Source organism: Paramormyrops kingsleyae, chromosome 21 (assembly GCF_048594095.1).
Source record: "Paramormyrops kingsleyae isolate MSU_618 chromosome 21, PKINGS_0.4, whole genome shotgun sequence".
NCBI lineage: Eukaryota > Metazoa > Chordata > Actinopteri > Osteoglossiformes > Mormyridae > Paramormyrops > Paramormyrops kingsleyae.
Genome location: NC_132817.1, coordinates 5,922,848 through 6,208,747, shown reverse-complemented (window position 1 = coordinate 6,208,747; position 285,900 = coordinate 5,922,848). Strand labels below are relative to the sequence as shown.

Genomic DNA, 285,900 nt, shown 5'->3' with positions numbered 1-285,900 from the left:
TTACTAAAAATACATTCCCAAACATTTATTCTTTTGAGGTAGTGCCACAAAAAGGTATTATCACTCCATCTAGGTCACAAGTGGCCTCCTCTACCTGAACAGTCAATGCTGTATTCTGTAATGATCTGTGAGATTGATTTTCCCTACAGAAATAATAAGCCTGAAATCTGAATCGGGCACAACAAAACTGCTGTAATTTTGGGTATAAATGCTTCAATTGACACAGGGAAGAAAGTCATATTTTTCACGAATTTTCCACCTGTTTCCATCAGTTTTCGTGGTGGTGTAAGCTGGACTTTGGTGGGGGGAATATGTGCATAGATGACTGCATTACATGACGTTCTCATGGTCATTTTGGGGTTTTCACTCCCAAATGAAAACGGTACAGGAAGGGTTAGTTTCTTTGGGATAAAAGCCTTTTGAACATGCCTTTCTAGAACAGGCTGGTTTATTTGTGGAAGCCGCAGTCAAACTGAGACGTCTGGGGGGGGCGGAGTCCGGCTGCCAGAGGCTTCACCTCCGTATTGTGTGTTTCAGGACAGGAAAATCCTTACAGCCAATCACAGACAGTCTCACACAAAAGAAACTGTTTCAGTGAAGGAGAGATAGACGTGGTCGTGTTACCGTGGCGATCTACCTGAGTGGCATCACAATCACGACACGCACGATTGTTATACAAATATACAAGTATGACAAAGTGACAAAATATGGTACAGATACCTTCTACCTTTCATTTAAATCATGCCCCTGTCCTGTGTTGGAACTTCCTTGGGAAACCGGCACAAGACCACCCACTGAACACTTTGTCACCTTACATTCAAACAAAGGACAGCAGGCTGTGGTCACTCTGAGGGCCTTTTGTAGTCACCCAGGTCCACAGAGGCAACAATTGGATGAAATAAGGCCCAACCGTGACCAAATGATGCATCTGTGTGCAAGTAGCCTTAAGGTAGAGATGAAGGGGCAGATGCCTGAAGTTCCCTAGAGGAACCAGACCAGAGGAGGACAGCGCCCTCTGTTGTCGTCTGACGAGAACAAGATTCATTCCCTTGTTAGAGCAGACCGTTGGTTGCCAAACCACTGCTGGAATACATTTCTGCTTAACTTTATCCTCATGATTTTTATCCTTTTAGCCGGACATTTCGCTGGAGCAATTTAGCGTTGTTTACGCAGCCATATCAAGAAATTTACTGGTAGCGTAAGCTGCTGGTGACCATAGTATTAATATGTTGGAGTTCGCCGGGAGAGAACTTTAGGATAAGCTCGTAAATCTGCAGGCACTTAAGTTTTGGATGCTAACGTAAATAATCATTTTCCAAGGAGATCTCACATCCCACAGCAAGATTGGTGCAAAGTCAACATTGATTAAACTCTGAGCCCCCCATCACGCTTTAAAGCTACCAGACGTTAAAAAATCAACAAATCACATTTACAGCGGGTCCAAACAGGAGAGGCTGTTTATAGCAATGTCAGGTCTTGATTGACGTGCGTGGGACACCCTCCCAGTCTCAGAGAGGTGTCTAACATCACTCTAACAAAATATCGTTAACACGTTGTACGACTTTTTTTTCGTGGATGGGGGACAAAGATAAATTCAAGGGCCAATTTCCTGGCTTTCATGGTGCAAGCTGGTCTGGACCAAGACGGGACTCCCTCAAGGAGGTGTTTCATGTTGGGGGGGGGGGGGTGGTGTAGCTAGGGCCATTGGAGGGGGGGGGGTATGTAAACTCCCTTTCAGTTGAGATCCCTCGAGCGCAAGCGTTTCATACTCAGCAGGAAGTGAAGAATGTCAGCAGTTACAAGAGGCCAGTCACCACAGGGCCAACAACCAATAACACACATGCTCAGACACTCAGTCCTTTATACTGCCGGTGGCTCTCTGGGTCACATCCAGGATTTCACTCTCGTACTTCAGCAAATGAAACGCAAACAGGCCAAAGAGTACATTACACCCAAGAGTCTTAAACGGTTAGCATAGCAGAGCCAGACCCACAGACCCCGCAGCACCCTACACCGTACAGGGCGTACAGACCCACAGCGCCCTACACCGTACAGGGCGTACAGACCCACAGCACCCTACACCGTACAGGGCGTACAGACCCACGGCACCCTACACCGTACAGGGCGTACAGACCCACGGCTCCCTACACCGTACAGGGCGTACAGACCCGCGGCTCCCTACACCGTACAGGGCGTACAGACCCGCGGCTCCCTACACCGTACAGGGCGTACAGACTGTACAGGGTGTAGCTCCACTTACTTTTAGGCAAAGCCGCACACTACACATTTCAGGCCATTGCCTTCAGGGGGCGCTATCATATCTCATTCTGTCTAAGGGTCAAGTATACTGTAGGAGCTTCTCTTCCGCAGTGGCGTTGCCAGGATGCCTGGGGTGGGCATGAGGAGGACCCCAGGTCTTTGGGGGTTCCCTAGTGGGCAGTTGTTGTTGGGGGGTTGCAGACTACCCACCCTCTGGCCACCCGTAGCCACGCCCCTGCACTCCCCAAATTTGTCCTGGATGCCCCCCCCCCCCCCCCCCCCAGTCACAGGCTGTGACTCACAATATTTGGGTTGTATCCGACTCTCACCGGATTAAAGGACTTCTACCTCCAGTGCCCTCCGGCAGAATCTGGCTGAAGAAACGGACCCCATATACAGTGTAAGATGTAAACACTGCAAGTCGTTCAGATAAAAGGGCCTAAACGGCAAATTGAATCAGGAAGCGAGTCTCATTACCGCAGATAGACGAGGCGGCGTTCGGATTGCCTTTCTTACAGCAGCAGTTTTTAATAGAGATGATTTTACAGAAAATGGCGCTTTCCAAAAGGACGGCAGCCATCTCCCCGCGGACGCGGTTCTGCCCTCGGGCACAAATAAGGAAGAACTTGAGACAATAACTTTCCGTTGTGAGGTGAGGCAGAAAAATAAGGAATGAAAAACAGCACGGCAGAGCGCCGGGGCATCTTTGGGGAGGATGAAGCTTCCTGCGAGCTCGCTGGGGACTCCTTCTCGAGACTCCTCAGACTGACAGCTCTCACGTGCCCGTGACGCCGTGTGTGTGTGTGTGTATGTGTGTGTGTGTTTTTCAAAGCAGGACTGGCAGCATCCTTGGAGCCAAAGCTGAACAGTATTGCATTCAACATAGGCATTCAAAATGTGGAGTGCGACCCCCCTGGTGGGGTGTGAAGGAATTGCAGGTGGGGGGGGGGGGGGGACGAGAACTGTGTGGAGGGCTTTGAGGTGAGGTCAGACCTGTTAAAAAATTGTAACCTTTAGAAATATTAAAAAATAATGTGATTGCATTAAATGTTTGAACACAATATATAATGCTAATAAATTAAAATACTTACATTTTATTTAATATTTAAACTTTATTTGGGGGTCAGAGTTTGTGTGTGTGTGTGTGTGTGGGGGGGGGGGGGTGGTACTGAAGCCTAGGGAGGCCCTGTTAAAAACGTTTGAAGCGTTTCACCAGTGACCAAATACTGCATTTAATTGTGCTTCAGCCAATGATATTTTTGCTGTGTTTATCTGTCTTACATCCATGTCTCAGTACATCTTCTTTAAATGTCATACATATTTATATTCTATTTACATTTTATTTATTGAGCAGATGGTTTTATCCAAAGCGACGTAAGATTGACGAACCAATCTGGATTAAAGTCCTTGCTCAAGGGCCTAGCAGTGAAAGCATTTCGCTGACTGTGGGATTTGAACCCGCATACCATCAGGGTCCCAGTCCCTCACGGCCCCTAGGGAACGTATCGGCGCCGACTCCCAAACACGCGAGGCGTGCTGCTCAGCAGGTGCTGTCCCTGCGTTGCGATTGGACGTCACGCTAAGCAGAGCATTCTGGGCGAGAGGCGGCCTGTGTCTATTCCTCTGCTGTTTTAATGAATGCTTTGAAGCCGCGTGCAGACTCACATCCAGCCAGGGACGCTCTCAGAATGCTAATCTGACTCTGAAACCCAGACGCATCTCCACCCGGTTCCTCAGAGACGCCCCAGCGTCTAAATTAGACATTAGGATTTTTCAAAGCGCTACAGCAGTGTCTGCAGATGGATAAACAAACAGCTCAATGGCCGGACAACACTGTCATACATTTATAGAAACGATTTCAGCAGATTACCGACAGTGATGATATCTGCTGCCTTCCATTAGGGCTGATTTCCAAACTTATTTTAGCTCTTGCAAGTCGAACACAAAAACCATAAATCGGTCATAGGAAGATCACTCATAAGCACAGATAACATGCCAGTTTACATAGGACCTTTAAATTAATAAAATAACAAGGAAAAACAATAGTTCATTGTTGAGAAAGCAGTCAGAGTCTGACTGTGTGGCTCTTGGCCTCAGTGTTAGAGCCATAGAGCCTTCCAGTGCATAAAATGCCATATTCTGTTCACTGAAGAAGAAACTGGAATGGATTCCAGTTCTGGTGCACTGGAATCTATTGTCAGGCCTTTGAGTGTAGGGAGTCGACCTGACCTTACTACAGTTAATATCCCCAACAGTTAACTTTGTCCCTTTGGAAATAGGTATATATTACGCAAGTAATCTATCTTAAAAAAGACTGCGGGGCAGAGCCCGAACGAAGGAAGAAGAATGATGCAGAGTAGTCATGCTCCACTATAAAGACCCAAAGCCTGGTCTCTGCCCAGACATTCCCGACACTCACAGCATCCCCAGGCTCTGAACACTCTTTGGTTTCTGTTTCCTTGTTTAATGTCCTTTCTGGACTGTACTTCTGTTCATTGATTCTCCCAAGTACAGGACGATATTGTTTTAAACCATAGGCAAAATACGCGCAATTTCAAAAACTCATCCATCATGCATGTTTCCTCTGTTCCACTGACGTAAAAAGTTATTTTTGGATAAATATAGAATTCCAAGAAAATACCCAGAACCCAAAAGTATGAGAAATCGGTTTTACAGCTCCACCCAATGGCCAGGACACCTGGAATTAGGGTCTCTGTAAGCTTGTGGAAGAGGAGGCCGACCACACCATCTGAATCCGGAAACAAGAGGCTGAATCCTCCAGGAAGGAGCCCGCAAATTAATTTCCCATCTTGTCTTTAATTAATTGTGATTCCGACTCTTTAAAAACTCTTGTACTGAAACTTAGCCTTTTTGTGTTTTGGCATAATTACCATTTCTTTGTTGTCAAATCAGTAGCTCAGTGAGCTCGTTCACTTTAAAAAGCACCCTCTGTAATTATATTGTTATGCGTAATGGATTTAATTCTAAGGTTTTAAGATGTTCACGATGATATACAATGGTGTGTTTTTCGTCTTCGAAATGATACTTTTGTTCCACACAGAGAAAATGTTTGCTGTTTTTTTTTTTTGTTTTGTTTTGTTCCTTAAAACGAGAGCCTTAAATTCCGCCAAGGCTACCCAGTTCTGTGTGCCTGTATCCAGTTTTAACATGGCCAGCAGGGTCTGGGAATGTGAATGAATGCAGTTCACTTTTTAAGAAACACTTGTTATGACAACTTAACAACTGAGATAGTCCAGAAGGCATTAGCCATTCTCCTGCACGGAGCAGGCCGTCCGTCTGCTTCTCCCGCTGGCTTCAGACAACAGAGGAACGTAAAGAATCCCATTGCCGATGGACTTTGCGCGTGGCCCCCTTTTCTAACGGCAATAAATACGGTGAGGTTTTGAATGGCAAAGTTTTAATGAGAAAGGGGATATCCGACTTGGGGAATACCTCGCTTTTTCAAGAGCACTTTTATTAAAAGGGAGATTAGATAATATTTTTAAAATTCCAGAGCCAGTTAATGCATGCTGAATTTTACTGCTAACGAAGACCATTTGTTACGCTCCAGTCAGACTTTTAATCTGTATTTCAACCAAGAAGGTGGCATTTGAAAGGGGCTTCCCATTGAAAGAGAGTCTGATACATAAGGAGGTAACTGAAAACGGCGCAGACAGTAACACTAGCCAATCAGCAAGCGGCACATGGTGCATTCTGACCAATGTCTGTTTATCATCATTTCAATGTTTTATTCACCTCATTTAATATTCATAATTTATCTCTTAGCCAATAAAAATAGCTTTTATGTTGGGCTGGAGACAGCTAAATCACCTCTGCTGGTTCTTATTTGAAAATCTACCAAGTTAACGTTGAAATTATAACAACACAGGAGTCTGACCTCCTTTGTCAGACCTGCTCCTTCCCCAGTGGCCTCCTGGAAGCCCCTGGAAATTACAGCAAAGAAATGCCTGTAGAGTGTTAACCCTCGGTGCGCCAGTCAACAGTCAGGACCAGACCTGGAGACGCAGCTGGTGGCTGAGTTTGCAGAACCTTTGAGCTGTTCTGTTGAAGTTTAGTTTAGGGTTAATCGTTTAAACTCACGTAATGGCAGGAATCATGAAAATATCTTGCCGGTTGGGTTATTTTAACTAGCCCCGTGCTGCATTGTGTCATTCCTTCTGTGAAAGCCAAAGCCATCATCTAGTGAAGGTTGCAGGACCACTGCAGATGGAACTCAAGGCTGCAATCCTCACTCTCCTGCCCACTTTCTCCATGAAGGTGTGCCTGTTATTGGTTAAGACCCTCGGCATTGATTTCTGAGACCCCAAAGCATCGTCTACCTTCAGCAGTTCCAATTTGCAGGACTCTAACGAAAGATGCGAAGCAGGATTCGATTTTCACCGACCCGCCGAAGCAGACAAATCGGCGGCCCCTGACCGAACGGCCTTAGGAGCCGTAATTGATTGTGAGTCTTGGCTTACTTGCTCTTGCTGCTAAAGGTTTAATCAGTCAAGGCTGCATAATATTATTTTGAAACCCAGCCCAACATAGATCTCTCTAGTCAAGAACCATAAAGATAAATTTTTGCTGCTGAAAAAAATTGTGGCTCTGAAGTTGCAGTTCTGTATTTCAAAGTTGTTCTTTTAAAATGAAGAAATAGTATTTAAAAACATTACGTGAGCTCCTGTTGCTTCACGGCCCCTTAGAGGAAAGGAATGTAAAGGAGATAGAAGATGGATACAGACGATCCATTCATCTATCTTCCATCCGTTAATCCAATGCAGGACCCCAGGCCGGGGGGTGTGTGGCATGAACCAGAGAAGCACCCTGGATGGGAGGACTGTAGGACACACATGCACATACAAATGTCACGCCAACTCACAAACCTGGAGGCGTGAGGGAACAGCGTCACCTACTGAACCTCACAGGAACTGGCTTGTTGTTTCTGGGGCTCCCCTGGGGTGTCACTTTGCCTCCCCCCATATATGTCTCAAAACCAAATAAAGAGTACAGTCAGAAGATCATAGCTTAATAACCGGTTAACAGAACATGCTGCTTCAGCATCTCCTAAATAAGGAACCCGTTCATTTAATATTTAGCGTAGTGACTGTTTGCGGCCAACAGGGGGCCCCGACCTTTGGCTTGAGTGGTGGTAAACACCGCCAACAGACAGGATCAGAGTTAAGAAAAAGCAGCTGGTTCCCAACCTTGCAGACAATGTTGGAACCTTTGAAGTGAGACTCGGAGCAGGGGGAGTGAGGTGGAGCATGGTGAAAATTGAGGTGCCCGCCTCAAGGCCGCACAGGTGACAGATTCCATCACAGCCGGTCAAGGTTGAGTTATCAACCCAAATGTCATTCCTGCCACAGACACTGGAGAAGCGTGGCTGAGACGAATTCACACCCACTAGCTCCTCTCTCCTACTTCTCTATTCTCTCATTCCATTTTTTCTCTGTTTCACAGACGCTGAGTAAAATAAAACCACAGAAATTTTGGCGTGTAAATACATATGGAAGCCAAGCCAACTGCTTATCAAAACCCTCTGATGTCACTTTGTTACTCTGAAGGGTGACATTACTCTTCTGCGATGGGTGGTGTTACTCTGTCACACTTTGACTCTGACAGATGATGTTACTCTGCTCCTTAGTCAGGCTCTGCAAGGCCTTTTATCAGTAATGTCATGTTATGCTGTTACTCTTTTATTCAGAAAGATGATGATGCCCTGTTACTCGACGCACGTCGTTTTCGGAAAACACATAATTCCAAAAGAATGTTAAATGCAGAGCTTGAAGCTTGCCATGTTAGGAAAGTTATTTCTGATGTTACTTGTGTTAGTGAGCATGCAATTACAAGTACATGCAAGCCGTGCACACAGAGGCACAAACACACAATTACACAAACTCACTGTTAAGACTGCAGATACTGTGTGCAGCGCTCAGGGCAGCGGGGAACTCGCTGACAAAGGCAGGAAGTAACGCTCTCTCACCTGCTCCGAAACACCAGCCCTCTGGGAGTCATTAGATGGAGGCCTATAAGTACAACCTTTATGGCAGTAATTATTTTGATGAATTTGTTGACGTTTGTGGCTATAGTGCACACATAGTAAAACTGCTGAGATTATTCTAGTGTTGCTGGGAAGTCTGGAAATTACTCCTGACAACCAGTATCAGCCCAGTAGCAGCCCAGCACTAACCCTTTACCATTGTCCTCACAGAGATCCCAAACACTTTCCAGTAGGTATGTCGTCATCGGTACATATTTCCTTTTTGGCAAAATGGTATTTTCAAGGCATGAAAAGCTTTGTTTATGTAGTTCTGGAACTCACTGAACACATATATATTTACAATGAAACAAGATATATGATGGATGGATGGATGGATGGATGTCATGTATTGTTTTTAATGGAAACTGTAACAAAAGTTGTTTACTTTCTAATCGCAAACATAGGACCACCAACATCAAGAAACTTTAATATTCATGACTTCTTAATGTCCAGAAAGCAAACCTAGAAGACCCCCGGGTCTATAATGAGTCCCAACCCTGTCTTTTCGATCGTCTCTGTGCTGCACGTTTAATCAGTAACAGGACAGATTTTCTTTCTGAGGCTGCGGGGTTTTATGTGAATATTACAATGTGAACTTGCCAGAAAGCAACAAATAAGTCCAACCCAACACTGTGTCATAATCTTTCCTCTAGGGAGCTCGGAAAGGGAACGGGGGAGTGGCCAGTGAATAAAGACCTGACCAAAAGGTTTGCCAAGAAAAGGAGTTAATTCCTGCAGCAAGCAACAGCGTTAAAGAGAACAGTGGTTTCTACATGTCTGCTTATTAACAATGCAAACCGATTCCAACCACACCCATTACTTTAGACGATCAACTACTGCCATCTAGTGGTCCAAACCTGGAAAACCCAGCATAACTTTGATTATAGTTTCTCGGTTCTTTGCATGTCTGCTGTTAGTGATGTCTTTTAAATCAAGAGCAGCACTATTACACATTGCCATACATAATATGATCATTTAAATCACACTGTTGCTCAAGGATAATTAGCACTCCGATATGAGTAAACACTGAAGGCAGACAGAATAAATCCCAGAAGACCGTATTTTGGAATTTCCATCCCCAGTGTTTCTATCCTACAATTATAACGGGTAAATGTCTGTCACCTGAGCCAGCTGTAAACTCTCCAGGTGCTCTGATGCATTGTTGGATTAGGACACAATACAGAAAAAGGCTTGAGGCATGAACATTAAGCACACTTGTTTCATAACACTGCCTGTTCCAGAGCTAATGTTAGTCCTCTTCACCAGTCTCCAGATCATGGTATGTCATATATAGGGGGTAGTTTTGTACAGCCAGGTCACATACAAGTCATCATAACAGGATGAGGAGCGCCTAGCCATTCAGTATATAGTATACCAGTGTTTCCCAACCCAGTCCTCGGGGAACTCCGGACAGTCCATGTTTTTGCTCCCTCCCAGCCAAAAGTTTGGACACACCAAGCCACATAGAAAGGAGAGCGATAGTGTCGCATCACATGACCTGGTCACCTGACCTAAAACCAGTACAAATGGTTTTTGAGGAGTTTGACCAGAAAGTGAAGGAAGAGCAGCCAATGAGTGTTCAGCAAATATGTGGGACCTTGTTCAGGACAGTTATAAAAGCATCCCAGGAGGCCACCTCATGAAACTGGCGTAGAGGAGACAGTCAGGTCAGCCAGACGCTGGAGCAACTGGGGTTCAGGGCCCAATGGTGGCATCACTCTGCCGACCACGGGATTTGAACCGGCAACATTCTGAGACTTAAGCCATTGATCTGCCTCCCCCTCTCCCAACAATTTTTAAAAATAATTTTACTTTTATAACTTTGTCTTTATGATTATTCCAAAATGTAGGGAATAGTACAAATAAACCTTTGGATGGGTGTGTCCAAACATATGACTGGTACTGCACACACACACACACACACACACACACACACACAGACACATACACACACACACGCACGCACATGTAGGGTAAACATATCCTTATGGGGACCGCTCATTCATTTCATTGGGAAAAATGCTAACGCTAACTATGACAACCTTAACCCCTACCCTGCCCTAACCATAACCATAAGTAACCTAACAAAACACAAGAGTTTTTGCATTTTTAGTTTTTTCATAGCAGTCACTGTTAAAGCGAGCATATGTGCAACACACAGCAATGTACAGCATTTAAAGGCATAAGAGAAAAAATACAGTAGAGGATGAAGAAATTAACTGACAGAAAATCTATATATATACATGTATTAAATGAAAGCAAGTACACTGTGAACCTTGGTTTGGTGAAGTATTTATTGCAGTACTTGAATGAATGGATTAAGCATGAAACATTTATTGAGCTGTATTAACTGTGACAGAAGGCCAAGTGAAAGTGTATTTACGAAAAGAAAAACCACAAGCCATGTTCTTTTGAAAGGAAATTGAATTATATAGGTGTGTGACTGATCTAGTGGATCTTGATTATCTAAATATGGTGTGTCATTGAAAAAGATTATATATGAAAGGGGTAAAACATGGATTTATAATTGAAGAATAGTTTAATGTTCAGGACGGTGTATGACTGTCGAAAAGTGAGCGAATAATATTGATTTGTGGATAGTATGGATCAGACACAACCAACTGGCTGTTTCAGAACAAAGAAAACTAGGCATATTTTTTCTACAACTGAGGAATAATAAATAAATGCAGAATCTTAATAAGTAAATGTAACCTTAATAAATGCAGAATCTGTCATATTAGCAGCAGCAGTCCTTTACAGAGAAACGACAATGCGTTACCCTTCAGGAGAGTCGGAGTCAAAACAGCCCAGGATAAAAGATCAATACCCTTAGAGAACAGGCTGGAGTTCGTGGGGTGTCTGGTATATGTACACAAAACACAACCTCGGATGATTTTTATTATTACAAAGGCAATAACTGCACGAGGCTGCGTGAAGATACAACAGAAAATCGCTTAAGCCTAGACCTCGGCTGCTCTCACGTAGTGTATTAACAGTACTGTGTCATGGTTAGCACGAGGTGTACCTACGATTCCACCCGCACGCCAAATACCTGGACTGCTACTCCACGTGTAAAAAATTATACGCCCTTTGTTATTACCGCATTAAAACGCAACGGTCCATTGATTGACCGATCATGTGAAAGCGGCGTGATCGGGCAGGTCGCGGGGCGTGGCATATCGCCCGACATAGTGGACTGCTGACCAATGGCGGCGTTTGTTTTTGAGGCTCGTGATTCGTCAACGAGACACTTCGCCACGGTTCGTTACGGCGACGTTAGTCGAGGCGGAGGAGCCGAGGAGCGAGGCGGTCAGTTTTTAAAGTGGCTGGAAGCAGACAGAAAAAAACATAGATAACGCACAGGAATAATCATTCCTGTTCCTTGCTAGCTAGCCATTACTAGTCTACAGTCCGCATCTGTCGCTTGTCCGCATAGCTGCTACACCCGCCGAAACGCCCCCCCCGCCGATACTGCGCTCCGCAGCCCGCCGGCCCGGGTGCGGGTCCCGAGAATGCTGAAGAATGACCCACAGGGACACTCTGGTTCATCTGTTCGCTGGCGGGTGAGTGCTGGACGTGTCTGGGCATGCTTCAGTGTCCTGTTTGCTGCGTTGTTAACAACCCCGTGCATTTGCGCAGCGGGGGTTGACTCGGCCATGAGGACGACGCTGATATTACCACGTTTCTTCTTATTTATATGCATAACATAAATGTTCACTGTTGTATGTTACTAAACAGATAGCTAGCTTAAAGAAACCAATCCGAAATCATCTAGATGGGATTTTCTAGTTTGTGTGTGTGTGTGTGTGTGTGTCTGTTTTTTTTTTTTTTTTTTTTGGAGACCAGTAAACCATGCCAGCTTGCCCATTATTACCTGTATACCAGACTTTTTGCCTCAGTAACAACAGATACACGACGCCGGTGCGGCCATCGAATGTGTTTAAGGTCACGTATAGAGGGAAATGGCATCTGAATGAAGTGAGTCACAGCCCCGTTATGAAAGAGCGGTTTGGGCCTGCTGTCATCCACACAGCCTCGGTGCATCGTAGAAATCGCTGCGGCGTTTCGTCATCTGGGCCCCGTGTCCTGACAGTCAGCAGATGCGAATTTCCTTCTCAACAATAAAATGTATTTTTATATTGCCAACGAGTCGCGTATTTATCAAATTTTATTATGTTCTCGTAAGAAGGTCCTACTCCGCTGCAAGTAAATTGATGACACATGTAACCGTCAGTGACCATATTTGCGTTATAATAATTTTTCCTTGCGCGGAGTTAAGTACTTGTGATCGGCACATCCGAGTAAAAAGTCAAGCGACGCAGTCAAATTAGTAGTAAAAGGTTTGATCATAAAAAGAATCAGATCGTCCGACGATAAAAATTGTAACGTCGTGAATTCGTCGTGAGTCCTGGCGAAAAGCCAGGCTGATCAGATTCTGTAGAAAGACATATTTCCAAATCTATAATCTAATATAATACAGTATAATATAATATGTAATATAATATAATGTGAAATTAATTTAATCTCTGAAAATGAATCTCAGGTTATTGCATATTATTTCAAATGTAGTGGAACATGATTGGTCAACATTAAATTCCAAAACACAATTTCCCCCGTAGTACTTCTGGGTTTTCTGTAGTTGGCTGATTGTCATCAAGCAAATGCTCCCAAGGCAAATGAATATTAATGTTATTGTCATCTTTTGTTCTCCACAGGTTAGATGATCGGTCTGTTGTGACGGTTGACCTTAAAGCATTGTTTGGCTTAATTATCTAACCTGTCTGGGCACATTAAAAAGTTGAAGAGCTGTTTTTTGTTTGCACGTTCCATTTGGACCTTTTGGAATTTTCTGCCAGATATTTCTTTGCCGGTAGCTCTCAGTGGGCAGTTTGTGCTGCAGTTGCTGAGACGGATACCTGAACAGTTTTCTCGCGGCCTGATAGATGTGCTTCCCTCACAGCCAAATATAATATAGAGAACAAAACAGATTTCAGTCACTCGTTTCGGCCTGTTTGGATACTAAATAATACAGCATCTGATAGAGTGGAAAGTTGATGTCCTGATGGCTTAGATGTCCCTCCTTGTGTTGATGTGTGCCTGCGTGAAAGTTGCAGTGTGAAACATGGAGGGCCGTGTCGACCGGCTCGCGGTCAGCTGACCTTACGTACTGAGTAAGCTAAGCACGACTGCTTAGCTGTGTGAAACTTGGGGATCCAAGAAAGAGACGCATCAGCCAATCCAAGTCTGCTGCTGAAGATTAATATGGCAGATGTGCCTCAATCAAATGAGGGGAACCTACAGAAAGTCTTTGGAAATGTACCCAGTAGTTGCAATTCGCACTGAAGTCCCAACAGATTTTTACTTATGCCTAAATTCTAAGTCTTAGAAGGAAGAATAGCATTCATTTTGCGTAGGTTATTTTAGAAGTGTCAGGGAATGGTGATGTTTGCTTCATGCCTATTTGTGTTCAGTTGGGCCTTAGCTGAGGTAGGAGACGCCCCCACCCGCCGCGGAGGATTGTGAATGATCACAGCACTTTTGGTAGCTAGGCTTTGCTGGCAGGCTGTAGCTCTGGAACTGGGGCATAGGTCACCCCTGCTTTTGTGTGGGCGGGCTCTCGTGCAGGCACTTTATAAATAGGCGTGCACTAAGCTCCCTCAAGCTCCATTTGATGTTTTGCCCAGGTGTTTTCTCATATGGACTGACAATATCTGTATGATGGGGGGTGGGGCAATGGCAGCCCACTCTGGAATCGTAGGAGAAAGGAAATCTGAGGGGCCGTCTGTGCCGTGCAAGCCTCCTCTGTCTGCTGTCCAGCCTCGTGGTTTGTCCCAGCCCAGCAGTCCGTACTTACCCGTACTCGCCACCAAACCACATCCATTTGGGGGAGTCCCTGGGAGTGGTTTCACTGCTCATGTGGACTGTGTCTTATTGTGTTTATCTATTTCCAGAAAATATCTTAATTCTCTTTAGGGGCTGGGGATTTCTTAGATTCTCATTTTACTGTGCTGCATGTCACTGTCTGAACAAAACAGACGTTGTGGGTGGGGTCCTCATATTTTTTCCAAGCTGCTCTGTGACAGATCTGGATTTTTTAGATGCCTGGGTTTCTGTTAATGTTCCTCACATGACTATGTGGTCCTTGTAACATATTTACAGAGTGAATGTCTTTGTGTGCGTCTATGCGTGTCGCACAGGGTGTGCAGTATTGTGCATGAACTTGGTCTGTGTGGCTCATTCTTGCCTGGCCTCTGTTCCTAGGTGTGGGGGCACAGTAGGTGCCATCCTCACGTGTCCCCTGGAGGTGGTGAAGACCAGGCTGCAGTCGTCCTCCATCACTCTGTACATCTCTGAGGTTCAGCTGGGAACCGTCAGCGGAGCTGGCGTGGCACGTGTCTCCCCGGGACCCCTGCACTGCCTCAAGTGAGCGTGCCGAGTGGCCACACGCCGCTCTCTGCCCAGTTCACTTCCTGTTTTTTTTAATCATGAAGTTCCTAAGCTGCTCTCTATTGTAATGTTGTTGTTTTTCCCCTTGGCTCTAAAAGGCAAAATGGCAGAAAGGAATTTTACATAAACCTGTTGCCGTTTTTTCTGTCCTTCTCCTGCTTCCCACTATGATTTGCACCTAAGGATCACCGCGTGCCTTTGCGATCAGCCCTGTCTTCAGAGAGCCTGGCACTGCTTTTTGCCCAGAGATGACGCTTGCACTCATTGACCCGTCTGACTGATCGTTCCCTGGCTATCTTTGTTGTCTCATTATGGCTGCCGAAGGCTATATGCGGCTCTTATTTTCTCGTGCCCCTCTGCCAGATTTAGCCGCCAGACATGTCCGCCTGTTTGAGAACCCTTTCGAGCAGAAGCCTCTTTACTTGACTTCGATTTCCACTGTTCGTTAGCAAAACGAGTGCATGCTTTCGTTTTATATTCCACGACCATCCAGTACAGGGTCTGAGCCCCTAAGGACCCCAAAATCCTGTGAGGAGTTGTGCTTTTCTCATGCTCCCCATCCTCAACATCTCCTCCCTCGACCCGCAGGATGATTTTGGAGAAAGAAGGCCCCCGCTCTCTCTTCAGGGGGCTCGGACCTAACCTGGTGGGTGTGGCCCCCTCGAGGTAAGGCGTTCTGTTTATTTGTAATGCCGACGGTCTCAGGGGTGCTGAAGTTTCAAAAACGGCAGAGGGTGAGTCGGGTTTCCTGTGATCTTCTCCCTCTTCCACAGGGCTATATACTTCGCTGCCTACTCCGGCGCCAAAGAAAAGCTGAACGCCATTTTCCAGCCTGAGTCCACCCTGGTGCACATGATGTCTGCTGGCCTTGCAGGTAATTGTCGTCCTTGGGGGTGCACTGTCACCGCAGGAGGTCCTTTTAAGATCAAACGTTTCAGCACTGCATGAGAAACACTGTTTGCCTGTGCACGCTGCGGTTTGCGTGTGTGTGCTCACGAGGCTCGACCAAAGACGAGAATTCCTCGTGCATAAGGCCCAGCCTCTATAGCTTGAGATGCCAGTATCTTCAAAAACCCAGAGTTTTCATTCTTATTCTGGTTCTGGGGAACGGCTGGGCATTATGATCACTGAGAGAGGATGCAGTGGAGAAGGGGGCCCATTGAAGACAGGTTGAGGTCCAGGGAGCAAGATATTTATTCATTTATGAATTTTGTTATGAAGTTTAGGGGGCAGAAGAGGAATTTATGGGTCATCAATAGGAGCAGCTCTTGCTGTCTCATCGTTCTTTGGCTGTTCAGAATACCCAGGTGCATTTTTTTTAAAAGTAGAACTTTTAAAGGCATTCTAGGTTTTGGTTGTGCTTTTATTTCATTTTATTGTCATGTGGAGAGGCTGCATAGAAATCTGTCGGCATATAGAGCGGATGTTCTGAAAAGCCATGAAGCTCTGGTTATCCTACAGCCACTGCAATCGCTGCCTCTGCGCGCTGCACTCTATCTCGCGGCGATGGTGGGCGCTCTCATTTTGGGCTGATAATGGGAAGTAGTTCTGATCGCTTGGGAAATGGCTGTGGTTGCAGAACCGCTGTGCTGTGTAGCAGTGGTGTTGGTGGTGAGGATGATGATGATGGTGATAATGATGTTGTTGATGTCGATGTCCTGGCTGGTGACCAGCATTGCCGCTGGCTTGTTGCTCTCTGCCTGTTAACCTCTTGTGATTGTGCAGTGTTGACACTGGCCCTCACCTGCTTGTTGCCCTCGGTAAAGGTAAAAAAAATAAATAATAAGCTCACGCGTTCTTTTACTTGAAGCTTGCAGTTCACCAGCACAAATGCTAACCTTGGAACGCCTCTCGGAAACAGAGAGCAGCAGGCAGGCTATGTGTGATGGCCGTCTTTAGCAGGGGATGCTGGGGGGGGGGCGCTTGGGGGGCACATCATATGCATCCCTGCCGAGCGGAGCGCATGTCTTAGTTCCAGTGTATCGAATGCCCACACTGAAGCAGGCATGGGGGGGCGGGGGGGGGGCACATGAACTGTACATATACACTTTTCTCCTGATCGCTCATAGTCATAGGCGAGACATCTTAGCCTCTGGTTCTCGTATTTATGTGTGAGTCCCACCTCTGTGGTGGAGATGAATTTTAACAGTTAAATCATGAGTAATCGTCTTCAACCCCCACACCCCGCCCCTCACCACCATCAGAACCAAGGTTTTCAAGGTTAGCATTTGGCTCCTTGTTGTGTTCTACCTCTGCCCCCCCCCCCACCCTAAAAGGGGGTGATAGTGGTCATAATAATATAACATTTAGCATTTATTACCCACCCCATGCCACAATTAATTTTCCCCGGTTCGCTTTAAAAGCAGTATTGGACTTTCTCTGGGACCACAGGACAGTACGGCCTTATATGGAAGCATCCCAGCAGCTGTAAGCTGAGCCTGAAAGTTTAGACGCTCAGTGGTAGTAAATGAGGGCAAAGAGGCCTGAAAAGGGAAGGGGGCGGGGCCGTGGGTGGTGCTGGGAGGGGCGGGGCCGGGCGCCCGATTGATTGGTGGATCACTGCCTGTCATTGTGGTGCGGAAAGCCTGTCTCTGTCTTGGGCCTTTACTGTAGCTTTCACCCAGGTGAATGAGTGAGCGTCGCCACCTCAGTCCCCATATCTGCAGGTGTGAGGAGTGGCTTTGCGCCGTGAGTACTCGCCACAGACGCCACGCTCTCTCTCTCTCACCCCTCCCCCTCCCCCCATCCAGTAGTACAGTTTAGCCGTATCTCCAGGCTGGACTCCGCTCCCCCAACCTCCCCCATCCCCACCCTTACCCCCTCCCCACCCCCACCCCCTCGTGTAACATGAAAGCCATCTCTAGACTGAATAGCTTAGGTTTTTTTTTTTTGTTTTCTCATCATTTAGTTCTGATGTTCATCAAAAAGAAAGAAAAGTTATGACAAAGTGGATTTTGCATTATATTAGTTCTTAATCTTTTTTTTTTTTTTTTTTTTACCCCCAATGTGTGAAGGTTAGATGATGTCAGTTCCTTGATCTGTGCATCACGGCCACCAGAGGTAGTTCACTTAAAGCTTCCAGTAATTAGTTTCTCTCAGGTCATTTGCTTACCTGATTGCATAGCTCATTCCTGATAGGTTACAGCTGCTTTGTCCCGCCCCATATACTCTGTGCCTTTGAGGGTTCCTCTGCCTCAGGCAACATGTACAGACACACACACACACACACACACAACATTAGTATTTGTTATGGCTCAGTGTGTCCTCGCCGTGCCAATGCTTTTGCCCCTACGTGCTGTATAATGGCCATTTTGGTAATAAAGCATTTGGTGCCTTCAAGGTCACCAAGCCTGGTCTGACCAGCTGTAGGTTCTAACAATGCTAACAGTAAGGAAGTATCTAATAGCAGTAAATGGCAAAAACCCATAACTGTGCCTGACCGCTAACCTAGCAGTAGCTCAGGGTTTTATGGGGTCTGTGACTCTAAAGCTGTTTGAGTCTGGGATGGGAAGTTGGTGGCCACTGCTGCCCTTAACCCGCGTGGTCCTCTTCCAGGTTTCACGGCGATCACCACTACCAACCCCATCTGGCTGATCAAGACGCGCCTACAGTTGGAGGCCAGGTGAGCCGTCGCTGGCGCCCCTCTGGTGGTGGTGGGGGCAGGTGGAAATACTACTGTGCTGCATAATGTGCTGGTGCAGCTTACAGTTGTACTTTGACCCACCTTTTCCCAGAAACTCTGCTGACCTTTGACCCCACCTTTTCCCAGAAACTCTGCTGACCTTTGACCCCACCTTTTCCCTGAAACTCTGCTGACCTTTGACCCCACCTTTTCCCAGAAACTCTGCTGACCTTTGACCCCACCTTTTCCCAGAAACTCTGCTGACCTTTGACCCCACCTTTTCCCAGAAACTCTGCTGACCTTTGACCCCCCCCTTTCCCCCAGAAACTCTGCTGACCTTTGACCCCCCCCCCTTTCCCCCAGAAACTCTGCTGACCTTTGACCCCCCCCCTTTCCCCCAGAAACTCTGCTGACCTTTGACCCCCCCTCTTTTCCCCAGAAACTCTGCTGACCTTTGACCCTCTTTCCCAGAAACCGAGGCGAGCGGCGCATGAGTACCCTGGACTGCATACGGCGGGTTTACCGCTATGACGGTGTGCGCGGCTTCTACCGCGGCATGTCGGCCTCCTACGCCGGCATCTCTGAGACTGTCATCCACTTTGTCATCTATGAGAGCATCAAGCGCCGCCTACTGCAGGCCAAGGCCGCCGCCCACGTGGACGAGGAGGAGGAGACAGTGCGGGACGCCTCTGACTTCCTGGGCATGATGCTGGCCGCAGCCACATCCAAGACCTGCGCCACCTCCATCGCGTACCCCCACGGTGACTAACCCTCACCCTGCTCCTAGAACAGGCCCTCTCAGCCTTTCTTAAGTAAACCAGGAACCCCAAAATGAAAATGGACCAGAGCTGGAGACATGGTTTACTGTATTGTCCTTTTAGCTTGTCGTCATGGTGTCTGGCCTGGTCTTGCCTTGTCTCTCAGCACTTGTGAAGGGAGCATTAGGACAAGCACGCATCCTTTTAACGTTACGCTATTAAAGTGTTCCTGTTCTAAATAGCACTTGCTCGCCATTGGTGTGTCTTTAGGCTCTCTATTTATAGAGCGGGGAAAGCATTTCCTGACTTGTAAATCTCTTTTGATCCACAGAGGTGATCCGCACACGGCTGCGAGAGGAGGGTACGAAGTACCGCTCTTTCCTGCAGACTCTGGCCACGTTGCTGCGTGAGGAAGGCTACAGCGCTCTCTACAGGGGCCTCACCACTCACCTGGTGCGGCAGATTCCCAACACCGCCATCATGATGTCCACCTATGAGCTAGTGGTCCATCTGCTGAATGGGTAGCCCCTCCCAACCACATACAGGCACAGCGTGACAGAGAAAGCGAAGAGAGCGCCCCTTAAGGAGAGGAGCAGACGGATCGGCGTGGGAAGACCAGCTCAAACACCCGGCACAGGACTCTGATCACCTGCAGGGTGTAATCGTTATTGTAAGGAGTCAGGGTGATGGTTAGGCTCAGCCTTAAGTGTAAACTCTGCCTAGCTGGATGTTTGCAAGACGAGCGAATTACAGCCAAACGCATTTCCAATGTCGAGTCTTTAAAGAGCAAAATATCTCCGCGAGAATGGGAACCGGAGGCGGGGAAAATGCTTTTAATGGTACTTATCACATAAAAATAACCATTTTAATAACAGCTTTGCTCATAATTAAAAGATCTTTTAAATGATTTATTTAACCCACAAGCATTTCACAGGATGCGTTTTGATAGGCTGTCCGGAATGCTGTGTTACTTCCGCGTGGCACATGCAGTTCGCCCATCTATGAAGCAGTTAATTTATAGTGTTGCTGGTACAGGCCGTGCCGACCCAGCGGAGTAAGTCCACTCATGCGGCTGAAGTCACCGCCACGTGGGTCTCTCGGGAGATCACTGAGGTGTTACCGTTCTCCATACTGACTTGAGAGTGCACTTTGTGGCCTCCTTTGGCTGGTGATTGATTCTCATTTTAATTTCTCTTGATTATCAAGCATAATATTTTATGGTTTTCTTTGAAAATATAGTACAGTTCATTGTACTCACTCCAATGAAATTTAAAGTATGTGTATATATATTGTGTATGTATACACATAGATCTAAAATCTTTATTGAAAAGCTCCCTGCAACAGCCTGCATTGCGGGCAGAGACATTTCATTCAGATCCGAACGCTTGATGTGGTTCTCATAGGGCCCGTTGACTTCTGGTCCTTCACTCATCCAGGTCCTGAAAAGATGAGGTCTGCATTTTCAAAGGCTGTCTTCAATGATAAGGCAGTGTCACTCATCTCCTTTCTCAGCATTACATTTACATTCTGCCTTGTACCCACAGAAACACCCCTCCAGTCGTTTCCCTTTCAGTCGTTTGGCATTGGAGGGATAGCCAGACAGTTACGTTGCAGAGTGATGAGACATCCTGTCAGTTGTATATAATTATGTGTACATTATCTGTGTGTCTGCTATGGGGGCTTAATGTTTCCGTTCAAGTCCAATGTATTAATTTTTTTTTTACGCCTAAATTTGCATTGCAGTGGTTTTTCTCAAAGCAGGTATTACAGTCTGATTGCAGGGGGCATTCTATATGCAGTGAGGGAAGGAATTTGGCTTCATAGCCTTTGTTGGATGGGATTGTCACGCGTGGTGAATCACCTGTGGTGCTGTACCTGCTGCTGATGCACTCTATAGTTGCGTGATTTTCATTAAATCCAAATGATTTTTTTTCGTAACATGAACAAACATCCTGTTACAGATATCGATGCTGTTTTCGGGTTTGTTTTATGCTGTTTGTTGTAGCACGACTGAAGAATTCCACAGTGGACACATGGGTGAAAGGTAGTGATGGTCAAATGAAGCTGTATTTTCTGACTCAACTAGATGGTGCTCTCTGTTCAAAAACATGGCCCAGACCAAGAGCACCATCCAGCGGCAAATGAAAATACAGCAAATGATTCATGAAACTTCATTTGGCCATCACTAGTGAGAGGCGCTCTGCTGGCTGTAGTGCAGGAGTTGCCATGCCAATGCCTGATCAAAAAAATGTCAGTTTCCAAACATTGATGGTGACTTCGAGGTGACTAGCCAGAATAAAGGCACCGTGAATGTATAAAAATACTTTGATGCTATTATTAGTGATGGCCAAATGAAGCTTTTTTTCTGATCCACTGGATGGTGCTCTTGGTTTATTCTAGGATGTGTTTTTGAGCCTTTTTTTGAAGAGAGCACCATCTAGTGGAGTCAGAAGACACAGCAAATGGTTCATGAAGCTTCATTTGGCCATCGCTAGTTATTACTGGGTGATGGTCCTAGATTTTTCATTTTGATTTTAATGATGTAAAAAATATATAATTATGTATTGTACCAAAGGTGTAACTTTGGGTTCAGCATGGGGGGGTAGAGGTCTCCGCTAATTTAGGGGGGTCCAGGGGGTTGTTTTGATTATTGGGGGGGGGTTAACACCTCCCCTTCCCCCCCACAATTTATGCACATGCGTTGTACCATTGTCAACTTGGTGCAACTGTTAGGAATAATGCTCATTGTGTCCACAATGTGGCGCCACAGGGCTCAGTTTGGTAATTGCTTGTGATCATATACATTTTTCATTTTTGTTGTTCAGTTATTTGAATGAAAATGTTCAGAGCCTCCTATGCATCACTATATCCCCTTTTGTACAAAAGTGAATAAACTAAATTTGAAATCTGTGTGCTGTGTGTCTGCTTTCCTATAATGCTTCTAATAAAATATTCTGATGTACACAATAGAAGGCCTTAAGACAAGCTGTTTTTTTCCTATAAATTACTACCGTTTGTTCATTCATAGCAGTGAATTCAGAGAAAGTAGGGGAACTGTAAATCGGGATGAGTTACTTCAGAAGCAGATGTCTCCGGATGGTTGAGCTGGGGATAATGTCCTTGCTAGGGACTGGCATTGATTCCTCTAAATCACTGAATCATCTCTGATCTAGATCGGTGTTTTCCAAACCCCAGGGAATTGGGATGTGGACTGTCTGGGACTCCCCAAACACTGGTTTGAGAAACACTGCTCAAGATGACCATTAGTGAGCAATATAAGGAAGTAAATTATGTACTCGGGCCTTGAGAATGAGGAAAAATCGACCGTACAGTCTCCGATGAAGCCCCTCCTGGAGTTCTCATTTTGCGCCGCAAGGGGGCAGCATTGTCGATCAGATTTTAAGTGGTTTCCAACCTCAGAAATAGTGCTGGTTTTCTGTAAAGTGTAAAATGATTAATAGCACTGGAATAGAATGTTAACCCCATTAAATTGGTTTTCCAAAGTATTTCATTACAGAAGCAGAACACACTAATCATGAGGTTTTCACGATACCAACGATGCCGTCCAGCCGACCAGGGCAGATTAGGGAATAATTAGCATTTAGAATTTTATTCGTTATTTAGCAACACATTCTCCAATTTAAGACTGCCTTGGCAGTCACTTACTGAACAGGGATTAGTTGAAAGATTAAATAGAAACGGTACACCATTTTGCTTAACTCAGAAGACACGGACAGGGACAATCATAAGTAGTATGAACTACAGCACCCCTGCCATTTAAGGGAGACGTTTCAAAATAAAGTGACAGTATCCCGATTGAAAGACCCAACACTGGCACCCCGACCTTAACACCGTACCACCGCGGCATATGGCGGTTCAGCTCCGTGACGCAGAAGGCGAGCGTCCGGACGACGGCCGACCGCTACGGCAGGTTTGGATCAACACTAAGCATCGGCTGGGTCTCAAACCCTCCAGTAATGCTCTGAAACTTCCACAGATGATCCGTGGTAAAATTCATCGATTGGAAAAAATATATGTAAGCTATGTTTTTAAATACCATGTCCGTAGTAAAAAAAAAATGCATGCTGGTCAAAATGTCCGTCAGAATTCACCATGATGTTCACCCCTAGTTTAATAGAAAGCAATCACATCCGTTATATAAATTAGTTATTTTTGTATTGCGTTCATGTATTTCATTATATGATGTTCGTCAACGATAGTATCCAATATCCCATGTGATATCTTATCAAGTTGTCACAAAAGTATATATGGTGAATTAATAGCCTCAGTTTAATGCACTGGCAATATTGTATGGTCTCACACTGTCAGAATATTTGCACAATGTAAGATAAGAATCAGGCAAGTAAATCTCGATAATACAGAGACAGAGAACTAGACAGGCTTTAGGACGCCGCAGCACGCAGCGGCGCAGTGTCTCCCCGTGCGGTCCTCGCGCCGGCGCGGCCAATCAGCGCTCGGCGCAGGGGCACGAACGGACGGCGACGTCCTCAGTGCTACTTTAACAAAGAGCCGACGGCCGCGCGCGACTTTCGGGCCGACTCCGAACGGCCGATCTGGCACCGGACCGGGTGTGTGTGGCCGCTAGAGCGATACGGGTCAGCCGAAGCGGGGACAACGAGGCACCGCGCAGCTCTCCGCTGACCGAGTCGCTTGTTCTGTCGTTGTTAAAATCGGACATAAATGTAAGTACACATTTCTTTTGTTTTTGCTGTTTTATTTTGACTGTTGGTTCTGTGCGGTGGCCGGGCTCCTCGTCGCCTCCGGTGCCCTTACTGGAACGGGACGAAGCTGACTAACTTGCTATTCGGACGGAGAAACGGTAACTCGATCCGCAGGGTCTGGAGAAGCGACACCGAAATGTGCCGGTTTGCCTTGAGCTCCCGCGACCCATGAGTCAGGAGCTGGCCGGTAACTTTTTTGTCTTTGCGCCTTAAATGTAAAAGCGGCAGAAAAGCCTCAAACAAACAAACAATGGCAGCGCTCGGCAGGTCCGGGTCTCTGCGTTCCCAAACGCCCGAGTACCGCCGTGCTGCCCGGTGTGTTTGACAAATGAATGAAGCGCCTGGGACATTTCCCTGGAAGTTAAACGGATAACCTCGCCTTTCCCGTGTTTACTGACGCCTCAGACCAAACACGTTTGGTTACTGTTCGGTTGGAAGTTGTTTTCCTTCCCCGGAAGATCTGAACATCCCCTTCAGCACTGCTTTTGAACCGGTGAAAGAAAAATATGGCTTTGGAAGATGAATTGTTAATGAGGTGCTCTTAGTGGTGCCTGTTTGCTTTTTAAAAATTGTGTATATCAAATCAGTTAGACGTCGTTACGTCCGCTTCGTAAAAATAGCTTCTATACGCATATGAACACAGTTTGCTGTAATATAGAAATGATTCGCCCTCCAATTTCCTCCGTGGTTTTTCACAGGCTTTTGTCACCCAGGCAAAGTCAAGTTTTGCAAACCAGCTTTAGTCAAGTCTTTTAGGTCAGGGTATAGGCACAATAGCCGTTATAGCTTACTGTCACAGGGCAGTAATACCAGCAGTCGTGGAACAATTGCAACTGCTGGAGGGTTTTTTCTTCTGCTCGATTCATGCGTAGCTCCCCCACACCCCGACCCTAACCATCTGCCGTTTGACCCCCCCCCCCCGAGTATAATCCTAACTACTCAGTCCGTGTCCTGTACAGAGATCATGCTAATAAAGACCAATTCGTGTACAGCACTGGACATAATTGTCAGGTTGGGGCAGCTGTGTGTGTGCAGCAAGCATTGTGGGGGGTTGTATCTGGCAGCCGCTGCATCTCTGAACAGCCTGAGACTGGAAGCAGGTGCGAGATCTGAGTCAGGCCTGTGACTGCAGTGTGCAGAACATCGGGCTGTTGGTTTAAAAAAAAAACAAAAAAAAACCAGCCACAACTCGCATCTGTTCAGCCTGTGCTGGTAGTGAACCGTAGGAACATGTGGGCCGTCTGAGCCCCGTGGACTTCAGGACACCAGCCTGAGAAGGTGGGGGTTGAGGGAGAGTGGGTGGCAGATGTGTGAGTATGTGGCACAGGTTGGCTTTGTGTACGACTGTCTGATGCGGAATGAGCAACTATTATTTTGCCCCTTCTCCTTGGCTTTCTGTTTGGATGACTGTTGTGTTCCAGTCTCCACGTAGGCTGCCGGCTCTGACGCACGTGTGGAGAATAGGCACGTTTCCTGGTGGAAGTAAGGAGGGCAGGCAGGCATACCTTGACTTTAAAGTCTGTTGTGACTTGCCAGCATGCAGCAGAAAGTTTTCGCCAATCTTCAGATCCAGAGTCCCCTTGGTTCTGTTGTACACCGGCTGCCTGGGTTGTTGGTGTGTGTGCGGAATGTAAAATTGAGCACTTGTGAAAAATTTATATAGGCTCGCAAAGGATTGATTGTCCCTTGTTACACATTGTGGAGCACTTTAATCCACAGCTCAAAGCTTAGGTGTTCCTTTTGTTTCAAGTCAGGTCCTGGATCCTTTCCAGGAACAACTGGTACAATACAAATTTAAGGCAAGTGTATTACCAGCAGTTGCTGTTCTCAGACCAGGCATTGCCTAGTTCTGCTTTTACTGTTAAACAGGTATGGAGGACAAAGTGACATCTGGGTATTTTGCATGCCACGTAGAGTTAAACGTTTGTGCCACCACTATGAATGATAAAAACAACAAGACAAAGTCCAGTTGGTGGATAATTAATTTGCCATAGCTGGTTGTTAAATGTGCCAAAGCGCTTGTTTTGGCTGTTAACATTCCTCAGTGAGTTGCTCCGGAACCTAATTTATCGTGACGTTTTTTAAAACGGCTGGTTCTCAGATAAAATCCATAGAATTGTGTTGGATCGGTAAACTCAGTTTTATGTTTGTGACGTAACTATTAGTCATGCGTGTATAAAAAAACCTAGTCTGTTAATTAAGAACCAGTATGTGTAGGTGTGTGTGTGTAGTACCTAGGGAAGCAATATGACTATATCCTGCCGGGGAGTGTTAATGATTAGGGTTTTAATGGGTGTGAGGTTGTACATGTCTGTGCATGCTAATTCTGCATGTATACTGCTGTCGAAAGGAGTAAACTAAATGACATAAACAAGTCACAGCCTGGCCCTTTTGTGCATCTTTGTGCTGATAAGTATTTCCGTTGTGAACTGAGAGTTTGTTGTAGCATTGAATTGGGCAAGACTGTAAATGCACAAACTACCAAGGATAGCTCATTTGATTAATACGTCGTGCTCATGATGCCACTGTTGTGGGTGTGATCCCTCTATGGGCCGTGTAACTTTCCCTTTCTCTGTGGCTGGTTACCTGCGAGAGTAATTTATCTGTTGATGACAGACTATTTTCAGTGAACTCCACTTAGATGCTGTGGGGGTTGAACATAGGCAGGCTTAAGACTCCAGTAGGAATAAGGCGAGATGAGTTTGGTACTGTGTGTGGGCTTCCTGTCCCAGTATGGGTGTCAGCTTTTAGCTGAGGCGTCTCTGCTGTAAGAATTCCGGCCCACAGATGTAAAAGCGACGGTATGCTAAAAGGGCAAGATAAGCAAGCAGCGGCCAGTGATCCCGCAAAACAGCTTCCCCATTAGGAAACTGCCAGGTTTCCCATTTGCATTTAGATGATGGTGCTGGAGGGCAGCTCTAGCACCGTTGCCGCAGTGGTGTTCACTACCATTCCCGGGTTGCGATCCAGTGAGCCTGTGTGTGCTGGTGAAAATGTGATTGTGCATCTGTGGATATTTTCGTTCTTGTTAGCTGCGTTCGGATTTGTGCCCTTTTCTTACTCCGTACAAGTTTGTCTTGCTGGTTGGAAGCAGGTAATATGAAAGAGCACTGAGCTCTAGATCTCTGTCAGGTTGATTAAGAGTATATCGCTTGGGGTGGTCCTGCCCTTGGAAACAAGCCAATACACACTTTAAGTCCCTCCACTTAAAAGAAATTGCACTCCATATGGGATGTTGTTCATGTGGACAAAAAGGCCTCGACTACAGTTCTTTCTAATGATTGTATGGCCTGTCAAGGAATTGTTTTTGAGGATGGGGTTTGCAGTCAAGCTGTTCAAATGCATAGGGGATGATCTTGGCTTTGTATTAATGCCATCGGTTAGGTTCAAATACAAAGCACGTTATTTCTCTTAATCACAGTTGTGCATAAGGGTGCAAAGCATGAAGTGTGAGGAAGCTCTTTAGGTGCGTTTTCCGGCCTCCCGCGTGCTGCCGGTTGCCAGATACCCTCCCCCAGCTTTGCGGCTGGACTCTTTATTACTATTGAACTGGTTACAATGCCTTACTCCTCACGCAGTCATCTCTGTTGCCATTAGCCATGTGCACATCTCATTACTGATATGTGACTGAGTCAGCCGTGGGCATTGCTGTGGCTGGCAGGATTCCCCCGGTCCTCCATTCACACTCGAATGCAGGCAGGGATGGTTTTGGGGGAGCACCTGCTTAGGTAAAATATATCGGGCCAAGCTCAGAATGAGAATGGCATCACTCAAGGAGAAAAATCGGTGCCACTAATCTGTAGTGTTCATGAGAATGAACAGAGGCGATTGGACAGATGAGGGCAGTGTGTTTCTGAAAGATGCTTAACAAATTCACAGTTTGTCTTCATTCTTAGGATTAGTCACCATATCGGTCCGGGTTTCCCTGTTGTTAATTTGGCTGAGTTCTGTGTGCTGGTGCCGTGCTGGGCATATGCAAATGATGGTACTCCAAACTGATTTGGACAGAACAGACTCTCAAAAGGTTCCTGCTGGCTAAACAAAGAGAGTGAGAGTATGTGCGGCAAAGTTGCGGAGAGTGTAAACTGAGCCGTTACTGTGCCAACAGGATGTTCTCTCTTGGTGACGTAAGCTCTCTGTCACCTCCTGGTGGGGGTTAGGGCCCGTGGGCTTGACCAGCTGAGACTGCTTGGAAAGAAAGAAGGATAGTTTGTATTACCTATCTATTCTCTGGGATATTTTGAAACAAAATCTATAGCTAAGATCATTAAGAGAAATTATTCCCGCTTTATTAAAGGATCTCCCAGACATCCAGTGTAAAGCCCTGGGTATGTCCTCTGCTTAGTCGTCTTAGCTGTAGTTTAACTGACGTCACCAGCCTAGGTTGAAGTCCCTGTGTGCAGAATGCTTTATTGGATTTTAAGGATTAAAGAGCTGGATTCTAACTTCTCATTTCTTCTGAAGGCATATGGAAGGTGCTTTTGCCTTGTCTGACTCTTGCTGCCAGTCTCCGTTCACGTGTGTTGAAGCTGCAGCCAGATCTGAGGGTGAACAGTGTGTTTTCCAGGAAGTTGTGACCAGGTGTTGGCAGTGATTTATGCGTTTGTGAATCCTCGCCTCCTGAGTCCATCTGCGTCGCTTTCCATCCTTCCTGTTAGCCAGTCCTTCGTCTGGATGTTTAGCGCAGCCTCCTTAAGTTTCCTGCTGGGGTTTTGGAAAAGACTCCCAAGTCGTGCTTGTGATCCGGCTTGGCCTTGTGTTGTGACGGTGTCTCTGAGTGTCTTACCTGCCTGTCTCTCTCAACCTCCAACCACCGATATATGCGTAACAGATGCTTGTCAGGCACCATAGCTTCAACTGTGTCCTTTCCTAATAACTTAGTTATACTTTCATCTGATTTTTAAATAGATGTGAACTAAGATTTGGCATCAATGAGTGCCTGAATACACCCTTGGCTACGATTGGCTGTTAATAGTAGGCTGCAGTTGTATAGCTGCATAATTTGCAAATGAATAAAACTGAGTAGAAATATATTTTTGTCTGAATTATGCCAGATATGATGCTTGCCAGGATATGATGCTTGTCATGTAGGTTTGGCTATGAAAGCCTCAGCCAAGTTTTATGAATCCCGTTTTTATGGTCCTCCATGGTGCACAGCAATTAGCCAGGTTGCATATGTAAGGGGTGGGGCCCACTGGCAGAAGATGACCTGCATTCGTTCGCCGCTCTGTTTATGGCGGTACTCTCTCCTAATGGCAGTTCTGTAGGAAAACAAAAGCTGCGTGCAATTGACTTCTTCCCCTAGGCATGAATCTTGTACATATAACACTACTTTGATCTAAAAATCACGCTGCAGAGAACCGTAAAGGATCAGATGAAAGTTCTGCAAAGCAAACAAAAGTACTGTTTAATCATTCAGTTTCAGACGGCACAACATCTGCGGGGAATTACTTGTGGCAAGCAAAACTGCTTTGTCTGATAGTCAGTGGTAAAATTATTCTGATTTAAATATCAAATATTTGGTGTTTAACTTGCGGGTCTTGGTCTTATGGAAGCAGAGATTGACAAGACCTTAAGTTTGCGTAAAATGCTGCGAATATTTGATGTGCTGATGCAGATCTTGTGGTTTTCCCGTTTTTCTTTGTTTACTGAAGTAGTGTATCAGTTCTGCGAGTTCAGCCTCATCCCTCTCAAAGCGATGCTGCACCAATGCATTGTCATTGTATTTTTGGAACCCACCGGTGATATTTAATACACCACAATTTCCGAGTAACGTGCCGGCCGCTGGTCATGAATGAAGCGGAGCAGCTGGTAGGTGCTGTCATCTCTCCACTGAGTCCTGGAGAGCATTGTGTCTGCCCGGGTCAGCTCTCCCGGGGCCCATACCTCCAGCTGGCCTGCCCTCTCCCCTGAAAGGCGTTCAGTGTCGTGGTGGCCCTTTGTCTCAACCGCAGACAACAAATGGATTAGAAGAGCTTCTTGAAATGTAGGAAACTGGGTGAGGGGGCAGGCAGTAATGTCAGCCCGTGATTAACTTGGTTCTCTGGCTTTGCTGATGACTCTAGGGTGGCTGCAGAATTTTATATTGTGGGGGGGGGGGGGGTGCATTTGTATTCAGATTCACTTCCTTCTGAGCCAGCTGGGGGGCTTCTAGGCACATGGAACTGGGAGGAGGCCCTGAGGCTGGCCTGGGACTTGTTTGGAGCACCTGGGAACCCCCTGGAGGATCTAGTGAAGAAAGGCTAGGGTGGGCTGGGTTGGACTACTCTGCTTGTTGCCTGGGTGACCATCAGTAGGCCAAGTGGGGTAGAGATGGATGGATGTAATAGCAGCTCCTCAATCAAGAGCAGCTGTTTTCAACCTCACTCTCCCTGCTTAACCCCCTCATGACCATTTCCTGTCTTCACCCTTTGTGTCAGAGGGATTGACTTTCTGCACTTTGGCCTCAGTTTCACCTCCCCCCTCTATGTGCTGGAGATCTCGGCCCACATCGGCTCCTCTGACTAACGGCTCTCTGCCTACTGCAGCAAGCTGTCATCTCCCCCATGACTGGGTATTTCTCTGGATTAACACCGATGCTCTCTAATGAGAAGAGCACCAAAACACTGCATGAAATGTCAGCTTTTGTTTGGCAAAATTTAAGCTTTTATAAAACATGAAGGGTAAAAACGTTGTGCAGTTGGTTCCTTCCCGTTGCTGTGGATACCTGCTTTTGTCTCTATGGGGGTGGTTCAGGGCCCTGGGGGGTGGTTGTGTGGTCGTGGGTCTCCACCCCTCATTCAGATTGTTTCTTTTGTCTGTCGTCTGTTTATGGTTCCCTTTCTTGGGCCTGAGGAGGCCCTGATGTGCACTTGTGGCATCTTAGTGTTTTTCAGCATTCAGGGAAGAGCATGTGCTGATGTCAGGCAGTCGCTTATGCTGCGTGTCTTGCTTCTCAGAAATGTTTGGATTCTCTAAGAGCCTAGAATCTTCCTCTCATTGACACAATAGTTTGGATTTGTCACATGATCAGGTGCCTGTATGTTTTTCATGTCTCCTTTTGTGTAAATGTGGTGGGAGGGCAGGGGACATTGTTTTGAGGGGAGGAGAAAGGTGAGTAGAAAGGAACAAAATGGCGAGGACAAGTGATCTGGATGGAGAAGACTGCCACTTGTATGATCACAAAGCATGTTTAGATAATGAGTTTAACATTTAACTAATTTCTTAAAATAAGGCGCATCCACTCCTCGTTTCCTGAATCCAGGCACCCGAAGGTGAAAACTTGCTTTGGTTTACTGTCGTCTTAATGGACTCGCTCAGTCTCACGGTATAGTTGGAAATGAGGAATGTGGTGTCGGATGGATGATGGTGACATTAGCCTTGGGTGGCGATCCTTTTTTGGCAATGGCTTGTAATCCTGGATGTTACACTGCAGATTGGATGTCTTCTAGCCCTACTTTTCCCTTTAGCGGTAGCTGTCAGGATTCCCCCCCCCCCCTTTCTGCAGTATATAGACAGGACAAAAGAGCTCCAAAATCCTACTCTGACCTGACACAGAGCGTAGTCGTCACGTTGGGAGCGAGATGTCGACTGTTTGTTACTTGTGTGGTTGAGGGGAGAGGAGACCGAGAAGAGAGTCTGCACCGATCAGGTCGGTGTTGGGTAGTTCAGTTGTCTGGTTAATTGTACCTGCTGAGAACAGAAGGGCTGATTTTAGTAACCTAACCTTGAACTGATGGTTGTCTACACGGTTTTCCTTCCTGTGGTCGCTCCAAGAACAGGACAGTGCCGCCCGATCAGGAACCGCCAGCCAACCTTTCAGAATGGTATTTTTAGCCATTATCTGATCAGCTGCAGTCGTCCGTTTTCTTACCGTAATAGCGGGTCTCTATGCATAGGAGCACTTTATTGATGTCCTGGAAAAGCAAGCTGGATCTTTTGGAAAGGGACATCACTCAAGGGGATTAATGTTTCCCGGCATTCGTGACTGATTTTGTGTGGGTCCTTAGTAGCCTTTCCATAAAAAGTACATGAAGTGTTTCAAAGTTTAGGGGTGGAATGTGTAACTGTCGTATTGCTTTTGTTTTTTACACCTCTGTTCTGTCTTCAGCTCCTTGGGCCTGTTCTTTTCTGAGGACGACACAGCAGTGGCTGCAGTCGATCTGCAGCCAGGACGGTCTGGACACCAAAAAATCCGCTTTGATGAGGTAGCAGCAGGTTCTGGAGACGGATCCCACTACCCTCCCCCGGCCACTCTGAAATGGGCCAGAAGATCTCAGGGAGCCTCAAGGCCGTGGATGGACGCAGCGAGCCATCCTACAGGCCCACTCGACAGGACCTGAGGGGTCCAGATCTCTGTCGGCCGGCCCGTTTGGACCTGCTGCTGGACCTGCCCCCGGCGCCGCCTGCTGTACAGCTGCAGCACTCTTGGAACGGCAACGACCGCTCGCTCAACATCTTCGTTAAGGAGGAGGATGGGCTGACACTACACCGCCACCCAGTGGCTCAAAGCACAGACTGCATCCGTGGCCGCGTGGGCCACACTCGAGGCCTTCACGCCTGGCGCATCCATTGGCCCACGCGGCAGCGCGGAACACACGCTGTGGTGGGCGTGGCCACTGCCCAGGCACCACTTCACTCCGTTGGCTACATGGCCCTGGTGGGCAGTGACTCCGAATCCTGGGGCTGGGACCTGGGCCGTAACAAGCTCTACCACAACAGCAAGAACCAGCCTGCACAGGCCACCCCCACCTACCCCGCCTTCCTGGGGGCCGACGAGTCTTTTGTGCCGCCAGACTCACTGGTGGTGGTGCTGGACATGGACGAGGGCACGCTCAGCTTCGTGGTGGACGGCCAGTACTTGGGCATTGCCTTCCGAGGGCTCAAAGGCAAAAAGCTGTACCCCATTGTCAGTGCGGTGTGGGGCCACTGTGAGATCACCATGTGCTACATCAACGGCCTTGACCGTAAGTCGTCCCTTTTACAGCATTCATCTGCATCTAAAGCATATGTGTGCCCTTCATCTGGTTAGTGAACCATGATTGTGAGACTCCGGTCGTGGTCCAGACCTCACGTTCGACCACTTGTATATATACGTCCACTGGATCTGCTATTTCCCCCATCAGCAAAGTCTACTGATGGTAAACCCCCTTCAGACTTTGGCTTTGTGTGGCTGATGAAATTTGGACCTTGTGGACAAATGTAGTACCCCTGTTGTATAGGAATTGACATAGTACATAATTAAGGAGAATGGGAAATGGACCAATGGTTTGTGTTTCTGGTTTGCTGTGTACAGTGGGATAATTTTCCCCTCCTGAGCACGTAAAGGAGATCATGTCTGGAATCTGGGGGCTGGAGCCTAACGGGGATTAAAGCCAACCAGTGTTGTCACTGGGCTTTGGGATCTGGCCCTGCGTGTCGTCACATGGCTGGCCAGCTACCCTGTTCTGCACATACACCAGAAGTATGGCAGATTAAGGTCCACAGTTGACGTCTGGAGGCGCCATGCAGACACTCAGGCTGACGTCAATGCCGTTCGACCATGGTTGTGTTGCATGCCTGCTGGGGCACTTGAACCTTGTCTGGCAGGAGGTGGGTGATTGAGTTGGTGGTGTGCCTTGTTATTGTGGGTCTTGTACAGGCTTGTTTTCCTTTTGTTTAGGCTCTGAGTAGGAAGCATGTTAGACCTGTAGAACCTCGTTTGTTGGGTCTCGTGACTTGCCAGCTCTCAGCGCAGTGGATATGTTTTTCTTGCATAGGTTTTTCTGTGTTCTGGAAAGGTGTGTTTACAATGAGCGTCACTGCATTAAATCTGGTACTCAGTATAAGATATTTCTATAACTGCTACTTCTAGCGGTCGGCTGTAAATAGTAGAATTTTAGTCTTGTCTGCTTTAAGGCACTCTGGGGGTGGGGGGGTGTTGTACAGCAGTATTGCATTTATTATTTATTCCCTCACAGTAGCCCCCGAACAAAAGTGTATAGTGCAGGTGATGCATTGTGTGTGATTCAGTGGGCTAATCCTGTGTACCTGTGATCAGACTTTCTCTGGTTCGTGCCCAGCCTCAGCAAAATAGTCACATGCCTGTGGGCCCCAGCCAGCTCCCTGCGTGCTGCAAGGTGGCTGCCCCTTCGGTTTGGCCTCCCACCCCCCCCCCCCCCCGATTTGCTCTCATCTGTATGGAGCACATGATGGGGCAAAGTGAAAAGGGAACAAACTTGTACAGTGTTAGGGGATGAAAGATGCAATTTCTGCACATGATGCAGCTTGGTAGAGCCACGGTGACAAACCACTGGGCTTGTTTTGGGTCTGGCCTGACCCAGGGATCTTTAATCACCAGCCCGCACAGCCTGATATGACTCTTCCTCTGCAGAGCCTTAGACTTCAATGCAAAAGAACATGCCATCCCTACGTCAGGGGGTGGTTTGGCCTGTCAGTGTCTGTACAAATGTTACCCAAGTCTGCATAAATGGTTATGTAAAAATGGTTTCCTGTGTTGGCAAAGTAAACCCAGAAAAGTCAGAAAGGGTTTAAGGTAAGGTACATACTCCATGATGCTTGGCTGTCTCTGCGTTTACACGTGCATTTGCCCATATGTACCTTGTTTAGAGACTAGGGACCTCAAGTCTGTCAATCAAGATTTTTACTGTTTATGGGCTTTGCAATGTACTGACATGAGGAGTATCCAAGGTGGAAAAATGATCAGGGCCCTCTCTAATATTTACGGCCCCCACCCTTACACTGCCCTGGTGCCGACTGCTAGTACTCTCTGATCATGTATCGCCTTTTGACTTTTGCTGCCATCATTAGGGAACATGCAAGTTGAGTTGTGACCCATCTGTGCATCGACTTCTTGACGCTCGTCCCCCTCTGTGGTCGTGATTCCCAGAATGCCAGGCAGAGGCTCAAAGCTCTGCAACTTTTCACCAGCCACAGAACAATCATTAATTTCCAGATGCAATTAAGTAATTTCCGTGCTGTTATTAAAGCCTCATCAAAATGTGGTGATGCATTTCTGATTAAGCCACTGTGTTATGTCCTCTTAGCAAATATTGACAACTTGTGCATGACGTCAGGTCACTCGGGTGGCAGAGAGAATTTCCGTGCTTCAGCAGACCAAGACGAATGAGCAGAATGGATCAAACCATCATCTGGTGTCTCTTAACCACAGGGGGGTTTGATTGTTTGGGTGGTTGTGGGTAGTTATGGGTAAATATTTATGCACTGTGAGGCACAAGTTCCCTTGATATCAGTCCTGTTGAGGGATATATCACTTTCTCCTGATACCCGATCCAAAATCAATGGCACACAGTGGGTTGGGCTTCACTGCACTAAAGGGGAGGAGTGTCCTGATTTCCCCCACTGTTCAAGTGCACATTTCAGGCCCCCGAATGCTCCCTGTGCCATATACAGCTCATCGTCATGCCATTAAATATTCTTTGCTGGCTTGCTGTCTGTGTTGATACAGTTCTGCTGTCAGCTTCGTGTGGGAGCCCACATGCTCATTCCTCGCACACACGGACACACGCAGGCCCTCCCTCTATTCCAGTGCCATGGGCTCGGTTTCGCTGTGCTCTGTCAGTAGTGTCAGGGGAAGGGAAAGGACTTTACTCTTGGCGCTTTCTGTCATCGCAGCCCTTGGCTGTTGTGACGCCGTGCCGGCTTTGTCATTTTATGTCGTTACTCGGCGTGTGTGTGTCAGGCCTGAATTTGACTGCAGTCTGGGGTGTCCACCTCCATTTCTCAAACTATGCTTGGAGAGGACTGTAGACAGAATGCATTATGATGGATCTTTGGTTAAGTTCGATCTGCCTTCTGGAACATTGCTACAAAAACTTTTCCTTTGGGGAAAAAGGAACTACAAGCAGCATTGTCTGATGAATTGATTTGTGTGTTTCTCCAGGATGTAAACAGATCAAAGTCTCATTCATATCAGGTCAGTGTGACATTAGGAACAGTGAAACTTCTTGGCCATACGATGAATTTTTCAGTCCTCTCAAATTTTTGATCTCGCAGTAGGTCACCCCTGGAGAATTAGGTACAAATGTTTGACAGGGAGTGCTAAATATTAGGAAAGCAGAAGGTTCTACTGATGACCACTCTGCATGCAGAATGAGGAGGTGCCTGTTTTCCAGGCTGGTCAGCATTTAATGCTGCTACATATTAATGGAGATGTCTGCTGCAGCCTCTCTCTGGGGGGAGGTGACCTGCTGGCAGTTTTCAGCCCTAGATGTGCTTTAAACGATTAGGGATCATTATCGGCGAATGGCAGCGAGGAGGCTTCTTTGTGCTTCTCCTGGGAGGGAATCGGGAAACCGGATGGCTAGAGGAAGCTTTTCCAGTTGTACTAGGGTACATTTGCAATCAAATACCATAAAATGTGGGGTGGGGGGGGGGGGTGTGCCAGTAGCTTGTGTGTGCTTGAGATTAAACTGCTGGCAGGGATAGAGTTGAATCTCAGGACAATGACTCCAGATTACCATTTGAGGATTTGTCCTGATGAGTCTATGTTTAGCTAAAGCAAGGGTGAGATCTGTGTTATTGGACCACTGTAGCTAAGCTGCATCAGCTGGTCGTAATCCTCCCCCTCCCCCATCCCGGCTCAAGAGTGTCTGGCTCTGATAGGAAGCTCCCAGCAGGGCCGGCAGACCGGACAAGCACCATGCGTGAACATCCAGAGCGGTGTGACTGCCTGCTGGCCGTGATGTCCTGGAGCCCGTTTGAGTGCAGCCTGCTGCCACTCCCAGCTTCACCTCTTAAAAATATGTATCCAGTACTGCTTACATAGTATATAGTGTTTACTCTGTCTGTTTACCCATTTGCTAGTTTTCCCAAACATTAACCGTGACTGACACACTGCAGGAAAGTGTTATTCATGGCTGCAAAGGATATTTGCTTATCCTTACTTATTTCTTTTCTCCCCTCCCCCTCCCCTCCACATATGTCACTGACAGCGGAGCCCCTCCCCCTCATGGACCTGTGTCGCCGGGCGGCCCGGTTGGCCCTGGGCCGGGAGCGGCTGCAGGAGATCGAAACGTTGCCTCTGCCTCAGTCTCTGAAGAATTACCTGCAGTACCAGTGAGGTGACGGGCCCCGAGGAGGATTCACAGTCCCGTCTGATTGGCCGGGCCGGGTGAGAGGCGGATCCCTAAGGAATGTCAAAGCACTAATGGGGTCAGCCCCCAGGAGCCACTGTTTACAGGCAGAGACACACAGTTTTATCAGTTTTTCAGCTGACAAGGGCAGTCAAGGATTTAGACATGGGCTTGGTGCTTTCGTGTGAGTGAAGTAGCTGAATTTGCATGAATGATAGCAGGATTGTCTGCCTGATGTATTAGGTTGCAATAGGACTTTTTTTTCTTTTGAGGTCCAAAGGCACCTTGTGCTGACCTGATCTTTGAGAGAAAAGCCTGCTGCAAATTGTAATGCAAATTATGATGGATCCAGCGGCCCCCGCACACTGACCAAGTCCCGCCTGAAGCTTTGTCCCGTGTGGACCCCCCCCCCCCAATCACCTTATACTTTAATGCTTGAGTCACTTTGTTTTATATTTTGAATGCCTTTTTTTTTCTAAGTGTGAATTTATTATTATTGTTATTATGATGATGATGATGATTCTTCCTAATTGTTACTGTGTTTATTTATCTGTTCGAAGATGTTTCTTTTAATGTGATATTCAAAGTCAATGAATGACCATGGAGTCATGCCCTTGGGCTGGATTTTTTTCCCCTTTTTAAACCAAATGCTGCTCTCGATGAAGATGACAATGAATTTTATTTTCTTTTACTATAGATCTTTGACCGGGTTGTGACGTGTTACTGGATATGATTCACTGGGGATCAGTAGAATGTATGAACATCGCTGCCCTCAGCATGTTTTAAATATGAATAAAAGGCAAGTGAATGAAGTCCCTCTTTGACTCGTGCTTCTCTGCGCCTTTGTGTGTGTCCCCGTGCAGCCATCTCGAGCTGTGACTAATAAGCACTAAAGCGCCGCCCTTTGCCGTCCACGCACCAGCTGAGGCACCGGCACGCTGACTGACGGAGTCTCGCGCAACTCGTATGCTTGCAGAGCCGCGTATATCGCACGTTTCGCATACCTGCAGCAATGTTTATTTTGTTTAACAAATTCCATGTCATAACAGGTTATACTGCTTAAATAGTAGCGTACTATAATTAAAATGTATACGGAAACCTTAGGATAAAATGCAGTAGTATTTTCCTTGTGCCTTTTGTAAAGTTTGTTGGATGTGTTCCTGTAATAACGGATCAGTGTTGCCGTGTAAAACCTAACCTGAACACGCGCTGGTTCCGTGTTTTTTCTATTTTTTTTTCCTTGAAGCGGTATTAATGTTTTTACATTACCTAAAATATCACGTAGGCCTAAATGTGTATTTGCATTCTCAATTATGCCCATCTATATCCTGAACTCCGCAAATGCATTGAGTGGGCATTGCACGTGGACTCTTGCCGCTGTCTTCCTTTAACACAACTGCTCATTACGGTTTGTATTTCTAACTGCTTATAAGCAAATATCGGCGTGTTTTCTGTCAATGAAAGACATCCGAGCACGAAGCACACTGCCTTTAACGCGGATCTTGTCAGCCTTTTGGCATTAAGACACGCTGGAGTGGGGATCCCCGCCAACTGTGGGTGAGTGACGCGCTGTCAGTCCATGCCGGCTCGGATATCGAATACCCAGACCGAATCCAACTAAAGGACATGCAGGCTTTCACTGTGAAGCAGTATCTAACATGAATAAAAGAAACATCAAGCGTTTACCTTCCAATATCAGCGCGGACTGGTGTCCGCATGCAGAGGCATTGAAATGATTTGAAATTGTAATGGGTATGTACTATGAGATCTTTTAAAATGACTTACTGTACTCTAAGCTCTTATTTTAACTTGTTAAACATAATGCTTAATAAGAACGGTAATATTAACCTCATCTTATGGGTTGAATGTATAGGCTATTCAAACCCATCTTTGCCGACGAAGCATTTTTTCATTTGAATGTTTGTTACAGTTGTCTTCGCGCATTTATTTTCTAGCCAGTCCTGTCTCCTGAGCCGCCGGTTCCCACCGACAGCTACCGCACCATCGTGCCAGGTAACGAGGACAAAAATTGTCCGTTACTTAATTGTTCCCTGAAAGGAAATGAAAATACCTGATCAATCCTATGAGAGTTCCGTTCTGGAACCTTTTAAGTCCTGTGTACATTTCTCACGCTTTACCCCTGGGCTAGGGAGAACCTCAACCTGGATGGTAACTGCGATGACAGATTCTTTACAAACGAGTAGATAATTAGCGGCATGTCTAATTATGCCAAACACACCAGCGTGGATGAGTCACAACCTTGGTAAAGCAGTACGTTCACGACTGGGTTTTGCATTTTATTTGTGCTTTGAATAACACGTACCGAGTGACGTCAGGTAGCCATTTCAGTTATTTGTAAACACGTTATGTTAAATTTCATTCACTACTCATATGATATCCAAAATACTTATTCGTAAATAAAGTAGAAATAAACGTCTATGTATATAACTCTTGATAGCTGCAATTAGTCATTAAGACTAATAGTGATTCTTCAAACACTAAAGCCCCCAACAATCATTAGGAAAATACGTAATATTTGGATGCTTGCCTCACTTGGGCTGGGGAAAAACCAAGTTTAACGGTTGGCATTCTATTACAAAAGTTATTAAAGAAAAAATGATGGATAAGAAAAATAATGAGGCTGATTTATACAACAGATTTATTCCTTAATTAAATCCATGTTTGTTTTGAAAATATTTAAACGGCGCACCTTGTGTGACCTCTAGTGGCAGTGAATATATTTATGTATTTATAATCCCACAATAATAGAAAAAACTAAATACGTAAAGCACACTTCCCACACTTTTAATTACCATAAAACAAACATTTTCAGGAAGTGTGACCTGTCCTATATTTTGTAATAACAAGGACCAGGGGTCGAAGATCATTCTTAAATTTCCGTCAATATCGATAATTACAAAGAAACCAGAAATATCCAATTTAACGACTACTTTGATAATAATATAGTCATAAAATTTGGTTATAGAAAAGAAACGAAGTTATATCACCACGAGTATACTTCATTGGTTTTCACTGCGGATTTCATGTTTTGCCTGATTCGGAACACACCACTACCACTAGAGGGTAGGCACGGTGCGTTTTTATTTCATCCAAGATTCAAGATTCCTTAATTGTCGCATACATAGTTATACAAAGTACAACATGCAGCGAAATGCATCCTGAACGCGCTCTTTTGTAGTCTAATCCAATTATGCTAAAGTTACAGTGCAAAAAGCTAAAATGCAAGCAGAGAAGTATGTTCAAAATGAACGGTGACACAGACATAAAAAGTGGCCAGTTTAACAGTATGGATATGGTGAGGGGTACAAGACCACAATCAGTGTGTGAGGTGCAATGGCATGTCCAGGTTCAGAGACCTTATGGCCTGGGGGTAGAAACTCCTGCTAAGTCTCTCAGTCCTGGTCATGATCGATGTTCTTAAGGACTTCTGTTTCCTGATTTCAGAAGCTGAAACAGCACAGAGCATCCATCCATCCATCTATCTATCTATCCTCCCACCCATCTCCTGCTTATCCTGCTCAGGTCGCGTGGGGCTGCCACGAACCCATCCCGCTATGCTACACGCTAATTGTATGAAATTTATTAAGTGTAAGATCCAATGTGTCATCTGAAAGTTTTCTTTGGTGGTGGTGGGCTGGTGTTGTGGAGGTTCCGAGTCTTTCTTGACTTTGTCGAACACCGTCCGATACCATGAAGTAGACGTACAGCCTCCTTTGTGCCCAGTGTCGCGCAGGACAAGCTGCATGCCAGACGTTGCTCTCCCCAGGTTTGTGTCAGAGGGCGTTACTATGGTGACGGTAGAAGCCAACCAAACTGCTCGGCTTGGCGGCACAGCCGCGGAAACTAGCTAACAATAGATAAATACTTCTAATAAATTAAAATTTAAGAGGCGGACGGCTGATCGGACGATTGGATCTAATCAGGTTTGTGAGAAATGTAATGCAGTTAAACAGGAATGGTAGCGTAGTAAAGACTTATTTATAACTTAAGTGACTGGCTGACTAATCGAGCAAGAGAAATGTATGAGTTAAATATCTCAACTTTCTATATTGTAAATGAGTTCCGCGTGTTGTGTAATATCAGCTATTGTATGCAAACTATATTAGGCTATTATTAATGATTAAGTACGTCAGCTCTGTCGGGCTGTTGAGTTCATCTGCATCAAAATTTCATTATATCGTATCCTTTCGCTTTACATTTCGGTGACGTCATGTACCCCTTCTTTAAGAAGTGGACCATAAAGACAAGCCACTTGGAAGATGAGCTCCGTTGTAGCTCAGAGCCATTACATCTTCGGGGTGCGCTCTGATGTGGCCAACAACCTCTGCTTTCTGGATGACCAAACCGTCGTTTATCCAGCCGGAAACCACTGCGTGTGCCACAATATTGATCTGAAATGGCAAAGGTTTATCCCAGGTAGAGAAAAATCAATCACACTAAAGAATACTTCTCACAGGATGACTGGTAAAAAAAATCTAAATCACAGTACAAGCAAAAGAAATATTATGAATGTCAGAATTAAACACAAGTTATATGCAAATGTAGACTTTTTGTCTCCTAGGTAAAGAGAAAAGCAGCGGCATGTGTGCTATAGCCATCAGCGCTAATCGGCGCTATCTGGCGGTGTCAGAGTGCGCTGACGAAGGTACCATCAGTGTGTACGACCTGCGCGAGGATCCGAGCCGGAAACGGAAGGTGCTCGGCGGGGGGGACGTCCTCGTGCGGCAGTTCGTGTGCATGGCGTTCTCCACCGACTCCAAATACGTCATCGGGCAGTCTGGGGATCCCGACTGGACGCTTTTCTATTGGATGTGGGAGAAGCAAAGGGTTATGGCCACAGTCAAAACTGGTGGGGTTACAAACCCTATATACCAGGTAAAAAGGTTAAAATTATTACCAGCATCTCCAGTCACCTCCTTATATATTAAGGTGTGATATTAAGGGAGTTAACTTTGGACATACATTAAATTTAAAATGTAGATGTTAAGATGGAAATTACTATCGTAGTGCACACTTTTTCGAAGGCATCTGCAGCAGAAACACATGAGCTTTAAGAAGTCCTTTCTGGTTCAGGTGAGCTTCAATCCTGAGAACCACACTGAGATCTGCGTCAGTGGAAAGGGTGTGTTCAAGCTTCTCCACTACTTTGAGGGATCGCTGAAGCAGTCCAGCTCCCCTAAGCTGGAGTCACACAACTTCCTTGCACACGGCTGGATGTCGAAGACGCGGGTGATCGCGGGCACAGACGCGGGGAGCTTGATGGTGTTCGACTCAGGAGACCTGAGGAGGGAGTTCAGTGTAACAGCCAGCTTCCCCATGCAGGACGCTGAAAGGTGGGGGGTGGATTCTCTCATTGGGGCAGTTCTGGGTTCATCTGGCTGTTTGAACACAAGGCGTGTCTTTTTGCCTTTCAGTTCTGTCAACGGTAGGAAGCAGAAAGATTCAACCTTAATAGAAGCTGACCGCGATGCTCGCATAACATCCATCGTGGCCTACTCCAGAGGGTTTGCGTGCTCCGCCGGAAAGGGGGCGGTCTGCCTGTTTGAAAAAACTGAAGAGAAAGATTATATTAAAACCAGAGAGATTCTGGTAATTCCATTATGCCAACTGCAAAGAACACTTTTTCCCAGAGTTTTACATTATTTAAGATATCATAATGACCTGCCTATTTCATTCGGTATGATTGCATGGGGGAAAAAACCACCAGAATAATTATTGTGCTCTGAAAGACATAATGTTGAAAATGTAATTTTCCTGTTGTCTTTTTATTTGTGTTCAGTAATTTGGTAATCCAGTGATCGTAAAGTGAACTGGAGCAGTACAATTCAGCCACAGTACCAGTCGAAAGTCTGGACACCCCTGCTTTTAAAGTTTTTGGTGTCTCTGTCTTAGCTGTTGTTTATTTATGGTAAAAGGCATCAAGGCAAAGAAGCAATATATATAAAATATTTCAATGACCAAGAGTTGTGTTCAGCATCTCAAAATTTTCTCATATTTTAGATTCCACAAAACACGCCCCCCCCCCCCCCCCTTTGACAGCTTTGCAGATTCTTCGTATAGCTTCCATACGTATCTACCTGGAATGCTTCTCCAACATTCCCAAAGGAGCTTCCACAAGTTCTGGACACAAGTTGGCTACCTTGTTCTTACTCTTTGATCCAGCCCATCCCAGACCAGCTCTATAGGATTTAGGTGGGGGGATTGTGAGGGCCAGGGCATCTGTCACCTCACTCCATCTCTATCCTTATTCATAAAATGATACTTACAATATAACCTTGAGGTCTGCTTAGGGTCATCATCTTGTTGAAAACCAAATGATTTTCAATAGGTGTGTATAGACATTTGACTGGTACTGTATTTTACACCAGTGGCCAAAATTGTGGAAACACTCCCAATTTTTAGACATTGTAGAACTTTATTTGACTGTTACTCCAGTTACTTATTTAATCGTCCAATTGTATGATATTTGTGACATTCTTTGATTGATTACAAACATTAACCCTAATATTTGTGTAGTACTTTTTAAAGCGTAATGCCAAAAATGCTTGGGGTTTCCACAATTTTGGCCTCTAGCGTGTATTAACCAGGCATGTTTTTGAAGGGAACTTCAGTGTAAAGTGTTGGTATTCATATGCATTACATTGACTCGGCTTGACTCACTCAGTCGTTGAAGTAGTCGGAATGTCCATGGTTGCTGTCGTCATATGTGCGCCGTATCGTAGATCCCTGAGGACCACAGCATCAGTGAGTTCAGCCAGGCCAAGCAGCAGGAGATCCTCACCTTGTGCATCAGCCCTTCTGAGGAAACACTAGCGGCCAGCACGGACTCGGGGCAGCTCTACAGCATCTCCTTGTCTTCTGCAGAGATGTGTAAGGTAGGGCTGGTGATTGGCGCTGTCAGCTCAATGGAGAAGCGAGCTCAGAAGTGACGCAGTGGGTGGCTTCCCTTGTGTCGTTCGCTAGGAGGAACAGGTGCACTTCGAGTTCCTCTCGCACTTCTTCCATTCGGACGCCGTCACGGGTCTGTCCGTCTGCAGCCGCAAGCCTCTCGTGGCCACCTGCTCCGTGGATTGTTCCGTGTGCATCTGGAATTACGAGTCTAAGTAAGAAGAGCCATCCGGATCTGTTCTTGGCTGTGCAAAGGAATTCAACTAATCCTATTTAGTGCTGTTCATTCAATGACTTACTTCATTCCATTTTACTTTTAAGAAGATAACAAAAGAAATTTGACTGCTATGCATGACAGAGCAGGACAGTATGTTTTTTTTATGGGAAATAAATGTTTACTGGTCTGCTGTGGTTGATCCTTCTGAAGATGTTTCCCCGTACTTTGCTCGATGGGCTTCTCTGAGACACTCTCTTATCTCAACTCTGCCAGCACCCTGGAGCTCTACAAGGGCTTCCAAGAGGAGCCCTACAGTGTAGCCCTGCACCCCTTGGGGATCTTCATGCTGACGGGCTTCGCAGACAAGCTGTGCTTCATGAACCTTCTCACAGACGACATCAGGACCTTCAAAGAGTTCAGTGTCCGTGGCTGTAGGGAGGTGAGCGTCTGTGTGCTTCCAGCCCTGCTTCTGTGCCCGAAACACGGCAGCCATGACTGGTCTGTACTGTGCTTTTTCTTCCAGTGCGCCTTCAGTCACGGGGGACACATGTTTGCAGCTGTCAACGGCAACATCATTCTCATCTATTCAAGTGTAACGTTTGAAAACACGTTGAGCCTCAAGGGTCATAATGGAAAGGTGAGATAAAAAAAAAAATACAGTGAGTCACTGGTTCAGCAGGTTAGGGCGCTGTGCTCGTGATCGGAAGGTCGTCGGGTCAAATCCCAGTATGAGAGGAATGATTGCACCAATGGGCCACTGTGCAAAACTCTTCTTGCCCCAGGGATTGGCTGACCCTGCTTTCTCAAAAGTGCACATTGCACTGACTAAAAGTGTTTGCTAAATAAATAAAATGTAAATATGTGCAAAGTTATAATATACAGTATATAGTATATAATAACTTGGAAAAAATGTAAAGGTTTAAATCTCCTTTTGGGGAGGAACAGCAACTACTGGTACCAGAGTTGCACTACAAGTATTAAGAGTTGTAATGGAAAGGAAAATGACACTACAATGGCATTTCTAGCAATATTTTCCATTTGCCAGGTGCGTTCCATTATCTGGAGTGAGGACGACAGCAGCCTAGTGTCCTGTGGCACGGATGGCGCAGTGTACGAGTGGAGCACGCTCAGCGGTAAGCGCCTGTCCGAGAGCGTCCTGAAGTCCTGCAGCTACTCCTGCGTCACTATGTGCCCCGATGCCAAGACCGTCTTTGCCGCGGGGAGTGACTGCTCCATCAAGGAGATCCAGGACTGTCAGGTGTGATACAAACGCTGTGGCATTCCTCAGGAATAAACTCCCTGCAACAATGTTTCAAAAAGATGGAATTTTGGGATGATAGACATAATCATGTTAACACTCACTGTAGTGCAATATTCGTGAAATAAGACTATTGTGTAACACTTAACTTGTAACTTTCATCTATAATGTACTATAATGTACCTTCATGATGCATTATAATGGTAGGTATAAGAATTAATAAAACATTACAGCATCTCCAGATGACAGTCATAAGGCATTATAGCGTTGAATATGATACTTCATAAGTTCCAATGAAGTTCTCATCTATAATGCATTATAATGGTCAGCATAACAATTAAGGATCCTTTGTACTGCATTATGAAGATATTTATAGCGCATTATTGACGAGCTTTGTAAAGCATTCATAATTAATAATAAACATGGCTATAATGTGCTACGCCTTTTAAATACTTATAGCCATGTTTATAATGCTTTATGAATGCATTATAATGTGTCATGAATGTGTTCATAGATTCTTAGACATGGCATTCATAGAAAGTGTTACCAATTATTACAAATTATCAAATTATTCAAAGATAAACTGAGCCACTCCATAATGTTTTTGACCATTTTACTTTGTAGCACTTTGAGATTTGTTTTAATGAAAAGTGCGTTAGAAATAAAATTTATTATTATTATTATAAAAGGAGGACCTTAATGAAAAAGTGTTCTTTTTTCCCCCGACAGATCCTTAGAGAGATTCCCACTGAGGATGTGCTTTACACCACCATTGCGATGTCCCACTCGGGACGGCTGCTCTTTGCTGGCACCTCTGCAGGAACGATTCGGACCATAAAGTACCCCTTACCAGTAAAGAATGTCTGGACTGAGTACCAGGGCCACGCCGCCCCCATCACGAAGGTTGACCACCGTGTTTCAGGCCAAACCTTAACCTACTGTGTCATGTAAATAAGTCATATGCAGTTTTGTATATCATATGCAAAAACATGACTTTTACAATTTTGCTAGGTTATAAATACTAAGTTAGGTTACTGTAGGTTTGTGCCTTGATGGCTGTAATTGTATTGTCCTTAATGCTAATGTGACATTCAGATGATCTTTGTTGCCAGATGGTCATCACATCTAATGACCAGATGTTGCTGACTGTTTCGGAGGATGGCTGCCTTCTTATTTGGAAGCTCATTGACAAGGAGGGATGGGGTCTGAAGAGGGACAAGGAGATCCACTATGCTGAAGAAACTCTCATCACCAAGCTGGACCTAGAGGAGAAGGTAGATGTTCTCTTTTAACTGCCACAGTTGTACTGGAACAGGTTGGCTGCAGCATACGAATGTGGTATGGCTGCAGAACCAGGCCATGCTGGAGCTGAAGACAAGGGTGCATGAGCTGCAAATCGAGAATGAGTACCATCTCCGGCTGAAGGACATGAACTACAAGGAGAAAACCAAGGAGCTCACGGGGAAGTTCGTTCAGCAGATTGAGCTGCTGGAAACAAAGAACCAGGTCAGCCGAGGTCACGTTGTGAAGATAAAGTGTAAGAAATATTTTAAGCTATAGCTACACACTAAATATGCCAATATTTACCAGCTTCTCTTTACTTCTGTGCCCTGAAGGTGCTGAGATCGGAAAAGGATAAGCAGGAGCTGGTCCACAAAGAGGCGATGGCGGAGCTGGCGGCACGGCACTCCCGAGAGCTTCAGGATGCAGGTGTCCTAGATCTAGGTCCACACTCAGGATAACTCCCCACAGGGTTTAGGTAAAGCTGATTGTGTAGCCAAGTCAATCTTACACTGGGACCAGCCTTTGTACCGTCAAATTCCCACAGAGTCCACAAATAACCAAAAGCTGATTCTGGAGTATGAGAAATACCAGGAGCTGCTGCTGAAGTCCCAGCGCATGGAGGAGGACTACGAACAAAAGCTGCAGAGTCTGGAGAAGAGCAAGGTCCAGGAGCTGGAGGAGCGGACCCGGTTTTATGGAGACCAGCTGCAGGAGAGTCTCCTCACGCTGGAACAGGTGGGCTACTCGGGGGCTAGGATTGGGTTAATGTGTGAGCTTATGTCCAGGTGCACAAAATGACAGAAAGCACTATGCAGGAAGTGTGTCTCCTACATGAGAATCTTGCTTCATCCATCACCCTGAAAGACAGAAGCACCGCAAATTCCTTAGGCTGATCAGGAGGGTTAATGACCGACTTCAAGATCACAATGTTAATGAAGTGCAATGAGTTATAAGCAAACGTTACTTCTGATAAACAACATTAGGCCGTCAGTAGCGTTTACATGAGAGCATGAAGGTATTTATGACGAACCAAGCTTCTGACCGCTTCTTACCGTGTGGCCTCCAGCACCAAAGTGATGCCGGGCAGAAGGTTCTGGAGCTAGAGGAGTGTAATAAACAGATGGAGGAGGATGGAGAGCGAGAAATCCAGGACCTCCGCTTGAAGTACGAAAGGAAGCTCAAGGATGAGAAGGACACCAATTTGCAGTTGATGGGGGAGATAGGAGTCATGAGGAAGAAGGTAAACGTGGCGGAGTAAACATCACAGCATGACAGCAATGTTCAGCCTCTGCTGATTATTTATAACTGTACAAATTCTGTGCTGGGAAATAAATGACAAATATTCAAAATCATTGTACGCAGATCATAGTAAATCACGCACGGAAAGACACCCATAGTTATTTGATCTTATAATTGAACCTCAAAGGACATGAATTTAATCACATTTCAGTTTCTCCAGTTTAAGTCTTGAAAGTACTGTTTCCAAACCATGGATAGCAACATTATATAAGAAGCTGAGTGTTTCGCCAGCCCTGCTCACTGTTCCCCGATTGCCCCGGTCTCACGGCATGGTAGCTCATCAGCGTGCAGCAGGAGACCGACAGGCGTAATCAGGATATAAACAAGATGAAGCAGGAGGAGCAGAAGATCCTGGGTGTGATCAAGTCTTTGGAAAAGGAAATTCAGGGACTGAGGAAGGAGATTCAAGAGAGAGATGAGACCATCCAGGACAAGGTCTGTTCCTGGGGACAACCAGCAGAATGAAGACGACACCTTTGTATTTCAACTAGCGCAATATGGTCACTTTTCTAGAACTTTCATAGCAGACAAAAAATTGTATATAATATCCATGTCAGAATGTCTACTAAGACTGGAAACCAATGATAACACATTAAGCATTTTATTCATTTTATTATGGAAATAGCCAGAGTTCCTGTGCAGTTCATTCCTCGTTACTTTTGCATTTTTAATGTGCTACTTGTTACACTGACTGCAAAAGCTGAAGATAATGTAACCCGCTCCCTTTTAAGGAAAAGCGCATCTTCGATCTGAAGAAGAAGAACCAGGAGCTGGAGAAGTTCAAGTTTGTGTTGGACTACAAGATCAAAGATTTGAAGAAACAGATTGAGCCCAGGGAAAACGAAATTAAAGAAATGAAGGGGCAGATTCGGGAGGTGAGAATCCCGCCCGATTCCCCAAGACGATCATGTCGTCCCCATTGTATGTTACAGAAACGCACCCGACTGCCCCTTTTATTCACAGCCTGTGTCTGAAGAACCCGTCATATACAAACGCCATGATTTCCTATCTGCTGTATGTCCACAGGTGGACATTTCATTTCAGGTCCAGAATGTCAAAATCCAAACCTGTCATGGTTCCGGGCGGCTCGGGCACGGGAGCGAGGCATCAGGCACAAAAAGGGGCGGACGACCCACTGGCGGCTCCGGGAATAAAAAAAAAAAACGGGTTTATTAAACAAAACAGAAAACAGTACAAACACAACAAAACCAAAAGACCACGAGGGGTCAAAAACTACAAAGGGATTAATTAACAAAAACCGGATATACAGCTAACATCAACTATGAAACACAATCAACAACAGCACGTGCGCGCACACACACAATGAACCACTCGAGAACTGAACAGAAGCAGGAACTAAAATACTAAGGGGTAACGAGACTAACACAGGACAGGTGAGGCTAATTAAGAAAGACCAGGGAAACGGGGTACAGGTGTAACTAATACTCAAAGGAACTAAACAAGGAAACTAAGAACTAACCAAGGAATCAGAACACTGGGGAATTACAGACAGGTAAAGACAAGCAGGGGCACAAGGAACAAAACCAAAAACCATTTACAAAATCACCAAATACAATAACTAGACAAACTCAACTGAAACACTAGGGAGCAAAATACAAAAACAGGAGGTGGGATTCGAACACAGGAGTACACAGACAACCACATGCTCAACACATTGAGCTACATGAGCAGACAGGTAACTGGGGAGAACAAAGACTAACATGAAGGACGGGATGACCAGCGACACCTGCTGGTCAAGCAGGGAAGGGACACAGAAGGACCACAGCAGGGGCTGACCCTGACAAAACCAAGATTTTGCTGGATTTTTTACTTTCTAGACCTCAGGTCTAGTACGAGTTAATCAATAGAACCGTCACATCTGGCTGGTGATGATGTGTCAGACTTACCTGACTGTGATTCATATCTTCTCCGTAATTAAAAATGGGTTTCAGTCTGATATACACAGTGTTTCCTTGACAGATGGAAGGTGAACTGGAGCAGTTCCAGAACCAGAATACCCAGCTGGACCTAACCATCGCAGACTTGAAAATGAAGCTGAAGACCAGCGAAACAGAGACGCATCGCCAGATACAGAAGGTGGGCACGAACATAGTCGTGTCCGACCAGGAACCTGGTATTGGTGAATCTTCCCGTTACGTGATACATGGAAGATTGTTTGAACGTCTCTTGACTATTCCTGCCCCGTTGACTTAATTCAGGTACGTCAGTTGGAGACATTGGTTGACCGGTTCAAGACTGACCTTCACAACTGCGTCGGCCACATTCAGGAGCCCAGAAAGCTGAAGGACAGCATCTGCAAGCTGTACCACCGCTATGTGCAGCAGTCTGATCTGGTGAGGAACCCGCGTGGCCATCATCAGAGCTGGGTCTCCCACATACATACAGGATTATTGTTATAGATCAGGGACTGACGTCACATAAGGTGGGTTACTTGTGGCTGCAGGTGGATATTGTGGCGATGGATGCGGATATCGAGAAGGAGTACAGTCGTCAGCGGGAGCACATGGAGAGGACAATGGCCTCCCTGCAGAAAAAACTGGCCAAGGAATCGGAGGTCCATCACGCAGAGCATGTCAAGATAATGAAGGTGAGAGGGAGGAGATTGGGGTTGCAGGTGGAGGATACAATGTATTCATCCAAACAAAAGACGGGGAAGACCAAGGATGGATGCAGCTTTGAATGCAGTAGCACGCTTAAATGGTTTCATTACTCAGCTATAGAAGTGGAACAATTATCCACTAAGATGTACTAACATGTTCTTATGTTCTTAAGATCTTTGGGGTAAAGCTCTGTTCTTCATTTCTCGAATATTTTGCTTAGACTATGCCATGTTACAATATCTAGTCTCCCGCATAACTTTACACACAGATACATATTTGTTGAGCTCCTGTAAATAAATAAGAAGAGTATTGTGCTAACGATGCAAAGGTTGTTGGTTCAAATCCTAGGGAGCTCCCCACATGAATTGTAGCTCTTTGCTGTAGTGTAAGTTGCTCTGGGTAAAAGCATCAGGTCAGTGAGTAAATGTGAATGTCGTCTGGGCAGGAAAACGTTTCGCTAATCAGAGAGATAAACCAGCTGAGGAGCGAGTTGAGGCTGGTTCATGCTCAACTCCACGAGTACAAGAACCAAGAGAACCTCAGTAAGAATCACAGGGGGCGGAGCTACTCCGGCATTGCAGGTAACACCTCTTGTAGCTGTTTGGGGAGTTTAACATAAAATATATGTAGGGATGCCCTACATCAGGGGTCCCCAGTTCTGGTTCTGTATGGTTAGTTCGTAGATTGCCCTGCTCAGACACCCATATTAACCTGGTAATTAGGTGATTGAGATGTGTTTGAGCAAACTGTGTTGCATTCTGGTGCTCCAGGACTGGAATTGGGGGGGGGGGGACATGCCTAAACCTGCAACCGTGATGAGGTCACTCACGATACAAACATCATAGTGATTCACAGAAAGTTTTTTTAAGAGATTCTTAACGATTATTAATATAAACAGATGGTGCCACCGGCCCCGGTGGGGGGGCACGGCCCGGCTTGATGGAGGAATCGGGGACTGTGATCCAGCTGCAGCATGGGAGGGGCTCCCAGCCACAGACGCGCCGCTCCCGGCTGACCAACCTGCCCGCCCTGAGCACCTGACAGCTCCCACATGCCCCTCCCCCCGTCCAAGGGATCCTTAGAGATTTAGTGTGGAAAACATTTTTATAAAGCACCAGAATGTGCTCATTAATTTTACCCACATGTACCCACATGTACTCACATGTACCCACATGTACTCACATGTACCCACATGTACCCACATCAAAGAAAAATTCTAACGAAATTAGGAGGATATTTGTTCAAGCAACGTGCATCTTTTTCTGTTCCGGAAAAATCTCTATGGGTAACTTTAAACTGATGTAAAACATATTTTTTGAATGGATAATTTATTTAATATTGGCAAGAAAATGACACTTCATCACCATATTCAAATGAAGTTCACTGTATTCCTTAAGGATTTCAGGAAAACCATCTGTGTGTCTGCTGTGTGTGTGTATGTTCTTATGGCTGTGCTGTGTGTGTGTATGTTCTTATGGCCGTGCTGTGTGTGTGTGTATGTTCTTATGGCTGTGCTGTGTGTGTGTATGTTCTTATGGCTGTGCTGTGTGTGTGTATGTTCTTATGGCTGTGCTGTGTGTGTGTATGTTCTTATGGCTGTGCTGTGTGTGTGTATGTTTTTATGGCTGTGCTATCTGTGTGTGTTTTTATGGCTGTGCTGTGTGTGTGTATGTTTTTATGGCTGTGCTGTGTGTGTATGTTTTTATGGCTGTGCTGTGTGTATGTTCTTATGGCTGTGCTGTGTGTGTATGTTCTTATGGCTGTGCTGTGTGTGTATGTTCTTATGGCTGTGCTGTGTGTGTCTATGTTCTTATGGCTGTGCTGTGTGTATGTGTATGTTCTTATGGCTGTGCTGTGTGTGTGTATGTTCTTATGGCTGTGTTGTGTGTGTCTGTGTGTGTATGTTCTTATGGCTGTGCTGTGTGTATGTTTTTATGGCTGTGCTGTGTGTATGTTCTTATGGCTGTGCTGTGTGTGTATGTTCTTATGGCTGTGCTGTGTGTGTGTATGTTCTTATGGCTGTGCTGTGTGGATTTCCTTTGCTTGCGGTTTCAGATTAGTGGTCCCTTAAAGCTCCTCTGGATGTGTCTGTCTGTGTTTTACGTGCTGGATTGGCATGTAGCATCCAAGGACGATAACATATAGGTCAGAGACCATTTCAAGAGCCACTATCTGAGCTCTATGGAATTATATACAGTACTGTGCAAAAGTCTTAGGCAATCCAAAGAAACGTTTAAAGCTGTTTATCTGGGTAGCAAGTGTACTTTGGCTTAGAACAAAAAACACAATTTAACATTAGAACATGTGCAAATTAAGAGTAACACAATAAAACCTAATAAGAATTTCTTCTGTTTTCTAAAAAGTTACTGATATCTAGTTGGATGGCTAGATGAACACCGCTTCAGTTCCCAAACTTCTCCTCAGGGGCACCTCAGCCGTTCCATGATTTTGTTCAATTTCACCAACAGCTCAATTAAATAATAAAATAAACTGGTTTGAAAAGTCAGTGAGAGATTGACTAGCTGTATGAGGTGCTAGTGGCCAAGTCAAAAAATACATGGATGCACTGGACGGTCACTGCAAATACTGGGGTGATTTTAGCAGAGGTTCTGAAATGGCTAAGCTGACACACTTTGACAGGCATAATATCATAGTTTTACAGCAACACGAGGATAATCTAAACATCATTTTCTTTGCCTGCCTAAGACTTTTGCACAGTACTGTACATCTTCTCATAAAATGACCAGTCGGAAAATTTGCATGTGCAACAACTGATAAGGTGGACCAACACAACACTGAAAATGGTCCTGGTCTGATGAAACTGCTGGGCCTTTGTGGCTGGATAAACATTTTATACATTATACAACATTTTGTTTTGAGTACTACAAGTGAGTAGATATGCTTATAGCATAGTGATATATGCCTTCTTATGTCAAGAACCATCATTCCTGCATTAATATACGCATTTACATGTATGTAATAGTTTTATTACCTTGTAAATAGCCTGTAGGGTTTGCAAACTATCCAAACACTTTTGATGTAGGTTATTTTTAGCTTTATAATGGAATAATATAGATTTGCCAAAACATTTCATGCGTGAGTGTCACGCCAGATGCGGGCGAGTTGGCAACCATACGTTTACTTTTATAGGGGCAGGTCTGCTACTATCTAATGCTAATGCTCGTTTTAATGTCTGATAATGGAAAAGAAGCAAGGGCACACTAAAATATATTTTTACTTAAAATCAATACAAATATATAGCTCCACAAGTAGCGGGTGAGTCCTGGAAGCATAGCGGCTTCGGCAAACAATCTTTTCCCGCTCATCGCGGAATCAGGGCGGCACAGCATGAAAGCCACCGGCGTCCAGACATTATTGGGAAGAGCCCTGTCACCGCGAAAGGTAGGTCTGCGATTTGCAATAAGCGTCCGGAAGTGGGGGCAAGCAGGAGAGATTCGGCGATGGACATGACCTGAGAAGGTACAGAGGGGCATAGGGGAGGTCTGACGGGGGATTGCACCTTTGCATGTTATGAACTTCACGGGGGAAAAAGGAGGCTCCCGTGTTTTGTCAGTTTGCATAGGCCTACGCCATATTTTTGGGGGAAGCAACCAAACGGCACAAGAGAAACAGAGGAGACCCTCAATACTGAGTGAAAGCATGCAAACCGAGATATGGTATAAAGACATAACTCTCATGACGCGCCTTTACCCAGGCCTGCCAACTCATGGCGTGACACGCTTTCAGACTCATGCCCACGCAAGAAATCTTACGCGAAATCTATATTATTCCAGTAAAAACCTAAAATTAGCTCCATCAAAGCGTCGACGTAGTTTGCAAACCTTGCAGACTATTAACAAGGTAATAAAATTGCTACGTACATGTGAATGCGTGTGCAAACTTCGGTCGAACCGAAAATCTCGCTTCGACCAGCTGACCTAAGTTGCCCACTTTGCCCTGTTATACCCATTACAGGCTGCGCTCTTTTATGTTATTGTGGATCCCTGCCTGCTTTCCGGTTGCCTGAGTCGTAACCTCCTTGGCCTGGGATTTTCTTCATCCCTCTTTAAAATATAAAAGTCCGTTGGGAGCATAATATTAAAATTGTAAGTGTGGAATGTTTTGTGAATCACTCTTGGCTATAAGATGCTGTATTGCAGCCCGTGACTGAATTAAAAACTAAGCAAATTATCCTGCCCATCAGATTTATTAAGTTTTTAGTTATTATTTAATTTCTTCTGTTTTATTGTATTTTATTTTTTTAATCTAGACGCAGTTCAACTTCTCCAATAATGTGCAGCTACGTAGTTAACCAGCAATCAAGTGAGACAGTATGGAGATTACTTCCGGCTCGCCAGCTATTAACAAGTAATACAAGGAATATTCTTGTATTCCTAATAAGAGTGTTAGTAACCTGATTATGAAGAATACCCCCCCCATTGTAAATCAGTGATTTACTAATTTATATGTTTAGTTTTACTTTATATGCAAACTACCTAAAAATGTAAATGACGTGGAGATTGTGCAGTAACTTGAAATGTCCACTAGATGTCCGAAGCCACCCTGACCGAATTTGACTGCTGGTTAAACGTACTTCTCTGTGCAGGTGTTTATAGACAAAGTTACTCCAGATTTCATTGCACATTTTGCAGTATCTGTTTTATACACATTGTCGCATTGTAGGCCTATAGTTATTTCCAATAAAATCAGTAAATAGTAGGCCTACACATGGGACGTGTCCTCCTCACATTTCATAATTATTCGTTTGGACCCCCCCCACATTTAACATAACATATTAGTTCACCCAGCGTTGTTTCTATTGCTTCGCGAAAGAATCCATTCCACTTGATCGATATGAGAATACACATACGGCGTCTAATTCATTAAAAAAAAAAACCCGCTACTGTCCCCCCCCCCCCACATTCAAAATGCTGCTGACGCCCCTGGGCCTACGTGTAACTTTGAGGACATAAAGCAATCGCGACTTCTTCCAGCAAATGCGTCCGTCTGCAGAGCCATTTACAGCATCCGGTGTTTAAGCGAGTTGAACTTCAAATGTCATTTAAAGACCATTAAAACATACACAGGTACTCACTTGACTGTAGATGTTTAATAAATTGCACAATGCAATGTGATGAAATACAACAAAATAAATCTGCGATATTTCGAAATAAATTGATACCACAGACATGTATCCCTATAATGAAGTATGTCTGCAGCTTGGTGCAAATGACGTATGTCATTTGAGACCTTTTTGGAATCGGGAAATGTGACAGCAGTATAAAATTATTTTAAAATCTGAAAAAAATACATATTACATATCGTCGTTGAGTCAAAATTTAATTACAGCATTAAACATGTTACGTCTTGTACATGTAAATATATTCAGTAATTGTCATTTTAAAATTACGTCATTTTAAATAAATGTGTCTGAATATTTGCGTTATATAGGCTGTTTTTAAAGAAATTTATATATATATAAATATATATATATAAAATATATTTAAAAAAATATATTACGCCCTAAGCAAAACTCTGCTTGTGATTCAACCACACAAAAACGACCGAGGGTAGCTGTATTACGCCTTTAAGCGCAGTCATACTAAATCGTTTCAATTAGTTACGACCCTCAAATGTGATTGTACCTCCACCCACTTCGAATGTCACATTTTCATCACATGGTGAGCACGACATCTATCTAGTTCATAAGTTTACTAACAACATCAAAGTACCGGACGTTTAAGGCAGCCGTTTGTATGATAGGGTCTGTTCATCATTTTTGCCCGTTTCTTTGGGAAAGAATGGACTCATTGTTCATAAGAGTAAACAAATTGTTATTCAACGCTTTATAAGAAAACAGAGAAGGCGTTGTTTAAGTGTGAAATTTATAAAGATAGTTATAATGTAACTCCATCACGTCAGGGACACTGTGTAAACTGTAAAACGTGTATTTAGAATTACTCGGAACGATTCCGATATTTGGTAAATCAGGGGGTGGTGATTTAGATGGCTTCTGTTCAGTTCGTATTAGCCTATAAAATATTCAGGTTTATGAAGAAATTATCACAGGGGATTAAGTTGGAGAAAATCATTTGGTATCAGACTAAAATGAGCCTTGCGGATTCTGTCTTATGTCTTCAATAGCACATTATCCCATTTAATCACACGTTTCTTTACGGATAGAACAGCACCTTCCAACTCAGGTTTATCAGCTCGCCAGTTTTACAATTAGTTTCAATAACCAGGGCAAGTTCCTATAATGTCTTTGCTGACATTTCAGATTTGAATGACAAGGGCGGTGCACGTAATGTTAGATAAATCGGTAGGGGGATCAAGTTAAGCTTTTCTTCCAAAATGTCAATTCTGGTTAAATCAAATGCTGACCTGTAAGAAGCGACAGGGTGTATGTTTTAGAAGCCGGGACATCACAAGTACATCACAAGACCTGGCTGAATTCACCCCAACATGGGTGGCACTCCCATTTACTGGGCTCCGGACATAATTGGCGGGAAGACGGCGTGATGGTTTGGTAAACACAACATAATTTAAAAGTAAAAATTAATTTGCATTGCAGCTTCTTACGGAAAAAAACACAAAATCCACTCATGCATTTTGCAAATAGACGTGACGGTTCGCGGTCCGTTTGAAAAGCGACCATCCAGCCAGTCATGCATCGGTACCACAGCTTCCCCTCAAAGAAGGAGTCATTTGTTTTTGATTGTCATGAATTTTGTCTCCATTAGTGATACTTTAATCACTATTTTGTGGCAAGATTCATCATTCAACTATATGTAATATAAATAAACATGAACGTTTTTATTAAATGGTATAAAAATAGGCACATTACTGCAAAAACATACTAAATTTATAGTGTTCTTTTATTATTTTTGTATTTATTAGCATATTTTTATTTAAAAGTCAGCTCATTGCAAAGTTTTCTAAGTTCCTAAAGTTCGAAATATTTAGATGCGTGAGTAAATAAGCTAACAATTTTATGGTCATATTAAACTTACCGCTGTGCACGTAACAAAACTACTATAGCTATGAAAATACCTGTTTTTATTTGATTATTGTCGCCCTTTTCATTCGTTTGTTTTTCTTTAAAAATGTATCTAAAATACTAACTTTCAAATTACACATATAAAACTGTACGAATTTGCAACTACCAATTATTATTATTATTCATGTAAGGGATTTATTACCACTGTAATGCAGGATATGTCGGCATTAATATTCTCTGTTCGTGCTATTTTGTGAACATTGAATATAAACCCAAACAGACACACCTCCTCTGTTTATATAGTTCACCTGAAGTCTTTGCGTTTTATTTTTAAATCATATTTTACTGTAGTTACATTTCTGGGCTGGGTGTCATACTGGCGTCCTATATAAAGCAATGATGCAGGACGTTTGTCTTCGGCACGCAGCCGCGAAACACGAAACTCAAACTGTCGAAAACCACGCGAATCTCATGCGTATCTGGGAGAGGATCTGTATACAGTCTCATTTATTAATAGGTGACATTTACAATACTATGGATATACAAAACAAAATTTAAAATCTTATGAACTTTTTTTTTTTATTTAAAATTCTCCTTCTTAGTCAAACTAAATTTTAAAAAACACTTTCTTACAAATATTTACAATTCATCTTCACATAAAGTGTGCCCATATATTTAAAGCCGAGTGCTTGCTGTAGGCGTATATCATTGTTGTAATTAGCTGTGATTGATTAAAAACAACTATGAAGAATGCCATTTCGATGTCGGTGCATTGGAGGCTGTTGGTAAAAACTGTGCCGAAATAATGTTTGTCGGCACGCTGAAGACGGGTGTAAGAGCTGGTGACGTCCGGGATATCAGCAGTGACTGTGCGCTCAGTAAGGCGGACTGAATTGCTGCCGGGGGCCGGGTGACTGTCTCTGAATCGGACGAAGTGCTGGACGCCCCGATTATGTTTTCTATGCTAAATGACGGCCTTCTGGGGAGCGCTGCCTTCGTACCCGACGCCGTCCCTGCGCCATCCAGCTGCAGCTGAATGCCCGGCCCGGCCTGAGGGCTGTACGGCCCTCGGCTCAGTTCAGCGGAGGATAACAGCGGCACCGCAGGTGGAAGCATCGCAGTCAGAGAGGGGATGTATGGATAATGCAAACCGGCGGCAGGAGAGAAAGCTGGTGGGGGCATCCCAAAGTGACGACCGTATGGATTCCCAACGTTGTATGGCCCAAAGGTCTGCATCAGAATGGTGGTCTGGTCTCTGAGTATATCTGGCTGGTGCCTCTTAAATCTCTTCCGTCTCCTTAGAAAGCTGCCGTTATCAAACATATCTTCCGACTGCGGGTCCAGCGTCCAGTAGTTACCCTTGCCAGGATTTCCCGGTTCCCTTGGGATTTTGACGAAGCAGTCGTTGAGGGACAGGTTGTGTCGGATTGAATTCTGCCAGGCTGGAAACTTCTCTCTGTAGTACGGAAAGCGGTTGCTGATGAACTCGCAGATACCACTGAGAGTCAGTTTCTTTTGCGGGCTCTGCAGGATGGACATGGTTATGAGCGCAATGTAGGAATACGGCGGCTTTACCAAGCTGCTTTTCGGCTTCTTCTGTGTCGGACCTGGCGCACATCCCTGCTCGTTCCCAGTGCTCTGCCCATCGCCTGCTCTCTCGTATTCACACGAGTTACCTGTCATCTCCGTAACCCTGATCTCCTGCATGCCTCCCAGGTCTCCTTGGCAGTCGCAGTCGCTGTCCGCGCCCGCGTCGCCCTCACCGACGACATCGATGTCCGCATCTTCGGAGGTGATGGCCGGTGGTGCTGACATGTGGCTGGCACTGGTGCCTTCAGAGAGGGTCATCGCCGCTCACTTCCAACTCCAGCGGAACGCTAAAGGCAGCCAGGTGACTGACCAGTCGCGGTGCGGATCATCAACCGATTCTTCTTGCCACTCTGATGGTTCAGAATTCAACAATATATTATAAACAATTCGATATAAACCTGAAATTCGTTTACTGCATCGGTATCCTGCACTCCCCGGATGAGTTTTCTCCGCAGTGACTTTTTACAACTTGAGGCGCGGCGAATTTCACTCAGATTAACAATCAGCTGTCCGGTTAATTACTTTTCACTTATACAGTCACGTGGTCGAGTGACGTCTGACTCGCCAGCAAAAAGGGGATTGTCTCGCGGGTCTGCCAACTATGTACTTGCTACTGTCCGACTTCCAACCTCTCAGTCATACCCTCTTAAAGTACGCCTTAAATCATGGATATTGTAGCATCGGAGTTTCACCTTTATAGCTTGACTTTGAAGGATTTGTAACATCTTTCCTCAACGCCGGCACGTAATAACAATAGTTAACATCGAGGGGAGAGTTCTTAACGAGCTTCTCACGTGTGTTAACGACCTTATCATTGCAAATGTTAGCATAAGAAAAAGTCGGAAATGAGAGACTGGTGTGAATGTTAAGCGACAATTCACAACCCGATAGCAAGTCTTGCTAGCGTATTGTGACCATGAAAAGGATGCAAATCATGTAGGCTGTGCCTAGCTAACATTTCCTACAGGAAAGGCGCACCAAGCTGCAGAGAACTTCATGCAGTATTTGCGAATGAAAACATCAAAATACTGTGCAATGTTTTGCATGAGAACTGATCATTAAAATTATTTGATAAATTATTTTAAATCCTGGAAAAGTTACAAGGCATTGATAGTACATTACTACTCGCTTAGTTAATAATGTGTAAAATTAGTAATATTTTTTGCGAAAGGATTCAGAAAGTTCGTCTCAGTTCTCTCTGGGGAAAGGAATGTGTTCTTCATCACTCTTTGAAATACATAATGCTGCTGCTTTTGCCGAAGAAACAAATATAGCAAAGAAATAAAATAAGCACTGAACGATGCATTTTAAAATAAAGTATTTAATTTATCTATATGTAGGTTATATAGTAAATTAAATTCAACTGTTTATATAAAATAAGAAATGAAACATTCATTTAATGTCTGTCCATATAACCCCATAGAAACTTTGTAAAAATTATTATTTCAAGCTGAAAGTCAGCTTTCGCAGTGTGTTAACTGGAATTCAATAACGCACCAGCCCAATTTACAATAAAAGTAACGGAGAAAATTTTGATAAACTGGCAGCGAAAACCCACAGGTATAGCCGGCTAACCAGAAGACAAAGCATTACAGGAAAAAAAACTATCCCGTGTTTTTCGTTTTGTAAAACATCTGCAAACAAAGACCATACATTATTTGTGGTTATTATTTATGTTTTCCTGGAGTAAAATTGCTGAAACTCGTATAAAATTGTATTTTTATTTTGCCGTTTATGTTTTAGGTTTTCTAGGTGTCAAATATTTTATTTGATATGACGAACAGTTTACTGGAGAGAACGGTAACGGCCGTGTGTTGGCTGCAGTCTCATTGTCACTGCGTTGTTTTACAAGAATATAGGTATACATCCGGAATAGCCTATATTTGTGCACCGAATTTACTTAAGGACAAGCAATCGAAACATATTTTTGTAACAGCTGCGATATTGCGAACGGACTATAAACGATTAGAGTAACGTGTTAAATATCTCGCGAGGAATACATGAAAGTCACTTTCTCACTTAATGCCAGATTAACACCTCGCCGAGGTTAAAAATGACTGTTAATTAAAATGTACTTTCTAATTAGATTTATAACGGTTGACCTCGTGCTTGGATCGCTTCAGGCTGCCATCCTGAATCGCCGGTGCCCCGTATGAATCATGTCCCCCCCCCCCGGGGGTCTCAAACCCATCTGTCCAGCACGGGGAAACATTTCATTTGTAGGCGTCACCGTACTGGAGAATCACAAATCACACTTAATTTGCATTGCACATGCTCTCTAAAATGAAAGAATATTTAATATTATTTGCATTATTGTGTTATATGTTAAACTTTCCTATTTACCAAATCTGCCAGTTTGCTATGCAGTTTATGGAGATTTAGTATATCTTGTTCCGTGTTTTTCTCAAAGTAAAAATAGACAAAATGCACGTGCTTGTTATACGTGAACCTTTTACACGTTACCGGAGGCGTCGCGGAGAGTTCTACATTGAGGGTAGGGGGGGGGGGTGGGGGTGTATATCATGGCATTGCAATAGTAACATCGTAAAAGAATGCGGTGCAAGAAAGATTTAAAAAATATTATAAATATTTCATCATTTAAAATAAGACTAACACTGCATAACCAAACACAACCCAAAAATGACTGATCCGTTTGTCTGATAAAATCAGTTTGTCTGATACAGGACTGCAGTCTTTCTCAGCTATGCGTTTCGTCCTCGCGCTCTGCATGCGCTGTGATTTGGCCTCAACGCGCAGATTGATCATAAAATAAAAGGAACTTGCTATTATTTATTTGTTTATTTTTTTGGGGGGGCGAATTGTGAAAAAATGCATCGATTCTTAAGAAGCATCGCTTGCCGATTAATTTGAGTGGAATCAGCAGATTTGTAGTTATGTGGAAAAAAATTACAAAGTGGTTTCTTTGAGTATAAACGTTTTCAAGATAAATTTGGTAAAATTCTCAGGAAAGTATCCAAGGCAGTTCAAAGTGTGCCATGATCTTTTGTGAAAAAGTGCAATGAATGGGACTCTTTCATTACACATTCGTGTCTTTTTCAGAGGCAGGCTTTATCAGTATTGAGTCCCACACATTTTTGTGTGTGTACGTGTGTGTGTATGTGTGTCCCCACACAAATGTCCCCACAATGTGATAAAAATCTGTTATTTTGACATTGTGGGAAACATTCTTTTGGTCCCCACAAGGGGAAACTCAGTTTTATAAAAACTTTATCCGTGACTGCGATCAAAAAAACAAAAAAATGCCAAAAATCATGTATTTTGTTTGGTTACTTATGGTTAAGGTTGGGGCTGGGTAGGGGTTAAGGTTGTCATGTTGGAATTAGGGTTTTCCCCATAGAAATGAATGGACGGTCCCCACAAAGATATAAACGCAAACGTGTGTTCCTGCGTGCGCATGCGTGCGTGTGTTCCTTACTTTTATAATTGGACCGCTGGCTACAAATACTAACAACTTTTTACTAATTTGATTTCGGTGGTACACTTGTTCTTTTCCGTTTGACAGACCTTATAGTATATGTGGCCTGGAACAGAAGAAAACATTCCAAGTAACAGAGCAGATGTTTTTGCCAGATACTATACTGTGGACGACAGTGGAAAGACATCTTGCTAATTTCACTGCTAATGCTGACCTTCAGGATATTTCCATCTCTCACACTGCATGTGGAGAGACAGCAGGAATATTTTTGTTCTACTGAACAGTCCATTCATTTCCTCCACATGCATTATTGCCCTCAAAATTAAAGACCTCTTTTAATAATTGCCCTTTTCCTCCAAAGCCAGTTTATTCGTGATTCTTTGGTTTCATCCAGCCAAAATTCAGAGCTGCCATTTGAACGCAGGCACTCATGGGATGCAGGAGCTCACTAACTCTTTCTTTATGGTAACATTTCCTGTTTCTATTTCTGTAAGGGTGGCTTTTCTGTCTCAGTTGCATCTTTCTGTTCCTCTCAGTGTCGATATTTTTCTTGGTCAGGCATTAACTTTCAGAATATGAACTTTTCCCCTTAAATCTCTATGAAGATCTATCGCCAAAGACGACTCAGAGAGCAGGTGTGTACTGTGATTATATTCTTATATCCATGGTTAGAGCTGATGGGAAAAATACGGCTTCACAACTTGCTCTAAGTGTGACTGCTAAGCATTTCAAAATCATAGCCTAGTTTAAAAACAATAATCTTAACTTCCTCTGAGTTAAAATAGCACTGCATCATATTGCTGTTTGTTGCTGAGCTGTTGATGTAAACTGTGAGACTGTGAGTGAAATGTAGCAGAATTAAGTGATAGTAGCGCCCTTTATTCTGTGAGTGGAACCCTGGCGATGTTACGCCCGCGTCTCAACCAGCCCAACCTCACCTGAACCTCCAGGCCTGCAGAGATCTTCCTACCCGGGGGGTTGATCAGCTGTTGTGCCTCCCCCTGTGATGAGTTGCCAGATTTTGTCCTTGTTCTGTGTGAGGTGTTGAGGTACCTCCCCTCCTGAGTGGTTCCCACGCTTTTCGCTTCCTCATTACTCTACACCGCCTGTATTTCTGACTTGCTGGACGTCTGATTCTTGCCAGCGTGTCTTCCTGGGTTTGGCTGCCTCGCTTATTCTCTTTCTGTTATTGACCGTCCGCCTGCACCTACGTTTGGTTGTTTGGGATAGTTCTGGTTTGTTTAAACCCACAAACGAAATGAAGATGCCAATTGTTCTATGGGACAAAATGAGGTTCCTTACAGACTATGACCCAGGGGAAGAATCAGGAGGACTGGGTGTGGGATATGTACCCCCCAATATTTAATATGGCTTCCTTCCTCCCCCAAAAACAACAACCTTTGCATTTAAATTATTATCACGTTTTGCCCCCCTTTCTAATTGCCTCGTTAGCCTGAATGATTATCTGACCAAGGTCGTGTGTTTTTAGTTATTAATGCAGAACTACACAGGGATGTCGACAGGATGCCAGTATGGATCCTGTGACCAATTTGGCAGAAACCAGGCTTGAAATATGTCGGGGAAACCTGCAGCATGGTCCTACTGGGGTCTAATGGCACAGTGGGTTGGTTATAGTTCAGAAATGTTAGATTGTATGTCCGGACAGCAGAGCTGCTAGCTGGAGGTTGGAGTGATGCCGTGGGTGGGGGGATTGGGGGTGTGGCTGGCAGAAGGGGCCCCGGGGCCCTACAGGGGCCTCAGGTGGGAGCAGCTGGACTCTACATCTATTCCCTTCCTCTCACCTTTTGAAAGGGAGAAAAAAAAATAACTGTCACTTACAACATTAATACCTTCCTAGTGTGGTAGCATATTGTAGCAGTTGACAATTTTCTGGCACTGATCTATTGATCAATTACTGCACTAATTGCCTTGATCAGTACTTCAGTGATGCCACACATGGTGTGCAAGGAGCACGTGTCCGGTGGCATCTTGTGACTTGGATTTCACTTAAATAAGTGCTACATGAGTCCTGGGTTAACCCTCAGCTCTCATTGGTCCTTTCAGGCCGAGGTCTATGACAAATTCCCAGAAGGGGAATAGAATGAATAGAGAAGGGTTATCATCATCCGAAGGACGAGCCGAAATCCTATTATACATATTCATTATGTGATAATGGCATGATGGCCGGGCAGGGAGAGAGCCTCGCCCTCACCATGTCCCTTAGGAGCGGTTCCCCCATCTTAGGATTGATGGATTGTATCCTATTAACGTGTGATAGATTTATTATGTCTGTACCCGGAGCACTGCTCTTGTCCTAATCAGCCAGCAGTATGGCAGCCTGATCTGTCCCCTTAGCGCCCCCTGCAGGAAGGCACAGGTCATGGGAACAGAGGGGCCACCTGATATCCCCCCTTTGGGCGGCACATGCAGTAACCTAAGGGCCGGCGGCATCGGAGCATGTTTATCTACCGCGTGGCTCTGGTCTTAGAGTTCAAACGGTGTTTATTAAAATTTAGCAGAGAATGATGCGTGAATGTTCTGTGGGGCCATTCTGCTGTGGAGGCCAGCACAGCAGGACCTACATGAATGCTGGGATCTCCTGAGAGAAGATCAGCATGACCCCTGTCCAAGGGTGTGTGAGTTAGCAGCATCATACACTGAGCTAGTCATCGGAAGGTCACCGGTTCAGGTCCCTTTAGTGAGTTCCTCTGACCTTGGCCCTTAGCCCCATTTTCTCCTGGGATCCTAATTTCTCAAAAAAAAAAAAAAAAAAAGTATGTCACTATGGATGACGGTGTCTGCTAAAAAGACAAACACCGAGATCCACAAACACCGAGATCCACAAACACCGAGATCCACAAACACCGAGATCCACAAACACCGAGATCCACAAACACCGAGATCCACAAACACCGAGGCCCATTCTAACATGAACTTGTTTAAAGAAAACATGGAACATGGATACTGGAAGAACTGGGTGAAAACCAGCACTTGCTAGCTGAAATCCAGACATTTTTTTTGAAAAACTGCAAAGCTCACCTTTTGGGAGGTTTATGGGACATGAGTCTTAAAGGCCTGAAGTAAAGAAAGCGATTTGAGGCAAGTATGACGACTATAGAAGTGGAGTCGCTGGGGCTGGATCTGATTATTTGAATGTTACATAGAATTTGTTACGCACGTTATTGTTACGTACATTATTGTTACGTACATTATTTTTACGCACGTTATTGTTACGCACATTATTGTTACGTACATTATTGTTACGCACGTTATTGTTACGCAGCTTGCTCAGCTTTCTGGATACACCTGGAAGGTGGAGCAGTTTCAGAATGAAATCTAACATCTACAATTATGAGGCTCATCGATCACATCTTCAGATTAGGTTTCTGACGTCTTTTTAGCCGGTTCTGTAGAGCTAAATGAATTACTTATTGTACTGAATTCCAGGGCTCACTATGGGGTTGTGGGATAATAATAACTTCTTATTTTTATTAATTTCTCAAGGCACGCCAATCCAGCGCAACATGCTAATTCCGTGTTAGCGCAGCACGCTAACTGCTGGCAAATGTCACCTGATGTTTCAGCTTAAATTAAACATTTATGGCCATCTGGAAAGCCGCAGTGCTTGGGGTTTCAGAGCAGTTTTTGTAGCGGACCGAGGTCGTGGGTCTCTGGGGGGGTGGCAGAGACATAAAATGCTCTCCGGTGAAGGGGCCCGTTTAGCTCTCGCCCACTGGGGGGGGGGGGGGCTCTTTGTGGCCTGAAGATATAAACATTTGAAAGTTTAATAGCTTTCTATGTGTGGTGTCTGGTGTGTAGTACAGAATGGGGGCAGGCTAAGGTTACTGTGTCAGGATGCGAGGCCTGTTTTCAAATTCCCCAACAAGCTCAATCGCTAATCCTAATCCTAATCTTAACCCTAAATCCTCTTTTCACATATAGGCAGTGCGAATTCTTCATGCAGGTCGACAATCGATTTCCAGGACGAACCGCAGCAGTACAAAGGCCTTTAATGACCCCTTAATATGCGCAAATAAAACCCAACGCTAGGAGTAAATGCTGTAAGTCGCTGCATAAGATACCCAGTTGATGTATTTCACGCCATACAGCGTCAGCCTGCAGCAATGACCACGCTGATGTTTTCGGCGGGCTTTATTTGGGGGGGGGGGCGGTGGTGATGGGCCCCCACAGGCTTAAGTAGCCGCTAAATGCAGCGTTGTTTCATTTTACACCAGGAAAGGCCGGCGTCGCATTTCACACTCGCATTAGTTTTCAGCTACGCAGCTGTGCTGCAACTTCCGCCGTGATTGAATTTTAAATTCACGGCAGTTCGTATGTAAACTTGAGGTGACGGATTCGTAACCACAAGCGGCCTTTGCTGTAAAACCAAATAACATGGAGATATGATGATGATGATGATGATATTTAGTGTGTATCTTTCCTAAGAAGCTCTGAATCCCTACCTGAGAAAGGGGTAAACATCGGTGTCACTAGTCAAATCATTCAGACTTTAACGGAGTATAACTAATTAACCAAACATGAATAAACTTACAAATAAATAAATTGTTCAGTGGCCACTGATGTTTGCTTTTTGCTCAGAAAACTATGACACCTGCCCTATGGTATGAAGGTGAGACAGTAAATGATGTTGGCGGGGGGGGGGGGGTCCCTATTCATGTCCTTTGACTTTTCATCTTTCTCACTGGTTGTACAGACAGTGTAGCAAACTAGGAGCACACAAACAAGCATCCCTGGTGTGCAATGGGACCAATGCTGCTGGACAATGCAATGTTAGACAATGCAGGTAACCACACAGCATGTTTTTGATGGCTGCTAAGGAGGTGGTTAAAGACTCAGACTCTCAGGGACTCAGACTCACAGAGACAAGATCACTGACTCACGTTCTGGGTCAGTAGTGTTCAACTCAAAGTTATTTTGTCTGAAAAAGAAAAGAGGGCATTGAAACCAGCCCAGCAGTATACAGTCAGTGTAACATCCTTCTGTTCATAGAGATTTGATTGCAATAATCAAGTTAAATGGGGTTAATTAAGATGATGGAGTGAAAGATCTGACCCACAAAGGCGACCTTTATGCACGACTCAATCATTAAAAACACTCCCTCGTAATTAAAACATTTTTTTGTCATGAACATTTTGGTCTCGCCTGATTACACCAAATCTGTATGTATTACCGCCTCAATGACGGCTATTCTTCTTAAAACACAAGGAGGGATCTAAGTGAGGTCAGAAACATAGGGTACATTATAAAAGGCAGAAAAGAGGACAAATGTGTCACTTCTGTTTTGGAGGGCTGTCGTATTTCCGCCCACGCCGACGCAGCCGGCCCTCAAAGGCCCCGTTGTCTCCCATTATGCAGCAGGACTGGCCTGGAAAAAAGCGTGGAATCTTTTTGTAGGGTGAAAGATAAATTGCTCATTGTGAGTTTTAAAGAAGTATATTTCATCGCACGCCCCTGTATGACACTCGGGCTCTTGGAAGTTTGCATAAATTAGCAGGATCTTGTACATTTCTGACCTGAAGGAAAGTCCCAAATAAGGTCGTCCCCCGAATGCAGAACTTGGTAGCAGTTTGATGTTGAAGGAGCCTTTTCCAGAGGAACCACTTCCTGTTTGAGCCCGTGGGATAAAGTCGAAGGAAAAGCACAGACTGTTTAGACTCTTAAGTTTATTCAGCTCTGTTAAATGACATTTATTCTATAAAGCACATCTTCACAGGTGTATTTTTGTCCATTTTGATAATAAACACGTTTGATTCTGGCCCCAGCATCTAGGTTATAAGATGTTCTGTTATTACTGCAGTAAAGCAGTGTAATTTAAGTGCCTGGTGTTATGCGGTCATCGTGTTTGGGGATATCCTGACATTACCTGCCAGGTTACGGTCTGTGGTGTGTGAGACCTCACAGCAAGGACACCAAGTGTGCAAAACCTCTCAGGTCTGATAACTATGGATACCTAAGTACCAGGACATCCTTCCTCCTTATGGTTTGCCAGGGCATCTCAGCTTCGTTTGAAGTACTTGTGTATTTTTCGAGCAAACATTGTCGGATTCTTCCTAAAATCCAAGAAGCGCTTCGATCTGCCGCAGCAATGCAATGATGACCACGAGTCAACTGGTGTGCGCTAATGTACGGATGTGTGGAAGGTATGGAAATGTGTGGAGGTCTCTGAGTTTAGTTGCCCCAGTTCATCCTCAGCGGGAGAAAGACGTAAAGTCAGCTCTGCTGGCCGGACCTTTTAGCTCCGATTCACTATATATACCAGCCCACAGAGGCCCTGTGTGTGAATCCCATTGGCTGCACTACACTTCAAAGAGGATGGGGGGGGGGGGGGGTGGACAAGCTGGCTTCCACCATACAGCAGAGTGGGGGCCATGTGTGGTTCTGTGGGTTAGGATGCTGGGTCTATCATCAGACGGTTGCTGGTTCAAATCCCCTGCCATGCAGAGTGCTTTCACTATTGGGACCTTAAGTAAGGTCCTTAACCCTAATTACTCCAGGGATTGGCTGACCCCTCTTTCCCATTTGTATGTTGCTTAAAATAAAAAAATATAAAGTATGTGTCAAATTCACGCTCTTCCTTAGCTGTCTCATGTCCAAAAGTGGCTGGAGCTGCTGCCCCTGTGGTCTAGGTAAGAATATGCCCACTGTGACTGACTGAGGCTTCCGGGTGTCCGCGCTGAGAGCTGCCCCTACGGTCTAGTTAGGAATATGCCCACTGTGACTGACTGAGACTTCCGGTTGTCCGCGCTGAGAGCTGCCCCTACGGTCTAGGTAGGAACATGCCCACAGTGACTGACTGAGAATTCCGGGTGTCCGCGCTGAGAGCTGCCCCTACGGTCTAGTTAGGAATATGCCCACTGTGACTGACTGAGACTTCCGGGTGTCTGCGCTGAGAGCTGCCCCTACGGTCTAGATAGGAATATGCCCACTGTGACTGACTGAGACTTCCGGTTGTTCGTGCTGAGAGCTGCCCCTACGGTCTAGGTAGGAATATGCCCACTGTAACTGACTGAGACTTCCGGGTGTCCATGCTGAGAGCTGCCCTCGCATGGGAGACCATTCTGAATCAATGCATGAAGCACTCATTAATTTTTGCATAAATGTACATTCTCGCTCGACTAATGTTTAATTTCGTGAATTAATATCGGTTGCTACAGCTATTAATCGTGAATGAATACTTTATAATACCTTTGCATATTTAATCAAGAGGCAGTGGAGTTATTCAGGATCGTTAATGGAACTAGATACTAAAAGGAAAATATGGCTGATTGGAGGCTGTATGTTAATTAGCGGATATGGTAAAGGAGAGATGAATAAGTGTAATTATTGGCATAATTGGTGTGATTGTGACTCCAAAAATGTACAATGTATCGGAAAATTGCATCAAGTTGTACTGTTCAGTAAAGCAGGCAATTCCAACCCGCAAGTGTTTTGTTTTGCAGTTTAAAATTAAAATGGAAGTTTGTTAAAGGAGATTAATGGCAAAAAATAGACACACATTTATTCAAAGTAATGTGACGATCAGTGAGTTTAGGAGTCTGTCTCTCCTTCTGTGCCTGGGGGCACACAGAGACCCGGCTGATTGTAAACGGGAGCACAGACCGCCCCGTGGGTAACTTCTGTACAGTGGGTTATTGTTTGGGTAGCCCACGGCCTGTTTACAGAGCACACAATGAGAAATAGTCTTCCACCAACAGGCATTGTGTACACAGCCTGACCTTTTCTCGCAAAACAAGACACGCTGACCTCCGCATCTTTACGACTGATTCATTTTTCGAGAGCGAACATTTTGCATTTCTTGGAAGAAATGAAAGAGTGTAAACAACGCTTAAGAAATCACAAGGCAGGGCCATTTGAAACGATAAAATGTGACTTTATCGACTGACTCGATGTGCCAATTATGCGTATTGAGGGGTTAAGGTTAGGGTCGGGTGGGTTTTTAGTTTAACCCTGAGATCTCCGTTCTGGTGAACCTGGTCTCACCACATGCTCCCAGTGACAGAATGGCAGTTTATCGTCATGAACACATGACATTATGACTCGCGGACCAATACCATTTACTCATACCAGTACACCAGTTATGACCAAATCAAGCACGTAATGTCATATGAATGAATATTGGTATTTGCCATGCTAGCTGCAGTGCATTTTGGGTAAAATGCGGGGTGTAACCATGATGAAAAAAATACTTCACACTTGGTTCTGGCCATGATGTCACAATGTACCCATAAGGCCACATTTAAATTAAGTATAACTAGCTATGAAATATTGATCTGAGATTTTTTGAATTCATTATAACTAGACTTTTTCTACACATTTATGTGAAGAAATTATATGACAAGTCTAATTATATTAAATCTTTCGCGACATGGCTACATTTTACTGTGTCTTTAAATATGTTCTCCCTGGCTCATTAGCATAAGTTTGATTGGACAGTGATGGATTGGCGTGGATGTCGCCGAGACTCTGGGGCCCAGGGAACCTGGGGAGGACACCCCTCGTGGGAGGGCCCCAGCAGGCCATGTCCTCACCACCGGCTCCTGGCAGAGTGAACGTCGCTGTCTGCTGGGACGCATAGAGCAGCCATTGTCTATGAAGAGGCCCTGAGACCTAAAGCCGTGAGTATCTGAGCTGAATAGGGCCCTGCGGTGAAGCCGAAGAGGGCCCCACAGTGAAGCTGAAGAGGGCCCCATGGTGAAGCTGAAGAGGGCTCCACGGTGAAGCTGAAGAGGGCCCTGCGGTGAAGCCGAAGAGGGCCCTGCGGTGAAGCCGAAGAGGGCCCTGCGGTGAAGCCGAAGAGGGCCCCGCGGTGAAGCCGAACAGGGCCCCGCGGTGAAGCCAAGCAGGCTGGGCTACTGAGACCAACTTGCATCCATTCATTTGTTTGATTATATTAGGATTTGACCTGAGACTTTGCTCTTTTATTTTTAGAAAATGCCCCCATTCTCAGTGTAAGTGACGGGGGGTGGCGTTTGCCCCCTTGTGGAGCAGTGAGTTACAAACCTTGTGTTTTTACTGTATTTGATGGATTTGGCCAAGTCCTCGCTCTCTGCTGGAGACCCCCCCAGCATGCCCAGGGCGGCGGACGTGCTGGGATCACCCTCAGACCAGTACAATGGCACTAATGGATTAGACAGTAATACAGGGGATTCGGGAGTGAGTGGGGGGTGGTGATCTGGGGCGGCACAGACATCCAGTGAGCTGTCAGATCCTGTGATCCAGTGATCCAGTGATCTCCCCTCACCTATATGCATGTGCTCTTGTGGGTCCCGCTGTTCGGCAAATCCAGTTTCGCGTCTCGTTTTTACCTTTCGGGGGGGGGGGGGCAAGGCACTGCACAATACCTGTTTAAAGATGTGTTATGGGTGACTACCAGTGCCATAGAAATCAGTCAAAAATGATCTGTGTTTAAACACAGGACCAGTATAACTTAAAACTCCATTATACTTGGAAAGTAGTTGGTACATCAGACTGTATTGACATTGTCAACGTCTATCTCTGGTTCCCACATATGGAGTACAGTATTGGGCAGCCCAACAGTAAGCCGGGGGGGGGTCGAGGGGGGGGGCAGCTTTTTTCAGGGCCGGCGAGACTATGAATGATGAGCAAAACACAGCCATTAGCCGGCTTTTCAGCTGCCGCGTAATTAGCTCGTTAACACGGTCCTAATCAGGAGATGAGCGTTGCCAGGAGACAATTAGTGACATTCGGCCAGCATTTAAAGCTCAGTTTGAGTGTGACCCCATTCACAAAATGCTGAAGATTAATGGTCACGTTTATGCGTTTAGCTGCCCCCACTGGCCATTATTTAAACTTGGCTGTGTAACATGCGTAACATTGCTGTGCTAATGAGGACTATTTTGGGTATAATGGAAAGCGCTGTCCCTGTACCATGCTATATGTCATTCATCCATCCATTTTCTGAAGCTGCTTATCGTATTCAGGGTCGCGGGGGGTCCAGACCCTATCAGGGAGCCTATGGGACCAGCTCAGGATGGGACACCAGCCCATCACAGGGCACACAGACACACCACAAACTCACACATGCACACCTACCATGTTATATGTGTAATATACACACTCAGTGACAAAAAACAAGCACCCAGAAGTAATGGTCCGATTTGGATGTCACTCCAGTGTTCGATTTGCAAGGAGCTGGCATGTCTACTCACCAGACACAGAGGACGCCTCGTAGACGCATTAGACAGAATTACCAGCACTGGACGGCGTTTGATAGGCGTCGCATTGTGGGTTTGCATGAGGCCTGCTGGTCGTAACGTCCTATTGCCCGGCATGTGGGGCATGCAGACGTCGCAGTCGCGCCATGTTGGAACCAATCATGTCAGTCTGTCATGTTGAGGTCAGTCTGTCATGTTGAGGTCAGTCTGTCATGTTGAGGCCAGTCTGTCATGTTGAGGCCAGTCTGTCATGTTGAGATCAGTCTGTCATATTGAGGCCAGCCAGGTCCCCCGATCTTTCCCCAATGGAACATGGGTGGGATCAGCAGTGCCCACTCTGCTGTCTATTTGATCTGATATTATAATCATTGCAATACAGTCACATGACCTTTCACCACATGCAGATTCATTTCATTTCCACCACTGCGTCTGGGTGCTTTTTTGTCACTGAGTATATATAATATAACCTTTTTATTTGTTGTGCATGTGAATGAAACGCTGACTGCAGGGAAGAGGATCTGTGGCCTTTGGTCCTGCATGAAAACCTGAGCTTCCTGAAGCTCATTCTGAGTCCAGCAGCTCCAGCGAATCTGATCATTCAGTCATAATTAGAAAATGAATATTTCAGATGCTGCAGTGATGGACCATTAGAGTGATGAGTTCTGGAATCTGTTATAGCCTTCATTGTCCTCCCAGCAGAGTCCATGTGGAGCTCAGGCACGCAGACATTGATCAAAGACGAATTTCTGCACGCGACCGTGGGCAATGAATTCAACTTTTGGGAAGAGATCCTTACAAGTATTGTAACAGAAAGCAGTGTGTGTTGGGAGTGCAGAGAATTGGAGTGGATGGCGTGTGATTGTGTGATGATTTCACAGCTCTGCTCCTCCGCTCTGAAATGTCAGTGGGAACCATGTGCTCTTTACAGGGATCTGGGCGGTTATGGAGCTGGCAAAGTTTATGGTGACATACTTGGTTGTTCAGCCTTTCACATTGTAAAAGAAGTTTTCTAGATTCAAAATTAAAATACAATGCCCGTGTAAGTGATCATTACAATTCAAAATTATTTCAAATAATCAGCTGTAAAATAGCATTACAAGTGTATGTATAGTAAATAATGGAGCTCTTTGTTGCGATCTGCGCCTGTGTTCTGGAAAGTTCTTGGTCTGAATCCTGTAGCTAGTAATTATATTACCAATAAGCCCTTGGACAATTAAGGTCCTTAAGTGCAACTGCTCCAGGGGCATCGGATGGGGTATGCAAAAACACACCCAATTTTCCCACAGGAATGAAAGAAGTACCATTATTATGTACTAAAAAGTATCATTTAAGTCCATTCACCAAAATTAATAGAGACCAAGAAAATATTTATGATTTGTAATATTTTCGCCGTGTTATTCATTGGAATTTAGCAGTATTTAAAAATCCATCAAATCTATGTACGCAGGAAATGACGCCAGGAATGTACGCATGCCACCTGATTTTTATTTATTTATTTTACACAAAGTTTGATAAATGATCCCCGGGGTTCTTACCGCAAAAACGTGAAGGTGGGAAATGGTGCCACCTGCTGATCACATAATAAATTGTAAAATTTGTGTATTTAATTTTTCATGCATTTCAACAGAAAATGCTTATTCATCTTCTGTGTTCTCCTAATAGCCTAAAAGATTTGCAGGACCCTGAACACTTCAGCTTGTCAATATATTTTCAGAATTAACTCACATGTGCTTGTCCAGTTAACAGTAAAAAGGAGAATATCTTGTATATGTGAGGTTAGAAGGGCTCTCTTTGCAATGCCGAATCTAAGTAGAGGCCAGTTTAACCTCTAAATCAATATGTTTGATATATACATTACTTATACGGTGTAGTGACCTGAGAAAACCTTTGTTGAGAATAATGTTTGTTACCACTAGAGGGCGCGAGTGTGTTATCATATGAGTTCGCTCAGGTTTAAATTCATCTTTTTGAGAAGTTTCCCCGATCTTAAAAAAATCCAAAGAAAACCAGGGATTGTGTGGAGGCTTTTTTCAACGCGGAATCAAAGTAGATGAATTCTTGGATTCTGTCAGAATACGTGCTTGAAATGCGATGTAATGATGACATGAGGACACCTGGGTCCCTGCAGCTCAAGTCCATCCATCCATTTTCCGCACCCGCATGTCCGATGCAGGGTCGTGGGGGGTCCGGAGCTCGTCCCACAAGCTAGAGGCGCAAAGCAGGGAATAACCCAGGATCGGGCGCCAGCCCATCGCTGGGCTGCAGCCTACGTCTGATTTCACAAAACGGCAAATCGACTGCTGGCAGGCGAGACGGCTTTACTGTCTGGCCAATTTCTGCAGCAATATTGGTTCAGTTTGGGGCAATATTGAGGCTTATCAGCTGTGTTACCTAATTCTGTCTCGCTAATCTAAATTTGTCCACTGGCAGCAGTTCTGGAATATTCCTTTCTGGATTAATCATATTCATATTTATGTGTTTTGAGTTTTATCATATTCTCATTCTCAGTAGCCTGGAAGTGAGTTCACATTTATGTAATTATTTAAGTTTGATGCTGATCAGGTTCTTTATTAAGCATCACCGGTGTTGCTGGGGCTCGTTCATGATTTTGCTGGCCGGTTTCTGACGAGGCCTTTCTGCCTTGTTCCGCTGGACAGCCTTGTAAATGGTAACACATATGTTAGCCCAACATTGTTTATTTCAAATGATTACATCTGTTCTTTTCAATATTTGCTTGTTTTATTAGTTTGTATTGTAAAGCATACAGGTGCACATTTAGTTTACACAGCGAGGTACTTTTTAGAAATCCAAGATAAATGTCTCTCTAAAAGCGGTACAACAGCAGGACCCTGGAATCCCCAACAGTCCAATCAGAACCAGAGGACCCCAAAAGTTACAGCACCCTTCAGTACCTCGGTTACAGGAAATCAGAGGTCCTTACTTAAGGAAATCCAACCAAAAAAAACATAAATATTTGAGCTTCATAAATATGATTTACCACAGGAACTTGTAAACACATCTTTGCAATATTTATAAGAAAATATTCACAGTACAAATTTATATGCACAACATGCAGAACAGAGTCAATGTGACTCAGTAATTCTGTGATTCACGCGAATGATTTAACATTCTCTTTGTTCTGTGTTACTGTCATGCGACACTTAAATACAGTGCTAGGTTAAAATCCCAAGCAAATTTAGAAGCTGACAGACATCTCAGCACACAGTAAGAAATCCTTGTGCCATCTTCAGCCCTAACCTGAAGCGGTTTGACTCTATTATTGTGGTTCCACGTCATAAACACGGCAATTTGTCTCCTTTTCCTGAATCTTACACGGATGTTTACAGGGGACTGTAATGCTGTCTTTGCTTTGGATTCTGAACAGCATAAGCGCCAAACCGCGTGTTGGGATCTTGCGGCCGGATAACTGCGGTTTTTCTGGAAACTTGCCAGCTGCTTACGAAAAATGTGACTTTTGCTGGGGGTCCATTAGGACTAATAATCAGCTCCCGCCAGACTGAGCATGTGTGTTTCACCGCTCTTGCAGTTCAGCCATATGGGTGATGGGCCTTTAATGGCTTGGTCTTCTGTCCTGTGGCACTGGATGGATTGAGATCTTGGTTGTCCTGATGGAGTAGGAGCTCCCCCTACTGGGCTTCCAGTGCATGCCTCTTCTTCTCTCTGTTCGACCCCTAGCCCTCCCGTGGATGTATTTCCCGTTTAGGTTCGCGTCTCCACAGGCGTTGAACCACCATCCACCTGCAAGGGCAGCATGGGATTGTTACAGTGTTTACCTGCCTAATTTGCTAATAGAAAGTGTTAGTTATGTTTACCAAATATGGTAGTTAATTGTGGTGGTGTCATGTCATAGAGTGTCTTGAAAACACATAGAATTTTTGGATTTGTGTGTTTTTTTTAATGAGTTGATAATATTTTTTTTAATGTTTCATTTGTGCCAGCTGAAATTGTCATTTTAAATTTCAAAAGTCTTTAAATAATTGTACATTAGGGTCTCTGAGAGGTGACTTGGATGGTTGTGACACACCCTTTAAAAGTGCTGTGCTCCCAAACAGCACACAGCGCATTGCTGTGCTTTGCTGTACTGTGTTTTACTGTGCTTTGCTGTCCTTTGCTGTACTGTGCATTTGCCGGGACCCCGCAGGGGGGGCGCTACCTGTGTAGCTGTGAGCACAGTTGGCCTCAGCATCGTTGTCGTTGTCTCTGTCCTTTGTGGTGAAGCCCATTCCGGTCTGATTGCCCAGAGCATCTTCCAAGCTGCCGCTCAGCGGTCTTAAGCGGATGGCGTAGTGCAAGGCCGCCCCCTCCAGGCTGAAGCGGTAGTCGGCCGAGCGCCGGCCCTGTTTCCAGTCCTCCAGCTCGATGCGCAGGATGTAGTCACCTTGGCGGGCTATGGAGTGGATCTTCCGCAGGCCCAGCCAGAACTCTCCTGCAAAGCGTTAATGGTACAATGAGACATCACACACGTCAGTGATGAGAGAACATCCCAGTGCATCAGGCTGACTGGCAGAAGGGCGGCCGTCTGAGTCAGCGGCTCCACCATCCCGCGTGCCACAGGCCTCCTCTGAATGGTGACTCCCTCTCTGGTGACCCCCCCCCCCAGTTACGGCCACCACGCCCCCATCTGGCATTCCGTCACTCAGCAAACTTGCCCTTGTTTGGTGTTTTTTTTTCCCCCTTTTTTACTTGCTGAAAGGTCTTCTTTTCCGGAACCTTCTCTGTACTTTCTGACCCAGTAAACTTCATAAAACTGGAATCAGCATCTACGGTGACCCGTCCCCGGGTCACATGGTTTTTGGTCACCATCCTGGCCAGAAACACTCGCACCTTCATCCCCAGTCACCATCATTTCTGAGAGTCATGTTGTTCCTGAGTCACTCATTAACAATCACTGTTTGTCTCACATGCAATATTGGTTCATTTTTGCATTATTAGATAAAAAACAGGCACTGGTTGCCTTTAGGGATTTTTCAGGCCTGCTGGGGAGGTCGTGTCACTCTGCCCTTTGGCTGCCCCCCCCCCCCTAGCTCTCCAGTTCTCTGTCATGACAGCAAAACATCACTCCGTTGTCACCTGACATGTGCTTTTGCCAAAGGATCAGAGACAGTCAGCCAGTGTTCCTGGGGCAGTTGTGTTTACGGGCCTTGCTCAGGAGCCCATCACTGACACCTGCCAGAAATGGCTTTAGAACTGGTAACCTTCTGGTTACAGGCCAGTGAGCCGCATACCATGGCAATGTGTTTTGGTAGAATCACAGCAAATATGAGTGTTTAACATTTTATGACCTTTAACCCAAGACAGTGAGCTTCTGATCTTACAGAACTTCTCAATGGCTGCAAAGACAGAAGACTGATATTTTCTGGGGCTCCATTCAAAGTACTTTGGGGCCCCTACAGTGTGGTGACTGTTTCTGGCCAATAGAGGGCCCCCCACACCTCAGGGGCCCTGCACAAATGTGTGGCCTGAGTGGTGGTAACCACATCCACTGGGTGTTTACTGGCTAGTCCTGTTACTCACTCTCAAGGCTCCCAAATCCGTTTTCGTACTTCTCCCACGTCTGGTCGAATTCCACTGACCCATCCTGCCTCCGCTGGATGACTGTAGACCCTCCATCTGCGAATGACAGACATTTGATTGGCTCACTGACACCTACTGGGACACCAGTCATTAATGAATCAGCCTGATCCTGGTGTCGCCCCAGTAACCTTCCCTGTTGATGACTTTGTTGTTTAAAAATTTTACATTTATAACTTTAAATTTAAATTCTAAGTAAGTACCAGGTGCCATTGTCACTTGTATGTTAAGTTTTAGGGTTTGTCAGTAGTTCTAGCTTTGTGCTGTGGTTTAAACATTTTTGTGAGTGATTTTTTTAAGACGTTCTTATGGTCTTCAGGACAGGTCACAGAACAATCTGGACATTCGTATGTCTCACCTGCCGTCATGTCGCAGTAGACACTGAAAGGCTCAGACTGGTTTGGCTTGACGAGATACACGCCGCTATTCCTCTCTCCTTTGTCGAACACGTCTTGGCAGTCTGAGGGATGATCTACAGTTTGGATAGACAGTTATGGCACATTTCCAATGCGATGGCAGTGATGTAACGCGGTGCACAAATCTTTGGTTCCCTTACCGTTCAAGTCGGGCCTCCCGTTAGCTGAAGCATTCAGCCGGTTCCCTACAAGAGGCTCCTGGTTAAATCTGACGGCTTCCTTTGCAGTCGCTTGCGAAGTGCCCTCAGTTAGCTGAATGAGGAAGGGGTTGCATTAAGCCAACAGTTCTGCATGGATTTGCACACATGTACTGTACAATAGCCAGAAGAAAGTAGGGTGACCAGATAATCCATGTCAGGGAGGACACTCTGAGCTAGGACAGGAATTGTAAATTACTATTTCTGGATTTCACTTGAGCACTTAGCTCTTGCTGTGTGCTGATTGGTCAGTCTCCTATAATCATGCATGTGTCGCTAATGCTAATGTGAAACAGCTGGATGAGTCTTTCAGTCAAGGAAACAAACCAGTCAAAGCACAAGAAGAGCTGAACTATTTAGCCGAGCACAGGAGCCTTTCAATTAGAAAGTAGTTTGTAAAGCCCGAAGTAGCTCAAAGTGTCCTCCCTGACATGGATTGTCTGGTCACCCTAGAAGAAAGAAGTCTGTCACATCCCTCATTCATATAAATGAGTAACACTTTCATGGCACCTCAGTGTTATGGTCAGTGTCTGTACTCTGCGACGGGCTGGTAGTGCATTGCTGGTACGGTACCTTCTCTTCCATGATCTTTATCTTGATCTTCTGCTGACTGAGCTGCTCGTGTTGCTCCCTCACTGCCTTCAGCAGGTCTGAGATAGACTTTTCCTGGGCATCTATTACGTCCTGTGGAACCCAACGCAGCACGGAGTCCATGGTCAACACAACGCAAGCGATTAATGCGTCACGTCCTCCACGCACACGTGGTGCATGCTGTAGAAGCGTGTTTTTAGCGTGTAGGACTGAACAATCATCGTACACAAACATCGATTCAAATTAATGAAGCTAAAGCGAAGCGTCAGTGCTGAAGCTCAACAGCAGTCCCCACCTTGAGCGCAGAGATCTCATCCATCTGGTCTGCTGGCAGGGGGTCATGGATTAAGACACTGATCTTCTCCTCCAGCTCCACCACCTTCTGCTGAAGCTGACTACGGTTCTCCAGGATGTTGTTCATCTTTGCGTGGATCTCCTGTGACAGGTTTATGACCTTCTCATTGCTGGCCTTCAGGATGCCAGTGGTCTTCATCAACTCCTCCTCTTCCTCTTTGATCTCACTGGTGATGGTTGACAGCTGGTAGAAGGACGTGTCGAAAATGCTGATCTTTTGGAAGATGTCTGTGATCTGGCTCTTGGTCTTGTGCACAAACTCCCGGAGGCTGTGTCCGAGCTGGAGCAGCCCGTTGGCCACCAGGCGCACGTCCTCCAGCATGGCGAAGCGGGACCTGGTCTCCATCAGGTCCTCCACTCTCTCGCTTTGGCCGGGGAATGCGCTGCTCAGAGCGACGAAAAGCGTGAGGAAAACCAGCCTCGCGTCCAAGTGAACCGTTACCATGATGGTAATGAAGAGCTGTAACCACTGCTTCGCTTTGTGAGAAGAATCTCAGACTCTCCGGAGGTCGGGCTTTATATAGCAGCTAGTGGTTAAGTATTAACTGGGTCGGGCAGATTTGAACAGACACATTCACCTGAGGTTATTCCATGAGGCTCCAGCGGGCAAAAGGATCACAAAAGTAAACGCAGTCCAGCCCCCATTTAAGCCCGTCTTAAATCAGCAAAGGTCACAGATTGTACTAAAATCGGCATCAACTTATTGAATAGAGAAAAACATGTAACTGCTGAGTTTCTCTTCCATATTCATGGATAATTTACTACATTAAAATTGTTCTTTATTCGCTTTGTTATTTTTAAAAGCGAACGAACCAGAACATATATTTTTCAGTGAAATTTTGCTGTGCTAATCTAGGGTATTAATGTGAATCTGACTATAGCTTGTTTGGTAGTTCCGTATTTTTTTTTCCTGGTATTTTCCGCATTGTTTTTGGCATTTATAGAATGTGCTAGAATTAAATGTACCGAATATATTGTGCAGCAGTTTCGACTTCGCTTTATTATTACATTAGTTGTTCCGTAAACACACAGAACACGCAGAAGATGCCAGGATGCTGGGAGGGGTTATTTGTTCTGGTTTTGCTTTGCTCCGGGCGTCGTAACCTGAAAACATGGCCAGTGGCATCTCAGCACTGGGCCAGCTGGACAGTTTTCAGGCTACATGCTGCCTGGATCATAGAATGACATTAAAATGTTATTACCGTGTCCATTTCTGTCTTCCCCATTGATTTGTTCTGTACAGAAGAATAATTAGCACACAGGGCTTAGCTACCTACCAATTCAGTTAGAATTACTTTTAGGATTTGAGCTGGAGTCGGGGTTGCCATTAGGGTTTAGGTTAGGGTTAGGCTTAGATTTAGGGTTGCCATTATGGTGAAAGCTAAGCATAGGGTTTGCATTGGGGCTAAGTTCAAGGTAGGTTTATGTTTATGTTTTGAAGAGGTGTGGCCAACAAGGGGAGTCCATCCAGTGGTCAGTGTGGATCCCAGTGCCCCAGTGCAGTGACAGCAAGACTGCTGTAAAAATGGTGCTGCCTTTCAGATGAGACTTAAAACTGAGATCCTGACTGTCTGAGGTCATAAAAGACCCCTGGGCATCTTTTGAAAGAGTAGGGGTGGTACCCTGATGCCCTGGCTAAAATTGACCACTGTGGTCCTTTCAGATCTGGCCTCCTAAACATCCCCTATATCTAACTGGTGACTTCTCTCCTGCCCCTTCACCACCTTAGCTACTGTGCAGTGAGCGTACTGGCATCCAGGCGGGTGCTGCACAGTGATAGTGGTTGCAGTGGCTCTCCAGTGGTTCTGTAAAGTGCTTTGGGTGTCTTGAAAAGCGCTATATAAGCATAAGGTCAACGCTTTCTCAGTTACTCACCCGCTAGCTGCTGTGACTGACTGCTTTACATAATCGACGCTGTCGGTGGAATGCATATGATGAAATATCCAGCGGAGGAGGCCTGTCGTGCTCCGGACGAGCACTTTCTGGAGAAGGCCTGGTTAAATGTTAATTTGCTCGCAGCAGTTTTGGCTGAGACTCAGCCTGTAGATACAGCAAACACTCCATTTGTCCTCGTGTTTACTCAGAGGCATCGCCTGCCTTCCACCTTCCAGTGGGGTAGGAGAATTTTTGTGATGGGGGGGAGGGGGATTTTGTAATGGAGCTTCTGTCGCACTATGACTTTGGAGGTCATTTAAAATAAAGGATTTGCGCAACCCAGGCTAGGGAGGTGCAGAGGAGAAATCTGATGATGCCTAGCCGACCAATGAGGTTTGAGAGAGCAGCAGGGAGGGCAGTTGCTTATTGGTTGTTGAGCTCTGGCTGGGAGGCGTTCAGTACTTAGGAGATGGCCGTTAGCAACATGCTACCTAAGAGTAAAGCAGGGGTGAGCTTGGGACGGCTCATCTCCACAGCGAGTCCGACGCGACAGGTAAGTGGAAGGTCACAGGACTTTTGCACTTGTGGAGGTTTAACGTCCTGTGAGGGGAGCAGGGGTTCTCTCCCGTCTTGACAGTCAGCCAGTAACTCAAGGTGCACTGCACGGTAAAAACCCTTCACCCTAGTAGGCGGCAGGCAAAGTCAAATAATTTCACATAGAACAACCTGGCAGGGGTTCACCCTGCGGAAGTGCACGCAGACACCGTCGTCACACGCAGACACCGTCGTCACACGCAGACAGTGTCAGTATCTCCTGAGTCACGACCCCTGTAGGGACTGTGCTGGGTTACCCAAGGCATCAAAGAAGGCTTTTTCAATTTTCAGTGACAAGCACAGGAAATACCAGACTTTTAGAGTGTGAAATTAAATATAAGAAACTCTTGCTATTTATTAAAAATAACTCGCGTCTTACGCATATCAGGGTGTTGTTCCGAGATCCTGAAAAGGACAACTGATGTTTGGATGGACTGGTCTCGCGTCGTTTTCCCGAACAGGTTCTGCCCCTCTACGTTTCTGCCGGCTTTCCTTTCACCGTGGTTTCCCTCTAATTATCTTAAACCGCAAATCACCAAAACCCAGAAAACTGATAGCGAAACAGGCCCACGTAACCAAGAAAAGATGCACCTTTTTTTTTTCTTCTTCAGATTTAACAGCCTTTTATTTCACTGGGGAAAATGTGGAAAATTCCAGAAAATAGCCCCTAACAGCCAGTCGGCTTTCCTTTTCAGATGAGTGCTTTGCTGCGCAGACGACGCGGTGTGGGACGTGCAGGACGTGTCCGTCCCGGGGCTGCCTCAGCACGCACCGTGTCCGCCGCCTCCAGCCCAGACAGGTAACAAAACCCTCTGTTATTTGTGGATTTTACCTCACAAACAAGCAGCGCTTGGGTTTGCACATTATATCCTAACATCCTTGAACCGTCTGTCTGTTCCTGAACAAATCCAGCCCCAGCTAATGGATCTGCTACAGCATTTCCCTGCCAGGCGCGTGATTTAGTAACAAATGTTTGCTGGCTCCTTGACATTAATGACAAAGTTTGTTAAATGGATGTAATCCCAGGGTAGTCGCCTGGTTTGCACTATTCCTATAGCAATGCTTATGAATTCTTTCCATAATTACATGATAATTAAATAATAAGTCTATCACTCTTGTAAGTAATGTCAGATTGACACCGGATAAAGTGGCTTATTATCCACTTATATTTAATCAATAATACAATAAACACTGACGTAGAATGAGAAGTTGCATAGAATGTCTTGCTTATTTATTCTGGTTTTATTTTGCTTTACTGGACGTGTCTATTCATCTTTATTCATAGGTCTATGCACACCTCTTAGGTAAGCTGGATGCCAGAGAACTAAACATCGAAGGACCCGTTGAATGATGTGCGCTTAGAGCCCAGTTCCCTGCGGTCAGCCGACAGCATCGGCACAGATCACACAGTGCGGGCCACATGTTCAGCTCGTCCGCCGCGGCTTTTACTGGTTTCGAGGGAAATTAGGCGTCGGTTTTATGCCTGAACCAGCATGACCGATACGGCTCACCGGGGGGGGGGGGGGGTCGTGCAATCCCCCACTTCAGAATCCCGTCTTTGGCTCCGCTGAAGTACCGCACAGCAGATAACCTCCCTGTGAGGATGCAGACAGGAAGTGGACGGCTTAAAACAATCGCCATCGAGTTTCTCTCAAGCGGGAGGCTCCCCCTCGTAATCCTTGACGTTCCATCAATTACAACGTATAATTTAATGAGCAGATGCATATCACACACAGATCGGGCACGGTACCAAGCAACAAATAAATCAATTAAATTACACCATGTGACTCTTGTACAACCAGAATACAAATATGCAGCCAAGATAAATTTAGTAGATTAATCTTCTTCTGTCATGGTTGCACGTTATATAATTGTGTTAAAACTACAGACATAGAAACCTCCTAATATTCATATTCAATATTCATTTCAAAATATCAAGTGAGCACTGTGAGCATATTGAAGCACATGCTGAAAATAGATGACTGGGTGCATAAAACATGAAATTAATTAAAAACATCCAGAGTGACTGCTGAAAAAGTTCTTTAAATGTATTTCTTCAAGCTTGTCAGGCCCGATTAATATTCTTCATTTTGTACGCTATCATCGCTCTGTACATTCTTTATTTAATCCTTCTGCCCTCCTATAAATAATAATGAACTCAGCTGCTCCTTTTCCCACAGTTTCAACTTCCTTTTCTTCCTTTGTGCAGTTATCTCCAGTATCAAGAAAGATTTGTTAAATAAATAAAGTATAAAAAATGTTGAACTATTTTATCTCCCCATAATGTTCCTAATTTTAAGCTCTCACCCCATTCCCCCCGTCCCCCCGCCCCTGGCCCTCTCCCATGGTGAGCATGTGCCTCTATTCATCGTGATTCTTGACCCGTACAACCTCTGTCGCCACAGCCCAAAGAGCATAGCCTGATATCGCCCCCTACAGGTTCCCCTCCAGTCACGCAGCTGACTGTAAATAAATGACCTCAAATCTGTGCAGACCTGAATCTCTTTGCTCAGCTGAATTATGCAAGATGTTTTCTAGCTTTCTGGATGACCATCTTTTCAGTTATTTGTATTTCATAAAACAGTCCAGATAAAAACTGTTAATACATTGTATTATTAATTATCTTAAAGTCCATACGTTAATTCAGTTTCTTTTAAATATCTAAAATTTAAAGGTTAAACATTAAATCAAGAGACTGGTGCTACACTAAGCTTCTAACTTCATGAGTTTGCAATCGTTATTTTTAAAGTCAGTTGCTAACATAAAGGTAGCTTCTATCTGCTCTTAGTCTCAGGGAGACGGCCCAGTGCAAAGATCCACAAACCATTTCTCTCTACATGCACTGTATGCACTGCAGACCCCCATTACCTAATGTCCAGTTAGCTCTATGGTGAGCATTGGCTGTTAATGAAAAACCAGCCTCCTCCTAAGCTAGTGTCCACTGCAGAACCCAGAATGAGTTTACTTACGAGAAATTCTATAGCACTCAGTTATGTAACAGCCAGCACAATATCAAAGTCCTCTGACCTATAGTTTGGTTAGATTTTATTGATGTTTCATTTACACACTGGCACACGTCCTCTTTCTTTACCTCACTCTTTACAGTTTGGTGCTGAATTACAGTGTGTTTTAAATATGGATTTTAAATGCAGCTGGCGTCCCATTCTGGGCGATTCCCTGCCTTTGCACCTGCGGCTTCCGGGATCGGCTCTGGGTCCCCGCGACCCTGCATAGGACAAGCGGGTACAGAAAATGGCTGGATTCTAAATTTAACATCTGTGAAGGTACCCGGGGGTGGTGTTTCTCAGTGGGCTGGGCCTCTATGCCTTTGATCGGAAGGTTGCATGTTCGAGTCCCGTGCTCAGCAAAATACCCACTTTTCCAGCAAGGCTGAAAAATGCACCAAGGGTACAGGATAGACGGCTGACCCCCCTCCCTGCTCTGACCCCAAGCTTTGCTCTCACCTCTGCAGGTGTGTTCATGTCTGGTTTTTTCTTAAGGCAGGGGAAAGCACACATTCCAATGAGCCTGTTCTCGTACAAATGGCAAATAAAGCTTTGTTTCGTTTCAATTTAGAAAAATGTCAAGTGCAGCCAAAGCAGCAGGACAGTGAAGAGTGCAGATCGAGCAGGACCCTGAAAGCTGCAGAAGACTGTACTGATGCCTTTAGAGATGTTAAGGTCTGGCTGTGGCAGGTCATGTGACACACCGATCGGCAAAAGCACGGCAGAATGGCAGGAACACGCGGCTCACGGGGACTCATGGTGAGCTTTTTAATGTTGTTATAATGTCTTTTTATTGAGCATTTTAACAAACCATGAAACAAACAAAATTTCCTAGTCGAACCTCTAGAAGAGTACTTAAGTTTTTCCAATTTTGCGTGTGATATAACACTCTCCACCCATTTATGATGAGTAGGGGGCTGGTTTGACTTCCAATGAACTAAAATTAGCCGTCTTGCCAGCGACAGACAGAAAGCCCCTGCCTCAGGATTAACTGATGGTAATGAGAGCCAAGCTGGTAGCAGCCCAAATATGGCTACTACTGGATCTGGTTCAAAGCCCTTTTCACATATAAAACATATTGTGTCAAATATCTCAGACCAATATGACTGTAAAACAGGACACGTCCGGAACATGTGTACTAGAGTAGCTTCCCCTGGTTTGCATCTAGAACAAGTTGGATCAACTCCAGGATAGATCCATGGCAAGCTTACCCTTAGAAAAATGTACTCTATGTACTATTTTAAATTGTATAAGACCATGCCTTACACATATAGATGTGGAATGTATCCAACTTATTATAGATTGCCAGACATCTTCCTGAGTCTCAAACCCAAGATCTGTACTCCATTGGTCCTTTAAATAATCTAATGTGGGAGACGTCCTACTCAAAATTGTATCATAAATCTTAGAAATCACACCGTTTTCAAAAGGCTTCATACGTAAAAGGTCTTCAATTCAGGTTTGAACTGGGGGGCTTGGAAAAAGGCAAAATATTTGTTAAAGTCTCACCCCTGCAAATACCTGAAAGAAATGGGATTGTGGTTTATTATATGCTGTAATTTGCTCAAAGGACAAAACTACTGTCATCATATAGATCCCTAACACATTTTAATCCATTATTAAACCACAAATTGAATGCAGAGTCTACTAGAGAAGGTTTAAACATAATTAGATACTAAAGGTAACTGTCAGCATTTGTTTGATTAAAATGTAACCAAAATTTGGTCTCAATTTCAAACGAGCCAAGCACCTCTGGATTATCACACACAGGTTTACTGACCATTGGTAATAGACCACAGGTTAAAGAGATTGGAGAGACTGGATTACAAGAGAATTGCTCCATTTCAGCCCAGATAGGACCACCACCCTTAAGAAAGGTACTACACTAAGCTTCTAACTGCATGAGTTTGCAATCGTTATTGTGAGGGACCAGCAGGCAGAATCAGGGGCACAGAATTTGTTACTAACCGAAACTTTACTGAAAATCCAAAAAAATCATCAAAATACAAAAAGAATATCCAACAAAAGGAAAACCCAGGGCCCAATAAAATGAGGTCAACCAAACAGAATGAAACCAAAATTAAAGCAAAGCATAACCCAACCTACACTAAACATAACTGACCTCCCAAATGACACACTGGGGAAACATATATACTGGGTGATCAATCCAGCAACACACACAAGGGGGGAACACTACCATAACATTTATACCTACATGCCACTAACTAAATAAACCCCATAACATATTGAGCCCATAAGATTATACAAACAATTTTATAAAGAAAAACCTAAATCAAAAAATGTTATTTTTTTTAACAAACAACTATGCCACAACCCAGCTCCTCATCCCCCTACTGTGGGCACCTGTTGGTACTGCCAATGGGGATTAAAGGGAACCATGACCATCCAGGCCGTTTGCCCGTCAGACCAAAAAAAATGTATGCACCACTTCCAGTTTCACTCCAGGTAACTGCAACATGGTGTGGCCATCTCAGGCTCCCCCCCTTCCAGACTCTCGCCGAAACAGCGAGAGAGATAATCTGCCGTGATGTTATCCTTACCAGGAACATGCTCACTGTGAACCGAGAAGGCTGCATTGCCAAGTACCATTGTGTAATTCTGCTATTGGAGTCCTTCATCCGTTGCAGCCACTGGAGGGCTTCGTGATCTGTCTCCAAGCTGAACTCCCTACCCAACAGGTAGTACTTAAGAGTCCAATGCCCATTTTACAGCCAAGCATTCCTTCACCTTCCTTATCAATACCTCTTTCTCTGACCTTGAGACCCATTCCTTGAGAAGGTTCACATGAATCACCTTGCTGGAGCACTTCTGCCCCGGCATCAAGATTTTATAAGTGGCTGGCCCCATCTTCTTCTCCACTTCAAAAGGCCCTTGCCACTGCCAGCAGCTTACTCTCCTGACTTGGCAACATTACCAGCACCTTCTGACCAGGTTCAAAATTCCTTTGGCGAGCCGACTGCTCATACCACCTTTTCTGTGTCTTCTGAGCCTCTGCCATGTGCTCCTGGGCCAGCACTGTCATTTCCTCCAGCTTATCACGCATCTGTATTACATAGGAGACAATGTTGACCTGCTCCTCCTGCCCCTGGTGTCCCTCCCATGCATCTTTGAGAAGAGTCAGTGGTCCTCTGACCTCCCTGCCATATAACAACTCAAAGGGGGAGAAACCTGTAGAGGCCTGTGGTACCTCTCTATATGCAAACAAAAGGTATGGCAACCATTGGTCCCAATCTGAGCCCTTTACAAACTTCCATAACATTTGTTTTAATGTTTGGTTAAACCTTCCTGTCAAACAGTCTGTCTGAGGATGATATGGTGTCGTTCGCACACCGTTAATGCCCAGCAACCGATAAACTTGCTTAAGCAATGTAGACAATTTGTACCCTGGTCTGTCAATCTCCAGAGGAAGTCCTACCCTTGAAAACTGTACTAAGCAAGATGCCACATGCTTAGCTTTAACAGACCTCAAAGGGAAGACTTCTGGATACTTGGTAGCATAGTCTGTGATCACTAACAAACTGATTCCCTGACTTACTCCTTTCCAGAGGACCTACCATGTCCATTCCCAGCCGTGAAAAAGGAGTACTAATGGGAAGAGGCTGAAGAGGGGCTTTTAAGGGGCCCTTACTTGAGGTTCTGACACTGAGGACAGCTTCTACAAAATTGTGCTACCCCTACCTGCAAACCAGGCCAGTGAAAGTAGCGCTCAATGCGTGCGGTGGTTTTGCGTTTCCCCAGGTGGCCAGCCCAGGGAATGGAATGACCTAAAGTGAGCACAGTCTCCCGCACCCCTTGTGGAACCACCAACTGCTTAACTGACCCTCGTTGACAGTAGAGCACACCCTGCTGAATAAAGAAATTCTGTCCAGCTATCGAATCCCTCTCTGCCCCTTTCTCCCTAGCCTTCTGAAAACACCACGTTAAACTTGGATCTTCCTCCTGCATTTTACCCACATTGCCAAGTAGCTTCAGACCTAAACACAGTTCAGGTTTGACCTCCCCTGATGCTCTGGTGGCTGAATATTCCAACTTCTCTCACCTCTGCCGTCGTGACTTGCGAGACCTCCCGGGTACAGTCTCCAGGTCAGCATTATAAAATGGCAGAACACCAGGAGTTGAGGATGCCTCCTGAGACCCACTTTGCCTGTGATCGAGTTACTAAGTTACACATAGGGGGAGGTCGCAACAAATCAAAAAGCACTGGCAAATCATGACCTAATATTACCGCAAAGGGGAGATTTTCAGCAATTCTTACCATTAAAAGATAGGTCTGCCCTTGTACCTTAACATATACATCCGATGTGGGAAGGTACCTTTCATCCCCATGTAAACAGCGAACAGGGACCCTTTCTGTAATGCCCCCCACGTAAGGTGCATATTGTTGATGAACAAGAGTCTGATCACTCCAAGTCGATAAGGGCTTTTAACTTCTTCCCATTTATTTCCACAGATATCATCCTCATAACCTGTTCAGCTCTTGGCTTTAGCTGTGGCTCCTGCATAGGAACAAAGCACATCTGAGTAATCTTAAGTGTTCTTGGGACAGACGGGTTTGGTATGGCCTTCCTGGCCACAGAGGTAGCAAATAGGTGGCTTACCTAGGCCCCTTGAAACACTAGCTGGTGGAATTTCCTTTACAGAAGGCCTACCTACACCAAAATTCAGCCTCTGCTGATGTGAGGGGATTGCCTTAGGAGTATCCCTTCCCATCCGCCAAGCATTTTGGGTCCATGGCTGGCCTTTTTTTCTGGCTGCCACAAATGCCTTGGCTAGCATCGCTGCCTCTGCTGCAGTCCCAGGATCACGCTCCTTCAGCCTTACCTGTAGCTCAGGGCACAACATTCTCAAGTACTGATCCAGGACAATGATTTCCCCAACTTCCTCCACCATTTTCCCTTTAGGCTGTATCCACTTCCCATACAGTTCCTTTAATCTGACATACAATTCTCTAAGACTCATGTCCTTCCACCTCCAAAGAGGTGAATTTTTGCCGATAGGTTTCAGAATTAATGTCACATTTCTTCATTATAGCAGCCTTTACCTGATCATAATCATGTGCTTGTTCCAAATCCATGTGCACGTAAGCACTCCTAGCTTTACCAGTTAGCAATGGGACAAGATGAAAAGCCCAGTCAGACCTGGGCCACCGACAGGCTCCTGCAATGCGCTCAAATGTAATGAGAAAGTGCTCAATGTCATTAGAGTCAGATAACTTCTGTAACTTGGGTTCTCTATACGTTTGTGACTGACCTGGTATCCTGGATGTGGAGACCTTTCACTGGGGCTTCCACTCAAGATGGTAGATGCTGGATATTGGCTTCCACATCCTCCAAGGCTAGAGGGTCTGCATCTGCTTGGCATGGACCAGGAACAAGAGGTGCAGGCATGAACCTCTAACTGCAAGAGGCTGATCTGATGTTGCAGAGCCTTAGACCTCCGCTCTTGCTGTGCCAGTTCTCTGCCATACTGAGCTGGTTTGTCCCACTTCTGACACCACATGTGAGGGACCAGCAGGCAGAATCAGGGGCACAGAATTTGTTACTAACCAAAACTTTACTGAAAATCCAAAAATCACCAAAATACAAAAGAATATCCCACAAAGGAAAACCCAGGGCCCAATAAAATGAGGTCAACCAAACAGAATGAAACCAAAATTAAAGCAAAGCATAATCCAACCTACACTGAACATAACTGACCTAACAACTAACACACTGGGGAAACATATATACTGGGTGATCAATCCAGCAACACACACAAGGGGGGGGGACACTACCCTAACATTTATACCTACATGCCACTAACTGAATAAACCCCATAACATATTGAGCCCATAAGATTATACAAACAATTTTATAAAGAAAAACCTAAATCAAAAAATGTTAACAAAAAAATAACAAACAACTACGCCACAACCCAGCTCATCCCCCTACTGTGGGCACCTGTTGGTACTGCCAATGGGGATTAAAAGGGAACCATGACCATCCAGGCCGTTTGCCCGTCGGACCAAAAAAATTTATGCACCACTTCCAGTTTCACTCCAGGTAACTGCAACATGGGGTGGCCATCTCAGGCCATCACAGTTATTTTTAAAGTCAGTTGCTAACATAAAGGTACTGCAGACCCCGTGCAGGCCTTATTCCAGATAAAGGAAGAAATGTGTTTATCGAGTTTTTTAAAAAACATCTTAGGGACAAATATAGGTACTGTGTGAAACAGGAAGAGAAATCTAGGCAAGATATTCATCCTGACAGCATCGATACGTCCTGCAAGTGAAATTGGGAGTCGAGACCAATGAAGTAACTGATGATTCATTTTGTCGAGAGCTGAAGTAAAAATTAGTTTAAACAGATCCTTATATTTACGGGTGACCGAGACACCCAGATATGTAAATGAGTTCTGCTCTATTTTAAATGGAAAGGAGTCAAACTTTAACTAGCTTGCTTGATCACTTACTGGAAACAATATACTCTTAGTAAGATCAATATTATAGCCAGATATTTTCCCAAAATTACATTAAATATCCAATACATTAGGCATAGATATGTCTGGTTGAGAAATATAAAGAATGAGATCATCAGCATATAGGGAGAGTTTATGGACATGACCACACCTGTTTATTCCTATTAAACCATTATCAATCCTTATTGCTATTGCCAATTTTTCTATAGCTATATTGAGGGGACACCCCTGTTTTGTGCCTCTAAAAAGTGGAAAGTAGTCTGATATAATCTTATTTGTCCTAATACATGCTTGTGGAGATGAATATAAAATTGCAATCCAGTTACAGAAGTTATCCCCAAAGCCAAATCTCTTCAACACTGCAGCTAAATATGAATATTGCATACGCTCTGATACAGGTGGTTTTCCCGAGGTGTAAAATATATTGTAAAGCCTACAAAGATTTCCCGACGTTTGTCTACCGTGGTGAGCTGACCCTTTCCCCTGACGGATTCCGCGTTTCCCAGCCGTCCTGCAGCTTCTCGGACCTCCATTCTCCGGTCTGCGGCTGTGGCCTTTTGGCGACGTGGGGCCCCGGGCCCCGCGAGTTTGGTGCCTGAGGTTGTATCCCCTGTATCTGAATTCTTACTTAAAAACTACCTGATGCAGAAAGAAAAGAAGATACTTTTGATGTGGACGGACCTTCTGCAATACTCAACTTTGGCCTACAGAGGCCACTCTTACTATGGGAATTAGTCGGATTCACCAGTCTTTAATAAATGACCACCGAGTAGGCTTGAATGAATATCTTTTCTCTGTAATTAAATATAACTCAGATTCAAACAAAAAAACATTTTAATTCGGTACCTTGTGCTCATAGTGAAACGGACGTCACACTCAGGCCATTAACAAGTCGCACGTTTACATTGCTGTATTGCTGCCCTCTCCTGTGGCCCCAGTGTCGACAGCCATCGATGTGATCGGGTGAAAGGCTCAGGGATTCCCGTGCGAGTCTCACTCTCCTGTAAGTGATAAACCCGTCCGGGAGCCACCAATAGCATCTGAGAGAACTTTCTCGGGTCACGATTGTTTGTCCTAAGTTCCTAAAAACTGCACCAGTGTTTCCTCAGGCTGACTGGTCGATGGCGCCATCTGTGCTCCGATTGGTCCGGCCTCAGATCATATGCAGATTAGCGCAGAAGGTTTTTCCCATGATTCTTTGGGGACCTGGGAGTCAGCCTGCTTAGAGCTCAGAGGGCATCTGCTCATCTGCGTGGCTCATTTTCCGCTGTTTGTTTATACTGTCTTATGCATCCTGAGATATATATATATATAATAACATTTACTTTTCCTATTTTAAGTGGTCATAGCCCCACAATTGTCAAGATAAACCGGAATAACAAACGACTCCTTCGCCCGCTCTCCTTCTCTGTGGCATGTCCTCGCTGCCAGTGTACCCGTGTGCGGATTCATCTTCGTGTGGGCAGATGCCTGTGACCTCCGGGCCCTTTTCCTCTCATGGCGGATCGCGTTGCCCCTCCGACGTCTGCTGTTATACGCGGTGGGGAAAACACACAAAACCATGCCGCACAGCCTCGGGTTATTAAGTCGCTCCTGTTCATTTCCCCTGCCTGCTCACGAGTGCCGCAGCTTGTGGGGGGGAGGGGGGGGGGGCAGTGTATGTCTTGCTCCGTTGAAGCACCCGCCCTTGGGGTGGGCGCCCCAACCCCCCCCCCCCCCGGGAAAAGGGGGCGTGTCCACAACACTGATCACACAGCGCAGCTCGCGGACTTAAGAGCCGCCCCGTGCAGGCATTCCTGCATCCCGCTCGCAGATGCTATCTCCAGCCAGAGGGAGGGAGAGAGAGAGGGAGGGAGCGAGGGAACCTGAGCTGAAAGAGAGTCCGTTTTACCCAGAAAGACTCACTTGGGACGCGAACAGCCCACACCGGCGTCGCCTGAAGGTAAGCGATGATGGACGACTCCGCTGTAGGATTAGAGCGGTCGCTGGAGGATAGATGATGTCTCTAAGGTCGCCTTGGTTTGGGCGGCGTGAGGGAACAGGCGCGGTCTCCTTGACAGCGGGTGGAGATTCACCTGCCGGTTTGCAGCCTGTGGGCGCGTGTTTCAGGCATCCTGTGACCACGGACTGCAGCTCCGCTTCTGGGGGACGCTCTCCTCAGCAGACGCTGCAGTTCTGAGTGTGTTTATCACTCATACTTTAATTTTGCCGGAGAGGGTCGGGGCTCACCTCGTGGGATCGTGATGATCTTGATGAGGGGGGGGTGGGGGTGCTTCTGGTGGCCTCTTCTTCCTGCGTTTAATTTCCTCTCAGAGGCCGTGGGGGGGACAGTGGTGGCGTCCCGGGGCAGTGTGTGGATTATTTGGCATTCCAGTCACACGCTTATAGAGCTCAAGTCGGTCTGTCTTAAAGGGGACAGGGAGGCAAACGCATGTTCAACCCATGTTCTACTATGCCGACAGGTGTGTGTCATTTTATGGTAGGAATTTGGGTTTGGTTCTTTAAAATCTCTCAGCCCTCTCACCTGTGACACAGGATGCACAGGGCTGCCTAAACGTGAACACCAGCCTCACCAGCAACTCCCTAACCATCCACAAACGCACTTCGATATTCCTGTTTGTTTAGGGACACTCCTTTGATGCCAGAACAAAACTGAACAAAATATGAAAATCAGTAAAAGATATTGAGCTTTAAGTTTTTTAAGCAGGTGATGTCATGGAAGTTTGGTCAAGTTACACCGAACCAAGAGCTTAGAGGTCTGATATGAGCTGTGGAAGCTATCAAGTTAATACTTAAAGTATGTATGTAAAAATTGTGCCAAATTCTGACTAATGTCAATCCTGCTTTACAGAAGAGATGCAAGTCACATGAATATCCCTCAATAACATGACTATTTTTTTGCATATTACAGGCTAAAGAATGTGCTATAACTTCAGGCTTGATCAGTGAGATGAGTAAAAACAAACAGCGACAGCCTTCACTGCACAGATAGTATCTGTCAGGCTGTTCAAATCCCGCACGTGTGTTTAGTCTCGAGAGCGACGCTTGGCACAGTCACCGCTCGGGCGATAAACGGCACGCGCTCCACAGATTGCGACGTGCTGCGCTGTTGCGCCGATGTTGCATTGTACTGCGGTAGCCGTCCAGCTGCAGTGGGGGGGGGGGGCGGGGGCCTTGGGGGTGTGGCACATTTTTGCTTATATGGTACGGAGGCCGAGCGATTGTCCCGCTGCCAGTTTTCCAGGGAAGACCAACGTGACGTTCGGGTTCTTTGTTCTCTCCGTGAGCATGTACTGCAGGAACCGAACAAGACAATGGAAGAGGTTAAGTGGGGTCCTTCGATTTCGTCCTTCACGCAGAGGTGCCGGAAAAAAACAAAGGCTCTCTTTCCCATACGTAAAGAGACAGACGGGGGGGACGGGACAGCTAGGCTCTATGAAGCCGGGTCTGAGAGAAACAAGAATGGAGTCAATTTCTCTAAAACAAAGCTGCTCCTGTCTAGAATCCTTGTTAGGACAACAAACACATGATTGCACCATTGGTAGGTCAGGGAGCAAAAAGCTAACAGCGCAAGTAGAGATTGTGCCGGAGAGCCTCCAAAAAGGGCCTTTGTTCGTATGCTTCTGCCCCGAGCGAAGCGCGTGCCGATTTCAACCCGCACCACGTGCTCTCGCTCACGTCCTCTTGTCAGTCTTGACACTCGTGGGCCGAGAAACCTCAAGAAAGACTTGACTGCAAGAAGCTGCACCGATACGCACAGGGTTATAGAGCATATTCAAGTAAATAGTCACCAAAATCCTCCCATAAATAAATCTGGGAGATTAAATTTGGAGAATGTTCATCCAAAGTATGTTTATCCAAGAAGTCATCTGTAATGAAGCGTAAACTACTGTTGTTTGTACGGCCTCTCCAGTTACCCCTGAATGTAGATTTGTAGATACTTAGCATCAACAATACCCAAAGCGATTTAGCTAGAATTCCAGAACTTTCCGAAGGGGGTTTCAACAAGCCCACAAGCATGGCTGCAACTCAAACGGCTAAGTTACAGCAACGGGCCAGCGCAGAATGATACGTGGTAAACACCCACGTTCGTTACTCTCTTCAACATCTGCTCTATTGCCTTTAACAAATGAGTTGAAAAATGTGAGGCGGACAGAGGTTCTGTTCAGGCAGACCCGGCGTGCCGCGGGTCCTGTGTGAGGTGCGAGGCCCCGGCGTGTGGACGTGGAGTTTACGGAACATTGCAGACAGATAACGCGTGACAGATAGTGTCGGGGCACATTCCAGGCTCTGCGCTTGACATCACATCACAATCGTGCATCTTGATCGGGTCTTGCTGTTTGCACACCGCAGTTTCCAGAAGAGCCAAGTCTTCTTGGTCTGTCGCTTCTGAGATTTAACGAGGAACAAGCTGTCCGCAGCCACCGGAGGAACTTCTCCAGAAGTGGAGTTTTAATAAACCGTTCGATGGTGGGAGACTATCATAGGTCAGCTCCGACTGAAACCTGAAGCAGTCTGTCTTCCAGATCAGCGTCAGAATGAACATTCAATTGTGACCCCGCAATATGTTGTTCTATACTACCAAGGTTTTGTCTGCAGAATCTCCCGCAAGTTATCTAAACATAAGCTTATCGTCTGTCTGTTGGATTAAATGCTTTGGCCAGTCAGAGCTTAAGAACTTTTCTTTGTTCCTACACTGAGGTCCTCTGGGGAAACATATTACATGATAAATGTGAAGTAGAAATATCGTCAGTGCAGGAACTCGTCTGATTTTTTTTGAAGACCATTCCCCGCGTTTCGTTTGCAGTCTTAACCTTGCATATATTGTCGGAACTCCACATTGGCATATCAGATCTTGTTCACCACGCGCAGTCTATCCAAAGTCAACATCCCGGCCATGTGGTTCTGTAAGTGGGAGTGTGTGCCTGGTCACGGGGCAGACATAATTTTTGGGGGGAGGGGGTTGTTTGAATATTGATGGTGCTTCCATACAGATGGTTTCTCGTGTTTCTCTTGGCTGGGAACAGTAATATGGGCCCTTTCCCTCCACCTCTCCATTCAGCAGGCTACACGTGTTTGTCTGAGGGTGTCTGGAGGTTCACCACGTACTCACTGCTTAGTGTTACTGTTCTGTTGGATGGGTATTCCCAGACCTGTGCAACCCAACGGGCACAAACCAGAATGCAGAAATGTTTCCAAAACAATGATCAGCAGAAATCAACAACAGAAGCTTATAGTGAACAATATCACAGGCACATCTATGGTGGAAAGGGGGCGGTGCGTGATTGTGATCGGAAGGTGGCAGGTTCAAATCCCGTGGTCGGCAGAGTGATTTTCATTGTTGTGCACTTGAGCAAGGCACTCCTAATCACTCCAGGGAGTGTAACCCTGAGTGTGTTGCATTGGAATAAATAACTCAATTGTAAATATAGTCTGGTGATTCCAGTGAAAGGCTCTTTGTAGAACATGTCGTCTCAAACCACTGAGAGATGGTGTCACACATCCTGTCAATGAGATCCCCTGGTCTATACTATGACATACAGGACATGTTGCTGTCTGCTCCGTGGTTGATTTAGCTCCTGATATCTGCTTGCTTCAGTGCCCTTGGCTTCTCAGTGTGAGGACCTTGAAGCTTTAGGGCTCAGCCAACAGTCTCTAATATGTACCCAGGAAACTATGTACCCTGTTTAAACTATTACTAAGTGGCAAATAAAGGTTCCGCAAAGAATGTAGAGACAAAAGTGAACCAAAGCAGCAGAACGGAGCCATTCCCCAGACTATCAAGGAAAAGGATGGAACCGTGGAGCTGTGGAGAAAACTGCCAAATTCCAGCTCTTCCTGTTTGTTGAACTCTGACCCCATAATCACAAATGGAACTCTAGTCTAACCTATAAATAGATTCGACTCTAATTTTACCCAGTTTTCATGGTTTGTTTGGCCTTATTGTTTGTTTTTTTTCTGGTGACGTTCCTGTTGAGATATATGTTTTTTTTGTTGCTGTTGTTTAAAGGTCCCTGTAAACAGGGGCAAGTCTGTTGTTTCTGGGTCTCCTTTCAGAGAGTCACCTTGGAGCCTCCCGTTGGTGTAGTGACTGTTTGTGGCCAACAGGGGGCCCCACACGAATGTGTGGTTCGAGTGGTTCGAGTGGCACTAACCCTAAAAGAGACTGGTTGATCATTAAATGTGTGACAGAGACACAGGGACGTCTAATAAGCTAAAACTCTCGGGGGCTGGAGGCGACTGTCCGGAGACATAGAATCAAGCATTTTGATTAGTGTCACTGAATCGAATCTCCAAACATGATTTGTTTGATTCACCCTCTATTTTGTGGAGTTTCCAGGTGCCTAAGTGCCATTTCTGTACTGAGAGACTCTGCCTTCTCATAACAGTGACATTTCTGAGCCATAAAGAAAGAGCCAGTATGTCTTTATAAAAAGGCCATTACTATCAGTTCAGCTGAGTTTATAATCAGACAGTCCTTTCAGATGCGTCTCACTCACGGTGAACCTGCTGGCTTAGCAGTGTTACTTAAAAACAACAGCTGAACCAAAATATGCAGAGGTTTTAGAATGTAGATTTTTACCGTAGTTGAACTGCAGCCCCCTATCAGGGCAATTCCCATAATTACTGTAGAAGAGGCGTCCCTTGCAGATGCGATTGTGAGCATCGCGGCATCAGTTTCTTTACCTCGGCGTGATTCGCATGCGCCAGTGTGTGGGCCCTTTAACTGAACCCGCACAGACCCCAGCAAGGCTGTAACGACAAAACCAGACGCGACACCAGACCAAGAACACGGAATCGCTGGCTCAGGTTCAGCTTATTTCATTTCTTTTGTTGCTAATGACAAAGAAAAGGACACCTTGGGTTTGTTACACGTTACTCAGTTCCAGCATAATGACATGGGGACGGCTGACCCCTTACACCATGAAGAATGATTTTTTTTCTTAATGGCCTCAGGCTCCACTGGGGAGGAGGTCAAAGGGCAGTTCCTGAGCCTGAAGATGCACAGGTTGGTATCAGTTTTTTTTTTTTATTTTGGCTGCAGTTTTACAGAGGTCCCGATTCTCACACGCACACACATACACACACACACATGCACACACACACACGGCGCTGGCGCTCTCAGAAAGGAAATACTCCTCAAGACGTAACTGGCTTGTCTTTGCTCTCTGGTGTGAGGTGTTTATTTTGGAAACAGAATTGGCATCCTCCCTGAGTTCTATTAAACACACAGTCTGCCATTTGTCAGGAATAAATTCGCCTCTGATAAAAAAGCGTCACTCGCACCTTTAGAAGCTCGACCTTGACCACAGAGAGGAATCTGAATGTTTAAATCTGTGCACCCATGTTCTGTGACTATAGCTAATACTTTAGACCACAGGTACTGGTTGAATAACTGAACCTCCACTTATCTGTACATTGCAGTGTTACTACAGTCTGGTTATCCTCCTTTATCATACCTCTTTCACAACGGTCAGATTAGAGGTCCTCTTGCCTTTTAGTGTAGCAGAAGTGGCGTAAAACAGTGATATCGTTCGCCTTTAATTATACGTTCCCTCTCCCTTTAAAGGACTTTGAGGGGTTATTTGCAGTGCGGAGTTAGATAGGTGCCCATGATATGTAAGATGAACAGACCTCAGTTTAACTCACAGTCAGGCCAAAGCATTCCGCCTGGTTCCCTGCACGTACTCTGAGATCACTGCTTAAGCGAGCCAAGTCACCCAGACCTCTGGACGAGGGAGAATCTCATTTGAGCACAAGATATGAGACATGGTACTATTGCCTCAAGAGAGGGAATATTTTGTTTGGCACTCAATCAAATTAACTACATCCAGCCTGGATATCTTGATGACCTTAAGTCGAAAATCCATCCAAAGACGGTTTACCTGCACAGCCACTAGGGGCAACCTTCTGCAAATCACAAAGAATGCACCTGAAAAGCCGAGTGCCAAGTGTGCCTGAGGCAGGAATCGATGCCGCAGTTCGGAGCCCAACTTGTCCGGACAAGATGTAATTCCTTTACGGCTGACGGGGTTGATTCATTCGGTTTCGGGGTTAATGTATGAAGCAGAGAGAACAGAAATGTAACAGATAGGAATACAGAGCCTGCAGTCATAGTGTATTCCGGGGGGAATGCGTGGTCGGTCATGTTTACAATGATGTAGTGAGGCTGCCTCATTATTTAGGGAGGAGTAACGCAAGCATCACTCTCTGTCACTGTACCAGGGAGTTAGTGACAGCAGAACAGACACAGCACATGAAAGCTTGACAGTCGAGCCACTGGGTCAGTCTTTGAAACCCTGTGTTTACCCTGACAAAGTGCGTGGGGATCTCTGAGATGACCGTCCACTTTCCCGGGGATTGAGTGGAAGCCGGGTCCTGCTCGATGCTCGTTTGCGGTCGTCGCAGTCTATGGTCGCACAGCTGCACAGTGGAGCTATAGTGTGCTGTGAAAGGCTCGATTCGTCTCAACCGCGAATGCTCAGGCGTGGCCAAAAGCAGGGACACAAAGCCTGACGACTCTATTAAGACAATATCTATATCTTCACGACAGAGAGAAACTTGTCTTTTGCAAGGCAGATTTTAGGACATCTTGTGCAGTTTCTACTATATTATCACCCTACAAGCAATGGTCAACATTCCCTACAATGCCCCTGTTGATGTAGTAGAATGAATGACCAGGGTTTTGTGGTTTAATTGTGCAGGACTAAACCGTGTCCTGCCAGAAGGTCTCGGTGTGGGTCGTCACCAAGACCAAATGAAAACAAAGCAGTGTGTGTTTGGCAGTTACTATGAATAGGTTTGAAAACTGTACAGCAGGACCATGTGACCAATAGACTACGCCTGGCTTCTGAGTGGAAAGTTCATGTTACACAATGCTTACACTGCAACGAGTAGCTCAAATACTCCAGAGCTCCACAGATTTCACTAAAAGAGGAAAGACTGGGCGTCGTAAGTCACGTGTTCCAGCCTAATTTAGATGAAAAATACATCATTTAAATGGCTTTCAAATACCCACCTGGCATAAAAAAATGGAGTCTGTATTTATATAGTCGGAGTTTAATATTTCGAAACTTATGAAGGATTGTTGCAATATATTCTAACCACGAATAATAATCATGGATTTAAAAGTAACATCCTCTAAAAGTTCCTGCATTTGGACGTGTGCTGCATAAACTGTTAATGATCTATGACAATGACCGCCCCCAGTCCTGGAAACCCATGTCAGCCATATTGGAGGAGGTTGCATAAAGACCTTGAGCAGAGTCTGTTTCCAGGGTTTGTGTGACACACTGTAGACTCACTGAGGACGTGGTCACATTACGGGGGGGGGTCCTGTGATGGGGAAAATTACACAACCCCCAAGACTGACACAGGAAATTAGAGCGATCGTCTATATCTCTCTTATTTCTTGGGAGACACAATGAATATCTCCCTTCCTGTTCATGATGGAGTCTGGATTATCCATCCATTTATCCATTTTCCATAACTGTTTCTCCAGCGTAAGGTTTTGACAGACCAGAAGCCTAGCGCAGGCAGCACAGGACATGAGGCAGGTCCGGTCCAGTCCCTCCTTAAGTGTTCGTGTGCAGCCAAAGCCGCAGTAGCCCACAGCACAGGAATCGTGGACAGATTCACCTCTCTGTCGCCTTGACGCTGTGGTGCGGAAGGTAACATGAGCAAATGATGGCGGCGTTTCCTGGTGGCACGTTAAAGATCCCGGACTTATTTAGGCCAATGGAAGAAGAACAGACAGATTCAGGACACCATAGCTTAAAAATACGCTGAATAGTCACTGGGGTTAATATTCATACTAGTAGAGTGAAGGATTCCTCACTATAAGTAACTGCTGCAGCTTTTTTTTATTGTGCATTCTGGCAATTTCACAGATGCGAGAAATGGAGGCTGTGAATTCACAGGGGAAGCAAACCCTGTGTCCACAGAATGTGCCGGAATCCTTCCGGTGAGGACGCCAGAGGAAGCCGGCACACAAGTCCTGTTTTAAACTGTTAATAATTTACTTTAATTTACACACTGCTGGGCTGTGTGATCTCTGTGGGATTTTTCACATTTCTGTGGAAACTTTAAAATGAAAAAACAACCGGAGGGGGAGGGCTTCTCTGATCTGCCAAGGATGGGAATACAGGGTATTTACTGGGGACACCCGTGCTGGGGGGGCTTCTCTGATCTGCCAAAGATGGGAATACAGGGTATTTACTGGGGACACCCGTGCTGGGGGGGCTTCTCTGATCTGCCAAAGATGGGAATACAGGGTATTTACTGGGGACACCCGTGCTGGGGGGGCTTCTCTGATCTGCCAAAGATGGGAATACAGGGTATTTACTGGGGACACCCGTGCTGGGGGGGCTTCTCTGATCTGCCAAAGATGGGAATACAGGGTATTTACTGGGGACACCCGTGCTGGGGGGGCTTCTCTGATCTCACAAGGATGGGAATACAGGGTATTTACTAGGGACACCCGTGCTGGGGGGGCTTCTCTGATCTGCCAAGGATGGGAATACAGGGTATTTACTGGGGACACCCGTGCTGGGGGGGCTTCTCTGATCTCACAAGGATGGGAATACAGGGTATTTACTGGGGACACCCGTGCTGGGGGGGCTTCTCTGATCTCACAAGGATGGGAATACAGGGTATTTACTGGGGACACCCGTGCTGGGGGGGCTTCGCACCACAGCCAGCCTGCTGGCGCTACACAGGCTTCAGTGTTTCTCCTGGTGAGCTGACAGAAGGACGCTGCCCAGAATTCGTTTGATGGGTGCTGTGTGGAGTTTGCATGTTCTTCCCATGTCAGTGTGGGGTCCCCCCACAGTCCAGAAAACATGCCAAAGTGTGTCCCCTCTCTCCCAGTGTGTGTCTGTGTCCCTCCCCCCCTCCCTCCCAGTGTGTGTGTCTGTGTCCCTCCCCCCCTCTCTCCCAGTGTGTGTCTGTGTCCCTCCCCCCCTCTCTCCCAGTGTGTGTCTGTGTCCCTCCCCCCCTCCCTCCCAGTGTGTGTGTCTGTGTCCCTCCCCCCCTCTCTCCCAGTGTGTGTCTGTGTGTCCCCCCTGTCTCCCAGTGTGTGTCTGTGTCCCTCCCCCCCTCTCTCCCAGTGTGTGTCTGTGTCCCCCCCCTCCCTCCTAGTGTCTGTGTCCCTCCCCCCTGTGTGTGTTCCTGCCCCCCCCCCCCGTGTCAGTGTCCCCCCCCCTTCCATATGTGTGTGTCCGTGTGTGTCCCCCCCCCCTCCCAGTGTGTGTGTGTCCGTGTGTCCCCCCCCCCTCCGGGTTTGAGTCTCTGTCATGGCACCATGTGTTGTCTTCATCATAATGGGGTTTCCTCTTTGGGTAAAAAAATCAAGAATTTACTGTTGGTAATACTCGTCAATCTCTCGTGTCATGCGATTGTTAGCCAAGACGTGTTGAACATCTTACCGTTGCAGTTTAGCACAAGGGTGCTGTCTACCATATTTCTTAACATTTTGTCAATTTAACTAAAAAAAATAAATAAATCAAGAATAAAAAAAAATCTGACCAAATTAAACATCGTGAATTAAAAGTGTTATTAAAAAAAGTTCTTCTTATTGTGTTTTTTTTTTTCCTTTATTATCTTTCATGGTCTATTTTAAATTTAAATAACTCAAAGGTGGATGGTGGTGCAGTGGTTAGTGCAGTGAGCTGTGCGGTGTCTCACACTTTAGAGACCTGGGTTTGAGTCTCTGTCATGGCACCATGTGTTGTCTTCATCATAATGGGGTTTCCTCTTTGGGTAAAAAAAATCAAGAATTTTGAGCAAATGAAACACCATGTAAAAATCTGAAAATGTGTGAACCTTAAATTTTGTGACAAAAGTTAAGAACAAAGGGCTCTATCTTTAAAAAGTTTTTATTGCATGGTTGCTACCGGTTTCTTTTAACGATGGTATTTTTCATGACATATTTTTTAGCTCAAATGAGCCCAGTGTGGGTGGCATGGTGGTGTAGTGGTTAGTGCTGTTGCCTCCTACCCCTGAGACCAGGGTTCAAATCCCCACCAGTAATCTGTGTGTGGAGTTTGCTTGGATGGTAAGGAGGGAGGAAGCAGGGAGCACAAATCCCCACCAGTAATCTGTGTGTGGAGTTTGCTTGGAGGGTAAGTAGGAAGGAGCAGGGAGGAAGGAAAGAGCAGGTAGCAGGGAGGGGCTTAGAGATGGGTGCACCCACAGCAAGGAGTAGAGGAAGGAGCAGACAGCAAGGAGGGCCAGAGAGTTGGGTGCACCCACAGCAAGGAGCAGAGGAAGGAGCAGACAGCCAGGAGGGCCAGAGAGTTGGGTGCACCCACAGCCAGGAGTAGAGGAAGGAGCAGAGAGGAAGGAGCAGAGAGCCAGGAGTAGAGGAAGGAGCAGACAGCCAGGAGGGCCAGAGAGATGGGTGCACCCACAGCAAGGAGTAGAGGAAGGAGCAGACAGCCAGGAGGGCCAGAGAGATGGGTGCACCCACAGCAAGGAGTAGAGGAAGGAGCAGACAGCCAGGAGGGCCAGAGAGATGGGTGCACCCACAGCAAGGAGTAGAGGAAGGAGCAGACAGCCAGGAGGGCCAGAGAGATGGGTGCACCCACAGCAAGGAGTAGAGGAAGGAGCAGACAGCCAGGAGGGCCAGAGAGATGGGTGCACCCACAGCAGAGAGTGAGAGTAACAGAGTGAGACCAGGGATCCCCCAACAAAATGTTTTAGATATCTTTTCTTTTGTCTGGGGGGGTATCTAAGCATGCCTCACTATGTTCTCTGTGGGTGCACCCATCTCTCTGGCCCTCCTGGCTGTCTGCTCCTTCCTCTGCTCCTTGCTGTGGGTGCACCCAACTCTCTGGCCCTCCTGGCTGTCTGCTCCTTCCTCTGCTCCTTGCTGTGGGTGCACCCAACTCTCTGGCCCTCCTGGTTGTCTGCTCCTTCCTCTGCTCCTTGCTGTGGGTGCACCCAACTCTCTGGCCCTCCTGGCTGTCTGCTCCTTCCTCTGGGTGCACCCAACTCTCTGGCCCTCCTGGCTGTCTGCTCCTTCCTCTGCTCCTTGCTGTGGGTGCACCCAACTCTCTGGCCCTCCTGGCTGTCTGCTCCTTCCTCTGCTCCTTCCTGCACCCATTTTGCTGTGGGTGCACCCATCTCTAAGCACCTCCCTGCTACCTGCTCTTTCTTTCCTCCCTACTGTGGGTGCACCCATCTCTAAGCTCCTCTGTGCTATCTGCTCCTTCCTACCTCCTTACCATCCAAGCAAACTCCACACACAGATTAATGGTGGGGATTTGTACTACCTGCTCTTTCCTTCCTCCCTGCTGTGGGTGCACCCATCTCTAAGCTCCTCCCTGCTATCTGCTCCTTCCTTCCTCCTTACCATCCAAGCAAACTCCACACACATATTACTGGTGGGGATTTGTGTTCTCTGCTCCTTCCTTCCTCCCTCCTTACCATCCAAGCAAACTCCACACACAGATTACTGGTGGGGATTTGAACCCTGGTCTCAGGGGTAGGAGGCAACAGCACTAACCACTACACCACCATGCCACCCACACTGGGCTCATTTGAGCTAAAAAATATGTCATGAAAAATACCATCGTTAAAAGAAACCGGTAGCAACCATGCAATAAAAACTTTTTAAAGATAGAGCCCTTTGTTCTTAACTTTTGTCACAAAATTTAAGGTTCACACATTTTCAGATTTTTACATGGTGTTTCATTTGCTCAAAATTCTTGATTTTTTTTTACCCAAAGAGGAAACCCCATTATTGACGAGTATTACCAACAGTGCATGAGTAAACTAGGCTGTAGTCAGATTCTGCTGTATGGACTTGGTGCTGTTGTAGCCATTTTTTCAGCAAAAACTGCCTGAAATTTATTTTGATAACTTGTAGTTATGGACCTTGACCTTGTTGAAAAACTGCCATTTTAAAATTTGACTCATAACTAAGGACCACCCTTTGCAGGGGCTTATACGAGGGGGGATCCCATAGGGACACTGCCCCAGCTGAAAGCTGATTGGCCCCCACAGTGTTCCTTCCCCTGTCACTTACAGATTCAACACATATCATTGGCTAATAAGGTTGGCCCCTCTGTATGAATCGTGGCTCCTCTCATGTCGCCCCCCCCACCTTAAAAATCCTAAAATTGCCCTCGTCTGTGTGCCGGTCTCTGCGTTAGAGCTCCCTTCAGTGGTGATGGTGTGGGAGCGTGCAGGGGGAGGAACAGGAAGTGGTCTGTGTCACAGGTTCAAAGCCACTTTGATTCAGGGCCCCTCATTGCAAGGGTTGCCGAGGTGTGGTGGGAAGATGCTCCTGGAGAGGAGGCCAATGGTCTGGCTCAGCAGTGCAGGCTCAGTGCCCGACATCGGAAGGTTGGTGGTTCGAATCCCGTAGCAGATACCAGTGTTATGAGCTCACATGCTGAGTTCATCCCAAACGCCAATTTCACTGACAAGATTCTCCACGCATCCTGGAACAGACCTGAGCACATCAATTATTCTGTCCATTCCGGCAGTTCTGGATCAGGCCGGTTGTTCTTCGCTGCTCGTGGTGCCCGCTTTCCTTCTGTGTTATCAGTAAACTGGCAGTGAACCGCAATGGTCCCACAATGAAGTACCTGAGTGGATCACAGAGCTTTATCATGTGAGTGAATCTGGCAGCAAAGCAGCACTGACAGCAAACACCAACAGGGGGCGCACATCATCCTGTTTTAATGCTCTCCTCTAGGATTTTAATTAACACACATAATCACACTGCCACCACCACGGTCAGTCTTCTCCATTTCCATTTTGAGCGTGTGGCTCAGTGGGCTAAGCATGTGTGCTTGTAATCACAAGGTCGCCGGTTCAAGCCCAGTCTCAGCACATCTGCGGGTCCTTGAGCAAGGCCCTTAACCCCCAGCTCCCTGGGCACCCCAACAGGTGGCTGCCCTTCACAGACAGCTTGCTCTACAAAGAGCAAGTTGATGGAGGTGTAAAATGAATTTCCCCATGAGGGACAATAAAGGTTAAATTATTATTATTATAGCTTGGACCTCACCCTACACACGAAACACTCTAAGGATTGCCAACGCCTTGAAGTAAATTCTGCCACCCGACTGCAGGACAATAAAATCACTCCCATATGCCACATCTAAGCCCCAGCAGACTTCTGGAAAACCCACCATGACCAGAAGAGTGTGCTGGAACTATAGGCACACTCACCCCAGCTGAAAGCTGATTGCCCCCCAGAGTGTTCCTTCCCCTGTCACTCACTGATTCAAAACATATCATTGGCTAATGATAAGCTTGGCTTCTCTGGAGGGATTCTCCACCATGCCAAGCCAAGACAGATGGCACGCAGTGGACCAGTATGAGGATATTAGCCACTGGCAGCCAGTCTCTTCTTGTCCCTTGAAGCATTAAAAACTGCAGACATTGTACTGCAGCCAGTGGCAACAGAAGCTTGCATGTAACAGGATGTAAGCAAGCAGCTGCACAGTGATTCCTTACAAAGGAAATTCAATCAAAGCAAAGTTGAAAGAGGTACCTGGTCTGCAAGCATTTAGCTCCTTGCCCTCACAGGAGAGTAACGGCAGATACAGACTTAAAAGGAACGCAATCTCACGTCGCCATCGATTTGATCTCCAGGCCATCTCCCACTGCCGACTGCTGACAACATCTGCTCTCGGTCCTGTGCCGAACACTACAGATTGCATCTCTGGATTTGCGTTCCTATATCTGTGTCTTTTAAAGAAAGAAAAAAAATGCTTCCTTAGCGTTTGACGCGCATCTTGCACTTCCCAGCAAATCATTTTCACGTGCAGAGAATCAGGAAGACAGAGTCACAATTACGGTATAGCGGTGGGGTCAGTTTGCCACAGCATTTATGCCGAAACTGTGCTACAGTATCATTCCTGCTTTGTCATTAACTCTGGAATTGCAAGCCGTGAAAGTACCCCCAGATTTATTGACGCACCGCTAGCAGTAGCATACATAAAGGTAATGTAGTCTCTTCTGATGCAGATGTACATTATTCTGTTTTACAGAAAAGTGTATAAATTGTGTGCATTGGTTTGTGGTGTTTTTGTAGTTTTTATGCCAGGCTTAATTGCGTAATAACGATAAGAAGGTTTCCAGCCACAATGGAAGCCTTGCTGGCTGATGTGCCCTTTAATAGGTCTTAATCAATGGCTCAGTTGTATCACAGCTATTTCGCCATGGGCGAGTGCGATGAAGTAAGAAAATAAATTTGGACAGTAAGTCACTTCCACCAGTTTTACCGTCAACAGGCTTCTGAATACTGCTGTACTGATGCAGAATTGTCCTTTGTTGGGGATATGATGTCAGAATAATTGAGAAAGATGGATCTGTAAGGCTTTTTAACTGTCAAGTCGCAGCTCACTCTAACATGTCCTGTTATTTGTAGGTAGCACATACATGCGACACACGAGTCAGAAGATGGACAAGAAAAAGGGTAAGATGACCTCCACTGATGCTGTCAGATCATGAATGAATGATTCCTCCTTGCTTTTGGTCAACAAATTTTACATTTGCCATATCTGAAGACATATAAGCATTAATACAAACAGTAGTGTAGAATTACGTGTTTTGTAGGTGAAAGCAAATATTAAAATAAGCTGATTGCTCCGTTTCAGAGAACGGCTTTTCCTCAAAGAGCTCTCAGGCCGGCGACACAAGCCAGCAGCTGCCGTACACTGTGGAGACACCCTACGGGTTCCAGCTGGACCTGGACTTCCTCAAATACGTGGAGGACATAGAGAGGGGCAAGACCATTAAAAAGATCCACATACATCGGAGAAACAAGGGGCCCAAGTTCAGCACATTGCCCCGTAACTTCAGCCTTCCTGCCACTAGCTACCAGTCTGGCTCCCAGCCTGATGTGTGGGCATCTTCCAGCTGCCTTGGATCCGGTGGCAGGACCAAGTTTATGGAGGTCCAGCAGATCTTTGACTTCCAGGCTTCTGACAGCAGATCTGCAGCCAAACCAAAGGCAGGAAGGACCGGGCACACATCCAGGAAGCCAATGGATGATGCCAGCATCAGAGCCTTTGATGAGCAGCCCCTGGGCATTCCCGTCAGACCACACCTGCTGAGAGCATCCAGCATGCCTGCTACTGTCCTTCAGAGAAAGAACTCGGAGCTGGATGATCAAGAGCTCCAGGCCGCCTGGGAGCCCAGTGAGGAAAACAGCTCCTCCGAGAACGTGTTTTGCTCCAGCACTGCAGGAGACGGCAGGAGTCCTTCACAGCAGGTTAACGTTAAACTTCAGCAGCTACACATAGCTCTGAAAAGGATCAGAGAACTGGAGGAAGAAGTCCAAACCATCCCTGAACTGAAAGCCCAGATCCGGGCGCTTAAGGAAAAGAACGATCAGTGCCTTCTGAAACTCTCCCAGAACATGCGACATGTGCCACCTGATTCCCAGAAACAGGCTACTGAGGTTAGCAAGGCGTCCAGCGGGACAGAAAGCGTCGTAGCACAATTGGTTTCTCCTTCAGCTCTCCAGGAAACTGATCACCAATTTTCAGAATCCACACAGCAGGTACAAGGAGACCACAGTACATCGTGTAAGGATTCTTCAGCAGAAGCAGCAAAGCTATTAGAAGTAAGGGTAGAAACCCAACCGGAACAGCGGGAAGAAGCAGGACACGCGGTTAAGTTACAGGAAGTGACTGCAGCTGTGAAACTGGGCGGCAACATGGACCTGTTCACTACTGCGTCTCTGCAGGCAAAACTCGTAGCTCTTGAGCTGAAGTTTGCTGAATCCGGCATGGAACTCGAGAGAGTCAACGCTCTATTAAGGGATCAAATGGAGGAGAACAGGCTGATGAAACAACGGCTGAAGCAGAAAGAGGAGAAGAAGCTGGAGAAAGAAGAGAGAGACCAGAAATCTGATGACTCTGTGGAGACAAAGCTGCCATCTGATTACCTTCACACCTGTGAGGCACCAGGGAGCACAGATTTAGAATGTGAGGCTGCATCTGAAAAAAGGGCTTCAACTGAGGTAGAGGCTTGCTTGAGTGAAAGCTCCAACAAGCAGCTCGAAGACCTGAAGACGACCAGCACACAGACAGACCCAACCGAAACTCAAGATGCAGGTGTATTGGTGAATGTCCCCACGGCTGAGAAGATTGTGGAAGCCACCATTGCCATGTGTGACATAGCAGTCAACACAGATTCTGGGAGGAAATCATCAAGTGGGCCTACTGCAGAAGACATGAGGTCAGAGGGAATGGAGGGAGGCCCTCTGGAAGCTGCATCTCAGCCTGAGGTGAACCCAGAGTGTGCGGCCAAAGATCATAAAGAAGAGGCCCAACCTCAGGGAGAGAGTGAAGAGGAGGCTGTGGAAGCCACCATCAGCCAATACGTCAGCAAGATACAGGAGCTCCTGGAGAAGCAGTGGGCCTGCCTGCCCAGCAAGCCCCCAGGAAGCATCCCCAAAGACCTGAGCTCAAAACTCAGCTCCATCCACGCCGAGCTCGTCAGCACAGTCAGTGTCCTCTCCTCCATCTGCTGTACGTCAGGACAGAACGCGGCACCCTCAAAGGACGGAGGTACGGTACCTCCAACTGCCAGCTGATTCTCAGAATCTTACGTGCGGAACAGACGCAGGTCTGTCAAACCCCAAGCAACTCCATCAAACAGATGTTACTCGGCTTGGGTCGGGCAGATTGAGCTTCTGTTAGCAGGTGCCTCAGTCACTCCAAAGCCTATTGATTTATGATCACAAGGGTAGCAACATATGTTACAGCGTGGTACAAATGACACTGCCAAAGAGCTCCCAGGCATAAATTAAATGTGCTGTTTTCCCAGCCTTGAATTTTGTGCTCTTATCTCAATCAAACAGAACTCAGACTCCGATTTCAAAGGCACATTATGTAAGAATTAGATTATGAAATCCTGCACATTACATCTTAAATTCTATTAGCCTGGAACGCTTAGGTCAAATTACAGTCCTAATTAAAAGTAGAATCCATTACCTTGCCTGCAACCGCAGAACTGTAGCAGTTTCCAGTTTTTAGAATAAAATTACTTTAACATAGACCATGATTCCTGTCTGTTACCTGCATTTTAAACAGATTTTGTTATTCTCTTTGAAAAGCACAGCAAGCCCTTAAACTATTTACTCAAACGGGATGAGTTCTGAGTAGGAGTAGGAGCTACACCGGTATCATAGTTATTACCGATGTGATTGTGCGCTACAATATGGATATTTTGCACTATACCTTTATCGGCGCAGTAAGTCAATAGCCCAATTATACAACAGCCGATTTAAAAAAAAAAAGCATTTTATTTTCTTCCAAGCTTCAGTTGTTAAACTGAATCAGAATGTTAAACCCCTTTAACCGCCAAGCAAGACGTACTTCGGTGTATGCAGCCCTTTTGTTTGCGCTAATTCGCCATTAGTGTTAATAACAGCAGCGAATCGAACACCCACAACTAATAAGCCGTAATGTTCCTAATGACATAATAGAGTAGCTGCTCTGTCCTGACATCGTACAGCTGAAAAGTTTCCAAACGCAGTATGTTTTTCATGAAATGTTGGAGCCCCTCCCATGTGATACACACTTGACACGTCCATGTTTTTGTCCACTACATGTAGATTTATTTCCTGTTTGCAAAGTAAATATAAACAGGACATTCTTTCTGCTTCCACGAGGTACAGTCTTACAGTGAGTTACGCCTGATTGAGTCAGGTCTGATCGCATTTACGTCCGAGGTCCTTAGCAAATGAAATACACGGATCAAGAAACGCCGGACGTGGACGCAGGACGTTAGCTGGTGTATCACTTAGTGTAACAGGTGCAGGAGAACAGGCAGCGCTGGTATCCGTATAATGATCCATTGTCCATAATAACTTGTAATACAGTATGCATACAGTAATCTATATGTGATGGACAGCTACAAAATCGAAATACGCCCAAATTGACTTGCACGTGGTGGTCCTGATCCCATAATGCAAACGTAAGTCAACACAAGGCTGTATTAAAAAAAAATAAACAATAATAAATGACATACAGTCAATAACCTCATTTCCAAGAATTCCTGCTCCATGCTTCCAGAAACAATCACCCTCACCCAGATCTCTGTAATGCATCACGCGCATTTCCTCTGTGCACTAGAGGCTAAAGCGAAGCCATAGGGCGGCGTGCTCAGCAAGAAGCTCCTCCAGGCTTCACAGCCAACTGCTCCATTACTTCCACCCTCCCTGCTTCAGCCCTCAGGTCGATAATGAAGAAGAACAGCAGCGCTGAGCAACTGGGGAGCAGGGGTGCCAAGAAGAACCTGAAGTTCGTTGGCGTCAATGGGGGGTAAGAGGGCCGCTGGCTCCGTCCATCTATAACATGACGACGTGTATCATGTGTGCTCATACTGAGCTTGCAGGTAGAGTAGCTCCAGGGCAAAGCTGGACATTGCCCCACAGAAATCCTGGTCAAGCACTATTCTTGAGGCAGCAACCTCAAGGAACCAGAACCTACAACCCTCAATCAGCAGACGGAGGCTCCAGTCCATCGTCACACAACCCTGGGAATCTAAAAGAGTTTCATTCCTCTACATAATATGCCTCTATTCCACTTAACGTCTGGATTTCACCTTCAGGCAGATCTCAGAACTTGACACCAATATTTCAAAGAAATATACAGCCTGATATCAACATGCAGTGAAAGCACCTTCATAATTTATATAAGACTGATAATTTGTATTAGTTTGACATCTAGGCACCATCCACCACTCACCAAGGTTGACAGTGGGAACCTGTCAAATTCCTACTATAAAAATACCAGGCTGTCAAATGGAATTATGCACAGAGATAGTGCCAGAGAGGCTTGGAGGAGTCTGTTGAAAGAATTCCGATATCCTATAATTATGTGGGATTTTACCCCGACTCTCATGGCTTTGGGAATCAGGAGGGTGAAATGATTCTGACGTCAGCTCCATGTACTTCACAGTAAATACCTCAAACATGCAGGAGACACTCACGCCACACTCCATGTTCACGTAACTGGCTTTCATAGGTGCCTTTGGGCATTTAGCAAACTAAAATGGATTTGTAGTGTATTGACTGATATTCTATTAGTTATATTAGTTGAATATCTATGAATGAAGAGTGCTTTTTTATATTCTTCAGTGTTACAGTCAGAGTAAGGTTTTAACTTCAGTGGCCTTCAGCACAAGCAAGTACTACATAGAGAAGTGTTTCCCAACTCAGTCCTCGGGCAACCCCGGTCAGTCCACGTTTTTGCTTCCTCTCAGCTCCCAGCGCACATGTACCAGGTATTCGTTGTTCCTGGTTGGCTGGGAGCTGGGAGGGAGCAAAAACGTGGACTGTCCGGGGTTCCAGGCCAGGAACTCCCTGGGGACTCCCCACACGCATCACTCACGCACTAACGCCCGTCAGCTGGCAATCGGGGTGGGTTACAGCGGGTAAACAATCACGTGGACTGTCCGGGGTTCCCCGAGGACTGGGTTGGGAAACACTGACATAGAGTATTGATCCACTTGTAGCCTTGGTTCTCTGGCTGGTATGTTCCGTTTATTAGTCTGTGTCCGTGTGTCTGTCATTGGCCAGTACATCCTGCCGACATCCAGATATTTCTCCCTAGTAGAAAATTAACTGATTTCAAATCAGGTTTTGACAGTTGAATTATTGCTTAAATTATACTCCACTGGCTTTGACTATGGACCGACTGGTGAGTAATATTGACCAGTTAATACCAGTGGAGTCCAACTAATAAGTCTCTGTAATGAGTGTAGACAAACACAAACAGAATTCTTGGAAGTGGAATTACTTTTTGCTAATTTTCTGTCCAGGTATGAGACAACGTCCAGCGAGGATTCAAGCGAGGAGGACAATGCGGAGATGGACGTCTTTGAGCCTGAGGAGCAGAAAGAGGATGGTGATAAACAGGAGACCAGCGAGACAGTGGAGCCCGACAAGGCCGCTACCCCCCCAGAACCCGACACGGGCTCCCAGACAAAGCAGGCGGGCCGGTAAGAAAACAGAACCACACCCATCAGATGCTACGCTAACAAACAAGAACAGGGACTTTTCCGGATGGTCATCTGTACTGCTATGCTAACATTTGTGCCAATGGTTGATTATTCTGCTACGATAAAGTAGGAAAGGACACCTTTGCTGATGGAGCCGCTCTGCCGCACTAATGGAACAGGGAAGACAACATTGACGATAGCTACTAATAAGTTGCCATTGCTCTCCCTGCTAACGGACGGCTATGCTACGCTGCTACGCTAACTGTGTCCAGTGGGCGCCATCAGGCCAAACAGCTTCAAAGGGCACAATAACTACAGCAGCCGGAATTCAGCCACTACTGGGAGTCTTTCGGGAGTCGCGTCCAAACCGATTACAGCTACACTAGCTATGTGAAGTAAATGTTAGTAATCATTTCGCTTTGGAAAATTCACCTACATATATAGTATATAGCTGAATAAAGTTTAATCATGACATAAATCTCATTAGATCCTTACTGTCGATGATGCATTAGGGGAAAAGGTGGCACAGCAAGCTTTAATTGTTCTAATTTTCAGTCAGTATTGACACTTATTTGTTAGGAGACAGACAGATGTGATCCTTCGCATGTCTGAGGAGGCCAGTGTGTTTCTCACTGAGGTTCTTCCTCTTAGGAAAGTGATGGATGAGAAGTTCCTGGCAGCTTGTCGTCGCCTGAATGACCGCCTGGAAGAGATGGGCTCTCCCGACGACGAAATGGTACCTGCTAACGCCTAACCATGTTACTGTCAGGATTAACGTCACTTTCGGGTTTGGACTGCTGCACAATTTACAGAACTAAGCCCAGGACAGCTGCTTTAGCTGTAAAGTACAAATACAGTGTCCCTTCTGGGATTTGAAGCAACAAACACTTTTTTAAAAGTGTTAAAAACTTATAAACAAAAAGAGAACACAGCAAGAATAAATGTTCTATTTGGTTCCGTAACAGAGAAATGATCGATGATCAAATGGTGCTCTTGTTACCATCTTTGGATCAAATCGGTACCTCAGTATAAACCCAAACAGGGGGGTTATTAACTGGACCAGTGTACAACACAAACACAGAAAACTTGATTAATTCTGCCACAGATGCATGCTGGGAAACCTGGACAGTCGTCTTCTCTCTTGTGTAATAATAAACTCCAGCTTCTCTATGACATGCAGCAAACAGGTGTGCAAATAATGTCACACATGCAGCGCTTTCATTCCCTTTTGCTGGAATTTCCTTAATATTCATTTATAAAAACAGACACACTGTATCTCAACAAAGCAAATGAAGAACTGGTGAAAAAAAAGGCAGTTTGTGTTTTAGAGGCACGGAAATGAATGCATTCTTTCCAAGCACCATATTATTTCCTCCATTCCCTGAGTAAGCAGGATTCTGGAATTGGTAATCAGCTTGATAAATAACTCCGCAAAACTGACTGCAAGCTAAACTCCAGGAACACGGACTGAAAACAAACTGCGGCGTGGAAATTCAGCTAAATCAGATTTAATAAAGATTAACCCTGCTGTAAGGATTCCATGCAAATTCATTGTTATTCTCACATATGTTATTATTTTTTGTGAGTTTGTTTATTGTCTTTCTGTGTGTCTGAATATTTCATATACCCTTAAAATTATTAAATCAAATATATCATCAGAATAAATGTAATTCAGATTTTGGTTATTTACTCTTACTTAAGGATTCATCAGATGGTTAGTAAAATCAGATGGGGACAATTATGCTAAACTAGATCTGACAAGAACTGAAATTCTGCAAGGAAAAGGGTGTTAATAGTCCGTCCGTGAGCATGCTCAGTGGTGTTTTGCCCTCTGCTGCCCTCCAGAGGCAAATCCTGGCCACAGTGTACAAGGAGTGGTTCCGTGTGTCGAGCCGCAGGGCGTCGCGGCCTGACACGGTGGCCCTGTACCTAGGCCAGATTGGCGGGGCCACGCCCTCGCTGCTCCGCATCATCGTCAACCTGGCCGACGGGAACGGAAACACCGCCCTGCACTACAGCGTATCCCACGGCAACTTCCACATCGTCAAGCTACTGCTGGACACAGGTGCCTCAGGCTCCGACCCCCCCCCCCCCCCGACCCCCCGCATGCGCGCTACCAAACCATGACACTGGGGGGCTTCTGTAAATCCACTATGAAATACGTAGTCTGGGGTTTTAATAATTAAACTATTAAGCCCCTGCTGTACAACAGCATCACCCTTCTGGGATTAGTACCGGCATTGTAACTTTTCAGTCACCTGCATGTGCGAAGATAAGAAGGTCTTTTTATGCTCATGTTATGATGTCAGAACGCTGCACCATTTGGCCCTAATTTCAATATTATTCAAATCTGCTTTTGAATATTCATGAAGGGGACTGTCCGTGGTCGCAGTGGTGTAAGAGATGGTGCAATGTGCTCACCAGGCCTGTGCGAGGTGAACCAGCAGAACGAGGCAGGCTACTCCGCCATCATGCTGGCCGCACTGGCCGTAGCCGACCTCCCCGAGGACGTGGGCGTGGCCATGCAGCTGATGAGACTGGGTGACGTCGACGCCCGCGCCGGCCAGGTACTCCCTGGGGACACCCCACACGCATCACTCACGCACTAACGCACGTCAGCTGGCAATGGGGGGCGGATTACAGCGGGTAAACAATCACGCCGACACGGACGTTCTCACTCGTCAGGCGGAGCCCTAAAGCCTGACTGGAGGGCAGAAGAAATAAACTGTCTGAACCATGTGTACCACTGCTCCTGCACATTACCCAGCAATCCTGATCATTCCACACAGAAAGCACGTGACTGATGTTCTCTGTGTAGGCAGTGTCCTGAGTGACACGTCAATGCCCCAATCAGCATTCAACTACCAGTGTGTACGAGACAGCTATTGGCCCCTAGGTGGGCAGAGCTTGTACCCACTACAAGACGAGTCCTTTACTTTACTTTGCTTCTGGTGGCAGGGAGGACAGACGGCACTCATGCTGGCAGCGAGTCATGGGCGCGTGGCCATGGTGCGCCCCCTGCTGGACTGTGGGGCAGACCCCAGCATGCGCGACCGCAGCGGTGCCACTGCACTCATGTGTGCCTGTGAGCAGGGCCACACGGACGTCGCCCGCCTGCTGCTGGAGTGTGCCCGCTGTGACGCTGGCGTCACCGACAATGTGAGTCGCGTTGCACACGCACACGCATGTGCACACAGATGCAGACACACACCATGTACCTCAGAAGGAGGGGGACCCATAAAGCAGCATGGATGTGTTAGGGTTAGGCAAGTGCCTCAAGCGCAAGTCCCACTAGTGAAATATCCCAGATGCTGAAATGAATAAAACACAAACATGAAATGCAGGTTTTGATCTTTGACATATATAAATGTCACCATCTTGTGGACAAAAACTATTCTTTGTCATTTCACACAGTGCAAACATGTCAGATGAATGTAAAGAGTAAAACCTCAGTTATTTTACCTATATTTTATTCTATTTACTTTATTTCTACTTATTTATTTCTCTTAATTTATGTTCTATGTTTTCTGTGATTGTAAGCACTAATACCACCAAAACAAATCCCCAGTACATGTTGGTGTTCCTGACCAATAAAGTGAATTCTGATTCTGATCCCGACCCAAAGATAAATACCAGCCCCGCATGTTCTTTGTTTCGCCTCTGTCATCTGTCTGTCTCCCTCCCTCCGCGGCCTCCCCCAGGACGGCAACACTGCTCTCTCTCTGGCGACAAAGGCGTCCCACTCGGAGATTGTTGACCTTCTGCGATCCCACACAGTCAGCAAGGCCCTGGACACCAGCGTGCCCCTCTGAACAGTCGTCTCATTTTCACCCCATGGGGTAACAAGGCCTCCATTCAGATCACGTGGCACCGAGGCCAGCACTGCTAACCTTAAAAAAAAAAAAATACTCAAATATCTGTGGACATTCTGCTTGAGTCATTTCCATCGGCTGTTGTCCAATGAGAAATGGGCCCTTGTATGCCAATCAAAAAAAAAAAAAAAACAGATGAGAAACTAGAGAGAGTAAAACAGTGTGGACAGTGTGGGTCTTTGATGCTGCTGTGGCACCTCAATTCGAGTTTTTTATGCCTGATAATAGATCATTAGTCACACACAATAACCTCCTTTCAGCACAATGTTTCTGTTTTTGTAACTGTCCCTGTGTTTACAGGATATTTATTGTAAAATACTGTATATTCAAACAACCTAAAGGTTGTGGATGTTTATTATGCATTATATTGCTATGGTTACTCCTCAATCATTTTCTTATGTCACGAAAAGCTATTATTTTGCACCGAGCGTTCTTTATGTAACAGTTGTGTGGCAGATTAACAAGCGAGCAAGGAAACACATCATTCCTGTTTGTTTTAAGGCCCACAATCACAAATGCTTCCAGCAAGGGATTCAATAAAATCAGAGTCGAATTCTATGACTCTCCAACTGTGATGAAAAGGTGTCTTGCTTTCTGAAACAATGGACAGGACATCCTGTTTGGCTTCTGGACACATGGGGGGCCAGAATGGGGAATTTTAAGTGAAACATTGAAAGTTAACTAGGGATGGGTTGAACTTGATCTCAGATTCTGTTCCTAGAGGCACAAAAGTCTGGTTTTGTCTCAAAGAACTAAATAATTCCTTTCATCCTTGATGTACATATTTACACTCCCTGTCTGTTCTCTCGCGGTCTTCCGCTTGCAGTGACTAGTGAGTGTGAAAGGTGAATAAACAAGCACAATTTTGATAACTTTGCTAACTAGTGTATCCTTTAATACGGCATGATTTTGTTACTTCAAAACAAATACATGAGTTGTAAGAATCTTACACAATGGAATACTTTATCATATCAAGTTTAAAAGGGTCTTTTGTTGGAGGTAGTAATGCAGATTATTTAGTATTTCACGGAATGCTGCAAACATCATTTAATTTGATCGTAAATGAGAACTTGGACTTTACATTTCTTCCACACTTAGGTCATTTTAAATAGCTGGATGTGTTCAACCAGAAGTTATTTAAGTGATTAACTTGTATGGGAACTGGCATCTTCCCGGGTGGGGCTCCATATGCAGAAGCACTAAGTTAGATCGGGGACAGCCCCTCCCTTCCCTGAAGATGTGTAGATGAGAAGCCCGGCTCATAAATAGCATTAGTCCCTCATTCGAGTTCCAGTGCGTAGCCAAATCCCCCTTCTCGATGTCATAATACACTGATACCCAATTAACCCCTCAGAAACATCCATCAGAAACTTGCCAGTACCAGCCGAAGACCATGTGGCGCCATAGGCAAGCCTCGCGCCGGTGCTCCCCATCCGAAACAAAGTGAAAATGGCATTTCTGAGTCGGCGCCCTCTCAGATGAAAGCTTGCCTACTTCAGTGTCATTTGGTGGTTCTTTTGGATCGAAACGGCACCACAACGATGCAGAGAAGCCATTTAATTACCGTAAATGACCGCTGTTCCAGTACTGAAAAGCAGGACGTACTTGGATGCAGGATGCATTAGTAGCAGCTAATTAAACGGCATAAGTGATTGCCCTAAACCGCAGTAAACTGTTAAACTATTATTCTCATCACTGCCGTGTTGGTGTCTATTAATTGTCGATTTGCGTTACGCCCCGATGGTCATCGATCCTATCTGGGCACATGACAGACCAGCTGCCGAATTGTCATAATCGCATTCTCACGTAAAAACATTATTTTAAGTTATACACAAATGAGCCCATACTCAGTTACTGGTAAGAAAATGTCTAAAGCTTATGCATGGCCGCAGGCACTGGGATTTGAATGAGCATCACTTTCTGCGACAGCCTGGTCGATGGATGTGTCACCTAGCAAAGGTGATAAACGATCAGACCTTAAATAATCTGTTAATAAACAGACCTTTAATAAACTGCATTAAGAGTCAGGTGAGAACGCAGGAGCTCCGCGGCTCTTTGAGACTCATCTTGCTGGGAAATGACTGAGGGGCGCTCAATACTCCTAATACAGATGCACGACTGCGGGGTACGAAGGATTACGCGCCTGGGGAAATGCTCGTGAATGAACTATAAATAAATTTACCCTATTTAACGGATGCTTTACAGATAGCTTTGGCAACATATCTTACAACAATGGCTTGATTAGATTTATTACCTTCAAGTTTGATATAAAATGGGAAAATTTTGTCATCTTTAAGACGAATACCTTTAGTGCTGCGTTTGCACCTTGGAGGATGTAACGCAATCCGTTATCCGGTTAACTGAATAACTCAATGAAATCGTAGAAGCAAAGTTCAGCATTATTTACATTGTGCTTCAGGGTTTCCGGACAGAAATACACAATGACAATGTCTAGGCACGCAAAAAAGAAAATGATAGCAGTTTTGAAAAAAAAAAAAAAAAAACAGTCTGTCTTGCACTTGAATATATAAGGACATCTAATGTTAAATGAATTCGCCTCAAACTGTTGTTTTATTCCAAATAACTACCGTATTTGTAATGGAGCTGTTTTAAAATACATCTATATCAATTCCGCAGACTAGCCTCCATTTGTGATCGTGCTAGGATTATGATTTAGTTCACTTCGTATACCTGTATATGATTGACCTGTCCGTACATCTTGCACGTCGTGTGTACATGAAAACGTAACGAATGGCAGACCTTTATAGTCATATTATATGTCTATTGCACACAGACCCCAAAGCAAACACAGCTGACGGTATTTTGCACTACGAAATTTTTAATTGCTTTTTATCTACATTTATATTGCTGTGTAATTACATACCACATGCAAACAACAATTATTTACGTGGCTCTCTGCTCGTTTACTTGAGCACGTTTAATAGCTCGTGTGTAATTATTCCGAGCTCTTTGAATGTGTAATGCAGTTCAGTTCCATTGTTGTTTCTGAGAGTTTAACCATACCGTCCATTAGAGGGCGCCGCGACACCAGTCCAGTCTGGCTTCCTTTGTTGTGCTCGGGAAGCAGTCCAGAGCACCAGTCTAGGGACAAGAAGCATTATTGTAACAACACATGTATGTTATTCTTAGTACATGTCTATGATTAAGACATTAATTTAATTCATTTTCAATGCATCTTTCTGTTCAAAGTAAATTTCCCAAGCTAGACTTTTTAAAGTAGAAATCAGCCTAACAGCCTATCCCACTACCCCCCCCCCCCCCCCCCTGCACTGATTCTGGTTGGCTGTGTACATGTTGATGTTGAAGTTACACTCTCCTAATTGTAATGCAAATTAAATCCAATTTGGCCTTCCCTGTCTCGATGTGCTGGGGCCGTCGGCATTGTGTCGCGGCCCAGAAGAACAGCAGCTCAGAACCAGTCCCTTTAAGTCCGAAATCAAAGAGGTCATTTAATTTCAGAGGGGGACACAGACCCGGGCACCTGTGCCCCACAATGTGGGCCATTCTGCAGGGATTCATGCGTCACGCTGCACAAGCAGAAAACGACTCAGGAGAAAATGTCAGATCACCAACCTTACAGCGACGGCCACTTCTGGCAGATTCTGCAAATGCTACTGATGAAACGCAGGAGGATGGGAATCCAGCAACACTGGCTGATAATTCAGTTAATGAGTCAGCCTAGCATTTCAGCATCGTAGCCCATGGTGGATAAAAGACAAGGAACTCATAACTTTTCTATGATTTTATATATCAATATAGATATTTGTCAACAGATTGTATTCATTGAGACATGAGTGAGACCGTTTTGGCATACACATCAGACATTTCATGTAGATACAGAGGCCAGGACATAACCCCCCCCCCCACACACATTTAAAAATGTAAACAAGGCACCAATAAATTAAATAACACCTCTGCATACACATGAATCTACTGTGTCAAATGGAGTAAAGCAATATCCACACACTTAGTTAAGCTTTAAAGGATAACAACCAAAGTAAAAGAAAAAAAAACAAATACTTTGGCAAAGTCATTTCGTGTTACAGTGAAGCAGTAAAGAAATCCTAATGGCCGGGTAAGTTCATGTATGTATGGTCTACACTTCTGTCTAGAATCTTATATACACATTTGCCTTTACAGAAACATTTAAAACCTTATCAAAAATTCCGTCGTATGAAAACATATTTACAAATCAGGATTTAAAACCATATTACAATGATAAAAGTCCATATTACTCACCCATGTTCACACTTACACAGTGTAGTGGGTGTTTTAAAAGGATTCTGTGCAACAAATCGCCATTAAAAATGGATCCTTTAGAGAGGAACGACTGACCAGCTCCAACCCCCCGCCAGCCCCCCATAAAACCTTGTTTATACTGACAAAAAAAGACACAAAAATATATGACCATCCCCCCCAAGTAACACACAATAAAAACATATTATCAACATGACATGAACATTGCAATTAGAATCAGGGAATTGACAGCAAACCCTGGGCCCATTTTAAGGGCAGAAACGCCCACACAGGATACATAAGGGTGATTCGGTGCTGAGATCCAAACAGAGGCCACGGATTGGCCTAGCCGTCCAAACACCTGGCAGCTGACCAATGAGCTCTGGCCCTTTTGAGACACCTGGCCTTTCAATAATGAGGATCTAAGCAGGACAGAGGTCATGGTCGCAGTGGAGGGTAAGATGGCAGAGCAGTAATACCTGTTCCAGTCTCACTTAGAAGACAGCACTGTGGCACACAGGCTTATCCAGGAGACAGAAATGATCTCTTCAGGTTTCACTCTAGCTGCCGGGAGCCCTTCGTTTCATGCTCCGAGGTCTCATAGCAACGTGAACAGCGGGCCGCTTGCTAATCAGCGGACCTCTGCAGGAAAACACCAGCGGCCATCGCTAATCAGAAAAGGAAAAGTTTGTGATTTAAAAAGGTTACTGGACGACAGTGCCTGGCTAAAGTCAGAAGTTTTATAGTACTTCTTATTTTAGTTTTAAGCTTTGTAGTCCCCAGATACTGTCCATCTCCAACACAAACGCACACTTCAATTACAGCAGGCAGATGGAGGCTGAGGAGGTCCAGAATGAGTGAAAGTTTCACCTCAGAAGGCTTGGGCCGTTCTCTGATAGACAGGAGGCCATCTGCACACCATTACACTTATGCTAATTGGCATTCCCTGGGGTGACCAGAGGAGGCACTGTTGTTTTATCTGGCAGAGAGGCACGGTCCAATCAGAGACATTTAAACACTTAACGAGCAAGGGGCCATTTCCATGACTCACGCTACCTGTCTCACATTGAGGATGCTGTTATTGAGCGGCCCACACTGAGCGAACGTGCCAATTACGTGCGGGAGCCGTGCGAGGACCGCCCACCTGCGGCAACCTGTGCGCCCGCATATCAAACAGATGGAGCAAAGCGAAACTGAAAAGTCGCTCAAAATTAGCCGCAGGCCCCTGTAACCGAAACATGAAGGAGCGCTGATTCGAATGATAAGCAGATCTCCGCGGGAGCTGAGCGCCATACTCACATAGCACGTCATTCCCTCCTTTTGTTCTGCATGTTCGCCATCTTGACCTACTGCATCCAGGCATGGAGGGAAAACAGCGAATGAGCACAAGATACCGGTGAGAGAAAGGAGGGGGTGTGGCCTCTTCAGATGGCCAGATGGTCATGTGACCAGATGCATTTGTATTGATTGGATTCCTATCCCCTTCTCCACAAACTGTATTCATGTGTTGGTTTCACCCATGACTCTACACACCTACTTTCCATTTCCTGCAATTCCAAACCTGTTGGCCCCACTGCAGCTGCATCCCCAGTAAACCTCTGTCTCTGGGCCAATTCCCCACGCCGCATGATGGATTGCCACCACAACCAGAGATGTCATTCTTGCTCTCACAAGAATGTGAAATCCTACTGTTCATTTTTCCCAAGTGTGATGCAGGTGGTGGCAATCGTTCATCTCACTAGCCTCACCAGTCCTTGCAACAGTGCCATCTACTGACACGGATGTCCTATGTCACGTTTTACACGTGAGCTGGGGAGGAACAGTTCTGAGATGGCTGGATTCCCCCACATTCAGCCAGCATAACTAGTTAAGGATTAACAACCGTTAATTCTTAAAAAACAATATATCTACATTAAAATAAAAGATCCAACACATAAGAAATATTTCTATATGTTAAAAACACTGCACTAAACATATAAAGTATAAGAAATACTCTCAAAAATATTTTTTGTTAAAAAATGGCATGCTTGTATCATATATTGAAAAATTCAATGTATAATACAGGCACAATATTGCATATATGAAAATGCAAAATACTGTTATACACTTTAATGTCGTGAGTACATTTTAATTCACAATACATTGCTTTCATTGGGTAGCATCAGCATTTTCTCTTTTAATATGTAATCTTTTGCATTTCGTCCCTACCTATATGGCCGCACAACACTTTCATATCTTAAAAAGATATTACTTCTATAAGACTTGTCTCTACTCATCTTTTTCATTCGGATCCTTTGTCCAGAGGTTAATCGGCCTTCCATAGCAGTATGAATAATTCAGGAGCTCCCATGAAAGTGCCATGTTTCATTCAGCCATATATTAAATCTCTGTATCGGCTACCCAGCCTGTAAGGCCCCAACCAGACGGGCAGACGCTGCAGGTTCCACTACGACGATGAGCTTTCTGACACGCTGGCACAGCACCTTGCTCTTCCCAGATCAGTCACCTGCATGGAAAAAGTCACAGCAAGAGCCACTGTGCTGATCTCTGACCGCAAAGCATTGTGGGAGCAGAATCCCTGCACTGGAGAACACAGCCACGGTCACCAGCCTTCCCCCAGGGAAACACACCAAAATCTCCCCCAAAACCACTCCTTTCTTCTGCTCTCTCATGTCCCTCAGCCTTGCTGCACATTTATATTTATACCTTACTGATACCTTAAACTGACTATAAACTCCAGTGAGGACAGCAGAGCATGCTGGGTAAAATGTTTTCTAGCGAGCAGGGAGCTTAGATGTTACTGAACAGCTGGACCCCAGTTCCACTTAAGGATTCCCCAGGAGACAATGACATTTCAGATGTGAAAGATGTGAACATCAGGGAAAGACTGACCCAAGCGCCCCCTAGAGGGCACCCAGGAAGCGTTAACACATACTAAAAATGCTGCCAGTTATTTTGTCAGCCACTGCAGCTGGCACAATGCGACATAAAACCAGCCAAAACCGGCCCATTGTGTCGACAGCCTCGGATTGAGGGTGAGCCATGCTTTTTGTTCCTCGCCACGCTATCTCCCAAAACGCACAAGACCGCAGGTAGCCAGCTTCACAGCTTTTTTGCCAGCGGGGACACTGGGCAACGGGACGCAGGCCAAGAAGCCAGTTTGGCTCATGGGGGCAGCCCAGTCAGCACCACCGACCTTGCTGTCTAGAAGCCAACACCCGAGAGCAATTTCAGAAGACATTTCAGGATGAAAGATGAAAGGAGCAGCAGACTGCTGCATCCCTGAATGCGTGGGGATGACGTCATCGCAGCCTGTCCCATCTTTCAAGGCGCCGTCCGTGTTTCCGTTCTTTGGAGCTGACGTGCGGGCGGGCCTGGAGTTGAAAAAAAAGGCTGGAAGGTGATTCTGCTTGATCGAAGGCCTCTCATACGTGACATGAGAGAACGAAGCGAGTAACAGTGCTGAAATGCATCCATTTGTGACTGTCATCAAAAATAACACTCTGATTGTTCCCAAACTCTGTATAAAAAATGATTAGGTAAGTTTCTGCAAGTCACCGGGCACAGGCTGGACTGGACGTGACCCGCATCGCCTAGGCGACAGGGTCGCTGTGCATGTGCCAGAGCAGCTGTCCCTTCCTGGCCGAAGTCTCACTTGGTGCCAGAGAGCGCTGGCTGTCCCGCGTACCAGTGTGTCCCCGGGTCAGGCGTACTGCTGCCCCCTAATGGCAGTGAGATGAAGGGCTGACAAATTCCGCCGGTGACTCCGCTGCTTGCTGGCAGGGTTGGGTACACGTGGCCCAGCGACTCGGTCCGGCCGATGTGGATCTCGTCCTCCTCCCCCTCAGCGCTCTTCCGGTACACGGGGTTGTCGAAGTTCATGCTCTTCGTGTTCCTCCGCCGCCAGTTGCGCCAGATCAGGTAGCCACCGCTGCAGAGGAGGCCGGCGACCACTGTAGCAACGACAGGAACTGCATGCGTTTAACACACAGCCCGCCGGCACTGCGGAGCATTAACACGAGCCGATCTGCAGAGGACACGTCAGGACGCATGCATCCAGGGGGCGGAGTAAGCACACTAAAGACGCATACTTATAAGTGCTGAGCGAAAGCCTGACTAATCCCTCCAATGGCAAAGTAGAATCTTTATCCATCTGTCATCCATCCTCTAACAGTTTATCTTGCTCGTGATTGTGGATAGAATTTTTATTTAAGTTACAATTTAATTGGTCAGGGCAGGGGATGAGTTGCATTCCACAGGCTGCCGGCAAGACGAGCTATTTCGGCCGTGTGGGTGGAGGGGGAGGGGGCACAAAAGGGTAAAGGCAGAAGCGTGATGCGACGGCAGGTTCGGAATACAGCCTCCCCGAGCACAGTGGGGGGTAATGACTCTCTGCCGCCCCCTGCTGAGGGGCCCCCGCACTGGCTGCTTGACCGCTTTGACCGGCAAACAAACCGTAACGTTTCATCAGCCTAAATTATTGGTTTAATGCTGAGTGTCATGAAAGGCCTCAGTCGACAATTACTGCAGACAGTTCGGGGCGAGATGTAGAAACAAAATAGAGAGCTATTTTAGAGAGAGAAAGAGGGGAGCTTAAAGGCGGGCTTTCAGCGCTGGAACCCCACCGGTGCCCCACCTCCCATCATAGGCAGATGATTGACGGGTCCCACAGCCAATGACATTAACTGGTGTCATCATCACTGAATAGCAGTCAGGCTCTCAGGCGGGAAGTTCCCTTGTACGAGGCTGCTCTCTTAATCCGCTCGCACCAGTCATTCTCCTTAAAATGCAGGTAACGTGATCTCAGTGCAGATGAATCCTGGTACAGACAAAACTGCCCTAATCCTGTTACTTCAGGCACTGAGGCTAAACAGGACATGAATAACAAGCAAGAGCGTCGGGCTGAGCGGACTGGGCGGGGGGGGGGGGGGGGGACTGCTGTGTTTTGGCACCTACCTATAGGGATGACGATGCTCAATGCTGCCACCACCTGGTTGCCAAGGAGAAAGTGCTCATTCCCAGCTGGAAAGAGACAGTGGTATTTGAGTTTTTCGAGCGGAGGGAGGGCCTGCCAGTTACTCAACAGTGCAGCGGGCAGAAGGTACCCTACAGGAAGGCATTAACATGTGCTGTACAGCTTTCCCTGCTTAAAAAGCGCCTTCAGAGCTACAATAAGGGAACACGCACCGGGGATTAAAGGCCTGCTCTGCTCAAGCTGGTAGATTCCCGTCTCTTATGATGCCACTTTTTTAATGTTCTATGTCTCGCTGTTACGGATCACTGATTGGGAGCCGCCCTGCGGGGGAGTGATAACCAGCAGCGTGCCGACTCCTGAAAGCGGCTCCTTCGGATGCGGAAATCGCACGCAAGGAGTCCAATTAGTGTCAGGAGCGACAGGCGCCATGTTAAAAATAGAAGTTAGGGAGTCTGGGAACAAAGTGTCATGACTGACCCTTAGAAGGTGTGTGTGTGGGGGGGAGGGGGATAAACCCCACACAGCACAGCGAGTATTTTCCCATCATCCTCGGTGGCGTCTTTGCATGCGACCAAAGTTTTTGAGGGGGGAGATCTGGATTGCATGCATATACAGAAAAGCTAGCTGGATGCCAAAACCACAACTGCAACTGGAGAGTGGAGCGCATTAAAAATGCATTAGAGAAGAATGGCGTCCATTTCCCCTGAAAGGTAGAGGGACGCTCGTGGCCGTAATTAGCTGAGCCACGCACCGCGAGACACCTGCTCGCCCCTTCAATGGAACGCGCTCCTCGGGGCGATCTTAACAAGCTGTAACGAGGGGGTGTGACGGGAACGGCTGGGGGGGTCCTGCTCGCCGCAGACAGGAACCGCACCCCGTAAATCACTGCGGGCCTTCAGATCGCCATGCCCCCTCCCTGCCAAAGCTAGTTATAGCATGTCATGCGACCTCTAAGTGGAGGTGACAGACTCACAGCTGGAGAGCTGCAAGGAGAGATGTGAGAATCCCGTGCTTTAGGGGATGACGCCATTGTGTTATTTTTCGTATTCTGGGCTCAAATATTTGGAGATTTAACACAGCAAGGTTGCCTCGGAGTATAACCATAGGCAAGATCTTTACCGATTCTCACAACACTGATGGAGGCTTTACAGATTCAGCATTAACCCCAAACTGCTTTAAAATTCACTCCTACGGTCACCTTTCAGCACATAAGATCCATGATCCTGGTGCTGCCCAATCTCAAGCTGATATGCCACATTACCACATCATTATTACTACAGCTTCCCTCTGGCGCCCTCTATAGGTCATGTCCAGCACCTCACATTCATCACACTCATTTGCATATTCCAGTACTGCAGCAGTTTATCATCCTCCATCCTCCTGCTGGAGTCTGCAGATTTCTATAAGCAGAATTAATTTGTTTTTCTATTAGATTTATTTGCATTATTACCAGTGCACCATTGTTTCGCTTATAAACAGTAACATTTATTTAGTGTGAGGTGAGCGGGCCGGCCGCCTGCTTACAGTGGTGGGACATGTTGGTGTTCTCCCCCAGGGCGCCATCGGGCTGCATGCCGGGGGAGGGCCGCAGGGCCGTGGGGGCCATCCTGCTGCCCGGGCCGGAGGACCAGGGGGCAGGCGTGCGGGTGGAGGTCTTCGGGGACACGGACGCCCTTGTGGTCTCTGGGGCTACTGATGAAGTCTCGGATGTGCCAGCTGAGACGGTGGGGGCGCGCCTGGGGGCCGCGGGAGTCGTTTTGGATTTGATGGGTGGTGAAGCTGAAAGACAAGGAAGCTGGTCAAAAATTAATAGAGCACGAAGTGAGGACAGACCTACTGTCCAGGAACAATCATAGCCCTTAAAAAGACGGACGGATGGATGGATGGACAGATGGGTGATCAGACAGACAGACAGACAGACATTTCATTAATCCTAAAGGAAACTGCAGTATGGAGGCGCAGTGAGTAACACTAACAGCAGACACCTGTCACTCATGTGTGTGGCTTGAACATGGGATGGAGGAACAGCAGTAATATGAAAAAAGGTCATTATACCATGGTAAGTACCGTAATATTAAGGAAATGTTCCTCATTATATAAAAGCACTGAGGCCGGATCTGTACCTCACACGACCCTGACATTTGACTATACACACTTGTTATTTGTATCCGGTTGCCAGATATTGACTCCAGTGCCACCATGCCAGTGGACAGGAGCAGACTGCCAGCCAGTATGGCGGGGGAGATGAGGCGGGGGGCGGAGGGAGCAGTATTGTCCACCTTATTCTCATTTGAGGACGCTCTGCGCTCTTAAAAACCCAGCGACTGTCGGCTCAGTGCCCTGAATCGGTCCCTTTTCTCAGGATTCATGCTACCGTATCGGGCACTGAGCAGCCACAAGGTGGCCTGGCCTGCGAACCCTCGCCATGAGCAGCTCAACCAATCAGCACAGGCGATCAGGCGGCAGGGGAGGGGCTCACCTGGCACACATTTCCGCATGTCTGGACCCAGCTCCTTACCGTCAGGGCATGCGCAGGTGTACTTGGGGGAGTGCTCCGTAATTTGGGGGGCTTTCAGACACAGGTACTCACACCCTCCATTGTGGACACCCCCCATGTTACAGCTGTCTGGTGCTGTGGGGTCACAGACACAGACACACACACACGACATTAATTTAACCGGAATACACAATTGTTGACAATAATGACAGTCCATGTCTTTATTTTACATTACCTACAAAAGCATACATGCCCATATATTCTGAAAACAGACATGAGTCATGCTTTCAGTCTTAAGAACAAACGGTTTGAGTACATCCACATCACAGAGTCTGCTTCCGCAAGACCCATAAAAACCTTCCTTTACGACCAGTGGAAAGTGGAAGAGATGTTACTGTTACCTGTCCAGCTTGAGAGAGTTATCAGACATTGCTTTCAGAACCTCACTACATCAAAAATCAAGACATTGTTTTTTTTTTTTAAACCCGTGTCTCACAAAGCCCTCGAGCAACAGCGGCTTTTAGCTCCTGATGAGGGGCACACACGGCAGTATAAATCTCTACCCTGGCAGGATTCGGTTTCATATTAGGGAATAATTCACTTTGGTTTCTTTAAAAATTACACCTTCTGTCTGACAAAGCGCATACAAAGGAATCTGTCGGGCCATTCATGAATAATTCATACAGCGATATCAGAACACAGCACATTTTTCCGTGCCCATGTTAATTGACACACTTTTCACTGCTGCGCCTGTTTCTTTAACCTCTCCAGTTCAGACGCTGCTTTGACTGCTTCCGGTCAAACTGCACCACAAAGGAGACATTAGCTATCTGAACCGACACCTTGTTTTTACTGAGTAACAGCAATGTAGGAGTAGGGCAGGAAAAACACTCACACATACTTAGACACACACACACGTACTCCCAGCACTCGCACACTCACAGCACGCACGTACGCCACACACACACTCGCACTCATTTCAATGGGAAAAATGCTAACGCTAACTATGACAACCTTAACCCCTACCCTGCCCTAACCATAACCATAAGTAACCTAACAAAATACAAGAGTTTTTGCATTTTTAGTTTTTTCATAGCAGTCACCGATTTTTATAAAATAACGGATATTTATCACGTTATGGGGACATTGTGTCCCCATAAGGATAGGTAAACCCGCTCGCACACACACACACACACACACACACACACACACACACACACACATCCACACACACACACACACAGAGTCTCTTCCTGCCCCACAGGAATACAGACAGGCTTTTCTACCTGGAAACCTTGGCATGTTGTCAGAATCTTGCTGCCCCAACCCCCCTAGCCCCCCCTATAGTCACATGATGTCACTTCCTGTTTAGAACCCGTTTATCACCCATAACAGCCAATAAGAGGTCACCACTGTGTGAGCCTGGTGCCCAAAACCTGCCAATCAGTCTCCTCAGCTCCTTCTGCCTTATTAAAATTGATTTATTTGTAACACTGCCACCAAACTTTCAGCCTAAATTTATGTCTCCTTGAAGGAGGAGGGGAGCTGCGGAATGCGCCGGAGGCCTGAGGCACTGACCTTTGGGCTGCCGCAGCTCGTGGAACACCACGATGTCGTGCGGGTTGTTCAGGTGTTCGGCCAACGTGACCACGTCGCTGCCTGTCAGACGGTTGGCGCTGAAAATGGCGTCTCTCTGCAGGTCGGTCCAGTACAGCCTGTCCTGCAGACCAAGAGTCAGCCTGTCGATCAGCGGCATTCAGAACAAGCCCCTGCGGGTCCATCATAAACACCCACCAGGCGCTATCAGGAGTTTGAGGGATGCGGTCATGTGATCCGGCTGAGAGGGGGCTGGATGCAGACTGCACAGCCCAGAATACCCAGCTGCCTGGTGGGTTAGATGTCTAAATTCCAGGCTCTCTGTGGGGGGGGGGGGGGGGTTATTTTCCGTTTGCACGAGTGTAGGATTTTTTTTTTATTTATCCTTTCCCCATCGCCCTCCAAGGAAACCTTCGACAGAAGTAGAAATATCTGGTTGCCTTGGAAACAAAAAAAAAAAACCAGGTGAGCTATAAGGGAGGCCCGGCCTTGTCATCATGTCAGCGGTGTGTGGAGCGTGGCTCTGTCACGGCACCCCCTGCCTCACCAGCCAGCGTTACTGCCCATATGGCTGTACACCAAAGCCCCCCCCCCCCACCACGGCCTGTGTTTCACCACTAAGTGGTAACCTTCCCAAGCACCTCAGTTAATTAAATGATTCTTGCATTAAAATGCGGCATAAATAAATCCTCGAGGTAGCGTAAGAATCCCTGAGCGGCACAGAGCCGTGTCTGGGAACGGGCAGCTTTAGCTGTTCCTGTAGGGAGGCTTTTAACAAATTATCTATCCACAGGGGCACCGATTCAGCAAACAGAAATACAACAGCCCTTCCCATTCCGGGATCTAAACTGGTGACCGATCTAGCTCCTCAGCTTCGTCACAGGTGGTCATCAGGTCCAGTCCCACTTAATATTCCTGCATTTCTCAAGACTGAGGCGGCAGGGGACGGGGAAACTGTAAGCCTGGGGGGGGTACAGGGTACTGGCTGGGCTGCCCCAACAAGGCTGCCGGCGTCACACTAGACCCGGGATGAGTCACTCCACCTCGCAGGTTCTGCCCGCCTGGCCAGGAGAAAATAAAAACACAACAGGCTCCAAAATGTCATTAGCGGCGGCCCTGAGTCCTTGGCCACCTTTTCCTGAGGCGTGCGGCGTGACACAGTGACAGGAATGCTAAAATCCCCTGGAACCGGTGTGTGAACATTTGGGAGGGGGGTGGGGGGGTTGGGGGCTCTGGCAATCGCAGGATGCGTTCCACACTCGCTGTAAATAAGCAGCCAAATAACCCAGGCGGCATGTAAATATCAAATATCTGGAGCCGTAAAGGTCATGCCAGCGTCGGGTTCCTGTCGTAGCAAGAGGAAGCTTTAAAAATCGGGCTCGGCCGCGTCTGATCCCACGGGGGTCACTCAGCCCTCCAGTGAACAAGCCAAGATCTGATGGCTTCCACAAATATTCTGCCGTAAAAGTTGAGAAATGAAGGCTTTATATTCTGTTCGGCTTTGAGGTTGGGAGATAAATTACAGGATCGCATGAGATTAAACCCTGAATGGGCCTCGCCTGCTTTGTGCTGCCCGGCTTTTCCATGCCGTGCATCCCGACCCTACTTCAGTGGGCCCCGCCAGCTTTTTGCTTCTCAGCTCCTCTGCGCCGTGTGTCCTGACCCCACTTTGGTGGGCCCCGCCTACTTCATGCTGCCTTGATCCTTCGCGCCATGTGTCCCGACCCTACCTCAGTGACCCACCCTACCCTGGCCACCCACTGCTTACCTCAAACACGGTCAGAGCGAAGGGGTGACTCAGCTGGTCTGCCGAGGACAGCAGCACCTTCCTGTTGGTGCCCGTGAAGTCGATGCTTGAGATGAGGTGGAGTTTGGAGTCCACCCAGTACAAGCGTCTGTTGGGCAAGTCTGAGACACAAACCCAAAATAGCCCTGAGCACATTTTTTAGGCCACATTCTCATCCCTAAGGATAAATAAAGCATCGAGATGCCCTGTATGCTACCTACTCCATCCATCTCTGCTAACTCCTGGCCGGCTGGCTGTAAATACCATACTATAGAGCAGGGAAACACTTTCACTCCAGAGTCGAGCCCTTACCCAAAGTGATGCCGTTGGGCCACTCAATCATCTCGGACACCAGAATCTGGCGGTCCACTCCGTTCAGGCCCGCCTTCTCTATTTTAGCCTGCACTCCCCAGTCAGACCAGTACATAAATCTGAGAGAAGAGAGACGCCAATTATATTGTACAAGTCAACATGGGTTCCACCCAGGGGTGTGTACATGGGTGGGGCCACAGGGGCACTGGCCCAAGCTGAAAGCTGATTGGCCCACAGTGTGTTCCTTCCCCTGTCACTCATTTATCCAAACATGTCATTGGCTAAGGATAAGATAAAGCCCATAAAGTATGAATCATGGCTCCCCCCCGTTCCCAGTGTCGAACCCAGAGGTCTCACCCTTGTTTGGGGTCGACGGCGATGGCGCGGGGCTCGCTCAGCTCTGTGTTGATCAGGATCCTTCTCTTCTTGCCATCCACCGTCATCACGGAGATGCTCTTGTCCCCGGAGTCAGTCCAGTACAGGTTCTTGTGGACCCAGTCCAGAGCCAGACCCCCAGGCAAGAAGAGCGCCGAGTCAATCAGGGTCACCTGCTGGAAGGAGTCACTGGCCTTGCTGATGTGCGCGCTGGAGAGAGAACAGACAAGCACACGCAGTCACAGTCACACGCAGTCACAGTCACACGCAGTCACACTCGCATGGACCTGCAGCAGGACACACCCAGCACAGCACAACGCCATGCAATACCCAGTACAACCTCAGACAGCCAGTCCCTCTTAATATCTTGTTTTCCTTCTACTGCACACTGGAACAGAGTGGCACTCTTCTGGAGAAGTATCTCTGTCTAATGCCCCTTACGAACACAATCCACTGAGATGTCTATTATTAGGAAGGCGGTGACCTAATTAGGCTAGTTTATAGGCAGCAGAACAGGACAGGACAAAGATAAGGAGAATCCACTCATCCCTGCAGTTCAAATGAGAGGTATATTAGTCTGCAGGTCATCGAGAAGGATACTGACCAGAATTACCCCGTATTAATTGGATAAACATAGAAAGCAGATTGCAATCCTAATTGCAAACATTTTTGTCCAGGCCTTAAACATCTTAATTACTGTTGGAGGGTAAGGTCTCATCGACCTGAGTGGCGCTAATCAGAATTAATTACTGGAGGAGGGCCGCCACATAAATCACGGTATGTAGCACTGAGACTCGCCAGCAGAGCTAAGAAGGAGAACTGGGTGAAGTTCCACCAAAGTTTTGGCTGTTTCTTCTCCTAAACTTTGTTTTCGAGAAGAGTCAGCGTTGTTGGGTGTTGGGGGGACTTGCGTCAGAGGCCTCTATTACCGTTCCTCTTCTAAGCATCTCGGTGAGCAGAGAGAACGAGGTCAGTGCCGCGTGAAGATTAAAACGAGGCTTCAGAGGCATGATTGCGATCGACGCGCTGCATTCAACTGTGTTTCAGAGACGCTGGAGGAATGAAGCTCGCCTCTGGGTATTTCAGATGGCCAGAGTTGGACCAGAGCCCAGAAAACCCAGCCTGAGGATTGGCTTGCTTTACTGAAAATATCCTAGCATCTCAAAATATTTTAAGACTATAGAGTTTTACTTCACCTTTCTTCTGGAAAAGCTATTTTAAAACATTTCAATCCAAGTACTCTTACGAGCACAGACTGAGGTCAGAGGTCACGGTGTGCCAGAAGCTTCGTGCCGGTTACCTGTAGATCTTGCGGTGGAACAGATCACACCAGTACATCCTGTTGGTGGACACGTCGACGTCCAGCGCCACCACGTTCTTCAGCGTGGGCCCCACCTGCGTGTAGTCCCTCTTCACTAGGTCGATGCGGCGGATCTCGTGCCGGTTGGTGAACATCAGGTAGGGGGTCTTGCCTGATGTGGCAAACGGGGAGGACACAGGGATCGGTACAGAGCAGGGAGACAGCCGTGGCGATTTAGCCCCGCCCCTGTCTACTCATGTGACTCCAGGGACGAGGAGAGCGAACGGAACCAGTCCGTGATCCCATGTTAATATTTATTTAATTTTCTGCCGGCTCCTCTGATTAAAAAATAAATAAGATAAAAACCTTCACATTGAAGCTGTGCGTCAGACCCACAGAGCCCTAATTATGGATTCCTGTTTCCAAGCACGTTCAAACCAAACGTGATGGCAGAGGCCAGTTTACCGTCCCTGCTGGAATCCAGAAGCTTAAATTCGGAACCCAAGGCTGACTTTCAACTGGAAAGTACGACCTGTGGATTCTGCCATAACGCCACCGACAGATTCATATGGTAGGTCCCCTGTCCTCACAGTCACCATGCTATTAAGTATCCCCTGTCCTCACAGTCACCATGCTATTAAGTATCCCCTGTCCTCACAGTCACCATGCTATTAAGTATCCCCTGTCCTCACAGTCACCATGCTATTAAGTATCCCCTGTCCTCACAGTCACCATGCTATTAAGTATCCCCTGTCCTCACAGTCACCATGCTATTAAGTATCCCCTGTCCTCACAGTCACCATGCTATTAAGTATCCCCTGTCCTCACAGTCACCATGCTGTTAAATATCCCCTTTCCTGCACACACTCTGAGCATAGTATCCCAAAATATACAACCTGGAACCAGTTTCCTCGCTCTGCTCTTTATGCTGCCCTTTAGCCAGAGTGCTGCATATTTTCAGCACCAGAACCTGCACTATATTTACCATTTTATTTTCTCTTTTTATGTTTTTGTTTGATTTTTGCCTGCAATTTTATTGCTTTATACTGCGAGACACTTACTTACTTTCTTACTGACTGTTCTTCACCTGAGTATATAAAAAGACACTATATAAATTAAACTGATTGCTGTGGTTTCTCGTCCCCCGTCACATGACCGACGGTGTGTACTGGGCTCGTCCTCCGTCACATGACCGACGGTGTGAAAGGAGGATGGTGACGATTAACGGGATCGGACTTTCCTCCAGTAATCGAACAATATTTTCATTTCCCCGGCAAACCCTCATGCACTTTCGCTGGGGTTCAAACCACTTGAAATGCAAACCGCTTATTGTCATCGACGCATACACAGCAGAGAAAGGCTACAGGAACCACAGGCCACATCTGCATCGACTGGAGGGGCCGCACGCTGAAACTAGCATGATGACCCCCAGCGTCAGTAGGTAGGATCACAGGCAGCACTGCTCAAACCCCCACCATGTCCAACACGATCGCCCGGACCCCTGAACCGTGACGTGCTGCACAAAAGCAGATTGAACTTTCAGGATCCATTTAGGGACATCTGACGACTTCTCTTTACGGCGGATGTTCTGAAGGCTCGGCAAATCCTGTCAGAGAATAATTGCTGATGGCAAGAACGTGAACTGAAGCCCAATGAGTTGAACTGGACTCGCAGTTGGCAGAAGGAGAGCAAAGGTCTTCTCTCTCTTTTGCTGAAAACGGAATTTCCCCTCTGCTTAAGCCCTCCAGTGCGGTACAGGAGCTTTAACATGCAACGACAGGACCCGGAGAGTGCAGGGACGTGGACGGCGACGCGTGTCCAGCAGATTGTAAACATTTGCTTCTAGGAACATTTGCTTCTGGGGGTGAAACGTGAACAAACACATTAAGGCGCCACATGGACAGGATGCTGGAGAAACACAGGAGAGTTGGAAACGTACGGCAGGAGATAAACCTCACAGACGTACTGGGGTCCTAAATTAGGTTTCACACCGCTGAGCGTGGGGACTTTGTTTACATCCATCAAGGTGTGTGACAGGAGGAGGCTGTCACTGAATCACCTGCTGGCACTTTCTAGAAAGCTCTATATAAATCCACGAGGATGGGAATACAGTTATATTACATCACTCACCTCAAATTGACTCTCCTCATTACAGAGACTTGAAACTAAAGCTCACAGTTAACCCCGTTGAACTGCCGGAAATTGGACTGAAATAAAGGACCCTCTAAGCCAGTACTAATGACGGTCTCAACCCATTTGGCATAAACATACCTGTAGGAAGCGGGCAGTCCATGTGACAGCCCACAATTATCCAGCCTAAGGTAGGACCTTACGAGCTCAAGTTTTCTTTAGCAGGACTTCTGACCCGGGAATTCAACCAGCGGAAAGGAAAACAGGCCCCAAACCCTGCTTCATTAATAAAAAGCAGTGATAAAGATTTGGCGAGTACCAAATCTCATGAAAATGAAAGCTATAGCATTTATACAGTTCTCTCAAAGAGCCCTATACGGAGAGTAACTAATGAATGTGATAATGCATTGCCCATCTGAGAGGCAAACAGCGGCCATTTTGTGTCAGACTGTCCTAATCACAAGAGCTTTTTAGGATACGAAGCACCTATGAAAGTTACTGCAGAAAATGAGGGATGTGGATTTCAATTAGAGCCTCCCTCAATCAAACCATCAACAAGCCAGGGAAGGCAGCACACAAACAGGGGATGTGAAAAATAACGTCGACATTCAACAAACAGTGAACAGCGAGGCGCTTTGTAAATGATCCCCTCCCCGCAGCGAGTCTCTAGGCATTTAAATGACAACCCCCCCCCCCGCCACACACACACACACAATGCATGCTGTGGGAACGGCAAACAGGAAGGCGGTTCGATTGGCGCCGGGCCCAAAGGACAGTGTGTGTGGGGTCGCCGCCCTCAGCATGCCTCACCCTCCGCCTTGCAGGTCTTGGTGACGGGGTCCATCTCGTAGCCCTCGTAACACTCGCATTTGTAGTCGCCTTTGTAGTTGATGCAGATCTGGCTGCAGGCATTGGGGTTGGCGCATTCATCTATATCTGTGAAGGAGGGGTGGGGGGGCATTGAAGACGCATTAATAATGTCATGGTAACCCTCATTGCAAGTAGGTCAGGGGTCGTCGGGGGAGGAGGTCGGACACGGAAGTTCGCAGACAAAGGGGAGGGCGGGGCTCAGCCCGAAAGCCAATCACCTCCACACGTCTTCTTGTCCAGAAGCTTGTATCCTGGGGGGCACCCGCACTCGTAGCCGATTCGGCGATCCGTGCAGATGTGGGAGCAGCCGCCATTGTTGATGGCACACTCGTTCAGACCTGGGGGAGGGGCACATGGGGGTCAGAGGTCCAGGCGGACCATGGGAGCGTGACAGTCAATAGGACAAGCTTTACTTCCTGTCCCTGCTATTGTGTGTGCGCACTACACCAAAGGCATGCTGGGTAGGAACGTCCATTCTTATGGAGAATGCGAAGAGAATCGTGGGCAACATTTACATGAACACCCCCCAACACCTGTACCGACACAACAGGCCACCAGGGGGCGTCTTCTGTCTTCTCCTTAATGTCCACGGAGGTGTTATATCTGTCAGTTCTGTACCCCAGCTCCCAGGCAGGGTCCTTGGAGAGACTCTAGCCAGTACCCCCTGTGCTCGTTCTAATTTTGTGGACCCTCATCTGTCCTCCCGTGAATAAAGGCGGGAAATTAACAATTAGGGGACATGAAGGTTGTTATATGCTTTCCATTAATGACTAAATGAGAATGAGGCAATGCCCCCCAAGAGGGGAGCGGCAGGAATTTTTAGAAATCTGTCATGAAGAACTTGGGGTTTCCCCTCTTTCTAAAAACATTCAAAGAGCCCACCCTCTCAAGCACGAGGGATGGCGAAAGGGACGGAGGGCAGGTGACCCCGTGGGCAGTCTGGGGGAGTCACAGGGGTTCCCTGTGGCACTCGTGTGTCACATTCGGGTAATGAGAGAGGAGCAGCAGCTTAAAGTCGTGTCCCCCGCTCTGTTCATCATCTAACGAGCAACTATAGCGTAAGTGCCCTCAGTCTGAAATTTTCACTGGGGGGGGGCGATTCTAGTTTACTCATAGTGCACACTGTTGGTGTTCATTCAAAAACCAGTGTTTTTCTTTAGGTAAACATCTGGATATTTTTAAGGTCCAACAGGAGGGTCCAGATGTGTGCGGGGTGCGAGCAGCCGGTCTCACCGCACTCCTTGGCCGGCTCGTCGGACCAGTCCTTGCAGTCCCGGTTAGAGTCGCACACACGGCTGCCCTCGATGCACTCTCCGTTCTTGCACATGAACTTCTGGGGCCCTTCGCACTTGGTGGCTATGGGGGGGGGGGGGGTGTTGATGTGAAGAAGCGTGAGGAAGCCGCTCAGCTCCGCCGCCTGACCCCGCGCCGGCTGATGGCCGCTCACCGTTAATGCAACCAGCCTCGTCACTGGAGTCGGGACAGTCGTGCACCTTGTTGCACTGCTTGGTGCCATGGATGCAGGAGCCGTCGCCGCACTGGAACTCGTCAGGGCGACACGTCAGCAGGGCTGCAGGGAAAACAGGTGCAGTCGCTCTAAAAATGGGCGGCCCCTCCCACCCCAAAACCCTGAACAACAGGATCAGCCTGGAGGAATCTGTGGCAGGCTGACAAGCACAAGGCTCACCCCCTCCGACGATACAAATGAATATTATTAAAACAATAACAGAACCTCTACCAGATCTCTCAGACACATCCACCAGGGCGCTTAGCACAGAAAACTGATGAACAATTTCCATCCAAAATAAAAAAAAACTGTATCAAAATTCCCAGATTCAATATATATTACAACACAAGAGCACCAGTTTTATATAAACTATCCCTGTATGAATTATTATTCAAATTAAATTACAGTGGCGAGTACCAAATCTCATGAAAATGAAAGACACTTTTATTAAAAGTCGACTGTGTGCTGGTAATGAATTGCACACAGTGTTTCTGCCTGCCATCAGATTATCATTTGCTACATAAGACAAACAGTGAATAACGAACAGGGCTAATTTGACACCTTATATATTGGGCACATTATATTGGAACCCACAGCTGTTTATCAGGCTGGCAGACGGCCGTCAGGAGCGACAGATTGCCGCAGAGCTTGCTTTCCTTGCTGGTCCTAACCCCGCCCCCTTGCTCCGCTTTACACTCAAGGACTCTTAAAATGTTAGGGGAAATCAAAGGGTTGCCTAGCAACCCCTCAACATCCACGTTTCCTGCCCCATCCAGAGTTCCCCCAGTGTCACACTCCCCCAACTAAAGATACCCATGACCTTTCACCTCTCCCGCGGCACAGCCCACCAGTCTCAAAAACAAGCTTTCCACAACGTTGATCGCACACGCGATAGCTCGATAATTTATGCCTGGAGTGCTAACGAGAACGGTGTTCAAGATGCAGACGGGAAGAGACGCAAAAACTGCAGCGGTCGGCGTGAGGAAGGGTGACGGCGGAGGTCGGGGGAGAAACCAAAGCGGCAGACAGGGAGCCCTGATCACAACACGGCTGAACACTCTGGGATGGATGGAGAGTGAACACATTCATTTGGTGGCACGTTTGATGGCTCAAATAATTCACAGCAGAACTCAAAGTACATCAAAGGAAGGATGAAGGAATGATGAAGGAGAGCGATGAGAGGCCCTGAGGCTCACACACACACACACACACACAAGGACGTATACGCGCACACACACAAGCATTACTGGGGACAGCCCTGAATCGTTTCTACTGTTTTCAGTCTTCATTAGCTGTGCATTACATCTCATCATAGGTGAACAAATCAGCCACTGAACCAATTCCACAAACGTCACATCCATTTACGGCTACTCTGTCAGTCATGGGAGGGACAGAAACGGGACATGGGATCATAAACCGCTCCATCACCACGACGACTGGGGAGCAGTAGGGGGAAGCCGTACCTATTACTGCCTATTAATGAGCACCGGAGGCAAATGCACACAGGGACGAGTGCTGTAAATGTGTGCCTGCCACAAGCTGAGAAATAAAGTGTCATCATTAAGCCCCCAGGCCTGTCTGTCTCTCTGTCTATGTCTATGTCTATGTCAAATCCAAGATCCATTCATATATAACATCTCATATATAAAATACTTCAGTCCAGAAACATGATTACTACTAATTAATACAATATGCGACCAGGGTTCGAGTCTCCGCATGGCTCCATGTAGTTTGTATGTTCTCCCCGTGTAATCATGGGGTTTCCTCCGGGTGCTCCAGTTTCTCCCCACAGTCCCAGAACATGTTAATGTGAACTGGAGTTACCAAACTGCCCGTGGGTGTGAGTGACTGGTGTGTGAGTGACTGGTGTGTGAGTGACTGGTGTGTGAGTGTGCCCTGTGATGAGTTGGCACCCCATCCTGGGTTATTCCCTGCCTTGCGCCTTTAGCCTACAGGATAGGTTCCAGACCCCCCGCGGCCCTGAACACACCAAGCAGGTACTGAAAATGGATGGATGGATGGATAATACAATATGTATAAGTATCACAACACACCACATTAATGCATAACACCTGTGTATGAATAAGCTTTTAATATCTTATTAATTTCCTATCAACATATCATGTTTACAGCATGCAGTTACACACGGTTCCAGAAGGGGGTGCTGTAGGGTGTGAATGATTGAGGCCTGGGTCACATGGTCAGCGAGGGGCGGGGACACTCACGGCAGTCCACTTCATCAGACTTGTCCTTGCAGTCGCCGTCGCCGTCGCATTTCCAGGCCAGGCGCACACACTCGCCACTGCCACACCGGAACTCGGCGGGGCCGCAGCGGGGCCCGGGGACGGCAGGAGCTGCACGCCGCGTGCCGCAGCGCTCCGCAGACTCGTCGGAGCGATCGGCACAGTCAGGGTCGCCGTCGCAGCTCCACAGCAGCGGCACGCACTCCGAGCTGTCGCAGCGGAATTCGTGCGGGCCGCAGGTGGGCACGGCGCACGCCTCCTCGTCACTGCCGTCGCCGCAGTCATCGTCGCCGTCACAGCGCAGCGAGCCCGCCACGCACTTGCGGTCGGCACACTGGAACTCGTCACTGCCACAGGCTTTGGCGTCTGGGGGGGGCGGGGGGAACACTCGTGAAGGGAAGCAGCAGCAGTTACTGGATCGCCTCCTCATCCTGGCTCATTGACTCCATATCCCCCCCCCCCCCCACTGCTTAAGTGGTACGGTCCATTTCATGACAGCGCTAATGGCATTAGCATTCCGCTAAAGCGGGAAGGCCATGACTTAATGGCTCATTATAGTTTGAAGGAGCGATAAAATCAGCTATGGCGCTGAGGCTTTCTACACACGCAATGTACACAGTAGCGGTGTTGGTTTACAGAGCTGGCATTACAGCAGGTGGCGTAATGGTTAAGGACCATAAGCCTGAAGGTCCTACTGAAGAGCTCTTAAAAAAAGGCACTCGAGCTGAATCGCTCCAGCAAACATCCAGCCACAGAGAGAGATAAAAGCAGCAGTTGTGGAACCAGAAAGAAATATTAAGAATGACGGTTACTGTGCCCAAGACAGCCTAGTTCACAACTGAGTGAACATCTCACAAAAACCGAAAGCTCAGCCCAGCTGACAGAGCCCCCCCCTCTTGCTAGGGCTGCAGATGGTTTGGTATGCGTGCTCCAACGCCAGTCTGAGAGGGCGAATTAGCAGCGTTAACCGGGAACCCAAAACCCAATTAGCAACAACGTCCACAGCCCTTTTATCTATGGATCAGCATCCCAAACCTTACAGGAGGTGACACATGAACACAGCTTAAAGCGGTGTGCGGTCCAGTGGGTTAGGACTCAAAGCCCATGATTAGAATATCACTGGTTCCAATCCCATGGTCGGTGTGATTCTGCCCCTGAGTTCTAGGGGTGGGCTGGCCCTGCTTTCGCGATCGGACATTATTTTGGATAGAAGCATCTTCGAAATAAGTTAATGCAAAAATGGTCAAAGTGCAAACGTGTTCCAAGCACAACAGCGCATGTGAGCAGCCTCACAGCCCGTTTCAGCAGCATCTGCTGGGGGCGCCATGCAACCAGTCGCATGCTGGGAGGGACCGACTCGGCTAGCTAATGTCGTATTGAATAAATTAATTCGACCTGACTGGGCCATGACAACACTAGGGATATTGCACTAATGTAAATGATTCAGGTCAAGAAACAGCAAAATTCCTAAAACATGGGAATATAGCGCTTTCTGGGGAAAACCTGTGGACCGAAACCACCGTGGTGGTTCCTGGGAATTGCATGCCCATGCTTACTATCGACGCCGTCAACGCACCATACCGCCCTATACCGGCATATACCGGCACTTGGTTATCGTAGCACGAGATGCTACTGCACACAAACACCATAAAAAGTGTTGTGTATGAGGGCAGCGTTGATACATGACAGCAAACACTAGCAGCAAGAGGGAACCTATGGTGGTAGGAAAGGCCCCGGGTTGGGGGCCAGCCTGCTGAGCAAAGGACTCCGTACTGGAGAAGAGTTTACTGATGCGGTGATTAAACTGGTTTAGATGCGGCCATAATTAAGTTCCGAGCCAGGCCCTGTGGGGGCCACGGTGGGTAGAGGCCACCACACAGAGGAACGGTGAAGGTCATATGTGGAGACAGCACCCCCCCCCCCCCCAAAGCAGCCAGGACCACGCCCCCCCCCCCCCCAGCACCACCACCACCCATGACCACAGGTAAGAGAGGGACCCTCAGCCCAAAAGCCAAGCTGCGTTCTAAGCCTGACAAGATGCAAGATGATGAAGCGCCTTCATCTATCACAGCATGTCTTACTTATGGTTACCACTCGTCTCCAAAATGTAGCATTCGTTGTAATCAGGGTATCATGGCTCTTCAGCTGGTTAGCGGAAGTCAGCAACAAGTCAACAGCGTGGTCTTCAGGACTCAACAGAACAGCCATTTTTCTGTTGGTCTCCCCAGCTTCTGCAGAATGGCAGGCATCCAACGATCATCAAGCAGGCCCGAGCCGGCCCCATTGCAAGTATACTTATCTGAGGCGGGGGGTGTGAAAAAGGGAAAATCTACTATAAAATATTCATGATTTGGATACTCTCATAAAAAGCGTGCATTATCATCCAAAATACCTAATTCATATTTCACACAGTTACATCCCCTTTGGAGAGATATTAAAATGAGGACGGCTGGGTTTGTTCCCATAACCCTTTTGGTAAAGACATTGTGCGAATGCCAACGGCCTGACGGGACGCCACGCGTGACGAGAAGGCAAGGCGTCAGAAGACAGCAGCCGTCAAAGGGTCCTTCACTGCGTTGGGCCAGGTTGCCCTTCCCAATCCAGGTTGCCCTTCCCAATCCTCAGTATAACTCTAAAGCTGACGGCCTGAACCTCACGCCTGCCGGCGCTTATGGGCAGTCTATCAAGCTCCTCACGGGCGGCAATTCTGACAATTAAGATCCAAGGGGGGGGTTATGTCAAGATGAACTTCATTACCCAGGACTCCCAGCAGCTTGGGGCAATACCAAAAAACAGGAACACGGGGTGATTAAATAGTGCATATTAAAGGCTGTGCCCCCACTCTGCTAATCCGGCGCTTAGCGAGGCTCCTGCAAGCTGCTTGAAAAATACTGCCACGTTAATACTTCATGCTACTTCAGGGGGCCCATAAATTTCTCTAAACAGGGAGGATTTTCTAAAACATAAAGGACCACAGGGGAGAAAGGTGAAGACGATCCGCAAAAACGCGACAGTCCCAGACTTCCAGGGACCAGCGGCGTCTAATTACCCTGTAATTAATATTTATAAAATCCAACTTTTCGGCACGTCTGATGGCTTGTCTGCTTTTAAGTGCATAATTCCCACTGCTACCATTATTCACACCAGCAGACACCAGTCAAACAGTGTGACTAATATGGTCTCCGATGAGGAGATATACAGACAGGTATTTGTGGGTTAAAATCTACAGTGGGTGAGATAATTCCCAGACACGTAGTGTATCGACACTTAGAAATTCAACTTAAAACCTCCTCACTGTAGCCAGAGGTATACTCAGAGGACAAAGGTTAACACTCAGCGTAAAGCCTAAAGCGTATAGTCAGCAGTAAATCAGCAAATGGATTTCCAGTTCCAAGTTATAAATATTTAACTTGGTTAATCGCAAATCTCTTTTTAAATGTAGTTTCTTAATTATCAAAGGTGCTGAGTAAGAAGGCAATTCAGGCTGTGAAGAAAATGTTCATAACCAGCTTGAATGGAACCGACGAAAAAAAAACAGCAGTTTGGTTTGCAGAGAAAGGGGTTCATTTTCATTTCTGAAGTGCTAACACTCGTCCGTTTAGAAAAACTGCAACAGATTAGGGGGAAGACTCACAGTTCTTAAGGGACCCAGGATAAGATATCAGGATTTTCTTGTTTTCTATGTGATTTAATCTTTCAAAGTAATGAGCAGTTATTCAAACCCAACATCAACAGATTGATTACTCTGGACTGCATGTCATAAATCACCATGCTAATAAAAGTGTTTTTTTTTTTTGAATCAGGAGATATTTAATGTCAGGATGAGCATCACTATTTCATCCTCTTTATTTCTGCTCTCCCTAAGACTGCATGGACCCCGTGTGAGTGAATGTACCTTCTTCACCTTTCCGTAAAGGAAGTGTCACCGGCGCCTCATCAAGGGACATTTTATGCTAATCAGGAGCTCTGCAGCTGAACTCCACATGTATAATTCAACATTTGGATTAGTCAATTAACAGACACGATTAATTTAAAAAAACCACATAAATTAGGCACAGGGTTGTCTCAAGGATGGGGGCTGGGGCACTACTGCAATTGGCTGTTCTTCCAGCGAGGGGTCACAAGTTCCTAGATACACATGGTCTCTTTTGTCGCCCCCTATAGGGCAAAACTTCGCCGGGGGCACATAAGCGTTTGCACACATACTTATTCTAACTCGAGCGAGTTTACATCAAACACTACTCCTCATAGCCAACCTACGCAACGCCGGCTGCCAAAGGCTAATTTAGCTAATTCCAGATCCATTTCCTTTACTGCCTTTTCTGTAACAACTTCATCTGTAATGCATACATCACTAGGCAGAGTGAAGAAAACATTTCATTTTATTAACGTCTGCCTTCACGCATACAGCAGAGGCACACAGGTCTGAATACAGCTACAGTGCACAGGAATGCAGGCGTGATATACTGAGCTATTAACGGCACTGACTGGCTTGAGATTCATCATCGGTGTGCAGATCCTTTGTGACTAGGCACCGTAATGTATGTGTCAGGACACCAGGGGGCGCTTCATAATTCCACCTTTTGCCAGCTTATTACCTCACATTAAAGAGCAAAGGCCTCTTATTAGAGTCTCACATCACACAGCATAAATCAGTACACTGATATCACCGCCACGAACGCCACTGCCTTCACCGTCGGCGCTGAGGTATCACCGCCACGAACGCCACTGCCTTCACCGTCGGCGCTGAGGTATCACCGCCACGAACGCCACTGCCTTCACCGTCGGCGCTGAGGTATCACCGCCACGAACGCCACTGCCTTCACCGTCGGCGCTGAGGTATCACTGCCACGAACGCCACTGCCTTCACCGTCGGCGCTGAGGTATCACTGCCACGAACGCCACTGCCTTCACCGTCGGCGCTGAGGTATCACTGCCACGGACGCCACTGCCTTCACCGTCGGCGCTGAGGTATCACTGCCACGGACGCCACTGCCTTCACCGTCAGCGCTGAGGTATCACTGCCACGAACCCCACTGCCTTCATCGTCGGCGCTGAGGTATCACTGCCACGAACCCCACTGCCTTCATCATCGGCGCTGAGGTATCACTGCCACGAACCCCACTGCCTTCACCGTCGGCGCTGAGGTATCACTGCCACGGACGCCACTGCCTTCACCGTCGGCGCTGAGGTATCACTGCCACGAACCCCACTGCCTTCATCGTCGGCGCTGAGGTATCACTGCTATGAATTCCCGGCTCGATACTGCGATTAGCAGACACAGTTTACGCTGCTATAAGGTTTCATTACACATTCCACCGCAGGTTATATTATATTGTTCAGATCTACCCTTTCTGTGTACCTGCATTAGTTTATTGCCTCAGCTTATGAATATAATGCCTAACTTTTTTGACCACAAATTAATTTTCTTAAAGGAAAATAATGAAAGGAGCTGAAGATCAGGACCTTGGAGAAACTTCTGGTATAAAAGGAGTGAGATCTTGTGGATTTTGGAGGTAAAAGATGCTAAGTGCTAAGCTAATTTCAGATGCAGGTGTGACAGTGTCCCCACACACATTCAGGAAGGAGGTGTGTCCACATGGTGGGGGCGCAAAGACTGCAAACAGCCTTACCCCAGCAAAAAATGAGCCACTGCTTCTCATTTCTTCCCGTCTTTCCTCTAAATCGATTTGTTTACACTCTCTGAAGAAGCGGTGGATTAGAGCAGGGCAGCAGCAGTCCATGGGAAGACAGCACCCCCACGCCGCTCTGCTGCACTCGCCGACCCTGCTCATTTTTCTGCAAAATTGCCAACGTTGGGAGAAATAAGTGCTTCCACAAGAGGAAATGATGTGGAAAACCCCCTCAGCGATGAGCACAGTTATGGCCGCAGAGACGGCTTATCTGATTGGCCAAAACAGGATCACGTGATTAAGAAACTCCCAGCACCACAAGCCAGGGGTGTGAGTAAAAGCAAGGGCAATTAAAGCTAACATGTGCCAACATCCCCGTGTGGCTCCGGCAGCCTTAAGAGGACTGAGGTTTGCAGACCAATAGGTCTAATAAGCATGAGCTGCTCAGGGTAACCTAAGGGGTAACCTAAGGGGTAACCTAAGGGCATCCGGTAGGGTCTCCAGCAGGAACCTGGCCCATAATCGGCCGCGTGCTATAATCCCCAACACTACGGGAAACACGGCTTCGCAGTTTGGCTGGTATGCCTGCAGTTAGCATAAACACCACATGAGCGACGCCCCTCAGTGCAGCAGCATCCCTCCACTTGGGGGCGCTGGCCAGCCAGACTAATACGGGACTTAGGTCACCCAGACAAGCGGGCAGCCTGCGCTCCTCCGCCGCCAGTCAGGAGTGCTGCACGAACTGGTAACTGTAAGAGGCCGGTCCGGCTACTGCCTCATTAGAGGCCAGGAGATGAGAGCGGGGACTGGCTGACCCACGAGAGATGGAGATCCAAAGCCTCTGTGTCCGACTCCAGAGGTGTGTAATCGCATGGGTCAGGGGCCAAAGGGAAAGAAAAAAAAGAGATAAAAGAGAAAAAAATCAATGCCGCCTTTCCAGCAGATGGAGTGGAAATACCCTACCGACCTGCCGTTCTGAAGAAAGTCCCAGAAAAGACGCTAATTATCTGTGGACGTTTCACAGAGACCCACGTATCAACCATGCCTCTTTAATGAAGAGCCGGGTGCCCCTGCCATTTACCCTCTTCCGGCTGTGGTCAACTGAGGGATGGGCCCCGTGGATTTGGGGCCCCCAATCTGCATTTCCAAGAAAAACAGGGCGCTAAACATCATCAGCCATCACTGAGGACTACTCCAGAACTTGGCTGCTTTTTAATATGCCACAGACCAGCTAAGTAATGCAGGATTCGAACCCCCAACCCTGCAGGTATTTCGCTCTCTGCTTTATAATTAAGACATCCTTTAATCTTAATAATCATGCGGCATGCTTTAGCCCCAAACCCACGGTCTGAGACCTACCTGCGGCACACTCCTTCTCATCCGCCCCATTCTCGCAGTCCCGCTCTCCGTCGCATCGCCATGACAGCGACACGCACCGGTTGGCGGAGCCACCGCAGTCGAACTTCTCCGGGGGGCACGTCTGTCGACCTGTCGGGGCAGGAGGGTGGCGCAGACTCAGCGGGGCCTGGAAAGAGGCTCCGGTAACACGGCCGTGACCCCGGTTAAGGGGCAGCATGCCGAGGTTCTATTAGCAAAGACCATTAGCAATCAGCCCTATTGCTTTCTGCCTGCTGAGCAAAAACTGTTTACAGTACATCAAAGTGACAGTGCCCCTCGCCAAAACTGGCCACGCCGTCACACAGGCTACGGAACTGTTCATCTTATCACAGCAGCTTGTGATATTACCATGGTTACCATCAGCTGACCAACTGTATTTTATGATCCTAAAATACAAAAACTGGCTTCAAAATCAATACCACTTACATGAGTTCTTTATACCACAGCCCGGTGACGGCCTTCTCTCTGCCAGCCTCCTAAGATGCTAAATCCTACTTGGGGGGCTCTCCCCCCCCAAGCACGCTGGCACACTCGGCTCACTTAGCACGGCTGGGCTGCCGTGGGTCTCACGGGAGGATTTATCAAACGTCTGCCGGCGCTTAGCGGCCCGAGAGAGGCCTACTGGGCGATAAATGACGTCCCGGGATCGGTGACAGACGGCGGCAGCACACTCGCCCACTTTCGCCACCAAGAATCATATTTTGGCTAAAAAAAAAACATTTGGCGTTATGCTAATCCGGGCTTTCCAACTTAACGCCGCGAAATGAATGTCGACGTAGCCTAATGAACGCCGCTGCACAGTCTCTCAGGGAGGCAGAGAAGGAAGGTCGATCGTCTGAGGCTCGCAGGACACGGACAGGGAGGATAAACCGGTGAAATCCGGCGGCCCGACAGCGCGCCGAACAGCCGCGTCGCTCCGCCGTTGTGAGACAGGAAAACGCAGCAGGCAAACAAAGGATCATCCCACGTAAACCGGATGACTTCATCAAGATGTGTCTAATTCACACATTCCAGTAAATTGGCTAAAACTGGGGGATTTTGTTGTGCGTAACACCCAGGAGAAGCATCCTGGCTCTGCTGGGTAAATAGGTGTCTGACTATAGGGGGAAATTAGGGAAATTAGAATTTTCTTGTATGTTTTCTGACCTCTTTAAAGCGCACAGAGAACCCCGTGTAGATGTCGTATCGTCAAAGACACACACTGCCAGCCATCAGGGGTTTGCCTTCTGAATCCTGCCCCATTTAATCCGGGCTGGGCCGTGGGGGGGGGCACAATCTTGGCACAGACCTCAGTGCGCACCCCCCCCCCCCCTACCCCCCCAAATGGGCCGTCACGGCAAATCATCAGCGCACGAGCTCTGCACTTTTACCACCCCCGTCTTTCCATTTAGCTGTTGCTGCAGATGCGGGGCGCAGCCCTCGTGGGACTTATCTCCCGTCACGCTCTGCTGGACCTGTTGTACGTGGGGCCCAGATACAGAGAGCAATGACAGGTCCAGTTCGGTCCGTGTGGCTGCCGGACACTGCCGGTGTGCTTGAGATCTCCGTCGAGTGGGACTTGCATACATTAGTCACGTTATCGCCGTTTGACACGGAGAATCCTGAGCAAGCGTTTGCGGTAAAGAGGCTTTGGGGCACAGCGGTGCATTCAGAAAGGCAACAGGTGCTCCACTGGGAAAACAACAGTTGTCCAGGTAGGTTGGCCAGAAAACACACAGACCCCCACCGGGTCCGTCGACAGCTCAGGTTGGCTGATAGATTTATTGACAACTTCCTCTGAGACCTGGGAACTAACAAGTTGGATAAGACGATGGGCTCAAAAGCGAGCGAGCCTGAGGGACACATCCGGTGGCCAATTATCTGTCCAGAGCCTCATCTCTGGCGCTCCACTTCTTCCCCGAGGGCCACCCCGTTTCAGACAGCAGCAGACATCAGTTCATCAGCAACCAAGTTCGCGCCATAGATGAAGGGTGTTTTGGTGGTTATTTATCTAAGCGGACACCAAGTGATAATGGTCAATAAAAGGCATGAGCTTTAGAAATGAAATGTGCACATTGCATAGCTCTCACTATGCAGGGAAGGCTGTGGGTTTAGGTGGCACCAATGGACCTTTGATTAACCACACAAGACCAACAGGAACATGCTCAAGCACAGCAGGCACTGGGCACTCAGGCATCTTCGAGAGGAATAACCACGTCAGAAATGCCACAGGAAAACCAAGGTACTTCTTCTCCCCCAAAGACCAAGAGCACCTTAAATGATCATGACACATCAGTACAGTTAAAAACAATTTACTCCGGGTTTAGGTGCAGTCATCCTCTGAGCACTGAAACGCCAACTGCCGATGAGCAAGGCAGGCGGGAAGGTGTACAAACGGCATACATGATTGTGCAGCTCATTCCTCCACAGAAAACAGCAATAATCATCTATACGGTCCCCTTCCTCAGGTTGTTAATAACTTCTCTGACAGCGATGGATAATCAAGCTCTACTCCAACAATAACACTGGTGCCCAAGCAGCTAGGTTATAACAATATTTTACACGTACCACAAATAAATATAATAAATTGATCATACCTCAGCAACACCTAAACTGAAATGCAATAGTCATGAAAAATTAATTCAATGTAACCTTTCTATTGCTATATTACTAATGCAGCATAACAGTGGCCACCAGTACTAATTACCCCAGTAATATGCAGCCCCATATATAACTTTTAATGGTTATGACGCATCTCATTGTTTGTACTGTTCCAATATGATATGAATTAATTCAACGACTACAAAGCATCAATTTTTAATTTCTCATTTGGCTTTTAATAAGATTTCAGTTGTTCAGATCCTAAGGGGGAAAAGATAAAATTTATTCCCCTCATCTATGGGTAAGTCTTCCGAAATGGGACGCTTCCACGGTCTGATCCAAGGGGAGGAGACAGCAGCTGATGTGCAGCAGGACCGCATACACGTTTCACATCGCCAAGACACATCGCCAAGACATCCCCGAAAGTTGTTTTAACAGCTAACACGTGACATCTGGGCTTGGGTCGTTCCATTCCAGCTGACGGCCGCGACAATTAAATATTTGAACATGGCAGGTAAAGAACCATGACCTACAGAAAGGGGGCTCCTTGTTGATGCCATAACCTCCTGAGACCCAAGGAAAAAGTGTCCTTCAGTTTTAGGTTAATTGTGATTTTCTATGTCTTTGGAGGAAATAAGACATCTTTTTTCAAATTTATTCTTATTTTTAATTTCGCAGCATGTCCTCTTTAGTGTACAACAAGAATAAATATGTTTCCTTACATCAGTGAAAAGATATATGCAAAAACAAAATATCCACTGCAATGGACATAAATGAATGGGTGGGGCCCTGGTCGCTTAATCTTTCATTACACATTTCATTTATTTAGCAGAGAATTTAATTCAAAGATACATACATTTGTGAGAAGAGAGTCAGCCAGTCCCTGGACCAATTCAGGGTTAGGGTCCTTGCTGAAGGGCTCACACTCTGCCAGCCGCAGGATCTAAACTGGCAACCCTCTGATCATTGGTATAGCGCCCCCTGGTGTTTGGCTCAGCACTGTGTCACTGTTATTCGCAGGGCTGGTACAGATTGCCACTGAAACGGCACGAGGCTGGGGGTGGACGCGTAATGTGTGGTGAGGAGATGCCTAGTGTGTGGAGCACAAAGCAGCATATGCACGGGGGGTGTGGGGGTGGGGGTGGGGGTGGCCTGCCTGCCTGCCTCCTTCACAGTGTAAATTTATACAGGAGAAACAAAAGGCGGACGCCCTATTTTCAGGGTTGGTACAGCACCGCAGCAAGAGAGGAATTCAGCTGGATCTGTGTGAATCGTCACTCGTACCCAGGCTGTGATCCACCTTCATAAAACCGCTTCTCTTTACAAGTCCCACCGACATCGGAATGCCAAACCCTGTGTACAGATTCTACCTAATGCAGCACAGTTTCCTCATTGAGAACTTTGTTGATGTCTCATCATATTAAAAATGACAAACACCAAGGGCACACCGTGTCTTCCAGCTCTGCCCTGGGAAATTTATTTTTCTCTGAGCAGAAATTCAATTTGTCAGAATAATTCTCTCTTTTTTTTGTTCCCGGTGGTATTTTAAATGGCTCCATCTAATTAGTGATGAATCACTGATTATTTATTATTGCGCAGTGCTCACTGGGATTTACAACTGAGACTTTCCCACCATCTCTGGGCCCTGGGTGCTCATGACGGTCAGCAGTCTTCAGGGACACTGTCGGTCAGTCCAGCAGTGGAGGAGAGACGGGAGCGTCGAGACCTCCTGCACTGTCGATCTACTCCACTCTATTTTGGACTCACGCTGCACACAACCAATTTTGCCGCCATGCTGCAGACCAGACAAATATCTCTCCATCAGACACCGGTGTGCACAGTAAGCCCTGGCTCACACCCCAGTGGTACACATGCAAAAGCAGCCATTTGCAATAGTTGCCTAGCATCAATTAAACTGCCCCCAGCAGAACCACATCCTAAGCAAACCCGACTGCACAATGCCATGGCGATGGGTGGTTCAATCTCAATTACATTAATACCAAAGCCTGGGAACCTACAGACACATCAATACAAGTTCCATGTGTCTAACGCCACCATAAGACATCATTGCTTACTTTGATTAAACCACCACTACTTCAGGTGACATGTATTCTCCTTTTAATTATATACATACAAACATGGAATGAGGCCAAACTTAGGGGGACTGAAACACATTTCTCCCTGTAAGTGAAAAAAGTAATCCTGCAACAGTGGTAACAGGAAACCAAACTGCCATATTGAGATGGTTTGACATGCTGCTGTTCTGTGCAGAGAGACGGGAGAGAGCCGTCAGAGAAGCTCAGGAAGGGCAAAAGCATCTTTGATACAGACTAAATTAAACTTCTTGTTCTAATGACTTGGCTAAGCTGTCATCGGGCAGAAATGACACTCGTGTCAGACAGTTTGGGGATGGGGAGGGGGGCCGGTTCCACTTCCACAGGGCCACATGGGAAATCACTCCAAAGGCTGTAGCTTAAAGCATGAAATTAAACCTGCCACGTGTATATTGAACTCAAGCCTTCCTGCATAGTCAAACAGCAGCGTAACGCAGGAGCATCACGAAGTGCAGGCAGGCTGCTTGGTATCGCGCTTTGTGTCGTTTGCACTTTCAGCTTCCACAAGAAACACAGTGAGCAGCTGAGATTTAACACTCTATCGTTAAAGTTTAAATATGACGGGCAGACGCTCGGGTGATGACCGCCCACAATGCCGGCACTATAAGCAGACGGAATGCGCTCCTCTGAAGAAGAATCAACGCAGACGGCTGCTAAACCCGCTAAGCCCCATGGCAACCGGCAGAAGGCACAGATCGATAAGCCGGTGCCGGCGGGGTGATCTTTCTCAACAAACGGCGCCCAATCATGTTGCCCTCATGGCCGAACCGAATGTTCCAGAATGCGCCACAGAAGGCAAGCATCACTCGATTTAAAGCGAATCGCTTTCTTCTTGTCCGCATCTGAAGCTGCGCCAATTTAATTTTAAAGCTCTACGTGTCTGAATGCAGCACAAATACACTAAAGCAGAGGCCAGAGTCCCTCGTGGGAGACGACTGATCACAACAGGAACCCATTCACGCTCGGATTTGAGAAGTTGGCTGAGTGGCTGTCCCTGAGGAGAACAAGTGGAAGGACTTTGGTACAGAAACTCTAAAAAGTCAAAGCTACAACAAGATATATAATGCTGAAACATGAAGTGTGACCAAACAGATGGAACAAGTCTGGGCAAAAAGAGTTTAAAGATTCATTATGATTTGTAAAGAGCACAGAAACCAGGGAGATGTTCCTCATTAGTCTGGGAGCATCTGTAAGAGGGCAATCAGAGTCTTCAGGTTTCTGCCAAAACATCAGCCTTCAGAATAGAGCTGAAAACTCACTGAAGGCCTCAGGATGAGGACTGAGAAGAGCTGGTGTAAATCAGAGCGAGCAGAAGACAGATATCCATAGTTCTATAGCATCCACCACCCATTAATGGTGATATCCCCCTTGCGACAGCTCGGACAAGCACTGCTGCTGGTCATTACTGGATTAGCGTTCCACAGCGAGTCGTGGACGGCACAGCGCCCCACTGAGGTCAACAGCAGCTGCAGAGTCTTGTCAGGCAGTTGAAGAGACTCTTCAGTGTTATGAGAGCTTATGATAAAAAACAGCTGAACAATCCAGTTGCCGAGTACAAAATTCATTTCCAGATGGCTGTTAATTGCTATAGAACAGAACCAGCTACTGGCACAGCATTGCAACGTACATGAAGACATTAAGGTGACAGACTTCAAACATGACTGTAGCATGTTGGTAGGTCAAAACAATTAACTTTTGCTGATGCTTATTGTTAATTTTAGTAATGCTATATACAAACATATATAATGAAAGATAAAAAAGACAGACAGGCAGGCAGGCTTTTCTGATCCCAGGGGGGAAATGAACATCGAATCATCCTTGATTAAGATCAAACTGACCTCCGATGTTCCTGTTTGGACACAAACCACCGCAAAGATCTCCTAAAGCTTACTGGACACACCTCACCTCTCAGGCGGAATCTGGTGGCTTTTATGCACTGATCATCCCGCCAGGCTGTTCCTGATCACACTACACATAAAAACATGAAAAATGCTCATGCTCTACCAGTGTCCTTCCCAGGAGCAGTGACAGAGAACAGGACCACTAATCCCACTGGGTCTTCAGTTCTGAACCAGTAAAAACACAATTTTATGAATATCCTAAGAAGAAAAAAATACTAACATAATGCCTAATGTCCCTCTTAGCCTTTGCTGCTAAACCGATCTATAAAAAAACAGAAAAGATTACGTTTTTTGTGCTACTAAGTTAACATGCTATAAACCCACTGCTTTATCTAAACAAACGCATAATAAACCAGAAAGCGGCAGACGGTGTGTAAAGCGTGTGTTAGAAAAAGGCGTTTGGTTAACAACAGCTGCTGAGCCGGAAGTTCGGATGAGGGAGGAGGGAGGAGGGCCGGTCATTCTTACTGCACGTGGAGTCCACTTCATCAGACCCATCAGAGCACTCGGGCTCGCCGTCACAGCGCCACCTAGCAGGCACGCATTGGCCATTGCTGCAAGTGAAGTCCGACGGGCCACAGGTATTTTTTGCTGCTGAAATGGATAAAGAAAAAGAGAGAGGGAGGCTTACTTAGGACATGCCGGCGAACAAAGGCAGCAATTAGGCACAAACTAGGGCTGAATAGTATTGACAAATTTACACTGAGATATTTGAAATTTTTGCAACAAATATTGCTATACTTATAAAACAAAAAAGGAGCTGGAAATTTACCCAAAGAAATATATATCTCCATACCAGGCTTTCGGTGACCAGTTCTTGTTTGCTTTTCTCCCCCTTACTCATTTTTGTTAAATTTCTCACAAACACACCACACTATCTATGAGTGAGTCTGACAATAAGGATGAAAATAATACTGAGTATTATTACTGTCCCCCAGAGCACAAGCGTGCCTCACACAAAACCAGCGGTGGTAAGCTTTAGACTGTGTTACTAGATAATCTTGAACAGCAACCATCATTAAAATTGCTGAGTTTTCTCTCCTATAACAAAGTAAAAATGTTTTAGTGTAACATAACCCAGCTGACTATCGTGGTCCAATGCTATAACTGCATGTGCATAACAATGCAATGTCGATATTAAGATCGGACATGGTGCAGGCCCGTCACAAACCATGACAGCCACCATGACGCTTCCCCTCACAGCGTCACATGTGCAGCTCGGCCTGATGCTGTGCAGGCTTCTCCTGAGAGACAGTTTACGGCTCCCTGCAGGTCGCTTGATTTTCCAGCAAGCCTGTCAGGCGGCTACTGGGACCAATTGCGAAGACAAGACAGCTGGTCTTAGAAGAAACAATCGAGATCCAGCGAGCCCCCACCACTTGCGCTGAAATGGCCATTCTCTGCTTCTCTCACCCGCAGTCCCTGCCTAGACCACTTAACCCGCGACTGACGCAAACAGAAGCTGGGGACCGAAAACGCTGCATCACTTTTAACTTTACACTCCCCAGGGAAGGGACTGATTTTCAGCCAGTCCTGGGCAGCCGCCAGCTGAATGTATCAAGGAGGCATTTCAGCCAGGAGTGCACAAGGGAGGTCAGGAGGCCTGACAGCTGCTGGGATCCCACAACAGGTCTTCCAACAGCCCAGCCAGAACCCGCCGGGACAGACAGAGGTCGGCACTGTCCATTTCCAACTCACTAGTATTTCAAGCCCACCTTCTTGTGTATTTGGGTCCAGACACAAATAACCAGAAGTATTACCTACACACTAACTTGACCTCGACAGAAGAACCCTACACTACACTACGGTCAATTCTCACTTAATTTCTTGCGCCGGCCTTGTGATACACCAAAACCGCGATGGGGAGGGTCGACTGTATTGCCAAATAAATTCCCAGAGTCCCGGAGAACAGGCAGAGCAAAGCGATCACCAACGTCGCCGATTATTAGTGGCTCAGAGATTCTCTGGCCTACTTCCTGACCTCAGTAAATCTACCCTCAAACCATCTTCTGCTCCAATCCCTCCCATCACATTAGAGACTCCCACTCGCATGTTTATAACAACAGTAATAAAACTATTAAAATGCCTTTTAATTCCCTTTTCGGTTCAGTGTCAATTTAGGGTGTCGTCGGTGAGCTGAAATCCGCACCGGAACAGCAGCACAAAGAGCCAGTGACTCACGACAGCTGAATGGGAATGAGGGGGCAGCATTCCCAGACCGAACCACCTATCGCTCATGGTAACCAGCCGGCCCCCCCAGGCTGGCTCCGGGTCCGACGCCCCCATCTGTGTTTCCTTTGAGCCTTTTTGCATTTCCATTGCACATGCAGATGATTCCGGTGTGGGGGGGGGGAGGGGGAGGAATATCCTCCAAGCCATTTGGAAATAGCTTGCTAGTACCGCTTCTAATGTAATTAAATTTCTTCTCCAGCTCTTCTCAACCACCAGCCCCCTGCCCCCCAAGCTTCACTTCAGATGCTTGATCAAAACACAGGGTCTAGGGGGTGTGGGGGGTGAAAAGGCAGAAAGCAGCTTTTCACAAGTGTCTGGATTACGCCAACTTCACCGAGCGGGGATGTTTTTGGAGCTGCAGGTGGCCTCGGCCTCGTATACGTAGAGCCGGGCCAGGAGCAGGATGAAACGGCAGATGAAGACGGAGGCGGGAGGTCGAAGCCGCAGAGTTTGTGTATCGGAGAATAAAACATAAACAGCTCCATTCGGTGGTGGAGTGAAGCAGACACCACTGCAGATATTTTGGGGTATTTGGGAGAGCATGACATCGTAAAAATTATTTTACATGTGAATATTTCTAGCCTAGCGCCCGTTGCTTGCAGGATGGGCTCCACGATCTTGCACAGGAAAACAGATGGATGAATAACTGAATGAATGACTGAAGGAAGGAAGGAAGGAAGGAAGGAAGGAAGGAAGGAAGGAATATTTCACCAACTTACATTGAGTAACTAACTTTATTATGGTTATGCACCAGAGTCCCCCCAGACAACAAAGTCCAAATCCCAAGCTATTCTACTTGCTGCTCTTTTCACAGAGATGTATCCACAGGAAGAAACAAATGACAATAATCAGTGGCACACCTTCCATCAAGAGTCCCGACTCCTACGCTTACTGTCAGAGTAAGAAGCATATTCCTCCGGATATTATGGAAAAATGGAAATACCAAGGCCTTTGTGACAGCAGCGAGAGATGCATTATCTCTGAATGCGGGTCTTTCTCTCTGTGCCTATAGGCAGCCTGTGAAAAGCTCCTCCAAGGATAAAAGGGATTCTGGAAACGAACATAGACAAGATAACTACGAGAAGAAGTGGCGAGTAAAGGCGCAGATTAATTTGGGAGGTGGTGTCTTTTTTTGGGGGTGAGTGGTCCAGGATCGAAGGGTGGCTGTGGAAGAATCCCGAGAAACCTTCAGACAAGTGGCTTGGAAGCCCAACATCGCCAGCGGCCTTCAAAACCAAAGCTCTCCATCTTGGATTTCCTCCGCATACAGGAAACACCTTATATAACATACCAGGCAGTCTATATCTTGGTTCAGACATACTGGGGAACATCTAGACCATGCCTAGATCTTAAGGACCATTCATGTACAGGGTTCACCAGGAGTTATTAAATGATAACAACTCTTAGATCATAACAGGTCATCCTGAGTAAACTCACCAGGTCCTGGGCGACATTTACATTACTGCTCAAGTGCCAGGAGATGGAAGTACAGGAAGACTGATTCCCTGTCAGTAAACGAAAACAGGCCTGTCTAAAGTCAGACGGAAACAGAACATGAGGCAAACGTTTTTCAGTCCCCGTGTGATCCGGAGCTCTGCCTAACGGCCATCTCGACATGTTCAGCCGCTCCGCTAAGCAGGAGGCTTCAGAGGCGTGAGCACAGCAGCGATTTCAGGCTGTCCGGCAGCGAGAACGGCAAGACCCCAAGCCTACTGAGTTCCACAACAGAAGCGCAGACCGCACTGTACCAATCAATCCACCGGCATAGTGCTCTCAGCCCAAACACAGCTGTGAAAAGCTCAATCTTCAAAGTTAAATAATTATTAAAACCAAACCCAACTGTTCATCACATGTTCTCTGTTCAACCTGTGTGACAGCAGCTGTATGTTCTGGACAACCTGTGGGGAACCCCCACGTGCATCCTGGCAGCTGCTGTCAGTGCTGATGGTTTGACCCCCCCAGGGCTGCCAGCTTCATCCTACATCTGCATTCCAGCCCCCCCATCATCATGACAGATGCAACATCATGCTGCATGCAGATAACAACCCCCACCCTTCAGACCAATTTAAAAGCACCTCTTCTCAACACACATCCGCCTCGCAATAGACACACATCCACAGCTACAAATTAAACACACCTCATATTTAACATTTTATCTGATGCTTTTATCAAAAGCAATGTACTGAGAAAGCAGGGTCAGCCATCTTCTAAAGCAAATGGGGTTGAGGTCCTTGCTCAAGGGTCCTACTTAGAAACTTGTTTGTCCAACTTGTTTGACTGTAGGATTTGAACCAGCAAGCTTCTGATCATACACGCAGCAGCCTAAAACTCTTAGCCACACCCCTCACCAGCTTTAACGATTAAATTCAACTCAAATTGAACGGAATCATTAAGGCAGTGGTTTCCATATGGCCACGTGGCAGACGGTCACCAGGAGGTCCAGCACGAGACGGGGATCGCCGTTCCTGCCAAGCACCCTGCAGAGGCCACCCCATCGACCCGCACCTGGAGCCAGACTCACGGGCAGGTGGGAGCACACATTCATTGCCAGGTTTGGGCACCCCCTCAGCACCATGCCGTGAGGGCGGCAGCAAGCCAGAAAACCCTCTGAAAAACTTCAAATGCCCAGCCGGTTTGCAATTATAATCAAACACATGGGCACACGAATAAGATGCGCCAATCAAAAATGGCGGACAAACAGGAAGTGGCTTTAATGAGAGCAGCTGGATAAACGGCCACTTTAGTACGTGTTCTACAGCAAAATGACCAGAGTAATTAATCACTCAGAGACCCCAAGAGCACGTCATGATTGCAGAATGTGCCTAACAGTACAGAAATTCAGGTTTGCTGAATAACCTAACAATCTGATAAGACTGTACATAGCCATAAGATGGGGGGGTTACTGAACGCTGAAGAGCAGGGTAGGGTAAAGATTGAGGGTTTGTTCTTTGACAGAAGGTTGTACATAAAAAAATAAAATCTCATCATGTTGGTTGGAATTACAAGATCTCTGTAAATCCAAAGCATGATGGTCGCCTTCGTGACAAAGGACAGGGAGCCTTTGGGGAGCAAGAGCGTCTTTAAAGCAATATAAGCACCTCATTTTGTTTCACAGCCAGCCGGTCCGCCCCTCCCCCATCTGTGTGAAAGTCTGAGTGCCCGTTTGTGGTGTGGCAGACACCCACCTGGCGGCGTGTCACCTTGCGTGCCACATCCGCTCTGGCACAGGGACCGCCCCGGTGGCCGTCGTGTGGCTGTAGCCTGCGCTCTGAAATCATGTTCTTTAGGGGTCTCGTCAGCAGGGCCAGCTAATCGGCCGGCTGCCTTACATCTGCTCACCGTGAACAAAGCAGAGAGATTTTGAGAAGGGGGAGGTGGAAAGAGATAGATTTCACTGAAGTGCTCCACCCAGTCTGTGGTATCACAGAAAACGTCCTGATAAAATGTGAAGTGGGGGACAATGTGTGAGATGTTTTGGGGACTAAATCCATGATGCACTACAGGTTAAGCCCGACAGTGTTAATTAACGAGAGGATGGACATAATTAATGCAGGAACGAGCTCTAGAGCCTGTAAATGCCAATAACTCAAGAGAAAGTGACTACTGAAACGTTCACACTGAAGACCCCAGTGTTAACTGACAAAAAAAAGACACGTCACATGCGTATTGCAGGTTTATCTGCAGCGGAGCAGGAGAAACAGGCAGGTGGAGTGTAACTCAACAGCCGTCTGTGATAAACAGCATGGCGCCACTGACACTGTCCTGAAGGGCGCAGAGGTATAGCAAGACCACTAGGGGCGCAGTGGAGCACCGTAGCACAAATACACAGACAAAAGCTCCTGAACAGCCCGAATCCGGCATGTGTTGGGATAACGGGAGAGAGCACGGGAGGTCCACACGCGTACGGGTGTCACTCTGAAACACAGACGCAGAGGATCTTTGGCGAGGGGGCGTGGCTGACCACCCAGGTCACCTCCCATGATTGTTAACAGGATTAGTAAGGGTTTCCGATCCCAGTGGCAGAATAAGATCTAGAGACAGGCCACCCCAGCAAATGCTTGCCTGTCTCCAGGGTGCACCCCCAGCCCCCCCCCCCAATCTTCATTTCAGACTTTCTGACAGGTGATTAAGCAGCCAAGGATGGCAAAGCCATGTATGTTGGAGCCCCAGATGTTAGGTATCACACATCGGAACATTGTCAGCACATGAATTTTAACCATGAGAAGGCCGCTAATTATAATATTTACTATTATTTATCTCGTCTTTTTTAAAGCCAAGTGTAGGAAATGGTGTTTAATGTCACATTTGTACAGAGAACCTTTCTGTCCAAGAGATTCGGTGTGATGTTAGACTGACAACCTTTAAGCCACAAAAACCGAACATTTTCATAATGATTTTTCAAAAACTGGCATAAACAAAGACCAAAGCATGCTAGGTAATTGATGAAAACTCGGGCTCCTCAAAATCAGGACTCCATAACAATTAAGCTCCAGTTCCTTAACCAGTGAAAACTGTAGGCCCCATTCACAAATCCAGCAATACAAGATTACTTAGGTTGGGGGAGGGTGTAAAGGAGATGAAAATAATCTTTGAGGACAAAAAAAAAACAACATAGCTAGCGGCTGAATCCAGCATGCCTTTGATTGCAGGCTCACATTGCTGAGTGTTTGCTTCGTCACACCGATAAGAAAACCCATGGTGAACTCGTACAAAACGAACATCTTCGGTGATTCTTCCCAGTCTTTCCTGGGTAATTCTGCATTTGGTGAAGAAAAATTGGACTGAACATTCGCTCCCTTATCTCAAGCTGAGAATCCTACTATTTGCGGAAACATCTGGCTCCATGAAATCATTGAGAACCGGAGGCTCAGCCAAACCAATGGGAGTCAGCTGTGGAAAAGACCGGAAATTTATCAGGGCAAAAAGCGGCCCAGCTGAGATGCCAGATTTTTCTTCTGATGAGCATATGGACACACTGCATTCTCTATGTGCAAAGAATGTTCTTATCAAAGGTTAGCACAAAACACACGCTGGTGTACCTATCTTCCATTCATTTCGATGGGAAAAACCCTAATCTCAATCACGATAGCCTTAATCCCTACCCAGCCCTAAAGTTAACTGTAAGTAACCAAACAAAAATACAAGACTTTTGGCTTTTTTACTTTTTTGATTGCATTCACAGACTTTTATAAAACTGAGGTTATCCAAATGGGTACCTGAAAAATATCCCCAAGACCTTCAAAGAACCCCAAAAGTTTCAGGTTTTACCACACTTTGGTTCCCAAACATGATCCATTCAACCCCCCCCCCCCTTCCCCACACACACACACCATCACACCACATCCACTCATATTCTGAATACTTAAGAAAGTCCAAGACAAGCTTCTAACTCAACAGCAAGCCGAGGATGCAACCTTCAATTCATCATAATCCAATGTGATATTTCTCACGCTTCTTAAATCCATCTGCTCGTCTCAATAAAATATCCTATGCAAATGGCATTCATGAAACATCTATTAACTTCCATTCTGTCGACGTCTCCACAGCAAAGGCGGCTTATTAGACGCAGAATTTCATCCGCAAACGTACCAAGAGCAGCTGGATCTGTGGGCATCCGGCGATCAGCCTCGCAGATCCTCCTCCCATAGAAACAGATCTCAGCCCACCGCAGGGTTCGCATACGGCTGAGCCACACGATATTCAAGGACCTCCATGGCTTAACTCGACAGTTGGATTAAGGGTCACCTGCAGCCACAGTGTGAACATTCAACGGACCACTAGTCATAAAGAATGGAGTCACGGAGATCTTAAGCATGTGACACAAGTAAAGGCATTCACAGCCACGCACACAAAACACGTAGCAAATAGACAGACATAAAAAGGACAATGGGCACTGCCTTTGGCTCAAAACAGCTTTGTTCTTGGCTTACTGTTAAATGCTGTTAAAGTCACTATTGAATTCACTGCGCTATCTGGGTTCTCTGCTCTACTGAATCTGCCATCCCTAAATTAAATTCCATGTCTTTATGCATTCTATGTTTCATTTTTGTACGATTTATATTTTTTTTATACGATTTTTATTTATTCCAATGTGATTGCCTTCTAACTGCAACCCTGAACCGGACAAGCGGTTATAAAAAACGGATGGGTGGGCGATTGGTTCCTGCCCCATACCTGCTGCATGACTGTACTTAACTGTTTCAGCCTCCTGTACTGGGCAGAATGTGTCTGTCTCCTGGAACATCGCAATTTTCCTCACAGGATAAAAACCACACTCCCGGGAGCTTTACCAAAAAGAACTTCCACAAACATCGAAGAAGACATCTAGAGAGGTATTAATGACAGCGTTTCACTGGGAGGGCGTAAGCGGCTTAGCCAATACCTCTGTGATAAGTATGCCGTCTTCGTTGCCAGCAAACAAACGGCCTCATTACCGCTGATTGAAAGGAGAAGTGCAGTTTGAACAAGAAAAATTACATGACGAGAGCTATTGTTCTATCTGGCCGAAGATGGAGTTCCTCTGTGCTTTAATTAATTTACTGAAAAGGGAACATTCTGTTTGAGTAACAGGAGATTTTTATTCCTCCCCCAAAGTCCTGAATATCTTTAGTTTTACACTGTTTTACCTTCAGGCTATGCGTGGAAGTTGACAGTGAACGTACATGATCTGTAAAACCAAACACAAACCAATTTGCCATAAACCACTTTGCCATTCCAAGGGAAGAGCCCCAGGCCGCATCCAGGATTGTAAGTTAACCCTCATTTATGGTGTTTGTAGGCTCTACGCAAAGCAAACGGCACGGTCTACACCGTTGTGAGCATTCATACATGTGCGTGGTCAGGATCGCTGCAAATTGTAGTTCAATTTCTGTGGAGGTGCACGTCAGACTAGGTACAGAGTGTCGATTCTGCATACAAACGTAAATCAGGCATCACCCTACATGCATCAGGGCCCCACCCCAAGCTGAAAATGATCCATCCAGGAAGGGCGGGGCAATTAATCGAAAATGAATGAAAACCGGCATTCAGAACCTCTAATTGACATTACCTTGGCCATGTCGGTTACTTCGTTTTTTTTTCGTTTTATTCTGTAAATACTTAATAAAATCTGTTGATACTTTCTCCAGTGTGTTTTCATGTACTGTCCCCTTAAAAACATACTACTGTGTGTGCTGTCATGTGACATGTAGGCAAACTCAAATGCCGAGCCGACTGACCAACTGACCAAGTTTTATTGATTATAACCATATATTTAGCTCTGTAGAGACATTTTAGTGATTATCACCAAACATTTAGCTTGGCAACAACAATACTAACCTGTTTGCTCTGCACACACGCTGACGTCTATCTGGCACAGTGTGTGAGATACGAAGCAACAGTTATCTGCCCAAACCCCCACCCCCCCACACACACACTACAGGTGCAGCAACAAAACATCTATGGTTGCTGGGGTCACTCCCCCTTCCGGCAGCTTCCGTTTGGTATTATCCATCCATCCATTATCTCCCGCTTATCCGAGGTCGGGTTGCGGGGGCAGCAGTCTCAACAGGGAAACCCAGACTTCCCTCTCCCCGGCCACGTCATCCAGCTCCTCTGGGGGAATCCCGAGGTGTTCCCAGGCCAGCCGAGACACATAGTCCCTCCAGCGTGTCCTGGGTCTTCCCCGGGGCCTCCTCCCAGTGGGACATGCCCGGAACACCTCACCAGGGAGGCGTCCAGGAGGCATCCTGACCAGATGTCCGAGCCACCTCATCTGGCTCCTCTCGATGCGGAGGAGCAGCGGCTTTACTCTGAGTCCCTCCCGAATGACCGAGCTCCTCACCCTATCTCTAAGGGAGAGCCCAACCACCCTGCGGAGGAAACTCATTTCGGCCGCTTGCACTCGCGATCTCGTCCTTTCGGTCACTACCCACAGCTCGTGACCATAGATCGACTGGTAAATCGAGAGCTTTGCCTTTTGGCTCAGCTCCTTCTTCACCATGACAGACCAATGCAGCGACCGCATCACTGCGGACGCCGCACCGATCCGCCTGTCGATCTCCCGCCGTTTGGTATTACTGACAAGTAAAATAAATGACTCAATATGTATAAACTTTGGTGTCAGGGTGACAGGGATGAGACATAGCCATGTTTAAGTGGAAATGGCTTAACGAGCCTGACAAACTTGTACTGCCCCCATGAGTGGTGAGGATAGTGTTGCAACACACCGCCTGACAAGACTGCCCGTTCCGGGAATTCCCACTGCTCCGGAGGTTAGAGTAATGAATTGGAAAGCCCTCAAGACAAACCCATTACAATAATGGTTCTCATACAATAAAAAGGTTCACCTCAAATGCGAACAGATAAAAATCACATATAAATCATCATGCAATGATATTCCCTCCTCCAGAACCTGCAGAACAGGCAGATCCCGCAGGTAGGCTGCCACAGGCCAATACAAACAAGAATGAGAGTCTGAAGATTGGGCAACAGTCCAAATTGGACTCAAAATCCCAGCAGGACACTTCCCATTGGACCTTTGGCCTATGTACCTAACCAGATTTGTCTCAGTGAACATCAAGCTGTACAAAGAAATCACAGATCTGTGCTGTGGCATTAAGATTCACATTCTATGACTACCACAAACTCAACTTGACTTTTGAGCAAGGAAGCCAGTGCTGTGAAGATTCAAGGTCATTTTTTCCCTACAGCCATCCGTTTCAGTTCCGCTAATGGAGAGGCTGAAACGCAGCATGACGCTAGCCCTTAATAGATGCTAACGGCTGACAAAAATATCAACAATTCCCAGACACCAGCCTGCAATGCATCTATTTCCATTGCTATTTTACTAAATCGAATCGACACACTGGTTAAAAGACCTCGGTATTTACAGTTAACAGTTCATTTCAGGCTGTGAAATTTGCAGGCAGATCCCAGAGCACAGAACACAAGCAAACAGGCATATTTACCATATCTATTGCAGACCATAAGATACTGACTGTCACACAAAAGGCTTTAGAGCCATGTGTCCTCATCCAATCAATGAATATGTTCATGATGAGGACACACATTTACACTATAAATATACTGCTGGGTGGAGGGGGGGGGGAGGTGGTGGTGGTAAGCTAAACTTATGATTAAACATAACGTATTCTTAAAACTTCAAGTGATGCCGAAGAGCAATGATGGTTACTAATAGGGGTGGGCTGATCCATATTTTTTCAGTTACGATCTGATTCGGATGCAAATTCCAATACAAGAACTGTATTTCCTTTAATATTACATATTTTATATATTATTATTATCATCATTATATGTAATACTAGGAAACACCTTCCATGAGAGTATATGCAAGTGGCGTCACTTACACTTTATCACTATAGCAGCTCACCTGTAGGGAGTGCACAAAACAGTCCAAGCTAGCAACTCCCAAATCATCCATTGCTTGTTTCATATTACTTGCGTTTTCTCGCACCTGCGCTTTGTTTAGTGGGATTTTCCACTAAACGCCATTTCCACCTCTCAAAACTTTTTTTTTTACAAAGATTACCAGTCACTGTGCTACTAGTTGTAAAATACTTCCATGTTGTCACCCTCTTATCTGATGTTCTAACGCTTGCCCTATTGCAAAGGGTATGCACATGACATCACGGCAGGCAGAAGTCACTGCACTCACACCCACTGAGTGACAAAAAGACTGAGTGGCAGCTTTAGTTGCCACAAATTGATTTAACAAGAAACAAGACCGACCTTTTCAGACTGCCGAAAACTAAATAAGTAAGTGTCGTCATATATGGCGATATCCGATCTGTGTAATAGGTATGGATCAGTGCACCTCCAGTTACTAAGACACACACACACACACACACACACCAGATCACTAACAATAGTTGATGTGAGCTGGGGATTTACAGACAAGGATTTCAGGGTTTTCTAATTTGAATGCTGTCATCTTTCTGACAACAATCTTCCTCAAGATTCCATAAAGGATTAGAGCAAGACTGAGTCTGTCAACACAGCTGGGGTCCTCATGTGTTACCCAGCTGAAGCTCAGAAATGTCTTTTAACCCAAGTGAAGCTTTCTGGCATTTTGATACCTGATACAATGTGTATATAAGATGTTTCATTGACTACCTGCCCTAGTCAACATTCCACTGAATGCATTTGGCTAAATGCCTGTGAGTGCACAGAACCAGATTTATACGCACCGTCTGGGGACCAGGGTGGATTCTAATCACAGTTCTATTCCTCAAACCCGCTTAGGAAGGAAGTGGGAGCCCCACAGAACACTTACTGAAGCTGTTCGCTTTATGAAGTCCCATGAGGTATTACCGAAGCACCGATCTATGAACAGTCTACTTGATGCTGTGGACTGGATACCCTCGTCCCCTTTGGACCTACATTTTTGTAAAGATGTCTGGGGGCTTCACTGTCTCCACTGACACCTGCGCAGTCGACCAAAACGCATTTCGAATCTCGTTCCAGCCATGCCGCCAAGCAGACTGAGATAGAGCGAGAAATCCAGTGTCAGCAAATTTGTATGAAAATGAACACAAAATGGAATGGATGTTATCAAAAATGCCCCATATTCAACCCACATATTACACATGCATTAATTTCCATTTTTATAGACGTCTGCATTAGCTGTTTGACTCATGGTTGACCCGTTGTAGGCTGTAATTTGCACAATAATGATGTATAGCTCAGAATTCCAGGAGTGAGGTGGCCAATATCTTATAGCGGGGGGGGGGGGGGATGGGGGGGGGCAGGGTGAAAGCAGAACAGCGATCGCTAACCAGTATCAGCCAGGCTCAAGCAAACGAGGATCCATAGAAGGCTTGACGGAAGGCAGCATCATATATGGTCTAGAGAACTTATTTTAACCAGTTCAAATGATTTGATTGGTTGACACATTCTGAGTAATTCTGATTGGTCATAGTTGACCCAGGGTGAGGCATCCCCTGAATACGTCACAGTAATAAGTGTAATTGTGGTGATGTTTCTGGTGATCTAGATAAGAGAGAGGACAGGAGGCTCCAGCTGAATCCCATTACACATACACAGCGGTCACCTAATCCCACCTAGTGCCCGGTAAGACCAGCACAGTGCTAATGGGGACAGAGCAAATTGATCCCATGGTGTAGGTCTGTGACACTCCAGGCTTCAAAAGCTTGTTAGCGTGTATGCCAGCTCACAGCATAGGGAATCTCATTATGCAAGCATTCCCAGTCCAGGCAAACATGTTCCCTAGTGATCCAAGACTCGGATCTCATTCCTCAGACAACATTATCCAACCTGTTTTAGAAATCCTAATGCGGTGAAAAAGGTCCATGTTCTTGGAGGAACAATGCCTGAGGCAGTACATCCCACATACACACAATTTCTTTCTGTCAGGCCAACAGATTTCCCTTTAACATATTATCACAACACTGCATCACTGCTTTCACAGAACCTCCTGCACCCGCTGCTGATTGGGTTGATGCACAGATTCTTTTGTGAGCGCAGAGTTTCATCCTCATTGTGATGTCTTCTCCCAGCTGGCGCAGCGAGTTAACGCAGATGTTTGTCCCATTGCTGGTGTATGTCTACAAACCACCACTACGCATTTGTTTCACAGAGAGGAGGACCACCTACAGCACATAGGACCTCAGAGCCAGATGGTGAGTTACAGAGTCAAGGTGAAGACAGGAAAGCAAAAGAGCATCTTCAGACAAAGGCTCATTTCTATTCATATAAAACAGTGCACAGAAAAAGTATTAAAATTGATGATCTTTATCTAGTTCTCCCATATTTGCTTGTGCAAAATGCAGCCTAGCTATAGAGGACAGCTGATGAAACTGATAAGATTTTTACCGACTTAAATCTCCTGTGATAGAAATGCAATAAATATACAAAAACATAGCATGCTTTTAACATGGGAATAACCGAGGCAACCCTAACCACCCCCATGAATTCCATGATCCACTGACTGCTGCATTTGAAGTCATGAAGACATTTATGACAATAGACCACCATATGTTACTACATGACCGGGTGTAGGTGCACCCTGTAATAGACTGACACACCCTTTTCTTGCCAAGACAGGCTTCCTTTCACAACAACCATAATTAGATACATGGTTATTGTAAATGGATGAATGGATGGATACAATATCCTCTCGCAGCCTATTCCTGTTGTACCCTCAAATCCCCACCTGCACCAATTCTCGTTTTCACACGTCGGTGTTGGCAGAGATCCCTGCCAGTCGGCCCACGCAAAATGAAACGGTTTTAACACATTCAAGCACATGTGGCAGGAGGAATTTGCAACCCCAACAAGCAAGTCCGAAGAAAAAGAGCGGATATCTCCCATGACTCCAGCTGTAGTCTTGATCCAGAGCCAGGCAAATTCATACCATCGCAGCTAAGGATTTCCTAAAAGCAACAACTATATAAGAAAATCCACCAGAGATTCTTTGGGTAGAGGGCCAAAAGAATGGAGAGCTACTATGACTCTTGGGATTTGATCCCAGACATCTAAGTAATTTATTCCATGTTATGACCAACAGACTGTGGCAAGTCACAGATATCACATCAGGCCTGAAATGAAAACCAGGCAGGTGAGTGACCATTACTTGGTGATGTTAGAGGCAAATACTACAAGGACAAAGCATCTGTGTAATACACACTGTCACGATGGAGAACAAACCAGGAGAGACTCCAGGGGAAAAACATCAACACAAAAACCCGAAAAGTTGCTGGAGTAGCAATAAGCGGATAAGGCATCACGAAGTAAACAGACAAACACACACAGACTAACTAAATCATACAAGGTATATACCCAGTGACTGCTGTGTATGCTGAGTACTGATCTAGCAGGAATGTCAGGAGTTAGAGTTAAGATGAAACACTGCCTACAGAATGCTCCACCTTCCAGATCATTCATGACATTCTTAAAAATCTACAACCATTTCAATAAATTACGAAGCTGGTTACAGATCATTACAACTGCGCTCAAGATAAAAGCTTATGGAATGTGAGCCAACAATCCATAATTTAATCCAAAATCTCCTGTGCTTTTTGTTAAATGGTTTATTTTCCTGGAGTCTCCCGAACTGAGACCAAAGTGAAGTCAGCTTGGATTGCTAAGAAGGTTTTAGTTTAGCTGTTTGCATACAAAACCTCACACAATCTTCATACATGGCCTTCATGTAGACTGGAAAGAGCAAAAAAAAATATTTCAGCTCACTATGCTCAGAATCCTGTTTAGCTGGTGACTTACGGGTCAAGGATCAAATACGCTGGAGATAACATCCATTAACATAATATTTACAGGAATGACTGATTACATAATGGTAAGAATTTTGTCCAAGACAATGGAGCAAGTCTTTAAAAACAATATTTAACCCAAAGGCATCCATCTGTAAAGACTTCTAGTTTATTTTAAATGTAAAATTAAAAAATACAGCCAAGACTTCCAACCATTGTCATGTTTAATCTGAGGGTCATATTAACATAGAAGTGCATGTAATGTGATTTTCTTCATAAGCGAAGCAATGCTAAGACACAGCTTCTTTAGGGACTCTTGACTGCACCACCATGCAGGAAGCAGAAGAAATAATTAATTACTGTTATGTAGCACTGATTATAGCAACACTCGATCTACAGAGCAGATGCCTGCTACACCACGTGTTGGAACAGAGGAGAATTGTATTAGTAAAGTTACTATTAAGAGCGAACATTCCGAGTCGGGTGAAGGTGCAGTCAGATCTACAGCCAAGGTCTCTGGAGACCAAACAGCAACATTCTATAATAAAGTCACAGGTTCATTTTCACCGTACCATCTGTCACATGTGGTATAAGAGGCAAACATCAGAAGAAAGGGCATCAAGTCCAATGTAGTACTTGAATCAAATATCTGCTACTAGCAGAAACAGAGCATACCAAGCGTGTGCAGCATCCATAATGTATAACCCTTATATAGTCAAACTATGAAAGCACAGACACGAACTGTGATGTCCAAGACAGCCACCACATAAGAAGTTAGACTTATTGAATGTCAGGGTCACGTCCACTGTTTGTATCTCGACTTCCCTCCAAAATAATGCATGTGTAACCACATTTGAATATTTAAGCTATCAGGTCTGATTTTTGTTGATACAATCACTCAACTGCCCAACAAAGAGGCTTTTGGGACATGATCAGAGTGATATCAGAGCTCATCAGACATGCCAACATCTGTGACGCCTCTCAGCTCCACCATGCACTTCTTAAGACGCTAAGATTGAGGACATATCAGTTTGTGGCAATGAGGTTCCCAGATGCTTTAAACAGATTGTGGACAGACCTCAGGCATTAGCATTGTTAGCAAGTCACTTCCTAGTCTGCAGGTGTCTCTTCTCCTATTTTTCGCAAGTGTTTGTCACCTATGAGCCATATAAAGAGCAAGTAGATGGTCAGAATTATTGCTCCATTCCTCACACAACCCTCTATGCTGGCAATCCCAATGGAATTTTGAGTGATGCCTAGCGATTCGTGGTACAATCAGGCAGTGATGATAATTCCCATGGTTGGCATGAAGCTTCTGCATCCTCCCAAGTCTCTGCACATCCTTATAACCACCACTTGCCCTGCTTGGTTATTCAGCTCAGGAAATTCTGGATCTAAACACAAGCAATAAAAGGATAAAAGTGTCTGTCAGTGCCAAAAGGGTGAAGAAAAGAGATGAGAGAGCAGGAAATGTAATGAGATTCTGAAACATACAGACAGTGGTTGACAGCAAATTCAAAGGCTGTTGGTCAAATTCCCAGGAAAGCATCATACTGAAGAACTTTCAAGAACAGGACATAACGCAAATTGTTTCAGAAAAATACCCAACAATATATAATATATATAAACTAAAGTCACATTGAATAAAATCATTTAGAACAGAATGCCTTAATAATCAAATGTACCATAATGCCCTCCCAAAGGTTTGCTAACCATAATAAGTCTCCCAACTCGTTCCTCCGTATGCAACAGCACGTTCTTCACAATGCAAAAGTAGGTTTTCCTCTACCACTATGTTAACAAAGTGTGTGACACCTCATTATGGCCTATGGGGGAACATGGTGCCGAAGGGGGCTCTCTAATATGGTCACGTGAATGAATCCCATGAGCGCCAGTGGAATTTGTTTCCAGCTAATGGGGATCATGGTTTCTACCTCTGAGATGAACGAGCCCTGAATCTGGTTGTCCCGAGCCATTAAGAGAATGCAACTAAATATTCCATCTAATTTAGGTGTCCAACGCATTATGTCCAACTCCCCGGTTGGCCAGCTAGCTTTAGTCAAAAAGATATTTATATCTCGGCAAAGCTGTTTAGCTGTAGCAGTCGCCTGCCCAAAAACACCAGTCTTCCGACACAAACAGTACAAGCTGCTACGGAGCGAGTAGGGGTTAAACATATTGTTCTAAGCACAAAATCCAAAAGCACATTAGGCGGCAGAACATCACACACAAAGCGTATCGCTTCCATTAAATTTACTCCATTAGGCATATTAAACCAAAATGGGGAAAAGAAGCTGATCATCTATCTCTAATTAATTGAGCAATCCATCAAGGAGACGGCGTAAAAAAACAAAAACATGCAAACGTCATTGAGGTGCCCAAGTGACGTTCACTAGCACTGCAGGAGTAATAGGAAAGCCGCCGATGACATGCCTGAGGACCCTGTCCGCAGGAATGTCACCATGACAACAAGGTCCCATGAGATGCAGCGTCTGAGAACTGGTGGGCACATGGTTCACCCTTTGGCGGGGCCTGGGTGAGGTCACTGTGAGCAGGGACCAGTGGGCATTGGGTAAGGCACGGTTAAGTGTGCCAGACACCCCCCGCCCCCCCCGAGTCTCGAGGGAGGCTACCACAGCTGGTGCTTGTCCTCAAGCAGCTGTTACTGACAAAGAACAGAATCACGGCAAAACAGGAATGAGACTCAACTGTCCAGAGGCCATTTTCTTTAGTTTTTGTTCACTGTCTCGCCCCATCCTCTCCAGACGAGCGCAAATTTTGTAGGTGGCTTGGAGACGCATGTCTCGTGCTATACCTACATTCAGAACATTCCAGGCCTCGTTGCTGAGATTCAGTCACACTCCAAATCAACCTCAGCAAGACATCAACAGAGACCAGCTCACACCTTGACATTACAGCTTCTGCCACTCTGCTGAAAACACTTCATACTTCAAAATCACTCGCGGAGTTGACGTTTCGGGAATAAACTCTGGATTACGACATCTGAAAGCCAGCCACTGAGGGCAGAGCAGGGAAACAAACAAATCATTAATCTATAATGACGCGTTAATCAATAACACGTGTACAAAAGGAACCAGCAGCGGAGGAATGGGCTGGCTGAACATGGCACTACAGCCTAACAAGCAACTGCGTTGACAAAACAGCATGGTTAGCGCAGTGCTAACAACAAGGCAGCAAGCATAAGGGGAGAGACAGCGGAGGCGGAAACTCGGCTTGCATCATGCAGCTAGGGCAGCTGTCACCCGTGCCTGCTTGCACTGCGTAGCAGCGGCGCGCCGTGTTCTGGTTATTAATCGCTATTCCCCCATGGTGAGCTGCCGGGATGCTGGTCGTAATCCCCGGGGGCCATTTCATCCCGCTATGTGATACATGGCCCTTGGATCGGAGAAGCTCCCGCACACTAACATTCAGCTCAACTTGCCATAACCCAGTGTCACAAACAGCTCAGAGCACCAGACAGGTCTCTCGAATTCAGCAATAATACATTCCTTTAGTCCAAGGGTACCTCTGGGAGTTACGCATGCCTGTCACTCTGACCAGGCGGGTGATGGTGTGCCCGGGCCAGCACCCTGGACAGCAGCCACCTGTCAGAACTTCAGGACCAGCGTTTTGGACAGCGGGTATAGTATGCGGCTGCAGGGCCACACCTAAAACAAAACACGTCCAGAAATTAATGAGCCAGCTGTCACCACTATGCAGTCACTTCATAATATCCTCGATAGTGCCACCGGCCAATTACTGCCAATCACAATCCTTCAAAACAAACAAATAAATTTAAATTGTTCAAGATCATTGTTCACCCGGTCATTTGTTTTCTTTATAAGCTGCCTGCTGCCATTCGAACCAATTCTTATAGATAAACCAGGACTCCCACAGTCCTGAATCCCCGACCTGCCCCCTACACAAAACTCCACCTGGATTTAATATACAGCCTCTCCGCTGTCGCTTGTGTCCTTTTCTTGATCACCCCCCCCCCAAATAATACATCACAGGATGTTCGACCATAGCCAGCCAGGTTAACCGCCAGCAACCTGTCTGCTAGCCAAGTCACCTGCCAACCAGGCCATCCGTGACCGAGGACAGGCTGCATGTCGCTCTCCCTCAAAGGCAGCCATGTGCAGCTAAGGGTGACCATTTGGGGATTGGGGAGACATGGGATGGGGGGGGGGGGTGCTGCCCTAATCATCTCACGCAGGGAGAACAGAAAATTAAAAGCTAGTTGCCTATAAGCCAAGCAGAGCCCTGGAAGCACTTCACAGTCCCAGGTGTTCAACTCCCCCCCCCCCCCCCCGGACCACCCCACTCCCATGGTTAAAAGGCCCAGAGAAAAACAGCAAAAAAAAATTGTAATAAAAATAAAATCTCAGCAACTTCTGAACTTATGTGTTATGCATGTTCTCAGAGAGAAAGATGTTTTGGTAAAGGAAAATAGTTCCTTCTTTAAAATATATGACACAAAAAAACAAGAAATCAGTATGAAAATTTAAATACGAAAATTGCAAAGACTACTGTGTTACCTGGAAGGAACATTCCCATCGTGGAAGGGGGGGGATCTTACTTAAGTGAAAATTAATTCACCTGCCGTAGCCCCACTGAAAGCCGAGGAAAAACCACGGTCACGTTTATGCTCAGTGTAGAAGTCGCTTTCACGTAATGCAAGACGCAGCCCTTTCAGAAATGCAGCACTGAGGATTAGTTGGGATTAACGGATAGACGGAGATCAGGAGCACCAGGAAGCAGCATCCGACAGGACAATAAACACACAAAGGAATGGAAATAAAAGACAATAGACTACTGCACCTCTACGGCGAGACCTGACAAGGCGCAAATGACACATCAGTTGAAATTTAATTATGCTGCTTAGTGAAGCTTTCATGCAATCTAGCGATTTTTTTACTTGTCAATGCAAGAAAAATAAATGCCATATGTATCCTTATTAGGTACTCTAAAAAACACTGCCTGCCACAGACTTCAAGCTGTGGCACTCAAATTACAGGCCGATGTCCTCAACCGCCACGCCACCTGCAGGCACTGACAAACTTCAGCATTTTCCCTGGACCCCAGAAGAAAATTCACACCAGACAGATTCGTTCCTTGATGATGGTCCACAGAAAAGCATTTGTTAAGGTCCCACCCCGGGGGGGGGGGGGGGGGGGGGGACATACCCTTGGAAGCGAATCCCACAGCACACGCACCCCCCGCCACAAAAAAAAAAAAAACTGATTGTCGCTTCTGAAGGTGATTCAGGTCTAGGCAGTAGTCTAAAAATCAGACCCAAAAAATTTGACTCTAAAAGGTGACTGATTCTAATTATCACAAAGCAGTGATTATCATTAATTATTCACCAGCGGCTGTTTAACCAGATGAAATGTGTGTGTGTGTTGCTGTGTCAAAGCCCCAAAATGCCGCGCTCACTTTGATAAGGACATACCGCAAGCAGATTAGAAAGAGAAAACCTCCGCAATCAAAGCCAGTCTGAAGGTTATATGGCAAACAAAGGAACTGGAGCTTGTTTTTGTATAATAGAAAAATCCATATTCACAACACAGAATCTGGACCATTTGCAGATTTGTCCAGCAAACTGTAGTGTCATGATGAGGTCTTTTGTCATCTCAAGGCCACCGTGTGAGCTGCAGTAGACCAAATGCGGAGGTGTTCATAGTAGGTCACTTATCGCCTGCATCTGCGGGTAACAAAGGGTTAACAGAGTGCCACCCCTCCCCCATTAGAACAAAGCCAGGTGCTTAAAACGAAACAGAAACCACCGGTTAAAGACGCCACTCGTACGTTCAGACGATTCCCAGGCATGACAGACAAGGGGGCACCACTGCATCCAAATTCTCAAAGAATTTCCCCATTGTGGGATTAATAAAGTCTAATCTAATCTAATCTAATAAAGTCTAATCTAATCCAAGCCAGAAGCAGCCAGCTGCTGATTTTGCCGCAGATGCCAAAAGAAGGATGCAGAAGAGGAGTGGGATTGGTGGTGGAGATGTGAGACGTCATAAAAGCCTAACTCTCGGGGTGGCCATTCCTACACAGGAAGCAGGACGTGGTCGCCTGGATCGTATGCCCATACGCCTTATTCAGCTCATCTCAATAGGCTAAGCTGTGTCTCATCTCGCTCTCACTACATCTCGGCAAAACCCCCTGCCAAAGGGGAACCAGGAAAAGCCATAAAACTGGGTCACCGAAAGTCTTGCATTCCAAGTCCCTGGGGACAAAGAAGGAACTACATTCATCGAGCGTCGCCGTGGCCAAGTCCTCTCATCAAGCTTAACGCTGGGGACGGCAGCCATGCCTAGCTTGCCCTCCACACAGCCATCATGAATCACTGGTGTAACAGCCGCCAGAGTAACAGGATGACCTCTGACCCCGGCGGGAGCTGACCGGCCTGACAGACGGGGTCTGCACGGCAGAGTGGGGGGGGAGCAACAGGGGTGTGAACAGCTGGGGAGGCAGGACAGTACAAGAAGCTGCCAGATCCCCCCCCCTCCCCCAACAACCACCAGGGTGGCTGAGCTGTGAGCTGTGAGATGAAAGGCATTGTGGGTCGCCCGCTGTCTCAGGAATGCTGGCAGGCACCTCCTTCTGCCAGCGTCGCTCTCCCCCCACCGGCCGACGTTCCTCCAGATGGAGACGAGAGGTTCAGGCGGGCGGATGGCGGCGCGGCTTCGCCCTCACCGGCGGGGGATGAGCGTTACCCTTATTAACAGCTGCCAGACCCAGGAAGAGCTCTCCCCTCCCCTCCCCTCACCCCACACCCACCCCAACACCCAACCCTCCCCTTTATATGGCGCGCCACTCAAGGGCTTCAAAACCCACCCCGCAAAAGAACCAAGTCAACTGGAGTTCACATGGGACCATGCACACGCATTGTGAGCTCTCTGCCAAGCAGGACCAAAAGCAAGAGGAATGAGATATGCTTCCAATGGGGAACGTGAACAAAGGCCGTCTGACAGACTTACTATCTTTCCAAAGTAAATTACTTCTCTCCTCTCTGTTTTTTTTTATATATACATATTCTAATTATTACCCCAGCGTTCCGATTTTTGCCATTTTTCTACAAGATAAACTGAGTGATCTTCCATGTATATTATATATGTAAATATCACCTATATACATGGATGGTCAGAGCCTTATAAATACCTAGGCTGCATTTCATTAAGGCAGCTCACTTCAACTCAGAACAACATCAGGATCTGATCCGCTCACATGCTGGCCCTCGATCGCACACTTAGAGATCAGAAGGTTTCTGAAAGCGCAGCACCACGCCGTGTCCAGAAACATCATCTGCCGAAGCGGTCGTCAGTGACCCCCCCCTTCTGCGCACCGTGGTGATCCGGGTTCTGGAAGCGATTCAGGGTCTCTGCAGCAGCAGATCAGGAGTGCGAAAGCCCACCATCCTACATGAGCAGCTCAGGGAAGGAGATGGAGACCTTACAACCAACAGAGGGAGACCAGGGTTTGTGAACTAAGGATCGGCAAAGAGGACTGTCACAGTCTGTGACGTCGGGCACGAAACAGGTACAAAAACTGAGAGGAATATTACAATAATAAACAAACAAACAATCTAGGCACACAGCCTGGCTGGGGCCGGTTTAGGAGAAACAGAGGGAGGGTTTGTGATCAGTAGTCCAATGGGCTCTCACAGAACAGTAATCAGGAGCCTGTTGATGTGAGACTGCACAAGATTCCCCTTGCATAACATGTAAATCAACATTGACTGAAGTATTTGCCCAATACCAATTAAACATAAACCAATGCCTATAAATCACCACCTAACAAGAAAAACATAGTTAAATATAAGAAAAACAAAAAATAGCTAATTTTCTCTAAAGTCAATGCTCTATGTGACCTCCCCGTATTTTAATGTATTGTAATTGGATGCTCTAATAGATTCCAGCTCATGTCCGTACATTTAACACCCCTATCAGAGCAAAAGAAAAAGTTAATTAACTTCCAAAAAGTCATCAGGGTTGAATTTATTTGAATAAAATTACCTGCATCCAGGCTATTGGTGAAACACGGGGATGGAAAATAGCATTATCAAATCCGTTAAAATCCATTCCTGGAAAAGCAATTTCCAAGTTAACCTCAACATTCCTCTGGTTGACAAGACAAAGGTCAATCAGAATGCTTCAAGCGCATGCTTTGAGATGGATTCCTCACGATACAAGGTGTATATCTAAACAGGCAGAAGCATCGCTCTTTAAAAAAAAAAAGAATGATATGTAAGTGGAATTATGAAAAATACTTCCCAATACATTTATTTAGTGTGTGGGCAAGCTGTCTTCACAGGATACGGGCAAAAATTGATTGTCCATTGAAACACCATATACTGTACACAAATCATACTAACTTGAACAGAAGAATGCAAGCCAACAGCATAATTACTATTCAGCCTTTTTGCAAGGGATATTCTTTATACTGTTGGTTATATACTACCTATAAGAACATTGCTTAATCTGATGGCACAATTAATTCATTCATTTATTTATTAAATGTGATGTCATTCAGACCTCCTTGTATGAATAGCAGCTGCAAAACTGTCAGATATTGAAGTGTTCTGGGAAAAGGAAGCAAATCAGACCCAATGCACAAATAAAACAGTGAATATAACGGTCTAGTGGATTGCTCGCTTTGAAGTGCATCCTAGTTCCTGTGGGACCTCGTCTGGCTGTATTCTGACTTCTACGGGGGCCCAAATTCCTCACCCCATGCACTGGCAACGGGGATAATGAACGGCACACTGGGGTTAGGGCAAGCGCCGGATCGATTCACCCATCAGCGCTGCCCTCTAGAGGCATGCAGGATTATTTGTCATGACATTAATCCCAGTAGCACGCCTTGCCGGTCCCCAGGGTTCAGGTGGAAACATCAGATGATCCCCGCTACATTAACTACAGCACAAATACTGAGTGTGCGAGAACCAGCAAGTGTGGGAATTTGAGGCAGGTGGGTGAAGGTTCATAAAGACATACAGGCAGAATGGCATCATGTTTTGAGAGAAGCAGAGAATGCAATTAATTTTAGCAGCCTATAAAGAGAGCGGCTTTCACAGCTAAGGCCATCAGGAAACTGGAATTTCCACATCAAACAAGCAGGCATCAGGATCCATCTAGAAGATCGAAAGAGGAGGAGAAGCTGGTGAAAATCGGCAACATCGCTGCTTCTTCCGGTGGCATAACAGCTGAGGCAGAAGCGAACATTTGCACACGGACGATGCGGCGGGTGACAAGCAGACTCGCAATGTTTTCGCGCCAGTGCTCACCGCCCTGCTTGGTGAATTCAGCGGAAGAAAAACGTTGGCCCATAGAGCATACAAATTAATCTGAAGTAATAGTAGGATTTAAACTGAAGAGTCCTTAATGACCACATTAGGAGGCCGGCCAGAGCCACCTGACAGAGCTGGGAACAAAACCCAAAGAGAGGAACCTCTGTGTGAAATTCCAGCACAACACAGTGAAGAAAGCAGTACATCGCTCCACACCTACTGCCTCCGTGCACAGGGAGACAGCATGAGATAAAAGGCTGACACTGTGCCCTAACCAAGCCTCACTCTCATCTGCCTGTGTGTGCATGAGAGCAAGATGGCATATGCGAATACTAAAAGCATTCCAATGCACCAGCGCTCGTACTCGTTCAAATGGCAAATAAAGCATCAATTCATTTCATCACATCTACAGGACCTGATAAATAACAAAAACACAGAGCTGTCATCCGCCTGCACAGAGCCAAGGAGAACGGCGTTCAAGTTCCAGACCGGTACTGAGAAGAAGCGGTAGTGGGGGCCATATGGAGAATTGAGGAAAGAAAGCTTGAGACACCTGGGCTTCTCTCCCCCCCCCCCCCCCAGCAGGCTTCCTGACAGCCGATGTACTGGAGCTAGAATGAAAAGGGGATCAGGGGCGAGTTGTGAGTATGTGAGATTTTGCTCTCCTGGTTCATGCACTCATGCAGATCCTCTTCAAAATGGCTCAACCAAACTGTTGCCAGCAGCGTTCGCCAAAACCACCCGCCCTCTGCCACAGGCAACCGAGTCGGCCGGTACACAAACTTCAAAGACACCCAGGAGGGAGGGGTGTCTGTGCCCAGCTATGCTGTCTCCAGTAGTGGGGATTGACACCATGGGGCTCAATCTCACATCGCACACCTCACGCCGCTCGGGGGAATCGTATTTTAACATGATTTACTCTGCGGCACGCATGATAATACTTTAAGCGCCCCAGTTATCCAGCATGGCAGGCCTGAGAAGGATCCCTAAACGGACGAGCGCGAGGAGGAGGCAGATCATAAAAATCGCTCATAAATACTTAATTCTATTCAGGGAAGACATCTTTCAGGAAAGCAAGAGAACATCATCCAGATAATGAACGGCAGCCTTCAAGTACGCGATCAATCACGTGAAGACACTAACATGTGTAATCACATTCCCATACACACAAGGACACACCCACAGACATGGAATGTTTAGCATTTCTACATAGTTTACACATGTTTACTTCCACTTATTCATTGAATTTGTTTATGATGGGAAATATATGGAGTTTGCAAATTGCTGATACCTCTAAAAATATACCGCAAAACATCCTGATTAACATGCACAACATAAGGGACTAGTGATTCCGCTGTCGTACTGCACTGAGTAATGGGAAAAATAAGTCGTCGGTTTATTTAGCCAAATCTCTGGATGGATTTATCTGCTTTAGGGCAGATTTATTCATTTTATTTCTTGTGTAAATAGTATAAACAAAAATTCAAAAGAAGAAGAACCATTTTGGATCACAGAAGTGGAACACCCATCAGACACAGGGCTCTTTTCCAATTAATTTAGCCTTTAGAATCCCACACACACACACACACAAACACACATTCACAAGAAGTATTACATCTCAATGCATGTTTAACCTCCTCTATTTTGCACATCACGTCACAACATTTACAGCACAAAGAACATAAACCCAAACTCTGTCCACAGGACTGTCCAGAGAGAATATCGTAATATCAACTGTCCCTGCAGGTTCATACTATGTTCTTACACAAGTAGACCTTCCACCTTGCCATTCAGGTGCTCGCAGACAGGAATCAGCCTGGGATAGTGGAATACAATGAAGTAGCTGAAAGATGTCCCCTGGGCTCACTGAGTGGAGGCTGCAGAAGAGGAACAAAGGTACTCCAGGATGTTGCCTGAAAGCAGACCGTAGGAGGGAGGGGGCAGCTTGGCTGGGCCGTACAGAGCGGGGAGCGGGAGGGGGTGATGCGTGACCCTGGTGGCACATTAGTGACTCGCACCAAAGACGCCAAAGCTCAGGGTCCTCTCAGCCATACACAAAAGACTCCATTCACTCCATTCAGACTTCCATGGAGACCTGGTAGAGTTTGGGAACCTCAAAGCATTGCCTTGAAGCGACCGGCAGCCATGACTGGGCTGAGGTCCCATGCAAGGATTTACAGCCCTCAAAGAGCTCAAATCAACTCCTAAAAGGAAGCTAACAAGAAGCCTGTATGGGAGAGGCGTGCAGATCCCGTCACACGGGTCAGCAGCTACGTGGCAGAGCTCGAGATGAGAGTGCGGATCATGAAAAGGGCCCGGCTCCCATTCTCAGACCCGATACAACGCAGCAGTCAACCCGCTAAACGGGCCGTTTGTGCCCACGGCAGACAGCCGTTTACTTGAAAGACATCCCCTTAAGCAGGGCCGCGAGGGGGTACAGTTCACTCCTTTAGTTGAACACATTCATAAGAAATTGAGTGTAAGTACCTTGTTCAGTCCAATGAACCAGCCCAAATGCCACTCTGCAGTACGCTTGTTCTTTACAATCCCTTTAGTGACATGTGCACACAGACATATATACATACGCCAAACTTCTGTTCGGTACTAATTCCATTTTGGTCACCCCCCCCCCCAATCCCAGATCCTTTAAAACAGCAAAGCCTTCACCTCCCATGATAACTGAATGCTAGGACAAAACCAAATATACAAAATGAACATCCTGCTAACAGATTCAAGCTCTGGAAACTAGCAATGAGGGCTCTGTGGTTTAGCAGTCTGTGACTGTATCTAGAAGTTTGCTGGTCCAAATCCTGTGTAGGAGTAATTCAGTGAGGCCTTTAACCCCAAAAACTGCTCCTGAATTGCCAAATAAATGGCTGCCCCAGGACTCTGACCCCAAGATTTGTTCTCACTTGTACAAATGTGTGCGTATGTTTCACAGAAGTGCAAGACTGAATTTTGTTGTACCTGTAGAGTGACCAAGAGGCAAACCCATGAACACAGCCAGCTCACGTAAACCAAGTTAACAGGTAAACACACAAAACAAAAACTCAGACATGACACCAAGAGGAAGGCAAATGGTCTGCTGATCCTCACTGGCCCTCACAGCAACCAGCACCGCCTCAGATCCCCCCTTCAGGATTCTAAGGATTACTGGCCCCCCTGAGCCCATGTCTCACAACATCCTGCTTTTTCTGAATACCTGTTTTTCTTCCCCATAAAATATGTCTCAGCTATTTTTCCCCATATACTGTAAACATCATTAGATGTGTCACAAATGTAAGATTTAATGTACAAATTTAAACTTTGCTTCATTTATTATTAACATCAACCCTTCCATCCATCTTTCAGCCACTTCACCAGTCCCGGGTCACAGGATATTAATTAATTATAGATAATGACTGATCATAAAAGGCAGACTTATGATATGGAAAAGACTGCAAACAGAATTGATGAATAATAAAATCATCCTACAAGGGGGCTTGGGGGGGGGGGGGGGGTTACAACACAAAACACTAGACACAAGGCAGGGCCATAAACTAAACACTTTAACTGATGTGCTATAGGAACACGCACTCCGCCAGAAGAGTAGGACCAGCCTCGTAACGAACTGAGCTAGCCTCACACCAACCTGAGGTATAAGCACTACCTGAGAGAGAGGTGATGCAAGGTGACAGAGGACAGGAGTGGGCAAGGTGTTGGAACAGCTCAGTCCACAGAGCTCCTGCTGTCCTTATGTTACTGTCACATCGCTCTGAGGGGCAACTACAGGGCATGGCGGCCTCCTGTCACGGAGGAAGATGGGCCGTCTCCAGGCACCATATCTGATATTCTTTTAGTACCAGGCACACAATCGCCAGGACTCTTGCATTTTCCCATCTTGAATTTGCTGCTACATCTGTGGCATCGGAGATGGGATAGATGTGCACTACACTGAGGGCTCTGGCATTCATAAACATTAATGCTGAATTTCTAGTGTTTGACACTAGTGGGCGCAGGAGAGCCACCGCCCCCTCCCCACAAGAAAACAGCAGCCATGCCATTGCCAGAGCCAGTCCCCGGACGCATGTTCTACACTCTGCCACCACTAAACTGGAAAAGCCTCTGGTCTATATTCATATTTAATAGACTTCCATGCTTCCCTCTAATATTCATTTCCAATAACAAGAAAAGTTAATGAGCAACTGGAGGTAATCAGGAGGTAAACTGGCTTCTGAGGTTGGTGTCTCGGCACTGAGAATATGCGTGTCGGCACACGATGACCCCCTTTTTTCAAGTAACAATAGACTGGAGGAACAAAAAACTGACAAGGCACTCGGACAAAACAAAAATGTTCCACAAAAATAAACGGGGGTAATGACCCTTGTAATGTTCCAAAGCAAAAAAATCTCGACTATGTAAGGACACACACTGCTACAGAATAGTTTTAACTCTGCAAAAAAAGAATAGATTAATCCAGAGTCATTTCATATTCATGAGTCTCCTCTGACCTCTATCCCACAATGCCTCCATACGTGCAAGTGGGGAGCAAATCAGGGGTTTGTTCTACTGGTTTGCCGTGATCCATGGGCACTGTCCACTTCTTGCTCCATTTTCTGCATCCCCTACCCATGTACAGTAAGAACCCAAAGATAAGCAAAATGGAAGTTGGAGGAGGGGAATAAAGATTTCGCAGGCACCATCGACAGATGAAGCAGGGTATACAAACTAAAATGGCCACTTCTCTCTGAAGAATACAGCCATCGGTGTGCTGTACAGATGCCAGACCACGCGGCACCGCCCACCCTCACCACTGCAGCCACGCTGGTAACCAAACCTGCTCATCCAGCCAAGATCAAAACACAACACAAACCTGACCTTCCGCAAGTTCACTGACCTAGCAGTTGCCAGTGTCTGAATTTTACAAGTGCCTTACAATTTCATTTTTAAAAGGGGGAAACTAAACCGAATGGCTGTTTAAATACAGAAAGTCTGTTTGGAAATACAACTTTCAATACAATTCCCCAGTTCAGGTCTATTTCTAGGGACAATATACATCAATTTACTGCTGCACACAGTTGTTCACGTGTCCATCTAATATGTAGGGCAGACAACATAACGGGAATGTTCCATAGTGTTTTTAAAGTTCTAATCAAAAGCAGCCTGGGACTCTTAGATCCAAACCTTTCAACATTATCTTAATGTGCCTCGATCGACTTGCCATCGATTACTCACGTCCCGTTTCCCCTAAACCGCCCGCCGCCACAATTAATCCACTCCCGCCAAAGAGCGCGCGACGGGACGGTCTCCAGCGAAATTCGCGACGCCCCGCCGCGCGCGCTCTGCATTTCAATAAGCGTGTCCCTACGCGTCTCACGCCTCGCTGTTTGAATCATACCTCGCGGTGCCTTAACAGTTCATACCGTGCACATAATTACGACACTTTACCAACTTAATCGATCAAATCTGCCATCGCTATTGTGTAAGTTCGCACAAGGGATTTCAGAGCGCTGTGCGGATTCCGCTACGTGAATAACTGAGTAACGATTGCAGTGACCCGGTTTTCCTGCTCGAAGCCCGACGGCGCGTCCCGCTCGCTTCGGCGGCGGGATGAGGACGTCAGGCCTCCTGGGACGCTGAGCTTACGGCCAAATTCAAGCACTTGTACCGTGTATCGGTTTTGCTCCCGAGTCCTCAGAAAGCCCCCGTTTTGATGCCGTTTCAGTCCCCGTCCTTTCCGGGGTTTCGCTGAGTGGAGTTCTGAAGTCTCGGGCCAGTAGAAGAGGCAGTTGCAACTCATTATAAGGGCAATCATTTATTTTTATTTTTGCACAGAGACGCATGACATTCTGGCAAACAGGTGTCTGTTTCGTGCATGAGGATTGGTGGGGCATTTTAAACAGCTCATTACTGGCCGGAAGGCCCATAGGCGAAGAGGTACCATATTTTCCAAAATAATTTAACTATAACTCACTTAGTCATGAGACCTGGCAGGCCTCCACATACTGTCATTTTGTCCTCCTTCTAACAATGTAGGCCACCTACACGTCACTGCTGGGAAGAGGGACACTGTCTACACATCAGTTTTTTTCTATTTATCTACAAGCTGTCAGCTGACACCTCTGGAGAGAGCAGGGCACTGAGCCCAATCCCCCCGACCCCCCCGTCATGAAATTGTACTCATTTTTAGAGGTCATTTGCCGGAGAGGTAACCCAAAATGCTACCCAGATTTACGAAGAGCGAAAAATATCCAAGACAGACATCATCTGTTAGCCTGAACACATCGGGGGATGGGGCATTGGGAGGCAGAGAGCCACACAGTGTTTCATCGCCTGTTGGCATGACACCCGACGTACCTGAAATGACTGTAATATAACTGCAAACAAGGGATCGAGCGCTCAACATTTACGGAAGTCTGACCGAGGTCCGGTCACTGCAGTGACTACACTGCTGACAGTGACCACGCGGGCACTGCACATTAATCACAAAACGCCAAGGACCTGCACACCTAGGGCAAGATCATCAGGGATTAGCGGTGCAATGCATGAGGACACACTATAAAACATGTTAAAAATGTTAATAGTAACAATAGACATTATTTTCACATTCTTCAGGAGAAAAAAGCGCGACATGCACCTTTTATAACAAAGTCATGTAAATTTACAGATTTTTTTAATGTACATTGTCAAAAGTTGCTTCATTTCATTAGTAGTTCAGCAAGGGACTTCATGTCCTCCCATTTCATACGTTAATCATATGACATGCAGCCATCTAATTAACCCCGTTTATTAATAAACAAAAAACGCTTTAAAAAAAGCGCATTGTCTTTATCTGGATATTAACGTATCAGCATTAAATGTGATTTAAACCAACCTGTACTTGCTTTCAATATGTGATTTAAACAGAACTGATAATTGAAACGCCAGATGCGACTAGTTGCCAGATAAAACATTTTTAAACTGTACGCACCCAAATAAATGTGCTCAAGTCCGGATTGTCAGGAACTAACCTCATATCATCTCCTTGTAACAGACTGTCCCGAATTAAACATAGGCTAGTGCTTATATACACACCACTGTGCGGTGAGATTTCATCACAAAAAATAGCAACTCTATAGGTTGCAATACAGTCCCCGGCACTGAAGCCATATAACGAAGGGAGCTCCTAAAACACGCCCATTCATCATATTCATTTTATTAAGTGCATCATAACCTTTCTGTTTCTTACTTACGACAGTTCTCTTCGTCGCTGCTGTCCGAGCAATCGTCATCATCATCGCATCTCCAGATCGTGGGTATACATCTTCCGTTTTTGCACTGAAACTGACCCGTCTCACATTCCGTTGTAGACCCTTCAACAGACAAAATTCTGGGTTAATAATTTATTTTTTGTTCAAATTCCAAAATTGCTTAACATAAAATCGCCTAAAATAATAAGCAAAATACCCACAAAACAATTACACAGTATTTTCCTACTTTGTTCTACCACCAACTATGAAATAAAAATTTGCAAAAGTGGCAGATGTGAAATAGATTTTAATCCCAATGGGTGGCACAAAACCGCTGGCATTATTAACAGGTATCATTCGGCTGTGGGTTAAAGGCAGGAAAACGAATACAACACAGACGCTGTCCCCCTGTACACTTACACCGCTATTACACTGAGGGCTCCCTTTCAGCGGGGACTGCCATGTATCCTCACGCACAAATAAAAAGCGTGTTTCACTGAGCCATCCCACTATAACGACATGAACTGTCCATCACGGCATATTTGTCCGTGAAGGCGTTTTCTAAATTGCAGTTTCAACTGCAGCTCCAGTTACTATCGGGTGATAAAAAAAAAAAAAAAAAAACGTGCATCGCTCCGCATCCCGCACATCACCATCTCTTCTCACACATGCACACACATTTCTACATTATCTGGAGTTGTAAACGCAGCTCACCTTTGGCGGAGTGTAGCTCCACAAGAAATAAATGCAGCAGCATCACCTTCCCCATTTCGGTCCACATCTCGGAGCTAAAGCGCAAGCCGGAGCCAGTCCGATTCCCGTCCGATTCCCGTCCTCCAGCGATGCGACTGCGCTACCTCACCGATCGTCCTCCAGGCCCACTAGCAATTTGAAGTGGTGACGACGGCGCTTATGGGCGGGGCCGCCTCTTCAATTGTCCAGCAAGGAAAATTAATTAAAATATTAATAAAGAGACGGGAAATCACGCGTAAAGCGAGCAGGAGACGAAAGCGGAACACGCCGTAAAATAAATGCAAGATCTGCAAAAAAAATATTACTTATGTCAGTTCCCTACGTCTAACCATGGTCAGCTTTGCGCGAAAATAGAGCTGTTCATACGCTTTGATGTTTGCACAGAAGGGATTTGACCTGTGGTAAACCCTGTAGGCAAACTTTATATCTTACGGCAGCAGCAATTGTAATATTACAGATCCATTTTCAATGGCTGTTACCCAATGAACCTCTCTTAGGAAACATACAGCGTAACGCGAAGCGTTTAACATCAAGTCACCTTTGAACGGGAGAGGAAGCCCCAGCAAGATACATACAAAACTGTAATAAATTCAGCAATGATATACACATGTTTAAATTGCTATAAAAAGTAAATTCCCCACAAATGTCATACATTACAGCAGTTATGTTACTTAGCAGATATCTTTTGTCAGACATAGAAGAATTTTGACTTGGAGCGGAAAACAGCAATAGTCCACATTTCAAAACCTCGAGTGTGTAAGAGGCCATTAAATGACGGGGGGGTTGGGGTATTTCACTCTGCCAAGAATCAAGTGGGCTTCTTTGATTTTGGATCACGTGCTTGGCAGTGCCCTTCTACTTTGAGATCCAGAAGAATGAGAATATCCTGGTTTTCTGTGAGCTTCAGTCTGTACTGGGAGATCCAGTAGACTGTCAGATAAAAGGCTACCAATTTGTACCTTTGCTTGTCACTGGGGCTGTACCCTTAGCTGTAGGGAATTGTACCTTTTAAGGTGCAGAAATGGACTCCAAGGAACATCTACAAGGTACAAACATTAACGTACCATCAATGGTACAAAAATGTTCCTCAGAGTTAATGTCAGTACCTTGAAAGGTACAGATACCTACAGCTAAGGGTACAATTGGGAGACACTTGAGGGTACATCCCCAGTGACAAGCAAAGGTACAAATTGGTATCCTTTTTTTCTGAGAGTGTACTTAGTGTCTATCATCCTGAAGATATGTAAGGTTGGGGAGGGGGAGGGGGACACGAGTTTGGATCAGATTCAAACAAGAACCCTGAAGGTATATAGATAACACTGTGGTCCGACGCGGCCCATAGACCCAGAGTATGAAAATGATGCCGTTCCATTTGTTTGACTGTGAGAATTTTTAAATTATTAAATATCGATATGCATTAAATATATACCAGTAATGTTTCATGAAAAGGTTGATCCCAGATCTTCAAAATGTTCATGAATGATACTAAACACTCAATGATTTTTACATTACAAAAAATGTCAGGCAAATTTTATAATTGCCTATTCATTTCATTCTGAAATCCATGAGTTCATCACTTTAGCAAAATTATACAGACATGGTTTACAGATAATCTGATGTGCCATTTTAGCCTAGATGTGCATTGCAGGAGAGGCTGGGGAATTTGCAGTGTTAGGAGGACTCAACACTTGCTGGTCCTCCATTCACGCCATCTTCCTGGTTGCAGCCTTGACAGACACATGCCTGTAGGAGATACAAACGGAGAAGCTCATTTTGATGGGACAGGTGTTTCCTGGCCATCAGCAGACAGACAACCTGCCCAGCATCAACCTGAGCAGTCAGTTGCATGACTTTAAAATAAGGAGCAAAATTAGACAGTAACTCAAGATGCAGCTCTCCGTGTTTAACTTAAAGACAAGACATTTATTTGTTTTGCTTTTGAGAAAGCTGACCGTTTATGCTTTTAAAATCAAGGTCTTTGAAACTCTAAGGATTCGAAGCACGATTTGAGCTGAATAACCTCCTAAACTCCACCCCCCCCCCCACCTCCACCTCATAGATATGCTGTGTGATACAGACGCTGCCTCAGAAACTGAAAGGAAGATCCTGTCGCAAAGCATGCAATTTAAAATGAAAGCAGCCCAATTGGTTCTTGGTAGAATTTTTACACAAACCCTGCTTTGGTCTTTAGTGTCTTTGCCTGAAGGCTTCTAGGATTCACGCTTGCTTGGCTTTTGTTGCACAATAACATGCCTGCGCTTAGAAAAGCGTTCGAGGCTAAACTGTATGTAGACTGAAACACTTGACATCTTTGCGTTTGTTGTATGATTCTTAAAATGCTACGATTTATCCATATGACTGCCTGTGTTTCAGTGTACTACAGCACAGCTGGGGAAGTAACAAAAAAAAAAGATTTACATAAAAATTAGATGTACAAAGTACTTTAAAGCTGCAAATAGGACTGTTGGAAGGAACATTTCAATTTTTCCTAAAGGCAAATTTTATGAATAAAGTAGTAAATGGTTAAACATAATTAGTAGTTATATTCATTTAAAATGCGTGTCTCAACATAAAAGCACTAATAAAAGATTTATTTGCTTATCTAGTATTTTTACACACTGTCCTGATTTTATTCATTCATACAGATGCGTTTTTCTAACAAGCCAGAGCAATACATAATGTAATAATGTAATTATCTACATCCTGGGATTTGAACCATTGACCTCTAGGTTATGAGCCCATGTCCTCATTCCACCGTAATATAGGCATCTGAATTCAATTTACATCAAAGCAGAAATTTAATTTTAAAATGAATCCTATTATTTCATTGTCATGTGAACAGACTAAGCACTTAGAATTACATTTTCTTCCCAGACATAATCAGAATGTCTACATCTGATTGTGATTCAATAGTGATGTAGTCATGTGTCTGCCAATCATTCCAAGAGAGTCCTCACAATGCGCTTGCTTTCTGGGAAGGAACTTTTTCCATTTGGTTGTAGTTCTGTTACGAATGCATTGTCCTGCTCTTCCCATTGCCCCCAGCACCCTCTGCCCCCTAGGGGCATATCATGGTAATTACACCAACTACGTGGGTGAGTTATAATGGTGGGTAGGAGGGGGTCCCACTCATGACACATTGAACCAAATTATTAAATGATTCAAGGGATTGGTGTACAAAGTCTTAGTCTTACTGGCAGTGACAGCAGAATCTTCACACACAGATCTTTGGCCAAAAGGTTCTGGGCAAGAACACAGATCTGAGGGTCCTCTCTGTAGCCCTCCGCAGACAAAGGGCTGACACATCAATAGCCCGAATCTTAAAAATCCTTTATGCTCTATTCAGCGAATATAAATGATGGCATTGCAGATTAATCACAGTTTTCGTAGGAGAATCCATCTCTGAGTAATAATCAGCCATTTAACAATCTAAAGTACCAGGCATTACCGAAGCAGTAATCGTGTCTGTAACGTCTGTGGGCAGCCAAATGTAGGCTACAGCCATTCCAACAGCATAATCGGTACATTTAATGGCATTATGCTTAGGCTGCACATAATCTCCCGCTACATAAAAGTCTGTCCGACCCATCAGACGCCACCAACAGGGGGGAAAAGACCCCAAAATAAGCCCCAATCAATAACTGAAGCCCAAAAAGAGGAGATACGAGCTGTAGTCATGGGAGCTGGATTATGGAAGAACGGTGCGTTGTTTTGATCTGAAGACCCATTCGGCAGTATTAATTCAAATAATCTCCATGCCATTCCACGCAAATTAGCTTTTCAAATCACATGAATGACAGCGATTTCAACAACTTTATATTTTTAAAAAGAATCAATTATAATACTACCATTAAAAATGACCAGGCTTCTTACACTGCCAGTGAAACAAAAAACTCAAACAAACAAAGAACAAAGATTAGAAACAAGATTGTGCTGTTAATGTATATTTACTTAAGCAGACAACACTCAAGGACTGAACTGACTGGATGGATTTGTGCAGGTAGCTGATACACCTGACAAGGAGAACAAGTCAATGCAATAGGACGAGTGGGAAGGGGGCTCGACAAGCCCATGATTGATGATCCACAGCAGACCCCCCCATCCCAGATTACAGCATTTGATTTACCCGGGTAGAAAAATCTTATCATCATTAAAATGAGCTGGACGGACTCTCTCCAGAACCAGGAATGGTATCTTTTTCCAGAAGTACATGGTAAGTCACCTATATAAACTGCTATTTATCTATATACCTTGCCGTCTCATTCTGTCCCCTTTATTCCAGTTGTCTCTGCTTAGTCATGCACACATATCCAAAGCGCATACATTCAGTACGCCACACAATTCTGCTACGACCACGTCCATTAACAAGGAGCGAATGTACTATATACATGAATGAAACTAATTTGGCCATCGTGTTTCAAACAGTGGGACACTGGGACAGAACACGAGGCAAGAGAGCACTCTGGGGTGCGACCTGTCTGCACATACTGGGGACAGCGCACAGGAAATAGGTTTCCTCCTTCCCAGCATTCTTTAGTGGCAGCCCCGCCTAGACTAGCGTCCCACCTGTTCAAGGAAGGAGATGAACTCACAGCCGGACCCTCTGCAAACGCGTCCCAGAACCACAAACATTTTCACCAGTAACAGCTGGATTAATTCTCAACCTTAATTGCCAGTAAGTCACATTTTATGAACGATGAAATATTTTCTCAGAGTGTAAGTGCAGCAACCTAAGCGATCAATACAAATAGCCATCTGGAGGTACTTTAAAACATAATCACAGTGCATTATGGGATAGAACATACCCACAGCCTGAAGAGAACCAGCCGTGCAGATGTGGTGTTGACAGAGCCAGCTTGTGCAATTGCAGGCATGCAGGAAAACTATGCAAGAGCTACGCAAGTATATTGGACTGGGTTATAATTCTTTCAAATGCCACCACACTTGGGATCTCGGGACTTCGTTAATTCCAGTGTCCATGATATTAAATTTTTTAGGATTTCCTCATACAGGAAGACTTCTGTATCTCTGCAGACTGATCAACAGGTCAACCATAGTTCTTAGTAAAGGGGTAAATGGAAAAGCCCTCTTGGGATTTGATCATAAAACCTACTGGGCACAGCCTTGAAAGTGAAGTGACTCTAGTTCTTCATGAGTAATGCTGCTTGGGACACTGTCAGAGTCCAAACTGCTCTGAGTCACATCCTGCCTCACAGCTGAAATGCAGCTTGAAAATTCGCACGTCACTTCTGAGTTTGTATTCCTTTACAAAGTTCAAAGAACATATTAGCAGTCATTTGCTGTTTGTACTTGCGTAATAAAACCAGGAAGACCTAAAATAAGCACACTTTCCATCATTTTCTCTCTGTATTCCAGTGAGCTTTGATTACAGATTTCTCCCTGGTGAAATAATTTTTATTACGTGATGCAATTTTCAACAACACGTGGCATGACTGAACGAAGAATCAAACTGGACAGCAGATGACCTCAGACTGCAGCGATGCTTCCTGCCATTCAAACCATGCATTTATGTGAGGACCTCAAGGTTTGGGGGGGCCCCTGTTGGCCACAAATGGTCAGTACACTGCGGGGGGGGGGGGGGGGGTTCAAAATAAAAGCTTTTTAAGGCAGTGCAATCCTTGTGCGGTCCCTGACCAGGTTTCATGTACAATATCCTGTACAAAACGGGACACTGACACTTATTCAAGAGGCGCTTCCCTCTGCCCAAGGAGGGGCTTGATCTTTTACCTCTAGTAGATCCTGAGGACAGATCTTATAGTACATCGGCTAATTATTCCGTATGAGAAAAGTCCTTTATACTAGAAGTACGTCATTGAGAGTCGCAGACTGCAGAACCCGGCATGCGAGACGCCGCGCAGCGCAAACAGTAAGTCGGCAGTTTAAATGCAACATCTTAAGGAGCCTCGGTGTTTGAAGTGCGGCCAGCTTTTTAATCAAGATGGAGCTGCGCATTCTCATTAATAATGACAATCGCATCAGAGCACCTTTCAAACGCCACGGAAAGTTCATAATGTTTCATACGAGATTTTTGCTCTCATTAAGCACAGTGCTGCCGCCGGAGAAACTGTATCCGCGTCGCGGATGAATTATTCACGCTGAGGTTCAGCGCGAGGCGCCAAAGGTACATTTTTCTTACTTTACACCTTACTCTCCGCTACCGTTTTCCTTAACGACTGCCTTCCTTTAGCCTAACATTTGCAGGGAATGTTAGGATGCTATACAAATGCGGTTCAGCAGGAGTAATAAATTCATATTGACGGGGTCCATGCATTGCCAGATGGGGTAAATGGCTTTATGTGCATAGTCCTAAATATGAAATATGACAGGTGGAAGTTCTTATTAAACATACTGCACTTGTGTGTGCAATCTATGCCGTTCAAAAGTAATGCAGAGGTTATGCCAGGAAACACAGGGTGGGACTGAGGGGCAAACCAGGAAGGAAACAGCAGACACTTCTGTCTATTGAAACTCTTACTCCGCTGTAAATATGGTTCGAACCCATAACCTTCTGGACAAAGACAGTGATCCCTTACCCTAACAAGCCACACACTGAAACTCACACCAGAGCGAAAACAGGGACTGTTGCATTATAGCTGAGAAACACAGAACTGCGTTACAATGCAGAATAATTTCAAAAAGCGTCAATGGAAACATATAGCTGTGTGTCTGTGATCAAGTGATAAAAGACATGTGATACTTTGTTAGTTCTGGGTTTGCAAAGCATCATGGTACAAAAGTACTGCAAGGAAGGACCCCCCCCCCCCCCGTCTGGGCTGCCCTCCGCCTGCACCTGAGGTTGCTCAGTCTGTGTGTGTTGCGTAGCCTGGGAGCCTGGGATGGGAGCCTCACCATTAGCATTACTGGGATTTTAGCATGTGAGCTCAGCCTGGGATGGGAGCCTCACCATTAGCATTACTGGGATTGTAGCATGTGAGCTCAGCCTGGAATGGGCGCCTCACCATTAGCATTACTGGGATTGTAGCATGTGAGCTCAGTCTGGGATGGGAGCCTCACCATTAGCATTACTGGGATTGTAGCATGTGAGCTCAGTCTGGGATGGGAGCCTCACCATTAGCATTACTGGGATTGTAGCATGTGAGCTCAGTCTGGGATGGGAGCCTCACCGTTAGCATTACTGGGATTGTAGCATGTGAGCTCAGTCTGGGATGGGAGCCTCACCGTTAGCATTACTGGGATTGTAGCATGTGAGCTCAGTCTGGGATGGGAGCCTCACCGTTAGCATTACTGGGATTGTAGCATGTGAGCTCAGTCTGGGATGGGAGCCTCACAATTAGCATTACTGGGATTGTAGCATGTGAGCTCAGCCTGGGATGGGAGCCTCACCATTAGCATTACTGGGATTGTAGCATGTGAGCTCAGCCTGGGATGGGAGCCTCGCCATTAGCATTACTGGGATTGTAGCATGTGAGCTCAGCCTGGGATGGGAGCCTCTCCATTAGCATTACTGGGATTGTAGCATGTGAGCTCAGCCTGGGATGGGAGCCTCACCATTAGCATTACTGGGATTGTAGCATGTGAGCTCAGCCTGGGATGGGAGCCTCACCGTTAGCATTACTGGGATTGTAGCATGTGAGCTCAGCCTGGGATGGGAGCCTCACCGTTAGCATTACTGGGATTGTAGCATGTGAGCTCAGCCTGGGATGGGAGCCTCACCGTTAGCATTACTGGGATTGTAGCATGACAGCTGACACGTGGCAGCACTGAATGACTGCAAACAGAACAGCAGATTATTTTTCTGTTTGAATATTACCTCCGACAGTGTTACCGCTACTAAAACTCCGTATTTGTATGGGGGCCCCGAGATTATGGGGGCCCCTGCTGGTTACCAACAGTTACTACACTGAGGGGGGCCCCACAAACCTTCCCCTGACATGAGAGTTTCAAACCTTAATAACCCACTTTAACTTTCTGATTCTGAGTCACATTTGACTGTAAAGGGTTTTATTACACGTACTTTGGCGAGTACATCTGACACTCCTCTCCTGTCTCATCGGATAACCTCTAGCTACAAACTGCCAGATATAAGAGGTGTCTCTTTATTTACGCAGACGATGCACAATCATTGAGGGCAGCTGCCAGGGATCCTTCAAGTCCAACGACACTTCAGTAACAGACTGCCCAGTAACAAACAATTAATGCAAATAAACGATGTCAATAAATAGAGGCATGTGCAAATTAGTCCTACGCTCTTTAACTTAAATTAGATTTCATTTTTTGCATCGAAAAGCATACTGGTTCAAACCAGGGCTGTAAAATGAAAAGCATTTTAATTAAAATTAAAAAAGGTTTTCTTAATATTTAGGGCATATTCAAAGGGTAACACAGGAAGCAATAAAAATGGGTCATTTGTTTTTTTTTTTTTCCTGCGTTCATCCACTCTGCCACAGAATAAAGGTGCTTATAGACGACAGTGACAATGAAGCAGCTTCTATTGAAATTAATGACAACAGATGACTGATGGCAAAGAATATGGACAACAGAATATTGAGAGACGGCCGGCGGCAGAGAAGAAATGCCACTCTGCCCCTGAACAGAACACAGAGAGACTCCTCTGGGTTTATGTCAACCATAAAAGCCAGAAAGCAATTCCTTCCCACTCACCAGACCAGCCGAGATCCCACAACTGGGACTATCATTCACAGCTGAGATGCCCAATAAAGATTTCACAGCATCTGCAGCGGGTGAATTTCCAGATGTGACAGACAGCCAGGTGGGACACGCCCACCTATTACACCCAGGCTGTCACACCTGTGTGGCAGTGAGATAAAATCACCACAAGGGGGCGCCAGTAATTTAACAGAATTTAAAGAGACCAGCATTTACAAAAATACCCCATTCCCCATCATTACAAAATGGTCTCCCTAATCACAGTCCTCTTTAACCAGCACACACACAATTTTTTCCTTCTACCTGAGCACACAGCTGAATTAATTATTTACCCAACTAAACTATAGTGGCAGTCCCTCCTCAGCACTCCCAATGCTAACGATTTAAAGAGCTTGTAAGCCTTCATGCACTGTGGCCCATTTCAGAACAGCGGAAGGCCTTTAAATTACCTTTCAAAGTTAATCACTGCTAAGCCGGGCACAAGCCAGTACCGCAGCCTGCTAGCATCGTCACGGCGGCTCAGGGGAAGGAGCCGGGTTAAGCTGATCGGTCCGGCGCCCATGGTGATCGATCACCAGACCTCAGGTAACAGAACCACGCTGGATCTCACAGGCTGCCGTCCTCATTAGTGCGTAAACGGGGTCAGCCGGGTACAGCAGGGATGCTTTGGGTTATACGCAACGCACTTCCGGCGATGTTGTTCGTGTCCTTTGGGCTCTAGGGTGGAGGTGATGATAAATTGGTTGTGTGTGTGAGGTCTAAGCTGTTTTGTTTTAAAAAAATAAAGAAAAATGCCACTTGTTTGAATCCTGCTAGCCTCTGTTTGGGAGCTCTGCACCACAACTGGCTAAAATATGCGAGAGTCTCAGTGTTTCCTAATCCAGTCCTCAGGGGCCCACAGACGGTCTGTGTTTTTGCTCCTTCCCTGTCAACAATATGCTGTTGGGGAGCAAAAATATGGACCGTCGGTGGGTCACCGAGGACCAGTTGGCAAACATTGTACAAGGTAGTTCTGAAATATGGGCTAACCCAAAGTCTATTTTTCATGAGGGATCCTTATCAATTTAAGTAGATTAAGAACTTGATCACCTACGGATTTCTCCTCTGGTGACAAGATGGTCTTAGAAAAGGAAGGTATGATGTTTTAATATTAATTTGGTTTGAAAATGAGTAGATGCTAAAAAAGGATATGATGTCAGTGAAATTAAATTCTTCCCTTTTATATTTGAATTTAATCCCCAATCTTGGCTGCGAGCGGGACAGAAGGGAAGCGGTGGCTGAGGTCACTCCTGGTTCCCCTTGGAGGTCTCAGGTGTGGAGAGAGATTGTACCACACGCACACGCCCGCTCTATGGCTCTATTGCGGTTTGGTGCCCAGTTTCTCAATTACTTGAGCATCGGACCGGTTCACTCACCTGCTCAATGGTCTGACTTTGGACCCGAGCACCGGCACGGTCTATCAGGTACATTTGCAGGTTCTTAGCCTTGGCTGAAGTTCATGTTAACCGGAGTCACCACCTTTGGAAAAACTCCCAAATGCCCCCCCCCCCACTGAAAAACAGAAACTGTGCTTTTATTAAGGGTAGATATGTCAGGGTTTCTTACACGCATGCTCAAGCAGGATGCCACTACAGAATGGTCTACTTACAGATAGTTCTCATAAGAAGGGAAGTTTTAATGCCCGGGGCTTCAGTGCACTGTCCCGGCAGGGGAAGATTTAAAGGGGGGGGGGGGGGCGTGTGTCACAAGACTGTCGGCATGGTTTTATTATTCAAAGATGGGCAGATCCAGTCCCAGATGCAACCTACAACAGAAACAGAATCTCTTCATTGTCGTTGTACATGAACAATGAAACTGTTTTTGTGGGCTTCCCACCAAAGCTATAAAAGATAAATAAAACAGTAAAACATAAGAATAAATAAATAATAAATAAGAACGTAAAATGGGAAATAATAGATGCAATAAAAGATGCGTCAAGCTGAATGGTGAATTGAAACGCAGTAGTGAAATTACGTATTCTTTAAGAAGTAAACAATATAGATTTTTTAAATTATTATGTCAAGTTACTTAATCTGAATTAATTAATTTAAATGCCTTATATAGGGCTAACTGTAGGTCACTTCGTATAAGCAGCGGGTCGATTTAAAACGAGGCAGTTGGAATGGGCAAGCGACTTGCTGGCATTTGTTTATATGGAATTTATGATTTCATGTCTCCGGGGTGGGAGGGGGGGGTCACTCGAGTTGGGATGTTGGCAGTTCTAGGGCACGGGGACGAGGCACTTTCCGAAACTGACTCATGAAGCTTGAGGCTCGACACATGCAAGACAGCGAGTGCAGAGAAGCAACGACGGCTCAGCGGAGAGCCTGCGGGCCTTGGCAGCGGTAAGAGCCAGCTCAGTGGGAGCGAAAAGTCACGCCCCTCCCAGATAACGCTGCTGGGTTCAGCCCAGCCTCAGCTACAGAGGGCTGCAGTGAAAAGCCCAGGCTACTGCCACACAAAAAGGTGAGCTCTCCATACCATTCCAAACCTCAGTGCTGCAGATGTGATTGTTCTGTGGCTCAGCTAACGAAAAACAAACACTTGCTGAATGCAACACATCTCCTTGTGTAATGAGCCGGAAGGGCTGAAACATCATTGGCTAGTGATCAATGTAGCTGATGCACAAAGATCACCAAGATGCGGGAGTGAGGTCACTGAGGTCAAGGGTCAATCAGCAGACAGTTTTAGGGCGTTTCTCAATGTCAAGAATGCAAAGATCGTACTTGTGGTCTTGGCAAGAGTAGCCTTGCTAACTTGCCTCCCAAGAACTGGGGATTGGACAAGTTTGGTGAAGATGCAACTGATGTATCCTTGATATTTGGGGCGGGGCAAGACCAGCATCCAGGGATTTTTATCGTCCTCCATATTTCTGTTCTTACTATTGGAACTGGCCTTTGGCAACGGAAGATCACATAAAACGGGTGTGAGAACACAGGTGTGGTCAAGTATGTGTATTGAATAATACCCTTAAAGTCACCTGATCATTGTGCCACAGGCAAGTTCAGCTGCTGCAAATAGATTGCAGGGAAGCTTTTAGCTCAATTTACTCTCTTCATCGAAAAACTTCTTGTGCTCACTTGAAAAAACACAAGAGCTGTGCGGGTCCAGCGATCTAAGGAGCGTTACTGAATAATTATGGGAACTGTTTGTAGCAACTGATCAGTCAGAGCAAAAACAAAATCCAATAGCAATTTACCAACAGGAAGATTAGAACATCGTGCTAGACTGGGTTGTTCCAATCTTCTCTTCATAATGGCCAAGAAAAACTTTACTTTGGACTAGATGAGCTTTGTGTGGAGGACTCAGCAAATAGACCAGAATAATTTGAATTCCAAATCCCTTGAGAATTTGAAATAATTAGGCTCCCTCGATTCTAAGAGGCCTATTTTCCCGCCGTTTTCTCTCCATTAGAGGAGATTCCATCGCGGTCGCCCTGTGTTACCAGCAACCTGGCAGACTATCATCTCTGCTGGCAGAAATGGGATTGACAGAACACCACACGGATAAGAATACGGTTTCCGAGAGAGACCTTTCCGCGCAGAAATGCTGCTCTCCTAGGCGCCCCAAAAATACCCAGAAATATATTCCAGTGAGTCTGGCGAAGTAAGCAGGCTGCTCAGCACTTTTCCTGAACTTACAACCTGCAACTTTCTGCTTTTAGCTGCAGCTCTCACCTCTATAAGAAAATGTCACTAAATGGTGACTCCATGCGCATCACATTCATATATATTATAGAGTCAATTCAGCATTTTACAGTTTATTTTCTGCAAAAATCACAAGGTGTAAAATCCGTTCCAGCTGATTAAAAACCTGTCACTCTCTGACAGCATCAGGTGATATTTCCACATAGACTCTCCAGACCTACTAAACTGTATGTGACCGATAGTGTTAGCTATAGCGGAGCCCCTGGGGGCAGGATAATCCTACTCACTCACTAAAAGGTGCTGTGTTACTCGGTGCTTATTTTTAGTGCAGTGAGCCTAAGGCCCAGTATATGAAAATTAAATAGATTTCCTCTATCCTTGTGATATCGGGGAGCAATGTGTGTAAACAGCATCTACATATATTATCACTCTGAAGTGGGTTTTAAACCTTAGTAGCAGTTCTCGGGCCCCGGGTCAAACCATTTGAATTTGCAAATGGTGCAAAAAGCAAGAAAAGCATAGAGGAGACTGAGGAACCACATGCTGTACCGTCTCAGCGCCGCCGCAGCCATGGGCTTCCAGGAGAATTTATAGCGCCGGCCCGGAAATCAAACCTCAGCATCTATGGGCACCTTTGCGTTAAGTCACGCCGCAGTCATAAATTGAGGATTTTGACTGGCTGCCGCTCTGCACCCATGAGTTGCAAATGGGGTTGCGGGGGGGGGGGGGGGGGTCGTCTTTGGTGTATATAACTTGTGCTCCAAAGGCGAAATATTACCCTGGCGATAACACTGCCCCATGTCAATTACATGCTGTTCGTCTTCTAACAGGGAGAATTGGGGAGATTGAAGATCTAGAACCTTTAATAATAGATGATGTGGATCATCTGTAAAAACCTCACGGTTCATATAAAGCATTTCTGTTATTTCAGGCTTATATGACAAAGCATTATGTCTTTTATATGTTTCTTTCTTGTCTGATTAGGGCCACATTTATACCAAAAAACACACTTAACACGTGAGGCACTAAAGCCTGCAGGAAAATATACAACTTTTACATGAACTTTACATTTTACCATATGTGGTAACATATGGCTCTAGTAGGAAATACATGTTTATTGCTTGTTGTTATTTAATAAAATATTAAATATTAATATTGCTTTTAAATTATTCTTATGAAAGACATATATTTCCATGTATGATCTCTCCATGAGAAAATTCATGTTATGCTCTCAGAACACAAAGTGAAAGCATCAACTGAAAAGGATGTTTCCTTTTCAAAATACACATTCTAGTGCGGAACTGCTGTCCATGATTCAACTGAGTTCGTTCAAAGAATTATGCATAAAAACTAATACTAATGAAATATTAATTTAATATGCATTTCACATGAATAAAGGACATATATGTTTAACACTAAATTAATATGGATTGTATATTTGACTGCCCTATAAAGAGCTTATATGATTTGGGTACAATGCATATGAGTCATATGCTATTTTTTTTAAAAAACGTTCCCATACGGGTTGTGCAAATGAAGCAAATGGCTGAGTTTCTCGCCAGATTGTGCTTGTCATCGACATGAGTCTCATGGACAGCATGGCCATCACGCTGGACCTTCGATGCAGGTTAGGCTGATGCGATGGCAGTGACCCCCGCAGCATGGGCGTCACCAGACGCCACGGTCACAGGCCACAGGCCACAGCCCCCGAAAACGGCCGCGCTGGATCCAGCCGCCTCAGCAAGAAAAGGTGAACAATGAATGACCTCGCCGAGGATTCCAGGTGCGAAATCCAGGACTGTATTAAATATGTTTATTTAAAAACCTGAGGGCAGCTGTCTGCAAAACGCCGTGCGAGTGGTTTGGGACTCAATCCCTGCGCTACGTTGTTCGTTTTTTCCTACCCCGGCACTTTCATGATGGATTAAAGGAATGCGCGTGACTCGACCCAAAGAATGCAAATAAAAATTCCATGTATTAGCAAACATGCACGACTCTCCAAACCTCACCTAGAAAGGGGAATTCAGGCCAAGAGCGGGATTCTTTAAGAGGAAGAGCAATTCAGACATGGTGTGGCTAAACATTCAGTCCTAAATGACCCAGTAATTACTAGTACAGTTTTCGAAATGAGCAAGACAGGAGATCAATGCAGAAATTAAAAATCATAAAAGATCTCAAGATAGCATGGGTGTGAATCGCCCCCACCTGTCCTATGCGTGGATGAGCGAAACATTTTAGACTCTACAAGAAAGAGCCTCCTCTCGAACCCGGGACCCTGTGGAACAGAAACGTAACGGGCGGCATCCTTCTCTATGACAGCTGCCCTTAAATCGTCCACATCAACCTTTACGCAAAACACAGCGACTCGGGCCGGGAAATTGCCTTCACTTCAACACAAATAAAAACTGCATCAGGTAGCAGCAGGACAGGAGGAAAAAAAAAAAAAAAAACTTCGACGGTTGTAATTCTTTACGCCCGGTGGACTCTGCTGCCTCTGACCGTGATCAATGACCGCGGCGGAGCCATGATGTAGCGGAGCACATTTATCAGACCGCGTCGAACGCGACTCACAGCCGCGTGGCCGTAACAGTGTCAAAGTCTTTCTCTATGAGCATCTCGGCAACAGTCTCTATGGATACAGAAACCTCTTATGCCCTCTTATACCCTTCACCTACTAAATACAATACCCTAATGAAAAAAATACTAATAATACAACTTAAAAACTGACAGATTCCCAGGAGACATTGATTAGGTCTTTTTGTGGCCTGCATGTTCAGTCATATTTATGTTAAAATTACAAATCCTAAATTGTCTGTGGCATTTAAATTGAAACTAGTGACCCCTGGTATTGCCTGAGGGGAGGGCAGCCTCTTAAAGACCGATGAATTATTACCCAGTCAATCCGGCCCTCCACTGCCCATCATTGAAATGCAAGGGGCACCCTGGGCATCTACCACAGGCTTTGGGAGGAGGCCTGGTGTCACCAGAAGCCTGCGGGCGCGTGGGCGGACAGCTAAAAAGAAGGGGCCATTAAAATTTTAAAAGGCAGCTTTAGTCTGCACCGCGCCACTGTCTCTGCTGGACAGAGAGCCGGTAAGGTTACCAGCCTGGCCCAGTTTCTGCGGACACGACCCGAGGGACCTGGATGATGGGGAAAGCGTGTAACCTTCAACACCCTGTGAAAAGGAACGGGCAAAATGCTCAGAGATGCTACAGCAAGTGCACAGCTGTGATCTCAGATCCCTGCAGCTGGTTCAGACCCCCCCCGGTCTTTATTCACTGCTGGGATACAGGACAGTACACCCCCCCTCCCCGCCTCCCACCCATGATACAGTATCAGTCTCCCTGACCTCAAAAGAACTTTGAGACACAAAAAAAAAAACGCATGTTTCTGTACTGGCCAGTGCTGGGCTCCATTTGCAGGTCAGCACCCACCTGCGGTGTGATGGAGTGGTGCCACAACCAAAGAGGCAGACCTTCAGTTAACCCGTCCGCCGAAAGGCCCAGTTCCCCAGCGCTTCTCTAAAAGCCCCTCGTCCACCGCGGGACAAACTCATGCTTCGCCATGTGCCATCAGGGCCATTGGACCAATCCCTCAGGTCTGCAGATAAGCCCCGTGTTTTGTTCGCCTACCATGGTGTCTGGCTCTATTCCTTCCCCAGGTCAGTCCAGCATATTCTCCTCCCAGTGGCCAACAGAACAGCACCTCCCATAACCAGAAGCCAGTAGCACGGCAGTCCTCCTTAACTAGGAGCCAGCAGACCAGCAGTCCCCATAACCAGCGCCAGACACACAGTGGTAATCTAGTCACAAGCTATCCATGCTAAATTAGACATGTTTATGATCATTTTGAATCAGGGAGATCTCCTCACTCGTATTCTCAGGCCTCCGCAGGCCCAGAAAGGGGGTGGTCATGTGACCAGAAACCCAGCTCCATCATTGGCTTATGCTTTTTAAACTGCCATGGTAGCAGTGATTCACTCAGCAGATTGCCGGATGCTGTGAATGACAGCCGTCCCAAGAATTAATTAGCCGCTGCTGTGGGGATGATTGCAGGAGAAGCCAGGTTTTGCAAAAGTCATTTTAAACATCCTGCTGATTTTCTAGACTAAAAGACACTGAAAGGACACCACCTAAATCTGCCAAGTTATTTCATGAAACCGACAAGTGCTGTTAGGCCACCAGGGGTCTTCAAGTGACCTTTTGAAAGGGGACGTCACCTGCCATATCTGCAGACTATTACATGGGTCCAAGATGTCTTGACTTAAGGAAATCTTTCAGTCCCATACTAAATAGAAAATAGTATTTCCACCCTCAGCATACAGAGAGATAAAGCATAAAGAGAGATTTAATTACCCTACAGAAAATGACAGAGGGATGACTTTTAACACTTAATGACCTTAGTTTTTAACCTTATCCGAGATTTCTGACCTTAATGAACCTGAGTTAATTTGCTGCTGACGGGCCATGACGGTCGACCACAAGCTCCTCCCACAGACGGGCCCACCAATCAGGGGCTGGCTGGGGGTTACACTGCACAGGGGGGGCAGTTAAGTCATCACCTGTTCATGGGTGACTGGGCAACTCAATACCAGAATAAAGAGAAACAGAAACTCAGGTTGAAAACGATAAAGCGTCACAAACTCCATTTCCATTCTATAATTTATTGAAGAGGTGTCATTATCGATTTAGTCTGCATTCATTAGACAGAGGTGTGTATGGGATGTATCTCTAAGTGACAGACCGAATAATCACTTCACTTTGCCATGGTGAATTTCCAAGCAGCATATCTGATTACACATCCCACAAGACAAAATGCAGAGAAAATGCAGAACAGGAATTAAACAAACTCATTGTTCAAAATTACACTGGGGACACACGGGACACCACGTTCCCAGATTCATTAATTCAAAACAGCTTAAATTAGTAATGCTCTATGAAAATGCCTACATTTACACACCAGGAACCAGTCTGTTCCTTTCAAGAAAGGCCAGGTTACGCGAATAATTTCATACAGTATCTTTAACATAGAATGGATTTTTCGGGTTGGGCGGGAAATTGTAATAAAATGCTTAGGCGCGGGAGAATGAGGCTCAATTAAACAAAACAAATGAAAGGCTACCCGTGAAGTCCAGTGCTGGAATAAGACCTGAATATTAACTGGTCATTTATGCAAAATAAATGGCTAAAAACTATATTCAGTATGTTTTCCCCACTTAACTCACATTAGGCATTATTTTCTAGAGCGAGCAGATTTGCGTAATAAAACACAAAACACTCAGATTAAACTGAAAACCTTCAGGTTCCGACAAACTTACAAAGACAGTGATCCTGCATTAATATCAATAATAACCTCATCAGCCCATAATAGTTAAGAAAATTTCTGGCCGATACCGATAATTTCGAAAACTGACACCCATACCGAGGTTCTGATTAAATAAGTTTAAATATATTTTATATATTTTAAAATAAATTACATTGCAAAAATATATATTAATTTTTTGTTAAGAAAACACCAAGTCACAAAGCACTAGCTATATTTTATAACCATACATCTTACATACGTTAAGAGTCCTTCAAGAAAATGTGCTTACGTTTGCGTTTCGCTTGCTCCCAGCGCACAAAGTGGAAGCCACATATATAAATACATGTTCTCACGGGGGCACTACCCTCCCCCAGAACCGCCCCTGTTACGGTACTTTCCTACAGTATAACACCCGTCAAATTGGCTTCTGTGTTTGAAAGGGCATAATATATTCACTACTGTAGGTTAGCCAAACGGCCAAATGTCACATGTAGGAGAGACAACCTTTAGGCTGCAAATCCACAGCGATGCTGGGAGGTTAGTCCGACACAGCGTAGGCTACTCCAGGCGAGATGTGCTCAGGTATCCGGCGCTTCCAGGTATGCTTACATTAACTAACCTGGTTATCAGCCCAGTATCCCAACACTGCAGTCCATATACGACTGCCTTTTATTTTAATAACCTGCAATATTACTGAACCCTTCATCTGATGCTTGAATAGATTTAATGTAACATCAGCATCAGCTGCATTCTGCACGGATAACAATTCATCTCGCTTCCCGCACAGACCCTCAATCACCACAGTGCCAGCAGCGCTGTCTACGTATTACATATGGTAATGGCAAAAATTAATTGCATACACCTTAGTTATCAGTAAATAAACCTTACCATCGAAAAGACAATTTGGCCCATTTCGTCCTATCCTTCCATGATTTTTCCATGATCTGCTTTTTTTTTGTTTGGATATCTTTTCATTAGATCATGCATTTTTACAAAAACCATACTGGATGGATGTGGATATGAGAATCAGCCAGGAGGAGAGTTCCACCCATGCAGGACAGGGAGCGGTGGCTCTGCACATGGCTGTTAAGATGATGCGGCAGACACCGATCACAGTTCCAGGTCGTGCGTATCAGCAAGTTATGATCTAATTAAAAGAACTTTTTTAAAAAAACCTCAACAATCGCTGATGACACCCGTTTGCCCGACTGCTCCCCATCATCATGCTTAACATTTTTAAACAAACAGCGTAACCTGCAAGTCCTTAAATCCCGTCTACAACAGTGAACTGAGGCGTCTCTAAATTCTTAATAAGCTCTTAATAAGCTTTTGCACGAACGATTGATGAAAGTCCCTCCCTTCTGAGTGCCTCTTTTCGAATTGCACCGAGGGGACCCGATCACAGAAGACCCCCCCACACACACACCCCCGACCCCATCGGCAAATTTTACTGGTCGAGCACGTGCCCTTCGCAAAATATCAGCGCGGCCCCGTCCGACAGTCTTATCCGACACCCGCCGCGCTCCTCTGAAGACAGATTGAGAGAGAAATCGTTAAAGAATATCTCTGATATTAGTCTTCTGATAATTTGAAGACAGCATGTATGCAGTATACGCTTGGAGGCAACTACATGCATTTAATTTGCATCAAGTAAATACATCATTACAGGTTGCAAAAAAAAGGATCAAAATATAATAATCATTTCATCAGCTTCCACTACAAACTCGGATTTTTTTTCCCCTCAATCTTTAATTTGACATTGACCGTCATGAAAAAAAATACAATTTAATAGTTCTTTCAATTGGCCTGGGAACTTCGCTCTTTCTCAATTCCCACAGTCAAAATGTTTCAAGGTTAATATCACGTGACATTGCATCTACCCCCACCCCAGACTGTTAACTGTCATACCATTACCATCACCGATATTATCAATACGATTTAAAAGGATTAACTTAAACGCTGTCATATTATAATCAAAGTGAAGTACATTTAAACGAAAAATGCCTAGATTGGCAAAAGACGCGAAGCAGCAAAGCTCTGGAAAAATCACCCGCAACCCCAAGTGTGCAAGATGCAGGAACCACGGCTTCATCGTGCAGCTCAAAGGGCACGCGGGGAAGTGCGAGTTTCACCACTGCGCCTGCTGGAAGTGCTCCCTCATCACGGAGAGGACCAAGATCATGGCTTTCCAGAGGCGCATCAAAAAGAGCCAAGCGGAGGAAGCGGAACCCGGGGAGCCGGCGAGCGCGCAGGCGGAGGATGCGCCCCAAGTCCCGCCGACGGCGAGTCACGGAAACGGGGCCGGGCAAGTGGCACAAGAGGCGCGGACACCGACGGCGGGTGCTGCCGCGCAGGGAACCGGGTCGGACGCCCAGGATCCGCACTGCTGGGCCTCCCAGCGGCAGTCCAATAAAGACGGTGCCTTTATGAATAGAAGTAAGTTTGGAAAGAAATGGCATCGACCAAGGATTAAATTATTCATCTGAATGAATGGAATTAAGTCAACTAGTTATTCTTAAATTAAACGGTTTTGCGGCACGGTGGTGTTGTGGTTGATGCTGCTGCCTCACGCCGCTGGGACCAGGGTTCCAGTCCCCGCTTGTGCTCCATGTGTTTGGATGCACATTTTTTCCCCTTGTCGTTGTGGTTTTTTTTCCCCATGTATTCCGGGTCACCGCCCCCCCGGTCCAAAAACATGCTGAGAGTTACGAAATTGCCCGTAGGTGTGCATGTGTGACTGGATGGTGTGTGAATGTGCCCTGCGATGGGTTGGCGCCCCATCCTGGGTTGTTCCCTGCTTTGCACCTTTAACTTCCAGGATAGGTTCCGGCTACCCGCGAACGGGACAAGTGGGGGCAGAAAAAGGATGGCTAGATGATCACGGATTACCTTTGTAATTTCACTTCTTTTTTTTTTAATTCTTGTATTTCCTAGCACCTCGGTTCCCCGCCGATTACATCTTTGCGGAACTGACTCCAAGGGACTTGTACCCGGGCGATCTGCTCACCATGCCCATCCCCGTGAAGCTGTATCCCTACTACGGGAACCCCTACGCCTGCCAGACGCTCCTGCTGAACATGGCCGGCGCCGGAGCAGACTCCGTCCCTGGGCTGCCCCACTTCCAGTCCGCGGGGGTGCCATATTCACCGGAGGTTATTACGCACTTTATCACTAAAAACACATAAACTGTTTAGTAGGGATTACACATTCGCCATTGCTCTAAATCCAGACCTTACGTGGAACGATTTAAAACTGGTGTCTAATTGGAAAATTAAATAGAACGAGGAATTTCACGCAGATGTATAAATGAGGTATAATCAAATATAAATTATGCAGAGGTGGAAAGTTCAGCTTCAGAAAGTACAAATCCAGATCATATTGTTTCAACCAACCAGTTGAGCATAAAGACTCACATTCACAGAGTCCTCAGTTGGTTGGTTGAAACAAAATCTTGGTCTGGATTCGTACTTTCTGGACCTGAACATTCCACCTCTGCAATTATGCACAATGTTATTTCAGCTGCCTACATTTGCTTTATGATTCCGTGTTCTTAACCACTAAATACATGTAAGTTCAGGGCCGGTCAACCCATTAGGCATCCCTAGTCGATCGATCACGACACATTGTATGCACCCCCCCCCCCCCCATGGTTAGCAAATTGTATTGTCCCGACTCGATAGCCATCATTTTCCTTACAAAAATAGCTGTTAAAAAAAGTTAGAGAACGGGAGGGTTTACAACACATGGTTTGAAAATGTATAGTTCATTTTTTGGAAATTAACCACCCCCTCCTCCAAACCCCCAAATTTCAGTGGCCTGGGGGTTGGGAATCCCTCTATTAGTCTACATTATATTAAACTGAGATTAATTTTTAAACAGATTAATCGCATATACAATCATATTGAAATACCACGAACAAGATTTTAGTTTGTATATTCAGTACAGAAATTTACTTCTATTACAATATTTGCTCATACTATTCTCCCACTGGTGTTTTGAAATTAACAGGACTAAAATGAACATGAAGCAAGGAATTTTAACCACGCCCCCCTGTCTAGAACAAAAAACAAAAGCACGTCAGACTACATTTTTTAACTCAGGTGACTAGCGGCTTCACGCCTGCCCAGTTCTGTATTCTTACAGTCCTACAGCTTTGTTAGGTTATGTATTTATTATATAACAATATTACTTATATTATTTGTTGCCTTTATATTAAACAGCAAATATTTCCTTACTCGCATTATCCGCACATTTATTTTTGCCGAGGGGGCATTGCGACAGCAGTGATGCTGCCGTATGGTCTGACAGAGGCCTTAGCCGGCTTTGACCGGCCTGTCACTGCACGTTCTGACGCTGCTCTTCGCTTCTCCGCTTAGGAGTGCAGAGTCCCACTGTTTCCCCCTCCCTTAATGGCCCACGTGGGCGTTCAGCAGGAGCAGGCTGTGCAACACCTCCCCTTCACAGGACTCCTCAAGGACAGGGAGAAGAGGACGGGTAGGGCCGCCACTGAGACCGAACACACAAGTGTCCTTAAAATGAACCCAAAGAAAGTGGCCTGCTTTTAAGGTGACATTCAGGAGTGACACACAAACCTCCTGATGACTTGGCCTCAGTGCTCATGACCTCCAGGATTTCAGAGGATGATCTTTAATTTAAAGACTCCCAGTTAGAAAGTATTTGTTGCATTACAATTGCAAACACTGCCCTTTCCTCGCTGACAGCCCCCCCATTAAAAATCGGCTGCTTTAAAGTTTAACCACAAATCTGATACATCCTTAAATTTGACTTTTACAAATAAATGATTATGGATATACATTGCTAAATGCTTTGATTAACTGCATATATGGTGCAGGAATTCCAATATACTGATAAAAGACTGGAATATATGGAATACTTATTTGTTTATATTAAATACACATTAAGCTAAAGTATGATTTTATTCCCATGCTTGAGATTTCCACTGTACTAATCAGAGGTAATTTTCCCTGGGGTGAACAGGACATGGTAATATGGTGTAACTTCCATCATCCGTTTATGTTTGCAGGCATGCATCCACATGACACTCAGACACCTGACGTGAATTCCATGGATAGCCTGTGAAGACGGGCGAAATCTATGGCTGACTTGTTCTCTCTTAAAGTTTTTTGGGGTTTTTTTTTTTTTTACTGTTCACATTCTGTTCGAAAGTCAATTAAAGAGCCGCTCCACAGTGTTTCAGTACTGTAAAATTTTGGTTGTGTGGCGTGTAATGTGTTTGTCGATGCTGATTAAATTTAATACCAAAGCACACATCAAGAGTCAAACCTCATTCCTGCTTTTTATTTAGCTAAAGGCCAAGCGAATTCCCTCTATAGCAGCCTGGCTTAGAATATCTGCTCCTCATTGTCAAGAAAAGAAAGACCATCTCTTCATTATCATCAACCCCGTACCTGTCGCCTTTGTGTTCAATCCAAAGGGGAGCTGTGAAGAGAGTTACACTCGGGTCAGCAAAGATTTAGTTATATTTAGTTTCTTAGTAGACATTTTTACCCAGAGAGACTTAATTGTATCTATTTATAATGGGTATTTTACCAGAGCAATTAAAGTCGATAAAAAGTTAATCCTGCAGGCCCCCTGCTGGGATTTGACCAAGCAACCTTCAGGTTTTTAGTCCATTGTCTTAACCGCCATTGACCACAATACCAATTGGTAAAGCGTCTAAGGATTTCTCAGTGAAAAGCCAAAGTATGGGGGGGTTGGAAAGTAAGTTATATACCACAGAGGCTTTTCTATACCACACATGTATACCAAAGGCTCCCCTGGAGAAGAAAAGGCATATTTCTGAAGCATCTACATTTGGCTGGATACCAAAGAGCCCCCAGTCTCTGCAGCTGATGCAGAATCAATAGTCTACAATAGCAGTTACCATAAAGAGCGACAGCAACCTCCTCAAAATGAAGAAATGCCATTTCAAACATTCATCAAACATGTACTTATTCTGCCAACAACTACAGAAAAAAATATTTCAACTGGACAAACGCATACATTAAAAAACATTTATTTCTCCGTTCCAAGAGCCCTGGTCACTTTTCATATTGTCCTACAGAAATATAAAAATATTAACTAAAAAAACTGGCTTCGTAATGAGCATTTAGTGCAACTTCTCCAACTCCAGAGAAAGTCATTTACTGTGAATTTCCAGGCTGGGCCTATTCATGTTTGATCTATAAATAATGGATTCTTTGCTTTTATGGGGCTTCACACACAGCTCACTCCCCGCGTTGGGCAGGAACCAAAGTGCTTTTCACAGCGGGCGCGGTGTCACAAGTGGCACTGGACTGGCGCCGCGGACACGTAAACCGCCCGAGTGCCACAAGGAGTTCTTTATGCATGACCAGCTCCAGCACACACACGCAAATGCACCAGGGCAACAGACAGAGAGAGAGACCCACACATCAGTCACCCAGGCCTCTCAACAATAGAGGAGTATGAACAGGGATCACTCATCTAATCTCAGTCCTCATTCAGACATGACCCTCAAAACATCCTAGCTGGAGTTTACAGCCCTTCATACAGACCTGCATGTCTGTGGTGGGGGGGGGGGATATCCCAAATGCGCGGCATGTATTAAATTCTCCTCAGATAAGGCGCAAAGACAAGAACCTGTAAGAAATCATGAGGACTTCAGCATACACCAATCCATCTTGCAGACTCCCTAAACAAAACCATGAATTTGATTAAGCTTTGCATGCACTTCAGCACTAACAGCAACTCATAATGACAAATGGACGAAGAGCCGTTTCATTCTGCGGAGAGCATAAACCCTGCTGGTGGGAATGGCAAATGTTTCACTGTAGTGTGACGTTTGTGTGACACATTTAAGTCCTGGATGTGGAGCTCAGGAGCGGGTGTTTTGTGAAAAATGCAACTCAGTTCTAAAATATGCAATGCAGTTCCAGCTACAAGCAACAATGCGATGTGGGTTGTGCTTTCCATTAAAAATTACACCTATTAACAAGGCACGTGGATCACCATGAATGGAGTTAACCTTTGTATGTTTTAAATGCCAGGGTCGGAGTTCACAATCTCCACAGCTGAACTACTACACTGTGAGACTGAGGTGGTCCCACCCCCAACCCCCCCCCCCCCCCCACCTTGAAAAAAATAAGCAGGTTGTATTTATTCAAAAAGATTCCTACAATAAGTAAACAGAAATGCTGCTGATCTTCAGAATTTTCAAACCAATTATTCCCCTCTGGAAAATGAAAAGAAAAACATTTATTATAACGTAAATGACATTTTCAAGGAAAACTGGGCAATCGTATAAACGGAGAAGGAAACAGACAAGTGAAGTCTTCAACCATGTATTAATACAAAAGGGGAAATCAAATATGAAATATGAAGTAAAAAGTGAAATCAATTTAAATTTGTAAATGACTAAACTAGACAGATGAACCAAAATACATAATAATTTTAAGCAGAGTGCCCAGTGATTTACCCCCAAGGCTCGAATGCATCAGCAACACAAGGACAAGGTCCGCTGGGTCCAAATTATCAGACGACCTAGATTCAATCCAGTTTCGGTCCAGTGTCTGCCAGTTGGTGACCAATGCTTTTATGAATGGGCGCATAACACATTATACTAAAGCATATTCAACTTGCCAAGTTAATAAATAGTAAGGCAGGCTGAATAGGCATCATCACCATTCGCTAGGACCACGTACTTCAAAATAAAATGGGGGCTTCTTATCCGTAACCCTGCTGCACCCGTTTTTGGGGTGTGATTCACATTCCACTTCACCTGCAGCCACCGGGCAGCTATTAAACTGGCCCTGACTCCTGTAATTAGCGCCTAGCCTCTTTGTTCTCCGTGTTTAAAGAACACCGTAGTCATCAGCTGACATTCACAGTGCGATCTTCAAATGAATGGGCATGATCTTTAGAAGCAAGGAGCATTTAATGAGAGCAAAACTGGATTAAAATGCTCTTGAGCAGAGGGTTCTTCACGGCTAGCATGAATTTTTAACACGCCTAAACATGCTGCTGCCCCCTACAGGTACAGTCGCAGCATTTCGATCCACAATATACAGTAAAGGGATTAATGGTTGAAACATAACTTAATACGACCAGTCTGTCTATATTATATTACATTCACAAACGCTGAGGGGTAAAATTAAGCAGTTATTGGTTTGCGACAAATAGTTTCCAATAAAGGGATTTCCTCGAAAAGCATAAAGCAGTGGGTTTCACCGAATTGGAGTTTACCGAACCTAGCGTTTCAACGGTCTTGGGTGTTATTTTAAAATGATATAAAATTAGCAAATAATACACTTGGAGGATAAACAACAAGTAACTAGTCTACTTCATAACCATAAACAAACCATGTGCCATTTAACTCACTTAACGCAACAGACATACCCAGCTGATATTAATATCACTACGCTTTTCCTTTCATTCAGTTAAAAAGTCTAACAGGCGAACTTAAGGGATCGATATGTCGACGGCGGCATGTATCTCTCTGCAGCCTCCGTAACGGACTCTCAGTCGCCAACAACAGATTGATTATCTCATTCAAGAGAATTAAATGCATGACAAAACATCCAGCATCCGAATAAATAAAAAAACCCCAACTACACAACACCATCAAGGGAACTTTGATTTTATAAAAGCCCTAAGTGAAACCAGTGGCTAATTAAGCCTTCGTTATATAATCATGCATCAAATGATGAAAAATTCCAAGCTCCATATCCTACGAGCAGAAAATCGTAAACAAGAGATTAAACCAGACAGAGTAAACCAGGCGAGCTGATAGTATAAAACCGCAGCCTAAAATAGAAAGCACATTCGATCAAATTAAGCACGCAATGCTGTGCATCAGGACACACGGGAGCCGGCTTTCTTGTATTTTGCATGCATCAAGCTAGACAGGGGAAAAACAGAACAGCACACAGGGCCCCCAGGGGCCCCGGGAAGTCAGGGAGCCCGAAACAAGCTAATCAGCGGCTCGCTCCTCACAGAGCGACGTCATTAGGACATTCAGAAGCGTCACTGATGGCGTCACATGTTAGAATATAAACATTTGTTGGCGAGATCATGTCCCTTTAGGGACTCGTTTTGTGAAGCACCCTCAGGCGTGCAGTCATTGTTTCAGCCGCTTTTATTTGCAGAAGACAGAATTGCGTATTTAGGGTAGAAAACCTGTTCAGAGCCACACCCGAAGGCACAGGATTCATTTCCTTAACCATCATTCACAACACACGTCCTGCAGATTTTAATCCGTTTTTACGATGCATTTTAATGAACCAAGACCTGACAGCTTATCGTGTACCGAATCACATTTTGGGTCAAATACAAAACAGTGGCAATTAAACAGATGCCAAAAAAAGCGTTGGACACTGTATGTATAAGATGCTTTAAATATTCTATATAAAATACCAGAATTTTAAAAGACTACAAATAGACTCAATAAGTACTCGATTGTACTCCGTTCATATGCATTTTTAGTTTAGTTAGGCCTACTTTTCCTTCGTAGCAATCGCCGCTCCCACCACGACCAAACATACACCCAAGTGTTCTGTCGTAGCCTATATGCAACTCGTATTTTATTTCACAATGTTTTTCTTGTGTGAAGAGCCTGGGTTTTTGAAGCAGCGTGTCATCGGTTTTGAACAACGCTAGGAGCATAAAAATCACAATAAATTAGGTAGCGCCGTGTAGGTAATCCAAAAAAAAAAAAGAAAGAATAACCAGAGCGCATGTCTAACATGCTACAGGACAAGCTTTCGGGTTCCCCTTCGCCGTGTGTCCGGGGGAGTGGAAAAATGAATAAAAGTAATGTAATACCAAACTCCATGAATTAAAATGAGGTTCAGAGTACAGAGAAAACAACCGTACAGCACCACCGTGATGAGAACTTGCCTTGCGCGTCAGTAGCACAGTACTGATTGTTTGGGGAAATAGATCCAAGTCATCCAACCCAAAACATTACTGCAACATGGTGTTGCTTGTGCTTCGTGTTTTATAACAGCCTAAAGGTTCAGTGTGCCTTTTTATATTGCGTACATGGGCGTAATTTCCAGGGGGTTTAGGGGGGTCATGACCCCCTCAATAGTCAGATCCAGCCAAAATAATCCCCCAATAATCATGTTTCCCCTGTAATTGGTGGAGTATTTACACTTTTTACCTGCAAGCTGTATAAGTCCCATTACGCTGCCATCCCAATGAAATGTGACACGGATTATTACACTTTACTCGTTAAGATGAACATTTGAGAATACATAAAGAAAGCGTATCTGACATGTATCGTTAGCCGATTACTTAAGCGCCGCGCTGGATTTGCTGTCTGACATGTCACAGTAACGCCCTCTGCTGGTCCACTTTGGTCCTCAAACAGCTATAAAACATGTGGGAATAGTAGAGGAACCACGGTGCTATTCAACGCATTTTTCTATATTATAATGGATATTATTTTATGGAATGGCTTTGTTTTGTTGTGGTTTATTTCCCAGCACATCATTTACCGTATCCTGCAAAAAACCGAACACTCTAGGCCAGGGGTGCCCAATCTTATCCGCAAAGGGCCGGTGTGTATGCGGGTTTTTGGGATAACCTGTAGGTCAGCTGTTCAAACCCAGGTGTGAGGACTCTTCAGCCAATCAGTCCTCTAATTAGTAATCTAATTAGGGAGTTGCAGCGAAAACCAACATACACACCGGTCCTTTGCGGATAAGATTGGGCACCCCTGCTCTAGGCATTTAATACGACATTCAATGGGAAGTATTGGAGCATGCTTACGGAAATAAAATCAGACATTCAAAATACACAAATGGTTTATTTTTTTCCATAAATAGAAAGATTCATAAGGAATGGCTCATCCCATAATGGACTGTCATGAGTCCGCCTCTGTCTCGTGAACATGGACATATGTTACGGTTTAATGATCTTGTTCTTCCAACACACAGCAAGCCAGCATCATTTTTCTCCAGCCTAATTTGCTTTGTACCTGTTGGTTGTAGCAACTACATAAATTACATTAGTGGAGCGCGTGTAATCACGAAATCTGAAGTGTTGCTGTTAAAGTCCACGAGGACACCTTGGGAGAAATTAAGATTAGTTACTGTTATATACAGCTGATCATACTTAAAACAAAACCGCAATTTCATTATTCATCAATAGCACGAAAGCACTATAATATCATTAATATATTTCATCTGTGTAAATTCTTCCTTGTTCTTCATGGATGGAGGATTTAATAGCTTAATTTGATTCCTAAATTCAAATAATACACCACATGCTAACCAGTACTTGGCTGATGAATTAACATATATTGCTACACAGATTCCAGGGAAGTGGTGCTATGATTTTGTCATCTGTTAATGATGCAATTCCTTCAGACTGCCTTCATACTTCATACTGATTGATTAGCAAAGGAAAAACAGAAGGAGAGACAAATAAAAACCACAAGGCACAAAGACAAGCATTTAATCAACGCAGTGTTAAACATCGAACTAAGTGCAGATTTGTTCCTACTGATGCCTATGGTTCCATGACTACTTTGATCTATAAATATGAGGCACTATGGCATTGACGTAATTTTGGCTTTGTAGATCTGGTGGCAGGAAGTAAACAAATAGGAAAACATGTTTTTCTACAGTTCCTGTAATTCAGCTCTGTTCTCTTCTTTTTCAAGTGTATTATAACCTTCTAACTAAATCATATCCAGCATGACTGGCACTACCTTGTGAAAAAAGCATTACCAATACCTCCCTGGACACAGACCTCATCTCTTCGGCTTAAAGGAAAAACTCATGAGAAGAGAGGAGTCTCTTTGAAACCCACAGGGGGTGGGATTATCACGAGCTGCCAATCACAGACAGGCCTATAGATTACTCTGTGGGGTCTCATTGGGTTAAACCAGGCAGTGATTGACAATGCATAATAATTCCGCCCACCAGGAGTTCCGAAGCCTGATTTTACCTCTGACCTGCAAAAAGCAGCAATTCTAGCAGTAAACAGTAACAATTCATTCTGCCAAGGCGTCTATGTTTGAGGGGTTTAGATAAGAGAATATACATTTCCCATGGGAATCACTAACAATATGCATTCATCAAACTGTAATATTTAATTTTTATAGGTGTTTATTCTTTAAGAACATACCGTACAGTAAATCTGAATACAGGTCCAAGGTCCTTACTCCAGAGCAATTGCACAAGATGTCCCTATCACCGAGTAAATGATAAATTGTGTGAAACCACAATTAAGAATTTCTACTGATAACTGTTTACTTGCATTTTACATTCAAAAACCATACAAAAATATTAGTAGCATATTTGTCACTTGTTATTGAGCGTGCCGCTGATTCAACAGTGAGGTAAAATCACACATGTACCCTTTTATGGATAATTTTGTAGCTCGTCCTTATAGTTCAAATATAGTGGCATTTATTCATAACGGCAGTCTGGTAATTAAGTAACATATGCTTTTGTTGCATTATCACAATTGAATCTGTTTCTCAGCTCTATCAACGTGAGATTTGCAGGCTGCTTTGTTCATTAGCATGTTTCTGGGGCTGAATAATCAGTGTTTGAAGCCTTGTGTTTCCTTCAGAGCCTGTGAAGGAATCATGATCTCCCCAGATAAACCTGGGGCCTGTACTACGAAGCGGGGTTACTGGCTTATCGGGGTAACTTGTCGGATTTAAGGTAGTCTGGGCAAAATGTAAGTGAACGAATATGAAGTCCATTTAAACTGTGGTACCTTAAATCTGACAAGTTACCGGCCACTGGAACCACATTCACATGGATAACTGCTCTTAGTACCTGACATAATCAGATTTCTCCGCGATCATTAAGACAATTATATATATACTCACTGTGCTTTAGCTTCAATTAGACTGATCACGCAACCCACCGTTGTCCAGTGTTAAAGGTCTTAACAACTCACAATTTTACAGAATTACTGTCATTGGGTAAAGTCTGGTTTTTGGTGGGATACACATTCAAAGGTTTTTTCTTTTTTTGGTTCAATTTTGTGTTATTTTTAAAACATGCAACCACATTTTGAGACAAATGCTGGCAATCAAAGGAATGAGAAGCAGAGACAGGCCAGAGGGAGACCACGGTGCTGATTGCCAATTAAACTTGTGACCTGCCAACGTGTCGACCACGGAGGCTAAGATGGTGCTGCAGGATTCGCCAGTTTGGCTGATCGAGTCACACGGACACGTGGCGATTGGCCTTAATGCCTGGCGAATGCCAAGAAGGGGTAAAAGAAGGCATGGACGGAAGAGGTAAAAATTCCAGTGCCGCCAGCTGCGATGATCAGGGTGTTGAGTTTGCGGTCGCGGATGTTAACGTGTCCGTCTTTAAGCATCCGAGCTATAGTTAGGACACAGAAGAGGCGCCTGTTTGCCCCCAGGGCAGCTGACTCGGGCTGTCGGCGGCCAAATTTCTTTTTTTAAACATGAACGCAACGTGTTACCCGGCGACTCAGGCTGTGCTGCAGAGGTGTGGATTAAAGCCACGCTTGTGTTTTTTATCTATCGGTTTAGCTCCTCCTGCATGTTTGTTCAGAAGACGTGAGAGGACGGGGAGTCCTATTCCGCAGCCCCCAGGACTGGAACGCTTCACTTTCATTACTCCTGTTTTTCCATGTCTATAAAAAGGGCGCGAGCAGCCCAGGCGCTATGAATAACAGCAGTTGTCAGGCTCGCGGCCCCTTCATCACACCGTGCCATTACAGCCCCGTCCCTAACAGTGACGCAGCCAGAAAATGATTCCTTTGGCAGTGGGGAGACAGGAGAAGCCGATGAAGGAAGACTAAGGTCATAAAACTGTCCAGAAATACAGGTCATAATAAATCTCAGCCTGCGATGGCAGAGGAGGCAGTAAATGACAAAATTCCTCCTCCCCCCCCCCTCACCTCACTGATCCCATCAGAGACACCGCTGATCTCCAGTCAGCTACAGAAAGGGGCTGTGCTGTTGACATAGACATTCATATTAGCCACTGGTTCTTCTAAGTAAATGGCTGATGGCTCCAGATGTGTCAAGAAGTTACTTCCTCCTGGACCTCAGGTGGAACAATCACCCACATCTGACCCAAGGCTAGCAGCCCCTACTTCCTCCCTTCTGCATGTATATGGGTTACTGCTGCGTTACTGCTCATGGAGAAATATTACACCTTACTTTTGAAAATGACCTTTTTTTAGAAGCGTTAAGGTAAACTCAGCTGATTATCAAATAAAAATGAGGTTTTCCTCATCAGCCTTTGATTCCGGAGGCCCTCCTCCCTGTTAAACGCTACCCTCAGTGACCCTTCCTCAACTCTCATTATGTCTGACATGTGTTGTTCGGTTTCCAAGGTGATGTTCCTGTGCGCTGGGTTTAAACGGAACAAGGCGTCCGGATTCCCGCTGTCCTGCATCTGCTCATGCATTTGCATTGACAACACAAACACGTCACTGGATTCTGAATTTTATTCAGGCACCTCAAATGTATTTTTTGACCATAAGGTGTTATCAATCAGTCTGTTAAACGGGTAACTCTGAGTTAAGAGTCCATGGTCTGGATGCAAAATAAAGTACTACTATTTTTCAAAGTGCTTTAAATAAGGTTGATTTAAACAACGGGGGGAAAAAAACCAAAACATATCTTAAAATGCATAAAAATAAGACTAAAAGGCAAATATAGTACATTATCCAATTTTGCAATCCATCAGCAAATGGATTTGATGGACAGCCCCTGTTCAATAAAAGTGTACATTCCTATAAATGCTGACATTGAAGTAAACTTTTACAGACTCATTAAATTACTGCCATCATCTGAGGGTTTCAATACCAGTTTCACCCAGTTCCTTGTAATTCTCCTTGTAGAAGGCTATCCCAGTTAAGATTAAAGAAATCCACCACTTTAACCAAGTCAAATACTGTAAGATCGTGTCTCTCGCCACTGTCCAGATGCTGGTTTACCTGTACGGCTTGGGCAGGGTCGCCCAAACTCATTCCGGGATGTTTCGAGTAGAAGCCCCATGTCGAGGGTGGAAGGGTTCCTGATGTTCCAAGGAGCCTGAGCCAGGGATCCTTGCAGTCGAGCGACCAGGCCACTCAGAGGGTCTCAAATAGTCAACGCCCAGAGAGAGGACACTCCCGGCGGCGATTTGGCACGGTATCCTGCTCTCCTCTAGTTCCGAGATTCATCAATTAAAGGGTAGCCAATGGCCAGAGAGCTCAACTGATTTACCCCACGGAAGTTGATGGACCAACTCGGTACAGGAGCTAATGCGAATAAATGAAGCACCCACTCCGAATACCATATCGCATGCGTTTATCAAAGTGCACAATTCCCCAGGGGCCCCACCCCTGCTGCCCCATCTCCATTTACTACCTGTCACTACCTGCAAATCAAGCTGCCCCATCTGGTGCAGGATAGATGGGACAGGGTCAAAAGCTTTGTTTTCCCTGCTCGTGAAGAACAGAAAGCAAGAGAAGAAGAAGGTACCACGGCAGCTTAAATCAAATCAGAAGTATTGACCCACTTGATAAGAGCAAAAAACCCAACCTGATGCTTCAAGGTTTTCCGTTTTAAAATCTTTTTAAAAAAGTGTACAAAGAAAGGAAACCAGTGAGGGTAGGTTTATCATCTTCGATTAGTGGGGTTATTGCTTTGATTTGGTCTAAGCCTGGGGGGGGGGGGGCAGAGCGAGAATGAGAGAGATGGAGGTTTAGGGTTGGGGTAGAGGGTCAGTGCAGCTCTATGAAGGCCTCCATCTCTTCGGAGATAAGCCCCTTGTACGGCAGTCTGTGCTTCTCGATGGCTCGGGCCGCCAGGCACTGCAGGGTGACGTAGTTGAGGGGGTGCAGCGCGTGCCGGCCGGCGCTGCGCTCATCCAGCAGCTCATAGGCAGCCTTGCGCTGCGCGTTGGTGGCGTCAAAGTGGGCGCCAGCCCGCACCAGCACGCTCATGATATCCGGGCAACCGTTAGCAGCTGCCACGTGCAGTGGCGTGTTGTTGTCGCAGTCCCGCGAGTCCACGTCAGCTCCACACTCCAGCAGCAGGCTGGCCACCGGCAGTGACGGGAAGCGACCCACCGGGTAGCGGCCCACCGCTGTGGTCTCCTTGTCGACAGCCATGTGCAATGGGCTGTAGCCATTTCGGGCCCGGGGGTTGAGCTTGAGTAGCCGGTAGACGGTCTGCTTCTTGTGGTGCTCTTGCTCGGCCGTGCAGTCCAGCTTCTCCAGCAGGTAGATGAGGTGCAGGATGATGGCTAGCGCCTTGGTGAACTGTGGTGCCTCGGGGGCGCCGTCACGCTGCGCCACTGCCCGCTCCACCTCGCGCACGCTCTTACTCAGCACACCCATCAGGTCATGAAAGGTAACCCGCGTGGACAGAGTGCCCTTGGCACGGTCCTGGAGCACGAAGGAGAAAAGCTCGGCAAAGGACAGGAAGCTGCTGGCCGTCATGGGGCTCAGTGGGTCCAAGTTGCTCTGCTGCATGTCCAGCGCATACTTCCATAAACTGATGCAGCGCTCGAAGTTGCCAGAGTCGGCGTAGACGGCACCGCGGTACCGGATGTAGTAAGAGGTGTCTGGGTGTGAGGGGCCCAAGATGCGCTCGCGAACCAGCAGGGCTTGCATGCGCATCTCATCAGGGTCAGTGATGAGCGCCTCCAGCTCCTCCAGGCTGTTCACCTCCCGAGCACAGTCATACGCGGGCACTGGGGGCCCCTGCGGTGGCTTGAGCAGGGCCCCAGCACGGTCGCCCGGCTGTCGCAGCTCCATGGCACGGCGCCAGTAGCGCATGGCACCCAGCAGGTCACGCTTCTTGTCCACAAAGGTGGCACCCAACAGCTCAAGGGCATCAACGCGCTCCTCCCTGGTGGAGCGTGGCTGGTGCACCAGGTACTCTACGATATTGGTGTGGCCTGTCACGCTGGCGGCCAGCAGCGGGGTCATGCCATAACCATCACGCTCCATGCGTGCGTTGCATTTCAGCAGCATCTTCATGATGTCCAGGCTTCCAGACTCCGCACAGTCGTGCAGCGCAGTGTTGCCCTTTACACTCTTGCGGTTGACGTCCGCACCTCGCTCCAGCAGGAACTTGGCAATCTCCTTGTGGCCCTTGTAGCAGGAAATCATCAGGCAAGTGTGGCCGTGCCGGTTAGCCACCTCCATATCAGCGCGGTGTTCCACCAGGTAGCGGACGATCTCTAGGTGGCCATCGAAGCAGGCTGCACGCAGCGGTGTAGAGTTAGTCAGCGTGGTGTTGTTTACCGAAGCGCCGTGCTTCAGCAGGGTTCGCACCACGGGCAGGTGACCCGCGGCCGAAGCCGCCCACAAAGGGGGCGCTCCCTCAATCGTTTCGCCGTCAAAGTTAACGGAGCCGCCGAGCTCCACATTAGCCTTACAGTGCTCGAGGAGGTATTCCACCACTTCTAGGTGACCGTACCGGGAAGCGATGAGGAGCGGGGTGCCTCCCTGCGTCTTCTCCTCCGCAAGCGCTTCCAACTCCTCCGGACTTTTGTTGCTCAGCAACTTCTGTATAAGTTTCAGCTTCCCATCTCTAGCCGCGTTAAAAACCGCAGTTTTAACATCCATTTTACTTACGCCCCGCTCTTCCCTTAGCCATTTAACCTTATAATAAATACTAGACGGCAGTCTGTTTCAACTTAAAAACAAAACCTTGTCCGTGTTCCTGCCTCTCCCTTGCATTTTTCAGCCATTTTAAGGCTACAGTTAAAATGGCGACTTTGCGGTTTGACAGTTCTCTGTTTACTTTATGCGCTAGGCATCACGAATGTTGTAGTCTTTTTTAAAACTAATGTGCCTTAGAGATAAGTAACATTGGGTTTTGCTTTAACGACATTTCCCAGAAAGCATTGCAGTATAGTTACTCTGCAGGCCACCGGAAACACTCTTGGAGTGTACTGGGAAATGATGTCTGCCTAATTGAGCGTGCAGTCAATCCACCAGCTTGTTTTCCTAATTAAACTACATATCCCGTTACACATGGCGCGGTGCTATATCTGGCGAACTCTGCAGGGGCGAGTTATGGGAACCTGAGTATTGTTTGTTTCAAACATGCTACGCAATGAATTACCTGAATTCATGGGATAACTCAAAAGTTAAAGAAAGAGGTTTAGTTGATGATGTTATGTAGGCATTTAACAATTAATAGCAACCTTTTCAGAATATGAGTTTAATGCCCATAACCTTTTAAAAAGTAGCAACTGTATTTAAACCCCGACCAAACGTTGCGGCAGGTGCATAATTTGATTTAACCGTATAAACTGGGAACAATACTGTCAGTCTTTCTTGTATTTTAAACACCGTCCCCCTCCAACTTACACATAGGTTTTTGCACTACAAATTCGAAAATAATTGAAGATTTTAATTTAAAGTATATCAGATATTTAGTAAACAGACTGCCTATATACATTTCTGAAACTTGCGCAATGCAGGGTCGCATTGAGCTTGACAATCTTTCACTAGGTCTGTATGGATACGGGCTCTTAATACAGATAATGCCTTGTAATGAATGTCTAAATATGATATGAATATTTACTGTACATGAATTGAAATGCTCTTGATATACTTTTAAATTGTATTTGTCCACAAATAAATTGCTGTTGATATTGTATTCAGCTACAGGCATTTATGAAACATTAGGCTGTATATGATGCATTTGAGTGATTTTCATAAAAATACCTCTGCATGTTTAAGGTCCTGGTGTGAAAAATAAAACAAATGATTACATTATTATTATATTGAATTATCACCCCATAATGTACAAATTAAATGAGTCACCACTAGCACAGACAAAAAAGGTATTTACTTTATTTTAAAAGCCTCCACACAGCACAGATCTGTCATCATCAGTGTCTATAATCAACCTTTAATTTAATACGCTTCATAATCGTTTATTCACAGAAGAAAAATGTGACAGGCTCACAAATCACCAGTTAATGTACAGCAATTGCAATGTACAGTCACAAGCATCCAGAAATTTCTCAGCACAAATTACTTCTTAGACCAGTAATCCAAGTGGAAACCAGGGGACCTCTGCTGGTCCTGACGTGGTGCTTGTGGATGCCGGTGGGCTGACCTTTGCCCCGTGCTGGGCGGCAGACTGGGATTTGTTGTTTTGTGCAGCATCACAACAAAATCACTAGTCTTCCACACAGCACCTGGGGCGAGCCTCTCCTTTCCTCCCGTGTGCACACATACACACACACACACACACACACACACACATACGACCTGCGCCACTGGCCTGGGCCGAGTCCAGTAAAACACAGGATGTTCGATACACTCTGAAGCAGACGGTTAGGCATGTGTCAGAGACTCCGGAAAAGAAAAGCAGGCATATTTCAGGAAATTTCAATTGCCCCCTAACCCTCTGCTGCATGCAGTGGTGACATAGCCCACTTGTGCCATCACATGCAATTCGGGGACCTGGACTAAGGTTCAGCTACTATAATGGATTCTTTTCACAAATATTCATGTTTAGAGGCTAAGGATGGAAATGGTGGAAAAAAATGCAAATGCCAACATATTTGTTAGTCCACAAGAGACTTAATATTATTTTTAATTTATTCTTTTAATGTATTATTATTATTATTATTATCATCATCATTAGCAGGAGCAGCATTAATGGAACTGACATTATCATCATCATCATCATCATATGGTATGAGATAAGAAACCTGGATATTAGACATAGATGTAAATCTATCTGTTAGGTTAATAGACAGGAAATTAAAAACAAGGGAGATAAATGCCTGAAAAAGCACGTGCTGCCTTTGACAGCTCCTCCATCGCTGTAATCAACTTGGCCCAACAGCTTAACACTCAATACTTTGCAATTTGCGCCCCAGCTGAAGCTCACAGGCACAGGAATAAGAAAGTGAGTGTTCACAGGATGTGACACCCTGCCCCCCCCCCCCCATCTCGCCCTTCCTGCTTCTTTCCTCTTCCTTCCCCCCATTGCCCTTCTCTTTTTTCCGTTCCACTGCAAACTCCCTCCCCCACCCCTCATCCCACACCACCACAGCCTGGACACACCACTACACCCTCTCTCCAGCCCTTTGAAATGTGAGGGGGGGGGGGGGGGGGGGAGGTGTGCATGAACCTGCTGCCCATGGACGAGGGAGCTATAGACCCAGGCATTCCCACAAATTGGTTTTTGAATTCAACTGCTAAGTGTGGTGCTGAGACGACATACCAAATACCCACCCATAATGTCACCACTAGTGGGGGTGGTAATTGTAATTGAAATGCAATGTGATAATTATGACGACAAACATGCTATCCAGGTCCCTGGAGGAAGAGGAAGACCCATGAATTGTCCTAATCACTGTCATTCATCTTCCTGTGTGATTTATGGGCTGAGCTGGTAGCTATGCAACAGGATTGGGGGGGGGGGGGGATGTGGCAGTTTAGTGAAAACGAGAATAAAGGGGGTTGTGGGGGAGAGGACATTGTGGTGACTAATTCCATGAATCCTCAGTCGCCGAAGGGAAATAAACTGGATATTTCAATGAGAGGTACCCCCACCCCCCACCCCGAGATCTGATGAATGGCTAAATGCAAGAGAGCCGGTATTGTTTATTAAGTTCACTCCCCCCTTGGATTCACTTAGCCTAGACACTGACCACCGTGCTTTTCTGTGGATATTGAAGTAGGTGTAAGTACCGCTTCTCCTCTTCATCACCCACTGCTCCTTCATTCTCCTCACCACAATGAATCTGTTTTGAGACAGATATGTGTTTCCTATTATGAAGCCTGTGTATATTTTACAATAAAGGCACTATGCACACAATAGAAGGCATTATTTTAAGAATTCCCAATGATAATATGTGCGTCTACCAGAAGCTGTGGTTTTTAATTAATTTTAGTCGTGCGTTTTCTTAAAGTCAACTAATGCGGCGATATTTTGCTCAAGGCTTGTCCTAGAATTGTGTCCAATCTCCATTTTGTTCCATGACGAAAAAAAAAATCTCTCATATGTATTTTAATTTTTGTTATTTTGTTGCTTCGTGTAATGTAAATTAAAATCTAAAATATGTTTTTATGCAAATATGTTGAAATATAAGGCGCATTTTACATTCAAGTTGCCGCAGACGTTGATGATGGTCTAACGCGATGATGTGAAGTCGGGTGGGGCGTTACGGCGAGCAAAAAGTGCCCGTCAAAGTGTCCCCGTTAAAAGACATAGCAAATAAACAGCAAAACGTAACTGACCGTTTACATTAAGTCCTGTTGTGGGAGCTGTCCTCCGCCCGGTGCTGAAATCCGCCCAGTCTACCACACCTTTCATTCACTGCACCCAAACTTACAACCTGTTGCGGGAAAGTTGCAGATTTACATGCATAAACCGCACAAAACAGTTCGATGTTAACTAGAACAACGTATTTTCATTAGAATAAATACCCACTATATCATCACTGAAACAGAATTACTGCCCCGCACTATATTGAACTGCGTTAGATCAGAACGCAAATTTCAGCCATATAAGTAATTTTTTTGGCGAGTAAATTCCACTTCAGTTTCCGTTTTTCGTTATCAGAGTAATTGTTGTATCCTGTCTACGATAAGAGCAAACACTGAAAATAATTATTTCTCTTCTTCGGTTTGTACAGCGTGCGTTTACATCTAACTCTACGACGTAGACAATGCACAAATGGGATTCTTCAATGACGGATGTACTCACCATCTGACTGAGAAGGGATCAACAGGTGCCCCTGAAACCATTTTATCAAGAACGTGTGCATCTTTCTTTATCTCGTCTCCAGCTGCCATTGAGGCAGACGTCAATCTTTGCCCAAAGCCCTCCCACTAAAAGATGCACGTAACGTTGCCTGTGATGTTACTGGACGGCTTGAAGACAGATGAGATTCAGTATGTGTATATATACTGTGGAAACATCAGAGAGGGATGGATTGTTATGGATGACGACTTCAAAAACTAACCAATGAGCGTGCGATTTTATTTTACACCGATCGACTACCTCATAGTCACTAAGGTGCTGTCATAGAAGCCTGAAGAATCAGGTTTTAAGGAAAGTGCTATGTACTTGTCAAATTATTAATACTGAACACATACGGATTCTTGAGTACATATCGTTAATATATTTGATAATACATTTAGTCTTTTTATATTGAAAATAAAAATAAGGATTACCAATATATTACCAAAGGTAGAACATGATCAATATATTTTAATAGATGGTAGGATGTTAATTATTATTATTATTATTATTATTATTATTATTAGTGGCCATAAAGAACATTATTATTTTAAAAATGATAAGATCTTATGTAAAAAAAATACACGGGATATGATATGGGCAAATTCAACAATTAATTTCACAGTGAAGAGGAATTTAGGGGTGAATTGTAAGCAGACCAGTAATTTACAGTGACAATGGCTGCCGTGAGTTTATTGGTCATTTCGGAAGCACGGCCTGTAGGCTGTGATTTGAAGCTGTGTCTGGGGCTTCATTCTGGATCACAACGTCTGCTGTAAAAGAACGAAATCCGTGTGTGATTTATGGCCGGCGGTTGAGTCGAGGCGAGCGGACGTTAACCTTCGGCGACGGGGGACTGTAATGCACGTGGCAGCCCCCGGCTTCACAGGCATGTGCTCCAGCCTGAGGACCACAGATACAGAGATAATCAGGCCAGGGAGCGAGGCATGGCCACGCGGGTCCCTGGGGGCGGCCAGCGAGGTGAGAAGACCAAGGGCTCCTCACTCCGGCACTTTAGCGCTAATGAAGGCAGAGCGGAGGAGCAGAGCTGCGAAGGAAGGAGCAGCGCAAAAACAGGGATCAGTTTCATTATGTCGCCGGGCCTGGAGAAGGCGGCCGTCCAGCTGCGGAGGAGGAAGCCGAGGCAACGAAGCCGGGAGACGGGACCTAGGGATGGCTATTATTAGTGCTGAGCATGGAGGTAAAAGGCCATGTTATTTAACTGGCACATCCACCGCTCCATCCATTTGCCCTTTGAACAAATATCATCACTGAGTGAGCTGAGGTTTTCATATCATTCTCAGCCAGCGGTCTGATGGCCGTCAAAGGAACTATAAGGAAAAGCGCAATTCATGGGCCATAAATGTATCCGCTGTTAAAGAAGTCAGTGTCCGATGACAATGGCGATACTGGATCGGAGGAAAGGATATGTAACACTCCTACATACCCCCCCCCCCCCCAAAAAAAAAGAAAAAAGAAAAAGAAATCTGTTCTTCGAGTATCAAATGAATGCGTTGTTTTAATGAGAACACACCTGTACTCACCTTCATGCAGGCGGACACTGAGCTCGGATGGCGCTTTGGAGAATGTGCCCATGCATCTCTTGCCCATAAGGTCTGTTTTCCTGATCAGTTTTGAAGACACGGGGGTAGCGTGGGGGTGGAAGGGCGGGGCGGCCGCACCATCAGGTGTTCTTTCGTTTTTCACCACCGGGTCCCCATTTTAAACGCTGAAGTGCTGATATTAGCATGTGAATGCAGTGGGGAGGGCGGCCGTCGAGCACCGTCGCTCCCAACTTCACACAATGGCTGCGCGCCGCACGCGCCCCGGAGAGCACTTTCGCCAGAGGTGCGCAACATCTCTTCATGTCAGCTTATAAATAATCTAATTAGACCCCTTTCATTGTCGAGGACGTTTCCGAACTCATAGCGTGAGACAAAATTATGATTTAACATTCATTTGAAAAGCCCTGTAGTATCTTTATGGCACCAACCACACTGCGTCTACTGTCAGAATGATAGGGGTATTGTCTGCAGAGGACACCTTAGTACCGCTGCTCGGTTTGAAAACAGTTCTGGGCTCGTTTTAGTAGATGGTTATTCTAGTTCTACTTCACTTAATGATTTAAATTTAGAGAGACCATTTTGGCTCCATTTATTCCCATATCATCAAAGAAATTAGCCTGCTGTAAGTGTTCAGAGTTCAAAAACTCATGTATCACCTACTCTAGAAGTTTTTTTTTTTTTAACTTACCTCTACCGATACTTTTGTTTTTTTTCCATCCATTTTATTTTTGAATTAAAAAAGAGGTGAAATGTGGTCTTTAGGAAAACTGAATACGCCGGGGCCCTAAAATACACTTGTGTCCTCTTAAATTCCCTTTTACCTTCTGCAAGTACATTGTTGTCATGGCAGTGAGTCTGACATCTTTGTTCTACAAGCTCAAAACGATTATTGTAAATGTAGCAGAACTCATTTGATATAATGAGTCCATTACGGACGATGACGTCAACACCTGCCTCAGTATATCTACCCAAATACACTGCGAATCGCAAATACTTCTGTCCCTTTCAAATATTTAGCTTCATTATTTTTCCCGATTTGCAACCGGATTGAAATTGTAAACAAATTACAAGATGCACGGTAAACTTAGACGATTCATTTTTAATTTAGCTCTTAAGTACAGTGTATTTTGAGTCCTTGTTAAACTATTGTGCTGTAGGTTTCCAGGTTGGCAAATATAGTACTATTGTTCTCTCGCTGTAATAAGAGAAAATTCTTATGTGAAGGAGACAGCACACTTAGTAATAATGTAGCAGCAGTAAAACATTAGCTACGACTTGCTGACGTGCTGCTATAACGAGTGAAGCATGTCTGTACGCCGCAGGAATATAGTAATTGTGACAGGATACATTGTTACTGAAGGATGAACGGCTGAGTGATCCAACTATTATTTAAAATATATTCACACCATGCAGAGTAAAGCTTTCAACCAAACAGTAAAGGAGTTAATATCAATCTTAAGACCTGGTTTCTAAACAGCGAATTGTGCCCTGCTAAAACGTTTGCTGATTTTATGCACTTTCACCTTTTTCTACAAGAATATTGGAAATTAATTATGATTCGTAATATGAGCTAAGTCTGTTCCAAATTATGTGGCTGCCATACTGGAATTTGGTCAATTTTACCAAAAACGTTGTTCCATAGACATGATACTGTGGTCCTCGGATTCTTGCATATAAACAGCATTAGATAATCTAGTCCAACGATTGTCAACCCGTGGGTCGAGACCCAAATTTGGGTCGCGCAAAGTTCTGAAATGGTCGCGAGGCAGAGCTGGAAAAGTAAACATTTTAAAACCATGAAGCTCCTATGCTGATCCACGATCAGATTTCCCGTCCCCAATCCTTGAATAAATCTATATAAACGACTAACCAAGCCAAGAAACCAAACCATAGATTCTTAATTTAAAATTCACTGGCACATCCAAACAGATTTGTGCTATAGGCATTGATTGGCGTAAATTGCAGACTGTACAGCGTGCTTGATCATAGCGTTAATTTAAACCTATACTTAATATAAGGTCTAGTGATGTGGTTATCCGTTACTTCCTTACTACAAAGTACTCGGCAATCCAGAATTCGTTACTTAATACTCGTTACCCAATACTCGTTACCACTTGGGTTGGCTATGCATACAATAACGAATTATGCTACCTATACAACACTGTAGTCCGTAAGCCTACAGTGCTTAGCAGCGTCGCGTTAGTGTGGGTAATTTGACGCATCATGCTATTGCTGGTTGTAAGAACTGCAATCACGATTGTTTTCTCAAAATTGAGTGTCAAGATGCATGGCGCACGGAAGGCAAAGGAGAGCGGGATGCCAGGAGCCGGGAAAGAAACGGGGTTTTAATAAAAAGGCAATGCAAACGCAGACTGACAATACAATGACCAGACTGGGGAACCAAACTGAAACACGGACTAAATACACTGAACTAATGACAGCAACAGGAAACAGCTGGTGAACACGGGGAATCCACACGCGGTTATCAAGGGGGCGTGGCACACGAGATCGTATGAGCGGGTCATGACATTGAGAGCCTATATAAAAAATTTGGCAAACTGAATGTAGATAAGAAAGAAAAATCTATATATAGACTTATCATGCAGACAGTCAACACAAATGTGCTGTCAAGATGCTATTATCTATTTATTATAGTTTTGAACAAAGATCGTGGTTGTTAAGGAACATTTGCACTTTTTCAGCTGACAGAAATATAATGGATATCGGTACCGCAGTCGGTAGTCATTCAGTTGATGACTGTATCGTTAGTCGGTACTTTCAGTCGGATAGTGGAAACGGGTTTATCGAGTGATTACTCAAGATGGCAGGAACCTGGAGGCAAGTCTCAGGCTAGACCAGGGGTACCCAATATGTCGTTCGCAAAGGTAGTCTGGGTAGATTGTATGGCATAAAAAAAACAGGATGGATGACGAGTTCAGCCGCTCCAGTTGCTGCAAGACTCTAGAAAGTTACCGAGTCGCCTACTTAGCCTCCAGTTTATTTGTACTAAACTTAAGAAAGAAAGTGTATAAAATTATTGGGGGAGCAGGACCAAGTAAGAAGCCAAAAACCTACCACTTCCATACGGAATGGGAGGAGGACTTTTTCCACCGTGTCATATTCGAAGTGCGTTTGCCTCATCTGTCAGCCGACCATTGCTATTCCGAAGAAGGGAAATGTGTAAAAACTACGACATTAACTTCCGTCCGAAAAGCGAGCTGAGAAAGAGAAAGGTGAAGGAACTAAAATCCCAGTGCAATTAAAAAATACTTTCTTACTTTCTTAAAATTAATAATAATAATACTCAATATTCTTATACATAAATATATAGTAGGTAGATAATTTTGACTTGGTCATGTATAAGTAGCTCGCAAGCTGAAAAAGTGTGGGCACCCCTGGGCTAGACAGAACCCCCCGTGCACCATACAACATGCAGGCAATGAGCGCAGGCTTCAGATAATGGAAACCAGCAGCAACTGCATGCCAGCCAGAACTGCCGCAAACAACAGTCTGCAAGGCGAGTGCCGATTGGGCGGTTTGATCAGTCATTTCGTTACTGTCAGCAACGAATCCTTGAACGGCTGAATACTCGTAACGATTCGTTACAGCCTGGTATTCGTTACTTACGTACTCATTACTACTCAAATCTACACCACTAATAAGGTCGCGACTGATCGAGCTGGCGTGGTGAAAAATGGGTCGCGGTGCAAAAAAGGCCGAGAACCACTAGCCTAGTCAGTTCAGAAATGTATAAACCAGAAAGAAAATGTCATGGAGTTTAACGTGTCAACCTTTTAGTTGTATTGGTAAACGTCACGTGAGCACCAAACCACAAGCAGCGGTTTCTCCATTCATGCGCCTCTCAGTGGAAACGCGGTTACGTGTAGCTAAGACAGAGGAAAAGCATGCTTGAAAGAAACACGGATAGCAAAGATTTAAATAAACTACTTTTCATAATATAGCCACTACAAAGGAAATTGAATAGTAGCCTACATCATTACCCGCTTTTACTCATCTTCGGACAGGTTGTAAAGTGACATGAAAAGAGCGGCAATAAATGCGTCAACAGTGAATTTTCAACTCAGTTCTTCTGTATATTTTATTGGTTTTATTGGTAGCATAGAAATCGACTCGTGAAGCCCCAAACCGAATACTTCAAAGGAAAATACAGATGCAGATATATTAAAGGAAATAAAAATGCGTTTTGTAGTCTACATTTACAAACAGAAAAAGAGCTAGATTTAACTAAACCATTGCACTAGATAAATAAGAACTGAACATCAACATTATTTTGGCAACGATTTGTAAATGTTACTATAATAAAGGTTAAAGCTTTTCCAATTTCCTGCAAAGCCAACTCCGAAGAGCACGTTAAAAAATCGTTTGTGCAGAAACGCCAGGTTTCCTTCTCATTCAAGAGAGTTATTTTATCTGTGACTACGGGGTGAGGAGAGGGTGTATTTTCAGAAATAAATTACCCGCTGCGATCATTCTTAAAGGAAATGGTAAGGGGAGGGGGATCCAGCATATGAACCCAGTAGGTGGGACGAGAAAGTCAACCCGGTCGCTCTTTATACCCGGTGACCCAAAATGCGAACAGGAGGAGGGAGGATTAGGTAAATTAACGAATTCCTCCTATTCTTTATTCGGCTTTAAAATATAAAACGTTTCTGTTCCTGAAGGCGGTGCGTCAAGTGTGATTACGTGATGCAGATACGGCACCTTCTACACGGATTAAAAATAAGTTTTAATTTACGGATAACACTGGACGCGACAACACAGGATGACCCCGGGGTACGTAATCAAGATGCTTTACCGGCTGAATGTACTGGGGCGCAGTCCTCAGACAGCAGATTCATCTCAGGTAATCGTGGTAAAATAGTCAGCCTGAAGATTTTTTTTGCGTTCAATGACCAGCTGCACGTAGAGAAATCGCCCGTTATAAAGCGTCTAGCGCAGGATTCGAAAGTGAGAGGGATCCATCACGCCTGCTGTCTGCCCCAATAGTGCGTCCGCGCCATGCTAAAGCACGCCAGGGTGGACGCAAGACTACAAATAATCGACAACGGATTAAAATGCATTAATTCAAGTTTTAATCAAACAAGACTTTTCAAACCGTTGGTGCATGGCCTTATCTGCTGTCCTGCTTTAACAACATGTATCATAATCATTGGCTATGGATAGCGTCTTTTGTGTATAAAACTAATGAGAATTGTTTTTGATATAGTCCAGAACTGTGTTATTCGTGCATACGAATAAAAATAAAACAATGCTTGTTTCCTGTATGTAATCAGTGCGATGTGTATTATTTCAGGGTGTTTGTGTTTGGAGCGTAAATTAATAAAACAGATCGCTTTTTCTTATATGCTATTGTTACTTCAGACCCGGGAAATGTGAAAGGACCGTGACTCGCGCGCTGCGCAGTTACCATGGTTTCGGTGTTGGCGCACAGAAAAGAGCCCGTGTTATTTATCTTCGACTGCAAGAAACCACGGTCCTCCACACACTCCTTTGTTGATCAAAATAATTTCCTACAAGTCCACACGATTGCAGCAATATCACAGCCCTAAGTAGGCCTGGTTACCACCAAACGTCATCACCAGCTGGCTGTATCTCTCGCTCACGAACCTTTTGTTGCCGTCCTGCGCAGGCCCACTGACGTGCAACTTTGATACCACATCAAAAGGAACAGCCACTGCTGGGTAAATGTATTAGCGCGTGAAGATTTAGGATGCTCGGGGTATTAAACATATTCATTTTCTGTGATATGCTATAAATCCGCTTACAAAGAAAGGACATGGAACATCCGTAAAAACTATAAGCTCGTAAATGGAAAAAGCAAACAGTACAAAGGAGCATATGCAAAAAAGTGTGAATAAAACGTACCCGCGGTGATAATATACGCAACTGACTTATGGAACCTCTCCTGCCACCGCCTAGAAATTTAGAGCTATTCAAATGTAAAATGTCGGAAACACTGACACCATGTGGTGTTTCAAGCGAATATGTGGCGGGATTAGCATAAAATTAAGAAATATAAATGCACAAACAGTTTCAAGGAATTGATTTGGCGCTGAATACCGTATCTTAGAATTTCCGTGAGACAAAATTCCACTGCGTTGGCCGGGAATCGAACCCGGGTCAACTGCTTGGAAGGCAGCTATGCTAACCACTATACCACCAACGCTACACAGAAATCACAGTCAGGTCGGCCCTACAGTACATGACAATGCAAAAAAAAAAAACTCGTGACAAGGGCTCCTGGTACCTTTATTAATAGAATTAACAAATATTCTAGATGGGGAGATTGGACGTGTATGTGTGGCTTTTCCCACAGTCTTTCCCAAGATCGACATAGCAGAAGATGCTTTCCTTGGCGATAAAAGGACCACGGAATAGATTAAGAAGTTTACAGATGTTTATTTCGTGGTGACTCCTACATGATAAGGAAATGTTTTACATTCTTTTCCAACACTGACATTTTTTTTTCCAAGTTTAATGTGTAAAGTTACACCAGCATCTGAGAACAGGCCAAAATCATCGATATACATTATACCGGCATAAAAACTAATCTGTAGACACAGTGGACACAAGCAGTCTGAAGATTAATTTAGCTACAAGAAAGAAAAAAAAAAAAGACAGAACAAAAAAATTGAAATAATGGATGCACTGGCTGCCAGGAAAATGGCTCAGTAGAGAATCATGTTCTGTGTATATATTGTATATATATGTATGTTTACATATATTTATGTCTGCATTAGTATACTGTACAAAGCTCAGCCTGTATGCTTTCATGGAACATCCCTCCCAGTATAAACATATACAAATATAAACAGCACACACCCAGCCTCTCGAAGCTAAAACGATGCTGGACGTTTAAAGAGTCTCACGTATCCCAATCCTCCAACGAACGGCAAGACAGGTCTCTCCTTGTGTCGCACCACTTGTGAGGTGGATGTTAAAGTGGGCAAACAAACTGCTGAACGCACGTCCTTCAGAATGTGTGTGTGTGTGTGTGTTTGTCAGAGAGTTTGCATGGCACACAGTCAGGCACTGCCGGTCAAGCTGGGCCCGGTTAGTCCTTCCCCACCCTCCCCCCCCCCCACCACCACCACCCTCATAGCACGTGGGGGAGGGTTAAGGGGAGGCAGGAGGCTTGCTGCTGTAGCACACCTGGTACCGGTTGACGGGTAAACCATTGACCTGGCGGGTGACACAGCTGGTCTTACAGGGGATCATGTCCTCCTCGTCGTCGCCCATGAGCCAGTCGGCGACAGCGCGCTCCGCCGCCGGTGTCACGTGCTCCGACAGCCAGCCCTGGTGCCACCTGTCAAACCTGCCATGTTGGGAACGAGCCACGCTGTGCTGCAACTGTGGATCAGCGAAAGAAGAGACCTGAGAAGAGACCTCAGCACCAATCAGGGGACCCACATCACAGACATCTCTTTTATAGCTAAATATTACTTTTATTTAGCAGTGCCAGAGAGAGGGTCAGACAGTCCAGGGGGGCTAAGGGGCTTGTCCCAAAGCAAGAATAAGAATCTGGCTTAAGGGCACAACAGCAGGTACCCAGCTGAAGCTTGATCCATTTGGTCACACGTCTTCGCCTGCTGAAGCCACGATGCCGGCCATGTTCATGATCAACCCCCCTTTTCCCAGAAGCACAACGTACCTTGCGAGCTTTGACGAGGGCACCGCGCCGGTACATGTAGTCCTCCGAGTTCATGACGAACACCATCTTGTGCGTGTGCAGCTTAAAGCGGCAATCCAAGCTGCCGGCACTCTCCACGCCCAGCTGGCGGCGCCACTCGCGGCGAGAGCGCATGGCCTCCATCTGCCGCAGCTGCCAGCGCCGGAAGCGGCGCAGGTTCCTGTGGGGGGGGGGGGGGGGGGGTGGGAGCAGACCGGACGTCGGGCCAGTGTCAACAGCGGACAAGGCTATCCTTGCAGATGGCATGTTACTGCAACGTCCACAAGATCTAATCTGCAGAAACTCAGGAGTACATCCCCAGACCGCCACCCGGGAATTAGGCCTCTAACCTTTTGTTTACATTTGCCCCTTAACCATTGTACCTCTTCCAGTCCTTGCAAACCCCCATGGATTTAAAGAGTAGCGACCAACAGCGGATTAAATGAAATGTCAACACTGGTGTAGCGGGAACAGAGCAAGCATGCAGACAGTGATGGAGGTCTGTGCTGAGGGTCACACCTGGGCAGGAAGACCGGTTTGAAGCAGTATCCTTCCATCTGAGAGCACACCGACTCGGACCCGACAAACTGCTCCATGTAATTGGACAGGTACTGTGCAAGGATACGAGGCGGAGGCGGGGGCAGGGGTGGGGGAGAGAAATCAGTCTTCTGCTTTCCATTCATAGCTTTACTTTATCCAGCTTTCTGCCCCAGACATGTGAATTTCAGGCAAGTGGTACCTGCACATCCAGCGGGTCGTCGCCCTGGGCCTCCTCCGTGTCCAGAAGCTCAATCGTCAAGGTCACCTGACCTTTGCTTTGAATGAACATAACCTGCAGCAGGAATGGGAACCAGGCAAAGCATCATGAGAGATGTAACGGTCAGCCTACAAGCTCCATGTAAATGTATGTTCAGCTTTAAAACGACCACGACTACAGCCGCTTCTTCTGCAGATGCTCTACCTTGAAGCAGTTTTCATCAGCCATGACCCGCTCGGCCTTCCACTGGTAGCTGGTCTCCCATGCAGCCCGCACGCACTGCGAGGACAGGTTGCCCCCAGCGGCACCCCTCTTACGCTCAGCAAGGTAAAGCTCCACTACCTGCAGGCAAACCTCGTCGCTGACGAGGTGCTGCAGCTGTGGGCCGCAAGGACACCAAGAACTTAGACCTGGGGCTTCTGTACCACTGAGGAAACTCCTCCATGAAATCAACTGAACAGAAGCAGATTGAGAAGCAGGACCACATCCCACCTGTCTGATGGTGTTCTGGATGAGCTTGTCAATGGTGAAGCCGATGTAGGCATGGATGGTGAACATCTCACGCAGCGTGTCCTCGTACTGCGTCGAGTCCAGGTTACCGTCCAGCAGGCTGCGCACCATGTCCAGGAAGGCGGGGTAGTATTCCTCGAGCTCCACCTCACCTGTGTGACATCACAGATATGGCTCTGAAACCCAAAAGCGCATTTGCTAACCCGCATAACCCACTTGCATTGGGTTACTCTAATGCTTCCCAGTTGGTTAAACTGCAGGGAACTGGGAGGAAGCAAAAATATGAACTGACTGGTCCCTATGTACCAGATTGAGAAATGCTAGTTCTAGGAGTTGTGGGATTCTCCTGGTTTTGGATAAGGCAGCAAGGTTTTCAATGGGGGGGGGGGGGGGGCTTACTAGGCTGTTTGAGGCGTAGCTCCATGGCAAGGTCGGTGGCCTTGTCCCGCCGGCCATCGGCCAGCAGCAGCCTCTCACGCTCCTTCTCGGCGCGGCGCTCCAGCAGCTGTCGCTCGGCCTGCCGGTACACGCGGAGCAGCCGCGAGCACAGGGTCTGGTGCAGCCGCAGGAAGAAGTACCAGTTGTTGTTGACAAAGAACAGGTTGTAGACGTCGTCTAGCTCTTTCTGGTGCTCCGCCTCCGGATCACACAGGTCCAGCTTCTCGCCGCTACTGGCAGTCGGGGCGGCTGGACCAGGCTCGGCGCCATGCGGCGAGGTGCAACGTCGCCTCCGAGAGTCCCCATTGAGCTGGGGTCCGGCCCCAGTGCCCGCCCCTCCCGGGGCTCCGCCCCCACCCTCCTCGGTGTCCGCCTCCTCATCCGTCCACTCTTCCGTCTCGCTCAGCTCACCACGGCGGGCGAAGAAGAGGTCGGGCACAAAGTGCTGCATGATGCGTTTGATGTGGTCCTTGTCGTCCTTGTGGATGGTGGGCTGCCGCTTGACATGGTAGATGATCAGGGAGGCGGCGTCCTCTAGGATCTGCTTGTCCTCGTACACGAAGATCATGTGAGGCTCGCTGCTGGTGCTGCCGCCGCCCCTGTCCCTCCCCTGCTGCTGTCCGCCTCCTCCTTCCTCTGTGCTTTGCTCCTGCCGCTGTAACCCAGATCAGAAGCCTCCATGAAGTCAAAACGGCAATAGCACTCATTCTTAAAGTGATAACAAACCAACCAACCAACCAGCAAGGCGAGAGATCATTGCATGCTGCCAATCACAGACAGGTCTTAACCCAAATTCTGGCTCCCATTGGGTTAGACCTGCCATCAGCCAGGGTTTCAAAGGCTCCTTCTGTCCATCTGCCACAGCCGGGATCAGTTCTTACCTCATCGTAGACACTCTCGATCTCGTTGAGCAGGCTCTTGGACCGCAAGGCCTTGATATCATTCTGCTTGAAGTTGACACCCTGGTGGTCGAGAGATTTGAGGTAGGCCTTCTCGTACTGCTCGCGCCAGATTTTGTTGAAACCCTGCTGGGCCTCCCGCCATTCTTCTTCCTTCGCCTTCAGCCTGTGGTGAGAAAGGCGGTAGGATCATCATATCATCACTGGCTTGAGAGACATCAAGCCCCACCCCCCCTACATTACAAACTCAACTCTATGAACCCAAAGCACACCCAGTCAGGTAATGCACCATTAACTCCTGATGGTGTCATTTCACAGAGGAAAAGCGTGAACCTCTGGGCTAAGTGCTCTGACCTCTTGAGCACCACGGGCACAGCGGTGAGGGGGCTCCTCTTCAGGCCCTCGATGACCTCGGGCGCCTTGTCCCCGTAGATGCGATAGATGGCGCGCCGTTGGATGACCTCAGAAGTGCCGCCCAGACAATCGTCAAGGCGGAAGCGGTCCTGGTCCTCGGGGGACAGGCGCGACAGCTTTTTTTGCACACTCTCCAGGACCCGGATGGTGGCCAGGTTGGTCTCCAGGACCACGTCCAACTGACAGACCAGATGAGCAAGTTCAGTATGACTAATCACACAGATCAGGCATCTCCTTTCATAAAACTCAAAACCCATTTCAACAAGAATAAAAGAAATTCAATGATTAATTAAAATGAGTTAAAAAGTTTGACAATGGTTTATTTAAGCGAACTCTGTAAGAAGATCAATGATAAGATTATTCTCTCAAAATTTCCTCTGATCTCTATAAAACAGGCAAACGTGCATAGAAATGGCAACAGCATCCATACAGTAGTAGCGCGTGGGGGGAATGAAAAAGGAGACCGTTAAAGTGCGAGATAGACCGTTTAATATCTACACATCGGGTTTGCAGACTGAGCTGAATCAGAATAAACAGTCAGCATGACAGCAGCTGCCTGCCTATGTGCAAAGCAGATGGAGAGGCTTGTTAGGTAGCCGCTCACCTCGAATCGCTCGTCTTCACAGCGATGGAGCTGCTCCTCGTACGGCGTCTTCTTGGAGCTGACGAAGGTAGAGTCCTCTGACCACGACGGGAAGGACACCCACGTGTCGTTCAGCACCTGCCCTCGCATATAGAGACAGGAGCCTTAAGATGGTGATGGGGAGGCTACCCCCCCTCCCCAGCTCAGACAGCATAAAGGACAAATCGAGGAAAAGCACATGAAACCAGGGGACACCCGACATGGTGTGCATCATTTGACCTGGAAGACATAACATTCAGTGCTGTAGTCTAGGGGATCCCAAGCCTGGGTGTATGGACTCGTACTAGTCAGTATTCCACTGTGAAATGATGCGGATTTTGTCAGGCATTGGTTAATTACCAAAATAAAGGAAATATTTTCAATTATTTACAACCCCTAACGTTCACATGTCCCATTTGCATCTGAAAAAGACAAAAACTGTTAATCTTATGAAAATCGCTGATTGATCTGTTGCCCCCCCCGGTTGTTTTACTGGTCTGTAGAATTTCTGTCTCACGCAAAATGGTCTGCAGACAAAGGCTTGTGAACTCCTACTGTAGTCTACTGACAGATCCTCTCTGGCTTCAAAACACTGTCCTTAGCACCACCAGTACAACCGGCTGCCCCAGCGTCCTCCATCAACCTCGAACCCTCTGTAGGGAAGCTCCACCCTCCTCCAACCCAGGCATGACCCCTCGCAGGAGCCCCACAGTACCTCCTTGCAGATGGCCGTGCGTCCGCTGCACTTCGGCTGCTGGTAAGTCTTGGGCAGGGCTCTGTAGCTGGAGCCCAGACGCTTGCAGGAGGCATAGTCAATCTCCCTGCCGCCGCTTTCCATGTAGCGGTCCGAGAGCCCCGACAGCGAGTGAGACAGCTCCTTCTCTCCCAGGAATGACTTGAACTGAGTGTAGAGCTCCGGGAACTTCCTAGAGGTAGAGCAGGTCAGTTCATGGGTTAGAAATCAGTGCATCTGAACATGCCTACATACCCTCAAAAGTTCTAATTAACACCCCCAGACCTTCTCATGTGGATCACCTGGGGCCCCAGAGACTGCTTCCATTCATCCACTGGACTACCTGCTTCAACCAATCAACTAAGATACCAGCCCTTTTTTAGAAGTCAGTTCGCTCAGCGATGCAGAAAATGGAAATCCTGCGATATTTAGCACAGCTACTGCCAGCTAATCACTGTAATTTTTATACCTGGCAGTTGTCTTTGAGTAGGTTTCATTTTACTTGCTATGCCTTTTTTTACTCAAGCTGTGTATGTTGGAACAGGACACACTCAAATGTCTTCAGGAACCCACGAAATGCCCCTCATGTCAAAACACTCACCCCAAAAATGGCGTGACCAGCTGTAGAAGCTCTGCCCCTGATACCACCTCCTGATTGAACAGTGCAATGCAGCGCAGGAAATTCTCATATACCTCCTGGCTCTTGAACAAGCGCCGGACCTGAGCAGGGCAGACAAAGGAGGCTGTACGTGGGCAAGGAGCAGAGCGCCAAGCCAACGACATCCCAGTTCTCCTCCAGCATCTATTTTCCGCCGTTTCATACCTTGTCAAAGAACGTGAATTCCCGCAGAACTCCATGCTTTCCAACAGCAGCAAATGATTGGTCCTTAGAACAAGACAACTTCATCTTTTTCTATGGAACACAAACAACAGAAAACGTTATTTCTGTGCCTGTCAAACTAGATCACGACTTGAAATTTATAGGAGAAATTCAGAGTGTGAACATTTGAGGTTTTGAAACTCTGATGGCTCAGGTCATACCCTGGATGTAGGTGAGAGTTTGCCATCTACTGAACATGGAGGAAAAGGGCACCAAACAGCCGAAAGCAGCAGAGATGATGGATACAAACAAGGACTCATGACCTGCAAGAAGCATGGACAGGCTACAGAGGCACCCAGCACTCATTAAATTCCTCAAAACTAATTTACTCTAATAAAAAACAAACATTCTCAGTATAACTACATAGCCCGGTTGCTTTTAGAGAGCAAACATCTTCTATAGAAAATATACATATCCTGGGATGCATCCTAACCGGTGCACAATTATGCATTCACCACATGAAACAAAATGAAAGGTAATTGTCATAGCAGTGCAAATGCACATAAAGCAAATATATATTTGCACTGCCATGACAAGAAGTCGCTGTGTATTTGAACCCTCATCCAGCTAAGGTTTACCTCGTTCGCGGTATAAGGAACGAAACGAAATGTAAGGAAAACCGGAGCAATCCACACAGCAGGTAAGGCCGCGCACTCCCCCCAGGAACAGAGGGGGACCAAACACAGGTGAAGAATTCCCCAGCTTATCCACTGCATGTCTCTAAAACATAATCACTACGACAGCAAAACAGGGGCCGCAGTCCATAGCTTCCAGCCAGGCTGCGAGATTGGACTACAGCGAAAGGCTATTCTGTGGTTACTAGAAAAATGCTGCTTTCCATCTCAAAACAGATCACAGTCCAACACACAGTGATGGTGAGGACACAAGCCAAAGACAAGGACCCTACAGCAGTCCTGCAATATACCAATACTGATTATGGGGGGCTTTTTGCCGTTTCAGAAAAGGACATCAACATGAGTACCATGGGCTCCTAAAGCGCAGAATAATTTCAACCTGAAGCGTCACCCCGCAGCTGAGAAGGGGTACCCCGACATGAGGAACAAAACCGCAGGATGCAGTGGAAAAGGGCTGATCCAAGAGCTTCCACCAGCACCCAAGCGTCCCGCGAATCAGTGGTTGCTAGCGGTCATGCACCACCTCCCCGCCTAATCAGCACTAAGCTGCAGCAGACAACAGCAGAGCAGGCGAGGTGGGAACAGATTAATCCCAACCAGTAAACTGGGGTATCCCAGCAGGTAAAGCTGCTGCCTCACACTTTCCCAGCTGTGCGCTGGAAAGCGGCCCCAGAGAGAGGCACAGTGCTGACATGTTCACGACATGCGTCTCCTCCCACAGGTTAAGGACATGCAGTTCAGCTGAACGGACGCCATCCTTAAAATATAACACATTTGAAAGTAGCCTCCAGTTTAACCTGTATGGGTCAGGCTGCAAGTACACATGCAGTGTATCTGAAGGCACAGATGGGTAAACTGAGCAGAAAAGAAAAACTGCAAGCCGAGGCCAAAAAGACCCAACCTTCACCTAGACGATACTCTCAAAATAGCTGCACCTACATTTCAAGCAGCCATCTTCCAGAAAGTTCCCCCTCCCAAACCCAGAATAATTCTGCGCTCCGACAATCACGCAAGTTTTCTGCAGGCCGTATTCACGCCGACGCGCTTAACTGCTGGTTAACTGCTCCATTTGGATGAGTGTAACCAAAGCGAAGAGCCGAAATCATTCATTCAAAACCCTGCCGTTGCCCCACGGCCCGTCTGCTTGCCGTCAGGCTGATTACACCCCGTTTCCCACGTGTACATTCACAAGCTCACATTAAAACCTTCACTGGCTTCACTACTACCTTTGCTTCATCAGTATATTAATCATAACTGAACAAACAATATCTCTATAATAGAATTCAGGAACACGTTGTTTCCTTTAAACCTGAAAAAGGCACATGAACTAAAGATAATTTAAGATATTTGCCGTGTATATGAGGTACATCGTACCATCTTGCTCTCCATGACAGATTTTAGGGTGAGAGCAGAGTCTCAGCCAGTGTGCAGGACCTCCTGCCCAGCTGGCGCCAAGGGCCCGATCCTGATATTACTATCCACAGGAATCGAACCTATGATATTCTGGATATAGGCAAAGATTCCTCACCTAATGAGCCACACACCAGCTTAAATTGAGCCTACTGCTCTCAGATCTACACTGAATGTCACCAGTCACGACAGGCCAATCAAAATCAACATTTCTTTGCAAGCTGTTTTAGTAATAAAACAGGTACCTTTAGTAGCGGAGTCATGTGGGACAACAACATGGGTCTGGACCTCTTCTTGCTCTGCTTGGATAACTCCTCATCCTCCATCTTCTTCAAGTGGTCCTTGCCTGTTAGTGAGCTGCCAGTGAACTGCAGGGAAGAAAGTCACGATATCGGAGATGGAAGCGAGGCTGTCTCAGGACCGGACACGCAGGATGAAAGAACAAGGATAAGTCAAGCTGAAGCCTCACAGACAGATCCCCCACAAGTCACCAGGATGGCGCCAACAATAAAAGCCCCGCGGCACCAATTCTGAATATACTGTCGGACACACAATGCTGATCAAAGCCTTTAAAGCTTTAGTGTAGCGTTTCCCAATCCGGTCCTTGGGGACTCTCAGATAGATCTACTGGGAGCTGGAATGGAGAAAAAATATGGACTATCTGGCAGGGAACTGGGAGGGAACGAAAACATGGACTGTCTGAGTCCCTGAGGACCAGGTTGAGAAAAGCTGCCTTAGAAAAATGAAGCATGTACAGATATACCGCTACTAACTAGTGATCTCTTGGCATCTGGTAAGAACTGTCCGAACTCTGCCAGCAGGTCTTCCTGTCCCTTGAAGAGGCTGGCCACCTTGGAGAAGACCTCGTCCTCTGTCATACCACCACGGCCCCGCGCCTCCTTCACTTCTAGCTGCTCTTTCTGGAAACACACAGAACGACCCTTTACTTGAAAAATCAGACTCACTTTCGCACCGTGCAACTTCCGGATATATTTCAGACAACTTGCAAAAGACGTTATGCATTCAAAAAAAGTGAAACCAAATCTAAAAACCCGGGCGCAGACACATACTTGGTAGGTGTGTAGTATCTCCAAGAAGGATCTGTAGATTTCTGGATGGTCCAGGAAACGGTTTTTGATCTTGTTCACGTAACTAATGGCGCTGTCAAACTCCACCGGGCTGGGCTCAGAGCCTGGCGGGGAGGACGAGGAGGAAGACGGAGGATGGGACTGGCCCTCCCGGGCGGGCAGGGTCAAGGAGAGCCGGCTAGGGGGGTCCGGAGGGCTGGAGGCCGAGGGGCTGGCGTAAAGAGAGGCGGCGGCTTCTCCGTGAGCGCAGCCGTCCTCGGCAGGGGAAGACGCCGAGACCCCCCCGGCCACACCGACCGCCACTGCCCTCCCTGGGCCCGGGGAAGCCTGCATGGGGGACAAATCCAGCTTCCATCAGCACACCCCCGCAACACGAGCACCGATCGCATTACTACTGCAATCGCTGGGGCTACTTAGACTGGAGAAGTGGGTGCAGATCTTCGGCAGGAAGCAGAGTTGCTCGCTAAATAAGAAACTCTCCTGCAAACAGAGTCCTGGCCATTTTACCACGTCCCACACCCAACTCAGTAACTCCCACAACCGATACCCTACAGGAGAACCCAGACTGCATGGTGGAATGGTGCAACTTCGGTAATAACAGAAGGCGATTTAAAAACAACCGCAGTACAACACGCATTAAGACAGACAGGAAACGTGCATCGAGTTTTCCAACCTGGCCGGAGAGGGGCGACTGGAGGGACACCACCCCATTTTTGGGGACCTCTATCCGGTACCCTGGGGGTAGAAAGGCATTGAAACCCAATACGAGGTCAGGGTGACCGTGGAAGAGCTGGGACACGCGATTTATTACCCCCGGTGTATCAATGCTGTGGGTGAGAAAAAGAAAGATTGTAGTTCAAACAGAACTGCGTGTTTAGATGTGTTTCTGCGTTTAATACATATGTGTTTATGAAAAAATCTCTCACCATTTCAGGCAACTCGAGCCATCTCGGGCGTATTGGTGAAAAATTTCTAATACTTCATCGGTTTCACTTTACTTTTTTTGTTTTAAGAAAAATGCAGACAGAACAGAATAATTACATACCTTTGTGATTTGAATTCCTTCATGATGTCCAAAAATTTGTTGTATATCCCTGGATCATTCCCAAATCGTATTTTCACCTGGTCAAGGTAAGATAAGGCATCTTCTACCTAGAGTTAAAAGTAACAAGATAAGCTTGCCCGAAGTTTTAAGTTAAGAGGAACTTAACAAAAAAATTATTTAATTAATGAGTCACACAAACCGCAGCAACACAAGTCATATTACGGGACCGCTTCTGTCCAACCACACAGCAAAGACGATGTCGGAACCGAGTGCAAAACTGGAGAGAGGACAGCCGCCAATGAGGCGCAGTTTCTGCTACGACAAACCTGCCTTTTCCCAAAAGCCAAGAAGTGGCTATTCGCAGAAGATGAGTTATGCCTACATCCTTGCTGACGAGGTAGTTAATACACTTTCCTCTGCTAGTGATGACCCCTTCCCATAATTGCGCGTCAACGAGCGAACATATTTCATGCTTACATCGAAAGGGCAAGATAGGCAGTACGTGTATGTGTATGGATGTTGTCCAAGACTCTTTAACAAAGCCCTGTGCACAGAGGTAGCATCAAGCTTCAGGGGACACAGAGCCAGTCCATAGGGGGGGAAGCGGCACTGCACACACACATCGGTGTGGTGCTTTCTTTTCCAGACCGCTCCCATACTCCAAAACTAGAGCTACATCCATCAGCCCGGGGACGATGCGACAGCCCTGGGTACAGGACATCAATGACACACTGAAACATTTGAGATTGAACAGAAGTAATTCACTGGGCAGCTGCATAAAGACACAAAGTAGCATTACGCAGCCGTGTGTTAACATTATACCAGCTACACCGCAACATCGTTGCGACCGCCTATGTATATTTGGGGAGGGAGGCAATCAAAAAGGCTTGGTACTCAGCTTGATAGCTGGTACGCGCTTTTCTTTTGCTCCTCTCACTGCCGAAATGGAAGCACAAAATGGCTCTGGACACCGCAGGACTTCAACGCTTTCCCCCCTCCCCGCCCCGCTCGCCGCCACCGCTTACCTTCAGCTTCTGGAAGTGCTGCTGCTGGACCTGTTTCTGCACCACGTACGCCTTGTCCTGCACTTGGCTCATCTGCTTCATGGTGCCGTGCGTCTGTATTTTCGCCATTGTCTCTTCAGCCCCCCCCTGCTCCTCCCGCTCGGCTCCGGATTAGCCAGTTAGCTCTCCCTCGCCAGCGAGCTGAAAGAAAGCTACGGCTGCCGTTAGCTAGCCAGCTAGGGCCGAGGCGACGGCGATTTGAGTTCTATCGGGACCACTTTGTTCAAAACGCCATTCCTCGGTTAGCTACTACGTAGCTCCTCCCACGTTACTGTTTTTTCCCCAGACCCAAAGTCAGTGGGAAGTAGGTCTTAGACAATGGTTTAAAATTATTAAAAATTACTAATGAACCCCTGTCTCTTTAAATTCGGCGGCAGCCGTGCAGACTGGGCGTCCGGAAATGTACGTAAAACGGGGGAGCGCAGTGCACATGCGCATGGGCCGTAATTCCCAATTCGACCACGCATGCGCACACGGGTAAGAAATCGTCGGTCTTATCAGTCAGCTTGTCGTCCCCCCATTATCATAAATGATTCACTTTTGATTTCATTTCTACTGTTTTTTCAATATATTTCAGTTATGTCCACATGTCACGTTTAACCTATATAATTTATAATTTCTCCTCGTTGGCTTTGCCTTGCCTGAAACTAGTCACTGGAAAACAAAAATTTAACACAGTGGGTAGGACTAATACAACACATGACCAGTAGAGGTTTCATTTGATTAATTTTATTCAAAAGTGAGGAAATGGGAAATAAACATTTTGCACACAGCTAACACCAAGAAGCATTATGAACTCAACACTCCAATAGCATTCTGCTATGATGTCTGCAGGAGCTGAAGCAAATTTTGGCCTGTCCACGTCTAGCCGGCCATGGACGGGGACTTATTCAAGGGCTTTGGCCGCAAGCCTCCATCGCTGGAGCCACTGCTGCAGAGTCAGACCCCCTGTCGTCATCTCCGGCAGGGCAAACTGCGCTGGCTGCTCCCACCTGCAGACAGAGGAGAAAGGAAGGACAGACAAGACAAGGACAGATATCAGTAATGTCTGGTGCACAGGTGCCGAGCAGCACTGGCGAAACACCCCCACAGTGCTGATCTGGGGCTGAGGTTAGGGGTGCTGCAGTGCTCACCAGTGGCCAATGGCAGTTTTCACTTCAGCTGCAAACAGCAACGCCTGGGAGGTCCTCTGGCTCAACTGTTGGACCTGAGGCAAGACAGACTGGAGCAGCTCTTCATCCAGCTCCCGCACCTGCAGCAAGAGGGCTGGGGGTGGGAGGGCAGAGTGTGATCGGGGGGCGAATCAATGGGAATCAACAGCCGCAGCTGGGGAGTAGGAGGGGTGAACTTTCGTTTTACAGGGTGGTTTGGGAAAAGTCAATATTCATAAGAGAAGCTACCTTTCTCAAACCACCGTGTAAAACGAAAATTCGAGTGATTGACGATTCTGTCTCCATTACAGATTTACTTCCTGTGTCAAAGGTGAACAGGAAGAGGCCTCACCCGTAAGGTCGGGGGCACGCTGCTGAGCCCTCTGGTTTTGCAGGTCAGTCTGTGAGGCCGAGTACAGCTGGAGCAGCCGATGCAGGAATCGCAGCCGCAGCTGCTGGGAAACAGCCTGGGCACAGAGCTGCTCCGGAGCCTGGAGGGACAGGTGGATGGGGGTGAGGCCACTGGTGAACAGGGCGGGGCGTGTGAGGGGTTCAGCGAGAAGGGGGCTCACTTTGTACATCGGGAAAGCCAGGTTCTGGCAAAGGCTATGGAAGGTTCCGGAATGGAGGCGGTGAATTGAGAGCCACTCAGCTGGGACACGTTGCACACTGGAACAAATTTCATACAGAAAGCTAGTTTAGAAATCGGATTTACAGGTAATTGCTTGGTGAACATTTATTTGATATGACAGCCAAGCACGCAGCATTCCTCCGACACCCTGCTCCTCTCGCCAGGGCTGTGCAAAGGGCGGGGAACCTGCTTACCCGTCGAGCGTCCTGGCATCGAGAGCTGCCAGTGACACTCCTGCCATCTGCCGGACCCCCTGGGACACCGTGTTCCGCAGGTTCCCCGCCGCATCCAGCACGCTTTGGCACAAGGGAGCCACTTTACGCTGCGCAAAGTGCCCAACCTGAAGATGGGGCAGTGGGTCAAAGGCAGGCAGGGAAGGCGGGGAAAGAGTCTGAGGAAATACGTTTGCCACTAAACAAATGACCATTTAGCAACAGGCAATCGGTGGTATTTGGTTACAAAAAAAAATAGGGGGTTATGGTAGGAATGCGCGGTTAGCGGCGAGCGGACACACACCTCAGCGTGGACACGAGACACTGCGGTCTTGGCTGCAGAGTTCCCCTTGATCAGTCCCCTAATTTGCTCCTGCTTGTTGTCCTACAGCCACAGCAAGGTGAACGGTGATTAAAAGCACAAAAACATACAAGCTTGGTGCTCTGAGAGCACCTGGCCACAATAGGCTAATCCCACTGTCCATCACTGATTTATATTTTTATGATATTCATTTAGCAGACACTTTATGTAGAGTGATGTACAGCTGGGAAAGCAGACAAATCACTCCGTGACCACGGGATTTGTTCTGATCACGAGCGCAGCCTCCTAACCCACTGAACCAAACACCAGTGTGACCTTTCACCTTAACGGTGCTAACCAACCCTCTTCCACTTCCTCCCGAAACACAACCAAGAGAGCAGCTGTAGGCGTTGGCTTCAACCACAGGCATTACTCAGTTTAGAAAACTGGCCAAAAAGAAATGTCAAACAGGAAGTGTAGTCGGAACAGGAAGCGCAGACTCAGACTCACCACAAGTTGCCTGAAGTCCATGATGCTTTGCCACCGACTGCGCAGACCGTGGACGGCGTCCTGCCTGCGCCGGACCTGCTCCTCCAGCTGCTCGCACTGGCTTAGCACGCTGTCCCGTAATGCAGCCTTCATCACGCACTGCAGCTCCACCTCAAATGCCGCCCTGGCCCAGCAAAGTTAAGCATCCGCTTGGCAACGTGTCACGTTTTCTTATTGGAGTCAGTAACTGGGGGCCCTTCAGTCGACGTCTCACCCTCTACCTCACTAACGGGCCCCCGGGAACATTAGCAAAAGGTGTGATTAAAATGCACCACAGGTAGTACTTAAACTGGGAGTGAAACACACAGAAAAACCCATTTAAAGCATGGACAGACTTACTCTGCCAGCGCCTCAGTCTGGCCTTCACCGCCCAGCAGGTCCAGCGCCGCCTCCTTCTTGCGGGCATCTAGCTGGGTCTTCAGCTGCCGAAACCGGACCTGGGTCAGCGCCTGCTGTACGAAGATTTGCTCCACATCCTGCCAGCCCGACTGCCAGGAGACGGGGGGGGGGGGGGGGGAGGTGTCACAGAGCCAGCAATGCAGACAGATGTGCTCGCAGTATACAGAGCAAATACTTTAACCATTTCTTTAAAGAACACCCCGGGAACTCATTCCTCACATTCCTGAAGAGGGCCTGGTCTACAGATTTTGGGGATTCTCCTACTAAATTTCTACAGATGATTAAACATAAAAAACTGAACGAGTGAGGAAAGCTGAGAATTATTCATGCAAAACTGAGGTCACAGGAACACCGGTACCTGCAACAGAGACCTCACTGATGGCAATACTTCATCCTGCCCTGACATCCCCTGCAGGCTAGAGCTCTTGTAGTGATACCTGTGTCACACGTTAACAAGGCTCAGTGTGAAACAGACAGTCTGACCACATCGAACAATGCAGGCACCCATCATTCCGTCAAACACTCAAGGGGAGCCTGCAGCCTATCACAGGGAGCACAGGTCTGGCGTGTTAATGAATACATTTTAATGAATAAACATACCACACAGAGAAATTTAATAGACTCCTTTGTAAACTGTTCTTGAAGTTTTGAACAGTCCTTTTACATCCCAGAAATACTGAATCAATAGACCCTTTTTCCAAGATGCATACGTTGTTTATTTTTAAGTTTACCCGAGTGCAGCCACCTCCTGTCCGACATCTAAAGTAGCCTGCTTCTCCTGCAGGGCCACCTGCTGGTGGGAGGCCAGGTGTTGCAAGGCAGACAGCAAATGGCTAGGAGGATGAGACTGCAGCAGGTCCTGATCACAAAGCAGGGAGACAGCAAGGCGAGCTGAAGCATTTGTTCTTATTCAACGGGCTCAAAAGGATCCATTTGTTACACTCTGAATGCACTCCTGTTACTCTATAAGACCCTTAACTGTGACGACTGGGTGCATTTTAGAACCATAACATATTTACACAAGTTTTTTTTTTTTTTTTTTTAAAACAAGCCACAACTGCATATCAATAGCGACCCATTTACACGCCTGACCTCCACAGCGCTCAGCCAGTGCTGGAAAACCACCCCCCTCTGCTCACGGGACATGCTGGGAGGAGAGAACAAGAAACGCAGTCAGGGCCGAGTCCACAAGCAGGGTCCCGGGACACGCTGTGCCTGAGCTACGAAGCACCACTTACTGTACAGCTGAAGAAGGCACCCTCTTGAGCTCACTCTCCAGCAGAGAGCAGAAGAAGCTCACCCTCTCCTCAACCAGCTTCCTCACCGCACGCTGAGGATGAGTGAGAAACCTTGTTAGCTCCCTGGCAACCTAAGTGATGCAAGGACATCCAAACACTAGATGGCGCTGTGTGCAGGTGAACCAGGTACTTACAAGAACCTGAGGCTCTGGCCCCAAAGAGCTCAGGCTGTCACTGCTACTGTCATCGCCCCCGAACACCAACTCCACTTCTGCCTTCCTACAACAGGACACAAACTATCACTCAAAAAATGCTGGGGCTAAAAAGTCTGGAAGGTAACAAACAGCACCCCCACCTGGAGAGCCGGCTCAGGGTCTGGCAGTGGCCATTGAGTCTGCGGCAGTCCTGGTCCACCGAGCGGCGCTCGTCAGCACAGCGCTGCCTGGCCGCCTGCAGCAGAAGATCCCTCTGGCGGCTGTCCCTGTCACTGTCCCAGCTGCGGCCAATGCACCTCTCTGCGGGGGGAGGGGACACTGAGTCACGAGGCCGCATAACGGCAACACCGCAGCTAACCGCAACTTCACAGGAGTGCTTCTGTTCTGCACTGCTTATGGCAGGACGGCACACGACACAGCGACGTGCTGCCATCCCACTAGACCAAAGTCTCTCAGGACTGCCTGTGTGGAGTAAGGAGGACATGACTGCTGGGCTGTGCAAGCGAGCATCTCTGTGGCTGCGTGTGAGGGAGAGACAGAGAGACGGCTGCTGTGCTCTCTGACTTGCACAGACTTCTTAAACAGTTACAGAAAAATGGATGGATGGATGGATGGCTCTCACCCTCAGCCTCAAGCTGAGCCTCATCTATGCTAATCTGGGCATCCAGCTGATTAAGCTCTGCTCTCAGCTCCTCAATATCCTTCTTCAGCCTCTCTTTCTTGGCCACCTCGCTCAGTCCCTCCACCCGCTGCACCTGGGGGAGCAAGATGCCACTAAAATGTCACATGCAGCCACTTCTACACAAACCATAAGCGAGCATGAGCATGTGCACACACACGCACAGGGAAAATGCCCTGTAATGACATCACAATGCCGCTAAGCTCCGAGGAGTCACACCCTCAGCGAGGCGCTGTCTCACCTCATTATCCTGCAGTGATTTGTACCTGGGAAGTCACACCATCAAGGAAAAAGAAAATCAACTCAGCTTCACCCCTCACAGCTGTGTGCTTCAGCAAACATCCGCGTGGACCGATCTCCGCCACATGCTGCTAAATTTAAAATTCAGGGTGATTCATGCGCCAATCGAGGCACTTTCACATCGGAGCACGGCTAAGGAAAAGGATACCATTGCAGATTCCCACGCATAATTCTGACATTTCTGCAGAAACAAAGGAGGGGGTTGACGTAACTTGGAAGAAACAGAGTCTGCTGAAAGAAACTAAAGGTCTAAATTAAACGAATACAGTAATCAGATCCGTTTACTCACCTCTGGTTGTAAACATGTTGAATGACATATTCCCAAATAGAGGAACCCCGTCCAAGGCACAGCCTAGGGAATCAGACAGATTTCAATTCTCATAAGACAAGGCATTCACAAGGTATCGGGAATACATTTACGTTTCTTCGGGACGGGATATCCTGCTACGCACGTTTTTAAATTGTCAGGAAGGAGGTATTTCGATGGCAGATTAAACTCCTCTGTAGCCCACCGCTTAATTTCCCGAGGAAGACTCCGGTCAGCCATGCTGGAAAGGCATCAGAAAACACGGGCGATAACCGCTGACGGCAAGCACTCTGTGTCCGTCTATTGATAATTAAGAGATGCAATTTCGGGACTCGAAAGACAACGGAAACCCAAGCTGATATAACGACGTCTACACTAATTTACCAAGAGAGCTTACAACACCTCATCGCTCACCGAGACAATGAAGAAAACCGCAGAAAAGGAAGTTACGATTTCTCAGCCAAATTAAAATGCTGAATAATTTAACTACTAAGTGGCGAAGTTAAAAACAGTTAGACACACCGCACCTTCTTATATTGGTTATTCCGTCCAAACTGAAGTTGGCTTATTTTGGAAGCAGTTCCAACTTCCCGCCATGTCGCGTAAGCTAGTTCAGCGTCATTTCCGGTGCACGCCTTGCTTCTGGGTAATGCAGTTTTCTATACTTTATCATATCTGGAGAAGTCACTCTAGCTGTGTTTCTGCATAGCTATTTAAAGTACAGTGGTACATCAGAACTCGAAATTAATCCGTTCAGAACTCCGAATCGAATCCTAAAAAGTTCGAGTTCTGATCGAATTTTTCCCATAAGAAATAATGGAAAACCAATTAATTGGTTCCCGGCCCCAAAAAATTACACCATAATGTTATTTTAGCATTTAAACACAAAATGAATCGGATAAAACAAGAAAAGTATATACGGTACTAAACACATCTAAGCAAATTTATCAAAACAGTAATTTTTAAAGTAAGAAAATAAATGTATCCAAACAATGTGTAAAGTTTAAAAAATCGTCTGCGTTTGGCCTGCCTTACCTGTAATTAAACCCCGTATTCCCCGATACCCTGACGTTTGCTCCTGTGTCTCCGTTCCGTCCCCGTTGGGCACGACAATATTATTATAATTAAATGTATGACTGGTTTATTATTAATATTAAAATAATTAAGTATTCTTTTTTTAAAATGTATTTTATTATATAATTGCTGTTACTGTCTATCATTGTCTAAACGTATTTTACTGTCTAAATATATGTATTCAGCTAGTGTAAACATGCATGATGATATCACAGCGAATGAGAGGCTGAGACTGAAGCGTTACCCCGTTTCCGCTGAGACGTGCCACGTGACTCATTTCCCAGCGCATACAAGTTCTTAGGTCGGCGTTTACGTTTTGACTTGAGATTCAGATCGATTTCCAGCTAAAAAAAATTTCAAAGCTGCCCCTCTACTTAATTAGGAAGCGCTGGACAGTGAAGGTGTTGGAATTGAAAACGGAAAGGATCTGGATACCTGAAAACATCACAGACAAGACAAACATGGGCCAAAAATTAGAATTTATTCAGTTATGTCCATAAATTCTTTGAGTTTGTGTTAAACATTCTTTAAGCTGTTCAAGTTGGCAGTTATGATCTTAACTTTGCTGTTGCTAAGAAAAAATGAGACATACAAAATAAAAGAAAAAAAAAAACTCAGGACATAAAAACAGTAAGTCAGTGTTGAAATTTCTCTCACATTCAACCCAGATTGTAACACTGTCCACAAGTCAAATAAATAACATTCATTCCAATAGAAGCATGCCATTCAAGCGATCACAAACAAGAGCAACACGCACAGAAAAAATGACAAATGTCATTTTTCATATTGAGTGATTTTCCCCCAAATATCCTACTGTCTGATCAACTCGTGAAAAAAACAAACTTGAATTAGCTGAAACTCAAATATGCATGGAATTATAATACAATATGTACCTGGGAAATTCACCGTGAAACATGCAGACAATCCTATTTTAAACCTGGATTTGCATCTGGCAGTACAGCAGAACCACAAAGCACTGCCGATATTGTTCTGGGTTTAGCATGCATACTGACAGTGATCATAGCTTACCATCCTTTAGTGACCATCGTATGCAGGTTATGCGAGTGATTCACACAAGAACATGGCAGGATGATGAAAAGCAGCCAGGCTCAGCTCGTTAAAGCACGCCGATGCCACCAGCAATCACACGTACGGCAAGGAAACCAAAACGGCACACAGACCATTTAAAAAGGTCAAACTGATGAACAGAAATAGGTTTACATGACCAGGAATTTCACTGATTAGCCAAAGCTAGTGTAAAAGACGAACAGCCTTAAATTAGTTTTCCAACAAAATGGCCAAATTTTAACTAAAAATTGTTCGCATCCAACTGATTACCAACATCTTCCAACTGCTCAATCACTTTAAGTGAAGTGCTTTTATACATCAAAAATGTTGATTCTCTTTTCTACAGTTGAACTTTGATAGTAATTTTAGGTCCTCTGTAGCTTCCATTCCCTGATTTCCATAAAGAAATACAACCTAACAGTGAGACTTAAAAACACGTGTTTGCTTCAGCATATCCTAGAGTCTCCATTTGGCTCCACCTCATTCTTAAAAGAAAAAGAAAAAAAAGAAAAAATTTGCCCATCAGTGTCCAGGCCCGGTTATTTCAAGGTAATTGGTTTGCACCATGTTAAGGCTGGTTCGCGCAAAACTTGCTGTTCGCAACACACACACACGCGCACGCAATGGTATAAAACGGTACATAGAAAAAGAAAAGCCAAAACAATTAGAACAGAACTGTACATTTAACAAACAAAACAAAAATGACTTCCTTTGATTCTGTATTTGGCTGTCCCAAAATCAAGTCTCTTTGTAAACAAACAAAAATGAAGAGAATGGCCCCCACCACTCCTCTCCTGTTTGGGGGGGGGGGGGCGTGGCTTTGTGAGTGACAGTTATGCTCTGGCATCGGCATCCTGTCTCTGTGAAATGTGACGCTGCTCCCCCCAGAGCACCGCGCTGTACTACCGTATCCGGGTGAAGAGATTCAAAACAGACACAGATTCCTGCAAACGAAACAGACCGATTACAAGCTGCAGAGCACTGCAAATTCAACACACACACACAGTTCATATATTCCTATCTTCGTGGAGACTCTCCATTCATTTCTATAAGCATAACTGTAATCCTAAGTATGATAACCCTAACCTCTACCCAGCTCTATTAACCTCAAACCTTAAGCATAAGTAAACAAATAAAGTACAAAACTTTTGGCTATTTTAGGTTTTTTTGATTGCATTCACCGACATTTATAATATTAAGGTTTATATTGAGAGGACCTGAAAAATGTCCCCACAAGCTAAAACACATTCTCTCTCGCTCTCACACACACACACACACACACACACACACACACACACACACACACACACACACACACACACGATAACTCTCGGCCTAGTGTCCCACATGGGCCATCACCTTTGTCGACCGCGTTTTGCTGAACACGTTCCAGAAGCGCAGGGTCTCATCTCCAGCCCCCGTCACGATGGCCTCTCCATCTGGTGACATGGCCTGCAGGAGGAGAGCCCCCCCAACCCCACACACAATTTAACACCAAACAAAGCACAGCACAGAGCACAGAAAAGTAGTGACTAGACCCCCCCCAGCAGGAAGCCACAGGCCCTACCAGATAGAGGACTCTGTATGAATGACCCGTCAGCTTGGCCACCTGAGTCAGGGAGGGGTACTTCCACACCAGGATCTGGTTCTGAGAGTAGCCGTGGGTGCTCACCTGTGGGGGGGAGGGGGGCACAGCCATTACATCGTCACGGGAAAAATAAGAATCCCCATGCTGATTTTCAAGTGGAAGAACGTCCATCGACCCACCCACCAATTGATCATCCATCCGTCCACCCACCAATCCACCTACCCCCCCACCAATACTATGGATAGGTTACTGTATACACTGTTAGTGTAACTCTGCCTGGCTAAGTAAACACTCGGATACGGGCAGGGCGGGGCGGCCATACCAGCTCATTGGTGTGCTTGGACCAGGCCAGGTTGCAGACTTGCGAGCCGGTATCGGTGCACTGCAGCGGCTGCCCTGTCAGCGTGTTCCAGAAGCGGATGCAGCGGTCAGCCGTGCCCCCGCCCGACGCCAGCAGCCCGTGCTGGTGGGGCGACCAGGCGATGGCCTTCACCGCTGCCAGGTGCTCCGTGTATTGCTGCACCGGCAGCACGCTGGAGTGGTTCCACACTAGCAGCTGGGGAAAGGGGCGGAGCCTCAGCACGGCACAGCACAGCCTCACAGCACAGCACAGCACAGCACAGCGCCGGCCTCACAGCACAGCACAGGCACTCTATGCCTTTTCGCAGCTTATCACACAGAAATAAGCCAAATGCACTTTATCAAGTTCATAATATTCATAATGCTAACTGCAAGAACACTGCAAATATTTTCATTCCACTTTCCTTACTGTAATTTTTCTACCCTCTTTATATCTGTATATCTGCTCATGGATCAAACAAAATTTCACCACCAAACCTAAGACTAGGACAGTGATTTAGGGTGGAAAAGCCCCCCCACACACACCTTGTTGTCGTTGCCCCCGGAGGCAAGCAGCTGGTGGTCTGTGCTCCACTTAAGGCCGCAGACCTCCTGACGGTGGCCCTGCAGGCGGCGCTCTGACTGCAGGGGGGGCGTGCGGATGTCCCGCTGCAGGATCACGCGGTCGCGGCTGCCTGACGACAGCTGGTCCGCGTTCCACGCCAGCGCGCCTGCCGGGGGGAGGGAGGAGGCGGGGCTAATGCACGCCTGGCGAAGGGGAACCTTGAAATGCAAGCCTTGAAAGAATAATGCGAAGCCTCCTCACCGACTCGAGCCGTGTGCCCCTCCAGCGTGGAGAGCTTTTTGCCGGCGGCAGCATCCCAGATTTGTACGAAGCCTTTGTGCGTCCCCACGGCGACCAGGTTACCCTGGAGACAGTGCGTCTGTCAGAATACCACGACGCAGACAAGACTACCCGGAGGTGAGGGATGAAAGCACGAATACTCACCCTCTCGGACCACCCGACGGAGGTGACAGAGTCCCCCTCCACCGAAAGGTCACACAGTCGGGTCACCTGCAAGCGGGCGAGAGCCATTTAACCGGCGGCCTCCGACTGAATCGGAAACAGGAGCCATGGAAACGGCCCATCGCCACGGTACCTGGCTGGTGCAGGCGCTCCACAGGTAGACGCAGGTGCCCAGGCCCACGCTGAGCACGTTCAGGGACGACCAGTCCACCAGGTTCAGGTAGAAGTCGTCCTGCAGCTCGGGGGCATCCAGCACCTTGAAGGGGATCTTGGAGATCTTGCGGGTGGGTTTCCGCGGCGAGCGCAGCAGCTTCTGACTACAGGACATGGCAAACGCAGAACGTGAGAAGATACTTAATATTAAAATAACAGAGACATTATATATTTTATGGACTCTGCAATGTCTACTCCAGTAAACCGTGTGTGTGTGATTATAACATGATCTTATGTGATTCCATAACTGATCTAGGGTTCAGATTTCTTACCTCTTGCTGCTGACGGGCGATAAGGAATACGGCGAGATGCTGTTTCCATCGTCAGGGGTGGAGCGCTTGGCGCTGATCGAGTACTGCAGGCCGGGAAGAGAAAGACCAATTAAATGAGAGTCCTTCCAAATAAGGGTGGGGCCATAATGCTGGGGGGCGGGGCTCCACTGACATTAAAGAGGCTCCGCCTCTCGGGCGTGGACGGCTGCAGGCGGCGGTCCTCCGTTTGGGGATCCTGCACTTTCTCGATCCCAGCGCCGAGCAGCTCGTTCTTCAGGAGGGCGGAGTACGCCAGGCCATCCGCTGGACAAAGAGGAAGGAGGCGGCCATTAAGCTTCACGACAACCCCTACGCCATACTATAAGGAATCGGGATGTAGATAAATAAGGAGCAAAGATCACCTTTGCTGGTATCAGACGTAGCATCCTTGGTTTTCCTGTTCTGACTGGGCGACTTCTCGTTCTCCTACAGACAGGCATTTCCCAGTATTAATCAACAATGCAAGTTTCAGGCAGGGTGGCCGCCTTCAATCAGGTGACTGGAGGGAGATTTTCAATTCGAAACACGTCTGCAGTGTCATGCACACGCATTTAACAGTAATGTAACATGTATGTGCATGTAACAGTTTAATTACTTTGTAAATAGTCAGTAGGGTTTGCAATCTACCCCAACGCTTCTGATGTTGTTACTTTTAGGTTTATAATGCAATAATACAGATTTGCCATAAGATTTCTTGGGTGAGGGAGAGTTTGAAAGAGCGTCACGCCAGATGCGAGAGACTTGGCAGCCCTGTAGGGGGCAGTGTTCAGGGGCTCACATTGATCCTGTGGAAGTTGATGCTCCAGTTGGCACCGGCGCGGGACGGAATAAACCTGTCACCGTGCTTGCTGGGTGAGGACAGCGGGGAGTTAGTGGGCGTCAGAGATCTCATCACTTCCGTCACTTTCTGCAAGGCAAAATATAAGAGAAGACTATGCCGATGTCTCCACTGCATGAAGCTGGTTCTCCTGTTGAATATGAAGTAGAGAGCTCTAACCGAACTCTATCCCCACCCTGGGAAAGAGGACCCACCCTCCACAGCCCAGGCAGTCATGTGGCACACAACAGTTATCTCAACATCACCATTGCGAAGCAAATGGGAGACTGTGGGCCGGATCTGAAGAGGACTTTCCTGAAGGAGGATCTGAGTGTAACAGACCTCAGTGCCACTTAACTTCCCCTGGAAACCCAAGCAACAGTCCTCTGAAGATCTCAGAGTTTTGTGTAACACTGTAGAGGTCGGAAATCCCACGTAAAAGGAAACAGGAATTAGCACTGATAAGCTGTTGTTACTGAAGTTATTCCTGCTGGGCCATGAATTTCAGAAGACTACACATCCTCTATGACTGAACCCTCAAACGAAGCCACGAGGAAACAGGAAAACTAGTCTGAGTCACAGCAGACATGCATCCTTATGGAAACTCACAATGGGGCTGGGAATCTCGTTCTGGATGTTGATCTGCCGCAGCAGCCGACGTTCATAGTCCTGATCCATGGCTGGACCGGAGTGGGAGGGCACCCACTGGCTGGGAAGGAGCTGGGGCCGCAGCAGAACTCGGCGTGCCGGCGGTCGATAGCCTGCACACGCCCGGGGGAGACAAAAGGCAGGGCTGCAGCGATACTCAGAGAATGACCAGCTTGCCTTGTTTACATCTCGTTCCTACTGAGACTAAGCATTCCTCATAACAAACTAGCGTACAAACACAGGGGACCTAACACAGGCTGGGTTTGAATAGGCTGTATGGCGATGCTTGAAGTGCGATAAAAAATTAAAATTACACATCTGTGTACAAGTAAGAGAACAAGTACATAGGATATGCGGAAAAACACACAGCAACCTCTCTGTTTTAAAAGATATACACACACATACACAGAGGTGAGAGTGAAGTTTGGGGTCAGCTGTCTATCCAGCACTCCTGGAGCTTTTTTTTTTTGGGGGGGGGGGGGGGTTATGGACCTTGCTCAAGCGCCCAGAGGCTGTTCCAGGGAACACAGGACTCTAACTGTCGCCTTTTCGGTCACAGACAGCAAGCACTCTCAGTTACACAGACACCACACCACATCATGCAAAAGCAAAGGTCTGTTAGCCATGTTGTGACAGCATCAAGCTTCTCTACACCTGCTCCCGTGAAAGGAAAACTCACACAGATCATACCAACAGCTGTCTTCAGACACCAGGTGCCCTTGTCCCAAATCTAAATTTACCCCAAACGGCTTTCAGAGAAGCAACAGTTCTTCCAGGAACAGAAATGCCGAGCATAAGTCACCTTCTGACAGGCTTTGTATACAACAGCTGCCTATACATTCATACATTAAGCAAGTAATTAGCGCACGGAAGTTCATTTTAAAATTAAAAGTGACCAATAAGCTCGCTATCTGGGGCCAAAAATATTCTCGAGCAGTAAAGTATACAACAAATTACAGCTGTCAGCGAGTCCCCACCCATTACCGAGATACCGCTTCCTTCTGCACATTCACCAGGCCAACTAATCGATTCCTATCCATCTATTAGGTATCCTCAGGTAATACATATTCTCATGAAACGATGATTAACGATTTACTATTAAATACAGATCACAGTACAAGTTGATCTACCGTCACTGGTGGTTAGCAGAAATGCGAGCACCAAAGTAATAATACTTCACACCCAGCTCACCTCATCCAGCTATTGCAGAATAAAGGCAATTCGAAATTAAAGTCAAAATGCAAATGATTACGTCTTCTTGTTGCGGAGATAGCCCCGAAGGACATATTATGGCACAGATACCGTATTAATCGAACATTACGAAGTAGAACTGGTGGCTTCCTAGCTAGAATATTGTTTAGGTTCAGTTGTAGTCGCTTACCTCAGCTCAGGGGACTGGCGATCCTAAACTCGCTGGGCCAACTGCCTCTTGGCATATGCGGAATAAAACCCCCAAATCAGCCGGCCTTAACTCGCGCACGATGAGACGCCAGCAGCCATCAGCAATATCACCAATTTCCACAGTGTGATTTGTCAGGTTCTGTCTTATTCTTCCCCAGTCCCGATGTAACATGGACGACGCCAAGAATGTTTGCTATCCTTTGGGGCGCGGTGCATTCTGGGAGCCGGCGTGATGACGTCGTACAATTTGAATCAATACAAAAAAAGCCAATCTGCGTTGTCAGGGAAACCCGCTTTATTTCAACGTGTGACTGCTAGCCTGCTAACTGCTAACATGTCTATTGTCTGTGTAACTGGCTGGCTAAAAAGCTAGGCAGCTGACGCGCTAATAATGCATGAAAACTACCAACCAACGAAACTGATCATATTAACTATTAATACAACATATAATCACAATGTTGGAACTTGTCTATGCTGCAAGATGTTTTAGCTTGGCTTTAATCTATTTATTCGCACAATGACCAGAAAACCGGAAAGCGTGAATTAAACTTTATTAAAAGGTCTCGGGGGAAATGTGAGAGCTATTGGTTAGATAACCACACTAAAGCTGTAATTACTATCTAGTTACGTATTTATTCCTTATCAGTCTGTAATTCATTAGCTAGTGTTTATTGAAAGTGATACCGGGGAGGTCAGTTGGAGATCTCCCCACGGTAGCTGGCTGGGTTAAGTAATGAAAGAATTAAATAACTCATCATGATTTAAAAAGTGAACGTTTAGGAACTACAGCTTTTTAAAAGAGGGATTCTTACACAGGCATAACATAACATTCCTACCCAGTTTCGGGTAGAGCATCTGGAAATCAGTATGGGGTCACGGGAATTCAAATAAAGTACGTAAAATACATCAAAACAGCATACCAAGGAGACTGCCTTCACTGGAAATTAATGTTTTTACAGGGACGAGCTACGCCGTAGGCGCTCCACGCCGCTTATTTCCGGCCATCACCGCCGTGTCCCCGCCCACACCGTCGCGAGGTCGCCGTGTCCCCGCCGCCGCTCGTGTAGCAGGGACCGGAACGCGTGCGAAAATGGCCGGCGACGAGGTCCCGCGACCGCTCATCCTCCTGCTCATGTACCTGCTTATGAAGCGCAGGAAGGACATGAACGACGCCGAAGCGAAAAGGCGGAACGAGGTCCGGCGCCGAATCGCACACAGGCAGCATTTCCTGCAGAGGCAGCGGAGGATGCTCATGGTAAAGCATGCATGGGGCAGCCTGCATACGCTGCAGGGCACGTTATTCCTAAATAAAATACAGAAAGTAAATTTGCATATATGCAGAGTGAATTTGCGTTTCTCCCGTCTTGGAAGATTAGGAATATTGTTAACGATGTTATCTTACAAATTTCCAATTCAACAGTAAATCACGATTGCAGAACAGGTTTGAGGTTGACGTTTAAAAAGTGTCGCCAAAGTAATGAACGCGCCTCACAAATGTACGGTTGCATCTCTTTACCTCCCCATCTCGTCCAGTCCATCCAGCAGCTCCAAGCCAAAGTTTTGCTGCATCTAGACGTCATTCGCTGCAAAAACATTAAACATTTTAACAGTATTTTAATTCTTGTAATTGTTCTTCTGTCTCTGCTGATTTTTCTTTAATCAACATCTATAATTCATGGAATTGTCCACTGACTTTCAACAGTGTGGACAGATGCCTGTGAATCACAGCAAATCCCTGTACTGGCACTGCAGATGTGTTCACAGTCTGGTCTTCTCTCCCCCACCCAGATGCTGATAGCGTACAGCACAAGTTGTCCCTGTAATCACCGCACACGCGTGTGGACCACCATCAAGTGCTCGGATTGGTGGGAACGGGTGGTGATGAACGAGTTCCAGCCCCACGATTGGCTGGAGAAGTTCCGCATGAGCAAGGACACCTTCCTCTTCCTGTGCGGCAAGCTGAAGGCACGGCTGGCCAAGCGGGACACGCATCTCCGGCCGGCGTTGCCCGTGGAGAAGCGCGTCGCCGTGGCTCTGTGGCGCCTGGCCACCAACGTGGAGTATGGCACCATCGGGGCCCTGTTCGGCATGGGCCGCTCTACCGTGTGCAAGTGTGTCCGGGAGGTGTGCCACGGCATCGCCGCTTTGCTGGGGCCGGCCTTCCTGCGACCTCCCGGCTTGCAGGAGCTGGACGAGGCCGCCGGGCTCTTCGAGCGGCGCTGGGGCTTCCCGCACTGCGTTGGCGTCGTGGGCAGCCTCCACGTGCCCATCGTCACCCCCTCCGGCAATACCGCCTGCTACAGGAACAGCGCAGGCTGGCTGTCGGTGGTGCTGCAGGGCACCGTCAACGGGCTGGGCCAGTTCTGGGACGTGTGCTCCTGCTTCCCAGGCAGCACCGAGGACTCGGTCATCCTGCAGAACTCCACACTGTGGGCAGCGGCCACCGGGGGCGCTCTCTCCCCGCAGCCGCCCCGACCTCTCATGGGCAGGCCGCTCCAGTACCTGCTGCTGGGCACCGAGGCGTACCCGCTGCAGACGTGGCTGCTGAAGAGATACCCACCCTCGCAACGGCTAACGCCAGGGCAGCAGGCCTTTAATGAACGGCTGAACCGCACGCGGGGCATTTTGGACGCCACCTTCTTGCGCCTCAAAGCCCGCTGGCAGTGCCTGCACAAGCACAATGACTGTGGCCTGGATCTGGTGCCAAGCATGATCTTGGCCTGCTGCATCCTGCACAACGTGTGTGAGGTGCACCGGGACAGCGTCCTGGATGAGTGGCTGGAAGAGGTGAGCCGGCACAGGTGTCCGCAGCCATGCGCCTCGCTGCCCGTCTCCGCGGAGGACCCAGCAGCAGAGGAAGTCCGCTCACTTTTCTGCGAACACCTCCTGCAGCAGCAGAATGAATAAGACAATCTGCTCAGGCCTACATTTTAATAGAGTTTGTTTTTATTTCTTACCTCTGGGAGTCTACTCTTTTTCTGCACTTCATTTTTTCACCTTCAAGGTGATACATCTACTTCACCAGCAGAGGGAGTATTTTTTCCCATCATCTAAAGCACAGAATATACCACTACCTGAACAGCATTCATATGATAGTGATTTTCTGTATTCTTTTTACGACAAATGAGTTTGTGTGTCCATATGAATTACAAAAAAGTGACAGTCACATTTTTACTACGAAATACAGGAACAGCACCATTTTCCCCTCTACTAAGGAATACATTTGTATTTCTGATTTTTTCTGCTTCCTAGGTGTTAAGCTGTTTTATATAAGAGGTTAAATAGCAGTTTTAGGTGGAGAATATCCAGCTGGCTCCATTATTTATTCTGTTGTAGTGAGATAGAAGTAGAGGTGGAGATATCAGGTCCAGAGAGTACAAATCCAGACCAGCCAGTTGAGCATAAAGAGTCACAGACACAGTAACTCAACTGGTTGGTTGAAACAAAACCTTGGTCTGGATTTCTACTCTCTGGACCTGAAATCTCCACCTCTGGGTAGTTCATGTTATTGAATTGGTTGCCACATTGAAAAGTGTTCAATAAAAGTTTGGTGATTAAAAGAGAAAAAAGATAAATACTTGAACTACCATTGTGTCAAATCCGACTAACATTCTCCTTTTTACTTCTTGTTTGAAACATTCATGAAGCCTTTTGTGGGTTTTACGGCATTTTTTGTTTTTTGTATTGCAGTGATTGGCAATAAAAACGTCAAATAAAAACATCCGACAGTAACTATGATCGACATAGAAATTCCACACATATGCAATGCTGTGAATTTGTTGAACTATGAAAATGCTCATCTGGCAATGTTAAGCTTCTGAAATGATCAGATTACAAATGTCTTAGTTCCCATTAAATTCCCAGTCTGTCTCACCAGTGCTGCGCTCACGGCTAGTTTTCCATCCGGCTCATATTATTTAAATCGGCTTGAATGGATGGAATTCATTCAAATTATTTACTGTTAAACTGATAAAAAAGGGTCCACACATTCACACCTGTGCATTTTCTTTACATGATAATTTGTAAACTTCCCATAAAACAGGATATATTTTATTTGGAATAATTGATCTGTAATTTTGGTTTGATTTAATTTAGATACACATCCACATAACTACTGGCTTGTGATTAGAATGCAGATTATGTTTAAGAGGATTTTCTTTCTTGCTGACAAATATGTAATGAATAAATCAGATTGGACATCCTCGGTCTAGTATAATATATATTATTATATTATCAGCTAGTCTCCTATGCAGTGTTACAGTATTACCCAAGTTACATGATTTTCTTACATAATTCTCATTAATGAGTATTGTTAACCCTGGAGATTGGATTTTGTGTGGACAATACAAATTCCATTAGACCACAGACTAGACTCTGATTTCCAAAGCACATACTTTGCAATAAAAGTGCCCTCAGTCTCATGTGGTGAAGGTAAGCCACAGCTAATTGCGTGGTGTCACGCTGTCAGCCTGCTCCATAACTCAGGCAAGCCACAGTAGTCCTTTAGATATGGTTTCGTAATGACAAAACTTTATTGGCTGACTGACGCTAATCCTGGCAGCATTCAAAGGAGGTCAGAGGGTTGCATGTTACGTGGAGATCTGTGTTTGCTAGGCAACCTGAAGATGACCTTATTTAGCAGAACCTTTTTTTGGTTAGCACTGTTGCCTAACAGCCCTGGGACCAGGGTTCGAGTCTCTGCCATGGCTCGATGTGTGTGCAAGACCACGAGTTTGCGGAATCTAAGCATGAAATGCATGTTAGATTATAGGCTTCTGCAATACAGGGCAATGCCTCCAGGTGGCAGTGAATATGTAGCAGATAGCTGTACAGTAAACACTTGTAGTACAGGTTAGTGACAGAAGGGGGCAGCCTGCATATGGCAAGCCCACAAGAGGAGGCCAAGGGATAAGCTGAGATGTGGAGACATACTGATCTAGGTCACCGTGAGGGAGGGAGATGGGATGAGGGTTGTTTAACCAGTATAAAGACATAGAAGGTGACAAGGTGAAGTAGCCATTCCATTCAAACTGTCACCCGGGAGGTGAAGGCACAGTCGCCCAGTCAGAAACAGCACAACGAGACAGGAAACATGCATCCTCTAATGATCTTTAACGTCACCATGAACATCCTCATCACCATCCTTTTCTGGAGCTACATATGCGTCTATTGGCTTGGAGTGTATGACCCAGACGAGGATGACCCATCTTAGCCCACTGGCACCAGTATTCATGGTTTTCAGCACTGGAAGCGGCCAGTAGGTATTTGCAGACGTTTTCTCCTGAATTCACCTAGATAGTAATTGGTTGCTGATTTAGCCTATCGAAGCTGAATAGTATCTATACCGTACGTTCTTAATGCGCTGAGGATGTGTTGCTCTCTTTGATTCCTATGAACATTGATTTTTTTTTTAAATCTTGTTTCTGCAAGCAACCAATCTTTCAACAAGTTTTTTTTTTTTACGCTGACATGAAACGGTGTAATGCTGTCACACTTCGTATCAGGGACGGGAAAAAAAAAAATGGAACACAGTCTGCAATGGAACACGCCTGCATCTGTCCAGCAAAGTAGTTCAGCAGTGAAGTCGTATCTCAGGTTAACTGCAGCCCAACGGATCTCTTTGCAATTTCACGTAGACACCAGCCAAGTTGAAGCTGAACGATTCATTTTATTGTTTGGTTTCTATGTCTTCAGTGACCCCAACCACGATGAAGGTGAACGAATAGTTCAGCTCCTGCACTTAATGTCCACGTATGATCAGTCATCTCATTCATCATTAGGAAGTTAAGTATCCAACTTATTTTCAATGCTACACCCATTGCTGTTTTGTTTTCCCGGTTGTTTTCATCCAGGCTCCTCATGTTTTTCTGAAAGTGGTCCTCATTTGAGTCTTTGCTGGACAATTTTCTCTTTGACATTTTTCCGAGCGGTTCGGTGACAGGTGGATATGCGTTCTGCGCAGGACAGCGGTGGACGTAAGGCCAGGCCTTTCATTTTGTTCCATGTGAGTTTGCAGTTTCTCTCAAGGAGAAAAAGGTCACAGTCACCTGTGTCTACGCGTACTTTCTTCAGACATATCAGTCTCTCTCAGGAGGATCCTCCATTCACCTATTGCTTCAGGTCGTTTCATTTTGAAAGCATCACAGTTGGACTTAAATCAATGAAGGCAACATGACACTTGCAGAATAAGTGAATCCAGCTGGAGATCAAGATGAGGGACGGAGAAATTAATATGGCTACAATTTTCTTTGTAACTTACAGAAAATCCCTTTCAGTCTGTGAAATGTAGCCAGAGATAAAGCTCAGCATTACAGGAATAAAGGAAACAAACTCCCAAGCAATCCTGCCTGAATGATATTTCTCACAGGCAAACATCTCAACCAGCGTAATGATACCAGAGCTTTGATACAAAGGTCATTCAACTCAAAGTCAGCAATGGCTCCTCCCTATTACCAACTTTCATCCAACCACAAACTTCTACTGACTCTTTTTCTGGAGTTATATCGATTTCTGCTGAAGAAAAAAAAATCAATATATTTTTATGTAGCGCCTTTCCCAACACAGTTGTCCCACAGTTTATTTATTTTTTTTGTTAAAAGAACAGTCAACGTGTTCTGTTCTGTCAGCCATTTCAGTTTAACTGTCAGCTACATCCAGGATTATTTGTATGGAGGGTTGTAATTACATGACGCCTAAAACTCTTCCCACTATATTCTCATTCTCAACACTGCTTTGTGTAGCTTTGCATGTACACAGACTGAGGTGGTAACTGTGCACTGTGGTCTTCCCTAAAGCAGCAACCACTTTGTATTGAAGTGAATTGACAAGTTGTTTTGACAGATTAACACTTGTATGACGTGAACCTGAGTTAAATCCAGTCATGCTGAGTGTCTGTGATTGAAATGTCCTGATCGGTATTAAATAAACTATTAGCTGTAACTCATGCCTCACCTCTGCTACATCCAATTATCTTCAGCTGCCATCAGTGTGAGTTTAGAAGCTGTAAATGTACAGATTAGATGTATCCAGGTCATCAAAGCTTCAGGCTGAGTAACAGAGATTATCTAAATCCCAGTCTGTGATGGAGATCTCCTCTACGTCCATGATTTATGAGATGTATTGCCCTGGACATCTGGAAAAAAAAACTCTGAAATAAAACTTAATAAAAAAAAACATGTACTAGTACTAAACATTTTAACAAGTTTGTTTTTGACAATACTGGAATATTTCTTTAAAATTACAACTGTACATTAGTTTATTCCAGTATTAATAATGTACATATTCGCTGTATTTCTGAACACCTCAACCAAGGTAGAGTAACGACTGGAAATGTTTGGACATTGTCAGTTATTGCAGTAGTTACATAAGTATATGAATTCATCTCGATTTCAAATTTCTCAAAACGCTAGTTTGAATTTAGTAAAACAACACGAAAATTCAACACAAAAGCAAAACTGACAGGTGGTCTGGAAAAAGCACAATCTTATCAATATTCAGAATGAAACTTTCACTTTCAATGGCTACTAACAAAAAAAGCAAATCTACCCTGTATAAAAATATTATTAAACATGTCTAAATGTCATCAAAGGTGTCTGAAGACCCATTCGAAATACCACATTTTATTAGGGTCTTGTCGTGCTCCCAAATGTCGACATCCCTCCCTCTGCATCCATTTGTAGGCCTTCAAACATTTGGTTTCTTTTGTTATACAGTATATCTATCCTGCACTAACCCTGAAACACCTTTGCTATTGATTATTCCGACTTAGAATTTAGGTTTATATAAGGAGTTGCAGGTGGTGACTGTCTGATAGCTGCTCAGAGCCAGCAGCTTACGATTAACAACTTCCTAATTTACACAGCGGGGTGTCAACCTTCCCCTCACCGCTCCACGTGCTCCAAGCACCTTGTCTGGCGTTGGGATTTCCATGCCTCATCCTCCTCAGGACGTTGTCCTTCAGCAGTCCTTAGGTCCACCTTCTTCTAAGCCAAGCTCAGCTCACCATGCGCTTGGATGGCTTAGTGTGACACCAGAGTGCCAGCTGAAGCTGCGGGAGCGGAGACGTCGGTCAGGATAGCTGCGCCTTCATCAGCTCCGTCTTCTCTGGAAGGTTCTCAGGGACCTAGGCGTGAGCCCGCAAATCGGAGTTTCTTTAGTAAGTAAGTGCAGCATTCTCATCTTTTAGTCGCCCTTCACTTTCACAGTGATTTCACCAGTTTGCTGAATAACCTTAAGGAGGTCAGCTAGATGGAAAACGGCAATCCCGTTACTTTATATCTGAAGTGACAGGTAGATATTACTTCTCTGAAGTTTAAAAATCGATTCCAGTCTACATAGGTTTCAGGAATCAAATATGCAGTCAAGATCTCATCCTCAATCGTGAGTCATTTGTTTTACGTTTATCAACCAAGAGTGGAAAGTTTATTTAAACCATCAGAAGAAGGTTGCTCAGTGAGGTCTACAATCGTATTAAAAATTTAAGCCAGCAGTCATAATCACTTAAAAGGATACTGGTGAATCAGTTCTGTACTGTGGGCTGGGCTGGATTACTGTAAATAAAGCCGGACATATTCACCAACTTTGGCTGCAGGGATGCAAACGGGACACTTTGATGGGAAGTTGACAGAGAGAGACATCGTCAGTTAGGAGCGGCGACATCACATGATGACCTCACGTGTTTTCGCCTTCTAGGTGGCCCACCGTAGGTGAGAGAACAGGTGGGGATGGTGAGGAGGCTCCCCCCCTCACCATGAAACTTGGGGGGGGGGCACCGAGTGTCCGGAGAGGAGCAGAGTCAGGGACGAGAGTCATGGATGTCAGCTCGTACCAGGACAGTCAGCAGGTGGAGGTTCTGTTCAAGAACTACGTCCCCCCGGCACGGGATGCCATCCACCTGCCCAAGTACGTCCTGTATCTGCTGATGGCGACGTTCATCGTGGGGACGGTCTTGTACGCCATCATCGGACACCTCATCAGGGACCTCATCCACGACCTGGCAGGTGAGCCTCGAGTGGGATTCGCAAAAAGGACACAAAGCTCAATGGATGGTACAACCCCCCCCCCCCCCTGCCTTGGATTGTCAGGATACGTTTTGTCATTGTTGGGATTAAGAGTTAGAAATGAATGGACGGTCCCCACAAAGATATGAGTACAGGTCTGTGTGTGTGTGTGTGTGTGTGTGTGTACCTCACCCACTGTGTTCCACTCTGCTTCTTTTGCACCCTAACCCCTGTAGACTATCTGTTTGGGGAGCAGCCTGAGGAGGTAGAGGTTTCTCTCTGGGAGGCCCGGGACAAATTCAGCACCGACTGGTGCCCAGAAATGACCCCTGAGCTGGAGGAGTTGGCCCGCACTGAGATTCAAGTGTTGATGGAGGGCGACGAACAGTTTCCAGCTATCTGGGTCATCCCAGACCCCTGGGAGCTGAAACTGTATCAGAATGACCGGCGTGTGTCCTTCAGCCACTAGGGGTCGCCAGAAATGCCGGAGGAGACACATAGGCGCCAACTCACAGCCTCTGGATGCCAGATGCCACAGTAGACATTGCAAATGGACTTGCAAATAAGTCGGTGGAGTTCCAGGATGCTTCTGCCATCGTAACCCTTGGGCAAGACACCTAACCATAATTGTTTCAGTATATCCAGTTGTATAAATGGGTTAAGTGAAAGCTTTTAAGCACTTTAAGGCACTTTGAACAGAAGTGCCTGCTAAACAACTACATTAAATAACCATAATAAATAAAGACTGACAAGTTTTTGTCAGCTGCTTTTCTGGTTGATGGATGCCATGTAATATGTTGATATGCACTAACTGTGTTCCGTTTCTGACATTAGTGGAACTGCAGCAACGTTCGCTACAAGAACCTTGAAAGTTAAAGTGACGCTGGTTTTGCATCCACGAGCCAGCAATAGCCTCAGTGACAAAGCAGACTTTAATATCACTCTAAAGGTCAACAAAAATCAGGCAGAGTGAGTCTCATAAGCTTGTGGTATTTAACGGCACCCATTTGTGGTTTGGCCCAAACGCCCAGTGGCCAGAGATTGAGGATAAGGCCATGGCTAATTGCTTTCTTGGCAGTGGCCGTGTTTGATGACATACTCTGTTGATCAGTTCTAATATGGTCCAAGGGAAAGTAAGATATTCTGATACAAATTTCGATTTCTGACACTCAGGTCTCCAATCCTGTTCATATCTGCACTCATTTGGTCAATGTCCTTCCTGTAATCTCTGGCATTTTAGGACATAGCGGGTATAGAAGATGGATGGATGGATGTATCTTGACTACAAGGTGATGCACCACTTGTTTGAAGGAACATCCTGAACCCAATGTTCAGCTGTACTTAGGGCCCCCAAAATGGCATCGCAGAAACAAGAGCTGCACTAAGCACATTAAAGCAAATCTGTACGCCAAGACCCATGCGAGTCACCTGCCAAGGCTGTGATGGAGCCCACGGTAGAAATCCCATTTAGGTCCAGCAGGGGGCCTACTGAGGGCGCAGTCACTAGGGAGCCACAGTCAATAGCGCGAGTTCTTACATGACTGCCCCCAAAAAGCTTAGCAAACATTTGGCAACAACCTTATAGGTGCATGTGAAAAAGGAAAAATATTGACATAGTTGCGGCCCTGCTGAAGTATTGTATGGAAAACGCAGAAAAAAATACAAATCCCTAAGGTAATTACCGGAGGAAAAAAAAACACTGGATGTAAAAAGCCAGCCACCCCCAGGCATGATGACCTTGCACGAGTCCGAAAAAGGTATGCGAGTGTTGTTTGAACAAAAACTAGGAATCGAATATGCTATCATCTATGTATTGTGTTCCAGACCTCAGTGTTTGCACAATGCCAGCAAACACACGTTGTTAGCAAGTTAATTGGTTTAAACTTTGACTAAACTACATTACATCAATGCTTTTCGTCCTGGTGGGATCGGTATATGTGCGGGGTGCAAGCAGAGCCGGAAGAGCACAAATACATCTCCGGGAAGACAGCAGCAACCAAATGGGAAGGCTGGAAGACCCATCGTCCTGCACATTCGAATCATATGAGCCATCATTAGCTGGCGAGATCCAGGAGGAATTCTGCCCCAGACTCACCTCACCCAAAACCGGGGTATTTCACACATCGGGAGCGATGTTATTGACCACGTTCACGGGTCAAAGGAAACCGATTAGCAAATTCATCGCGCAGCGAAGCAGTGTTACGCCGTCTCTTAACGAACCAATTCCCGGTTAATCGCCAATGTCCGACACTTCGTTTCTCTGTTGCGCTCCCAAGCTTTAACGAGATGCTCTGTCTGAAGTGCTGCCATAAGCCGTGAAACCAGCCTACACACACAGAGAGAGAGAGAGAGAGAGAGAGAGTCATCGATGCTTACTGAGGGGAGTTACTGCAGATTAAAAACAGCTCCGAGCGCCGAGGGCTTCCAGAATGGAGTCAGGGCAAACCAGGGCAAACTATGTTTATCACTGATTTAAGTCAACAGGCATTCTGCGTCTTAAACACCACATAGTATTACCTTTACAGCGGAGACAAAACACAGCTTTTCCCAAACGAACTACGCAAGGGTGTCTATATTTATCAGTCGGTTCATAGATAATCCTATTCAGAGCCACTTAGGGGGCTATTAATGTCCTGGAATTATCAGCATATGCCACTGGTATTAAACTATAGACAGAGAGTCCCAGACTTAGGAGTTTTTCGTAGCCGCGAATTACTCAGCCTTAAAGAAAATGTTCAGTGTATAAACTACTAAGTTACCCCTGTGTTTGCTACTAGGGGTCAGCGGGTATCAGCATGGTTGTAAATAGGGATTGTAGGTCAGAGGTTGGTGGTGTCAGACAAGCCATGCTGTAGTATCCTTTACAGAAGGTACATCCATCCGTCCATTTATCTTCCAACTGCTTATCTAGTACAAAGTTGTAGTGGTCTTTCGTTAGGATCAAAATACCCAGTAGTAAGAACTGGTCTCTGTGTGTAAAAAGAGCGGGACATGTAACAAAATCAGCATATTTTATATCATACATGAAATAATTTCTCGGAATCCACGACATATAATTCATTCAGCAATAAAACCGTACTTTTAATTTAATTATCATAATTTTCGATGTCTTAACATGTCTGTTCTTTTGCCAGTAACAGTGACTAAAGATAACAGTCCATAGATTCTGAACTAGATGGTAAATTAAAACAGATATGCAGTAGTTGGAATAAGTTCGCAAAATGACCACTAGGTGGAACCAGATGCTTCGCGTACGGAAACCAATTTAATGAGAATTCAAATTTAACAGTGAGCTGTTTGAAGATTTTATTCAAGGTAAGAACCAACAACCCAATCAGCTTGATTATCACACCCCTAAAGATAAATAAAACAGGAAGCTATCCCAGAATTATCTTAAAACCTATAACAATTTAATATGAAAGTTAAAAATCTGTAGATCCAGGGCCTTGACAGAAGTATAATTAATGTATTTAAAAGCATTAGAAAAATTAAGCAATGTCTACTTTTTTCACCTTTGTTACTGTATATTAAGGAAAGAGCATTTATGGCAGAAGAGGTCCAGTAAGCTGTGATAAAAACACACACACACAAACATCACAAACACACACACACACACACAAACATATACATACATACATACATACACCATCTCAAGATAAGGGGGATCATATCACATCGCAAAAGTGTGTCTTACTGGTGCCTGGAGGGGATGGTATGGCCCAGGAAACATTCTGGCAGGATTCTAACGGATATTCTGGCATCATTTTAACTTTACATAATCAAAAATGGTGCCATAAGTCTGGAAAGCCAAGCAAAGAGGACAGGAGAAACGTAGCCCCGATCCCAGATTTCTCTCCCCTGGGGGGTGTCTGTTCTAGGAGTCTGCGGGATAGCAAAGGAACCTGGCATTACTGTGCGGCTCTGTCTGCTGGCCTGGTGGTAACGTCACGAAACCAGAAATCAAAAGCCCGCATAGGTTCAATCCCAGGATGCTCATGAATTCACAAGACAGTCGTTTTAGCCTGAATTTCTGTGATTTGACATAGATGTGCTTCAGAATTTGCTTCAGAGGAACACCAGCATCTCCTGATGAGAAGCGAGGAGGTCTACGGGTGACAAATACCACGGAAATCGGCATGAGCGGAAGCTGCGAGGCTCTGACGGGCAGTTGCACACTTATAGTTCTGACTCCCGGGACAGCTGTGTTGATCCACCATGCATTCGTATGTACGACCACGCAACGCGGCGAAAGCAATGGGCCCAATCATTCATGTTGAGTGGCAGCCCTGACTGCTTAAACGGTTCCATCGCGGCCGAGTCTTAAATGCTTTCATTTCACGTTTGCTAATCGTGGTTCAAAGGAACGTACACATCTCTGGGCCCCTTTGACATGATTTATGAAACTGATATGAACATCCAGCACTGTAAATGCGATGCTTGTGTGTGCCTTGAAAAGTTCTTCTGTTAGTTTGTAATTAAACTATATTTTAATGCAGTCTGCAGTTCAGAATACATAATGAAAAACATGCGTGACGCATAATCCGTTCAGTGTGCGCACACGAATGCTGAGATGTAAATAAATGTCCATCCAGCTAAATTGTGCTCACAGTCGTTCTTTTATATTAAAATATTTTCACACTTTTTTGGAAGTCTGATTTACGGACTTTACGAGTAAAATGAAACTCCCTTTGGTCAAGTTTAACCATCCGTATCAATAGCCAGTAGTGAATAGAAATTATAAATCAAGTTGGCCTACAATAAGCCTTGTTAGTGTTCACGGGACTAATCAGAGCATTTAAATTATAAAGGCACGTATCGTCTTTGCGTTAAATAGGCAGCCTGTGAACGGCTGATTTTTACATCAATAAGCCAAAGGAAGCCCAAAGGTGCCATTTGACTTAACTTACTTGTTAAAACCTGATACCGAAACTAAAGACCGGCTAGACTCCCCACACAAAGTGGTCATTATTACTTATTGTGAATAGTAAGTTTGAATGGAGTCGTTGTCTGAGTGGCTGCTGGGGTGAAAGCTTGTGCCCCCGGTCGCACTCCGTCACCCGGGCCCGGTGAAAGCGCGGCTCCGTGCGCGCGCCCCCCTTAGAAAAACAAACAGACAAATAAATAAATCTAAGCGCTAAGCATGAGACGCGTCACGCTTGAGTTAATGAGGGCTTCAGTCTGGAAAAGTAATGGTTTACAGATCCATTAAACACACCCGTGCCAAAATACATTTAATTTTTTCCTCGAAGGATTGCTGGTGGCGAGTGAGTGAGTGATTTTGGCCCGATCCCGCACCTTGGAACGCCATTAAACGAATACTGGATAACTGAGTTTTTTTTCCATTTCTTTCTATTTCACAAAAAAACACATAAGCAATGATGCCATTCACTATGATTAATTTACGCCCAACAGATATACTCACAGAATATGTCTACACCACTTATAAAATCTGTAATGAATTTGTTTGTCTCGAACCTTGACTCTGGCCTCACCTCTGTTCATCCAAACTCTTTTTATCTGGATCTTACTATAAGAAATAAAAGCTTACGGGATGCAGCATAATTGTGGAATGTTTTATGTAATAGGCCTACTGCATTTTTATTGTAATCGAATTAAACTAAATTAATTGAACACTTGACCAGAAAATGACTTTGAAAGATCGGTGTGCTTTCTTTGGGACCTCTCTTTCGTAATAACTACGAATTTAAATTTAAGATTTTTGTACATTTTACTATTTGATATCCTTCTTTGTTAGCAATGGAAAATTTAGTACTGACGGTGTATTTTCCCATTTTTTCTTCCGCGCTCCCTACAATTCTGCTTGTTTAAATATGCGGTTTAAGGCTGCCTGCACGCTTACACGATACTGAGGTGAATAACAGTGATTATCTTGCGGCCTGCAGTATTACCCAGCAGCGCTGCGATCGCAGCTCCAGACCACCCAAAAGGGAGCGGTACCCACGGCTCGCCCCGCGTCCTCCCGCCTCCGCTTCGGTTACCTCGCGTCGGAATTTGCCGTAAACACTGACAGAGTGACGATGCGCAGAGCAGGTGACGCCGCCACCGGCAGCCGCCCGCGGTTCCTGAGATCCCCGCAAGTCTAAGTTTAAAAATACAAAGATTCATATGGCGTGTTTTCAGTTCCCATTTTCCAAGAACTAAAATTTTTAAAAATAAAAATGTGCTTGATTCCGTTTATAAAAAATAATAGAATGTAAGGATTCAGTCACATTTGTTTAGGTAGCTGCGTTTTTTGCTATGGTTTTTACTGCCTTGCGTTCGGGATTTGTGAGAACAATGGTTATTCATCGCATCTCCTGAACTTTTGGTCTTGAAGCAACCTGAGTGTTAGAGAGTAAAAGATTTTTTTGGATGGGGGGTATAGGTAGTGCTCACTCACTTTCGGAGTAAAATACAAGGTTTCCTTGGCATGCATATGAAACACGTGCAGCCAATTCAGCGTAATAGCGGTTTAGCTAAGCCTTTACTTTCGCTGTGGCAGCTCGCCCATGTTTTCATACTTTTGAATAAAATGCATTTATTTTTGTGTCTCTTCATTGGGACCATCTTCCCATTTTCAAACTGGAATGGATTTAGTGCTCTTACTCAGGGCCGTGGGCACATCGTTAGACGCCACAAGCCCCCTCAAAAATGTACTGTATTTATTCAAAACTGAATCGAATTTGAAAGGCTACCATTGAACAAACAGAGAGAGGAGCCCCGGCAAACAATGCAGGCAAACTGACAAAGTCACTGAACAAAGCTGGTTTATTTAACAAAGAGGAGCCACGATAATGAACATAAGATTCTGAGCCAAAACAGCCATTCAGAGTGCTTTGTAATAAAGTACTGAATCTAGGTCAGGTTACCGTTTTCAAATTCACTTGCCAGTTGTGAATGGGCAAAATTGTGGCCAATATTTACACTGCAGTCTTCCTCCTTTGTTTTATACCTGGTAGGCTGTGTAATTATGTCCTCAGAATCCATGGTTTTATCAGGTCAGGTCAGATTTGATAATAAGCCACAAAGATGTTTTCAGTGTTAATTCTGGAGCCAATGCAGTATATTTTTCCAGTTTTCATACTTGGTTCTCCTACAGGCATGAAGGTTCTGCATCACATGGCTGGCATTTTAGTGCATGTGTTGTTCTCATTTGGAGAACCTGCTTTTTTCTACAGAACCAATCAAATTTATTTTCTTCAGCCTCAAAGGTACCCTGAGGGATTTTGAAATAGTCCACAAGGCATGCCGTACAGAGTTCATATTTAATGAAACTTTAATGAAAAACATGTCTTTTGAACAGTTGAAAAATATTTCTGTGTAAATTATTTCTATGCATGCACTCAAGACCTAAAAGTAAGTAGCGCTTCTGTCGTTCTAATGATGAATATGAGTATATAACATGACCTGTGACTCTACATTAGCTGCACCTTCATAATGCATTCTGAAGCAGCATGAAAGTATACCTTAACAGCTGTAATATACATTAATAACAAACATCCATCCATCCATCCATCCATCTTTTGCAACTGCTTACCCTATTCAGGGTTGTTGGGGGTCCAGAGCCTATCCCAGAGGCTGTGGGTGCAAGGGTGGGAACGACCCAGTTAGCCAGAGGACCCACAGGAAACCCCACAATGACATGGAGAGAACATGCAAAGCCCACATACATGGAACCCAGGCTGAGACTTGAATCTGGATTCTATACTGTAGGTGTAAGGCAACAGTATTAAGCACTGCACCAACATACCACCCATAATAACAAACTTAGTATCTGTGTAATGTTTGATATTAATGTATCTTAAAGTCGTTAAGGTATGTTAGGATGTTTACATGCTGCTTATGAATATTCTATGAATACATTATAAATGCATCATGAAGGCTCACTGAATGTTCTATGAATGCATTATAAATGCATCATGAAGGCTCACTGAATGTTCTATGAAAGCATTATAAAGGCAGTTAATATAAAGTTTTACCACATGATGCCCACACTATCATAAAATCAAAGTATTTGCATTTTTTTCACTTAAAAATGATCAGAATGGGTGACTCAGTGGGTTAGCACACTGTACCTGTGACCAGAAGGTTGCTGGTTCAAAAGTCAAGGTCAGCCAAGTCATTACACCACTGGGCCCTTGAACAAGGTCCTTATAGCCCCAGTTGACTGTCGGGTCATGCTTTCGCAAAAAATGTACAGGCATCTGCCAAAAAAATATAAACATTATGGATGTCTTTCTTATCTGATTAAACATTTTTTACTCTAGGTACTCATTAAGACAATTTATTGCTAATATTGAGGTATTTTGATAGTGTTATTAATGCAACTTCAAAGCCATCAGAACAATTCAAAAAAGGTTTCAAACATGCTGGATTTGCTGCTTCTTTAAGGTTGTTGTGCTGAAGACCTCTGACCACCATCTATGTCCTACTAACAAGCGTCGGTCAGTCTTCTAATGCATCAACATGCAATTTCGTCAGCAGCTCCCATATAATTTCGTAACCTAATTGCTATCATATTGCGGGAAGGGGGGGGGTGGTGGGGGGGGGAGCTCAGTCTCAGGGGAACCTCGGGGCTTTTGTTTGGACATCTGGAGCCCATTGGCGGGCTGTTTTTGCAAGGCGTTCACGTCGCGTACTGTAAATTGTGTTATTAAATTCATAAGCACAGGCTGGAGCTGTGCGTAATGGCGCTGCAGAAACGCTATCCCTTTACCCGCAAAACGCCAATCGGACAGAACCTGAGCCTAAGTAAATGTAATTAAGCGCCTGTAAGCCGGAGCACCTCCCGATTAGCACCGTCCCCCCCCCCTCGCATGGTCAACCAGGCCATGTCCAATGTTACAGTACAAATGCGTTTAGGTCGAAGTATAGCGAAAAAAATTTCAGCATAATACCAACTTCAGTATTTTAAGTGTAACATAGCTAAGGTTTTAAAACTTGTGACTCCTCCACAGTGGCAAATATATATCTCTCAGATGGTTACCATTTCATCAGTGACTCAATTCCTCGATATAAACGTAAGACTAGGAACAAGGCCTTGTGGAACACCTAAAGTTAGGGTCGCCCACAAGCTAGGCAAGTTAGACTGCTGGTAGCGAACTGCACAGCTAAGAGTTACCCTTGGTCTAGTTCAGGGATTCAGAGTAGGGGATTTTTTTTTGCACACAGGGTGTCTACCTCCTTAGGTTCCTGTATTGGCTCCTGCATGTATCCTGCTCTAAAGATCTCTAATTGGTTTTACTCTTTGGACATGTTCTCTTTCGGGAAAATGGCGGATAATGTGTAAAATAAAAAATATAGTGCCTTGTCCGAAACCTTCGGGGCCGTTTTCTTAATGTGCGGAAACTTCTCCGTCAGTGACGTGTCTTGAGTTAAATCGCTTAACCGCAGCATTGAAATTTCCTGGCCCTTCACGTTGCCTTTGTGGACGCCTGTTTCATCTGGGTCCAGGCAAGCCGTAGAGTGGTGTACACTTTCCACACGTTCCACAATCAGAAGAATAATCTGCCTCTTCCATTAGCCACTCGCTGATGGAGTGGTGTGGGGGGCAGCGGTGGTGGGGGGGCGGTGTGGCTCTTTTTACATCAACCAGAAAAGCAGTGGATGAGAGCTCACCAGAGTGCCCCAGAAAGTGGTACAGGGGTCAAAATTACCCTCTTTCAACACATATATTAAAGACACAGCTGCACTCAGAAAACACCCAACCGCTTCTAGTTTCAACATGCTGCACCTCAAGGGCGACAATTTGGGTTTGGACTGTAGGGACACTGGAGTACTGTGTGTGTTTAGGGCAATGATTCTCAAACGAGTCCTCGGGGACCCCAACACAGTCCACCCAACTCTCAGGGAACTGGGAAAGAGCAAAAACATGGATCATCTGGTGGTTCCCAAGAACTGGCATGAGGAAAAACTGGTTTGGGTGGGGGGCCGGGGTTTCGGGGCTGACATTCACCAATGTTGAAACCAAGTCTACGCTCTTGCTACACTTACTTGGTTTTCTCCCGTGTTTCCCAGAAGATACAAAGTCACCGTAGGGACACTGATTCGTGTCATACAACCATGTCACACCTGTCTCTGCTATAGACAGGGGTGAATCCTGGCCAGGGCAAGATGGGTAAGTATCTGCAGAGGGAGCGCCGGGGCAACAACTTTTACTATTGCCCCTGGAGTACAGTTTTAAAAATCACCCATCTCATTGATTTCACTGCAAAGTGACATTTGCCAGGGGGTGTGGGGGGGGGGGGTACAGCTTGCCTTGGGCACCATGAGTTTCCACCTGCACTGCTTGGCCCACGGTTCCCGTAAGCGTGGCGTCCATCTGCACCCTTGAGTGATCCTCCTGCTCCAGCCTCACGTTTACGTCTCATTGCTCAGCTGACGCCTTCATATGGGTTTGTATGGATTCTGACCCATTTATACAGATGGATGTTTTTATTAGAGATCACGCTGCCAAAGATACCATAGCAGAGGCCCAGGTGTCCAATTCACTCCACCAGCAACAGGCTCTTCATCATGTACAAAACTTAAACCCGATTTCACTGTGTGCTTTGTACTTTCAAGATTAAACACTGAATCAGGATATTTCCATTTTTTTCCTGACAGCCGATCACTTCGTGCCGTATTTCTGAGTTCTCATATCTCTTGGCGCTGAAATTAACTTATGGATATAATACCAGTTTTTTTTTTTTAATTCATATGTGGAACACGAGAAGTAAGAAAATACAGGCAAGCTGGGCAATATAATTTCAGGAATCATTGAACCCACCGCAAGTGACTTTTTTTCTTCCTCCCGAGGTCCACCAAGGGATTTTCTAAAATAATAAACTTGAAAAGAAAATTCCCCCCCAATCCATGTTATGCTAAGGCAGGCAAATTGAAGTAATAATGGACACCAGGCCAAGAAAAATGCCTGCCACCACGCATTAGCCCACCATGTAATTGACGTACTGTATTCTCTGCAGTTACTGTGTCCCTTTGTAGGTCGTGAACAGCCCAGGCCGTAATTAAATTGTCCCCTTTGTAAGTTTATATAGCGTTCATAAAATGAACTAGATCCTCTCCACCCTCCAGCATATGCAATAGAGCTGTATGAAAAAAAAACACTTTGTGAGGTTTTTTTTTCCCTTTGGAACGCCAAGCTGTATAATTAGAGTTTTAAAGAGTTGCAGAGCAGCGTTTTGTCCTGCGGGGGACGCCGTCACTGCGCATTCACTCACTCAGCCGCTGCATTCGACAGTGCTTCCCCGATTTAGCGCCAGTGCTCTGCAGTGCTCCGCTCATTCTGGCTAATTACGCTTGTTTTTTTTTTTCCTTTGCCGTTTGATTTTTGGGAGAGAGGCACGCCCGGCCGTGGTCGTCGTTACCTTCCCTCGCAAAGCAAAACAAAAAAACGCAGAGAGAGGTTGCTGTCTCTGAACATTGCTAAAGTGAAATAAGACCGGACTTCCTCTCCAAGGAACAGATCACGTTTTTCCAAACTGGTTTCCAGCAAGCTTGAGCCAGGGGGGCAGTTATGGGGAGTTAAGTGTGTGGCAGTACATCCAAGCTTAGCCCCAGCATTGCCCCGTTCCACCTCCACCCCCCAACAGCACCCAGTGGGGGGGTTTTCTTAGTTTAATCTCAGTTTCTCGGTCGGTCTTGAGAGTGCTACCAGGCTTCTAAGGAAACACACAAGCTTTGAACACGATCTTCTACCTGACTCTTCTTTGTGACCATAAACATGAGATGTGTAATGAGCAGATGGTCCATTCCAATTTAGATGATGATTAAGCGCATGTGTGACCTGTACGCCCAATGAGGCGGAATCAATTTCCCCAAAAATTTCAATTATCAAGTATCTACGGCAACAAGGCGGCGCATCAACACAAGGCACCTCTGTGCGCATCGTGCTAAAGGCTGGAAGCTCTCAATGAATTCCAGATCTATATGCTACCGTGACAATATAAAAATATCACGGGGTGTTATTGCAACATCTCCAGGGGTGGTTGAATAACATAATCCATCAAGCCCCCGACTGCCAGATTGGGCAGGACCGAAAAAAGTAAACATCCCAAAATATACACAAAGTCCTCGCTGAAAGCAAAGCATTGCTTTCAGCTCCATAAGTCCCGTTGTGCTGACCGAACCTCTCATCAAGCCAGCGGAATATGAAGCTAATTAGCCCAACTGCACGTGTGGAGAGTTTGTGCGGATATGGGCTGGTTGAAGGGATACCTACTAAAACAAGGACATCGTTAGTCAAGGACAGAAACGTAGATGAAAAAAACTGGAAGGCTACGCTCATGTCGAGATGTGTCACTGCGCATTAGAAGTGATTCAAGCCAGTCGCGGTGGGACTGGCCTCGAATTCCAGGACTCGCTCGCAATTTTTTGCTAACTTTCAGCCGCTGCCAAGATACTGCGAACACTTGACGACGACACTTCGTTTGTTCAAGTTAAACATGTCAGTCGGCGATTTCATCGATTCTCTGAGAAACCCCTGTGAACCATGGCGGAAATATTCCTGACAACATAACACAGAATGAACAAACCCTGTGGAGTGGATTTTGAGACGGCGGTAGTGTTCAGGAGAGGTGTGATACTTGCAAAAAGCAGACACAATTATTAATTATTATTAGATGAAAGTGAACTGTTTTTGGATGAGGGAACATCTCAAGGGATATTGCATATATTTGCGTATCAGAGAGCTAAATTGAAAAAGTTTGAATTCACACATGGGCAGTTTAAATATACGGTAAACGTCATTTCACCCAATACTGACAGTGTTTTATTTTGTTCTTAAGGGAAAGAGTAATATATGCACTTTGAACAGAGACCCAGCAACACTTCATCCTCTGACATCACCAAGAAATGTTTTGGTTCAGAGTTGATTTGGAAGTCTATGCTTGAAAAAAAAAACACCCTTTTCAAAGCGGCCAGTACTCTCACGTCCATGTTGACAGCCACTGCATGCATTACTGTCAGTCCTGTTGACTTTGTCAGTCAAACAATGTGTTCAACTGTGATCAGCAACATTCCAAGGCAAAAGGACCATGGGATTAGATAGCCAGCCTCCCATGATTCCTGCGAGATGTCAGATCTTTCAATAGTAACCGTAAGAAACATGGTTCAGATCATCATGGCGTTCTGGTTTAAAGGCCGCCTGGAGGCTGTTACAGGGGATGCAGGAAAATGGGCAGTGAGTTTGGGTGTTTCCACAGGAATCTTTTGCAGACGTGTGCAGATGTGCAGCTGTGTACCGTCCAAACAGTTACGGTGATGGTCCACCTCTCAGTGACCCCCCCCCCCCCCCCCCCCAATCCATTCGACTTCCTTACCCTGCCATGTGATGCCAAGAGCCATGTGTCATGCAGATGAGCGAGGTCAGGCCGGGGCCACGGGGCGCTAAATTTAGCCTCCTGGTTAAGCAGATAATTCCATCTGCTGGGGCCAGACTGACCAGAGCATCCAGGGGCCTGGTGGCTGAAGATCACAGCTGGATCCTCGTCTGACCTCAGCAGACTCCTTGCCTTCCTCAGCCAACTAGCATCCCCCCCCCCCCCCCCACCACCGTCCCACCTTGCTCGGAACATGGCCACTTCCAAGGCAAACACTTACTTTGGCTTCCAGATGAATCTTCCCTGATCTCAGAACTAACAGTGAGAGGAAATAAAGAAAAGCGAGGAACAACTTCGCTTGTGGTCTGCAGTGCTGATGCCGCAGTTTTAAATATAATAAATCACAACACGGCTACTACAACGCAGACCCTGTCCCTGACTCGCGTTCCTGCTTTTTCTGCAATTATCCATCTTCAGAAGAAAGGAACTGTTTGGCACGCAGAAGCGGCCAGCTGCCTTGATCTCTAAGAAGAGCGGAATTTGGCTGAAACGCTCACGGTCTCCGCAGGGGGAAAGTACACCGAACTTTCCGGAATGTGTGAACGTGGCAGGTCCTTCTGATCTGCCCATTAGCCAAGCCTCAGCCCCGGGTCCAAAGCGTGTGCTCACCCAGTCTCTACAACTCAGCATGACTATACTCCTCCATGACTCTCCATGACTATACTCCTCCATGATTCTCCATGACTATACTCCTCCATGATTCTCCATGGCTATACTCCTGTATGACTCTCCATGACATTACTCTTCCATGATTCTCCATGACTATACTCCTCCATGATTTTCCATGGCTATACTCCTGTACGACTCTCCATGACATTACTCTTCCATGACCATACATACCTTTCCTCCTCCATGACTCTCCATGCCTTCACTCCTCCTCATGTTTGTCATTTGCTACTCCTAGTACGTTCACCTGTGGCTCCTCAGTCCAGGCTCTGCTTTGGACCACCAGGGGGCAGCATTCTTTAGAATGACTACCCCAGATCTCAAATAAATTATATAAGATGTTCAAAACACCTTCCTGCACAGAATTCCTACAGAACATGAAACCCAGCAGCAGTTGAGCAAACACTGTATTGTAAACAGAAGTGGAAAGTTCAGGTCAAGAAAGTAAAAATCCAGACCAAGATTTTGTTTCAACCAACCAGTTGAGTACTCTGTGACTCTTTATACTCAACTGACTGGTTGAAACAAAATCTTGGTCTGGGTTTTTACTTTCTGGACCTGAACTTTCCACCGCTTTTTGTAAAATCAATTTAGGTTTGTTTTTTAGTTCGCATCTAAGGATAATGGTAATGAATCGTCGGCCATGATTATCTGCCAAGATTTATTAAAATTTCAACCAAGACACTGAGCACACTCACCACACTGGAACCCCAAGATGGGGGAGCTGCATTCTCACCGTTTAAATGTGTATTTGTCTTGGAGCCCAGAAGATAGTGCTGGGAAAGGTGAGACTCAAATTAAGGCTGGAAAATTGCACAGAAAAATGTTTTTCCAGAGGCGGAAAATGTGAGGAAGTAGAGTCACATGGATTAGAACTCCGAAGCTTTCGGCACCTACGCTGCTCCAGACACACAACCCGGCTTTCCACCGATTCTCCACTCAACACCTGCAATCTTTCTGTCACCTCACCCCGGGCATGAGCGCCCCCCTCCCCGGGGGCCGCCGGCTGTCTGTTAAACCACAGCTTCTAAACTGTACAGAAAATTTAAATAAAATGTATTATGAAAGCAATATGAAGCATCACCCTTAAAGGGGCTGCAGAAAGATTAGTCTTCCCATAAGCAGCAGTTTCTTCATAAGTAATGATTGCTTTTAGGGCATTTTTTATTATTTGTTTGTATCATTCATTATAGAAATTGCAATATAACTGTACTGTTATATTCATTTCATTTGCATTTCATGCGCTTGCAGTTTGCGCCTGCTGGTTGGTGGAGACCGACTGCATTGGAGACTGGAGATCGAGGTTTGGTCATGCCAGCCATACACAAGTAAGCAGCGGTACGAGACATCGCTGACAGCGTAGACGCGTGTGAGGCTCAAGGGC

At 46.0% G+C, this 285,900-nt stretch overlaps 13 protein-coding genes, 1 long non-coding RNA gene and 1 other non-coding gene across 31 annotated transcripts; 6 read left to right on the top strand and 9 right to left on the bottom strand.

Moving 5' to 3' along the window:
* Positions 1–11,547: 11,547 nt before the first annotated feature.
* Positions 11,548–22,039, top strand: LOC111847392 (solute carrier family 25 member 36-A-like). The gene is made up of 7 exons (XM_023818523.2): positions 11,548–11,865; positions 14,564–14,725; positions 15,338–15,415; positions 15,523–15,623; positions 18,305–18,371; positions 18,843–19,132; positions 19,461–22,039. The coding sequence occupies exons 1-7, from the start codon at positions 11,825–11,827 to the stop codon at positions 19,652–19,654; spliced, it is 933 nt and encodes a 310-aa protein (XP_023674291.1). The 5' UTR covers positions 11,548–11,824; the 3' UTR covers positions 19,655–22,039.
* A 925-nt stretch (positions 22,040–22,964) lies between these two features.
* LOC111847422 (SPRY domain-containing SOCS box protein 4-like) lies at positions 22,965–37,756 on the top strand. Of its 3 annotated transcripts, XR_011984594.1 has the most exons (4): positions 23,605–23,832; positions 31,961–32,816; positions 36,804–36,982; positions 37,642–37,756. XR_011984594.1 is itself a non-coding variant. In XM_023818577.2 (3 exons), exons 2-3 carry the CDS (start codon positions 32,111–32,113, stop codon positions 36,929–36,931), a joined length of 834 nt encoding a protein of 277 aa, XP_023674345.1. In that variant the 5' UTR covers positions 22,965–23,165; positions 31,961–32,110; the 3' UTR covers positions 36,932–37,756. The 3 variants fall into 3 exon arrangements, 2 of the variants coding, with proteins under 2 accessions (XP_023674345.1, XP_023674344.1); XM_023818577.2 differs by lacking the exon at positions 23,605–23,832 and adding an exon at positions 22,965–23,165 and having other exon boundaries at positions 36,804–37,756; XM_023818576.2 differs by having other exon boundaries at positions 36,804–37,756.
* A 3,468-nt stretch (positions 37,757–41,224) lies between these two features.
* cfap57 (cilia and flagella associated protein 57) lies at positions 41,225–51,843 on the top strand. 4 transcript variants are annotated; one of them, XM_072704402.1, is made up of 22 exons: positions 41,225–41,381; positions 41,527–41,840; positions 42,039–42,298; positions 42,380–42,554; positions 43,688–43,840; positions 43,929–44,068; positions 44,344–44,509; positions 44,594–44,707; positions 45,116–45,328; positions 46,058–46,231; positions 46,441–46,602; positions 46,679–46,834; positions 46,945–47,038; positions 47,157–47,347; positions 47,679–47,852; positions 48,188–48,346; positions 48,643–48,786; positions 49,892–50,008; positions 50,131–50,265; positions 50,376–50,519; positions 50,978–51,113; positions 51,431–51,843. In XM_072704402.1, exons 1-22 carry the CDS (start codon positions 41,225–41,227, stop codon positions 51,571–51,573), a joined length of 3,621 nt encoding a protein of 1,206 aa, XP_072560503.1. In that variant the 3' UTR covers positions 51,574–51,843. The 4 variants fall into 4 exon arrangements, with proteins under 4 accessions (XP_072560503.1, XP_023674336.2, XP_072560504.1 ...); XM_023818568.2 differs by having other exon boundaries at positions 42,039–42,554; XM_072704403.1 differs by lacking the exons at positions 48,188–48,346; positions 48,643–48,786 and having other exon boundaries at positions 42,039–42,554.
* Positions 51,844–58,094: 6,251 nt separating this feature from the next.
* Positions 58,095–59,380, bottom strand: LOC111847421 (forkhead box protein D3-B-like). Its single transcript, XM_023818575.2, has one exon. It carries the CDS (start codon positions 59,378–59,380, stop codon positions 58,274–58,276), a length of 1,107 nt encoding a protein of 368 aa, XP_023674343.1. The 3' UTR covers positions 58,095–58,273.
* On the top strand, positions 59,292–118,271 carry LOC111847419 (KN motif and ankyrin repeat domain-containing protein 4-like). 3 transcript variants are annotated; one of them, XM_072704405.1, is made up of 14 exons: positions 59,292–59,423; positions 83,069–83,172; positions 85,526–85,657; positions 85,759–85,845; positions 85,950–86,137; positions 108,243–108,290; positions 108,472–110,391; positions 112,056–112,149; positions 113,651–113,830; positions 114,482–114,566; positions 115,676–115,895; positions 116,255–116,397; positions 116,789–116,989; positions 117,532–118,271. In XM_072704405.1, the coding sequence occupies exons 6-14, from the start codon at positions 108,254–108,256 to the stop codon at positions 117,640–117,642; spliced, it is 2,991 nt and encodes a 996-aa protein (XP_072560506.1). In that variant the 5' UTR covers positions 59,292–59,423; positions 83,069–83,172; positions 85,526–85,657; positions 85,759–85,845; positions 85,950–86,137; positions 108,243–108,253; the 3' UTR covers positions 117,643–118,271. The 3 variants fall into 3 exon arrangements, with proteins under 3 accessions (XP_072560506.1, XP_072560507.1, XP_023674340.2); XM_072704406.1 differs by lacking the exons at positions 59,292–59,423; positions 83,069–83,172 and having other exon boundaries at positions 84,819–85,657; XM_023818572.2 differs by lacking the exons at positions 59,292–59,423; positions 83,069–83,172; positions 85,526–85,657; positions 85,759–85,845; positions 85,950–86,137 and adding an exon at positions 93,641–93,800.
* On the bottom strand, positions 75,472–92,424 carry LOC111847420 (angiopoietin-related protein 3-like). Of its 2 annotated transcripts, XM_072704407.1 has the most exons (9): positions 92,320–92,424; positions 90,650–90,749; positions 79,846–80,287; positions 79,533–79,643; positions 78,903–79,014; positions 78,705–78,818; positions 78,290–78,385; positions 76,929–77,201; positions 75,472–76,513 (listed from the first exon to the last, which is right to left on the bottom strand). In XM_072704407.1, exons 3-9 carry the CDS (start codon positions 80,248–80,250, stop codon positions 76,326–76,328), a joined length of 1,299 nt encoding a protein of 432 aa, XP_072560508.1. In that variant the 5' UTR covers positions 80,251–80,287; positions 90,650–90,749; positions 92,320–92,424; the 3' UTR covers positions 75,472–76,325. The 2 variants fall into 2 exon arrangements, with proteins under 2 accessions (XP_072560508.1, XP_023674341.2); XM_023818573.2 differs by lacking the exons at positions 90,650–90,749; positions 92,320–92,424 and having other exon boundaries at positions 79,846–83,072.
* Positions 118,272–121,450: 3,179 nt separating the features above from the next.
* Positions 121,451–215,517, bottom strand: LOC111847393 (low-density lipoprotein receptor-related protein 8-like). Of its 4 annotated transcripts, XM_023818524.2 has the most exons (21): positions 215,431–215,517; positions 189,491–189,636; positions 187,855–188,068; positions 187,144–187,263; positions 155,645–155,770; positions 148,543–148,671; positions 143,632–143,781; positions 141,533–141,916; positions 139,248–139,370; positions 139,034–139,156; positions 138,019–138,138; positions 137,741–137,866; positions 134,801–134,972; positions 133,483–133,710; positions 133,126–133,244; positions 132,796–132,935; positions 131,010–131,151; positions 129,414–129,566; positions 128,459–128,713; positions 126,916–126,981; positions 121,451–125,912 (listed from the first exon to the last, which is right to left on the bottom strand). In XM_023818524.2, the coding sequence occupies exons 3-21, from the start codon at positions 187,919–187,921 to the stop codon at positions 125,611–125,613; spliced, it is 3,045 nt and encodes a 1,014-aa protein (XP_023674292.2). In that variant the 5' UTR covers positions 187,922–188,068; positions 189,491–189,636; positions 215,431–215,517; the 3' UTR covers positions 121,451–125,610. The 4 variants fall into 4 exon arrangements, with proteins under 4 accessions (XP_023674292.2, XP_023674293.2, XP_023674295.2 ...); XM_023818525.2 differs by lacking the exon at positions 143,632–143,781 and having other exon boundaries at positions 121,451–125,930; XM_023818527.2 differs by lacking the exons at positions 141,533–141,916; positions 143,632–143,781 and having other exon boundaries at positions 121,451–125,930.
* LOC111847395 (uncharacterized) lies at positions 207,394–210,822 on the top strand. Its single transcript, XM_023818530.2, has 4 exons — positions 207,394–207,969; positions 208,468–208,685; positions 209,910–210,027; positions 210,578–210,822. The coding sequence occupies exons 1-4, from the start codon at positions 207,534–207,536 to the stop codon at positions 210,631–210,633; spliced, it is 828 nt and encodes a 275-aa protein (XP_023674298.1). The 5' UTR covers positions 207,394–207,533; the 3' UTR covers positions 210,634–210,822.
* A 4,456-nt stretch (positions 215,518–219,973) lies between the features above and the next one.
* On the bottom strand, positions 219,974–223,273 carry LOC111847417 (protein fem-1 homolog A). Its single transcript, XM_023818567.2, has one exon. The coding sequence runs from the start codon at positions 223,102–223,104 to the stop codon at positions 221,251–221,253; it is 1,854 nt and encodes a 617-aa protein (XP_023674335.1). The 5' UTR covers positions 223,105–223,273; the 3' UTR covers positions 219,974–221,250.
* Positions 223,274–225,626: 2,353 nt separating this feature from the next.
* On the bottom strand, positions 225,627–227,395 carry LOC111847344 (uncharacterized). The gene is made up of 3 exons (XR_002839088.2): positions 227,219–227,395; positions 226,750–226,847; positions 225,627–226,253 (listed from the first exon to the last, which is right to left on the bottom strand). It is a non-coding gene; the product is annotated as an uncharacterized lncRNA (long non-coding RNA).
* A 7,539-nt stretch (positions 227,396–234,934) lies between these two features.
* On the bottom strand, positions 234,935–235,006 carry trnag-ucc (transfer RNA glycine (anticodon UCC)). The gene has a single exon. It is a non-coding gene; the product is annotated as a tRNA-Gly (tRNA).
* Positions 235,007–235,920: 914 nt separating this feature from the next.
* On the bottom strand, positions 235,921–247,405 carry sin3b (SIN3 transcription regulator family member B). 2 transcript variants are annotated; one of them, XM_023818556.2, is made up of 20 exons: positions 246,966–247,405; positions 245,941–246,047; positions 245,569–245,722; positions 244,878–245,222; positions 244,581–244,727; positions 244,053–244,175; positions 241,924–242,025; positions 241,706–241,795; positions 241,484–241,602; positions 240,865–241,075; positions 240,132–240,248; positions 239,468–239,706; positions 239,096–239,279; positions 238,176–238,869; positions 237,759–237,928; positions 237,471–237,644; positions 237,249–237,341; positions 237,029–237,120; positions 236,492–236,690; positions 235,921–236,190 (listed from the first exon to the last, which is right to left on the bottom strand). In XM_023818556.2, exons 1-20 carry the CDS (start codon positions 247,071–247,073, stop codon positions 235,957–235,959), a joined length of 3,702 nt encoding a protein of 1,233 aa, XP_023674324.2. In that variant the 5' UTR covers positions 247,074–247,405; the 3' UTR covers positions 235,921–235,956. The 2 variants fall into 2 exon arrangements, with proteins under 2 accessions (XP_023674324.2, XP_023674325.2); XM_023818557.2 differs by lacking the exon at positions 241,924–242,025.
* A 312-nt stretch (positions 247,406–247,717) lies between these two features.
* haus5 (HAUS augmin-like complex, subunit 5) lies at positions 247,718–253,641 on the bottom strand. 4 transcript variants are annotated; one of them, XM_023818454.2, is made up of 20 exons: positions 253,514–253,641; positions 253,132–253,227; positions 252,969–253,031; positions 252,828–252,860; positions 252,621–252,645; positions 252,323–252,455; positions 251,841–252,000; positions 251,680–251,764; positions 251,486–251,577; positions 251,340–251,394; positions 250,979–251,106; positions 250,606–250,684; positions 250,188–250,336; positions 249,810–249,972; positions 249,303–249,383; positions 248,981–249,126; positions 248,728–248,824; positions 248,508–248,646; positions 248,138–248,270; positions 247,718–247,996 (listed from the first exon to the last, which is right to left on the bottom strand). In XM_023818454.2, exons 2-20 carry the CDS (start codon positions 253,224–253,226, stop codon positions 247,891–247,893), a joined length of 1,962 nt encoding a protein of 653 aa, XP_023674222.2. In that variant the 5' UTR covers position 253,227; positions 253,514–253,641; the 3' UTR covers positions 247,718–247,890. The 4 variants fall into 4 exon arrangements, with proteins under 4 accessions (XP_023674222.2, XP_023674225.2, XP_023674223.2 ...); XM_023818457.2 differs by having other exon boundaries at positions 253,132–253,286; positions 253,514–253,628; XM_023818455.2 differs by having other exon boundaries at positions 253,437–253,520.
* Positions 253,642–254,522: 881 nt separating this feature from the next.
* fzr1a (fizzy/cell division cycle 20 related 1a) lies at positions 254,523–262,649 on the bottom strand. Of its 2 annotated transcripts, none has more exons than XM_072704195.1 (14): positions 262,611–262,649; positions 260,033–260,184; positions 259,385–259,513; positions 258,969–259,032; positions 258,740–258,870; positions 258,568–258,650; positions 258,216–258,399; positions 258,065–258,130; positions 257,882–257,984; positions 257,602–257,786; positions 257,039–257,272; positions 256,696–256,800; positions 256,488–256,580; positions 254,523–256,072 (listed from the first exon to the last, which is right to left on the bottom strand). In XM_072704195.1, exons 2-14 carry the CDS (start codon positions 260,099–260,101, stop codon positions 256,031–256,033), a joined length of 1,488 nt encoding a protein of 495 aa, XP_072560296.1. In that variant the 5' UTR covers positions 260,102–260,184; positions 262,611–262,649; the 3' UTR covers positions 254,523–256,030. The 2 variants fall into 2 exon arrangements, with proteins under 2 accessions (XP_072560296.1, XP_023674315.1); XM_023818547.2 differs by lacking the exon at positions 262,611–262,649 and adding an exon at positions 261,453–261,796.
* A 7,619-nt stretch (positions 262,650–270,268) lies between these two features.
* smim24 (small integral membrane protein 24) lies at positions 270,269–270,940 on the top strand. The gene is made up of 2 exons (XM_072704005.1): positions 270,269–270,471; positions 270,708–270,940. The coding sequence occupies exons 1-2, from the start codon at positions 270,282–270,284 to the stop codon at positions 270,938–270,940; spliced, it is 423 nt and encodes a 140-aa protein (XP_072560106.1). The 5' UTR covers positions 270,269–270,281.
* Positions 270,941–285,900: the final 14,960 nt, after the last annotated feature.

What these genes read in the sequence shown, in the direction of transcription:
- cfap57 (XM_023818568.2), top strand. Translation starts at nt 41,225, where the DNA reads ATGAGCTCCGTTGTAGCTCAGAGCCATTACATCTTCGGGGTGCGCTCT. An exon ending in TTACAAACCCTATATACCAG is followed by an intron (nt 41,841 to 42,038) that starts GTAAAAAGGTTA and finishes TTTCTGGTTCAG; the next exon opens with GTGAGCTTCAATCCTGAGAA. An exon ending in GTCTCCTCACGCTGGAACAG is followed by an intron (nt 47,348 to 47,678) that starts GTGGGCTACTCG and finishes TGTGGCCTCCAG; the next exon opens with CACCAAAGTGATGCCGGGCA.
- LOC111847421 (XM_023818575.2), bottom strand. Translation starts at nt 59,380, where the DNA reads ATGACCCTCTCTGAAGGCACCAGTGCCAGCCACATGTCAGCACCACCG.
- LOC111847393 (XM_023818524.2), bottom strand. Translation starts at nt 187,921, where the DNA reads ATGTGGACCGAAATGGGGAAGGTGATGCTGCTGCATTTATTTCTTGTG. An exon ending in TGAAGTGGACTCCACGTGCA is followed by an intron (nt 148,672 to 155,644) that starts GTAAGAATGACC and finishes CTGCCCCGACAG; the next exon opens with GTCGACAGACGTGCCCCCCG. An exon ending in CGAGGCTGGTTGCATTAACG is followed by an intron (nt 139,157 to 139,247) that starts GTGAGCGGCCAT and finishes CCCCCCCCATAG; the next exon opens with CCACCAAGTGCGAAGGGCCC.
- haus5 (XM_023818454.2), bottom strand. Translation starts at nt 253,226, where the DNA reads ATGGCTGACCGGAGTCTTCCTCGGGAAATTAAGCGGTGGGCTACAGAG. An exon ending in GGCTCAGCTTGAGGCTGAGG is followed by an intron (nt 252,001 to 252,322) that starts GTGAGAGCCATC and finishes CTCCCCCCGCAG; the next exon opens with AGAGGTGCATTGGCCGCAGC. An exon ending in CAGACTGAGGCGCTGGCAGA is followed by an intron (nt 249,973 to 250,187) that starts GTAAGTCTGTCC and finishes TTGCTGGGCCAG; the next exon opens with GGCGGCATTTGAGGTGGAGC.
- LOC111847420 (XM_023818573.2), bottom strand. Translation starts at nt 80,349, where the DNA reads ATGGTAACGGTTCACTTGGACGCGAGGCTGGTTTTCCTCACGCTTTTC. An exon ending in CGGGAGGCCCGACTTGAACG is followed by an intron (nt 78,819 to 78,902) that starts GTAAGGGAACCA and finishes TCCAAACTGTAG; the next exon opens with ATCATCCCTCAGACTGCCAA. An exon ending in CTGTGCTCACAGCTACACAG is followed by an intron (nt 76,514 to 76,928) that starts GTAGCGCCCCCC and finishes CTGCCCTTGCAG; the next exon opens with GTGGATGGTGGTTCAACGCC.
- fzr1a (XM_072704195.1), bottom strand. Translation starts at nt 260,101, where the DNA reads ATGGATCAGGACTATGAACGTCGGCTGCTGCGGCAGATCAACATCCAG. An exon ending in AGAGGCGGAGCCTCTTTAAT is followed by an intron (nt 258,651 to 258,739) that starts GTCAGTGGAGCC and finishes CCCGGCCTGCAG; the next exon opens with TACTCGATCAGCGCCAAGCG. An exon ending in TCGCCCGTCAGCAGCAAGAG is followed by an intron (nt 258,400 to 258,567) that starts GTAAGAAATCTG and finishes CATGTCCTGTAG; the next exon opens with TCAGAAGCTGCTGCGCTCGC.
- LOC111847417 (XM_023818567.2), bottom strand. Translation starts at nt 223,104, where the DNA reads ATGGATGTTAAAACTGCGGTTTTTAACGCGGCTAGAGATGGGAAGCTG.
- LOC111847419 (XM_072704405.1), top strand. Translation starts at nt 108,254, where the DNA reads ATGCGACACACGAGTCAGAAGATGGACAAGAAAAAGG. An exon ending in GGCACCCTCAAAGGACGGAG is followed by an intron (nt 110,392 to 112,055) that starts GTACGGTACCTC and finishes TCCCTGCTTCAG; the next exon opens with CCCTCAGGTCGATAATGAAG. An exon ending in ACGCTGGCGTCACCGACAAT is followed by an intron (nt 116,990 to 117,531) that starts GTGAGTCGCGTT and finishes GGCCTCCCCCAG; the next exon opens with GACGGCAACACTGCTCTCTC.
- LOC111847392 (XM_023818523.2), top strand. Translation starts at nt 11,825, where the DNA reads ATGACCCACAGGGACACTCTGGTTCATCTGTTCGCTGGCGG. An exon ending in CGCCTACAGTTGGAGGCCAG is followed by an intron (nt 18,372 to 18,842) that starts GTGAGCCGTCGC and finishes CCTCTTTCCCAG; the next exon opens with AAACCGAGGCGAGCGGCGCA. An exon ending in CTCCATCGCGTACCCCCACG is followed by an intron (nt 19,133 to 19,460) that starts GTGACTAACCCT and finishes TTTGATCCACAG; the next exon opens with AGGTGATCCGCACACGGCTG.
- LOC111847422 (XM_023818577.2), top strand. Translation starts at nt 32,111, where the DNA reads ATGGGCCAGAAGATCTCAGGGAGCCTCAAGGCCGTGGATGGACGCAGC. An exon ending in CTACATCAACGGCCTTGACC is followed by an intron (nt 32,817 to 36,803) that starts GTAAGTCGTCCC and finishes TGTCACTGACAG; the next exon opens with CGGAGCCCCTCCCCCTCATG.
- sin3b (XM_023818556.2), bottom strand. Translation starts at nt 247,073, where the DNA reads ATGGCGAAAATACAGACGCACGGCACCATGAAGCAGATGAGCCAAGTG. An exon ending in CTGGTCACGCCATTTTTGGG is followed by an intron (nt 241,076 to 241,483) that starts GTGAGTGTTTTG and finishes CTCTACCTCTAG; the next exon opens with GAAGTTCCCGGAGCTCTACA. An exon ending in GCACGGCCATCTGCAAGGAG is followed by an intron (nt 240,249 to 240,864) that starts GTACTGTGGGGC and finishes ATGCGAGGGCAG; the next exon opens with GTGCTGAACGACACGTGGGT.
- smim24 (XM_072704005.1), top strand. Translation starts at nt 270,282, where the DNA reads ATGGATGTCAGCTCGTACCAGGACAGTCAGCAGGTGGAGGTTCTGTTC. An exon ending in CCTCATCCACGACCTGGCAG is followed by an intron (nt 270,472 to 270,707) that starts GTGAGCCTCGAG and finishes TAACCCCTGTAG; the next exon opens with ACTATCTGTTTGGGGAGCAG.
- LOC111847395 (XM_023818530.2), top strand. Translation starts at nt 207,534, where the DNA reads ATGCCTAGATTGGCAAAAGACGCGAAGCAGCAAAGCTCTGGAAAAATC. An exon ending in CGGTGCCTTTATGAATAGAA is followed by an intron (nt 207,970 to 208,467) that starts GTAAGTTTGGAA and finishes TGTATTTCCTAG; the next exon opens with CACCTCGGTTCCCCGCCGAT. An exon ending in GGGTGCCATATTCACCGGAG is followed by an intron (nt 208,686 to 209,909) that starts GTTATTACGCAC and finishes TTCTCCGCTTAG; the next exon opens with GAGTGCAGAGTCCCACTGTT.